This window comes from Sprattus sprattus (assembly GCF_963457725.1).
Source record: "Sprattus sprattus genome assembly, chromosome: 10".
In the NCBI taxonomy this organism is placed as follows: domain Eukaryota; kingdom Metazoa; phylum Chordata; class Actinopteri; order Clupeiformes; family Clupeidae; genus Sprattus; species Sprattus sprattus.
In genome coordinates, this window is record NC_137908.1 from 24,515,923 (window position 1) to 24,804,280 (window position 288,358).

The 288,358-nt window shown below is 41.6% G+C and overlaps 5 protein-coding genes across 5 annotated transcripts; 4 read left to right on the top strand and 1 right to left on the bottom strand.

Annotated features, from left to right (window-relative positions):
- Positions 1–13,690: 13,690 nt before the first annotated feature.
- LOC308371532 (A-type voltage-gated potassium channel KCND3-like) lies at positions 13,691–132,193 on the top strand (the record flags this gene model as incomplete). The annotated part of the gene is made up of 6 exons (XM_080846483.1): positions 13,691–14,790; positions 114,327–114,495; positions 121,824–121,925; positions 128,698–128,790; positions 129,266–129,546; positions 131,995–132,193. 6 exons carry the CDS (start codon positions 13,691–13,693, stop codon positions 132,191–132,193), a joined length of 1,944 nt encoding a protein of 647 aa, XP_080702609.1.
- Positions 132,194–168,599: 36,406 nt separating this feature from the next.
- Positions 168,600–169,223, top strand: ngfb (nerve growth factor b (beta polypeptide); the record flags this gene model as incomplete). Its single annotated transcript, XM_080846113.1, has 1 exon — positions 168,600–169,223. The coding sequence occupies one exon, from the start codon at positions 168,600–168,602 to the stop codon at positions 169,221–169,223; it is 624 nt and encodes a 207-aa protein (XP_080702239.1).
- Positions 169,224–181,818: 12,595 nt separating this feature from the next.
- ccdc50b (coiled-coil domain containing 50b) lies at positions 181,819–197,618 on the top strand (the record flags this gene model as incomplete). Its single annotated transcript, XM_080846114.1, has 14 exons — positions 181,819–181,949; positions 182,608–182,727; positions 187,879–187,941; positions 188,430–188,553; positions 189,471–189,756; positions 190,045–190,139; positions 190,563–190,653; positions 194,617–194,710; positions 195,263–195,378; positions 195,677–195,760; positions 196,466–196,585; positions 196,852–196,961; positions 197,283–197,380; positions 197,473–197,618. The coding sequence occupies exons 2-14, from the start codon at positions 182,679–182,681 to the stop codon at positions 197,616–197,618; spliced, it is 1,476 nt and encodes a 491-aa protein (XP_080702240.1). The 5' UTR covers positions 181,819–181,949; positions 182,608–182,678.
- Positions 197,619–213,165: 15,547 nt separating this feature from the next.
- Positions 213,166–228,767, bottom strand: emp3a (epithelial membrane protein 3a (MAM blood group)). The gene is made up of 5 exons (XM_080846205.1): positions 228,643–228,767; positions 227,231–227,309; positions 226,140–226,242; positions 214,145–214,285; positions 213,166–213,850 (listed from the first exon to the last, which is right to left on the bottom strand). The coding sequence occupies exons 2-5, from the start codon at positions 227,306–227,308 to the stop codon at positions 213,675–213,677; spliced, it is 498 nt and encodes a 165-aa protein (XP_080702331.1). The 5' UTR covers position 227,309; positions 228,643–228,767; the 3' UTR covers positions 213,166–213,674.
- Positions 228,768–238,330: 9,563 nt separating this feature from the next.
- On the top strand, positions 238,331–249,576 carry LOC308371269 (uncharacterized protein; the record flags this gene model as incomplete). The annotated part of the gene is made up of 19 exons (XM_080846115.1): positions 238,331–238,593; positions 238,900–239,049; positions 239,351–240,080; positions 240,486–240,551; positions 240,705–240,778; positions 240,930–241,007; positions 241,128–241,180; positions 241,566–241,737; positions 242,094–242,186; positions 242,438–242,587; positions 242,877–243,269; positions 244,807–244,931; positions 245,092–245,188; positions 245,547–245,642; positions 246,004–246,152; positions 246,437–246,602; positions 248,898–249,010; positions 249,172–249,313; positions 249,556–249,576. Exons 1-19 carry the CDS (start codon positions 238,408–238,410, stop codon positions 249,574–249,576), a joined length of 3,054 nt encoding a protein of 1,017 aa, XP_080702241.1. The 5' UTR covers positions 238,331–238,407.
- Between the last annotated feature and the right edge of the window lie 38,782 nt (positions 249,577–288,358).

A 288,358-nucleotide genomic window follows, 5' to 3' on the forward strand; every position in this document is an offset into this window, starting at 1 on the left:
TGAAAACATTTATCAACAGTGACACTCCTAATCTCTAGAAGTGACCTTTTCGTGACCTTTATGTGCAAAGGTAAAGCTACTTGTAAAGATTCACATTCACATGGATGCAGAGAAGAGGAGCTAAGGGAAATACAAACTGAGAGCTCAGCACTACTCTGACCTTGTGCTTTTACTGTAATGTTCCGGGTCTTTGTGATGACAAAGAATAGGTGTCAATCAGCAGAAATCTTAGTCCAACCAATATGATGAACAATTTTGGAAAAATATCTTTTTAAGGCCAGAATGTTCAGATGAAATATCTGACATAGTGGTTTTTAAATAACTAAGTTGATGTGGTAAAAGTAATAATGTCCTGTAGCCTTAAGGCCCCGATAATTATATTTCAAATGTCAGTATTAACAACTCTTTGAACTGGAACTTTTATATTTCAGGCTCTAGAGCTATCTAAAAGTTGTTTATTTTCTATCAGGAAAGTGGTGGTGCCAATTAAATGGCATTCCAGAGTACACTGCCATACTAGCTGCCAAAGTACCATTGCTGCTCTAGCACCAACTAAACCATCAAAGAAATGTTAGCAACAGGTAAAGTTACAACTTCCATGAAGCATTGCATAAAAGATATTTCGGGCTTTTTTTTCCAATGTGGGTTACATCCTGGTACTTATGAAGGGAAGTAAAGTTTGAAATATTGCTACCATTAAACCATAATCAGACGACAGGTTTTCAACCTCCTTTTAATGTGGAGGTCACATTGACTCTTTTTAGTGCCTCACACACTTTATGAGTCAAACACAAAATGCAGATCTTTATAAAGCCAAGTCCAAAAAGCATTACATTCTTGGTTTTCTTACCTTGATTTATCTATTTGTTTTCGTTGTATGCAAATATAATGAAAATAAAGGCTTTTCTATTCTTTTCTATTCTATTCCTTATAATACAAAGCATGTCTTAGTACCTGGCCAGGACTATTTCACATTTTCTTCCTTCTTTTTTTGTTTCGGACATCGCTGTCTAAAACAGACTGAGAATGAATTATGAACAGACTGCCATTGCTTCCCTTTGATCTTTTCTTGGGGTTCATATTTCTTGGTTTGGTGAATAAAATAACAATAGAAAGAGTGTAGAAATAGTGTTCGGTGAATCATTTTTTATTTGGTTGATGCATAATAAGTTCAATTATTACATAGTAAAACAGTAAAGGTAATACAATTATTTCATCAGACAAGAGAAATTCCAGTGGGGCTGATCTTAACACAACAAGTGCCATCCTAATGGTGTATATGCTATTATGTGTAATAGCTTGTTTAATTTGCAGAGACACATAAACAAACAAAACCAACGAATGCTACTGTCTCATGAGCATACAGTATATTTTGGCTATATCATTTCATTTATACAACTGTTTAAACTAAATTGTTCACAAAGCAGTGTTGTCATGTATTGTTTATGATCCAAATCCATGATCCATGTAATTCATTGGCTTTCCTCGTAGAGCCTTTCGCTCAGCCCATCTGAGCCAATAGGGACCATAGGTCCTGGTACACATCGCTAATCAGGCCTTATAATACGAGGGCAGACTGAAGTACTGGTTCAGAGAGATAACTTAGAGGAAGCTGTAAAGCCCTTTCTGAGCCGACTTCATAAGGACTTTATCCATGTGATCTGACATCACAAAAAAATGACAAAACAGTCAAACCATGTCTCCAGTTTACTTTGATAGCAAAGTTTCTGTCCAGTGTGTTCTATCTTTGGACTCCCTGCTGATGGGGAGTAAGGAGCACAAATACCCTTAGATTTACAGAGTTAAACATATAATAATAATAAAATAATAGATAGATAGATAGATAACTAGACGTAACGCAAAGCGTTACAAAATATGACCACCGAACTGTTGGTTTTGGCACAGAGTCATGGTTGTCAGTGTGTTTGTGTGTTTTTATGTGTTTTGTGTGTGTAAATTGGTTTGTGTTTTATTTGTATGTATTAAAGGAATTATTTGTGATAGTTTTTGATGATTTGGTTTGATTTGATATCAGTCAGGCATATGTACGCATTCGGGCTGGATCCAGCGTCCACCCTAAGACATTTTCTCTGGATCACACAATGTACCAAGAGTTATAAGAGACTTTGTGTTTTGTGGCAAGCACTGGCAAGTTGGCAAAGTTTGAGGGTCTGCCACGCCCACACCTTCCGACTAATGAGAAAATGTTCTATAACTTTTAGTCGTCCATGGCTGAAGAGTAACCTGACCACATTCCAAGGCGTTACCATTAAATCTGTCGGAGGAGTTTGATCAGATGCGAGGTGTGCAAACGCCGTCAAAACGCATCTTCCACTCAAAATGGCCGACTTCCTGTGGACCTGCCACCATGGCGTCAAGAGACTTTTTGGTGCGTCCAAGCATGATGAAGACATGTACCGAATTACGTCAAGCTACGCCAAAATAACCCCAATGCGCAGGGTTTTTTGCAATGTTCTAGGGGGCGCTACAGAGCCATTTTGCTCCATCCATGGACAAAAACTCTACCGAAGATTGACGGTTACAGGCTTGATGTCCCTTGCAAATTTGGTAATTTTTCAAGCACTTTGACGTATATGTGATTGAGTTATAAGAGACTTTGTGTTTTGTGGCAAGCACTGGCAAGTTGGCAAAGATTGAGGGTCTGCCACGCCCACACCTTCTGACTAATGAGAAAATCTTCTATAACTTTCAAGCACTTTGACATATATGCGATTAAAACACCTCATTTTTGCTTTTTAATATTTTAACTAGGTGGCGCTATACATGTAATGACTGGTTATGGTATGGGTTGACATGGCCCCTTAACACAAACATACAAGAACAATTTGGCCCTCCTAGGCCCTACGGTTCTCGGGATATTTGAAGAAAACTGTGTCACGCCACCTACAGGCCAGTTGGTGTACAACCATATAAATCAATTCATTGTATGCCCCCCCGTGAACGGAATTCCACGAAACTTAACCTTCAATCAGAAGGTGTCACAATGATCCCACACCTCCGATTTCGTGCGGTTCTGACCTTGTCAACTTACAACACTCCATTTTTGCTTTTTCATTTGTAACTAGGTGGCGCTATATATGAAATAAGTGGTAGTGGAATGGTTGACGTGGCCTCTTAAGACCAACATACAAAAAAAATGTGGTCCTCCTAGGCCCTACGGTTTTCGCCCCACCCTCTTTAAAAGGGGTCCAGTCCGACGGGGGTGCAACTGATCAAAACGAAAATCAATGGTTCCACGCTAATCTAGTGGGGCTACATGTCCACCAAATCTCGTGCACCCAGGTGTTTCAGTGTCCTGGGAATCGTTGACAGAAAATCGGCAAACAGAAATAAAAAAATTGTAATTCTACCATTTTGTTGATCTTATACATTTTGACCACCAACACACACGATGAAAAAGCTACAACGTACCTTGGGAAATTCCACGTTCATGATTGTCCAATCTCATATTGATAATTTGCATTTTCTTATTGATCAAATGCTGAAAATTAATACAAGCTAATTAGGTTCATGAATGATTCAGTGAGGTCTCCCAAAGTAAGGAGGCTCAAACGTTTTCTCTGTTGCATAGATGTGGAGTCTGGCTTTCCTCTTGCGCCCCTTAGTATCTGTGATGTTTCTAATGAATCACATCAAACTGATCTAATCTTTTAATGAGTTGGCTGCCTGTAGTTGAAGGTGGACAGTATTCAAGCCCGTAGCACTTGCCAACAAAGCAATGTCTTAAAGGGAAACAAGAATCGAAAAAAAGCTGATATAGCCTCTGCTATCATCCCTAAAGAAATGGCATAGATAGAGGATCATTTTTCATAGTCTCCCATAAGAGCACAAGTTCAGAAAAAGAATCACATCTGACACTACTTCTCCTCTATTAAGAAGGTTGAGGCTGTAACTGCCTTTGCAGGGTGGGTTAGGTAGACGTAGGAGTAAATGCAATTCAGGTCAGAGGGTTTCCAGAAAACCCCCGATATTTTGGACCTTGTCATTCTGCTGAGGCTGAGACAAAAGATACTGTACTTCTGTATAGACACACACACTCCGAATTCCACCTCTGCATTTGACCCATCCAGGGAAGTGACACACACACAGTGAAGTGACGTTACACTAACCCGGAGCAGTGAGCTGCCTTTGGCGGCGCCCGGGGAGCTGTGATCAGGGTTAGGTGCCTTGCTCAAGGGCACTTCAGCCGTGGACGTGGGCATGGGAGAGCAGTGCTCAACCACTTCCCCCACCCACATTTTTCCTACTGGTCAGGGATTTTTACTGGCCAACCACCGGTTTCCAGCCTGAAACCCTAACCAGTAGGCCACTGCTGCCCACATTTTATTGGCCAAGTAAGTTTGTACAAACAAGGAATTTGACTTGGTAAACTGGCTCTCAGTGTGATTACACAAAATATACAAAATATACATTACAATACAATACAAAAACAAACACAATACAAAAACAAACAGTGCAGTAGTCTATGAAGTTGAAGAAAGTATATGGGCCATTCTACCGAATTGATGCAAAGTCATGTCGGATATATTTTGAAATTTTTTATGGTTTATTCCCAAAACTTTGTCCGTATGTATATTGTACCATATCTAAAGTACACATATCTAGTAAAAGAACAGTCAAGTTTTATATTGTATTTTCAGAATGTGTCGGAATGTTTTTCCTCTTCCAAAAATCACATTTACTATAGTAAAAAAGTATTATTATTGACCTGTTCAGATTGTGTTTCCTTCCCTTCTCTAAAGTGTATTTTTACAAATATTTCTTGAAGGTTTTCACAATGAAATCCATAGAAATGAATTTTTTACCAAATTTTCAAGTTCAATTTATCTGTTTCGGTAGTGACTGCACTGTTTCGGTAGTGACTGCACTGTTGGATGGATGTTCATTTTTCTCCCAAAATCATCCAAAAGGTGCTCTGGGCCGCCCTTTAGTCCACACAACACATTTATTTAAAAATGATGGGATTGAACTACTTACCGTTTCATTTTGTCACTACCCAAATCATCTGGTCACTACCATATGTTTTGGTAGTGACTGTTTCGGTAGTGACAATTCTAGCTAACTTTAAGCATAAATAAAGAATTCTAGCAAGCACACGACTTTCAAACACATCTTTGAAGAGGTGAACACACATACACACATAAGATTTTCCATGAAACCCCAAAAGGTTTACTTAATTGAAGAAAACATGCGTTTCGGTAGTGACAATTCTTAAGGTTACACGTCGATTTACAGACTTTGGAACACATTTATATAAAAACTATGGGCTACTTACCATTCAACCATGAGGGACAGAGATGCAGTATCACTGCATGGTCAAAAATGCAGAGTCGCGGCTAAAACACAGGCTCAGCCAATGGACTAAAACTCTTGTGTTTCGGTAGTGACATGAAAACTAGGGACATGATTTTTTGAGTATAGTAAATTGATTTAAAAATTAAACCCACAATAAATCTAAATATTCCAAGTTCTGTTTCAACCCAATCATAAAGATCTTTGAAATTAAATCATTGAAAAAAATCAAAAAAAATGTAAAAGTGTTATTTAAAGGCATTGAAATTTAGATGTCAGGGTTGGGGACAGCTACTTCCCAATAGAAAGTACCCTATAAATGATGATTTTGTATATATTTAGCTTATCACTATCTCATGTAATGCATTGGGTTTATATAGACCATAACATGTTCTAATTAAATATCTATGCCTAGATACCTAATTGTTTTGTAAATAGTTTTTATTGTTGAGGGACTGCATATTACACAAATTCGGTAGAATGGCCCATATACAGGAGCTGTGAATTGTTACAACAATAGTGCAAAGAAGAAGTGGAGAGTGCAAGAAGTGCAGGGATAAATATATATGCTACAGTGGATAAATATATATGCTACAGTGGGTTAGCTGTTCAGTAGTTAGACGGCAAGGGGGAAGAAACTGTTTTTGTGTTTGAAGGTTTTTGTGAACAGTGATCTGAAGCGTCTACCAGAGGGGAGGCGTTTGAATAGTTTGTGACCGGGGTGTGAGGGGTCAGCAGTGATTTTTTTCCTGCCCGTTTCCTGACTCTGGAGGTGTACAGGTCTTGGATGGTGGGCAGGTTGGCACCAATGATTTTTTCTGCGGACCTGACTGTCCGTTGGAGTCTGTTCTTGTCCAGTTTGGTGGCCGATCCAAACCAGACAGTTATGTCCACAGGACAGACTCTATGACAGCAGTGTAGAACATGATCAGCAGCTCCTGAGGCAGGTTCCTAAGCTGGCGCAAGAAGTACATCCTCTGCTGGGCCTTCTTGATGATGGTGTTGATGTTGGGTTCCCACTTCAGGTTCCGGGAGATTGTGGATCCCAGAAACCAAAAGGATTCCACGGCCAACACAGTACTGATGAGTATGGTGAGGGGGGGCAGTGCTGGGGGGCTCCTCCTGAAGTCCACTGTCATCTCCACGGTTTTAAGCGTGTTCAGCTCTAGGTTGTTGCGACCGCACCACAGGGCCAGCTGTTCAACTTCCCGCCTATATGCAGACTCATCATCATCACGGATGAGGCCGATGACTGATGTGTCGTCTGCAAATTTTAGGAGTTTAACAGATGGGTCTCCTGAGGTGCAGTCGTTTGTGTAGAGTGAGAAGAGCAGTGGGGAGAGCATGCATCCCTGAGGTGCACCAGTGCTTACTGACCGGGTGCTGAATGTTGTTTCACCCAGCCTCACCTGCTGCTTCCTGTCCATCAGGAAGTTTGTGATCCACTGACAGGTGGAGGCGGGCACAGTTAGCTGGGTGAGTTTGGTGAGGAGGACCTCTGGGATGATGGTGTTGAAAGCCGAGCTGAAGTCGACAAACAGCATCCTTGCATAGGTTCCTGGGGAGTCGAGTTGCCCAGTAGGCAAACTGCAGAGGGTCCAGCAGGGGGCCTGTGATGGCCTTCAGATGGGTCAACACCAGTCTTTAAAAGAGAAACCCTTCAAAGAGGGAAACCCTTTTTTATTTCTGCTCTCACCTTAGTGCACTTCCAAAATGTCAGGACACCTTTCCAAACTGTCACAAGTGTCACAAAGTCTTGTGCAGTGCAAAACTACAGATGACCTAACCTCGTTATCAGCTCCTCTGTTGCCCACCCATATCCTAGCCCATTCCCACATTCTAGCCCATTCCCATATCCTAGCCTACTCCCACATCCTAGCCCATTCCCATATCCTAGCCTACTCCCACATCCTAGCCCATTCCCACATCCCAGCCCACATCCTAGCCCATTCCCATATTCTAGCCTATTCCCACATTGTTTGTTGTTTTTGTTTGCATCCAGGTAGAGTAGCATGCCATACCAGCTCACTAACTGATCTTGATAATTTCCCATACAAAGAAATAATTAGTAGGTTTTATGTGACTGCTTGGCGTGTCTTAACATGGACATGCAAACCCCAAAGCCTCTTTAAAGCACTGCCATTGAAGTACCTGGAGAGCATAACAGATATTTCACAGCGAGCCACCCTTACCAACCAGAGGCTGATAGTAGATTAAAAGCAGCAACCAGAGCTCGAGGACAGTGCTGGTCTGGGAAGACCAGAACAAAAAGGGCGGTGAAATCTCTGGCAAGCGCTAGGTTGATTAACAGGCCTTAAATAGTGCAGCTTTCCCAATCTCATGGTTATTGAGATATTGTCAGATCTGAACGATTGGATCCTGTTCATGTGGCTTTGTAGAATGTATTCCATGTCACAAACCACCACTTTCTTGCTTTACTTGAAATCACTTCAGTAAATCAAGCGAGCACTCAACTGGTTGCTATAATTACAGTCTTTTGATGCAGGTGCACACCCAGTTGGCTCGGTTAACAAGCCTGTAATTGCACAGGGTTACATGTGAATGTGCAAGAAAAGAAGGTTGTTTAAATGCTATCTTGGTTCAGTACATGGATCATATGTTGAGTAAAAGGGTGCTCGGGAACCATGGCTGCATTAGGTCACATTGTCCATTTCAATCAATTTCCATACATTTCCATAAACTTTTAAATCATTTTAATAAAAATATCATGAATCAACATTCAAGTGCTAAAAGGTGAGTACAAATACACAAACAGATTATTTTTCTTCGAGTTAATAAAACAGTTAGACGAAAACACAAAGCAACACGAGAATTCAGTCATGAAAAGAAACAAGTTGCAACCCTGTCAAATCTGTACAGCATAATATAACTTGCAGTGTGAGAACACAAATTTGACGTATTACCTTACCCTACAGAATTTCATTTTTTGAACGTACAACACGATACACTGTAGAATGCATGTCTGTGATGTCAATATATGACTCACACACACTATTGTAAAATAAAGATACAATTAAACAATCAAATTTAACTATTCTCATTCGAAGTTGGTGGAACGAGCTGCCTAGCACTACCAGAGCAGGGGCGTCCCTCTCTACCTTCAAGAAGCTATTGAAGACCCAACTCTTCAGAGAGCACCTTCCTTCCTAACTTGCACTTCTACTAGTACTTAACCTGCACTTACAGTAGTTTCATTCCTGCACTTTTTCTATTTCTTATGTAAAATAGTATTAATCGTTTCACTAGGTCTCTATTGCTCGTAGCTTGATTGTTCTCTCCCTTGTACGTCTCTGTGGATAAAAGTGTCTGCTAAATGACTAAATGTCTAAATGTAAACAACAAATGACACTTTAAACTCATCTGCTGAAGAGCCAGTGCGGGCCTTGAAAACAGATTTAGGTTTCATGGGCAAAGACAATGTTTGCTACCATTGCTTGATTAATGAACTCTTCTGTGTAATTGAAAATTGTAATACTAATCTTTCAGAGATAAAGACAGAGACTCTATTAACAAACACAAGAGGCAATTTACTCCATAGCAGGCCAATTGCTTATGCTGGTGAATCTGCTTGAAATGTAAATTTATTCCCAAGCTTCTCACAAGCTGAGTAGGGTATTTCCAAAATATGATGCATGGAGAAGAAATGAATTGTCTGTCTGAAGGTCTGTCTCTGAATGTCTGTGTGTATTTTCTATTGTTTGCCAACAATGCCCATAGTTTCATAATCACCCACCTGGCTACGGGCACATCTGATTCTGGAGAGGGAAGGACTAACTTTTAGCACAAATGTCCATAATCAGTGGTTCATTGGAGTGATTTAGAAATGAGAGTGTAAACTAATAAGTATTGATGTGTCACCAAACATCACCACAGTCTTAATTATATTAAGATATTATATTATATTTCCTCTTACTTTCATTCTCTAGATATCACTATGTGTGTGTGTGTGTGTGTGTGTGTGTGTTGTGTGTGTGTGAGCGTGTGCTGTCTATGGTCTTAATTTACTGTAGTGCTGTAGTGTATCTGCTGAATGAAATTGAAAATCGCTTCTTAAAAAGCCCATCTACTGTATTCTGATGACTTGCATGTCTGCTGTGCCTGGGGAAATTGGCTCCATGTTGTTGTAATGAAATGCCTGACCAGGGACAGAAACAACATGGTCATCACCATTCCATCTCTGAGATAAACTATTGCTAACCCTTGGGCAAGCTCAGCGACAGGCTTGTACTTTCACTCTACCGCCATGCGGACGGCATGAAGCAACTGGTTTTACATTGCTGGGTTGCTGTTTTTTCAAGGAACTGCACAAATAAAACTAATATTATTTAAATAAATAAAATAAATAAATATACTATAAGAATAGCATGGAATATAAGAAGCATATGCATACAGTACATCTCACAGTCACTCTGCTGGAATCAAAGCAACGGAAAATAATCAGAATTGGATATCAGGTTCTATGTTTGAGGATACCTATGAAAATGAAATGGTTTTCAGACAAGCCAATACACTTGAGAACTTGTTTGAAGGTGCTAATGAGCCCACAGTATCACCAGATCAGGAAAAATGTCATGTTTCTGGTAGACATGGATAATCAAATTATGTCTGAGGGTATGGTGCTGGAAGGATTGTTGCCATGGCAACATTCTGCAACTCTTCCTCGTTTTTTTTGGCGTTCTAAGTGGACTGGGTGCAGAAGGTGTGATGACCCAGCTGTAGACTGCCCTTTTTCTTTATATCTTCTTATGTTCCAGATTAAGAAATGCCTGGAAACTCTTTCAGAAAAGAACATGACCAGCAAACTGTGGAATAACATTCTAGCAACAGGGCAATTTGTTCAGTTGTACAAGAATCATGGACATTTGGTTTGCCTACACCATGTTTAATCATGACCCAGTTATATTCTCTCAGACACGTTCCTACTATATCTCTCTTTTAGCTTGAAATACATGAGCTACAGCAGCAATCAATAATAATCAAATCAATCAACACCTCCACATTTTTTTTTTCAGGGACCAATATCATGCTCCAACCCCCAAGCTTTTCCTTCCCTTACCCAGGTTTGCATCCAATTCCTTCCTTAACCCAAACCTGGGTTTGTACTCCCGAGGAGGATACACCCACTGCCCCAATCCTCCCAACCCGTTACCTTGAATAGCCTTCAGCATACCGTAGTATAATAGGATTGATATTTAGATATTTAGGCAGTGCATCCTTTAGACACTGAGATATGACGAAGGAAGGTGTCCATTAGAGAACACCAGTGAAATGTTCACGAAAGCATCTTCGTTGTTGTTGTTAAGTATTTTTAACTATCAGTATGATGGTAGCAGTGCACCCTGTTGTTATAATACTCAGGCCAGGTTGTTGGGTATGAGACTTGCAATTGACAGTGAGAGGTTTGACCGCTGTGGGGGATCTCCAACCAATAGCATGAGGAATTTAACATATTTTCCTCTGTACAACTAAAAGTACCTGTCTAGAGAACCTAGTGACTGCTGTGAATAGGGCAGCTGTCAAAAAGGGAAAGGCCGTGTGATGGCTTGGAAGGACTGCTGGCAGAAGGGAATAGACCCCAATGGGACTGCTTTAGGCTAGCAACCTGCAGCAGAAACATCTGTGGCTAGTACACCAGGTAAATGTTCCCCATTCAGCTACAAAAGAACAAACTAACCCTAGAAAACCCCTAGAGTCAGAAAGAACAAGAGTGGAAGAAAACTCACATGCAGACTACATGACTTTGAACTTTGGCATTGCTTCGGCTATGAGAAAGGGGATGGAGCTCATGGAATTAATCATCTTCCATGAATAACAAAAAACAAACCTCGAGATTGGTACGCCTACATATCATTTCAGCTCATACCAAAACAATTTAGTGTTAATGTGTGACAGGCAACATTTTAAAACAACTAAGAATAGGCTATCATGGCAATTGTTTTTTTATTTTTTAGCGGGTGTCTGGCTTGTCCTCCTGAGAATGTTGACATACAGTCGTTACCTCTTTCAGAGAATCCTGTTTTCACAAGCTGGGGTGTCAGTGCTATTTTTGGCTGCCATCTCTGGCAGCTTACCAGCCATGAAATTGAGTGTGAATGAAAAAAGACGACCTCTCTTAAAACATAAGAACACTCCTCAGTTTTACGAGCGTCTTCCCGCTTTGTATCTGTCACAGAGTAGCCTAACTACTGTACAGCAAATCATGGCGAAGGCACGCTCAAACTTCAATTAAACATCGACGCTGACCCTAAACAAACTATGAAGAGACTCTGACAACAGTGAATAGACTAACGTTCAAAAAAAGTTAGAAAATTCAATGTGGAAAACACAGCCAATGTTACGTCCGGCTGATAAATAGCTATTAATGTAAGCCCTGGTCAATTAGTCCATTCCTTATTAGATCCAACTCAGTGTGGTAATCATAATAACAAGTCGCACTGCTTTTACCATGCAGGCAGACAGATTTTTTTCTTCCAAAAATGCTAGCAACAGTCACTGAATCTTGACTTAAAAAAAAAAACATATCCACATAAAACAAAGGTTGTTGGGCCTCTGCACATAGAGTGAGCTGTAGACTAAAACAGAACAAAACTGAAATCCCTAAAAACAATAGGCCTACATTAGGGAAAGATCACCGGTTACAATGTACTTACAGTTCTTTACGAGTTAGGGTTCATTTATTACTTGCAATTATCTGGTGCTTACAAGATAAAGCCATTATGCTTCTCTTACAGTAAACCTATGTAGGCTTTATGATTCTTTTCTGTTATTTTCTCTTCACCCTTCACTTTTGTCATGTGATGCGGTGGGTACTCTACATCTGGACAGTAAGTTCCGACTGCATTGCATTCAACGAATCCAGCTTCTAGGCTGCGACTTTCATCCGCGAACAAGTGGAGACTTATAATTCGGACTGAATTTGATTTTTTTTCTACCTCAACTCGTAGAGACGAATAACCTTCTCCCTGGACTGATTTGGAGTTTAGGATGGAGAGGAAACGGCAGACAATTGAAAGTGCGAGTGGAGAGCGAGACTACTGAGAGAGATGCCAATCATATCATGTAGCAGGTGCACCTCGAGAGCCATTGCGGAGTATTTCTTTCTGGCGGTGAGACGAAAGATATGGTAAGGCTAAGTAGGCTACCCGGTGCTGCGAACTGGAGTGATAAGAAACAACTGTAACGACACGGTTTTTTTTTTACGATTGAACTACTCGGATTTACTTCAGAACTGTAAAAGGCTGATGTCAATGCGCTCCTCCCGTCCTCGAAACCACACTGAAGAGTAGGCTAACCTATTTTCACAGTTACTCGAGTTACTTTCCGGACGCTTTTCTTGTGTTTAGCCGACATTTCTCGTTCCTGGAGGTAAGTTGAAATCAGTATAAATAAATGAACGTTACTAGATATTTCACGCTAAATGTATAGACCATATCTGGCAGAAACACGCTTGCTTTCGCACCATTGTTTATGCTTGGCCCGCGACGATTTCCACAACTATAATTAACGTTGCAGTTTTATCAAGATTCTAATCAATTACTGATTAACTGTCGGCACATAATTGTCGTTGTTATTTAATCCAGTGAGTAATGCTTCATACACAATTGCGGGAAAAGAGGTTGGTCAATTTTCAAGTGCGTAAAATGTGTATGGTTGCGTGGTTTCAGTTCAACAGGTAAGCTTATCTACGCTTTACAATGAACGCTCTTAAGTAGAAATGCGTTGTTCAATCTTATCTCTTTGTAATCTTTATGTCAAAGCAAATCGACAGTGGATAGTTGTTTAAACTGTACCTGTCAGAACTGCATTCATATGCTGAACGTTAAGGGGAACTGTCACCCTTACAGTGAACTCCAATGAGTTGTACTCTTAGGAAATCTCTTTTTTTGTTGAGTTGGTGATGACCCTTTTAACAACTGTACTATACTATAATATACTATACTGTTCTATACTAAACTGTACTATAGCTTACATACTATACATTAATATACTATACCATACAACATATACTATAATGTGCTATACTGTGTTGCACTTCAGTGTACAGTTCATTGCAAAAATTGTAGTAGACGGAGATGTATGTCAAACAGTAACAGTATTGTAATTTCTGATGATCATGTAGACATATACAGCTCTTCATTCTTACCACAGACTGTGGTAGGTACAGCACAGTCTAGGTAGGTACAGTAGAGCCCATATTGCACCAGCACCAACACCAACATAAACATGAGATGACAAAAATACTAAGTTTTATCATAAGTATATGTTGTCTATCTGCATCCAAGGATGACAGCTGACTTGAAGGCGAGCTGGTTTTGAAAGGCCAGAGCAGTCCCGTCACCGTTAAGTTGGCGACACCATGGCAGCCGGAGTTGCAGCATGGCTCCCCTTTGCACGGGCAGCCGCCATCGGCTGGATGCCAGTGGCCAACTGCCCTATGCCCATCGCCCCAAGGGACCACAACAAGAGACAGGATGAGCTGATTATACTAAACGTGAGTGGACGCCGCTTTCAGACCTGGAGAACCACCCTGGATCGGTACCCAGACACTCTCCTTGGCAGTTCAGAGAAGGAGTTCTTTTACAACGAAGAGGCCAAGGAGTACTTTTTTGATCGCGACCCGGATGCCTTCCGGAGTGTGCTCAACTTCTACCGCACGGGGAAGCTTCACTACCCTCGTTCTGAGTGCATCCAGGCCTACGACGAGGAACTGGCCTTCTTCGGCATCATCCCAGAAATCATCGGCGACTGCTGCTACGAAGAGTACAAGGACCGCAAGCGGGAGAATCTAGAACGGCTTCAGGACGACCAGGAGGACAAAAAGGACATAAAGCCTCCCAACATGACGTTCCGTGAGACAATATGGCGGGCGTTTGAGAACCCGCACACCAGCACCATGGCCCTGGTATTCTACTATGTCACGGGCTTCTTCATTGCCATCTCTGTACTCACCAACGTGGTGGAGACAGTGCCGTGCGGCTCCACGAGCCAGAAGGACATCTCGTGCGGACAGCGCTATACGGTGGCCTTCTTCTGCATGGACACGGCCTGCGTGATGATCTTCACTGTGGAGTACCTGCTGCGGCTGTTTGCGGCGCCGAGCCGCTACCTCTTCATGCGCAGCGTCATGAGCATTATCGACGTGGTGGCCATCTTCCCGTACTACATCGGCCTGGTCATGACGGACAACGAGGACGTGAGTGGGGCCTTCGTCACCCTCAGAGTGTTCCGCGTCTTCCGCATCTTCAAGTTCTCACGTCACTCGCAAGGCCTGCGCATCCTGGGTTACACGCTGAAGAGCTGCGCCTCGGAGCTCGGTTTCCTGCTCTTCTCCCTCACAATGGCCATCATCATCTTCGCCACCGTCATGTTCTACGCCGAAAAGGGTTCCAGTTCGACCAAATTCACCAGCATCCCGGCCTCGTTTTGGTACACGATCGTCACCATGACTACTTTAGGGTAAGTGCTCAGGCTATGTAAACTGTCCTTAACCACAGGCTTTTATGGCAGATGAAGTGTATCTTTGTCCACCTGGCATGTTGATTTGTTACCTCGTGTTACTACCAAATACAGAACTGAAGTGTATGTATTTCTTTTCCTATTTCCTGAAATAAGAAAACATTTCACATCATGTTTTAGAGAGATATTTCCTTAAATCACTGTCCGTCTCTTTCTCTCTTTCTCTCTGTCGCACGCACGCACGCAAGCACACACGCAAGCACGCACGCACACACACACACACACACACACACACACACACACACACACACACACACACACACACACACACACACACACACACACACACACACACACACACACACGATTTACGAAGAAAATAGAATATCAGTGCTTCCAGACTAGGTCAATTTCCTTGAATTACACATTCAATTTGAAGACATATCTCTCCACTATATGTTGTATCTCTTGCAGCTTCAATAATGTATTCCTTTTCTATTCCATCGGACTGGTGAGATTTAGCAAAGTATACACAGAAGTGTCTGAGTAATGGGTATGACACATTGCTGTATGCATTTTTAATCTGAATTTAGTGGAGTGGTCCATATATAGCCTTGGGCGTGAGGTGTTCATTGTATACTGAATCAGCTCGTATCGTAATGCGTACTGTGGTGTTGTGTTTAATATCGCACTGGGCTTCGAGAGTTGTAAGTTAGTGGTCGTCTGGATCATGTAAAACACGATTCATTGTTATGTGGCACAAAAGTGGAAAGTGGATTACAGCCAATGGGGGTTTATTTGATTGAAGGCTTGATGAAAGACAGGCATCTGTGCTCTTTAATAGGCTGGGTGCAGTGCGGCTCTAAGTGCCTGTCATCATGACTAATGGTGTGAACTACTAGATCTGTTAACAAATATAAACTTTACTGTTATCTAGTGTTTACTGGAACAACTATGGGCCAAATAAGGACATAAATGGCTTGGGCACATCATTCAGTGGGGGCTTGTGTGTCTAGGACTGAGTGTGAATGTGTAAGGTCTCTTTTGTATGGGTTAGGGAAGCACAGAGAGAAGTGAAGAAAGAGAGGAAGCCCAATACATGGGAAGGCTGATAGAGAGAAAGACAAAGAGAGAGAGAGAGAGTGAGAGAGAGAGAGAGAGAGAAAGAGAGAGAAAGAGAGAGAGAGAGAGAAAGAGAGAGAAAGAGAGAGAGAGAGATAGAGAGATAGAGAGAATACTCATGCAAATGGAATGCATAGTGCAAACCACATAAAACATTAACATCTATGTCATGAAGCTGGTGAGCTCATTTTGAACCTGCGTAATCAATCACAGTGACACAATCCAGCGGTTTTTTGGATGGCTTTAATTTCTGACATCTTTTCTGTACCAATATTGAAACATTTAGAGTTTTGGCAGATACACATCCTTCATTTTTATTAAGAAAAAGCCAGTGATGTATAATTCTTGAATGCCAAATTATTATACAATTTATAGTTATACAACATACAACAAGTTATAGTTACACAACATAATACTTTAAAGAGCATTCAAATTATGTCTATACAAATTGCCTTCAAAGTACGGTCGGGTAACACATAGGAGGTGGATATATTCCCTTACTGTCACGGTACAATGTTTTGGCTTACCATCTCTGACTCTGAAGGTATTTGACAACTGCTGCTATAATTGCTTTTCACTAGGCTATGTCTCCACCAGTGGAGTTTAGTGTCAAACCATGAGAGCAGTATAAGAAACGCTTCATGTCAGAAACAAAGTCAAGATAACCTTTAGTTCTCTCACTGTATACGGGAGATTTATTGGCAGTGTATAGTATTCTTAGCAAATAATGCATCAGCTTGTGTTCCTTCAAAACACCCACCACTTGTTGTCCAACTCTCTGCGACAGTAACACTGTTACAATGCACATGATGAAATTCACATAGATTTATTACTAGTATCAGACAGCATCGCCAGATGTTACATTCATTATAATCATGTACCATTCGAATGAATTAATCACATAGGCCTATATTTACTTTTGCTATACTTACCCTTTGACTTTCTACAGTTGTTCCTTTGCCATATGCCAAGCTATTAGTCCACAAAGTGCTTGCAGATAATTGCTTTGGTAATTGCAAGGTAGGTCTGTATGGTGTCACGCAGTCTGTTAGGTGTGACACAAGTTGTTGCATTAGGCTGTGTGAGTTCTGTCGACACTGGCATGTAGAAGCGATAATTGTGTTTGAGTTACCTTAATTAACCACAGGTTTCTTTTCCCTTTACTTATTTGACTGCATTGGTCGCTGAAGTAAACCAATATGCAAAACATACCTGTCATCATAGGTCAGCTACATTTTTTGTAATTATTACAGTGGTACACGGCAGGAAACACTGGGTTTCTGTGTTGATTGGGAGGTTGGGACTGTATGGTATACCCTTATCATCTATAGTATCAAAGGCCTGTCTTTTTTAGCATAAATATTTTACATGGAACGATGCAGTACATCTCATGTACATAGTAGTAGCAATCAGTAGGCTTTTCCCTATGTGTTTAAACAGTAGCTGATCTCTACAATGCAGACATAGCTATGCTCTGAAACAAAACCAATGCAATGTAAAGGTTGCCTGCTTTTTTAAAAGCTGTCAGACAGCGGGTCGGTGAGCTTTCAGGCAGTACCTGAAGTTATTGAAAACGATGCCCACTCAAGCTGCCTTTCCACAGAGTTGTATGAAGATGTGTCTGTTCAGGTGTATGTATGTGGGTATGTGTATGTCTGTCAGTGTTTAAGTTTGTTCATCTACTGTTGTGTATGTGTGTGTGTGTGTGTGTGTATGCCTGTGTGGGTAAGCGTGTGTATATCGTGTCTGAATATGTTTATGTCTGTATGCCTTTGCATATCTGTGCATGTACAGTATATATTTGTGTGTGTGTGTGTGTGTGTGTTTGAGAGAGAGTGTAAAAGCGTGTGTAAAAGCACGCCCACTCACTCGCTTGCCTCGCTTCGCCTCGTCTTTGTCAACTTTTTCCCTGTGACTTGTTAGCGGCGCGTGACCCTAGCGCCAGGGCGCTGCACGCAGCTCGAGGGGGGGAAGGAGAGAGCGAGCAGCGCCTGCTGGGCCACATTTCCCCCTCTCTGTGTCGGGCCATCTGTCTCAGCCTTGGCCAAACATGGTTATTGACCTAGAGATTTCACACTCCTGCTGACGGACGGCTCAACATTCAGGGATAGGGGAGGGGAAGGTTTTGGCCGGTGCTAATCGGAGCATCTGTAACTTAGCAATCACAAACAGTGGTGGCGGGAGGCATTTAGTGTAAGCATAATTGATCTTAGGTTTATACACACACACACAGGCACATGCACACTTTCCTTTCTCAGTCTTTGTTTTTCTTTCTTGTTCTCTCTATCTCTCTCTCATACACACACACACACATACACACACACACACACACACACACACACACACACTCAGATGGAGTGAGAGAGAGAGAGAGAGAGAGAGAGAGAGAGAGAGAGAATTGAATTTTGAATTGACCTTTATTACGAAAGACCAACAAATGAATTTTATACAGTCAAGTAATTAAAAGCAAAAACAGAAAATAAATGTTAATAAGTTAAAAATAAAATACACAAAACAAAACAACAAAAGACTCTACAAGAGGTATACCAAACTGAGTTCATCGTTTACCACAGAACACAGAACTCCTTTTAAACACCAAATGCTCTCAAACATCTTAACATTTTCAGTAGCTTTATAAAAGCGAAAATCTATGACAAGTCTAGATTTTATCAGAGCTGCAAAGACCATTCCAACATCTTGATCCTGCCCTTCAAGCTTGTTCTTTCTGCTCAAATAAATTGCCATCTTGGCTTGACCCAAAACGAAGTTAAGCAACTGACACACAGACTTGCATCTTCTGACATAACGAAACCCAAAAATAAAAATGTTCCATGAAAAAGTTTCGTCAAAGCATTCAAATAGTCTTTCCAAAACATTGAAAAAACCAAGCAGTCTGGGACACTTCATGAACGCATGGTAAACTGTTTCTCTTTCCAGACAAAATGGACATATTTCGCTTATTTCAGGCCTTAAAAGACAAATGAAAGCATTCACAGCGATTATCCCATGTAAAATTCTCCACTGTAAATCTCCAATCCTTTTCGCTAACGGTGGCTTGTACAGTGCTCTCCACTCTGGCTTCACTTCACTTCCCAACCCAAGTACAGAGCGCCAAGGGGTATCAACTCTTTTGTTTAACCCTTTTTGATTCAGAGTTTTAACACAACCCTCGTAAAACATTTTACCAGATGTTTTGTACAGAAACAACGTGTTGTCACCATCTAAGAAATGGCCTGTGTTACAACCCACATCTGGGGACAGTGCAAGATTGGGAAAGGGGTCATTTTTATTAGGCTTTACTTTCCCCTCTGAGTAGTCCTTTAACATTTTTTTTTCCTCTGCTGTTAGTGAGGAATTACACTTCTGCAACATTTGAGAGACAATACGTAATGACCTAAAATTTAAAACACTTGCTACATTCCTGCAATCTTGAAGGTTTGCGCCCGCAACCTCCACTAATTGTCCAAGTGTGATCAAATGAGACTTCAAAAAAGCCTCATAAAAGGCAATGCTGGTATGCGTTAAGTCCATCCGTGTTCCAAAGATCAGTGGTTCTTCTAATAGCCAGTTCAGAGAAGTTGTTCTGTCACATTTCTGCACAATAAATAAGTTCCATACTTTGAGAAGATTTTTGTAAAAAATTGGCAATTGAGAGGTGTTAAGTCTCTTGGTATCCATCAGAAAAAGGGATTTGTCCAAACCCATTCCTCCCACAGTTCTCAAAATCACACTGGCCAGAGGTTTCCAACGTAAGTCCTTTTGGTTTGTCATAAACTTTTGAAGGAAAGTCATGCGAAAGGCTGCTGTTCTGCTTTGCAGATGAATGAGCCCTTGTCCTCCCTCTTCCTTTGATAAATAAAGGACACTTTGTGGAATCCAATGTAATTTTCCCCAAAAGAAGTCTAACAACAATGATTGTACTTTTAAAAGCAATTGTACTGGTGGGTCAATGCATGCAAATCTGTGCCATAGAAAAGAGGCTACTAGATTATTGATAACTAAAGTGCGCCCTCTGTAAGACATTTGTGGTTTAAGCCAATTCCACTTAGCTAACCGCCCTTTAACTTTCTCGACTACCCCCTCCCAATTCTTCTGCACAAAGAGTTCATCCCCCAGAAAAACACCTAAATACTTAAGGCCATCTTTCTTCCATACTAACCCCCCTGGCAGATTAGGCAAGCCATTTACCCACTTTCCAACAGAGAAAGCATCACTTTTGGACCAGTTTATCTTGGCAGAAGAAACAGTTTCAAAATCTTTACATACTTTAAACAGAGTATCCACATCCTTCTGGTCACTGATCATTAAAATAATATCATCAGCATAAGCTGAAAGGTAACAATTGTCGTTGCAATTGGGAATTGCTACTCCCTCTAAAACATTCCTGAGTTTTGTAAGGAAGGGTTCTATAGCCAAACTATAGAGAATACCTGACAAGGAGCAACCTTGTCTCACTCCTCTCAGAACTTTGAAAGGAGCACATAAGCCACCGTTAACTTTTAAAACACTCTCAATGTCATTATACAGTACCTTCATTGTACCAATAAAATTTGAACTAAAACCAAATGCGTCAAGAGTCTTCCAAAGATATTCGTGTTCAACACGATCAAAAGCTTTTTCCTGATCAATGGAAATGAAAGCTGTGTCTAAATCAAACATTTTGGATACGTCTATAACATCACGAATCAGTGATATGTTATCATAAATTGACCTACCAGGAACACAGTAAGACTGGTCCGGATGCACTACTTCTTCCAGAACCTTTCCAAGCCTGGTGGCCAGTACTTTAGATAAAAGCTTATACTCTGAGGCAAGCAAAGCCACTGGACGCCATGACTTAATGTCACTCAGATCCCCTTTCTTTGGAAGCAGGGTCAGAACTGCTCTGCGACAACTCAAAGGCAGCAGCCCTCCGGCTAAACTGTCATTGAGTACCTCAAGCAGATCCTCCCTCAGGTCAAGCCAAAAACACTTAAAGAAGTCCAAAGAGATCCCGTCCAAACCAGGGCATCTCCCCGTCTGTAGGCTCTGAAGTGCTTTGTGTAACTCGTCAAGGGTTATCACCCCACTGAGCATCTCATTTGATTCATCTGAGATTTTAGGTAGATCATTCAAGAAGTACTGTTCAGTGGCTTTGTCCTCTTTGTACTCACATGTGTACAATTTTGCATAAAAACTGGATGCCCTTTTGCGAATTTCAGCTGGGTCTGACAGCAAATCACCACTTTCTGATTTCAAAGTGTGAATAATACGTTTTTGTCCATTTTTTTTCTCTAAATTAAAAAAATACTTGGAAGATGCATCCATTTCATTAACGCTCTGGAAGCGTGATCTGACCAGTGCTCCTTGTGCTTTTGATCCTAGCAGATCAGATAATTTAGTTTTATGTTCAAATAGATTATCCAAAACCTCTTGATTGTTTGAGACTTGTGCAATATTTTGCAATTTTGTAATATTATTTTCCAATGTATTTATTGATTCAACTGTATCCTTGGTGACATTGAAAGTGTACTGTTGGCATAGTTGTTTTATTTGGGCCTTTCCATACTCCCACCAACTTTGCAATGTGTTAAAAGTGTGCTTCTCACCCTTGAAACTCAACCAAAACAGGCTAAATACACTTTTAAAATGGCTGTCGTTCAACAATGCCGTATTAAAATGCCAATAAGCACTTTTGCATTTTATAGAGTTAATAAAAACAGAACATACCACTAGTTTGTGATCTGAAAAACTCACAGGAATTATACCACAGTTCCTGAAGATATTCAGGTGGTGCTTAAACGCATACACCCTATCCAGTCTAGCAAGAGAGACAGAATTAGCACGAAAATGAGTCCAAGTATACTGTCTCACGTCACCATGTAAATCCCTCCAGACATCGCTTAAATCATGCTCTTCAATTACTTGAACTAACTTCCTACGTGAAGGCATGTGAGGCTCAATATGATTCCTATCGATACTTCTTTCTGCACAATTAAAATCTCCACTCAAAAACAAATATTCTTCACTGCTGCATTGATCCAAAGTTGTGTTAAGCGTTTCTAAAAGACACATGCGATCTACAGCAGAAGTCGGTGCATACACACAAATGAAATTGAAAACAGAATTTTCAAAGTGCGCCTTCACTTTTAAGATACGCCCCTTTTCAATCTCTTCAACCGTGTAAGAATGGGGAACAAAACTGCGAGAAAACAAAATAGCAACCCCACCACTAACAGAACTGTAGTGACTTAAGGCTACGAGACCGTCCCACTCTTTTTCCCAAAGTATTGCGTTCTTTTCGTCGCTATGAGTCTCTTGCACAAACAGAACGTGTATTTGTTTCTGTTTTACGAGTTCAAACAACTGCGCCCTTTTCCGGCTTTCCCTTGCTCCATTTAGATTTAAAGTGGCTATGTGAACTGCCATGACGAGGGAAAGGAAAATACACGTTAAAAAGAGAAAAAACATATCAATCCGTTTCATTATTCTGGGCAACTTCAGCAACGTTATTTTTCAAAAGGATATTAATCTTTGTTGTGAACTTCTTCAACCTATACATCTCTGTATTGGCGAACCGACCTTCACTCATTAAACATCTGGCGCTTTCAACAAATTTCTCAAGATCTGGAAAGTAGTCGGCAGCTTGTACACCTCTTGTGTTTTTAGTGACCTTAAGAAACAGCTTAATCTCGTCGAAACCGTACCCTACACACCAGCTAACTGGTAAAAAGGCCGGAGAACTGCCTTGCGAACAAACGGAGGCGCCAGACTCGGATAATTCGCTTTCATCAGCATCGCTTTCCAAACATTGTGCTACTGACTTTTTCGCTTGTGGTTGTTTAAGGGTTCTTTTCTTCCTTTTTAAAGGCTTCGCAAATATAGTATGGTCAGGGTGTGCTCCTCCCAGCTCATCCACTACATCCATTACTATGCTTGCACTGACAGGGTGACTGTCTTGTATGACACCAATAGCCTCATCTTTCCCCGTTTCCACCAATTCACAAGTTACATTTCCCCCCTCGTTGGAATCCTCAGGGAGTTTATCAGCCATATCAATCGAGTCTTGATTGATCTCACTTTGTTTTCCCCCGTTTTCACTAAGCGATGCCTCAACTGTCGTTAATGTTGTCTCAACTAAGACTTCTCCAACAGGTGCGCTCTTTTGCGCTTCTGCACTCGTGTCTTTATTGTGATTTTCTGGGTCACGGTTTGTATCTTTGTTGTCAGCGGGCCTACTATCTCCCTTTCCGGGACAGGCCCGACGGGTGTGTCCAGTTTTCCCGCAACCAAAACAACGCATTGAGTCAGTTGACACAAACACGGTGTAATCGAAGTTATCCACCTTGAGCTTTACACTTAGATTCAAATCCATATTTTGTTCGTTTAAAACCATATGAGTTTGACGTCTGAAAGACATAACATGCCTCACAAGCTCGGATTTTGTTCCAATAGGTATCTTCTTTATAGGAGAGATCAGCTTCCCGTATCTAGACAGTTCCCTTACAATTAAATCGTCGTTAATGAAAGGAGGTACGTTCGAAATGGTTACCCTTTTAGCAGGAGTAGAGAGAGGAAGTACTGGGATAAGCCTGTCATTTACAACTACACCTTTGACTACCACCTCGTTCGCTTTATCAATGGTACTTAAAAAGAGGACTATGGCATTGTTCATTCTAGACGCAGCTAGAACGCACTCATGGCCAACAATATTGCCAATCGCAACCGTGCATTCATCCACACTTATCGCCGACACCACCTTAACCCCGTGGCGACGCGTGAGTGTATCATATATTTTTGGGTTCGGAGCCGCCATGCTTTCCAGTTTTGACACTGGTTTTCCGGCGACCCACTGAACACCAAACAAATCAAAAAGAAGGCTCTGTTCTATCACACAATACAACAGACGAACAAAAAGAGAGAAAAGTTAAGAAAATAAAGCACATTCGTTCAGGCCACGGCGGGCACAGCTCACGCTCACAAAACGCTCTTACTCACGCACTCCCAGCATGCACTCTGACAGAGAGGGAGAGAGAGAGAGGGAGAGAGAGAGAGAGAGAGAGAGAGAGAGAGACTCTGCTCTTGTGTTCCTAGTGTCTGTATGTCTTCTAAGCTTGCTTAGTTGTGTTGAGCTCACTGTTCTTTTTAAAAGGGTAGCTTTACAAGTCTGTCTGTTGTCAGGATGCTTTAAAAAGACACTGCTCCGTCTTGTTCAGTGGTCTAACGGTTCAGTGAAGCCAAATCCTGTATTTAGATAATCCATGCTTAAGCATGAGTGGGCTACATGTTACATGCACTCAGTTACACAGCCACACACTCAAATACACATTCACATTCAACACAGGCACAAACACTTAGAAACAAAAATGTACAGCCGCGGAAAAAATTAAGAGACCACTTCAAAATGATCAGTTTCTCTGGTTTTACTATTTATTGGTATGTGTTAAAGTAAAATGTACATTTTAGTTTTATTCTATAACCTACTGGCAACATTCCTACCAAATTTCAAATAAAAATATTGTCATTTAGATCATTTATTTGCAGAAAAATGACAATTGGTCAAAATAGCAAAAAAGATGCAGTGTCTTCAGATCTCGAATAATGCAAAGAAAACAAGCTCATATTCATTTTTAAACTACACAATACTAATGCTTTAACTTAGGAAGAGTTCAGAAATCAATATTTGGTGGAATAACCTTGATTTAAAATCACAACTTTCATGTGTCTTGGCATGCTCTCCACCAGTCTTTCACATTGCCGTTGGGTGACTTTATGCTACTCCTGGCGCAAGAATTCAAGCAGCTCGGCTTCTTTTCATGGCTTGTGACCATCCATCTTCCTCTTGATCACATTTCAGAGTTTTTTTTATGGGATTCAGGTCTCGAAATTGGGCTGGCCATGACAGGGTCCTGATCTGGTGATACTCCATCCACACCTTTACTGGCCTGGCTGTGTGGCATGGAGCATTGCCCTGCTGGAAAAAACACTTCTCAGAGTTGGGGAACATTGTCAGAGCAAAAGGAAGCAAGTTTTTCTTCCGGGACAACGTTGTACTTTGCCTGGCTGAGGTTTGTAAAAGACCATAAGGATTGAACCAAAGCGGACTGGAGGGTCTTCTAGTTCGTCTTCTCTGATGAGTCCAATTTTCAGCTTTGCCCAACACATGGTCGTCTGATGGTTAGACGGACACTTGGAGAGGCCTACAAGCCAGAGAGTCTTGCACCTACTGTGAAATCGGACTCATCAGAGAAGACGAACTTAGAAGAACCTCCAGTCCGCTTTTTCAATCCTTATGGTCTTTTACAAACCTCAGCCAGGCAAAGTACAACGTTGTCCCGGAAGAAAAACTTGCTTCCTTTTGCTCTGACAATGTTCCCCAACTCTGAGAAGTGTTTTTTCCAGCAGGGCAATGCTCCATGCCACACAGCCAGGCCAGTAAAGGTGTGGATGGAGTACCACCAGATCAGGACCCTGTCATGGCCAGCCCAATTTCGAGACCTGAATCCCATAAAAAACCTCTGAAATGTGATCAAGAGGAAGATGGATGGTCACAAGCCATGAAAAGAAGCCGAGCTGCTTGAATTCTTGCGCCAGGAGTAGCATAAAGTCACCCAACGGCAATGTGAAAGACTGGTGGAGAGCATGCCAAGACACATGAAAGTTGTGATTTTAAATCAAGGTTATTCCACCAAATATTGATTTCTGAACTCTTCCTTAGTGTAAGCATTAGTATTGTGTAGTTTAAAAATGAATATGAGCTTGTTTTCTTTGCATTATTCGAGATCTGAAGACACAGCATCATTTTTGCTATTTTGACCAATTGTCATTTTTCTGCAAATAAATGATCTAAATGACAATATTTTTATTTGAAATTTGGTAGGAATGTTGCCAGTAGGTTATAGAATAAAACAAAAACGTACATTTTACTTTAACACATACCAATAAATAGTAAAACCAGAGAAACCGATAATTTTGAAGTGGTCTCTTAATTTTTTCCGCGGCTGTATATGGCTCTGCTTGAATAATTTCTCAAACACTTTTTTATGTTTTTTTTCTTCGTTAAAATTTGTTTTACAAAGAAACTCGTTGAGGCCACATTTGCTGTTCTCTCCATCGAGTGCACCATTAGCCGATGACCCCATAGCTCTCAGGGTGACATGTTGCTGTTTAAGAAGTACTTAAGCGGACGTCAGACAGAGCTGCTTTTTGGCTTTGCTGGTGAGCTCTGCACACGTCTCCCATTAACCTTCTATTCCCTCCCTTCCATTTCCCCTTCATCCTCTTTCATCGAAATGCACATCTCATCCCCCATTTCACTAAATTTAGTGAGATGTTCCTTATTGACAAGCACAAGTAGACAGGTGTCTTCAGAGAAAAGGGGCTGGTGAATATATTTAAAATGAAGGAAAACACTCACACACAGACAGAAGGAAGGTGAATGTGTTGAGTAAAATTGGCTGTGGTAATTGCTCTCCCTAAGGGAAGCTGTTTTCCGTCTTCCCCGTTGCCTTATCATCTAAAGAGATCACAGGAAAAGTGCTAGATCACAGTTAAAACTATTATCCAGACTCTAATAAATATGTGTTCTATACACTCTTAGAGAGAAATGAACCCCCAAAGATTATATTTAGAGCTATGTTTTACCCTTAGGTAATATTTTAATTTGTTGGGCACAAAAGTTACAAATCTGGAAGGACAAAACATTTAACACCGTAAACACATCCTTCATGAAAACGGTCTTGTTTATAGAGCCATAGTTGATGATACAGACGTTTCTATTTTCCTAACAAATCCTATCCGCATTAGCCCTGCTAGGTACAGTACCTCGTCTCCAGTCCATGGAGAGAAAGGTGTCCCTGTGGTGAGCACTAATGATCCGCCATCGTCATCCCCCAGTCACTGACCTCATTGCTCACTTCCTGTTTGAAGTCATGAAATACCAGCATTAAGATAATGTAAATTGAATTCTTATGTCTGCTGTTTACATTTCAAAAGCTCCCTTGTGATACCTGCTGGCTATCTCTGAAAGAAAGACTGATGGCACTTGAAAGGCTCTGAAGGCTAAAGGCATTCAATTACTATATTGGGGGATACAGACAGCACAATTCTCATACTCCAGTCATTCAGTGGGAGTAGCAAATTACTTTTAGTCTCTCTTTTTCAGTCTCAAATGTAATGTCCCTTTTGTTCATTTTTCATTTTCTATGTTACCTCCTTCAGTGCCTGATGTCTTTCTCTGAGCATGATGGCAAAGCATAAGATAGTTGCAAGTCTAAATCTGGGAGGTTTTGTGATGCCTCCTTGACTCTCATGTTGGTTTGAAACCACAAGGGTCAATTATGAGCAAGAACCATTTATATGCCAGCCAGAAATACTTGAATTTTCTATCAAGCAGTGCAATGACCAAAGGGCCATTGTCTATCAAGCAATAAGCCCCAAGAGGCCGTGCTTTGCGCTGATTTTAGAACAGGTAAGGGAGTTGTTAGGCACGACGCGAAGCGGAGTGCCGTTAAACCCCCTTACCTGTTCTAAAATCAGCGCAAAGCACGGACTCGCGGGGCTTATTGCTTTTCTAAACCTGTTACTACACATAATTGATATGGTTTCATAATTAAAGACAATTCAATTTAAGAAACAACAGTTTAATGATAAACCGTCATTCTTCCGCCACTAAAAATTATAGTTCCTAAATAAATCGTTGCCACGCAACCCTTGAAGCAACGCAACAGCCAGATGGAACACTGGGTATGAAATGCGCTGTATGAATGCCTTGCCATTCGCTGCGCAGTAATATGGAATGTAATCAGGTCAAATTGTAAGGTAATGCTGGATTTTACAACGGCTTTTAGCCAATCACAATCAAGGATTTGAACAATCAGGTTTAGAATCTATTGTATGAACCAAAAAGGCAACACTATAATCCATTAGGCCCGAATGTTACATTCATTCTGAAAAAATAATTTACTGAGGCATTTATCCTTTTCAACAGAAAAATAACTCTTTTTAGAAAAAAGTTGAATAGCAGTTTGGTGGCCTCCTACAGATATCCATGGCCCTATATTGAACCCAGTCATATTAAAGTAGATAAAACACATACAGTACAGCTTACCTGTTATGCAAGGCCCTCATAATGGCGCACCTTCTTCTTTTTGTCTCTGCTGGTGACGTCTGTTCTCTTTGTACGGCTCTGGTATAGCATCTCTCTCAGGGCCCTTTCGAGTCACACCTCTAAATGAAACTGTGATGAGATACAGTTCAATCCTCCAACGTCCTCAGTGTCCTAACACTACCCGCCACTCCAAAACCCACCAAAACCCACCCTGAACTTCATCTCCCTCTCCTCTTGAATACTTACATATTATATGCAGTCTATTTATCATTGTGCCTGCAGGGGCTGGAAGCCTTAGTTTGTTTTTGGATGCTTGGCAATCCGATTTGTCGTGCCTCGGGTAGCAAGTTCTTTGGCCTTTTAACTGAGTTTTGTCTTCTTCTGCAATGTTAGTAGTATTGCACCTGCACTGATGTAAATGTTTGGTAAAGAAAGATGGAGAAGGTATGCCTTCACATAAAGTCAGAACTAGAGAGAGAGAGCGAGAGTGTGTGTTGATGTGAAAGTAGAGAGAGAGAAAGAGAGCATGTGTCTTTAGGGGTTTACTTCTATGTAAAACCCCGGTGAGGTAACTCATTGGCTTTGCTTATTCAGTGCTGTAGAATCCTCTGTTATCTTGACAGATTCCGGAAAAAGTGATCCTCCATTATCTTTGAATAAATTAATCACATCAGATTGTGGATGCTGCAGGAAGGAATTAGTTGCTGTCAAGTGCTGGTGTTTCTCCTTAAGAGGGAACAGGGCAGAGATCAGACGAGAGGTAAATTAGAGACCGGATATTAGCCGACACTGGGTTGGATCTGCCCTCGGTTTGGTCAATTTAAAAAAAAGAAATCATATTATAGCACAAAAGCCAAAGTATTGCACGAGCCCTGGGCCTGTCATAGAAGAATTATTGAGTGGCTAAGTGGCAAAAAGATCCTCATAAAAGAAATGTGTCCTTCAGTCAGCAAGAGTAGCATTAGGATTTACTTGTGACCTGAAATGATGGATTTATCATTTTCAGTCAGTCTGAAAGCAATTCACTATGTAAAAATAAAAAAATAATTAGACCTCAAAAAGGGAAAGAGGTTGAATGTGAACGGTGACAATGCCACTGTTTTCTCTTTTCCTCTCTCTTCATCTTCATCATTCCACTCCTGCTCTCACAGACAATATCACAGAGTTCTCAACGTGGCAAAAGGCTGGTGAATCCATGCGCCCATTGAGATTTATGTTGCTCCGTGGTGTAATTACAGAGGTGATAATGTTATCTTGTGGGAGTATGAAAACTGTGACACCTTCCCTGCTAAGTGTGCGATGCCATATGACAGATTTTATTTGCCGTGACAAATCTATTTGCCGCCGGCTTTGGATTTGCACAGAAGGTACTGACAGAGTACTTGGCTCACAAGAAACGGGCATTACGCGTAAGACCAGACACGGATTTGGGCCTGTTTGACTTTGAGGAGGGACATTTATCCAAGGGATTGGCTTATATCTCCTCTTTTAAGTTTGGCCTGCACAGGTCCCCTGGGTGTTTTGGTGGTGTGGTGCTGACGTGAGGTAAGCTCAGCAGGCTGGTTGTGCCTGATGAAAATGTCAACAGGTACTTTTTGCAATAGTGTGAATTTGATTTTGGTCTTCCTTTCTGTGCATTCATTTGAGTTCATTTTTTTTTATTATGAGCTGTCTAGTGTTTATATTTATTCACAGATGTATGTGTATGTGTGCATGTACATGCAAACTATTTCAGTGGACAATTACGTATGTGACAGTATGTTGTTTTTTCATCTGTCCTCTATCTTGCCTCTTACCTCTGTGATCTTTGATAAGCTGCATTATCTGTCCTTTGCTATAAGCGAAAAGCCGTTGACTCCATGTTTGGGTGAAAAATAAGTGCATCGTATTGATTTGTTTATGAAGCTGCCTTTGATTTCTGAGTGAGATTATTGGCGATGCTGATGTGACCCCAGGGCCAGGGAGGAGCGCGCTGTTAGCTGACATCTGAAACGGGCACCTTAATGAACAGCTACTGCCAGTGGGGGGGCCCTTAGCCTTTGAAGAAAATTGACATGCAAGCAAGACATTTGACTAGGAATTTGATTGGGGTATTTATTCGGGGCACACACACTGTTCAGGGACACCTGAAGTAATGCATTTTCAGCCAAAGTGCTCAGATCTTTCTCAGATCTTTGTCGATAGCTAAGCCAGGGTGCTCGGTTAAGAATAAATAGCATTTCCCCAACGGTAATATAAATGAAGTTGCAATTTGCTCAAATACAAGCCATTATTTCAGTGCTTCTCAATGTCATATTGTAAAAAAACATCAATTATGATCAACATAAGGTTGCAATACAACACACTTAGGGCCTGATTTACTAACATTGCGACCGCAGCTTAATCTGCGCCTTTGCCAGGCGCACATTAACGCGCGGTGTTTCCCCGCATTTTCCGTGGTATTTATCAAACCAGATCCGCGCTGGGCAATCATTATTTAGCGCACCGTTAAAAGACCGGAGAAATCGCCTGCAAGCTACTGCCACCATGGAGATTCGAGGAATAAAAACCTAAGGTTCAGCGAAGAGGAGATAGATATATTGGTTCACGTTTGCTCAATCACTGAACCTGATTCAATGTGCACGCGGTTATATTGTTATTCTGCCCGCCATCACCTACAGCGAGATGTTTAAAAGAACACGATTATAAAGAATATGCTAATGGTGGCATTAATGCATAAACTGTCTATCATAACAATATATATGTGTACGAGATTGGCGAGATTAATAAGTTATACAAGGGACATGGGTTCACTACAGTATATCCGGAAGATAAAACTGTCATGGACAGATGCAGGGTATTTGGCTACCACGTTAGTAATGGTCATGTTGGCATCACATATGACCTGGACATTCATTGATATGTGTGCTTTCTGTTTCGGTAAATGTGTTCGTGGATTGAAGGTGGGACTGTTTGCATGTGGGTGCAATCAATGGCTCCAATTACCTTCGGAAAGTTTAATTTCAGCTATCGTAGTGGGGAAATGTATAATGACCAGTGCGCCGTAGCAATGCGTTGAGTACCTGGGTGAATATTTGGCTGAGTGAAGGCTGAGATATACCAACTGCAGATGCTGTAACTGTTTGAAATTATCCGGAGGCCAATATTTGCAAATGTTGCCAGGAGTTTAACAACTGATGGAATGGAATGTGATCGCCGGTTGGAGGGTTCGATGTCGTCTCTGATCTGGTCCAGTAATTGAAGTATTGCGTGGCTGGTTAACCTGTGCCGTCTAATGATTTGTGGTATCGCTTAACTGAAAAAATGTTATAGGAGTTGAAAAAATGATTTCTGTGAGCTGTCTCTGTCTTCTTTCTTCGCCTTGCTCTTATAACTGCTGCCATATCAATGTTTTCAGACTCAATGGAAATGCGCTTCCTGGTTAAGACGTGCTTTTATGAGGCGTAGAATTAGCCCTTAATATCTACCTGGGATGTTGAAAATGACTTCAGTGTTCAAGACTCAGGAGTCTTCTATCTATGTCAGCTGTTTTGTAACTTTTAAAAAGAGTCCGCCATGAGCAGTTTTGTCAATCCTCCCCATGGAAGGATGAAAGGACTCTTTAAGTGTTGTGTAAAGGGACAAGTTTATCAAGGACAACTAGTTAAAGCTAACACATCCATTTTAAGTGACCATTTGTGGCCATTTTTAAACTGTACTTTATAATACCTTATATTATTTTGACCGTGTCTGGTGCTTTGCCATTAAATGTTCCACTCATCAGTGGAGTCTGTGCAATCAGGAGGAAACGCGCGGAGATATTTTGATTTTCTCAAGTGTCAGTTTAATTTACACGCATAAAGTGTGGAAATCAGTAATCATGTAATTATATGCCACAATGAAGGCCCAAAGGAAACCTTAATTAGCCGCCGGCACTTACCCATGCTTTTAAAAGCATGGCTGGAACAATTTTATTTATCTAATTTTAATGGGCCCTGTGTGCTGTCAGTACAACCCAGGGCATATGGGGATGCAAGGAACATAAAGTTCATACAAACACAGCCGGTGGTGATATATTCTGCGCCTGTGACACGGCTCTGTAGCGCTGTGTGTTTATTGCCGGCCGAGCTGCGTTCGGATGTTTACGAGCCCCGCCCGGTAGCTGACCTGCCGAAGGGGCATATGTTCAGGTGATTAGGTCAGCGGACCCATCTGCCTTCCTATACAACAAAGCCAGAGAAGGTGTTTGGAGCCTGCATACCCCACAACCCCACCCGCCCATCATATCAGGTTTACGATTACTACCCCAATAGGATTTGGTTGCAAATGGGTCTGATTCGTCGGATTCCAGATTACATCATCTCAAATTGCTCTTGTGCGTAGGTGGGTAAGCCTTGGAATTATTGTGTGTGTGCATATTTACATTCATATTTATGTACTGTATATATATATATCTTCTTTCACACACACATACAAACATATATATACGTATGTGTGTGTGAGAGAGAGAAGTGAGATATGAGGTTGCTTTCTGAGAATGAAGCAGCAGCAATCCAACTCGGCTCACTACCTTTCCCGTGTAGAGCACAGAAGCTCGGTCGAGTGGTTCTTGCTCACATTCATCAGACTGATGGCATCGCTCTATGCTGTGTGCATTATGTATAATGTGTTTGGTTGCAGTTTTATAACTATAACTCAATGCAACGATGCAATGACGATGAGAGCAGCGCGGACATTTACAAGGAGAAATGTTGAATTTGTGGGCATCGATATTTCAAATCACCCATGACTATGCGGGTCTGCTTTTGCATTGTCATTTTTTTTGGTATTATATGATGAACGAAGGAATACACAGAAAATATGATCTAGACTTTCATATCTTTTGTGGCACATAATAATCCCATAACTATGTTGTTGAATGCATTGAATAAAAGCAAATTGTGCTGTAAAAGGAAATATCTGTACTCCTTGGTAAGGTTGCAATCTGCAATCTATTTTTTTTTATATAATGAAAAAACAAGCAATACATAGGCCTAATTCTCTTCAAGTTAACGGTAGGCCCTATTAGGTTACATTTTGAACAGTTGAACATTTAATGCAAACTCAAATATATAAAATACATAAAATATTTTATTTTCTGCAACAGCCACACCTGCGATCTGGGAGATGCCTAATTAAGTTTCAGGACCACGGATAGGTTGCCGATCACGTGAACATAAGGCCAATGTGTAATCGGACTGTAACAAAAACCTAATCTATTAAGATTTTAAAGTATGTCTAAATAATTCACCTAATAGGACTAAGTAAATAGTTTGCCCTGATGTCGGACTTCATGTGGCCTTTTCGGCTTTCCTGTTGGCGCGTCATCTGCAGGGTGTCGCCTTTCTTTAATCCACATCTCTGCGAAGTTCTGAGCAGGGAACGAACGCCCATTAACAGCGATGAAAAGAAGACCGTGGGGCATTCACTGGGGTGGGGCATTCACCTCAACTTCTTCCACTGTGCAGACTGAGTTATGTTGTGTAAAGGTTGGATTCGATTTTTTTAGTACAGGTCCTGTTAAGAAGGACGCTATGCTGCTCAGGACTCGTTTCATTTTGCCCTCGTTTTACAGTATTTAGCTGGCTATGCTTATTTCTGTGTATGTAATATTGTTATGTAGCCTATACAATGTATTTATGTGCATGGGGACGTTTGTGAATTCCGAGACTGCTGACAGTTCGGGGTCAGGTGAACGTCAGTGCCAGCAATATAGGCTATAAGTGGAAGAAAACTTGGTCACAACCTGCCTGTTTTTTCATTATTTTTTTAATAATTGAAGGTTGTAAAACCAGAGGGGGGGTAAATCCCCCCCCCCCCCCCCCCCTCAACAAATCGCAACCTGCATATAATGATCGCTTTCACAGCCCCTTGCGAAACAAATTTGAACAGGTTTGCAGAAACCTTGTGAACCTTGTGGAAAGCGTGTGTCCTTATCTTCGACTATCACCCTTCATGGTTTAATTCACTAATGTTAGTAATAGGCTGATTGTATGAATAGAAGTATGAACTAAAGTATAAGATACTGTAAAGAACAATGAGTTGCGCTCAGTGTAAACTATTGAGGTCTGGTCAAGGCATTCGTAGCTTTGAGAACAAGAACATATTTTAAAATGTAAATTTTACCACAGCTCGTCTATATCTGTGACCATAGCATTTCTCATCCTGGAAGGTGATTGGTGCTTACAAGTTGGATTAAAGTGTACAAAGATACATGGCCAAATTATCAAATGGTATCATTGTGGCCCGACAATAGTGCTTTGTCGCCTTTTTGTGTTTTTGGTTGGACATTTTTGTGGAGAGTTGCCTTAGCGCTATGTCAGAAAATGAGATAATCAGTTTAGCTATCCACTGTTCGACGGCTGATGCAAAGAATATCGTGGGAGACTGCTGACTTCATGAAGGGAGAGGGAAGGACTGAAGTGTATCCATTAAATGGGTGTTGAGCTAGTTTAAAATCTTGAGTTGACACAATGACCAAATTATATCAGAGAGTGAATTTTGGCAAAATGGGCAGTGACCTTGTTCTGAACTGAACAGAGTAGAAATGTTTACAGAACACACTTTATATATACTTTATATACTTATTACCATGAGGAGAGCCTTTGAGTTTGAACCAAAAATATGACCATGAGTTGTCCATGGGACATTAAACTGGCCCAAATGAGGCATTTTCCTTACTCTATCTATTATAATTCCAGACTGAATATAAACGAGTCTCACAGTCAGGCTTATCAACAATAATTCAGTCAATTCAAATGTCTAACTAAATACCCACGTTTTCTCTTGTCCTCGTTCTCGCTCGCCCGTCTCTCCTCCTTTGTCTAATAGTCTGTGAAGGACATGCATTCAGCACATGTCAGGCTTTCGTGGGGAACAATGGCAAGGACCTTTTACATTCTGCTACTATCCTCTCAGTGCGTCAGGCGGACCGTTTCATCTCTCAGCGCCAGCGGTTTTGATCTAGCTCATCAGACCCTCTTCCACCCTCTTTCGTCCTCTCTGCTACCCCTCAGGAAAGGAGCGCAGAACAGACACAAGCTGCACATTGATGAGCGTGGTTATGTGATGGAGAGAGGGAGGTGAGCTGGGGGTGAGGAGGAGAGAAGAGGGTACAAAATTGAGAAAAGGTCTCGAGATTCATGGAAATGGACAGAGAATGAGAGAGAGTGAGAGAGAGAGAATAGGAGAGGTGAGAAGAGACAGAGAGAGAGAGAGGGAGAGAAAATGAGAGAGAGAGAGAGAATAGAAGAGGTGAGGAGAGACAGTAAAAGAGAAAGGGAGGGGCATAAGAAGAGACAGAGAGAGATAGAGGGAGATGACAAGATGGTGTGGCATATTGGGAAGGGGCCTGTATAATCACACGTCCACTCCCAGGAAACAGGGGTATTAAATCAAGCTCAGGTGGCTGATGGCGGAAAAGAATCTAAATCCTATCTCTCCCCTCTCTCTCCTACGCTCTCTCTCCTTTTGTCTTTCCCCCTCTCTCTTTCTCTCTTTTTCTGTCTCTCTCAATCTTTCTCTTCCTTTCTCTTGGTCTTCCACCCTCTCTTTTCTTTCTCTCTCTTTCTCACTCACTGTCTGTCTCTCTTACTCTCTCTCTTTCTCTCACGCGTGCACGGCAGGGGCCACTCCGAGCTGCAGGACGTCCATTCACCACTGCTGGCCGAAACGTTGAGATTGATGAGCAGAGGTAGAAAAGGAAGAAGAACCTCTTTCAGTCCCCCCATCCCACAGAATACTTTGCTCAGGGCGAGTTGAGGTGTGCAGGCTATTTGGGGTTCATCAGCTGTGTATTTTTATGTTTTATTTTCTTGGTTTTCCAAAACCCGCTCTGACAGATGGGCGTTTTTTCCCTCTCATACCGTGTAACACCTCGGAGGCCAGTTCAACTTTTTTGTCATTGGCACTTCTACAAAGCATTAGCCTAATAATGGGAAAAACGTGCTTGGCAGATATACAGTGAAATATGACACGGCGTTATAATTAGAGCAATTTTCCCAGCTGTAAAGGCCCTGAACGTATTCCTTTTGCAGTGCGTAACGCCAGAGAAATGTTATGCATGTAGGTCATGTTCCCCTCTGCCTTAATCAGTGGCTATATATAATCTGCTTCAGAGCGGCATTTAGTGTGCTCTCCTGTGCACTAATCTATAATTCGGAGACATAAGAGATGGGAACAGAGGCCAGAGAGTTTGCCAGGAGCTCTCTACTCTGCGTGAATGTGGGCCCCTGACTGTTATTAGGGGTCAAGTAATTACACTGGAGGAACACGATGGACAGAAATGGTTTAGAGGACGGAGTGTTGGGGGTCTTCAATCAGCAGTAGCTTGAATAGCAGGCAGGGCAGACTCCCACAGACACACACATTCACAGAGAAATACACACAGACATGCAGGCAGGATAAACACGGAAAAAGGTCAGGACACACGCTCTCAAATACACACACACATAAAACATACGAACTCTCAAGAATACCAGCACACTCACTGAGAAGCACACAGGACACACGCTCTCAGGAAAACACACACATAAGACACACGCTCTCAGATACACACACATACGACACAGGCTCTCAGATACACACACATAAGACACACGCTCTCAGATACACACACATAAGACACACGCTCTCAGATACACACACATAAGACACACGCTCTCAGATACACACACATAAGACACACGCTCTCAGATACACACACATAAGACACACGCTCTCAGGAAAACACACACATAAGACACACGCTCTCAGATACACACACATAAGACACACGCTCTCAGATACACACACATAAGACACACGCTCTCAGATACACACACATAAGACACAGGCTCTCAGATACACACACATAAGACACACGCTCTCAGATACACACACATAAGACACACGCTCTCAGATACACACACATAAGACACACGCTCTCAGATACACACACATAAGACACACGCTCTCAGGAAAACACACACATAAGACACACGCTCTCAGATACACACACATAAGACACACGCTCTCAAATACACACACATATAAAACATACGAACTCTCAAGAATACCAGCACACTCACTGAGAAGCACACAGGACACACGCTCTCAGGAAAACACACACATAAGACACACGCTCTCAGATACACACACATACGACACAGGCTCTCAGATACACACACATAAGACACACGCTCTCAGATACACACACATAAGACACACGCTCTCAGATACACACACATAAGACACACGCTCTCAGATACACACACATAAGACACACGCTCTCAGATACACACACATAAGACACACGCTCTCAGGAAAACACACACATAAGACACACGCTCTCAGATACACACACATAAGACACACGCTCTCAGATACACACACATAAGACACACGCTCTCAGATACACACACATAAGACACAGGCTCTCAGATACACACACATAAGACACACGCTCTCAGATACACACACATAAGACACACGCTCTCAGATACACACACATAAGACACACGCTCTCAGATACACACACATAAGACACACGCTCTCAGGAAAACACACACATAAGACACACGCTCTCAGATACACACACATAAGACACACGCTCTCAAATACACACACACATAAAACATACGAACTCTCAAGAATACCAGCACACTCACTGAGAAGCACACAGGACACACGCTCTCAGGAAAACACACACATAAGACACACGCTCTCAGATACACACACATAAGACACAGGCTCTCAGATACACACACATAAGACACACGCTCTCAGATACACACACATAAGACACACGCTCTCAGATACACACACATAAGACACACGCTCTCAAATACACACACACATAAAACATAAGAACTCTCAAGAATACCAGCACACTCACTGAGAAGCACACAGGACACACGCTCTCAGGAAAACACACACATAAGACACACGCTCTCAGATACACACACATAAGACACAGGCTCTCAGATACACACACATAAGACACACGCTCTCAGATACACACACATAAGACACACGCTCTCAGATACACACACATAAGACACAGGCTCTCAGATACACACACATAAGACACAGGCTCTCAGATACACACACATAAGACACACGCTCTCAGATACACACACATAAGACACACGCTCTCAGATTTTCATACACTACAAAAACAGAAGAAGAACTCACAGACTAACACAACATTTATAGGCCAGGCAAAATAGCTTTTTTCGACAGACTAAACATTTTTTTTTTCAGCATAGATCATTTCTATGAGGTGTCCAGAACAACATATTAAAAGTCTTAAGAAATCCTAGTTGAGGAAATATGTTTAATTCTCACCTAAAAAATGAATTTCTTTCCTTTACTCCTATCAAAATAAAACTTTACACACCGAAATACCCATGAAAAGTAAAACAATTTGTATTACAAGTTTCTTGTGAAATTAATTTTAATATGCACATGAGCTCCACGCTTATTGAATATGTCCATAGGCAGAAACACTATTCATATGTATGGCAAATACATCGGCCCAATCTTCATCCAATCATCCTACTGCCAATGGGAGATGGCAATGTTGCTTTTAGACTGGCCTCTAAACTGAAAACTGCCTGGTTTGGTAGTACCTGCCAGGGGTATGGTGTTTCTGCCTATACAATCAGGACATATTCAATAAGTGCTCATGTGCATATTCAGATTAATTTCAAAATAAACTTGTAATACAAAAAAAGTTACTTTTCATGTATACTTTTACTATGTAAAGTTGTATTGTGGTAGGAGTAAAGGAAAAAAAGAAGCCTATTTGGGAGTATTTTGGGCATATTAGTGTATAGCTCAATTGCAATTGCAATTAATTTTCAAAGAAACCTGTAATACAAAAAAAAATACTCTCTTTGTGTAAAGTTTTATTTTGATAGGAGTAAAGGAAAAAATTACATTTTGAGGTGTATTTTTTCCCATGCATTATTAGCACTCAGCTCAGATTGATGAGAATTAAACGTACTTCCTCAACTAGGAATTCTTAGGACTTTTAGTATGTTGTTCTGGACACCTTATAGAAATGATCAATGCTGAACAAAAATTATTTTACAATTAATTCTATTTTTGGCTCCAAAATGGGCTATTTTGCCTGGACTGTTACACAAACGGCTCAGCTCACAAATAGAACCAGACAAACACTTATGACTCCGGTGCCTGGGGAAAGCTTCAGACATTTTTTGTGCAATTTCTGAGGCTGGACCAGGGTCTTAGACCAAATGGCCTCCGGTTATGTTTTTTTTAAAGATTTAATCTTTAATCCGATAGGAAAGTGAAGATTTGACAGGATATGAGCTGGAGAGAGATGGGAAGTGGGATCGGGAAATTACCACAGGTCGGATTCGAACCCGGGTCCCCGTGGGTGTTAAGACCCATACATGCATGCACACACACACCCCCTCCCCAAGTCCAGTTATGTTTTAATCTTATGTCCCTGATATTTCAACACCTTATAGGAACAGAAGACCTGGCTATTCACCAGTGCTTTGGTCAAAGGAGCAGCCTTTTGGATGGCCCCAGGCTTTAGTGGAAAAAGGCCATTACAGACACACAAACACAGAGAAGCACACCGGACACACCAACGTAGAAGGGACTAGACTTGGATATACAGACATATACACTCATGGAGACGCTTCCCGCAAATGCAAAAGCTGCCAGACTCTCACACAAACACATACATACATGCATGCATATGAGCACCTGCTCAAATGCAAGGATACACACACACACACACACACACACACAAAGACATTCCCTTTTCCCATTGTTGTTCCCTTTATTTCAAACTTGCCACCAACTCTAATTCCTAAGCCACATCTGTCTGAGTTGCTCACAGGTGTGCAGTGATTAGCGTGGTATCGCATCCCAGCAGATAACACCGGCATGCTGTTTCGCTTCTCTGTGCCAGTCCGCAAGTTTCTTGCGTGTGGTTTCAGGAGGGGACAGAGACGGGGATTGTGGGGGGGTTACCGCAAACATGCAAAGGAGGTTAATTGAATTTGGGTGAACTATGCTCCCCATCTCGAGCAATGATCTGAGCCGGGACGACAGACTGTGGCTGGAGGGAAGAGAGTCGCAACAGACCGTCAGGTGGCCAAGAGGGCATCCAGGGAGGGAGCAGCGGGGATGGGGACGAAAGGGGGCGTGAGTCGTCTCTATCTCTGTCGCCCTAGTCTTGAAGCAGCATGTCACTGTTGTCATGTGTTGCGGCCCCGCAGCAGGGACAAAATGATGACATCGAAGTCACACAGCTCTGTGGTATTAATGCACTGGTGCTGCAGATTGCTTCCTGTCAACAGATTTAAAGACTACAGTGCTCTAGACCTCATGGGCTCTTTCAGAAAGTGATTGCATATGTAAAAGCAGAAGAATGAAGCATTGAATGAGCATTGAGATCCCAATGATGTGGATCAGCATGTCATGCTATATTTATCTGCAAGGTAAAGGTGTGAAAAACTACCAGATTGGCCTCACTTTCCCCTACCCCCCTCCAAAAAACCCTCATGTGTAAATAATTTAGCTCACACACAGAATTTGAAAGCACTCTGGCTTTTATAAGAACAAAAGAGATCTGGCCCGCATCAGTTGGAGGGAGGCTCAAATAAACCAATTCTCAAAGGGAACCTTTGGCTTCAATTGGAATTAATGGCGCATTTTAGCACCCCTACAGGCTTCCGGATCACAATGAGCAAGCCTTGTAGGAAATTAAAAATATCCACCTTATCAGAGTGCGAACTTGGAGCCAATTTTCCAACACAGGCATCTTTAATGGGAACCTTTCTAATGATAGCAGAGGAATTTAATTTAGCTCTGTCAGATGTTCATTTACCGCCTAAACTCATTTAAAAAGAATTATACTTACAGGGCCGTGCCCATGTCTGAAATGCTAAATGACCTGCACGCTCCGCTAGCTGTTTAACGCTCACCTCAGGGGGTGTGTTCTATGTCGGAGCTGTTACCTTGCAACCGAATATAAACAAAAACCGGGAACGAGTTCATTCAGTGTAGATTCCCATTTAGATATTTAAGAGAGTATATGTCCCTTTTAGATTTAAATATGGGTTAATTGAAGCCTTTTTGCAGAGGAGGAAATCTCATTACCTGTGTGTGTAGTCTACTAAATGTGCAGTCTCTTGACTTATCCCTGTGTAGAGGACACAGAGCTCTTACTCCCTCAGAGATAGAGAGAAGTGTTCCATCACATAGTGTCAACCACGGAACAATGCATAGTAATGTGAGCGCACTGCCTCTTGGAACAGTGAGAGTAAACATAGAGAGTGCTTCTGCGGAGAAGTTCATTTATCCAGGCAGGAGCCCTCGGTAAACAATACAGGGGATTCAGAAAGGAAGGCAGACAGACTGCACCCAACCTAATTGTGCAGCTGAGCTGGACTGTTGCTTGTGCAGGCACACACGCACATACACACAGACTCACACAGACAATACCGATGGGTGAAGTGATGACAAGTTAGTTTGGGGATGCCAATTAAACACACGCCACATACTTTGGTGACTACTTGCTTTTTTCCAGTTTCAACCACAAGTCCCAGTGGGGACAGCCTGCTACAGGTCTTTGATATGAGTTTGCACTATAGTTTGACATAGTTACTTGTAGGTAGTGGTGGGGGGAAAAAATCGATTCTGTTCAGTATCGCGATATTTTACGCACGCAATTATATCGATACAGAAGTGCAAAGTATTGCAATATTTAATTATATAATTATGTGTTTTACTTTTGGGTTTTCTCCATTGTTTTTCTCTGAGTTCACTCTGATATTACATTTGCATATTATATCCACAAGGTGGCGCTTGTTGCAGTGCTTTGTTGTCGTGCATTCAACAGCAATTTCAAAAGGAAAATGGCGTCACCATTACAAGCGATTGTACACGACGCTCCGTCTTCTTTCAAATCGAAAGTGTTGGTAAATTCCGGTTTTCAACAAAAGCGAAAAGTAAAGACCTTGACATACAGTATGCCATCTGCAAATAATGGCAAATGAAAATTAAGTACAGTTGGAATACGACAAACTTTAGAGCCCATCTCACAAGGTACCATTTGGAGTTAGCGGTCCTTATACGGATAAAAAGGATAGCAAAACAGAATGAGAACGGCAGAAATGCAGTCAGACCGTCAGACGACGAGACAGATCACAGTGACACAGGCTGTTTTTTTTCCTTTATAGGCTATGTGAAGAATGAGACATTCATACCATTTAATTCAGTTTTACTGGTGGTCCTTTTACATCAATGGAATGTTAGCGAATGAGGGTGAGAAGCATAACTTCTAGCTTCATTTGATGCGTAACTTTTAGCTCCGGCAGATTGTTAATTTCAGATCAGCAAGACTAAATAGGATCTACCCATGTGCTCAACCCAGTTTGTCAGGGATTGCGCAATCTAAGAAGAGGCTCAGCCCGTCGCTGCCTCATCTTCTCGCTGTCTCCTGTCTGTTTGAACAGGACATGCTCACATTCAATGATTTGATTATATCAAAGGCTCAAAATGATTGGAATCATGCATAAATTACATTTATAGCACAGATCAGTTGAGAAATATTAATCTATTTTATTATATATATATATATATATATCTTTTTTTACTTTTCATGCTCTGCCTCCCCTGACCGCACATCCGTGGTGCAAACACCTCAAAACACAGCAACTTTTTGGAAAAGCTCCCGTGATTTTTTTTTAACAAGTTTTGGCACTTGCTTTTAATGTGTACAAGATAATGTTGTACACAGAATTAAATGTGACATTTGAAGTGAGTTGAGCAGTCTTATTTTCCTAATTTTTTGTAATGCCTTCTGAATAATATTGGGGACATGAATCGCAATATATCGCAGAATCGAATCGCAATACCTGCTGTATCACAATATGTTAAGAATCGCAATAATATTGAATCGTGGCCCAAATATCGCGATACTATCGAATCGTCAAATTTTTGCCAATTCCCACCCCTACTTGTAGGTGGGGTTTATATACTGTGCTGGTCAAAACAACGGGTTAATTAAGCAATAAGGTTCGAGAGACAGTACTGTATCGTCAATAATGTACTTTTTCGAGGATGTTGTTAACCCTCGAACAAGTACATTATTGACGTTACAGTACTGACTTGAGTACCTTTTTGCTTTTATAACACGGTTGCCAGCGACATTATAAATATTAAGTAAAATTAAATTATAAATAGTAAGCTGCCATTCAGCACAAAAAAGTTGTAGCCACCAAACATTGTGTATCGCATTTCAGTAGCCTATAGAAAATAGTCCCTCTTTGTGTGGCTGTTGCTATGCAACAGACAAACAGCATTGGGAACTTCACGTCTGTTAGCCTAGAGAACCAACAGTTTGTTGATGATTAGCTAGGAGATCGACATTGATCTCGCACCATTTCATTCATTCACATTAATCATTTTATAAAGTTGCCATTAAAATAACAAAAACGACAATGGGAAACTTTCAACTTTGTTAATATTTCTTTATATTGATTTGGATATCGCCACTAACTCTGAGGGAGGCGTGTGAGAGCAACGTTATACTTATTAGCAGCGAGGCTAGCTAGCTACTATGTGTTTCAATGGATTTTTCGTCTAAGCGTTAGCAACAACCTACAACTAATATTCGAGAGCTTAAGTCAAGACCTACAATACTCTACAACATTCGTGTAGCACATTTACAACTAACCGAGTCAATGTAGACATTTAAAAAGTCGTGTAGATAGCTTAATTCACATACAATATTTCCCACTAACAGGCTTCAAACATGCCGCCATCTTAGTTTGATTTTTTTTTTTTGAGTGCGCACTGATATGGAACGCTCAGGTAAATGTAAACAGGTCGTACAGTTACTATATCGCTGATTAAAACACACCCTGGAACTCACTCTCAGAATGCTTGATTTCATCTACCCGTGTTATAAGGTCTCATACAGTAATTTTTGTCAAAGAAAAACATCTCACTTTCTTCTGGTGTACATTGCAAATGAGAGGCAAACACTACAAAATCATTGTAACTATTTCTCATTTGCTGTTTTATTTTTAAGATGTCGTGTATATATATATATATATTTGAAAAACCCCACAAACACACAAGTTGAAGAAACAAAATAGGCCATTTTATCGAAGGAACAAATCTATAACTTTTGTGAAATGGGTCCCCCTTGTACACTAGCAGTCTTTTGACCGTATGGTTAAGTGTTGGTTTGCTGATTTATTTATTTGAAGGCTCTGCTTTCTCCTTCCACTGCAATAAAATGTAAACCTTAGCTGAAATTACTTTTCTACAAAAGCCCTGGAACAGGTCTTAGTGGCTGGGGTATGGGGGGGAAATGAAAGAGGGAGAAAGAAAATGACAGACAGAAATAAAGAAATAAAGAAGGGGGGGGGGGGCGAAGTGTAGCTATATTAGAGGTGTGAATGTTCACAGACCACATGTAAATCGATTACAATTCAAGGGGTAACGGTTCGATTTTAAAAACTATTCTCGATGCATCACGATGCATCTTGTTCTTCATGTTTTCATAAAAAAAAAACGTGTTAAAGTATTAAAATGAGCCACATTACATAAAAACATGTCTTCTTGTTGAGAGAATATTACCCAGCAGAAGGCCTATGTCTAAACACTAAATATTTGTACTGCACTGTAAATACTATTCTATAAAAAAGTTTTCCCATTAAAACAAATAGATAGATACAACATAAAAACAGATGGCTCTTATAAGTAAAATTAAATATGACTATCCATACGACAAGGCAGTGTCAACAGAACTTCATATGTATCTGTGGTAAATGCATGTAAAACACGTTGAAAGAATTCAGTTCAATTCAATTTTATTTATACAGCGCCGAAACAATAAAAATTGTCTCAAGGCGCTTAACAGTGCCCAGTGCCTGGACACCCATGAACTTGGATTTTATTTGGCTTATATGATACAACAGTAAGTGGAAGCAAGTAGACTTCTATCATTTAACTAAAATGCAGAGCTACATTATGTGCAATGTGTTCAGTCACTGCTGTGATGGATGCACAATCACGGTGAAATGCATGTGTATGTGTATGCCAGTATGTGTTGTAAGTGTATGTCCTGCCAGTATCTATACGTTGACTTTTCATTCACTAATACTTTATATATGTTGTGGTGGAATGATTAATTTACATTGACTGTACTTGGCTAGCAATACAAGACACTAAGGAATGTGTAATGTTACAAGTAGTGTGAAAGCCTACTGTCAGTGTTACTGTATATCTTTACAATAATTAACATTAATTAATAATTAACACTAACATGCTGCAGGGAAATGTGTTTTAACCTTTAAAATTTAACAAGTCTAAATTCTGCATATTCCTGCATTGATGCGGAATATTTTATGTTAGCATCGTGATGCATCGATTTTCCCCAGCCCTAAACAATATTTTCAAAATGTCACAATTTTTCAGAAGAAGGAATGCTTCCATTGAAAAAGGCCTAAGATTGTTCATATGTATAGATACCGGAGTAGTGTTCTATTGAATATTTATGAAGATAAGATTAAACAGTTTGTATACACCTACTCATGTAAGACATTAATGTAAGCAGTGGCACAGGAAAATAGCCTTTAACAGTGGTGTAGTGGTCCCTGGAGAAGTGGGTATACTCTTAATTTTGATTTTTTTTTTCAGCAGCCCATACAGCACAGGATAAACGATAGTGTTTTGAGAAGTGGGTATACACAATGCTTACAGAAAAATAAGTGGGTATACTCCGTAAACCTGCCTTTAAAACACATGGACAGTCAAGCCTAAAGTCTGCACACCCCTTTCACCTTCTCCACGTTTTATTAGGTTACAGACTTATACTACAATAACAAACACAAAAGCCACTAATGATGAAGTGACGTAACATCATTTAATGCGGAAAAGGTGAAAGGGGTGTACAGACTTTCCGGCTTGACTGTATGTGCATTCTTTATAGTAATTGTTAATCTTCTGCTGACTTTAAGTAAGTTCTTCATATCCACTGGCCCATTCTACAGAATAATTCATGATCTGTTTCCTATTGAACACTTTATGTATATAGGTAACACAGTGGTCTTGAAAGTGCTCTTTAATTCATATTTCAGAAATGTACTTTAGTCTTCAGTAGTGTAGATATCCATTACCTGGTACACAGTCATCTTACCGCTGACATTGTCTACAGAACAGTTCTTCAAACAAGAAATGTGCTCGATCTAGCTGACCCTTCTTACATAGATTAGTTACTTATTTTTCTTTGATTTGTTTCATGTTCAGTAACATTATAAATCTAATTTCTTATTCACATCACTCACTGGAAAGTCATCTTCCACCTGGAATTGGCTCCCTCCATTGAAGTCTGTGTGTTGTCTTTTTTTAGGCTGAGCAAATGCCTGTAGAAACAGTTAATACACGAACAAGTTTACTGAACAAAGAGCAAAGGATACACACACACACACACACATATATACACACAAACACCCGCCCACACACACACACACACACACACACACAGACAAACAAACACACTCACACACACACACACACACCCACACAAACACACAAACACACACACACACACACACACACACACACACACACACACACCCTCCCAACACACATTCTTCAAAGGAGCCTGTAACAAGAAATGAGCTGTATCTTGTAGCTGTGCATAATTTCCCAGTTAGTACCGAGGGCTAGTGGCAGAGAAGAAGCCATGTGTCGCTGCCGGGGGCAATAACAAAATGTGTGTGTCTCCTCTTGCTCAGGCTTGTTTGTGTGTTTCCCACCGACCATGATTGAATGCCGGTGCATATGCCTACCTTTTGATATTATAAGCGCATGTGTTTATTTATAGTGGGCTGACGTGATTCTATTACTATCATAAATGCAGTTTGGTGAAGCCATAAGTCATCATCTTCAGCTGCATTTGCCTCAAATAGCAATTTGCATTCGGAATGCAAAAAGTGTGCAATCGCATTCCATTTTGAAATGTCGGCTGCTGTCGTCCGGGCAACTGAACCAACCGACATCGTGAATGTTGCTCCTGATGTTGGACTGTGCGATTAAGGTGTAGAACCTGTTATCCAGCCACATCTCTGATTGGATTAGAGGGTTCCAGGCCAATTGCCATTATTTTGCAAGCTGACACACTCAAGGCTCACGCTTGCTCATTAAAATTCATAGGCCCGATAATAAATGACTATCACAAATTATACCCTCTGTCAGCTGGCACTGTGCGTGTTCTTGAAATTCTTTGAGATGGAAGCACCTAATAATTCTTTTTGGGACCCAACGCATGCTCCCAAATTAACCCATAGCCATTGTGATTTAAGCTCTAGAACTTGCGCTGAGTTATGACAGACTACCGCTTCAGTCCACCTCTGGAAGTGGTCTTGAAAATGAAGTGAGCAGTTCTGCTTTAGCTGTGTAGATGTGTAGGCTGAAAAATGGCAATATTGTTATAGAATCCACATAATCTGGTAAATCAAAGTGTCCAGTGCTTCTTTTGTTTTTATTGATTGACAGCTACCTGTAAGCATTGCAACGAAAGCATTGCAGTTATAGATAGGAGTTTTTTTGTTTGGACTTCTGGTAAGTTTCAGAAATCATCAAAAATATACTAAATTTGGTGGCTCAGGGTTTTATTCCCTGCTCTTTGTCCACTGAGTGTTGTTTTAAGTGTGTTGTGTCAGGTTGTCTTGTAGAACTGCTGGCATACCACCTCTTGGTAGCTCAGTGCAGACAACCTACAGCAACCTACTCATTTAAAGTAATTTCCTTTCCCCATCGAAGCTATATGTAATAGCAAAAGAGCTATACATATCAGCTCTGGAATGTTGACAGTGCTAAGTGTGTGTATTTCGGGGTCGGTTTAGCCGTGAGAGATTAGTTGTAGAGCTGGACTAAAATTGCACCTCTAACAGGGAGAGACACAGTACTGAAAGCTTAATCCATGTCTGGGAAATCAGCCCATAATGCCACATTGCTTTGTGCACCTTTGATCTACTCCTCCCTGGCATTTCTTCTTTGTCAAGCTTGTCTGGTTGTCATACCCCCTGCTCCTGTTGTGTGTGCAAAACACTGCCAGGCTCGTGCGCAAATTGGAGAGAAAATAAAGCAATCATGATGAGGTTAAGCGCTGTGGTCTCCTGTGGAAATAGATTTGTTATTTTGCCTATGCTGTTTACCCGAACAGAGTAGCGTAGGTCAGGTGGAGAAAAAATGACAACGCAGTGCTTTGAGTTCCCAGTCGTTATGTTCCCAAAGAGTATAAACTCTCTCCCTCTGGCTCTCACTCTTGCCTTTGCAAATGAAACCAAGCTGAGAAATAGTGCTGCTTAGTGCCTGCGATTGTGTCTAGTGGCTGTGATGTTTCTTGTTATTTAAACCTCAAGCTCATTTCCCTTTTCTACCACAAGTGACCCGAGGCACACACATCATATAACAGCACACTGCAGGTGGCTCTTGGCCAGTGTGGCAGACATGCAATGCTCGTCTTCTCCCCATGGACCCGATCAATCTTGTGTTGACAGAATTCAACATTTACAGATTTGACTCTCATCCTCACTGGCATTTCTTATGACCTGATGAGACTACAATGCCCAGGGGGCATTATTAGTTCCTTGAGAAAACCACATGGGCCACCCATGCTTTGCTTTTTTTGTTGTTCTTCCTTGGCCCTGCTCCTCATTGCTGAAGTGCCCCACCACTTTTGCTAAAGTTGATTAATGTTTTTAAAAAAGAGCCCGGAAAAAAGAATAACAAAGAATGCATTATTATACCAGGGCCTATTTGCCAGCAACTGCCACAAATGGCTAATTTAAATGATGGAAGAGAAGCTCATAAATGCCACGGGTACATCGCTCCTTAAAATGGCATCAGTCATCTAAAATATATGGGCCAGAGCTGCATCTGTGTGATCTCTCAGTGTCTTAGGCATTACATGATAATATTCTCCACTTAATCTTATCTATCTGTCTGAGAGTTGAGGATGTAGTTATCTCTGTCATACACAGGATAAGATTTTCTTGAAAATTCTTGTGCTGTTGGTTAGTGGGGCTTCAAGCAATGGCCATATCTCTATGCCTACATCCTGGTCCCCATATGTAACCAAATGTGCTAACCTCTACCCTACCTGGCAGGCATGGGCGGAGATCCCGGGGGGGACGGGGGGGACACGTCCCCCCCTCGCATAACGTTGTCCCCCCCCCGACAAAATTGAAAAAAAAAAAAGTCAGGATGTGAACCCGGGTCGCTGGCATGGTAACTAGCGCTTAACCCAGTGTGCTATTGATTCTGAAAGCTTCTTGGGATTTAATGAAATAAAACAATAATAAATACGAGAATATGTCTACATTAATTGTTTCCATCAGGTCCGCCTCACCTGCTCTGACCTGCCCTACGTTCACTGGATAAAGGCATTTCCCATGAGGCTTTTCTGCGACCATCCTACATTAATTTATGAACAAAAAAAATAATTAAATCGCTGGCCAATTTATATTTTTGGTCATGAAAGTTATGTAAAGTCTGAATAAAAAGAATTAGATCATGTAGGATGCTAAGCAAAAATCAGTAACATCACATACCATGAGTGAGATGTTGTGAGACAACAAGTGCTATATATATTGGTTGGACCACCTCAACTTTAGCCAACGGGCTTCTTGGAGATTATCACGGGAACTGGTCCTGATTTTATTAGTTTTAACTCAATGGACGGTTCATGGACTCCACACGGCTGTGCAGGGCACTAGAGAAGACGTTAATTTGCATGCAGCTGAATTCCTCCTTGAAGAGCCTTGGTTTGCGTTTGGAATTTCAACATTATTTGTCTGTGAGTAGATATTGTGTGTTAGGACATGTATTGCCGTTTAGAGAATTTCAAACTGACGTTGAATTTCTGTTTGTCACTGTTATTAGAGAATTCGGTATTTAGCAGCTAAGTTATGCTAGCTCTCATGACAGCAATTTTTTTCATGTCCCCCCCCCCCCCCGGAATTACTCTCTAAAATGTTCCCATGTATTGTCCCCCCCTGCATTGAAATGGGATCTCCGCCCCTGCTGGCAGGTATGCATGTGAAGTATTGTCTACTCTTACATATGCAATAACCTCAAGTGTGCCATGTTCATGCACCATGTGATTCATGCACTCAGATCAGAGGCTAAAGAGCTCAAAGTATCAGAGGTCTGTTTCTGAAACAAGCTAAACTGACGTGGCGCTCACACTTCGGCTTGGCAAGGGCGGAATGGAATAATAATGTTCACCCAGTCATCCAGATGGCATGGGACAGAGTCACTGTGGCGCGAGCAGCAGGTTCCCTGAGACTGTTGAATAGGCGTGGCCCGACCCTCCCAGGAAGCTGCAGGACCCCTCCAGGCTGCTGGCAGCCTCCTCTGTAATGGTAATGCTCATGGTCAGGCTGGGCATTTCAAGTAATGAACCATTTCTGTGAACTCTCCAAAAAAAGAAAAAAAAAACTGTTATTAACTGGAAGGATATTTCTTGCCAAAGATCTCTAAGAAGGTTGAATTCTCACACAGTTCCTTTTTAATGGCTTATTCGTTCATACTTTGAGGCATAGGGTATGCTGCCATGCCCATTTGAATTATGCTTTAGTCAGATAGTTCCATCCAATAACTCCAAATAACTCTAAACTATCTTGATATTCTGACAAAAGGGTAATTCGTATTAGGGGGAAAGTATAATGGATACCTTGGGTTCATGATGAATAAACTCCCAAAACACTCCTGTTATTCCATATATATTTTTTGTTCTGTTTCTGGCTGCAGCTTGGTTCTGAAAATGACTTGTCAGAAGGTTCATAACTCCCTCTTTACTTACAAGTTTGTCCTGTGACAAGTATAACATCAGACCCTTTACATGCTTCACAAACCAATTATAAATACATAACTGTTCACATACATAGTGGCAGTGTTAACATATAGCGGTACTGTTCACATAAGTAGCGGCACTGTTCACAAACATAGCGGTCCCAACCAGAATACTGTACATTCTCTCTTCTGATCTGATCTGATTTTTATCATGATTTGATCAGCTGAAAGGAGACTGCCATGTCTGTTAGAGGAACGCCTCTATGCCAGAATAAAGGGCTGAGGGAGATGATAGGTAGGGGGTTGGGGTCTTGAAATGAACCCTGGACAGATATAATTTCAGTTTGAAGAAAGACAAAGTTATTGTCTTTAAAAGGCTCCCTTTAGGAGATGTTTCACTGTCAGATCTCTAACAGTGTTTGTTCATTGGTTTTACATGGCTTAATCACTACACTGAATGAAGGCCTCCTATTTTTCCAGAGAAAAGGATACTAAGGGCCTGATTTACTAACAGGATTGCGCCCATTTCTGGCGTAGAATAGCGGTCGTAAACATAAAACAGTATTAACTTAGGGGGCGCATTTGAGTAGAGTCGCATATTAACGCTTTGGGGGTGTGTACCTGCCAAAAAGTAGGATGGCACGAAACGTGGGTGGTAACGTGGCCGTAAAACGCTATTTAATGGGAGGAGTGCGCCTAATGATGTATTGCGTGGAATTTACTAAACTGTCTGGCAAGCGCAAGTCTCCGATTTGCGCGCTAATTCTCCGCCTCATAAAAGCACGTCTTAACCAGGAAGCGCATTTCGATTGAGTCTGAAAACGGTGATATGGCAGCAGTGATAACAGCAAGGCGAAGAAATAAAACAGAGACAGCGCACAGAAATATTTTTTTCAACTCGTATAACACATTTTCAGTTAAATGAACCACAAATCATTAGACGGTACAGGTTAAAAGCCACGCAATACTTCAATAACTGAACCAGATCAGAGATGACATCTAACCCTCCAACCGGAGATCACATTCCATTCAATCAGTTAGTAAACTCTGGACAACATTGCAAATATTGGCATCGGATCATTTCAAACAGTTATAGCATCAGCAGTTGGTATAATATATCAGCAGTTGGTATAATATACCAACTGCTGATGCTATAACTGTTTGAAATGATCCGATGCCAATATTTGGTTCTGGTTCAGTAATTGAAGTATTGCGTGGCTTTTAACCTGTACCGTCTAATGATTTGTGGTTCATTTAACTGAAAATGTGTTATACGAGTTGAAAAATATTTCTGTGCGCTGTCTCTGTCTTCTTTCTTCGCTTTGCTGTTATCACTGCTGCCATGTCAACGTTTTCAGACTCAATGGAAATGCGCTTCCTGGTTAAGAAGGTCTCAGCCTTCACTCAGCCAAATATTCTCACAGGTGCTCGACGCATTGCTACGGGCACTGGTCAATTAATTTCCCCAATGCCACAGCTGAAATTAGAGACATCAAACAGGACTTTTTTTGAAATCGCAAACTTCCCGAACGTAAATTGAACCATTGAACCATTGACCCACGTCCATATATTTTGTAGTGAACCCATGTCCCTTGTAGAAATTATTAATCTCGCCATGTACACATCTATATTGTTATAATAGACAGTGTATGCATTAATGCCACCAATAGCATATTCTTTATAATCGTGTTCTTTTAAACATCTCGCTGTAGTTGATGGCGGGCAGAACAACAATATAGCAGCACACACATTGAATCAGGTTCAGTGATTGAGCGAACGTGAACCAATATATCTATCTCCACTTGAAGCTTCATTTTCTCTTCCTAAATAAATACCACGGAAAATGCGCAAAAACACCTGCGTTAATGTGCGAACGCAGTTCAAGCAGCGGTCGCAATGTTAGTAAATCAGGCCCTATACAGGGCGGAGTAAACACAGTTTGCCCAGCGAGATCTGGTTTGATAAATACCACGGAAAATGCGCAAAAACACAGTGCGTTAATTTGCGAACGCAGATTAAGCAGCACTCGCATATTAGTAAATCAGGCCCTAAGTCTATTTTTATTGATTATATCCAAGACAGTGGTATATGTAGACTGCACAGTATGGAGACTGCAAGGTATGTTTATGCTGCACTAATGCGATTATGGTTAAATCTGGCATGGTAGTACCTCGATGTTACACCTTTTTGTCTTCTGCTTTGTTTTTCCTTAAGTCAGATCTCACTACCCGTTTCCCTCTCGCTATGTTCAGCGTGTCGTTCATAAGCGGGACATAAGTGCCAGAAGTTAACGTGGATTATTTTGACATTACTGTTGTGTGTCAACCATTACAGATGGGCGTTTGAGTGAATTTACTCATCTGCATAAATGGGCTGTGATTAACACAGCCTAATTGCCTGCAAATACCAGCTTGCCATCTGCACCCCATTCCTCCATCAATCTCTCTCTCGTGGCTGCAGGAAGGTTTTGTCTGATTACAACAGCCCTGTCAAGAGTCATGGCACCCATGACTGATTGGCATCTGCAGGACCCCTTCCATGATGGTTATTCCCCAACAAGAAGCAATCGCCTTTCAAACAACTGGCTCCATCCTTGGCACTGTTTTAAAATGGTTTCTGTTCTTCTATGAGTCTGGAGTTTAGGTGTATTAATTTAAGATGAAATGCTACACTATAGGATTTGTGATAGATAGAGATTAAGACTTTATGCGTTTCTTTTCCCCTGAAAAGTAGAGCTAAATGGAAGTCGGGATTAAATCTGATGTTCAAGCTCACCATGACTTGGCCTTCTTAGTTCTGGCTGTATGTCAGTGAAGGAGTTCAACATAAAAGACATTTGACTGAGAGCACTCAATGTAATTGTTATTTTATATTATACATTATATTGTGCGAATATTATGTTATTTGATAACTCCGAATCTTAATGCCATATAGTATTTCTGATTGGCCTTTGAAATGGTTGCATTGGAACATATCTATGAAACTAGTGCATGGATAGTAGGGCTGTGCAATTAATCAAATTTAGATTACTGTTATGGCCACCAAAGATAATGAAAACAACATAATCAAGATAAAACGATGAATGTACTGCATTCCGCTTTGGAATGAATCTCTCATTTTGTCTTGTGTTATAAATCCATTGCACTAATTTCCTCTACGCTAGTGCTCCTTCACCCCTCCCTAAAAGTGGTACAGAGGGTAGAGGAGTCGTTTAGTAATCGGAAGGTTGCTAGTTCAATTCCTCGCTCCTCCTTACCAAGTGTGTAAGTGACCTTGAGCAAGACAATGAACCTTTGAAACTGCACCTGATGTAAATGCAATTTCCTTGTAAGTCGCTTTGGATAAAAGCGTCTGCTAAATGACTAAATGTGAACCCAAACTCACTTAGCCACTGAATGAGTAGCGCCACAGCTAGAATTTTACACGGTTTCATTTTGAAACATACTGTCACCGTTAAATATGAATTAAATTTAACGTTGAATTAGTTAGCTAAAGCTACAATGCTACAGGCCTAATCGACAGGGCAAATAACTAATGCCAGCCAGGAGGAAACTACTGTAGTGGTGTAGCTAGACTCTTTTTAACCATGGAGATATAACCGTTGAGTTTCTCAAGGGTTCTCATGTGTGTGTAAATGTCCAAATCTGACAAAACACAATGCTTGTACAGGAAACAGCGTAATCCTCTACAGCCCTGTTTAAGACATAATTCATTTTTTTCAGTTGTGGTATCATACCAGTTCACCAGCCTAGAAAGTCAATCCCAGACCTGGCATCCCTTTTGATCTGTCTTCCATCAACGTGTTTAGTATGAAATATTGCCACCACGTTTTGCAATCCTGAAATAAATACTTCAACTTCGATTTGGCCTTTCTAGTATCACAGTCATGTCACATCCCCACTTAAAAATATAACATAATCTAATACCTAAGCCAGCAGATATTTCTTTACAGTGGTAGTGCACCAAACATCATTGTAGGCCTACAGCACAGTACAGAAAACCTGAGCACAGAGATGAACTAAAGATAATTTTTACGTGTCTGTGCATTTTAGTCTATTTACTACAAATAATAAGTAAAAAAGTGTCCATAATTGAGCATCCCTAATGGATACATTTGGCAATGCCCCAACATCTCTGCCCCCAATCAATAATCATTGGTTTGATCAGGCCAGAGTGCTTAAAAAAGTTACTTTAGCCCCCATGTTTTAAGAAAACTAAAACAGATTATTTCCCTGTGTTGTAGTATTTTACAGACTAGTGAAAGTCACAATGGAGAAATTTTACCACAAACCGATAGGACTTTTTTTCTGTGCAATTAATTGGCAGATGTAAGAGGTAGCTCTGGTGGCAATTATTCCACTGTATTTTATTTCAATCCGACTGCTTTTCCTTGGTTCAATAAGCCAGCTGGTTCACGAATGTGGCAGTCATCCTCAAAAATCTATAGAGTGAATGCCCCCTCTGTGATATTTCTCTGTTCGACACTTGGCATTTCTCGAACCCCATGGTCCTCCCATCTCATAGAACAATGTGCGAATCTCAATCCAGCTAAGAATGAAGCATATACTGCAATCAGACAAAGGCAGCAGCATGAAAAGTCAACCTGATGTAGTTCACTGTCACTGAATTTGGTAACATCTTTTAGATCATTAGCCATGTAGTAGGGTTTGTGACTGGCCAGCATACTGTAAGTGAATGTTTTTGGAAAGTTTCCCCAAGTCATTTGAATTAATTCCAAGATGAATTATTTATTTTGCCGGAATATGCACTATGGATACATTTAAATGAACAATATTCATAGTCTCTGTCAATGTGTTCAGTAATACAAGTACATGTCTTGAGACGGCTCAGTTTTGCATCAGGGATAGTAATGGAACAAGTTGTGAGGCTTTGTAATTCATACTGCATTTTAACAATTCATGCCCCTTAATTGGGAGAGCAAATGCTGCGTATTATGTGAATGTTTTGCTTCAGCACTACACAAACAAAAGTGCCTTAGTCTTTTTCTCTTCCTCTCTCTCTCGCTCTGTCTGTCTGTCTGTCTCTCTCACTCTCTCTCTCTTTCTCTCTCTGTCTGTCTGTCTGTCTGTATCTTTCTCTCTCTCTCTCTCTGTCCGTCTCTGTGTCTCTCAGTTCAATTTCAATTTCAATTCAAAGGCTTTATTGACATGACTGCATACAATACAACGTTGCCAAAGCATGTTTACATAAAATGCACTATCACAATTAACACAAATAAATAATAATAAATAAAAAAAAGTAACAATGCGGTATATCTCTCTCTGTGTCTCTCTCTCTCTCTCTCTGTTGTCTTTTTCTGTCTGTCTTTCTGTCTGTCTCTGTGTGTCTCTCTGTCTGTCTCTCTGTGTCTCTGTCTCACTGCATGTTAGGTAAGAGATGTAGGACACGTGGTTTTAAAACTCATAATACATTTGACCATCCAGACGGCATTATAGGCCTTGCACATGAAAATGTGAATTTTATTAATGTTAGCAGAAGCCTGCTGCTGCCTTTATTTTCGTCACAGACGGGCAGATGGTTAGTCTGGCCAATGTTGCTGAAGGGGAATACGAATCATTAAAGTTTATCTGATTAGCCAATCTGTTGTCATTGAAGAATAGCAATTATATGAACAAATTTAACTCAAATTTAAATAATAAATTCAATATCTTCGTATTCAGCATTGAAAATCTATCTTACATTGATTTTCCTTTTATTTTATCCATTACGAACTGTCTACTTATTCCATAGTGTTCCACTTAAATTAATTCATTCTTCAATTCTCATCCAAATGAAAGAGCGGCAGCAAGATGTAGTAATTTATGATTGCTATTGTGAGATAAACTTTAGGGTTTTCGCTACACTTTTTGTCAGGAACAAGAAATGTGTATTTGGTCAAACAATGAACATCAAGGAAGTGTGCACTTTTACACTGTGACAAGTTACATGTGCGTGTGTGTGAATACATTTGTAACCAACAACTTCAGCTATTCATGCAGTGGCACAAGCAAGATGTGCATCAAACAACAAATGTTTTACGCTTTAATACTAGAAGCAACGTGAACACGTCCGCATGTGATGAGCATTCATTCAACACGTGCAATGTAATACTCAAATCAAAAAGCAACGTGAATTTGAAAATATAATGAACATTCGTCATCTTCATCATCATCATCATCACCATCACCATCATCAGCCTGTGTGTCTATTGACGCAGTTGGACAGCAAGCAACATGTTAAGCTGCTGGAGATGGCCGTCGAGCAGTGAGTCATACCCGCCTCAAACCCCAGTGTGATGTGGCGAGAGCAATCTGTGCATCCCATGTGCTTCTTCCCCGGAAGCCGGCACTCAATGCCAATCTCGCATGCCTTAGTCCGCACTCCATGCCAATCCCACACGCCTTGGCCCGCCTGTCCACTTTTGAATTGATCTATGGACGATAGTTTTTCCTACTGGGGAGACCGGAGGAGGCTATATTTCCTGCCCCCTGCGGCTATACCTCTGTGCCAATTTCAGAAGACAGTGCCTGCTCTAAAGCCCTAGTCGAGGCTAATATTAGTGTTGTGGATTTCATGTATGTCTTAGAGATGTTGTCAACAACACTGATGTTCCGCAACTATGAGTGAACGTTCCTTCGTGCTTTTGTTGTTGTTTTTTGTTGCAGCACTCAACTAGCTGATATTAGTTCTACCTCTAGGTCCAAGAATGTAGTGTTCACATTAACTGGGCAAGATTTGGTACACTGGCTGTCAGGCAGGGCTATGCAGACAGGGTTCGCAAAAACATATTTTCAAACTTGTTCCTCTAATGAGAGTCTAATCAGTCGATTTAGTAGTGTTATATTGCTTCTGTGGTATTCCATTGGTGGGTTACAAAATGCGTTTTTACCTTGGGAATCACACTTACAACAATTGACACAAAACCTTCCTGTAGTTTACGTTATGGTTTCCCATTCGACACCTTTGCTTTTCACTGTTGCCTCCCAAATTGCTCCCTGGCTGTGTGGACCTTCTGCAGCTCCTAGCGCCTGTCTTCCTGCTTGCCAGTCTCCCTGCTTGCCTGTCTCCCTGCTTGCCTGTCTTCTCCTGCCTGCCTGACTCTGTTGCTGTTTTCAGGGATTGTTGGCCTTCCAAAAGTGTGTGCATGCCATAACACCTTGTTTTTTTCTTCTGCTGTATTTAACACACATTTAATTGTGCCTGCATCTGCTTGTTGCCGTAAATAGAAGTGGAAGCATGCAGCGGGGGATTTGGGCCTGCTTCTGTGTCTGTGTGTGTGTGTTTGTGTGTGGGTGTGTGTGTGTGTGTGTGTGAGAGAGTGAGTGTGTGTGTGCGTGTGTGTGTGTGTGTGTGTGTGTGTGTGTGTGTGTGTTCCACTGACTCACTTACAAGCACTCTAGCACTAGCTTGCTACTCAGCCATTCCCTTTACAGTGGAGAGCAGCTCCCCAGATTTAAATAAATAGACTAGCCAAAAAGCATCTGGAGATAGTCTGGCTTCACTATGGAGGTGCTAACAGCAGTGTTTCCCCTACAATGATATTAGGGTGGCGGCCTAAATATAGCGCCAGATCACAAAATAAGTAATTTAAGGTTACCTTTACCATAAAACATGTAAAATTATACTTATTGACTGCTGTCATTCAAAGAAACACATGAACATCATAATTCATTTAAGTGTTTGTGTCCGTGTCCCGGCCGTGGCGCGTCCGCCGCTGCGGTGCATCGCGCCGCGCCCCTGCCGCCGCCCCCCCCACCCCCCCCCCCCCCCCCCCTAAGCTGGAAACCTAGGGGAAACACTGAACAGATATGGATTCTTAGGGCCTGATTTACTAACAGGATTGCGCCCATTTCAGGCGTAAAATAGCGTCCGTAAACATAAAACGGTATTTACCAAGGAGGCGATTTTGAGTAGAGGCGCATTTTTACACTTTGGGGGAGTGTGGCGCAACGAGATGGGAGGGTATAAGAAGTTAAGTGCGCCTAATGATGTATTGCGTGGTATTTACTAAAACTGCCTGGCGAGCGTGCGTCTCTAATTTGCGGGCTTATTCTGCGCCTCATAAAAGCACGTCTTAACCAGGAAGCGCATTTCCATTGAGTCTGAAAACGTTGATATGGCAGCAGTTATAAGAGCAAGGCGTAGAAAGAAGACAGAGACAGCGCACAGAAAGAATTTTTTTTTCAACTCCTATAACACTTTTTCAGTTAAGCGAACCACAAATCATTAGACGGTACAGGTTAACCAGCCACGCTATACTTCAATTACTGGACCAGATCAGAAACTAAATCGAACCCTCCACCCAGCGATCACATTCCATTCCATCAGTTGTTAAACTCCTGGCAACATTTGCAAATATTGGCCTCCGGATAATTTCAAACAGTTATAGCATCTGCAGATGGTATATCTCAGCCTTCACTCAGCCAAATATTCACCCAGGTACTCGACGCATTGCTACGGCGCACTGGTCAATATACATTTCCCCACTACGAAAGCTGAAATTAAACTTTCCGAAGGTAATTGGAGCCATTGATTACACCCACATGCAAACAGTCCCACCTTCAATCCACGAACACATTTACCGAAACAGAAAGCACACATATTCAATGAATGTCCAGGTCATATGTGATGCCAACATGACCATCACTAACGTGGTAGCATATATATATACCTATCTCCTCTTCGCTGAACTTAGTTTTTTCTTCCTCGAATCTCCATGGTGGCAGTAACTTGCAGGCGATTTCTCCCGTCTTTTAACGGTGCGCTAAATAATGATTGCCCAGCGCGGATCTGGTTTGATAAATACCACGGAAAATGCAGAAAAACATTGTGCGTTAAGGTGCGCCTGGCAAAGTTGCAGATTAAGCTGTGGTCGAAATGTTGGTAAATCAGGCCCTAAAGGGCAGAGTAAGCACAGAGTGCCCAGCACGGATCTGGTTTGATAAATACCATGGAAAATGCGCAAAAACGCTGTGCGTTAATGTGCGACCGCAGATTAAGCTGTGGTCGCAATGTTGGTAAATAAGGCCCTTAGAATCTGGCAGTAAGGGTTCTCTGAGACACTTCTGGTCCTGTGCAGATGAGAAGGTGGCTCTACTGATCCAGGAATCAGTCTTTGTGTCTTTGTTGTTACGCAATGATAGTGTATGATGGTGATTGTGTATCTGTCTTGTTTAGCATTCTGAGTCTTTCAGTTAGGTGTGATTGTACAAAGGTGGGCTGTTATTTAGTTTTTTACATTTCAAAGGTCTACAGCCAATCCCAGCTGACATAACAATTTTGACTTTAAGATATACTGTTACTGAGGATATTGGTTTGTTACAACCTTGGGAGTTTCACAGTTTAGTGTGGTTTATTTTCTGTGAGTTTGTGTAATAATATACCATAATTGTATACCGTAAATCCTCAAATTGTGGCCAGGGCTTTTATTTACTTAGACTGCACAGGGTACCTAGCCTGGTGACACCAGCCTACGTATTTCCGCCTGAATTGATTTCAAGCTCATACTCAGTCTGGCCCAACCCCGTTGACAATCGTTTCCCGGCCTCAAAATCCAACCGCACCAATCAGCGAACAGTTCAGAGCTGTGACGCAAAACTCGCCTTGGAGGAAGAGACACGAAAAGCTATCGGGAAAGTTGTCTCAACTCTCAAGACAAGAGTATTGTCTTGTAAGTTTTATGATTGGAAAGGACGTCGTAGCTCTTCTCCCAACTGGCTTTGGGAAGAGTTTAATCTACCGAATGCTTACCAAACGTTGCTGATTGGTTAAGGGAACTCCAATGATTTTAAACCTCAAGCTAAGCACCCGCCCATCTCGGAAACGAAAATGCATGGGGTTAGGCCAGACTGACTGACGGAATGAAATGGAGTCACAGGCTGGTAATGGCCAGGCTACAGCACACCGGCCTTTATAAAATAATAAACTTTATTAAAGGCTCAAGGCCCACATGGAAGATGTACAATACTTAAAATCAATACATTACATTAAAATATACATACATACAATCATAAATACTTATTATACGGCTCTTCAGAATGTTCCAAAAAGTACTGTTGATTTGAATGGGCCATCCCTACGTCATACCCTACATTAATTCCTGCTAACAGACTGCTGCGAAAAGATAATGACCGCTGTCATTGGCAACGGGTTTTGCGCTTCTAATCCACCTCTTTCATATCATTCCGCAAGAAGTCCAGTCATTTTAACGCAACAGACTCATGGTAATTTGAAGTCAGCAAGTAATGGGTTGCTATGCAACACCTGAAACTCCAAAGTTCTATTTGCTTGAAGAACGGGGTGTTGTTCGCCCCGTCGGGAATTATTTTTGGAGAATGACCTCTGGACAATACATTATTCCTTACATATAAATACACAAGGAAAGAAGGGCTAAAAAAGGCACTTATGCCAGTGTTCCCAGATCTTAGATGTGTACTTGACAGAGCTGCGGCCAGGGTCTGTCATCAGATCAATTATAACATTTGAAGAGCGGTCCAGCCGACACATAAACTTAAAAGTAAGGTTCCTCAGTAAGGCCATGAAGGTGGTTAGACCCATATTACAGAACAGCTGACTGGCTCTAGTACTCCTGGGTTTCTTCAGGAGTATCCTAAGACAGTCATTATAGGCTACTTTCAATTTACGCAAGCTCTTTTCTTGTAATTCACCCAGAGTGGAGCTGTATAGAGAGGGGTGCAGTAGGCTCTAAACAAATTAATTTTTACATCATATGTATAGTGGTGGAATTTTCTTACCAACATGTTAGCTTGGACATAGAGCAATCTCCTCTGTCTAAACATGTCAGCATCATCCTCCAATGTGTCTGTGATAATGTGCCCTAAGTATTTGGTACTATTGGACACCCCCAGAGCTTGCCCAGAAAGATGAAAGGCAGGAAACTTAATATCCATGTCCTCCTTAGTTCTACAGACCATTACCACGCTCTTCTTGGCATTATATTTAACATCAAAATCGACCCCATAATTAGTGCAGATTTTAAGCAGCTGTTGAAACCCACCTGTACTCTGGGATAGTAAAGCTAGGTCGTCTGCATACATAAAGTTGTTGACCAGGGAATCACCTATCATACAACCTGTACTGCATTCCCCCAGCTCTCTGGAAAGGTCGTCCATATAGATATTGAAAAGGGCAGGGGATAATATACCCCCCTGCCGGACCCCGTTCCCAACATTAAAAGGGGTAGATAAGATGTTCCCCCATCTTACACTCATGCTCTGGTTCGCATACCAGTAAGCTAGGATGCGTACTAAGCTACTGGGCACACCCCGAAGCTTGAGCTTATTAAACAGCTTAAAGTGGTGGACGCGGTCAAATGCTTTGGATGCATCAATAAACCCTACAAGCATAGTAGATCCCTGCCTTCTATATGTGTCTATTGCTTCTTTCAGAGCATAAATACAGCATTTATTTGGGGCAGACTTGTATTAGGGGCAGGCCTATATTTCTTACTTATCTTCTGTTATAGAATTGTATTATTTAAATCAAATAATGGGCATAATTACAGTAGGCTAATATCATTCATTGCATATGTGTTCAACACTTCCTGCATATTGTGTAGCACTTTATGTGCAGTGTTAACGTAACAATAAACATTGAAGTTATGGTCTCCACTCTCAGTCACTGAGGAAAAGATTTCCAAAGGTTTGTTTTTAATCATTTTTCTAGACACTCTATTATGCTTATCGCGGACTGAAAAAATCCATTTGACGAGGCTGGTTTCCATATCCAGGCTAACGTTCTTCCTACCTCCACCTGCTAGTCGAGCTCCGGTCTTTTTGGCTGCATTCAGTTCATTCTTTTGCTTCTTCCAGTATATCGAATTCATCTTGGGTCAATGTCAAACTGCTTTGCTGCTTTTTCTCCCTAATGTTCTTCGGCATACACCTTCTTTTTTAATTTAATTTCAAAGTTTCGCCTTAATGGCATAGTCTACTGCTTTATGATCCCTTCTGGGAAAAGTAACCTAGCCAACTAAAACGTTACAAATGAACGACAGAACCCAGCCGGCACACGACCGACCTTAAACGTTGAAAGAGAGGTGAAATAATGTCAGTTGTTGCGTCAATGTTGAAACAATGTTGAAACATTGTTTAATGCTAAATGGTTGTAAAAGGGTATGCAGGTAAACATTGAAACAACGTTTAATGTTAAATGGTTGTAAAAAGGTCACGAAAATCAATTGAATTATAGGTGAAATAATGTCAGTTGTTGTGTCAATGTTGAAACAATGTTGAAACACTGTTTAATGCTAAGTAGTTGTAAAATGTTGACAAATGGTTGTAAAATAAGAATTCTAAACCTGATTGTTCAAATCCTTGATTGTGATTGGCTAAAAGCCGTTGTAAAATCCAGCATTACCTTACAATTTGACCTGATTACATTCCATATTACTGCGCAGCGAATGGAAAAGGCATTCATATAGCGCATTTCATACCCAGTGTTCCATCTGGCTGTTGCGTTGCTTCAAGGGTTGCGTGGCAACGATTTATTTAGGAACTATATTTTTTAGTGGCGGAAGAATGACGGTTTATCATTAAACTATTGTTTCTTAAAATTGAATTGTCTTTATTTATGAAACCATATCAAATGTGTAGTAACAGGTTTAGAAAAGCAATAAGCCCCGCAAGTCCGTGCTTTGCGCTGATTTTAGAACAGGTAAGGGGGTTTAACGACTCCCTTACCTGTTCTAAAATCAGCGCAAAGCACGGCCTCTTGGGGCTTATTGCTTAAGTCAAGGTTGAAGATCAGCATGGTGAATCATGTTTTGCATTTTTTATTATAAGTAGCCTATTTGAATGATTAGCAACGTTGCAAAAAACAGAAGCCAGGCGATTTTTTTTAATCAGTTCTCACCACACAACGACGTCTCATCTTTGCTCCTTGAATGTCGATATGTAATGGTATGGAGTTATTGAAACTTACTACGTGTAAAAAAGACTAGAAATTGAATGTTTATTATTCGAGTCTCAAGCCTCTAATGTTGCCTCGGGCGCCTTTAAGTGAACATAATTAAAACTTCTCATAAGTCCACTAAACAATTCCCAATTCTCACACTCCAGTAACAGAAGAGAAATACCCCAGAGGAGGGGGGAATGATAAAGCAGTGACTTTCTCGCTGAGACAAGCGGGCATCTATACCAGCAGGTAGCTCAGTGGCTAGAGGACAGCACCAGAAGCCTGAAGAGCGCAGGTTCGAAGCTCGCGATACTCGCGCAAGATTACAAAATCTTCCTCACAGACACAGGTTAGATACTCATGAGTGGAACAGCCTCAAAAGCACATTGCAACCCTTGAACTCTGAAAATGAAAGGCAAATCAAGAATCGTGTTAACCCCGGAATCAAAACCCTAAAGACAGCGCTCCGGAACTCTGAAAACAGAAGGCAAATCAAGAAATGTGATAACCCCGGAGCAAAACCCTAAAGACAGAATATTAATTAAATTATTATCGAGTACATTTTAATTTCGTTTTTATGGGGCAATAGCTGTTAATGGGAGGGGATATGTTTTGTCAGTTGAAAGCTGACCAATAGACAGAATCTCATGCGGCAGACGGATATTTCGGGGGAATGTCCGCGATCAACCAGGAATGGTGATCATTTGTGGCTGTATCACAGCGTGTACGGGCCCGATAATCATGGTTTTCGTGCAGTGTGAGGCTTTCAACACTGCAACAAAAAAACCGCGATTAAAAAAAAATTAAAGTTTTTTTTTTTTTAAGATGGAAAATTTTGCACACAGTGATTAAAGCTGCATAACGGATCACTTGCTAATCACTAACGAGATGTTAGTAGCTCAAACTAGCGAAATCTCTTAAAATGTGCTTACTTTGACACTATGACCAACTAGTTAGTCAACAACTGTCTTAACACAGTCAATCATCAAGCAAGTGCAACACAAGACGGCAAATAAGCTACTTACTAGTTCGGCAGACAGTAAAAACCAGGCGGCTTCAGGCACACCTACATAACGCAGTCATTTGCCTACGGACCCTGGTATGGCAATGGCACAGAGGCGATTCTCCATATTAAAAGCCATTGTAGCGCCCCAATTTTCAAAGCTACTATTTTAAGGTAAAACTGCTTATCCTAACCCTAACCCTGAAGTACAATTACTGCATAAGGCCAATTTAAAAAGTGCATGCCTTTGCATGCATTGACTTTGTTTAAATAACTTAAATGCCCAGTGGCAAAGCCACCGATTTGTTTCTGTAATGAGCAGTTAAATACAAATGTAAAATGTGGAAAAGAATATTTCACATTAAATGTATCTAATATTGTGTCATATTTAAATCATTCAGTACGTTTTGTTGGAGAAAAAAAGACATTTTAAACATTTTTTAAAAATCGCATATCGAATCGCAATCGCAATATTTTGGGGAAAAATCGCAATTAGATTATTTTCCCAAATGGTTCAGCCCTACCTAGTAGTCCTAAATCCTGCAAACAGCCCATGAAATTAGCCAACAACATTAAACATGAGGAGAACATGTGTTTATGAAATGCATTTCATTAAATTGTGGTGTCTATTTGGTGCCGATGGACTGATCCTGGTAGGCTACAGTAAATGGGCTACTTTATTTGTCCGTATCCATCACGCCCCCGGCTACTATCTGAAGCCCGGCGTCTAATTGAATCCCGGTCTTTATTTGAGGATTTAAGGTATGTATCTGCATGCCTTTCAGTGTTCTTTGAGCTCTCTTTATATCTACTACTCTTGCAGTTTTCATCCCAAACCAGCACACAAATGCTTGCCTTTGCCGGGTTCGCAAATATTAAAAACGTTTAGACCTCATATCTCAATATCCCACTTTTATCTATATTAAATGCCATTTTAAGTCATCGGAATTGGCTGATACCTGCACTCACAAGGCCGATAAACAGACAAATGTCTGTTAGCAGGGAAGGCTAGACCAAATGGACACCAAATTACTGGCAACGTACCGGCGCGGTGCCTAATGAAAGGGTCATCATTCGGCGGTATGCTCTACAGGAGAACATTGTTCAAAAAAAACACAGGCAGATATACACATTTTCTTATCTTTAAAAAGTTGAAAGAGTAGGCAAGCCTCACACCGTTGATGTTTTTGAGAATGGTAAAGCAAGCATAATGTGATCATGTGAGGAAGGAAGGAAGGAAAGAAGGAAGTGTTTTACCTCTCTCTTCTTCCGGGCGCTGGCGTAGCACCCCATGCAGTACCAGTCAGCTAGTCAGCCAAGCAAGGCACTCTCTTTTGAAAGCTCACTGGTAGACCAATCTACTGCAGGCATAGTTATCTGTGTGGCCTAAAAATAATCTTTTATTTTACAATTCTTTTTTTTTAATTACCTGTGGACATTGAGCGAGCACAGATTTGACAGTGTTAAAAAAATGTTCATTTAAGTTCAGAATTTTTGTGTCTCATTGTATTTGATAAGATGCTGGGGGGAAAACGCAACATTAACATGATATTGCATTATATATCAGTCATCTGTCCCTGCTTCCTAAATATGGGCATCAGCCATTGAATAACCCATTTCAGTCAACCCCTAAGGGCCCAAGCAACTACACAAAGTCATTGTTGTCATATCTGTAAACCTGCAAAGGCCCTGTTGCAGCCATGTTTAGCCATGTGCCTTGTTATGTGTCCCTTTCTCTTTCCTTGGCCATGACATGCACAAGGCATAAATATCAGTTTTAACAGAATGCTTGTACCCAATTTATGGCAGCACTATAAACCCTCTAAAAGTCACCAGGGGGGTAATTATATTAGTAGTGGCTTTTGAGCACAAAAGCTGCAGGCAATGTCAAAATTTAAATTTCTGATGTCAGTTTACAATGAGATTGCTCAGATAAATTTCACAAGCCACGGAGCAGGTAAGGATGCTGTACAAGAAGGGCATCCAAGAGGCTTATATGCTGATCTGTAGCAGGACATCAGTGGGGAGGGCTCGAATTTGGCTCTGTATAATCAAATGAATGAAAATGGGTAATTGTTGATTGTGTATAGCTTGTGGTTTATTTTTAATCAAAAACTGATACGTCACAGTGAGCCATTGCTGCTAGTCTTAAAAATATTTGTATTCTGTCAGACCTGATGCCATATTAAATGTCTTTGCCTTGAATCAGTTCTGTCAGAATTGTTCACGCGCAGTCTTTTTGAGGGATGCATAATAGTATTATTCCCGCTGCCAAATTGGATTTCTCGGTCAGCCTTTATGTCCTAGCAACAGGCGTTCCCATAGTAACTTTGGTCGGGCTGAACGGCTCCTGGACAAGCATGAATGAGGGGGCCAGATGACTGGGGAATGGAATATCCTCTTGTGTCTTAGATGAGGCGAAATGCCAGATGTTATCTCCTCCTTGAAGGGGAAATTAATTTCTTAATTGAACGATGTGAATGGCGAGCATGGTGTTTGACCAAAATGGTGAAGGATCTTTTGTTGACATTTTCCTGGTAATTGAGGGCAATTCGGAATGTCGCCTTATCGTACAACACAAAGCCCGCCAAAGCACCCCAATAAAAGTGGTGTACACCAAGGCAGGACCACTGCCTTTGAACAGCCCAAGCCTCTCTTTTCTTTCCTCGTGGTTCAAGTCAGTGATGGAGATTTCTTTAAATTAACATTTCCATATTGTGTTAAAAAAAAACGACCGTATGGTATTGTTAGACGTTTTTTAATTGTATTGCCTCAACCTCAACTGCACCTGTATATGTTGTTTTGGTCAGTAATGCAGTTGTGATAGAGTATGTTTTTCCTTTCTTCGAGGTTGAGCTGTGTTTTATTTATATTTTTAAGTTCAGCACCACCAATTCATGAGTCAGTTGGTTCCGCTTACCGCAGAGCATCAATGCCAGATGCTTGAAGAATAAGAACTGCATCTAAAAAAAAAAAACTCATGAGGTGGTACATCTGCGGATGAGTTCTGGGCGCGTACCTGTCCTGCGGGTGTTTAGTGTCCCTAGATAGATGTATTATCTGGTTGCTTTTGCTGCAGGGATCAATGAGGAGGAGAGGCAGAGGAGAGGGCTCTGACAGCACGAGGCTTTTGAAAAGCTCAGGACCGGAGGTTATTGTTGGCATGCCTATCTCGCCTCTGTGAGATGTACTGGTAGGCTAAGATGAATCAGCGAAAACAACATCAATGAGGAGGGGGTTTTGTTGCGTTATGATGCTGTTCCGCATTCACCAGCTCTCTAGTGTATTTAAGAATTCCCAAGGAATTGGTATTCAGTTATCTGCTTCGTCAGATTTAAGCTCAGAGGTACTTGTTTCACAATAACAATTATCATGTTAAAGCTGTTATATAATAGTAACATAAAAATTTAATTTACCAGGATTTACATTTATATTTCAGTTGTCTATGCTTTCAGAGCATCACACCAAACGACCTGGCTGTAATTTCTTGTGATAAACATATAACACCTGTCACTGAACCACCCAAATCTTGGCTAATTGATGAGTTTCTTTTAGGTTAGCCAGCATTTTGACTGCTTGATAAATTACTGTCTTGTTGATTGACCTTTTACTTTGACAGTAACTCACAGTGATCCTCAAATACCCAGGCAGTGTGTGTATGTGTGTGCGTGTGTGCGTGTGTGCGTGCGTGCGCACGCAAGTGTGTGTGTGTGTGTGTGTGTGAATGGTTGAGGCTGCAGCCAGAATATGACTTCAGTCACGGCAGCAAACTTAGCAGACCGTCTGTGTGAGGTTGCCATGGAGACATCAGACACAGTGCTAAATTGTGTTGCCCTTTTTTCCCCCTGACTCACACAACTCACGGCTAATTTAGAATGCAGATATCTCCCATCATCAGACTGTGAAGGTGCCCTTTTTTTAGATGTATTTATGAGCTTTTTACCCTTTATTTGGATAGGACAGTGAAGTATTTTTGACAGTGAGGAGGAGTGAAGAGGTGGGGAGAGGATCGGAAAACGACAGCAGGCCGGAATCGAACTTGTGTCATTGTAGCCCGTAAATGCTGGCGCCACAGTGCCCCCCGTGAAGGGGCCTTTTGATTTGCCATTTCATCAACGGCCAGGTGATGTTATCTGAGGAGGCCTCAGGTGGTTTCTGCTTGTGTGGACCCTTTGTTTTAAAAGCTGAACTGCACAACGCATTAAAACTGTTGTTCTGCATAATTGAAAGTAGATGCAGTTGATTGGAAGTTAGATGCCAAGTTAGATGGTCAGACAGATCAAATTAAATTGCCTTCCATAAGCCTTATCAGAGATGCAGGTATGTAAATCAACACTAGAGCCAAGATTTTTTTACCTCGCACAAAGCAACAGTGAAGCTACTGCCATTTATGAATACATTCCATATTTGGGAATCGCTGAATTCTGTCACAACTTTCCAAAATTAGCCTAGAAACTAAAGCCAATAAATGTCACAAAGGCATAGCATAGATAGTACATCTTATGTGCCATGCACACTTGAAAAAGGTCGCAGAAGATACTTAGCTGTTTATTCTTGTATATTTGTGAAGTACATCAGTGGCCTTTCCCCTTCTGTCTTCGTCAAGATTAAGTGTCATCAAACCATGAAGGTGTCCCATCTTCAGCTCTCAAGTTGCCTGACAAAGAAATGTTGTGCATCATATATTTCCCCTTAAAATCTTAGAGTTATAGAAAGAGACACACAAAGTAAGCTTGGAGGTGCTTTTTTAAATCACACAAGGACCATATGAATTTATGGTTTGGTCAAAATTCCTGTGATGTCATTGAGTTTTTTTGCATCAACAGCTAAGAATAGAAGTTGCAAGAGCCAGTGATTTGGCTGCATAGATAAGATTCATACACTGACGTATATGCTTATATGTATATGTAACAACCAATGATATAATATAAAAATATATTCAGCAGTAGTGGCAGTAGCAGCCCATGTCACACAGACACACAAAAAACTGAGCATCAAACATAATGAGACTTGATGACAATTACCTATACATGAGATTTTATATAATTTCAAAGCAGCAGGAAGGAGTTTTTCTCATATTACTGGAAAAGGCTTGCAAAAAGTTAACGCTGATAAAATGCCAACTAGCATGGTAACTAATGGATAAAGTGGACAATGTCATTTTTTTATCCATTTTCCAGTGGTCCAACCCAGACAAAACTGCATAGTTCAAAGTTGGAATGACAGGTGTATTCTGTCCTTCCTATGACCTTATACCAAGAATATTTATTTCAAGATGATACCAGTTCTAGATGCTTATAAAAACATGCTTCAGTGGAAAAAAAGTGGAACATTTTTGCATACTGTCTCTTTAAAAGGCATATCTACAGTGGACAGTAGTGCTTTGCCATGGTTTTGTTGGGTACAAGTTAAATTACTGTCTACTTGCTCCAAGGCCGATTCAGAAACATTTTCAAATATCCTTGTTTTCTTCAAGTTCCTTCAAGTTTTCTTTACCTTCGGGAGCTTGTTTGTGAAATAATCACAGCAGGTCGACCTCAACCTGCAATAACTCCACACCAGCAAAGAGTCAATCAGCAGCAGTCTGGTTTCAACCTGCCCTCACCCAGTGGCCCTTGCCCAGTTGGCCCTCCCAGTGTAGCTAGTGGCAGTGAGGGGGTTAACTCATCTGATGGGGTCTCCATGGGGATACAGAAAGGCTGCAGCACCCGACAGAGGAGAGTGGCTCTGGTTGTGGGGGCGGGGGTGGCGGGGGGGGGGGGGGGGGGTGGACAGTGTAAACTGTGTTGTATTTTTACATTTTCTTTTTCCATGAAACTCATAAAGTGTGCGAGAGGAAGGATTTAGAATGCATGCTTATGTAAAAAGGCTAGGTCGTTAGCTGCTGCGCTACCACGATATAGGGATAGGACACGGATCTCAAAGCCTGGTCGTGGATTGAATTAACCGCATGCAGTCCATGTCACCTTCTGCATTCAGATAGGGGAGGTTAGGGAAATGCAAATGCCACTGTTTGTTAAGCAAAGGAGGGTAAACAAATTTGATGTGCTAAGTCTTTAGCTCTCGCCAGTGTTTGCCATAACAACCTGTTCACGAGGGAAATCAAGCCAGCTACTCTGACTCAGAGAGGAGATTCAATAGCAGATCCAAATTTATTTCACTGAGATTCTGTGACCTTGTTTCCAGTTAAGCCACTGCTGAGAAATGAGTTCCTACAATGCACCCGGAATGACTTAAGGCACTAAAATAGGATTTCATGGTACATGCAATTATGTGATAGAGAGAGGTCATACCTGTTTTTTTTTTGTCAGTATGGTATGACAGACCTCTTTGAACAATTAATTATTTGTCAGGAACAGTATTTCGTCATATATACAGTTTAGACATTTTTTGTTGCTAGTTTGATTCCCTGTCGAAGTGTCCTTGAGCAAGACACTGAACCCCTAATACCCCTGATGTGCAGTGTGCCATCAGTGTAAAAATGTAAATGTGTATACATCCTTGTAAGTCGCTTTGGATAAAAGCGTCTGCTAAATGTCGAAATGTAAATGTACTTGATGATGCATTTTTGATGATGTAGTATATACATTGCTTCACTTTTCCTGTGTCCAAACATGAAAGGGTGTTTTAGAGTGAGGAACCACTGTAGTGGAGTAGTGAACCATACATTTGAACTACATGTATGTTATGAATGGCCCATAAATGCACAAGTTGTGGTAGTTTTGAAACCACTTATCAGTGTAATCAGAGAGTGGGAGTATCTTCTGACAGTAATTCATTTTCACAAACTCAGTGTTATCAAACAGATCAAACCAGTCCCTTGTGATTTGCTTTACTTCCTCTTCTGTCTCCACACAGCAAAAGACAGCCTGGTTCATTCTTTGTTATTCTGTTTCTGTGATTTCAACCAAAGCTGATAAACTCATGTTGGTTATCTATGAATCTACCATTTTTTCTAATATAAGCTCATTAACCTTTCATGAAATTGATAAAATTATTGATAAAAAATCTCTTCAAATAATCAATGTTGTTGGTGTGTCGCTTTGAGACTGACTTGAATAATAATCAACAAGTGAATTGAATTCAAAACTAGATGTCTGTCTTGTTCTATTTCTTTAGTTGTGTTAGTAATTTGCCTTATTGCAGAATGTGACCGCACAGGAGCTGCACACTCCTGCCTCATGTTGCCGACCTGTAGCACACACCAACACCCCTATTTGCACACACACACATGGATTTGCACACACACGCACAGACAAAAAAAAACACAACTGATTACACGAACTTCTACAAAGTTGGAACCATTTATTTAAATGAACTACGTTGGTGCGCCAACGGGGTCTTATTGAATACGGAAATGGATAACCAACCGGTTTGGAGTTTGTGTCCTCTGCTAGATGGTCGGTCTGGCACAAAGAAGCAGGGTTTCCCACTGGAAACCCAGAACATTTATTTTTGTTCCTACCTCATTACACTGCTAATTGCCTAGACTGGCAGAAGGGACACAAGAAATGTCTCTTATATATGTGGGTTGTTCTGTTTAGGGAAAAGTTGAGTCTTCTTGTCTTGTCAGGAATGCACATTTATGTACACCTTTAGATTGCTGATAACTCTGTTCTTGAGATTTTTTATAGAGATTTAAACTGCTGAATGTTGTCCTCTAATGAGTAAGAGGCTTAGCAGGGTTTTGTATTAGGGCTGTTGATTGTTGTCCTCTGCATATAGAGATGCGTAGCAGGTTTTCTAGACATTTTTGAAGAATGATTAAACAATAAGTCTTTGAACTCTCACCCACATTTTTGACGGCAACCTGAGGCTCGGTCGGCCAAACAGTAGGTGTTAGCAGTCATAGCATTCATCTGAGGCAATGTTTCTACTCAGTGTAGCCAGATACTTTAGTCCGTCTGTTGTCTGGTGCCTGAGATGTTTTATTAGGGCCACCCATTGGGCCCTATCTTGCACCCAGCGCAATTGACATTGTCACCGACGCATGTATCATTCATATTTTGTGGTATTTTGCAGTTTCAAAACGACAGAGCGCCGTAGACCAGAAAAAACCTAGTCTAATGTCAGAGGCGCATTGTGTAGAGTCTGTGGCGCGTATTCAGACGCTATTTTAAGGGCGCGTGCTACCAAAACGTGCTACCAAACGTGAAGAAAAATTGCGATTGTGAACTCACTTTGACCTTTCATTATTTGATTCGCTTTGGTAAAAAGGAACGAGAGGTTTTACTTAATGTAATGGAGTAAAAAGTATGAAGTTTCACTTTGAAATGTAGTGGAGTGAAAGTATAAAATAGGGCCAATTGTCTTCTTCTTCTTCTTCTTCTTCTTCTTCCTCTTCTTTCTATTGCTCTTCCTTTTCTTCTTCTGCTTCTTCTGCCGCCGCTGCCATTGAAATCTATGGCAGCCCCTAGAACCGTATGGTAAAACAACTTTTTGAAACGCTTCTGGGACAGTTACCCACCGGTGGGAATTTTTTTTCTTGTTGTCAAAATTCCGCAAGTTTTTGTCCTACAGACATATAAAGAAAACCCACATGAACCTTGGACCCTTTTCTTTTAAAATATATACAGTTTGAAAATGAAATATAAATAAGTACTTTGTAAGGAGAATATAGCTGAGCTGATGCACATTTCAGTCTGTCAGTGAGTTTTCTGCTCCTAAGGACCCACCCATTAGCAAATGACAGCTATTCATATAATAAGTAATCGTGATTCAGTGATCTCTATTGGACCATGGTGTGGCGTGAAAACCTCTGGGGGTAGTGAGCAACAAAGACATTTAAGAGCCATTATGCAATGGTCATTGTCTTTGTCTGAGGTGTCCCAGGCAACTCATCAATATGCATTTGTAGGGACACACATTTAGGAAAGAAACAGGTCACTCTGCTATTATAAATATGTAGTAGTGAAACCACACACACTTTCTGAATGCTAAACTCACCTATGTATAGCCAACACCTATGTTTACAAGGTTCAGAGTTCCAAAGTCTTAGCTCGAAATCTTTACAATGTTTTTTTGTAAAATTCTGAGCACCTCTGAATAAAGGTATTTGTAAGGGGGATTTGACATTTGATTTAAATACAATTGTATTTTACAACATTCCTTGTACTCTAATGTTGTTATTGCTGATGTCCTCTATAACATAATCATATACAGGTTGGAGGTGCAATTACGCACATTACTGATCGTATGCTTCGATTATGATCGATTACTCTGCTGGACAGTACTCAGACTGAATTGGAGAAACCTGCTGGATTTGGAGAAGTCTGTTTCAGTCCCAAATTTCCAAATTGCTGTGTGCTGCATAATTATAATTGCAGCACCGCAGGAAATAGTTGGAAAGTAAATTATGTCACAGCTTTGTCTGCGTGGCAAGAGCACTCATGAGTAATTTTTCATGAGGGTGAAATCAAAATCTGAAAATAGAGTGAACGATTGGCATTGAATTGAGCTGAAATGGAAAATGAAAGGAGTTGTTTTGGATGGTCGAATGTAACAGATGTCTGTTGTCCATCAAGGTTTTACAACAGCATTAGCAGTATTTTAGTGATTTATGAAATACCTATGCAGTAGGTACCACTGTGTCTGTATATGTGCATTTGTGAATGGTGTCTATGTGTGTGTACTGTATTTATGGCTGTGTGAGTGTGTGGGTGTGTGTGAGTGTGTATGTCTGTGTGTGTGTGTGTGTGTGTGTGTGTGTGTGTGTGTGTGTGTGTGTGTGTGTGTGTTAGGATGATTTTGAGGAGGACAGACTGATAGGTGTCTGAATGATTGGTATCTGGCGTGCCAGCACTTGTCCCTCAGCACTGCACGTCTCCCTCGAGCACAGCTCACCCAGGCATCACTCACCGAGCCGTGAATCGATAAAGCGAAACCCTCTCTGTCCACACCCCCCGGCCACCTCATGCAGCCTTTCCTGATTATTGTCCCCTTCTCATTTGGCTCTTGTTTGTTCCTCATTTTCCCTGCAGGTGTTTTTTTATATTAATCAGATGCTCATCACAGCCCACTGAAAATAAATATCTCGCCTAAATGGAAACGCTAAGGAGGGCTCAGAGGAGATGAAGAAATGAAGAAATGAATGATTCTGATGGCCGCCTGCCCCAGGCACTGTTTTCCTGGGATCCACGTGGACAGCGGTTGTTATTAATTACACAGCCTATTGATGTAATGGCTGTGTGTGTTAAGCTGCATCAGATCGTCTTGCTCCCTTTTAAATGCCTGATTTGGGCTGGTTGGTAGCAGTGGCGCATTGCACCCAACACCTCAGGCTTTGATCCCAGTGGGTTGTCTTGATTAGTTTGTTTCTTTTGCTCGTTTTTTGTTTCTTTTTTTCTTCATCATCCTCAGCTGACGTTGTGTATCTCACAGACTGACATAATTACAGACTCTGTGGATTACCTTTCTCTCTCTCTCTCTCTCTCTATTTCTCTCACTCACTTCGTACCCAAACCTAATATCTGTAAACAAATCATTGCATTTAGGAGTGGACAGCTGGACTCTGCAGGGGAGTAAGACCGGAAAACAAAGGTGACTCACTGGCAGAGCTCACTCCCTCTGCTTGCCTGCATGGCCAGCTCTCACAGGTCCAGACCGCACTTCAAACACAACACACCACAGCAATGAGACGGGAGGTTAGGAAATGGAAAACAGGAATCCGTTGTGTGCCGTGGTTGCTTTTGGCCACCGGAGTTCTGTTGCCAGAATTGGTCTTTGAAATGGGTAAGAGATGTTTTTTATTGTGACACACGGCTTTCATCATCGAAATGTGTGGTGGCAGCAACCCCAAACCAAAAACACGGTTTCCAGGATTCCCGCAGCACCAGCCATGGAGCCGGAGAGAGCAGCCCATTTGCAGTTTGCCAGAAATCACAGTGGACACACATGGTCCAAGTCACAGCCATGTTCACCACAGCTGCTTTGGTTGAAGCAAAGGTTCATAAGATCTTCACCTGTCAGCCATAGTTAAAGGTCAGCTTCATGCTTGATTGCTGATCGGCGGCAAGGCCCTCAGAGGGTTGACTTGATGGTAGCCAGACATGCAGCAGACTCCCCTGCTGGGACTCGAGGAAGGGGGAAGTAAGAAAGCATGCAAGGAGCAAGAGCATATTGATTTGCTGATGGTCCGACCTTCTTGATCTCTACTTCTTCACTAGGGTATATCACATGTCATCCAGCTAACTTTGAAGTTCATAAATGAAATGCCCCCAAAAATTCGATTGACACAGAATATAAACAGTGTCTTTCTTACTGTATCACATTGCAGTGGTTACTTTGGACTCAGCACCAAATAGGTCAGCTAAATTGTGACTCTTGAATTCAGAGTCTGACTTTTCATCAACAGCACTACAAAAAACTGAAGCAGATGCAAGGATTTCAAATTTGTTGCATCTGTTGCATTTGTTGTACCTTGCATTGGCCTGAGATTGTGCAGTATCTGAATAATCACAAATTTGAAACAAGGCCCTTCCATCTTCCTCACATTCCCTCTCTCCTCAGTCCTCCAACCCCCCCCCCCCCCCCTTTCCCTCTTTACCTCTGCTGTTTTTGATGAAGTGCCTCTCCCTCTCGCTCATTCATCAGCCCCTCAGCCGAAAGTTGCAGGTGGTGGCCTCCTCCACGGCTCGCTCCGAGCACCCATCTCTCCCACCGTCGCCACATGCAGTTCTCTGCGCCAGGGAGCCCATTATGACATCAGAGTGCGCTGCTCCAGGGCCTGAGAACCCATGCAGAGCCGCTCCGCTGTGCCACGGTACCTCTGTGCCACGGTACCTCCGCGCTGGCGCCCCGGGCACCGTCGTCATGGTAAATTACAGATTTCCCCCTCCAGTGATAAGCCTGGCCCGATGCATTTTGCATTTTTTCCCCCTCGAGAGATGCAATTGTGAAGTCTCACAAAGCACACTGTTATCGTCATAGTCTTCTGCCTGTTCAGCTCTGAATTGTTAGCAGGTGTGGTTCAACGTGTTTTTCTCTGTCAAACTGCAGCAAGCTTCATCTTTATATGTCTCTATCTTTATCTGTTAGGGAGGTCTCGTTTGTGTTGCTATTGTTCTTGTTGTCTGATGTCTGTCTGTTAAATTAATTGTAAGCGCTGGGCCCATTACTGAGTCGGCCTGTTCATACCGTGTCCACCCAAAACTTTGCTGACTGGACTGTAGGGACCCATTCTCAGCCAAAGCAACTTGAATATTCAACACGGACGTGCCTTGATCAGTGAAGCTCAAACTTAGTGATGCTACGGTACATTTTTTCTTGCATTTGATTTAGACTCCAGTTCTCCTGAGTCTCAGCTAACAGAGTAAACACGTAGAAACAACCAGAACATAATATTATATAAACGAATACTTCACAGTGCAGATGAGCCAAGGTTTATTTTTTTTCACCACCCTACTAATACCATGTATTACTTGCTTCTGGCGGAGGAAATTCATTCACCGAACACAGAATAGCTTGCGGAGCCTAATGCCTCCATACTTCAATCCTATCTGTGCCGAACAGCTGTTTGCTTTGAGGCACGGGTTGGTAAATTATGCTTGTTTGGAGACATTTCACATGTACAAACAATCCCAAGCAGATTAGACTGGTTGCGCATTGCCAGTACACATCTGGGAGCGTGCAGGCATCCGAAATATCTGTGGGCTATGTCGCGGACTCACTTGTCAGTCAGATGTTTTATTCATTCAACTCCAGGTTTAAGTGGGCTTGGGCGTTGTGACTGGCTTCTCAAAATTGACACAGGCTCCTACAAATTGGTGTGAAAATGAAATCTTCACTGTTTTCTTTCGTTTTTTTTTGTCATGTCATGGTATGACAAAAATGATAAGACACTCTAGACATCTCTTGTCTGAAAAGATGAGTGTGTTTTGATGAAGTGAGTATAAAAGGAGGGGTATTTCTGCTCAAACACTGGTTGGGCATGCTGTGAAGTATCTAATGAATGTTCCCAGGGATGGGCCTTGTGGGACGTACGCTCATTTGCTAGCTGGTGAAGGACTAAATTCTACTTGTTGATGTACTGCACAGTGTGAATGTGCTTACTGTCAATGTCTACTTTGTAGCATCAACTCTGTGACGCTCACCTTTTGACAGTTATAAGTCTCCCTGCCATCTTGCAGTTCTTCTCAGGTATAAGGTAGAATGGCATGTGACTCACCATATTTCAACATTTCTGAAGTGCCCAGTGGTCTGAAGTGAGTTCATCCAAATAGCACTTGCTACTGATAAAGCTATTGTTTACATACTATCCAATATTGTTTATCAATGGTAGTCATCGTCAGTGTCATCAGAGGTATTCCATTGGGAGAGAATATTTTTGATAATTTTCATTTCAGTAAATCACTTTCTCCCTCTCTCCCTTTCAAAAGAAAGATGGAGGACCTCAAGAGTTTGAGAGTTTCTCAAAGTACCCCTGAACTAAATTGTTTGTAAAAGTGGCCTGGAAACACATCTTTTTCACATAGTTATTTTCACAAATTGCTTGGAACAAATAAAGACAGCCACGGTAACAACCTGAAATGGAAGGCATGCTCAGCCTTTCACCAAATTACCTTTGAGTTATTTTGTGGGATTTGGTATTTTTTGTTTCATTTTTCATCTGCTTCAATTTTGTCCACTGACTGAGGCTTACACTCACTTTTTTGTTTGGGCGTTAAACTTCACCCTAGCAGCCCCAAGTTGAAGGGAAGGTATTTGATATTGCAGTCAGGAAAAGACTTGAGGGCACAGTTGTTCAGCCTGAAGATTTGGTGTTTTGGTGTTTCTAAAAAGGTTGAAACCACAACTGTGTACCACATTGTTTCTAAATTATCAGCATCCGTAGAATTTATTTTTATTTTACCCTTTTGTTATTTACCTCCCAAATCATGGAGTGCCCTTAAAGTGGGCCTTCATTTGGAAACGCTTCCCTGCAGGGCGCACCAAAGGGGAATTTATCCCTGCCGTTCCTGTCCTTGCGTGTGGGGACAAGCGGCAAAAATGACACCATTACCGCTGGTGCGTTTTGGTGTCATTACAGCTGGACGCACACTTCCCAATTTGTGTAACCTGTCGCACATGGAGTGGCCGGTACATAAGCAAAATTAACCAGTTGCAGACACGACTCGCAGGTCCATCTGTACAGGCATCTCTATGACCCTTCAATGCAGTATAGGGATTCCCAGATGCCACAAAACTCATGGTGGATGATAACTGCATTTCTGTGGTTTAATAGCATTACAGTCTTACCTGAAGGAGACCTGAGTTTCACAACTTTGCATGTAGGCTTTTCCTGATATAAATGCTCTTAATATACCTCCATAATGCAATTGAGACCATCTTTTGTTACCCTAACAAGTTACTTAACATTCAGTTAGGTAACAGGCTAGTTTTGCCATAAAACACTTTCCAGAAACTTTGAAGACCCATCCAGTTTAATCCACTCACGAGTATACAGTAGGTGATCCAGTTTAGCTGTCATGTCATATAGCCTAATCTCTATTATCTTCTTACTCCTGCTTCCAGCAGTTAATCCACAAAGGAATACTGGTGAAACAGCTAATTGTCATGTATCACTGTGCTGTTCTTTGATGCGTTACTTTCCAGCAGTGTAGATGTTTTTTTTTCTCACCAGCGATCACGTAGGAGAAGACTGCACTCACATGTGCAACAAGTGCGGGCATTAAAGTTTTTGGTGCTGTGATGACATCACTATTGGCTAAAAGTAGTTCCCTACAATTTGGATAACCTAGGGATCTTTCCTATTTAGTGCTGTTTCAGTAAATAACCGTGGTTAATCGATTTGAAAGATAGGTATGGTCTGAAATATATGGGACTATGGGAAAGGTTAGTAACACATTACTTTAAAACTACTTTTTACTGTGTCTCCACAGAACGATAAGATATGGCTTAACCTTTACATCTTAAGGTCAGATTATTTTTTCAGTTCTTGGGAGTAGAGGCCATATGTTGCATATGTTTTGCCAATAAAGCGAACGCTTTTGGCCTCTTTTGACAATTATTAGTCTATGTGCGTGACAGCCTCCTCATGTATTTTTTACCAATATTAGTTTAAGGGCACTCTCTTCTGTTTACCTAACACATGGCATGTCGGTCTTACTTAACCCTATAATGCCTTTTGTATCATATTTGCTACTTGTGTTTTTGAGACGTCTATGCCATCATGATCAATGCTTTTCCATGCAATCTATGTATTTTTCAAATCTGGTTTCTTAGTTTAACTTTAATTTGTGCTCATTCTTTCACTTTATGCAGTGGTCATATTAAACACTGCTTTGCGGTACATCTAGTTCTATTTGATTGAGATAAAGTAGGTCAACTTGTTATTTGTTTACAGACTGCTCAGTATACTCAACTGACTTTATAACCTGATTAAATAATCTTCTGTCTTAGAACATTGTGATGAAGAACACACTGTTAGAGATTCACATTTTAGGTTCTTCAGGCAGTCTGCTGGGGAGCAGAGGCTATTGGCATTTGGACTAGCTTTTTATGCAGGGGTTGGCAATATACTGTATATAAAAAAAACATTTTAGATGTAGATATGCTCTTTCCTGGGCAAGGCAACCTGTTGTACTAACCATTCAAAATGCCCCCGACACAGGGCTTATGCTCAGAAACCCAGTCAGCAGGTGTGGTGAGAAGGGCCTAACTGGGCATCAGGAAGGATCCAGATTTGGATCCCTGTGCTCAGAATCCAGCCAGAATGCAGAGTATCATCCTGTTTGGCAGGGCACCCAACGGAATCCGACGGCATGCCAGGAACCCCTCTCCACTTCATGCTGTGGAGTCCTGCTGCTCAAGGACCAGCTGTCTCGACCACTCCTCTCTGATTCTATTTATCTATCTATCTCTTCCTCTCTCTAACTTTCAGTGGGACACCCCTGCCCAGTGCACAGACACAAAGTGGAGAGGTGAGGGATGAATGGATGGAGAGATGGATGGATGGTTGGATGGTAGTGGAATCTAGAACGGATATGGCCCAGGTCTGGCCCGCTGGGGGAGGGGAACACGTCTGCAGGTTGAGCACACACGGCTGCCACGGGGGAGGTAGGGACACGCGACAGAGGGACAAAATGACTCACTGGCTCTTTTGGCACCTGAGCCCACTGCCTACTGTCGCCAGTGCCAACCCACAGTCCCCTAGAGGCTCGAGTCTGTGAGCTGTTGGTGTGTAATTAGCTGTTTTACTGGTTGACTACAGATGAGTGTGATGGAGTAATGGATGCCGTTATAGACAGTAAAGTTGGACAGCATCTGGTATATGTCACTGAGCTATACGTGAATTAATAGGGAAGTCTATTTTTGTATGTCCTCTAAAAAGTCTTCACAAGTTAAATGGACACAGCAGGTGGAGAGTACTGGAGGTTTGGTGTTTAAAGAAACTGGGTGTGTAAGCATAATGTTGCTATAAATTATCTCTCAGCACTAACTTTTGCTATGAGGGTGAAATAATCATATCCTCAGTTAAGTGCTCCTTTGCAAGATAAGGATGCCAAAAAAAAGGATGTCATTGAAGCATGTCCCCCTCCGTTTGGCATGGCCACTGTCACTTTTTTAAAAGATGCTAAACTGCTGAATTTTAAGTTCCATCTGTCTGTCATAAGACCCTTTACTTGAGAGTGACCTTGCCATTCTCCGTCTTTTTAAAGTTTCTTTGACTGTTCATTGACATGCATTTTTTTTTATAAGAATCTATTAATGAATGTATTCAGTTCCAGTTTTCTTTCACTTTTATTTCCTCCAATTCATCTTGGGAGACTTTTCAATAAGGTAAAATGTCATGTAAGAGTTTGAATGGGCTCTGTATTAGCCGTACCTTTGGTGATAACCCCCTGATGAACAGCTCCTTTCATGACTGCTTCCTTTTGCGAGAAAATACAGATGTAATAAAAAAAAGAAACTGGATCATGTCCTCATCTATTTTGTCAAACCGTATCCATAAGTCTTGAAGCTTTGGTGCTGCAGTCCGTTGAGACCCACAGGAGAAATAAATGTGTTTTGTTATTAAGTTTGAAAGTATCCCACTCCGGGGGAGCAGTGGAAAGCACAACCGCATTGGTGCATTGGCTGCTCTTGAATAGCTTTCTGCGGGAAAACAGGATTTAATTATCCATTTCAGCATGTGTCGAGTGGTTTGGGTGATCATGCCCTTGTCTCTGTCCCTCACCTAGTCTCTCATTAACACAATTGTTACAATTAACAATGATCTGAACCCAAACAAGGTCAGAGAACATTCAGAGGTGTTGCCTCTGTTGTCACCAGTGTTTTGAAATCAAGGTGACAAGATCATCCCGCTAAAGATTCAGACACCTCAGAGACAGATGTCCTATTGTCTGTCCGCAAATGCATTCTGCGTTAGTTAACATTAGCCAGCGCTATGAGAGATTTTGTGAAAGGTGTATTCATTTCCACTGGCATCTGATGCATTCATCTTATCTCCGCCTCCTCTTAGACAAAAGAGACACAGGAGACTGATGGCAGCAGCTTTTTACTTCTCTCCATCTTAATCTAAAATATGAAAAAAAAAACCTTTGTGTTCTCCTGGTTGCAGCAAGCATAAGTCATCAAATAGAATATCGACATATGCTTTTTTTGTGTGGAGTGTTAGTATTATATGCATCAGACAAAATCACATTGTTTGTCTCCTAACCTCCCTTTTTGTTGGACAGCTTTGTTCGTCGGGTTTCAAATTGCTTTTGAAATATGCCGTGGCGTGACTTTTTGGGGGAGGTAGCGAAGTCCCAAAGCTTAATCGGAAACAAAGAAGTGATGTTTCAGTTAAGAATCTTTGTAAGACATACTACAGGAAACACTCAGGGAACACACACTACTGAAAACGTACATCTGTACTGTAACAAGTGTAAAATTTACTTCAGTGACATATTTAAAGAACCCAGAAGAATCCCAATAATCTTCAGATGGTTCTGAGCATCAGTTCTGGTCAGTTAAACCTAAACTCAGTTGACTTGCCTGTCTTTCAGCCTATGTATCTCACCATTGTCTATTTCCTCTAATGGTATGGCATGGTATTTCATGCCCTGTATCACAGCATCCTTACTGAGGTCCAATTCTTCCTCTCAGTGAAATGTCATGGAGATGTCCTTAAAGCGTGAAATACACTTCTGCATCCTTCTCCGACCTTCTCTGCCCTCGAAAATAAATGGGCGGGTGGTCGTATTCAGAAGGATTTGATCGTACTTACAGGCCCTATACACTTCTACGACGGCTGTGGGTGCTGAAAGTAATTTACCGCGGCAATAATAATTATAAGGACGGCAACAACGCTTTAAAACGATGTTTTACATTTTTCAAAGGTGAAAGATTAAAGGCAAGAGAATCGCCAGGTGTAGGCTTCTCACTATGTGTGTGTGTTGTCAGTGTTAGTAATACAATGGTGTTGCCTGTAAGTAAAGTCCACTTCGCGTTTTTGACAAGAAAAAATACAGTAAATCCCATTCAGGATAACAGCCTCCTTCCTATGCTTCGACTATTCTACATTAAGAAACAAATTAAATCGCTGGCCAAGTTATATTTGTGGTCATGAAAGTTATGTAACGTCTGAATAAAAAGAAATAGATCAAGATAAGAGGCTTAACAAAAATCAGTAGGCTGGATTCATGAAAGTGAGTTTGACACGTAGAGAGACAACAAGTGTCATATATGGGCCATTCTACCGAATTCGTGTAATATGCAGTCCCTCAACAATAAAAACTATTTACAAAACAATTAGGTATTTAGGCATAGATATTTACTAAGAAAATGTTATGGTCTATGTAAACCCAATGCATTAAATGAGATATTGATAAGCTAAATCTATACAAAATCATCATTTATAGGTACTTTCTATTGGGAAGTAGCTGTCCCCAACCCTGACATCTAAATTTCAATGCCTTTAAATAACACTTTTCAATTTTTTAGATTTTTTTCAATGATTTCATTTCAAAGATCTTTATGATTGGGTTGAAACAGAACTTGGAATATTTAGATTTATTGTGGGTTTAATTTTTAAATCAATTAACTATACTGAAAAAAATCATGTCCCTAGTTTTCATGTCTCTACCGAAACACAAGAGTTTTAGCCCATTGGCTGAGCCTGTGTTTTAGCCACGAACCTGCATTTTTGACCATCCAGTGACACTGCATTCCTGTCCCTCATGGTTGAATGGTAAGTAGCTAAATCCCATAGTTTTTGTATAAATGTGTTCCAAAGTCTGAAAATCGACGTGTAACCTTAAGAATTGTCACTACCGAAACCCATGTTTTCTTCAATTAAGTAAACCTTTTGGGGTTTCATGCAAAATCTTATGTTTGTATGTGTGTACACCTCTTCAAAGATTGTGCTTGCTAGAATTATTTATTTATGCTTAAAGTTAGCTAGAATTGTCACTACCGAAACAGTCACTACCGAAACATATGGTAGCGACTAGATGATTTCGGTAGTGACAAAATGAAATGGTAATTAGTTCAATCCCATAAATGTGTTGTGTGGACTAAAGGGCGGCCCAGAGCACCTTTTGGAAGATTTTGAGAGAGAAATGAACATCCATCCAACAGTGCAGTCACTACCGAAACAGATTAATTGAACTTGAAAATTTGGTAAAAATTTCATTTTTATGGATTTCATTGTGAAATCCTTCAAGAAATATTTGTAAAAATACTCTTCAGAGAAGGGAAGGAAACACAATCTGAACAGGTCAATAATAATACTTTTTTACTATAGTAAATGTGATGTTTCGGTAGTGACAATTTTTGGAAGAGGAAAAACATTCCAACACATTCTGAAAATACAATATAAAAATTGACTGTTCTTTTACTAGATATGTGTACTTTAGATATGGTACAATATACATACGGACAAAGTTTTGGGAATAAAACATACAAAAATTCAAAATATAAAACAGCACCGCTCGCCAAGCAGTCCCTTCACTGTCTCTCTCTCTCACCGCTCTCCAAGCAGTCCCTTCACTGTCTCTCTCTCTCACCGCTCTCCAAGCAGTCCCTTCACTGTCTCTCTCTCTATCCGCTCTCCAAGCAGTCCCTTCACTGTCTCTCTCCCTCACCGCTCTCCAAGCAGTCCCTTAACTGTCTCTCTCTCACCGCTCGCCAAGCAGTCCCTTCACTGTCTCTCTCTCTCACCGCTCGCCTAGCAGTCCCTTCACTGTCTCTCTCTCTCCTCACTCACCAAGCAGTCCCTTCACTGTGTCTGTCACTCTCTCACCGCTCACCAAGCAGTCCCTTAACTGTCTCTCTCACCACTTGCCAAGCAGTCCCTTCACTGTCTCTCTCTCTTACCGTTCGCCAAGCAGTCCCTTCACTGTCTCTCTCTCTATCACCAAGCAGTCCCTTCACTGTCTCTCTCTCACCGCTCTCCAAGCAGTCCCTTCACTGTCTCTCTCTCTCACCGCTCACCAAGCAGTCCCTTCACTGTCTCTCTCCTCACTCACCAAGCAGTCCCTTCACTGTCTCTCTCTCTCCTCACTCACCAACAGTCCCTTCACTGTCTGTCTCTCTCTCACCGCTCGCCAAGCAGTCCCTTAACTGTCTCTCTCCTCACTCACCAACAGTCCCTTCACTGTCTCTCTCTCTCTCACCGCCCGCCAATCAGTCCCTTCACTGTCTCTCTCTCTATCACCACTCGCCAGGCAGTCCCTTCACTGTCTGTCTCTCTCTCACCGCTCGCCAAGCAGTCCCTTAACTGTCTCTCTCCTCACTCACCAACAGTCCCTTCACTGTCTCTCTCTCTCTCACCGCCCGCCAATCAGTCCCTTAACTGTCTCTCTATCACCACTCGCCAGGCAGTCCCTTCACTGTGTCTGTCTCTCTCTCACCAAGCAGTCCCTTAACTGTTTCTCTCACCACTCACCACTGTCTCTCTCTCTTACCGTTCGCCAAGCAGTCCCTTCACTGTCTCTCTCTCTTACCATTCGCCAAGCAGTCCCTTCACTCTCTCTCTCACCGCTCTCCAAGCAGTCCCTTCACTGTGACCCTCTCACCACTCTCCAAGCAGTCCCTTAACTGTCTCTCTCTCTCACCGCTCACCAAGCAGTCCCTTCACTGTCTCTCTCTCTCACCGCTCTCCAAGCAGTCCCTTCACTGTCTCTCTCTCTCACCGCTCACCAAGCAGTCCCTTCACTGTGACCCTCTCACCGCTCTCCAAGCAGTCCCTTAACTGTCTCTCTCTCACCGCTCTCCAAGCAGTCCCTTAACTGTCTCTCTCTCACCGCTCTCCAAGCAGTCCCTTCACTGTGACCCTCTCACCGCTCTCCAAGCAGTCCCTTAACTGTCTCTCTCTCACCGCTCTCCAAGCAGTCCCTTCACTGTCTCTCTCTCACCGCTCTCCAAGCAGTCCCTTCACTGTCTCTCTCTCACCGCTCTCCAAGCAGTCCCTTCACTGTCTCTCTCTCACCGCTCTCCAAGCAGTCCCTTCACTGTCTCTCTCTCTCACCGTTCACCAAGCAGTCCCTTCACTGTGTCCCTCTCACCGCTCACCAAGCAGTCCCTTCACTGTGTCTGTCTCTCTCTCTCACCGCTCACCAAGCAGTCCCTTCACTGTGTCTGTCTCTCGCTCACTGCTCGCCAAGGAGTCCCTTCACTGTCTCTCTCTCTCTCGCGGGCGCCCGCTCGTCCCAGCGCTAGCCTACTTCTTTGCCTGTAACCTACTTAGAGGCTTTTGGAAAGAAAGTAAAGAAGAAAAAAAAGAGCTTCTCAGGCTTCTCTTAACGGCTTGCGCTCAGTCTCCTCTTCACGCTGCACAGCTGTGGGGGAAGAATTCAAAATTGGTAAAGTCCCAATAAATATGGTAAATATTGCATTTTGTGCCTAAAGAGTGGGATGGCATCCACTGAAGATTTGTCTTTGGGTGTCAAGGGGAGGCAGGGGAGCACAACTCTATACAGTGCTGTGCATCACCACATCTCACTCCAATGCAAGCATGACAAAATTATTGAAAATGTTGTCAGTTGTGACAGATGTGTGTGGATGCTCATGTGCCCTACAGATAGCTATCCATTGGCCAAATCAGTAAGATATTCTCCAAATGTCATTCCATCAAGTGGGTATCTCTGTAAATGTGTTTCAGGACTCCACAACCAAATTGGAACCGAGTGAAAATCATCTCATTACCCCTGGTTGCCCCCAATAAAAGTCATGTGAATAAAATAAAACTCTCAGTGACATCCGAGCATTCACTGCACTGCATTTTGCAACTAATGTAGGTAGTATACCACCATTTCATTCATGAGACTGGCACTGATGCGTGCTGCTCAACACAAACTTGGACTCACAGCATGTGTGTGCGTCATAACAGTTCTTTATTGCAGTATATATATATATGAAGATGAAGTTACATCTTTAGTCAGTCTATGCAAGATAACCATCACACACTGTGTTTATCCTCAGCAGCGAGAGACACACAAGCATCACCGAGGTGTGCTTTTGCAGTAACATGATTAGCAGCATTAATGTTGATCCATTTTCTTTTACATGTGATTTGCATCCTAAAAAGCACCTCTCTGATGCCAGTGGTTGAGCACTCTAAATCTAAATTACGATCAGTCCTCTCTGTTTTTGAAATGAGGCTCTCTGTCAGCTGTATTCAGATGTGTAGTCTCCTTGAGAGTCAAGGATGAAAGCTGGATCTGGACCCCATCGAGGCCATATGCAGACCACAGGCCCTTTCTATCTTGAGGTGTGACTCAGCCATTTTGCTATCACAGTTAGTTAGTTGCTTAATAAATATTCAGAAGAATGTCTTGCGTAGTCATCAACTAAAGGATTGTTCCAGTACTTGCCCTCAAGATCATATCATTAGCAGAACAGATAAAGGACATTTAGAAACGTGTGTTGTGAAGAGCAGGCGGTGACATTTTGACTAGTAGCCTCAAGCTGAAAACATAGCTGAATTGAAATGTGTTTTTGTCTGTGTTCATCTTCTGAAACCCAGTTTCAGTCTAGAGTATAGTGTGTGTATTTAGGGATGGGAATCGGTTCCGATTGGACCGATTCCTTGGAATTGTTAGCCAAATCTCTTTTCGATTCCGCTATCAATTCTTAAAAAAAAAATAATAATAATCAATTCCGCTATATTATTCATTTTTAGATTTTTTAAAATTCTGGTATCAATGTAAGTGCCATTTAGGTATGTCACGCGCACGCAGCTTTGTTTTGTTTTAGACTGCAGCCAACATGGCAGCTTTAGACTGCCTAGGCATAGGCTTTCAAAAGGGTGGATATATTTCACGCAAAAAGATGACCACAGGGCCACTTGCAATGCTTGCAAAAACATCTCTTTCGTCAAAGGGGGGAAAAACTACCATTACTCCGAAACATTTGTCCATACTGCATGCAGACAGTAACTTTGCAGAAATGTCGCGTTTTTGAGCGCTATGGAGTGAAGATAAAGTTAATGAATCTCAACCAAGCAACAGTCGCGCGGCTAACATAAGCGCTTCATCTGTTAATATCAAAGGTAAACTCTTACAGTCTATTGTGTTAGTTAGGGTGACCATACGTCCTCTTTTACTCAAACATTTCCTCTTTTAGAGACCTAAAAACGTCCGGGATCTTGCCGGATATTAGTGTTCCTCTAGGTCTTTCACAAACTAGTCATTACGTCCTTACAAGTTTGGGAAAGGGTATCTCCCTTTTTGCGCGAGGTCGACCGCCTTCCCAGTGTTCCCAGATAGGATAATTATTCTCCAAATACGATCATTTTGAGCCTCTGATACGATACGGCATTTCCAATCTGGCAACACTGAGCATCTTGCAGCCTCCACTGGTTGCATTGCTTACAATAGTACATGACAACTGTTTAAAAAGAAGAAAACTTCGTGGCTGAGAGGGAGAGGGTCATCTGCATGTGAAAAGATGTCCAAGAACGCCGTCGCAGGAGAGGGGGCGGGGTCCCGCGACGAAGTGTCCTTTTTTTCCACAAACTCAAATCTGGTCACCCTGTTTTCCCGGTGGGCCGAGGTGCAATATGGGCCGAGAGTCCCGAATTTATAATTTTTTTTTTTTAAATTTTTCACATATAATGGTCTGACCGGCTGGCCCACGAAAGTAGTTCATGAGCGGCCCTATTGACACTGGGCTGGCCCAATCACATCCCCTGGGCTGACCCAACACCAACCCCTTTTGGTTTGGACCTGCCTACATAATGCATTAGGACGGGAAACAAACTCAGAGTGGCCCATGGCCTTGACATGCTTGACAAGCGCATGCTAGTCTGCGGCCCATTGGCTGTCTTCTTTAGTAACAAGGAGCTCGTCCAATCATATCAACAAACATCTTCTACCTTTGGCTTGGGCGGTGCACAGAAACGCACGTTTCGTTAGAATCCTCCAGTCCAAAATGGAGAGAAAGCGAAAAGAGGGTGCGGAGAAACTGCGAGATAAGAAGAGGCTTGCTTTTCAAGTCTACACTGCCAAATGTGCCAAAATATCGGAAATGTTTGCCACGGCAGGGCCATCATCAGGTACCGTGGATGAAAGTGATACTGGTGGCGACAGCCAGGGAGATACGATACAACGACCTACGGTAAGCTTACTGATCATGAATTAAAACGTCTCTAAAATATGTTTGACTTAGGACCTATGTTCTATGGCCAAGTTCGTTTGCATTGTAAATACAAGACAAGTCTGTAGCTGTTGCTAGCCCTCAGCCTACTCTACTCTGAAACAGCCAGCCGTTAGCCTACACTCTATGTTGTGTGTTTGAGTGGTGGGCTAGCCCCTTAGCCTATTGGTGCGCGGTGCCATGTCAATGTTCCGAAAGCCCAGTATTCCCAAACCCTGGTTTTCCGAAAATATGCCAATTTGTCCAGATAGCGAATTATGATAGCCCGTTATACGCTCCAGTTTGCCCCCCGAAGTTCAGGGGCATGGTACAAACGTTAGTGCCACCTCATCAAGCGCGTTTCCTACAGGAGGAAATAGACTCCCTTCTAGGAAAGGGAGCAATACAGTCTGTACCTCTCGTAGACGAGAACAGGGGGTTCTTCAGTCGCTATTTTCTGGTTCCAAAAAAGGACGGAAAATATCGACCGATCTTAAACCTCCGTATTCTGAACAAAGCTTTAAAGTGTATGATGTATATTTTATTGTATTGAATTTAGATTAATTAAGACCACCACCTTAACACACAAACTCTTGTTGAACTCATAAAGTAGTAGGTTCAGTGACGTGCGGTGAGACAGCTGTCTTCTGTAGCTTCTGCGAGCCCATGAATCAATGTTTCGTTAGAATCATGATGTAACGTTGTTGTAGCGGGAATACAGCAATGCTATTTTCTAATTGGCAGGGCATATGATTCTAGACTTCGCTGAAGCGACTGAAACGGTGAATTTTGATCACATTCAGCGAAAGTTAACAGGTAAAACGGGAGAAAAATAGGGCGTCTTTAGGCCGTCCTGCCTAAAAGTAGGGCGTCCCATTTCTTCTTATTTTTTTGTAGACTATAGGGCAGACGCCCTGCTAGCTAAAAGCCTGGTTGGTGTGTAGACATTCGAGAGACCAAAGGGTGTGTTATCGAATTAAGTGGGCCGGTCTGGTTAAAAATGCCCGGGCCGATTTTTTGTCCCAGTCCAGCCCTGGTGTCATTTGTTTCATTGTGTTAACCAGCTTTCACTATTTGATTATATCAGTTTTATTTGTATTTCAAGGTGAAATACAATTTTTTTTTTAAACAGCAGCACTGTGATTGGCATGTTCAAATAGTATTTACCACAGTGGTTCTCAAACTCTGGTATATCAAGGACCCCTAAACTGCCACAAATAAGACCAGGGAGGGATTATTTTTCAGGCTCCCTCATCTATTTTAGATTTTTGAGTTTGGATGTTTTATTACAAAAAATATATGAAACCCATTACCAAATCAGTCATACATTCTGTTACTTATGGTTGGAATTCTCACAAGAGAATCGATAAGGAATCGAATCGATACACCGGAATCGATAAGGAACCGGAATTGTTAAAATCTTATCGATTCTCATCCCTAGTATATATATATATATATATATATATATATATGTATATGTCCTGGACTTCACACAAGCAGGAAAATAGATATGGCATTATTAAAGGCCTTCCATTGCATTAAACACATAGCGTGCTTTTGATCCTGTATTATAGATCAGAAAGACAGTTATTTGTCAAAAGAATATCCAGCTCTGTGTGTGGTTGGCGTCACTGACAAAGAACCACCAGACATGATCGATCAAAGCCAACGGATCGGCCACGTTCAAGAAAATGCACTTGCTTAATTGCCTTTTTCATACCAGTGCACTCCTACCCGACCCAACTCTGGGGCACGACTCAAGATATAATTACTAATAGTTCAGCATTCCATCATGTCGCCACGGAAAATGTAGACACCATCGATCGTGTAGCAATGAAAATCTGGCCAACGGAGATTACCGCAAACATCCTACCACCGAGAGGAAAGAGACTAATTGGCCCAAAGTTCAATCATATGGAGCAATTACACCCCATCTTGTCCTGAATTAGTCCCCCTAGATATACCAGTAATTCCCATGGAAAGCCACGAGGGATAATGTAAGTGAGAATCAGAGAGTGTTAATGAATATGCTGTACCAACGTGGCGGATATTAATGCCAGCAACACCCTGGGAGTTTCCCAACAAGGCAAACAACAGTTAACAATTCTTTACACGTATTGCATCTAGCTCATGAAAGTAGTAATATTTTTTTTTCGCATCAAAAATGCAGGCTTGCTCTTGTGTGATTGATTTGATATTAACCACATTTCCAAGTAATGTATTGAGCATCCCTGAATGCCTGTCGATATGCAAGACGAATTTAATGTCACCTTGTTGAATGGATCTTAATGCTGTGGTCTGACAACCACTGTGAGGTCTGCTATCTGCAAAACCATTAATAGGGTGCATCCTTTCTTCTCATGTTCTCTTGAGTCATTGTGTGTGTGTGTGTGTGTGTGTGTGTGTGTGTGTGTGCGTGTGTCACTGGAGAGAGGCAGGCAGGCTTGTGCTAAGGTTCGCTGGATGAAAGCTTCTCCATTCATTTGCGTCAGTGCTCGGCTCTAAGCAAAAGACACAAAATGAACCACCCATGAATGAAGGCTTTAGAAGTGGATTTCGGGCTTTCTTTTCTATGATAATTAGGTTAACTATATCGGTGAGCGATTTGGGCAGAGACAGGACTTTAAATTTCTCAGTCCTATCAAATCATCTGTCCCAAGCAGATTAACATCAGATGGTGTTGCATATCCTTCATATGGCATGGTTGTATATCGTAGGCTACGATTCGTAGCTTCATCTGACCTAACCTGAAAATGGAACATTGCAGAATGACTTGCAACTAACTGTTAATTCACACCAACTTGCAACTTCTTTCTTGAACGGTTTTGTCGCGTTGCGAATCTTGGCCTGGGCACCAAGTCATACTTCAGAGCTGCTCTTTTTCTCCTTGTGCCCACATTTGACTGGCTCCCCTAAATCCACTCCACTCCCCTTTACATGGACAGTGATACCTTAACTCCATCTGTCTGCGAAAGAGACTAACTCCCACATTGAACATTTTGGATAAGAATGGAGCCATAAACTCTGGATCCCTTCAAAGAGCCGCTATTCCCATCACTGCTAAACAGGCTCTTGTTATTCCAATAAGGCTTTTGAGCCAAACATGCTTGGTCCCAACCAGTTTTGGTTTTCCTTCCATTACCTAATGGAGGCTTTTAACTTTGTATTTATTTGAGTGCACTGGAATAACAAGATCATGTGTAGAATTTCATTGCAAAGATTTTATAATTACCTGTTTTGTCTCAAAGTGAACTGCCTTGACAGCACATCAGCATTGTCACAGAGGGAGGGAGGGAGAGAGAGAGAGAAATAAAGATATGGAGAGAGAGAGACAGAGACCGGATTTTTTTCCATTTCATTCTCATGCTTCATTACCTGGACTGATTGCACCACTAATGTTGTCACTGAAATTGGGAGTTGCAGTATGTTTGCCAATTCCGTCTGGCTGGTGGAGCCAGCATCAAATTCATCGCAGAAAGCAGCTGAGGCAGATGAGTAATAATCTACCCTGGATTGGCACAATAGGAGCGAGGAATAGGTAGAGTGATTAGGCGTTAATTACATGAATGAAAGATAAAAAGAAATTAGAATTTCCAGCCAAGCATGTATATGGCTTCAGGGAAAAATGTTACACCAGGTTTCAAAAACAGCAAGGTAGTCAAGTAATGCACTGTTGGGAATGTTGCATGTTTATTTTACCCTCTCACGAGGCAAACATCAGTGTGCCATAAAGATCATAAGACATAAACATGTTATGGCCTACACCATATAGTATATTGTCATAAGCCACTGTTAAGACCAGTGTCCAGTTATGTGATGTCACCAATATTGGCATTTATAATTTTTGATAAACAAAGTATTGTTCAGCATGGGCCATAAGCACTAGAGCATAAAAAATTCTGTAAGCTGTCGTGACAATGATAGTAAGTTGTGATAATAAGTTGTGTCAGCACAGTTATCATATGATGGCTAACTAGACGTAACGCAAAGCATTACAAAATATGACCGCCAAACTGTTCAGTAGGTTTTGGCAAGAATGAGTCATGGTTGTCAGTGTGTTTGTGTGTGTAAATTGGTTTGTGTTTCATTTTTATGTATTAAAGGAATTATTTGTGATAGATTTTGATGATTTGGTTATGTGATGTTTTGTGTACTACTTTTTTGTGGATTGTTTTGGTATATTTTTCTTTTGCAATGTAGTTTGTTAAAAACAGGTCACATAAAGAGGTTGGAAACAAAGTGAAGTTTCCAACCACCAACAGGTGGCGCTATAGGTGATATCAGTCAGGCATGTACGGGTTCAGGCCAGCATCCACTCAAGACATTTTCTCTGGATCAAACAATGTTCGCAAGAGTTATAAGAGACTTTGTGTTTTGTGGCAAGCACTGGCAAGTTGGCAAAGTTTGAGGGTCTGCCACGCCCACACCTTCCGACTAATGAGAAAATCCAATATAACTTTTAGTCGCCCATGGCTGAAGAGTAACCTGATCACATTTCAAGGCGTTACCATTAAATTTGTTGGAGGAGTTCGATCAGATGCGAGGTGTGCAAACGCCGTCAAAACGCATCTTCCACTCAAAATGGCCGACTTCCTGTGGACCTGCCACCATGGCGTCAAGAGACTTTTTGGTGCGTCCAAACATGATGAAGACGTGTACCGAATTCCGTCAAGCTACGCCAAAATAACCCCAATGCACAGGGTTTTTTGCAATGTTCTAGGGGGCGCTACAGAGCCATTTTTCTCCATTTATGGACAAAAACTCTACCGAAGATGGACAGTTACAGGCTTGATGTCCCTGGCAAATTTGGTAATTTTTCGAGCACTTTGACATATATTCGATTAAAACACCTCATTTTTGCTTTTTAATTTTTAACTAGGTGGCGCTATACATGAAATGACTGGTTATGGTATGGGTTGACATGGCCCCTTGACCAGTGGTGGAATGTAACAAAGTATTTTTACTTCGTTACTGAACTTTGTTACATTTTTACGTATTTGTACTTTACTTAAGTAAAAATAATACTTTTTTACTTTTACTTAGTTACATTTTGCAGCTATTATCTATACTTTTACTCCGCTACATTTCTACAATATGTGTCGTTATTCGTTACATTTTATGAACACAGTTTCGCCAAACTGTTGGCTACACAAAAATATGGATTGCATTGCTTTAGGACGTTTCAACCAATCAGGTGGCTCTATCAGCTCCAATGACAGCAGCCAAATACGGCAGCAGCACTACGGTAGCCTTGGCTGTTTTGCTTAAACATTCGACAAACAGCCTGACTAACAAACAACTTTTCAGCATGGATTCAGAGTCAGCCTCATCTGAGGACATGTTCAAGTTCAGAGGCCCCAAGAATAACTCGTGGAGGTTTCAGTGCGTTTCCTGTCTACCTCAAAAAAGGAGTTGCTAGACTTCAAAATTCGCCTTTAAATTTGGAGAAACAGGTCGACTTATGCAGAGTTCTTGCTATGCTAAGTTAATGTCTATGACTTTTGCATATCGTATGCGGTTACTGACATGTTTCTATACTGTTATCTAGCCAAATACATGTTGACGTACAGCCAGGGATTAAAATTAACTTTTTTCACCACCGTCCCGGAACCGTCCCGAAAATCATTTTCAACCGTCCCGAAACGTCCCGGAACCGTCCCGAAACGTCCCGGAACCGTCCCGAGTTTTATGAAAAAAAAAAAAAACTAAATTCGGTGCAAATTAATTCAAACAATGAATTCCATTAAGATTATACAAGAATAAAAACTGCTGCTGGCAATAGATTTAAAATCCAAAACTGTTTATTAAAACTCTCTCAATTGGTTTGGGTAATTTCTTAAAACTGAGATGACATTCCTATTCCTGCATCCCATTTAATACAAGAATATGTCTTTTTCCACTCAGGAAGGAACTTCCTTTTTAATTTAATTTTAATATTTTCTTTTCATAAATATGTATTAAATTATTCCCCATAGTCCATTCTCTTGATTTCATAGCTTTCAGCGTTGTTTATTTATGTTACAGCTTTCATCCAATCATATTTCAGCTATCATGTGTTACCAGGCTAATAGAAATCTTCCCTGAGGCCTTCAGAATTGAACGTGACACGTAAACCTTTGATTGGATACTGAGGCAGACAGGTTCAGTGCTTCAGTGCTCAGTTTAGTTGGCTAATGTGAAAACGACGTAGGCTACATCGGTTGCAATGCTTATTATGCTAGTTGTTTCAGTTGGTAAGACTAAATATAATTACATTAACCAACTCAAATAAACTAGTTTACACCAACTTGATAATTCCATACAATTGATACAATTACAACGCCATTTTCAAGACGGAACTTTCAAGAAAAACTGGATATCGTGAGGATAGGAAGTTTAATGAAACTGCTTTGCAGGTGGGACAACGCGATGTTTAGTGGACAAACTTGTTAAAGCTCACTACTTTCGGTGGACTGAATACAACTTTGTAGACTAATCCCTGAAAATCGCCTTTTATTTTTAAGTTGTGACAGTAATATCCAAGCGATCATATAACTGAGAGTTTACTACTCTTGATGTATTGTTAATACGGGTGTATTGATTTGAAATGCTCCGGAAATATTAATTAAGTCTGTTGTACTCGACTATGTTAAGGTGATGCAATGCTCACTTATACTACCTTTCTGTATAAATATATAGTTCGAGAGCCATGCCGTCATAATGTATTAAGAGGTGGATTCACTCAGTTTAACATCGTGTAGGACATCGCTGAAGGCCTAGTCGTGAAATGCACGGACCGCCACTGTTGTCACTAATAGAACACAAACGTGATGCGCGAGTCCATTTCAAGTCAAGTCAGATTTATTGTCAGTGTCTAATGTCTTCATTCAAGGACATTGAAATTGCGTTTCTTTTCCGTTTAAATGAGTTGCAAGTGCAATAAAAAACGGGCTGAAATTCTTGTCGTCCCAAATTAAATTGTTGATCGTCCCAATGACAATTTAATACGGCCCCGGGACGACGGGACGACGTTAATTTTAATCCCTGGTACAGCAATAGCATCAATATAACACGATTTTACCTTGATTATTTATTTAACGTAGTGGTAAGATAAAGCTGGTAGTTTAGTAATGTCAAGCTAATGTGAAGATTTGCCTTTTTTATTGACTGGTTATTGCCTGGCATGCAAACTTAATGCCTAGTCTTGGGTTACTCAATATGTTTTTTTTTTCCTTTTCTGCAATCAATAGAGCATTAAACTCTGCATTGACCAGTTTAACAACTCCATTTTTTCATGTTTCATATTTCCATTTTACACGTTTACAATTAAATAAAAGATAAAAAGATATGAAATGTTGTCTTTATAGGTTTGGCTTAATGGTATTAACTTTGCAAATAATCCCTGGTAGATAAATTGTCATCCGCAGAATTGTAAGATAGAGTGTGAACAGTATTACAGACAATAGGCCCAATAAGTACACCAACCTTTCCAATTAACAAATGTTGTTGCTTATAATTATTACTAGTAGTGACATCTGTAGAGGCATTTATTACCAGTCGCTATTTCTTTATCAAAATGGCACAGCCTAGTCATTGAGAGACAACCCATTGTGTGAGTACTTTTACTTTTACTTTTAAAGTAAATTTAAAAGTGAGTACTTTTTACTTTTTACTTAAGTAGGATTGTTGAAGTAGTACTTTTATTTTTACTTCTACTTTCATTTTCCTGGGTACTTGTACTTTTACTTAAGTACTAAACGTCAGTACTTCTTCCATCACTGCCCTTGACACAAACATACAAGAACAATTTGGAACTCCAAGGCCCTACGGTTCTCGGGATATTCGAAGAAAACTGTGTCGCGCCACCTACAGGCCAGTTGGTGTATACTCATATAAATCAATTTATTGCATGCCCCCCCGTGAACGGAATTCCACAAAACTTACCGTGCAGTCAGAAGGTGTCATAATGATCCCACACCTCCGATTTCGTGCAGTTCTGACCTTGTCAACTTACAATTAAAATGTTGTAAAAAACACTCCATTTTTGCTTTTTCATTTGTAACTAGGTGGCGCTATACATGAAATAAGTGGTAGTGGAATGGTTGACGTGGCCTCTTAAGACCAACATACAAAAAAAATGTGGTCTTCCTAAGCCCTACGGTTTTCGACTTATTCACAGAAAACTGAATCGCCCCACCCTCTTTAAAAGGGGTCCAGTCCGACTGGGGTGCAACGGATCAAAACGAAAATCAGTGGTTTCACGCTAATCTAGTAAGGCTACCTGCCCACTAAATTTCGTGCACCCCGGTGTTTCAGTGTCCCGGAAATCGTTGACAGAAAATCGGCAAACAGAAAAAAGCTGTCGCGCGGCGGTCATAATAACAGGATATAGTGTCTGCTGTGACAATGATGACATGCTAATGTCAGTAATTTCACAGAGGATTCAATTGGAGTATTGCCCGTGTTTGCAGAATAACTTACAAGCGGCTAAATTGATTTGCTCAAATGAAAAGCTGTGCTCTTCTTCACTCTGGCCTAATGAAACCTAAATGCACGTCTGAAGATTTTCATTTCACCAGACCAGTACAACTGTGTTTTATCTGGACGTTTTTTTTTTTTACTATTACCCTATTAGCCAGTAATAGCCATTGTGCCATTTTGCCATAACTTAGTTTTAAAGATTCGGATGATATAATATAATATTTTAGATTCGAAAACATCAGAACAAAACTGACTTTTGCATTTTGTATCAGGCAGTTTCTGTGTGATGTGTAAGATGGTATTTGAATGAAATACTAATAAAATGTCAAAATATTCTGGTTCTATAGATGTATTTTATAAAAGGAGCTCTTAGAGGTTATATCTTGCTGTGGTGTTGGGGGATTTAAATACAGCCAACACTGCCCAAAGAGTTTTTGGGGCAGTGATGGATTGTTCAGCTTTTACAAGGTGAACTTGTGGTACCCTTTTTACCACCCCTGTGTCCTTACAACCACTGCATCACTACGTTTTCATGTTTGTACCTTTAAGGAGGTCAGGTTTTTTGTTACTTTTTTGTTATCCTTTTCCTCTCTAACCCTTCCCCCCTTGATTGTATCGGGTGTTATGCATAGAAATCCATAAATCTGATGTAATCCCGGTTTACACAACATCAGGTTATCAGCACACCTCTATGTTAAACCTTGATAGTACACACACATACATACACACACACACACACACACACACACACACACACACACACACACAGATTAGAGGAACCTGTGAAATGTCAGAGGGTTACAGTTATCATACAGGATTTAAAAATACAATTTTGTATGATAGAACTCCTGTGTTTAATCCTTTCTTGTAGGATTTGTTTGATGAAATAAGTCTAGATAATAATAATAATAAAAAAAATCACCTCACTGTCAGTGTAAGTGTGAATTATGGGCCTTGTTGGTGCTGGATAGCCTAAATAGCTTTAAAGGAATAATATGTAGTTTTTGCTGTAAAGAATATTGAAAGATTACATTTTTAGCTCTGTCATTGCTCTTCTACCATGAAAATGTGAACAACAAAACATTAGGAAACACTGTCTTTCCACTGTGCCTTTGCAGCATTATGGCATGGTCTTAAAACATGTTGTTGTCAGCAAAAAATAGCTATTAAACCTTTAATCTGAATCACACCAGCTTGTGAAAGTTGTGATAAATGGCACACTCTGACTGCCAGTGGGATCTCCAGTCAAAGAGAATCAAGGGAAAGCAGACCGGTTGTTCAATGATGCCCATTGCTTGCACGTTTGGTGGATAGGTCAAATCTCCACTTCACTAATGGTGGTTATGTAGGACCTGAATGACTTGAAAGGCCATTGCCCTAATGGCCTGTATTTAACTGTGAACACACTCTCTCTCTCTAGCCTGTATATAGCTGTGGATGTCCCTTTTTTTCTTTTCTTGATCTCTCGACCAGTCTCTCTCTCACTCCCTTGCTCTCAGGAAGAAAGACAAGGTCTGCGTGGGTCCCTCGGGCTACAGACAGAAATTAGACTTCTCCCTTGATTCCAGCTCACTCCATGAATAGATCCACTTTGATTTCACCTCTCTCATTAGCCATGCCTCTCCGTGCTGCGCTGTGAAGCTCCAGCAAACGCGGTGCAAGATTGCTTCTTTTCTGCTGAAAACACTCACGCTTAACCCATAAGAACCCGGACCCATTTCTCCTTAAAGGAAAATTATGGGGGATATAAAACAGACCAATTGGACCACAATTCTACCACCTTTTGTCAAAGATCTGCAATGTGACATATATATTACATTGGGCGTTTATGGTAAATGTATTCCTCATTTGAAAATAAATCAGCTTGACAGATTTTTGCTTAGTAACACAGATTTGCCTTTTTATTTGCATTTACACAACATATATCAACATTTTAGGTCTGCTGGTTAGGTTTAACAACAATAAAAAAAGAGAGATTTGTTTAACAACACAAAAATGTGCAAACTGAATAAAAAATAAATTGGACTGCCTCATATTGGAGGTCTACTCAACATGCTACTGTAGCTGTTCAAAACTGAGCAACAGACTTATGTAATGCACTTCAGAAAACATGAACATAGTGCAAAAGATTGTAAGAAACAAAACTAGCCTAGGCCAAATGGTAACATTTGAAACAATTTTGTTCCTCAGTGAAGCAAAGACGCACATCACATTTCTCACAGAGGGTGGTGGTTGCATTGATTTTGCAGTATTTGAAAAACAGCCACACTTGTCACACTTCAGAGGCCAGTGTGCAACTTGGTCAGTGCGGACATTACTTGGGACTCCAACACGAACTCTCTTGGGTGGTGGTGGTGGTGGTGGAGATACGTTGTTAAGTGTCGAACGACCCCTTCTTAAAAGCAAAAGGACCAGGCTAGTGGCAACCTCTTCCTGGAAGCTCCTCTGTTTCAGTGGCTTTTGGAAACCAAAAAGTAGCCTACATTCACGGCGATAAATCAACCATGCATTGACTAGGCCTAACATGATGGTTTGCCAGAACAGGTACAGGTACCACCTTCGCGACCTCATGTGGTACTTGTACCTTGCAACGCATGCATCAAGGAGGTCTATCCCCCCCATGAAGGTGTTGTACTCCTTCACAATGTGGGGCCTGCTGATCTCCACAAAAGCTCTCTGTGCTTTGCACCAGTGTCGAGCTTTGTCTTGAGGCTCGACTGCACAGTAGGAGGATATCAGGGTGAAACACTTGTTATCATACCACTTCACAATGACCATGGTTTCCTCTCTTTCCACCCTGGCATCAACTGATCCTCTGCCTCTCTTGGCAAGACTTTTTTCATCTTCAAGCTGACAACCAGCCAAACGATTGCTACGGATAGTACCTACAAAATAGATCTGTCACTGCAGAAGCTTTAACACCAGTTCTGCTGAAGAAAATAAGTTGTCCGCAAAAACCTTGTAGTTCTGTTCTGATGGGAGTGCTTCACACAGCTTGACCACAACGTCACCTCCCATGCCAAGTACGGTTCTTCTCCCAGTGCCACCTTCATAGACCTCAAAATCATTGAGGATTCCTGACGAAGAGCAGCAGCCCCAAATCTTCAATCCCCAAGGGTGGGGCTTGCCCTTCACATACTGCCTTATTGGGCTGTGTGTCCCTCTGAAAGACACCATTTGCTCATACACAGAGTTGTGCTCCTCTGGGGTGATAGCTAGGCATTGTTTGCAAAACCTGTCAAGCCATGGGCGGATCTTCCAGCACTTATCGTCGACTTGCCTGTTTGACAAATCAGTGTTGTCAGTGAAATGTAGAGATGTCAGTAGGGTCTGAAAACGGTTGCTGACATTTTTTCAGCCACCATGGGTCACCTTGTGTCATTTTCCCAGTAGGCCCGATTTCCGGACATTTGGCAAAGACCCATGCGCAGGTAGAGGCCAGTCAATACTTCCAGTTCTTTAACAGTGGTGTTAACATTGCTGAGACTATCAGATTTTTGTACACTGAACAAATTTGTTTGTTCCTTCAGTAACTCAAGCATTTCTACTGTTATGAACTGTCTGAAATACTCCAGGGGAGTGTGAAGATTATCTGGAAGTGTGACACTCTGTCCTTTGAAAGTGCACTCAGGGGGTTCAAAAGGCTTCTTTCTCCAAGAAAATTGTTTCTTTCCTTGGATGGTGGTATTTTGCTGCTCTGGGTTTATGTTTGGTGGTGGTACTACTTCACTTGACTCACTACTTTCTGAGTCATCAGACCCACTTTACTCATCACTCTCCATGTCTTTGTTGCTGTCTTTGTGGCTGGGAGTGTAATCAGGGTCTTCAGGGTCTTCTGAGCTACCTTCACATCCCTCAAACTCACTGATGAACACCCAGTGATGATCTCCAGTACACCCTGAACACTGTATCGTTTCTTGCTATTCATACTACAAAAAAATGCAATTACATTCAAATAGGACCAACAAAATTCTGTTTGTATGTTGTATTTACCAAGAAAAGTGTCTCAGCTAAAGCAAAGGTGCAATTTCAGTACAGATATGCAAAAGTTGTTTCATAATACATTTTATGATATTTTAGTTAATTTGACATTTATTTTTTATGTTTACATTGGTTAAAAATATGTTTGAGTTGAACAACAGAAAAAGTATTATTTAAAATATTTGAATCAGCTTAATATATTGAGCAGTTCATTACCATTTTGCTTATTGTGACTTATTGTATATATGTCACATGGCATTTCAGTTACGAATTACAGATTCTTTTTGGCACTGTTTTGACGTCCTTTCTAAAGAGCCAATCAGCGCTTTTGGCAGATTTTCTAACACGCCAATCAACACATTGTATCCTGAACTGACTAGCCAATCACATTAGCTTGCTGGCAACTGCTGAGAGAGTTGAGTGAAACGGTGTGTGCAGGCAGCAGTCACGGAACAGACACCGAGAAATGGCACAAGTAAGAAGGCCGATATTTGGAGTTGTTAATAAGTCAGTCACAGTCAGTGGTTTTCACTCCACACTTCGTTCGACCTGTTTCTCAGTTCCTTGTCGTTGTATGAAAGATATTATGATCTGCTTTGGTAGCTAACGAAAGCTAACGTTACCATTTTTGTGCCCGATTGCCTATTCACATTTAATTAAGTTAACCATGAACAGTATTCATATGACCCATTATCACGATGAGAACATTTAGCAGACAGACTGCCATTGTCTTGTTCTCCAGACACATGCAGAGGTGGTGGTGGGGGTATAACGTTAAGTGCATATGCATCCTCAACAACTGGATAATGACCAGCCTGATTTCAAAACCACCTTGCAATGACATTTTCCTTTCTTTTCATGGCACTTTGGGGTAGCCTATTTGTAACCTTTTTCTGAAGTCCTTGAAAATGCTTTATTGTGTATTTTTTGTGGAAGCGAGTTTTATAGCGTCTCAGTGGAAGAGATATATGAGGCAGCAAGCTGGAGTTCTGGCCACACTTTCATTAGATTCTATTTGTTAGATGTGGCTGAGACCAATTTCTTAGTTACAATGCGTTCTGCAGCCAAGCGATCTCTGAATCGCCAGAGCCTAAGAATAACTAAATAGTACAGGTATTCATCAGCTCTTACGTGGTAGAAGGCAGTGAACAGAGCCCTAAACGTTGACAGTTTAGTGTGGTATTAGAAAGTACTCTACAGGCTGGCGATCTCCTTATTCCCAGAGCCAGAGGAGAGTTACGAGTGTTATGTGTTCGTCAGTTTCTACATGGTAGAATGCAGTGAACAAAGACCTAAACGGTGACAGTTTAGTGGTGTATTAAAAATAACTCTGTAGGCTGACGATCTCCGAATCTCCAGAGCCTGCGGAGCGCTACCAGTTTTGTGCCGAGGAAAACGACACGTTGCTCGCATGCAGAGCCCATGTCAAGCACAGTAAACGTATTCCACCAAGCACTGCATTCCCACATGAGTGTCATAACCACTGCCCCTTTGGGCCAGACATAAGGCATGCTTGTGTAACTTCCCCCACGGCGTTCGTACACCCAATTGTATTCAAACCATGCGGGGGAAACCCCAGATCCCTCCCTAGGCAGAGCGGTGGCAGATCCAGGTACTATTGAATAATGAGCGGGCTAGGTCCCGACACTTTCAACTATCGCTGATTGGCTAGTCAGTACAGGATACAATGTGTTGATTGGCGCTTTAGAAAATCTGCCAAAAGCGCTGATTGGCTCTTTAGAAAGGACGTCAAAACAGTGCCAAAAAGAATCTGTAATTAGTGTGCTTGCCCGAAGGGAAGCACAGTATTGTTCTTCATAAGTTTTCTTTATTTATTCTCCCCGTTTTTCTTGCAGCTAACTACGCCTCGCCCGTTTGAGATAGAGACGCCGTTCAAACACCGAAACGTCCGGCCTGATCCGGTGCAACCTGCTATATCTTTTCGTGGCAGTACTCCTTGTCACTCCTTTTTTATTCCTCTTTTTTCATCCCCTTTTTCCCCCATAGACTTGCATGGCAGAACTGTGGGGCATTATGACATCATAATAGGCTCATTAAACTGGCTTGCACCTGTGCTTCACTGACACCTGCGCCAAGGAACCTATTCTCTCTGTTCCTCTCCATTCAACTGTATAACTAGGAATATTAAGAGACACCTTCCATACCAGGGCTCTACAGTGCGAGTATTTCACTCGCATAAATAGGTACGTGCGAACTTGAAAAACTTGTATTCCCACTACCGTAACGTTAGCTATCCTAGCTGTGTTAAGCAGTGCTATCCTAGCTGTGTTAAGCAGCTGTAATATCTGAGTACGGGGCTAAAGGCTAACTAACACTACGTAACGGGAGTATCCACTGGCAGTTTCAGCTAGCCGTAACGGGGGATCATTTTTTTAAATTACAGTGCATCAAATGCCCTGTATTGTTATTCCTAGGCTTCTTCTTCTTCTTCTTATTCTTCTCACCTTTTTCTGCGATTAATTCAGCCCGAACCGCTTAACGTAGAAACATTCAAACTTTGTCGCGTAGGTCTTGTAAAGGACACTTATGCTATGTATTTTTCACTTTTCTAAACTCTATACTTTTTAAGATATTAAATAAAAACGAATCTAAATTTTCCCATTGACTTACATTGGGCCATTATGACATCATAATAGGTCTTTAAACTGGCTTGCACCTGTGCTTCACTGACACCTGCGCCAAATCAAAGGAACCTCTTCTCTGTCCCTCTCAATTGACCCTTCCACGACCACTCCCCCAAAACGGTAACTGATCAATCATAGCATAGCAACGGGAACTAAGCTCGGGACCTCAGTCAAGCGAGCCATTTTGATGAATGGAAGTCAATGAGAGAGACGTCTTCTCGAGAAGAGAAAATGAAACGTTGCGCTTATGGAGTGTGTAATTCTGACAGCCGATATCCAAAAAGGCTGGAGGGAGGGGTAACAAGACCCAGAGAGAGAAATGCCTGCTGTGGATCAAACAATGTGGACGACCCCCCCCCCCATCAGCTGAATGTCAGTAATGTAAACAAGCACCTACGTTTGTTGCACCTACGTTTGATGTCGCTAAAATCTGCCCACTGCATCGAAAACTTGAGAAAACCCTTGCTTAAAATACTATTCAATTCTTGTTTGCGTAGCGGCGACTGTTTAGATAATTGAATTGTCATATTTGTCATGCTCTTGTTGTGTCTTTGTGTGTTGATGTCAATTTTATATATCTAAACAAACTGCTGCTGGAGAGCACCAAACTGTTTTTCGTTGTGTACTACAATGACAATTAAACTCCTTGAATCCCTGAATCCTTGAATCCTTGAATAAATATAGCTGGAATGAACTAGCCTTAGCATTTGACTGTCTACAAACACGGCATGTAATGTCTTGGTTGTAGCCTCATAAGCATATTGCAGACCCCTTTGCCTGCTTCGATCTGAGATCTTGCCGTTTTTCCAAAAATTGCTTGTGATTTCTTTGGGTAGAGCTGAAATTGACACGGTTGAAAACATGTTCCCACGCCATTCATACCAATGCTGAGAACCTGGGAAACGTGAATGCTTGACTGATATAGCAAACGTTGCTAAGGGGGGAGGAGTTTTTCGGAAGGGTCAATTTAACTGTAACTAGGAACATTAAGACACCTTCCATTCTCTACTTTTTTTTCTCTCCATCTCTCCATCTTTCTCTCTATCCCTCTCAGTCTACTTTCTCTCACACTCAATCTCTCTTCTTCACTCCATTTTTATCTCCTTTTTTCAATATTTTCACTCTCTTTTTCTCTTTCACTCTTCTTTCCTTCTTCCACTCTTCTTTCCTTCTTTCATTTTTCTTTCCTTTCTTCACTCTCCTTTCTTATTTCCTTCTTTCACTCTTCTTTCCTTTCTTCTCTCCTTCTTCAACTATTATTTCCTTCTTTCCTTTCTTCTTTCCTTCTTCCACTCTTCTTTCCTTTCTTCTTTCCTTCTTTCACTCTTCTTTCTTTTCTTCTTCCTTTCCTCACTTTTGCATTTCATGCACTGGTATTTCCTTCAGGAAATGCATTTTCTAGTTCAAGTTGTGAAGTAAACCTGTGAAGTAATTCATGAATTTAGTTGTGTGAATATAGTGAGCTAAGGCTTGTATTCCTACCACAAACGTGAGCTATCCTAGCTGTACGGGGCTATGCAAAAGTAGCTTATACTGAAAGAATGGTTAACTTGCTCACCAGTTTATTTTGTTGCTAATGTGGTTGGAGAGGATTAAGCGTGACCGATAGCGCGAGTTAACATTAACCCGTGTCCTGGGAGTAATGATTCATGAGAGAGCTTGAATCATTAGGTTAACTGTAACATGAGCTATCCTAGCTGTACGGGGCTATGCAAAAGTAGCTTATACTGAAAGAATGGTTAACTTGTTAGCTCAACAGTTTATTTTGTTGCTAATGTGGTTGGAGAGGATTAAGCGTGACCGACAGCGTGAGTTAACATTAACCCGTGTCCTGGGAGTAATGATTCATGAGAGACCTTGAATCATTAGGTTAACTGAAAAACGTTTGAGGATGTACCTGGACACAGCATAGCTGTTGTAGTGTGCTCAGTTTTCGAAAACTAGACTGAAACTAAGAAGGATAACTATGACTAAATGTGACTAAAATAGCTGCCAAAATGAACACTGAGATAGGGGACCCCTTAATCTGCAATTCATGGTTGCTAGCTCTAATCAGATGTACTAACTAGGCTTATAAGAGAAGACTAACTTTTTATGCCATCGAACACCAATAACTACAACTTATTTGACAGACTATAAGCCAATGTGATACACGTGCTCTCTAGCTATACAGTAAAAGTGTTGCTTACGTTAGATACTAGACCTACAGTGTAACTCTAACTGCATTAAGTCTAACATATAGGCCTATCTTACAATAAACTTTAAGTAAAGCTGGCTATGTAACCGCATTCATTCCAATATTGTTGCAGAGATGTTTCCTTTTACCAAGATAACAATTTCAACAATTCACACACTAGACCCTTTCACAATAAACAAGCAAACAAACAAACAAAAACAGAACAACAAAGATACCCTCATATGTCTAAACGTCAGTGGAGCCAAAATATAATGGTTGAGCTTGGTCCCACTACACTGATTGAGTAGATGTAAATACATGTTAATTCATAGGCACTTGTTCTCTCCTTCATGGCCGCAACAGAGCAAGCACACTCGCAGTTTGTTCACGAAACGCATTCTAGTTCGTAACTGAAATCCGTAATTCGAATTTGAAATCCGTATCCTTAATTCGTAACTGAAATCTGCAGATAGATTTTGAAAGTGAAGATAGTTTTTGAAAGTGTAGATAGTTTTTGAAAGTGTAGATACATTTCGTATTTGAAATCCGTATCCGTATCCGTATCCGTATCCTTAATTCGTAACTGAAATCTGCAGATACATTTTGAAAGCGAAGATAGTTTTTGAAAGTGTAGATAGTTTTTGAAAGTGTACGTAGATACATTTCGTATTAGAAATCCGTATCTGTAAATAGATTTTGAAAGTGAAGATAGTTTTTGATAGTGGAGATACATTTCGTATTTGAAATCCGTATCTGTAGATAGGTTTTGAAAGTGTAGATGGTTTCACAGATACAAAATCTATATTACAGATACAAAATCTATATTACAGATACAAAATCTTTATGGCATTGATTTGATTCCATACAGAACAGATTAAATGTAATATAGGACATGTTGTTAATGCAACATAATTGTTAAATGGGTTGAAACTTACCTTTAATAACAAAAACAAGCTATTTAAAATGAAGCAGTTCTGTCATGTGTGATGACCATGCATCCCACCATTTTGTAAATGTTGTCATGGGGACACAGACAAACAAATTGTCACTTGACTGTAACATGGTGTACAGTAGATGTCACTCATGAGTTAAAGTCAAGGATAAAGCTGTATAAGGAACTTTCCAGAACATTAAAAGGGTTAGTGACACCTATGTCACCATGGGTTCTTGGGGAATGTCACCCATCCTTTACGCAACTGTTGCATGTACTCAATAAGCTTGGCATTCAAGAAAACGTGATGCGTCTCCATATGCCGCAATAGTTTTGAGGGCTTTATGGCTTAAGTTGACAGTAATGTTAAACACACGAAGCACAGTGGTACCTCCTCTCCTGCTCTGTCTGTCATCATTGTAAATCTGTATTTGATGTATTCCTCATTGTATTTTCTTTTTTGACTTTGTTTCCCTGTATCCTGCAAAGGTGTGGCTTTGTGGGTAGCCTGTCCTTGTCCCTCTATCATGGCATCCTGTCCCTCTGTCATGGCAGCCTGTCTCTCTCCTCATTGAAAAACGATCCATTGGTGCTTCTGACCAGCTAACTCGACGGTAGAATGAAATGTTAGCTAAGAACAATAGATAACTTTAGTCGTTCACCAAAAGTATTACTTTTTCGACTAAACTTTAAAAGTACTCGTAGGCCATCCTTAACTGCAGATGCTTGTCAACTATGTTATGAATAATATGAGTATGGTGTGACGTTAGGAACACAATGCATTAACATCAGCAAAGCACAGGCTATCATAGACTTGACAGTTGCAAGGCTACACGATATTTAAGAGTAATCTGGAAATGTGTTGAAATATCAAAGCAAATGTATAAAAAATGAAAAAACCCAATGGTGATTTGCTCATGTTGCTCATGTTGCGGACCCCCTGCAATGCCGCTGCGGACCCCCGGTCGAAAACCCCTGGATTACAAGACATGTGTATATAACACAGTATGCTAGTAAGAAATACAATTAAGCTTTTTAAAGGGATTGTGTCTGATGTATGAACGTGGGGATTTATCTATAACTAGTAAGACATTATAACTGTGCTTTCATGTTCTGTCATCACAACTGAGGTTTTCCTTTGGGCAAAATGTCTTTTCATCTGAAAATATATTTTAAAAAGTATACAAATTGATGTAATGTTTAGATTTGGTATGTATGGCAAGTCAATGGGGTAGGCTGATACTGCTCTGTGCTTGGAAATATCCAGCACTCTCCTCTTGGGGGAAAAACCACTAAATCTTGAACTCTACTCATGTCAGGCCACAGCTGTGCATCAGGTGAAACTCCAATCATGGAGTTAAATGGTTTGTTGTTGTCTTGTTCTGTTTCCTTTAGGGATCTCTGAGAGAGCAATCAGGAAGAGCCTGCTTAAAAGAATAACATGCGTGTTGTGGAGACTATCGCTCAGGTTTCTCTAATGAAGTATTTAACGGACCCAGAATTGGAGAGAAAGACCAGACAGAATAAATGACCTCAAAATCGATTTTTCACACCTTCCTGCAATCAACCTACCTCCTCCATCCATAAAAAAGAGGTAGGAATGGGAACAAATTAAGGGCAGATGATCGCCTCCAATAATGATGGATTAGGAAACCCATCAATGGGAGAAAGAAGATTAATCTGGGTCGGTTTTCCTGATTTCCTGCTGTCCACAGGGACAGAGGAAGCCCTGTCACTTTTAGTCTGCCAGTAGCATCCAATGTCCACCTACAAGCTCACAAACCATTTCCGATTGATTGTGTGTGACCTTTTGTGAGTTTGCCAAGATGTAAATTAGAACAAACAGCCACCTTGTGAACAGTGCAGAGAAGGGGAGAAAGAAAGAAATGTTCCAGAGCACGAATTTACAGCTTGAACATTTGAACTCCACCCTTTAAGCAATCAGCGGTCCTTTAGCTGAGATGGCCCTTGTCTGCCTGATGTCTGAGTGTGTGTCTGCATCATGCATATTCAGAACTCTAATTGGCCTTTTCTCTGTTATGAGTAATTTGCTGGCTTCCTGATTCGAATTGGCTAGCTTTATTGGGGTCTGTCTGTGACATTCTGGTCAGAGACAGAGGCAAAACCTCTGGGCTCAGATGGTTTCTGCTTTTGTCTTGAGAAGAAGTTTTTTGAACATTACAAAGTAATACAAAACACAAGGTGTCATACTGTTAGTACTTGGGTAGGATTATGTTTGTTGGAAGGGTATTACATTTTAGAAAAGCTTAAGTTATAGGAAAAACAATTGCAATTTTGACATTTTTTAACCAGAAATAAGTCTGGTCTCGGAACCTAACCAGATGCATTCTGTCTATTGTGGGCTAACATCGTAGACATATAAACCAAATACACCTATTTAGTATGTCCTTAGTCTGACAGTGGGCCTTCTCTCTCCAATTGCTATGAATGACTTCATACATAAAATGCCGATTGGACATTTGCTACAGCCTGCCTCCTTTGCCCGAAAGTTAGTATTGATGCCTGCTTAAAATTGGTCTCTCTGATGCAATCAACTTTTCAATCATTTTCCTAACCACAAGAGGAGTCGTTTAATTTACATCACATTAACTATGCACCATGGAACTGAACACCATGTCCCACTGCTGCCTCAATACCAGCTGACTAGATCTGTCCCAGCATCAGCCCTTTTCTGTGAGTTGGTTTCACTGTCCAATTATCCTCATATTCAGCCCTGCAGGTAAAATCCTCCTAAATGTCTCTCTGTTTTTGTGTTGGGAGCGTGGCACAACTTTCCCCCCCCCGGGAGCGCCACCAGAGACTTGGCACTGCCAGGGACACTTCTTAAAGTATTATTATCAGAAAAACCCCGGGCGAAACAAGGAAAGGAGAATGAAAGCACGGCGCGCTGAATGCCATCGCTCATGTCCTCACCTCGCCTTGGCACGGTGGCGCCCGTCTGAGGGGTAGGGGCCGAAGGGATGCCATCATTAATAGTGTGACAGGCAGTAGCAGCTAATGGATGCTTTGTTTGGCAGCTCACTCGGGCACAATGCACCTGCCTCTGTTCTTTCGAGACAGGCATGAGCGCTACTGTTTCCCCTCTCCGATAGAGAGAAGGGTCGGAAAAGGGCCAGTCATTATCTGAACCCTGTTTGCTCCAGACTAAAAGCTCATGGTGTGAAGGGTTGTGTGGTGCTGGGTTGTGTTGTGCTGGGTTGTGTCGTGCTGGGTTGTGTTGTGTCGTGCTGGGTTGTGTCGTGCTGGGTTGTGCTGTGCTGGGTTGTGTCGTGCTGGGTTGTGTTGTGCTGGGTTGTGCTGTGCTGGGTTGTGTCGTGCTGGGTTGTGTCGTGCTGGGTTGTGTCGTGCTGGGTTGTGTCGTGCTGGGTTGTGTCGTGCTGGGTTGTGTCGTGCTGGGTTGTGTTGTGCTGGGTTGTGCTGTGTTGGGCTGGGTTGTGCTGTGTTGTGCTGGGCTGGGTTGTGCTGTGTTGGGCTGGGTTGTGTTGTGTTGTGCTGGGCTGTGTTGTGCTGGGTTGAGTTGTGTTGTGTCAAACTACGCACTGTTGTGATGTGTGAGGTTGTGTGAGGTTGTGTTATGTTGTATCGAGTTGTGTTTCGTTGTGCTGTGTTGTATCTAGTTGTGTTATGTTGCTTGGCACAATGTTGTTCCAAGGTAACTTATTTAGACAGAAGTACATTTATTTGGTGTGACTGCAACTTTCTGTTCGGCTGAATCTGGATGCCAAATCATAACACTGCCTTTCAAGGTCTACCCATATCGTTATATTCTCAATATCTTCTGATGATTTGAAAGTGATGAACCAATGCTGTGATAATGTATGTCTCACATGAGGTTTGAAAACCTTGTCTTCTTCTGCACATTCATCTTTGCAAGAAGGCCGTACTGCTTTCTTTCCCAAGGTGCATTTCACTCTGTATCTATTATCACCTTGCTGGAGATCCCTGTAGGGATGATGAGAAGAGCATGAATCCCTTGTCTGGGGAGGAAAAGCAATACATCAAGAGGGTTTATGACTTGTGTCTTAAGTGTTTGTTGCGAATACTATTTTTTTTAGAATGCTGAAAGATATCTCTATCCAGGTTTTCTTGAGTGAGTTATTCAGAGGCTGAAGTGTCTTTAGATGTGACTGAACATATGATTTACTCTGAGCTGAGAAGAGGGAATGATAAACACTGAGTGATGGGGAGACAGTACAGCATGTAGCTCCTGCCCCTCGAAAAATAAGAGCAGGTGGAGCAAGGGAAGCTTGGCTATATCCAAACAAGATAAAACATTGCGCACCCACACATCGAGGCAGCCGTCCGCTGGGCCATCATGAATCGGAGATAATATTTTAATATTTTTTTACTTTTTTATATATGTTTTATATATTTAATTTTATATATTGTTTTTCACATGTGTAGTTCTTATTATGTTTTTATGTTAATTGTCTGCACCAATATGCCAAAATTGTGTAGGTGTAAACTTACTTGGCAATAAATACAATTCTGATTCTGATTCCAAATCCGTCAACTACAGGCAAGGCAGAGCGGTCTCCTCCAAGTTTCCTCATTTTGGTAACACCGGTGTCGAACCCTTGATTATGAGACTGACATTACCATGGCAAGGCAGCTCTGCCAGCTTTGCCAGTTTCCTCGGTTTGGTAACACCGAAGTCGAACCCTTCATTATAAGACTGAAATAACCATGTCATACACAAACCATAGCAGATGTTCAGAACATTATTCAGATATTTAACAATGTGAGGTACCAACAATTATCCATACTTGTATTGATATGTATTGAATCATGCCATTATTGTTTAATGTATCTAACATAGGCTACAGTACCATCCAAAACGCTGTGAGCTGTTGTGACAGTTTCCGGTGCTAGAATGCATCATTTGACAAAGTTACGTCACTTCTATGTCACTCACATTTGTTGACAAAAGGAGACAAATAAAGTACTGGTGGTCCGTGGATGTGGTTAAACCTAGCGGCCGCCTCAGCATGTGGCCATTTAGAAAAAATGACTTGAATAGCATTTGTATGAAGCCCGCGACAGGCGGCTAGGGAGTTTGCAATCTCGCCTCCTCCCAGGAGTCCCCAGGGCTTTGGAGCCAACAGCGTGTGCCCTACCTGTCAGCTTCTCTATGCTCCCAAGGCACTGGAAATCAATGGAGAGTACATTTAAAAGGGGCTGATGGGTAGACTGCTTTGGAGTGTGAGAGTCTTGGGTACAGAGGAACAAAGAGAGACAAAGTGTGTTTTAATGGAACTCCAAAGTGACACAGAGCTTGGCGCCTTGTTAGAGGAACCTCTTCTTTTTTCAACAGGAGTTTTAAGATCCCGGGTAGAAAATGAATGCCATTTTTGGTTCGTTAACTGTATTTCAAAACCCACTGAGGTTAAAGACACACCTGTCCTTTGGATTGTGTCCTCCACTGTGTGTGTGTGTGTGTGTGTCTTTGTGTATGTGCCTGTCTGTGTGCGTGTGTTTGTCTGTCTGCGTTTTCCTGAGTGTGTTTTTTTTTGGGAGCAGTGAGGCAAATCCATAATTAATATGCAGCAGAACTGCCACATCTCTCTGTCCTCTCTTGCAAATAATCGGGGAACATTTGGAGATGCCGACAGTCGCTTCTCGTGCAGTAATAGGATACCATTACTTTAGCGCAGCCAGCGTGAAGGCTCTGTGGCTTTTATCGGAGGAGAGATTGAGCTTCTTTGTCTGTTGTTGTCAATGAATCACATTCCTCTGGAATACTTACGTTTTAGCTGAGAGCGCATTAAGGGTGACAATGTCATCATGTGTATCGGTGAATCGGCTGAGTGGCACACAGCCCTGCTCCTGACTTGCTCCAGAGTTTCTTCACTGGTGGATTGGGTGTGATTTCAGAATATCTATCTGCTCGACCCGTATTGTAAATCATCGCACTGTGTCCAACTACATTGTATTGCTCCATGTGCTCTGTTGCTGAAACGCAAATCCTGTGGATGTGTTGTCATAACAAACTGAACTCTGCGATTCAGTTTCTCGATTTCAATCTGCAACATCCGTTCCTGCTCCGCTCTCTCCCAGTCACTCTATGTGCAGACATGCTGACAAGATGCCCCTTCAACATGCCATGTCTCTGTGCCCGCCTGTACCCGACAGGCATGCCAATAAACCGGCTGGCACCTGCCTGCCCACTCCTCTTTCTCCACCTCTGCAGATGTCTCCGGGCGAGGAGCTGGCATGAAGGCACAGAGGGAAGCTTTGTTTCCCGCGCTGCCTGAGCCTGGGTGACACAGATAGCCTTCCCTATCTTCCTGCACTCACTCTCCCACCTGTAAGCGACTCTTTCACAGTGTATAACCCCCCCCCATGTAATTGAATTACAGAGCACAATTACTGAGCTGCCCAAACCGCTAACAGGTTATTGCGTTGCGGCAAACAGAGGAAGGAGGGGAGGGGGGTTGAATGGGAGGCTTTTAAAAAGATGCCCCTCGGCAGGGGAATGTATAAGGGCTTGTCCTTTAGATTGTATCTAATGCCTCTCTTTTTGTTCCCCTCTTCCTGCTTTGTGTCTCCATTCATTCATTCTCATCTCTTTTCTGTGGCATTTTTTCTCACTTCCACACATGCTATCAAACTCTTTTCCACTTCTCTTCGTCTCTTTCTTGTTTTCTCTCTCTCGCCCTGTCTCTCTCTCTCTCTCTCTCTCTCTATCTGTCTCTCTCTCTCTCTCTCTCTCTCCCTGTCTCCCTGTCTCTTCCCATGTGTCTACTCTCTCTGTTGTCAACCTGTTCTCTGTCCAGTTACGGAGACATGGTGCCCAAGACGATTGCGGGGAAGATTTTCGGCTCGATCTGCTCCCTGAGTGGGGTGCTGGTAATCGCCCTACCCGTGCCCGTCATCGTCTCCAACTTTAGCCGAATCTATCACCAGAACCAGAGAGCCGACAAGCGGCGTGCTCAGAAGGTACAGGTGAACACCTTTAACTATTAGTCGAGCGACACCATGTCCATGGGGGGTCAGGGTGAGGGGTGTGTGTGTGTGTGTGTGTGTGTGTGTCTGTCTGTATTAGCCTGTCCTATTTGTTAGCGTTATGTGTTAGAATGTCCGTGTGTATGCCACGTATGACTGAAGTAGATGTGGTGTGTTAGGCACAGATGGTAAGACTGGTGCCCCCTTGCCTGACCCTCACCCCGACCGCCCTTTGACCTCAGAGATGCCACTAACACCTGGCATGCACGGCAGAGCTGAGACCGGAATGCAAACCCCAACCGCTGGCAGCATGCCCTAGTGCCAGCGCCACCTTGTCACGTCTCTCCAATGCCACCCTGTCACATCAACTGACTAACCCCTCAGTGCCAAGCCATCATTTGCTCTGAGGATAAGCACTGCGATAACGTCGCTAGAGGCTTGATATGAGGAAGGGCTTGGAGGATACAGGTATGCTACAGGCTACCACACCTGGCTGACAGGTATGAGGTTTGACCGGGGATCAGTGTTAGACAGTGTGTAGTTCAGGTGGGCTGCATGCTCCCTGTGTCATCAGCTGGATTAACATTATCAAAGAGTGTCCTAGATCCCTTGTCCTCCTGTTAAGTGAGAAAGGGCGCAATATACAAAAGGTGTTTATCACCGTTATTATGCGTTGTACATTTTATCTGATTTTGTGTTGTGATGTTGCATGTCTTTAGTATTATGCAATTATTTATGCCATATTGCATAACGTCGGTTATACAATATTGCATAACGTCAATTGTTTTATGGTCCATTATGTAATAGTTAACTGACTATAAGAAGCTAATTAACAAATATGCTAAATATTTTTTACCTTACTAACAGTACCATACAACACATTTTAAACATTAAAACATACTAAGTAAGGCTGTTTATCAACTCCTTTCAGCTGAAACCTAAACCTGACCAAGTGTAGACTTCAAAATCTTAGCCATTTTTGTTATGACAGTCAGCAGTGTCAACAAGGGATTTGTTGATTTGCTGATGTTGGCCAATCAAATAACGATTTACAAATTACTAGGATTCAAAACAAAACATATACCTGGGATACAATAACCTCCAAGACGGACAACCTGCCCTCCGTAGTAATTGTTAGGTGTTGCAGTGGGCCTGTATTCCCCATTGACTAAATATATGTAGCACTGGATAGAGGGGAGCCCAGAATAAGTGTTGGGTTGTTCAACACCAAACGAATATATTTACCATTTATTTACCATTTTATACTGCACAAGCTTTTTTCCGCTCAATTAATATTCAAACGGCCAACTCCCCTTGCCCCATAACAGCCTTTATTAATGAAACCGTGGCTTGAGATTCCATTATTTGTTTACTGCCCGTTTTGCTAGGCTCGAATGAAATTAATTAAATTGATTGTATTGAATAATAAAACACCCTATGCGCTCCTGTTTGCCGGTCTCAGGTGTCAACACAGAGCTTGTGATATGAGAAAATCTCGTCCCATTTTTTTCATTTTTGTTTCATTGTTGTGTGTCTCAGGTTGTAGTTTTTATATTTGTGGAAAGAGCCACTGTTGCTGCAAATCCACACTTCTCTCCTTGGCTTAAAAACTCTGCAGTAAATAAACAGCGCATCCCTCCACTCCAATTCACTTCACTCACTTTCTTTAAAACAGTTGGAGCTGACCTTTCCTGCAAGACAGATAAGGATAGTGCAGAGGGCACAGTACTGATGGAAAAAGTTGAAGGAGGATGATGGATGGGAAAAACATGTAGTGTTAAAAAGACAGATGGAGAAAGAAGGAGGTTGGAAAATGAGGGAGAGAGTGAGACAGAGAGAGAGAGAGAGAGAGAGAGAGAGAGAGATTGGGGCAGAAAGACATTACTAGATAGAGGAAGATAAAGAGAGTGATAGAAGAGAATGGGGGGAGCAACATCATGCCACCCGTTAATAGCATCTACCCTCACAGCCTGACCTGTGCAACAACCTCACAGTGGGATGCTGGATAGAAAAGTCATCCACGGTCACCTTCCACCCAGTGGACTGGTGCTGGCTTTTTGCTCCGTCTCAATCCACAGGAGATGCAGTAGACCTTTGGGGGTTGAGGTACAAGCACACACTCACAAGCCAGGCCTGTATGTTTTGTGGTGCAACGATGATTGAACCCACCGAAATGGAGGTGTTTGACTTTGTAGTACACCTGCCTAAGGGGTGCGTTAATTACAGAGGGTCCGTGTACGACTGTGGCACTGGTAACCTTGTTTATTGCAGAGAAGCCGAAATGTCAAATGAATAATCTGCCTAATCATTCACCTCCACTGGGGACCATCTGCCTACACACACATACACCCGGTGCTCCGGAAATACACTTGAGTCAATGACAGAGAGAGAGAGAGAGAGGGAGGGAGGCTAGAGAGAGAGAGAGAGAGAGACTTACAGGATATCAGATCAAGTGCTCCCAAATGTCAGATCATTTCAAATACTTTGTGACCACGTTTGACACTGGCATTTGAAGAGTCTGAAAGTTGATGGTGAAATGATCAGGGGCCGTATTCACAAAGAATCTTAGGGCTAAAAGTAGCTCATAAGTGGCGAATTTAGGAGAAACTCCTAAAAATAATGGGCGTGTCAGTCTCAAATGTAGGACTCCTAATTTTTTTTACTAAGAGCAATTCACAAAATATTTTATCCCTAAAAGTAGCACCTAAGTCTAGGACAGCTTAAAACTCCTCATGAGGACTCCTAAATCACTAAGACCTATTCACAAAAAATCGTAAGATGGCTGCAGCCGACTTGGAATTGATAAAAGACATTGCTTAAACCGTGAAGGTATTAATATTGTCGTAGAATTAGCGCGGGATGCAATGACGCCTTTAAACAACGGTGTGTCCCGAAGTAAAATGTTTGGAAACATAAAGATAGCCTATTTGGCTTTGCTGAAAACGCAAATGACGACACTGGGAATCATCAGTCAGCCGTTTAATTCATCAAACTATCAACGCACTGTAGACCCCACATCATCCAACAGTTTATCCAGTTGCTTTTGGACAATCGCCAAATTACACAATATCAAAGTAAATTCCATGGCGATCGCAGGAATGTCCAGTGACAGGACACACATTACAATAATTCGTCCACCGTGGCCTGGATGTACCGATGACTCGTGCATTTCAACGGAGAGCGGTCGCAGGTTTTTGAGAATTTACCAGCTGGATGCCGCTGGGGTGACAGTGGCTATTGGTCCTGGGACCAGTAGGCTTTCGCCTAGGCTACGGTTCACGCTCGTTTCGCTTTGATCAATTAAGATTGGAGGGCTTGAAGGGCCGTATGTGCTGATATTTGAAGTGGTCAAGGGCTGGAAATATAATAGCCTAACAGTTTGCTGGGTGCTTTAATTATTACTGCCTTGATTACATGCAATTGCCATATTATATATTGATCGCTTTCTATGTATCTTATCGTGCAAAGTGTCATTCCCGTTGGATGCACAAACTTGTCATCATGCGTGTGCATTCTGCTAACTGCACTGTCCATAACTATTTAATATGACTTAATTTGAAGCCTAGGTTATTCTCTTATTTTCAGTTGATATAGTGGGATTGTTAGAGGGACGTCACAAATGAGTTTTTAATGAGAGAGCCTGTCAACAACCAATCACCGTCCTCACCCCTTCTTAACTCGTGCATGAGAATCGTCGTCATCCATAGCAACGGAGTTTTTATCTTAAGCTTAGGAGTTGGTATTATCCTTAGTATGAGTAGGTCTCAGAGCCGTTGTGAATCACTTTTAAGAAATTACTCCAACGTAAAAGGTTTTAGCGCGAGTTAGGAGCACTCCTAGTGGTAAGATAAAAGGCTTTGTGAATACGGCCCCTGATCATTATTTTAACTCTTTCCCCTGGCTTTGTTCAAGAAGTTTCGTCCAGGTTTCATGTCCAACAGCCACTATTATGAAGTGTGTCCGTGAACCTCCCGCACAAAAATAAATCATAAATATAATGCCCCGTCCGTTTTGTCCTCCACACATAGAGACACAGTTTATTAAGCTGTAAGGAAGACAATAAATAAAAAGCCTTCACCATTCCCAGTAACCTTCGGTCACCTTTGGTTGCTTACCAATTACATCTTCCCTTTACCCAGGGTCACCTTAGCTGGATGAGTCAGCAAGAACAGATCCTTTTGTATTAAAAGGAGGCTTCAACCGCAAGCGTAATTCAGCGTCCAGAGAAGGCCAAAATCTTGGCCGCTGGACCTGGGCAGTATCAGGGCAAGGTCTAATCTGCTGTCTGGTTTAGGACAAATCAACCTCATGTTTCTTTTCTCGCCAAGGCTTTGTTCTCAATCTGGAATAGCTCAATTCACACAGCCAATTTAGTGGACCAATTGCGAGGCTGATTGTGGGCGTGCGCTGTGCTTGCCCCCTCCAAGCACAGCACGGCTCTAAATGGTGTGGGGTCGTGGCCCGGTAATGGCAGCGCACAAAGTCAAGCAGAGCCTCAGCGAGACAAAGCTCGGTTCGGGGCGCAAGTCCAGGGAGAAGAAAACCTGTCAGGCGAGAAACGTGAAGTGCGGGGAAAGGTCAGCGAGGAGTTTCAAGGCCCACTTCCATTAGAGAAGACCTCCAGAGACACGTGTGGCTAAACCACTTCTCTAAAAGGCAGGGCCAGCCTGACTCTCACAGCTGGAGAGCCATTCTAAGCAAAAGCAGAATCATAGGGAGTGAAATGCTGTAAAAGGACACAGCTAATAATTTAATAGTTTGTCTGAAAATGGGTGCCCTGTTTGTGTTGAAAGGCATCACTATCAAGTATCTATGTCATTTTCTGTCACTGTCTCATGGTTAAGGTGTTTGGCAGATGATTTGGTCCAATACAATGTTAACAACAGCCAAAACATTTTCATAATATTTCATATCTGATTATAGTAAAACAAAAAACATAATAATATGTTTTTTTTTAAACATAATAATATGATTATTAATACTAATAGTATTAATAATAAAAATAACAATACTTTATACTGATAATAATAATTATAATATTATTATAGCAATAATAATACTAATATCATATTCTCAAGTTAGCTGCTGTTTCTGCCACATCATTTTAAACTGTGAGAGTGGATGTGTCAATCCTGCTGAGACCAGGCTGCTGTTACTTTGCCAGCAGGCATCATTAGATCTGAGATCACTGGGATTCATCTGCTGAATTGTGTTCACCCACATAGAGCTTTCTAACAGAGACTCTGTTCGGTTTTGTAATTAGATCATTAGACATGCCTAGTCACTGTGAGGATATTCTGCTCATGTGGTGAAGAACTGTGATTTAGCAATAGAAATCTTAACCCAAATTGAAGATATGCTCTTATGTTGGGATAACTCCTGTTAATCTATTGGAGGACATATGGCTTTGTGATTGTCAGTGTTATGAACTTCAGTGTGCAGCTGCGCTCATAACCAAAGTTTTGTATGTAACCAGTATGTAAGAAGCTACATGGATGAATATGCGAGGGGACGCCATCTAACCTCCAAGGCCCTGGCTCGGCCCCAGCTGCATTTCCTGTGATGAATAGCTAGAGCACACACTCAACTCACCTCCTAACTCCCAGACCTTTCGAAAGCTCGGAATATCCAAGTTAGAAACAAAATTAACCAAGAGGTGCATTATTTGAAAATGGATCCTGATCTGGGGTAGAAAATCCACTCAAATAGTCCGAAATGGCCAGGGTAGGCAACACAACAGGTACGGTCAGCCACCTGGTCTTTGAGGTTACATCAAGCTCAATTGTCCTCCATTAGTCCTGCTTCTGGGCTTTATATAGCTAGCCCTACAGGTAACACAAAAGCAAACTACTGCCTCCTTGTGGATGAGGTGTGTTCTTGAAAGTGCACTGTCTAAACTACAGTGCAACACGGCTTTAGGCAACACACCCCAAACACATCAAGCAAAGGGGCCTTATTTCATTGACGGGCAACGCGTCCGTCGTGCATGTACTAAATCTAGCACGTGGCCGACCTACCCATATTTGCACTTATGATCTTACTCATGGCATTAAATTGGGGAAAAAGATTTTGTCAAGTTATTAAGTAAGCTTCAGTTCATGCATGGTGGATGTTGCTCATTTATTGTTGCTTTGCTCGTTGCAAGTTGCCCGTCAGTGAAATTAGGACCTAAAAGTGTTTATGGCAGTATACTCCTTGGTTAAGTGGTAGTCTTAAAACCCCTTCTAACAAGAGACAGCACCAGCCATAATTTTTGACCAAAAGTAACCCTGAGCCGAACAGTTGTGCAAATCATGTCTGTGTAGCCTCTGCATTTACCTTCAATTGTGTCACTAAATGCGCGATTCTTGCAATTCTTGCAATCGAAATATTTTAATGTACACATTTCTTTTGATTGGAACATGTGGCCGAGAACTGGCCCACCATTTCTTTGAAACAATCCACTTCAGAGCCCACAAATGGCCCCTATTACTGTTCCCTACACAACCCCAACGTGTTACTCCTGGATATCCCTGACAGCGAGTCTCTGAGCAAATTATCTGGTATAATGTTCTTATAGTGGGAGTGGCACATTCAGGACCGGTCTGCTGCTCTCTACTGTCTATCAGTTATATATTTCGGTTATTTTCATCTCAGCTTTTACAGTCAGATCCTTTCTAAAACTATTATCCCTGCACCAATGTACGCCCAGTCTCGGAGTTGTATTTAAGTGGTAGTGGTTTTCTTTAGTGGTAAGCATTTGGCAAGAGGAAGTACAGCCATAACCTTTTTAGGTCCAACTGGAGTAATTGCAGTTTGGGCACACTGACAATGTGTATAAAGCTATTCAATTAATAGACACCTAATACTTAAACTACTAAGGCACCAGAAAGCCTGTTCAAAGCTAAACGTTGGAGGACTCTTATTTTCTTATTTGTTTGGAAGTTGCATGAATGATGAGTTCTAGTTTCTAATACCGTCATCCACTTCATAAGGGTGTTCTACTGCAGTGACTAGAATATCATTAGGCAATTCTGCTGTAGTCCACTGCCTTTCAGGCACACTGAAATCTGCTTGATGTTTTTTTATTCAGAAATATCCATGTTCTACCTTATAGTTACTTAGTGCTACATTCCCCCAATGTTTTATTCAACACCCCTCCGCCAGCCTTGAGCACAATTGTCAAAATCCCAATACATATAACAGCTATTTGTCAGAAATGACTCATAATTTGATCATGGCCCCGGGCTGGGCTGGGCTGGGTGGGAGCGGATCAGGCAGAGCGCTGTGAGCAGTAGGAAGTGCATGTCTAACTGTCTAACACCTTAAATCCCTCTGCCCACACACAGAAAGCCCGACTCGCCCGGATAAGAATAGCCAAGAAGGGGAGCTCCAACGCCTACCTGCAGACTAAACGCAACGGGCTGCTGAACGAGCTACTGGATCTCACGGTAAGAACAGTCCCATAGGAGGATGGGATAGAAGGAGAGGTAGAGGAAGATATAGGAAAAGAGGGAGAGATAGAGGGAATGATAGAGCGAGAGATAGATGGAGGGGTAGAGGGAGGGATCGAAGGAGGGGTAGAGGGAGGGTTGCTGTCTATCTTCACCTGGGTGAAAAAAACACTGATGGGTCCTCTACTAGAAACAGTCAAGCCTGTTATCTGTGACTGGCCTTCCGTTTCTCTTTTGTTGGTTGTGTGTGTCTGTGTCTGTGTGCGTGTGCGTGTGCGTGTGCGTGTGCGTGCGTGTGTGTGTGTGCCTTCAAGGGTCTCTCCTATCAGGCAGCCTGACCTGTCAGCATGACCAGTACCTGAAACCCCTGTGAAGGTGTGAATCAAGTCAACCAACACCTTAAAACCCTAAGGGACAGAGCTGATTTTGTACTGTGTGACACAAAACATATTTTTTTTGAATCAAGGAATGGTGATTTATAATTTGATCAAACCTAACTCAAAGGAAAGGAGTGACAGAACCATTACATACAGAACCTACGTTCTCTCTCCAGCAGCTGTGTCTGTTACTAAACTGTTTTGGTTTAATATATTCAAGGAAAGCATAGACAAGGTTAAGTTGGATTTAAGTCCATGGTGTTTTTACACTTTTACCCAACACTTAAAGGATCCAATTCCAAGGGCGTAGGTTTTGTCTCAGCATTGGTAGGGACACTGCCCGGCAGACCCCCCCACCCCCACCCCCACCATAAATTAAAAAATGTAGTTGATGTTATATTTAACAGGCAAACTTTATTAGACTATATTAACATTTGTGTACTAACTTGTGGAACTGGGAACTGATTTAAACATAATAAGAATAATAAACCCTCAGTTTAAATAAAAAACTAAACGTTCTCCACATTTCTTGACATCACATGTTTTTGTTGTCCTTTTTGGATATCCCAAACATGAGTAAGACCTCATCTGAAGCCCTGATGGTCCAGCTGCTTCTTCCTCAACCTGCACTACATCTGCACTGGATTTATTAGTTTCCTGAATGCATTTCAAAATATTGCCTTAATGAACAAAATTACCTAATGAGAAGTACATGCAGTGCATTTGTTTGTTCTAAAATTAATTTGTAATATGTAGGTAATTGGTTCAGGTTTTATGGAGCTGTACTAAGCCTACATTATCTGGATTGCAGTGCAATGAAATAATGTATTCATGAATTATATGCTGCATACATTTGGGCAGCCCAATTTATTGCACCTTTTTACTACCTTCAAGTATAACATGTATTCTCAAAATAGCCATAGTGATTGATTACATGCATGGGTAAAATTGTCTAAACATCCCTTTAAAAAACAGCATTTGAATGCAATCTTTACCAAAATGGACAATTCAACGTCTCATCTGAACCCCTTATGCTGATTAATCAACACCCTGCTCTACATCTGTAGCTTCAGGCTGCTGGTTTTCCTGCACAACAATGAATTAATTCAACAGACACTAACCATGCTTAGTTGACTGCTGACATTGGTCAAGACATTACAGGGAACGGATATAGTTTAATTACTATCCTAGGGATCATATACAGCCGCGGAAAAAAATAAGAGACCACTTCAAAATGATCAGTTTCTCTGGTTTTACTATTTATTGGTATGTGTTAAAGTAAAATGTACATGTTTGTTTTATTCTATAACCTACTGGCAACATTCTTACCAAATTTCAAATACAAATATTGTCATTTAGATCATTTATTTGCAGAAAAATGACAATTGGTCAAAATAGCAAAAAAGATGCAGTGTCTTCAGATCTCGAATAATGCAAAGAAAACAAGCTCATATTCATTTTTAAACTACACACTACTAATGCTTTAACTTAGGAAGAGTTCAGAAATCAATATTTGGTGGAATAACCTTGATTTAAAATCACAACTTTCATGTGTCTTGGCATGCTCTCCACCAGTCTTTCACATTGCCGTTGGGTGACTTTATGCTACTCCTGGCGCAAGAATTCAAGCAGCTCGGCTTCTTTTCATGGCTTGTGACCATCCATCTTCCTCTTGATCACATTTCAGAGTTTTTTTTATGGGATTCAGGTCTCGAAATTGGGCTGGCCATGACAGGGTCCTGATCTGGTGATACTCCATCCACACCTTTACTGGCCTGGCTGTGTGGCATGGAGCATTGCCCTGCTGGAAAAAACACTTCTCAGAGTTGGGGAACATTGTCAGAGCAAAAGGAAGCAAGTTTTTCTTCCGGGACAACGTTGTACTTTGCCTGGCTGAGGTTTGTAAAAGACCATAAGGATTGAACCAAAGCCGACTGGAGGGTCTCCTAGTTCGTCTTCTCTGATGAGTCCAATTTCACAGTAGGTGCAAGACTCTGTGGCTTGTAGGCCTCTCCAGGTCTCCGTCTAACCATCAGACGACCATGTGTTGGGCAAAGCTGAAAATTGGACTCATCAGAGAAGACGAACTAGGAGACCCTCCAGTCGGCTTTGGTTCAATCCTTATGGTCTTTACAAACCTCAGCCAGCTTATCCTTCTGGCTTCAACAAGACGAGATGTAATGCAAGCAAAAGTTACATGCTCTACAAACTTTCAAAACATGTTTCCATTGTACAATGGGTGGCGATTTAGGGTTAGCAGCTTCGCAGTGTGGGTAGTTTTCCGACTAACTAACAGCGACTTGGGCTTTTTGATAGCTCCTTACTCTATGGCTGGAAAACACTTCTGGCATCTCTTTTCTTTCTAAGTTAAAGCTGCTTGAATTCTTGCGCCAGGAGTAGCATAAAGTCACCCAACGGCAATGTGAAAGACTGGTGGAGAGCATGCCAAGACACATGAAAGTTGTGATTTTAAATCAAGGTTATTCCACCAAATATTGATTTCTGAACTCTTCCTAAGTTAAAGCATTAGTATTGTGTAGTTTAAAAATGAATATGAGCTTGTTTTCTTTGCATTATTCGAGATCTGAAGACACTGCATCTTTTTTGCTATTTTGACCAATTGTCATTTTTCTGCAAATAAATGATCTAAATGACAATATTTTTATTTGAAATTTGGTAGGAATGTTGCCAGTAGGTTATAGAATAAAACTAAAATGTACATTTTACTTTAACACATACCAATAAATAGTAAAACCAGAGAAACTGATCATTTTGAAGTGGTCTCTTAATTTTTTCCGCGGCTGTAGGCCTACCAGTTTATAGGGTGACCAGATTTGAGTTTGTGAAAAAGAGGACACTTCGACTCCTCTCCCGCAACGGAATTTTTGGATGTCATGTACTATTGTAAATGATGCAGCTAGTGGATGTTGCAAGGTGCTTAGTTTTGCCAGATTGGAAATGGCGTATCTTATCAGAGACTGAAAATGATTGTATTTGGAGGATGATTATCCTATCTGACAACACTGGGAAAGCAGTCCACCAGTTCTCTACAGTCAGAGCTCGCGGAAGAAGGGAGATACCCTTTCCAAAACTTGACGTAATAACTAGATTGTTATTAAGGCAAAGTCCCGGACGTTTTTAGAATCCCGGCCGGACGCATTTTTTAGGTCTCGAAAAGAGATGTCCAGGTAAAAATACATCTGGTCATCCTTATTATGAGTTGCTAGGCTGCTGGTACTAGACTGAACTAGCATGGTCTAATTAGGTGGGTAGTTTAGCTTATCCTTCTGGCTTCAACAAGACGAGATGTAATGCAAGCAAAAGTTACATGCTCTACAAACTTTCAAAACATGTTTCCATTGTACAATGGGTGGCGATTTAGGGTTAGCAGCTTCGCAGTGTGGGTAGTTTTCCGACTAACTAACAGCGACCTGGGCTTTTTGATAGCTCCTTACTCTATGGGTGGAAAACACTTCTGGCATCTCTTTTCTTTTTAGGTGTCTTTTCCCTATCTACAGACCACAAAAGGGTCAAAATATCAATGCTGAGACTAAACGAAATACTGATATGAGGCGTTATTATTTCCTGGCGTATTTAGTAGCTTACCGTATCAGACTACTAGCAGCACTCTCTCAGGATTCACGTAGTGTTTCTGACTCTGCCACTTCAGCCAATTAAATGACAGCATCTTGTCTCCCAGGCTCGAGGGTGCATTGGAAAACTTAGACATTTATTTATAACTCTTCTGGGCGACGAACATTGTATTGATAATAATACGAATGAGTTTGCAAATATATTGTGCAAAATCATTTTTTTCTCAAATTAACAAAATATTGGTAGGGACTTTTTTTGTCTTTCCCAAACTTTGGTTGTGACTAGTCCCTACCAACCCTATGCAAACCTACGCCCGACCAATTCTTCCTCATAACCCCTACATTGTCATGTTGAAAGGCTTAACTTTGTAATCAAATAACATTTCAAGACAAATCAACTCAATGTTAGCTGATTGAAACCTTTCCCAGTTTCAAGTAGCCTGTCTGTCAGTCCTCACCATCAGTGACTGACTAATGTGTATCTGTCAGATTCAGTGGCATTGACACCATTTTGTCTTTGCTGCTGTGCGCCCATCCAGGGTGCTGGGTGAGGTAAAGATAATGAAATCAGGCCAGAGGACTCGCTTTGTGTTTTAATTAGGAGTTATGAGAAATTAAAAAGTCCCTGGTTATCTCATGGAAAAGTACCAATGCCCCCTCCCCCTTATCTCCCCCCCCCCTCTCTCTCTCTCTCTCTCTCTCTTCACTGTTTCACCCTGCACTCCGACTCTCTTCCCAAGGAATGTCACACCAGATGAAACGAACACAGCCTCCAATCAGGATGTGATACAGCCAATTAGCTTTAATTAGCATTTGATTAGAGCCGCCTAACACGAGCAGGGACGAGAGGAGTGTGCAACGGCCTCCTGCCACGGTCATAATATTTGCTTTGTTGGTGCGTCTCATCAGGAGTGATAGAGACCCAGAGAAGTTGCCATGTTTCTCTTATAAAGGCTTTATCCACCCTTTCACATAACAGCCAGTCAGTCATTGAGAAGAACAGGCAGAAAGTTATGATTTAAATCTGACCCATAAGAGGTTTCACACATTGCCTTGTGGATGGAGCTGTCAGCCATGTCCTGCTTTGAGATACGGGTTTGCCATGGCCGTCCATTGTGCCGCGTGGCATATGACAAGGTGTCTCAGGAATAACATATGGGTCCTGTTACGGATTGGAGGTGGGGTGTTGAACTCAAATGCACGACTCAGACACAACAGGAGTAGGATGAAGAATAAACTTTTACTGTCCAGGGTTCGGTACACGGTTAAGCAGTCCAATGGCAGGCAAACAATCCAAAAGGGCAAAGGCAATAGAAAGTCGAAAACAGTCCAGGGTCAACACGAGAAATATTAAATAATACTGTGAACACAGAGGAACACTGAGAAACAACACGCAACATAAATGACAAACCAGCCACGAGAGACAAGAACACAAGGAGTATATATACACACACAACAGATAACAAGGGACAGGTGAAGACAATCAAGGCGGGGCAGACAATGAGACACAGGTGGACTAAACAAGGGAATTACCAGGAACAGATAACGAGGGACAGGTGAGAACAATCAAGGCAGGGGAGACAATGACAGCAACGAGGGCACATGGTATACACAAACAAACACAGGGAAGCACAAAGTGAAAAGCACATGGTGGGAACAAGGAAGCACAATGACTAGACAAGGAACTAAGATCACATGACACACAAGGGAGACAAACTAATAAAGAGCACAAGCAGAATAACAAGGGGAGGGAGTGAGGAGACAGACACGAGGAGACAAGGGTAAACAAACACAAATGAAGACACACGTGAGAAGAACACAAGGGATACATAGGGAAACAAGGCAGGGACAGAGCACAGACCTTACAGGTCCTTGAAAGGGCAGGGCTGCCAACGACACTGAATGGCTCCGGCAAGAACTGTCTTTTTCCATTCCTCTTCCCTCTTGAAGGGCTTCTTAAGTATCATCACCAACCTCCAAGAACTTTTATCTCCATCGTTTCTTAAACTCCTCCACACGTCCCACCAGAGGCCTCCATCTTAGGTTAGTGACACACAGACTCAATAATGCATCTACTGGACCGAGACTCGTCTGGAAGAGAAAGCGCTAGTATGAGCCAAATATTCAGAGCATAGCGATGCTCCCTTGAAAGCCTTTGAATCCGAGGGCAGTCTGTCAATATTGATAGACCACGATGAATCCAATTTTTGCAATTTCTGTATGAGAGTGATGCTGGCCTCCGATTCATCAATTTAAGACGAAAGTCCATGAGGACAGTTTTGTGTTATGATGGTAGTCTACTGCACTATTTAGTTTGTGTGTGAATGCAGGACTACTTCTATATGTACCACAAATATGTTATTAATTTATTTTGTCATTATGTGATGTACTCTGTTGTGTAGTTTGACAATGCACAGTGGGTAAGTAAGTGCTGACATGAGTAAGATATCACAGTGTTCATGTTCTGCAACTCTCATTTAAAGGTTGTATGTATGTATGGGCATGTGTGAGAGCTGTATTTGTATAAATCTTGTGTGTTTTTTTGTTCCCCTCGGATTGTGTGTTTGTGTCTCGGTTTTGTGTGTATGATTGTGTGTGTGTGTGTGTGTTTGTGCTTTTGTGTGTGTGTGTGTGTGTGTGTGTGTGTGTGTGTGTGTGTGTGTGTGTGTGTGTGTGTGTGTGTGTGTGTGTGTGTGTGTGTGTGTGTGTGCGCGTGTGTGTATGAGTTTGTGTGTGCATTTGTGTGTGTGTGTGTGTGTGTGTGTGTGTGTGTGTGTGTGTGTGTGTGTGTGTGTGTAGGCCTCAGAGGAGGACCAGCAGCATCTGAACAAGACAAAATCCCTACTTGAGAGCCAACACCACCACCTATTGCACTGTTTGGAGAAAACGACTGTGAGTCACTGCCTGCACAAACTCCAGAAGCAAAAGACAGCCCAGGAAAAACAGCCTTCTGCTTTCTGATTCTTATTTGTTCTACAAAATGCTGAATCGCCCAGACAGATTTAAAAGTGTGCGTCTCTATTTCAGCTGACTGGAAATGCTCAAGGGGCAAAACAGAATCAGATAATGACTGGAGAGTGTTCTTTTTAAAAGGAATTTCTGTATCCCTCAGTTACCCCTTTAGGACTCACTACTGAATGCTATTGGGATGAGAAAAACAGTAGATCAGGCAGTTTTGCAAAATAAGCTGAAGATGAGTGTAAAAAAATGTCATCTCTTTTCTTTGACTTAACACTTTTAGTATCTCTTTCTTTTGTTCCTTTTTTTGTAGATTTCAATCCCTTTCATTTCTTTTTTTCTGCCTCTTTTTCCTTTTCTGCACTCTCTCTCTCTCTCTCTCTCTCAAACACACTGCTTCTCTCTTCAGGGCCATGACTTTGTGGACGAGCAGCTATTTGAGCAGAATTGTCTGGAAGGGGCCATGCCACCGTACCGTTCTCGCACCCCCTCCGTTTCCAGCCTGGAGGGCCTGACGGGCACCTGCTGCTCCCGTAGGACCAAGAGGAGTGTCCCGCTGCCAATCGCCAACGCGCCAGACTCACACACACACCCACACGCGCTCACACACACACTCCCAAAGTCGCCAGGTCTGCAGGAGCTCAGTGCCATCAACATCCAGTGTGCCGAGAAGCAAATCCACAGCAGCAGGTCAGACATTCACATTTCGCCCTCAGGTATACCTTTAATCAAAGTGACTTATAGAGTACAATGGAGACGAAGTATGAGATCACAGTTCCAGTGAAAATTCCAACATTTACATTTATGCAGTGGTATGGGTCTGGGTATGTGTGGGTAATTTAATACTCAAACAGCAACATGATTTAATACAAGATCTGTCCAGACATACATTCTCAGGTGTCATAGTTTCATAACTGAATTTCTTCAAATCGCTCGATCCATCTCTTTTGACTCTTCCGCGTAGTTTCGTAAATATTTAAACATCAATGTATTGCCTCTTAAAATGAGGTCTTAAATCTTTGTTTTGTGTGCATACATCTACCTGGAATGATGAGCAGTAAGGCACCACAGGGAGTGTATCAGCTCTCTCCAACTGCCTGGTCTGGTCCCAATAAAGTCAAAGAGTCAACATTGGTTAGATTTATACATTTACAACTTGCTTGAAACAGGCTTTGGAAATAGTTCAAAGATGAAAACCCTGGTTGGAGCAAAATGTGTCCTTTGTGGCAAAGGAAGGGCAGTAAACCAGAGACCTTTGCAGACAGCAACAACGTACTCTCTGGTCCTGTATGCGAATATATACACTAGATCAGTGGTTCTTAACATGGGTTCGATCGAACCCCAGGGGTTCGTCTAGTCACTCTCAGGGGTTCGGCAGGGGTCAAGACACACACAGTATAGCCCAGGTCACACTAGCAATGTAGGGCCGTTTTTATACATACCTACGTTTTGAAGAAATAATTTTTTATTTTTCAAATTACGAAGGGTTCGGCGAATGCACTGATGAAGCTTGCAGGGTTCAGTACCTCCAATAAGGTTAAGAACCACTGCACTAGATGCCTTTGTGTTTTATGTGCGCCGCCAGGGTAAGACTAAGGACAGGAGAGACTTTATCAGCTGTAGGGCAGCTGAGGTTCACAGCGGTTCAGGAGGAGAAAGGGCCATGCTGGTCACCCGGGCAGCGACGGGAGCACAAGCAGAGCAGCGGCCCATCCATCACTCGCACAAGCGACAACACAGTGTCAGGTGGCATGGTGTCAGGTGGCAGGGTGCTACAGGGACGAGGCAAGGACATGCACAAGGACTGAGGGCCCGCTGCTGACCTGTCACCGCTAAACTTCTCAAACTGTGTTTCAGTTGCATGGAGGGAGGACATGCCATCAAAGTAGCATCTACACTGAACTTAGTATACTAATCAACACTGTTTATTTCTCGCTAAGTTATGTAGCATATAACTGTTATGTTGCTTTTGGTGGTTTTGTTGTTGTTTTAATTTGCTTACATGCTCGTGGTAATGATTGTGGAATTTCCTTACAGTTGATTATCCCTGTTGAGGCTTTGCATATTTAATGAACAGATAAAGTGGAGGCAGCATACATCAGCCGGAGCAACTGATTCAAAGTGCAAAAGCAGTAGCAGCAGCAGCAGCAGCAAATATCCTCCAATCAGAGTGCCAGCTTTGCAGGGAAAAACAAATATCATCCAATCAGAGTGCCAGCTTTGCAGGGAAAATGAAATATCATCCAATCAGAGTGCCACCTTTGCAAGGATAATGTTATCCGAATCTTGCGCAGGGCTTTGAAAAGCTGTCAGAGATACACCTCTAATGTCCGGGTCGTAGAAACAATACGTATATCAACTGCGCATTCAACCATTGATAATGCCAACAATAAATAATAAACAGTTGTCTGAAATGCTTTTCTATTTGAATATAAACAGCAGTCTTTATCAAACCTTGTGTGCTTTAAAAGCATACATCCATATATACCATAATTACATAGTGGATCAGATAAACACAGAGAAAGTCACTTTGCAGTTGTGTTTTGTTGAACGGGCATGTAATATAGAAAACCATAGACTATATAGGTATATATGTATATGTAGAAAACTGCATTGCATTTCACCAGGCCACATCCTGTAGGTCAAAGGTTATACCTTGCAATACTTTTAAAAATCACTAGAGGGCAGTGTATTGCTGACTCCAAGGGTGTGGTGTTGAACTGCCAAACCTCAATGGGCTGAAAATCTGTACGGCGGAATTGTGAATAAATTGCTTTCTCTTTAAATCTCTTCTCTATTATTTTGTCATAGCTATGGATCTCTACCTTTACCTACTGTTGCAGTGCTTCTTCATTACCAATCCAAAGCTATTGTTTATCTAAAAGAAGGAGATCTTTCAATAATGAACATCTTTAAACAGCCACTATTGTGTTTAAAGACGCAATAAACTGTCTTTGTTGATGAAATAAAAGCCTTAATTCAAACAGCAGCTCGGCTCAGTGCCAATGACAGGTGGTTCTCGGCTCTCCATTTCATTCAGGTGCTCTGTAATTGTGTTGGTTGCTGTAGAACTGCTCTTGGTAAAGCCATTATCCTGGGTGACACTGAAATCTTCTGCGTGTCCTTTACCTCTTCTAGTCGCTCTAATCTCAACATGCAGACCAACGAGGTGGACCGCCGCAACTGCAAACAGCAGAAGGTCACTACGGCGATCATCAGCATCCAGACGCCCAGCACGGGGAGCCCTGCCGAGGACGGCGGCCATGGCCTCCCCAACCGTGGAGCCAGCGTCATGACAACGGCCAGCTCGAACATCATCAAGGTGTCGGCCCTGTGAGCACAACTGCCAGCGTGACTGAGCATACAGCACAAAAGACTGTGGGATTGCTAAACCTACGCAGGGAACTCTGTCCCCATCCACACCATGGCACATTGACATTAGGGGGTGCTGTTTTGATGGACAACGTGATGCAGGGTGAGGGCAAGGAGAGGAGATGGGAGGAGAGAGGGGGCAGGGGAGGGGAGAAAGATGCAGCCTGGAACTAAACTGCTGTGTGCATCCTCTGGGAGAGGTTGGCACTGGGACATGTTTTACAAGGTAACGGTTGGAGAGGAGCCGGAGAACAAATCTATGTGTGTTTCTCTGCTTGCTTTGCACATCGTCTCTCTCTCTTCAAAGTGACTCTGTGTTCCTGATGACGGTGCCAAATTTGTTTGGGGGGGGATGTACACCAGGTTGATCAGGTAGCTGTGGAAAATAAGTCGGTTTGTAGCAGAGACTGGGGGGTGGGTCGTTACTGCAGGTTTGATTGTTCTTGTTTGTGTCTCACTCCTTATTACACATCACAACGATTTACTGTGCTTTGGCAACGGTAACCTGCTTTTTTCTCTGTCTGGGTACAAGTTCATATGCTCTGTGTGTGAGAACATCATATCGGATGAAGATGAGATTCCTAGATTAGGTACTTTTTGCCCTTTGTTTAAAGTTATCAACATAGATACTGCCTGTCAGAATCACAACCTTAGTGTTTAGATGTTTTTTCAGATTGAACCTGTTTGTCTTTCTCTCTCACACTTCTCTTGTTTCGAAGAGATACAGTCTTTGACATCCTCTCATATTGTTAAAGAACGTTTCCAGTGGAATATTTGATTTAGCCGTACAACATCACTAACTAACAACAGTTATCTAATTTATTATTTAATGTAAGGTGAGTTTAATTTTTTCCATCTGCTGGAAATGTTTCAGCAGTTCTGTGTTCAGTGTTCAGTGCCAAGGCTGCAGGTAAACTTAAGGATTTACAGTGTATATCTTTAGCCCTTTCAAATGTGAACATGGATCTCTTCATTTCTCCGGTGTGTTAGGCAGTGATGGGTGTGCAATGGACACAGGTTCTTGTGTAGATCCCACAAGATAAACGTTAGATACACTATGGTTTGTGCATTCCTGAGCCTTCAAACTATTTCAGTATCTATTCAGATGAAGATTCCGGGAGAGTCATTTTGTTACATTTTTGCATCGATTTTAAATAGTCAAAATAATGTTGCTTTTGGAAGTAACTTATTCAACATATTGAGAATTTCTTATTGAAAACAAAATATATACCATATGACTTGTTGGTTGAAGTTGGTGAATGGAATGTAAAACAGTGGCTAATGTGATTAAATAGTCTAAATGAATATTTTCACATTTCTTGTGATGGTGTTAGTTACATCAGCGTCTTCTCCTTTTGTTTATATACACCTGTCACAACTGTTGTTCTTTGACAAATTGGTGTTTGTGTTCGGGTTTGTCATGCTCAATCATTCTTATAAACAATTTGAAGGTATTTCCACTTGCGGCATTCCTTACCACATGCATTCTGAGGTTTGCCTTCCTTAGTCTAACCTATGAGGGGGTAGAATATGTGTGTTAAAATAAAAAAATATGTATCTGTTGTTGCAGGGATATGGGAGAGTGAAAATTGTTAAAGCGAAGTGGCACAGGATCACAGCTTGTTCCTCATGCCTAACAGAAAAAAATGATCATCCTTGCACCCCTTAAGAAGAGCCTCCTGTTATTTCTGATGTCCTCTTGTTTTGGCCGTCCCCATAACCCCTGTTTCTCTGTCTGCTGTGTATATTCTGTCAGATGTTGGTTCTTATTTATGACTTTTGTCCTGTGACATGTCTGATAAAGATTTAAAGTCTACTCCAGTATCAGAATCATTCTTTCTACAGTGGAACTTCTACCCCTTATATTCTTGTTCCTCTCCATAACAAAACAATCTGTGTTCTCTCACTCTAAATGATGTGTACCTTGTTATTACTTTTAACCTATGGAACCAAATGTGACATAAGGTCAGTAGTTAAATCATCTCATTTTATATGACACTCTCAGTTCTGCTTTATTAAATTAGCATTTTCAATCCTGTATGTTAATGGAGAGCTTAGCTGATTGACTATTCCTTTATGTGTTCATTATATAACATACTTATACGGGTAGATGAAATCAAGCATTCTGATTGGTTGAGAGTGAGTCATGGGGTGTACTTTATTGAGCCATAATGTACTGTACCACCTGTTTACATTTACCTGAGCGTTCGATATCAGTGCGCACTCAAACACAACGGTAGATTCGAAATCAAACCAAGATGGCGGCGTCTTGGGAGCCTGTTAGTGGGAAATATTTTATGTGAATTAAGCTATCTACATGACTTTTTATACGTCTACATTGACTTGGTTAGTTGTTTATGTGCTACACGAATGCAGAGTATTGTAGGTCTTAAATTAAGCTCTCGACCATTATTTTTAGGTTGCTGCTAACGCTTAGACCAAAAATCCATTGAAACACATAGTAGCTAGCTAGCTTCGCTGCTAATATGTATAACGTTAGCATGCTGATATGCTCTCACACGCCCCCCTCATTGAGGCAAAGGTACTGTTTGCCTCCAGTCTCTGGGCTTTTTCACTGCCGTTTTATGTAATAAACCAGCTTAATTTTAGTCTATTGAGTCACAAGTCACTCTTAACTTTAGTTTATTAAGTTTACACAGCATGGGCTATTTAGGTTAGGTTTATTAACCTAACGTTGTTATGCCCAGTTCCTACAAAGCATTTATGATTGATTTAGAATGTTTAGGCCTGTTTAAATTAAATATAATTTTATTGAAAGTGTCCCATTGACATTTTATTTTAATGGAAACTTTTTTCAAATGAGCAATGTGAATGAATTAGAGAGTGCGAGATCTAGCAAGGAGACCTGGGATGTTTTCAGACGACGCACAAATTAATGTCGATCTCCTAGCTAATCATTAAAAAACTTTTGGTGCTACGCTAACAAATGTGATGTCTCCAATGTTGTGTGTCTATTGCATAGCTTAGGAGACTTTTTTCTCTAGGCTACTGAAATGAGATACACAACGTTTGGTGGCTACAACTATTTTGTGCTAAAAGGCAGTTTACTATTTACTTACTATTTATAATGTCGCTAGCAACCGTGTTATAAAAGCAATAAGGTACGAGAGGCAGTACCTTACTGCTTAATTAAACAGCAGAGATTCTAAACAGGATTAACTGTACCCTAAAATTCACTTTTCCAAGTGCAGTACAAGTGTGATTTCACTGCACCATTCCTGCAAGAGAAAATATTTGTCTCCCCTTTTCCTGATTAGCACGTAGCGTGGGACATTCATGAAGCAACAACTGGGTGTTCTGTTGTATCAGATGCTTGCTATCGGTTTATAATTGAGCTCAGGGGAAATTGTCCAAATGTAATGAGTGCATTCTCACAAGAGCTCACGGAGGAAAGAAGAAGAGGAAAACAAATTCAAAGACAACTGACCCATATAGAGTACAACAAAAACCAGCCCCACATATCTACTTCATAAGTGTCCATGCTTACAAATCATCCCAGAGAAAAGAAGCTCTTATTATGATTGAGGTGTCTCGGTATGTAGGCCTACAGCATGTGTCTAATTGGAGCGTGCCCATACGGCAGTACATTTGTCACCGTCTCTATTACAAAGCCATTAGAAAACAGACATTGCATCCTTACTGAAGAGCAGAGGATACAACAGATTGACATCTAGGCAGAAGAACAGGGTTAGTATGCACACATGCCCTCTGTTAGGCAGATGGTTCTTCATTGTTTTGTAGTTGTTTTCTTTTTACTATTTAATCTCTGTAATTCAGAGAGAGTCGAGAAGGATCCAGAAGGGCAGTTTTTTGTGGTTTGCAGGTGTTGCTGAGTACTTGGTAAGCAGATGGGCTTGCCCTTCTAGCCGGATGCCGTCACGCATTTGAATGTAACCCCCCCCAAAATACCTGTGCTGCTAATGCAGCCAGATGGTGGGGTAAATTGGTGCGGGGATCAACCCAAGGACAGTCCATCCTCATTTACTTGTTTAAATTGTACGACCCTTACGTAACTTCCCCCACTTTCCTCCCAAGTTGCGCGGAGACAGTAATGAGGCAGCAGATGTTCTGTTCACGGCAGTATTGTGTGGGGATAAAAGGTGTTGATGATGAAGCTCTTCTCTTGACCAAACCTCCTGATTAAAGCTCACTACAAAATTAAATTTCACATGTATCATACACGGGCATCTTTCTATTGCAACATAACTAATGTGTATACGTCCCTTAATAATATTTAGCTCTTGTTAATTCCCGTTTGTTGGGGAATGAGATTTGAGTGTGTTCAAATTAAGGAATCCTGTGTTAATTTAAGGTCACTGAAGATCGACGAGACAGAGCTTTGGATATAAAGTAGGCAATGTTGTATACTGTATATCTGCTTTGCATACTAAGACACCATCGCTTGTGTGGATCAACATAATCATTACAAACAATATTTACAAGTGATTACTCCAAATTGCTGTCAATGAAAGATGACCTGGCATATTGAGATGTTCAACGTAATCAGAGGGGAATGACCCCATCAAAGCTTTTTAAATTACAAACACTCTAATTAAAATGCTGATGAAGGAAAGAGGACAGGGACACATCGTGAAACAGAGGGCGTCATTAAGCTCTCGCCTCTCTGATGGAACTTTTAAAATCCCCAAAATAACAAACCTGTTTGTTTCGATAAAGGGTTTAGTCTTCTTCTGTTCATGGCTACAATGCTGACGTGTGAGGAATGAAATGTGAACATTCGTGCTGTTATACAAACAGTAATGCTTTTAGTGACTTGTGGCCAACTTCTCCCAAGTTTCTTGGAAAGTAATTATTATACCTACTGGTCTTAATTTGTTGTGTGGTATGCAAATAGATTCATTATATGTATGTATCCATCTTTAAATGATATGTATCACATACATTACCATAAAGTGCATTAATGCTTTGATTAATTTTAGGCACTGGATTAAGAAGAGATAATTATACATTACATTAGGAATAGATAATAACAAATCTGATTACAGCACTAATACATTCAACAACGATCTCATTTTCAAATGTCAAGGCTGTTTTTTTTTTTTTTTTTTACAAAAATCCAGCATAGCCTATATTCTTATATTTGGTGAAGCATAATACAAGTTCTAATTCAGATACTTTGAACCCAGTGAGCCACCTCAAATGAGTTGTTACAGTAACCTTACACGGCTCCAGAGGGTGCTGTTTTAACATTTATCTCATTGTTTGGTTTCATCCAACAAACCTAATGGCCAGTGAATATAACCTGTATGTTGAGGCCATCCACAACTCATTTAGTATTACAATCATCTTAATATTTTATGTTTAAGTTCTTAATGTGATTTGTCATTGTTTTTAAAAGCAAGTCTGCGAACCTCTATGACAACATGCGTTAAATGAGAGTATGCAAGTTGTTTCATATCTAAAATATGTCAAAATATATAGCCTACCTGAATGAATAGATAAAGTTAATTCTGAAGTGCTACAAAGCTAGAGGGCTAAGGCTACTGTGATCAGTATGATAATCATGACGATGGCTTGTGTACTAACTAAACCTTAATCCCATCTCAAGCATCTGTGTGATCACAAATCATCAGTGCTCTGTTACTGATGATTATTCAATGTAGTTTAGTAGCGTATAGTCAAAATACCACAGTGTAGTGTAATATAGTAAGCTACATTTGTCTCAATAGTGAAACAGCGGCTACATGATATGATTGGTGGTGTCCTTAAAAATGTCATTTATGTTTTTTTTTTTTATTTCATTTTTAGTTGCCGTGTCGTCTGACAAGAAATGGTTTGGTGGATTGGAACATCAATAGCAGCCTAATCCATAAGCTTTCTGACATTCCAATTGCATAAGAGTGTGTGAGTGTGTGTGTCCATGTCTGGTGTGTGTGTGTGTGTGTGTTTGTGTGTGTGTGTGTGTATGTGTGCATTAGGGCCTTTGTGAGCAGCAGGGGGTCTGTGTTCCATTCAGGGGAGAAAGGGGTCATTGTGCCAAGCCTTCTGAGCTTTAACTGATGGCGGGCTATTTGATCGCATCCCAGATTTCAAAGGTAAGAGAGGTCACCTGATCCTTCACAGAGAGAGGGAGGTATGTGTGTGTGTGTGCATCTGTTTGTGTTTGTGTGTGTGTGTGTGTGTGTGTGTGTGCATCTGTTTGTGTGTGTGTGTGTGAGAGAGAGAGAGAGTGTGTGTGTGTGTGTGTGTGTGTGTGTGTCTGTGGGAGAGAGAGACTATGTGTGTGCAGGTCAGGGAGGTAGTGGGTTATCTATTCTCTGAGGTCTTCGAGGTAGGATAGTATATGGAGCTAGTGGGGGGTATGCTCTGTTAGTGACCCACGCAGAGCTGGGCTGAAACCCTTAGACCCTATAACAAGCCTCAATACCCCCTCCTCGACCCAATTGCCCCTGTCCCACCCCCACCTATGTCAGCTTTATTTTCAAGGGGGTAATTTTCACTTGATGCAGGTTTCTCTAAGAAGGGGTGGTGGTCAGTCTTTGTTTAGTTTTGACAATACATACAATGTGTCTCTTAAGGCTTCCTTTAGCCTATCTTCACTTTGTCTTTTTCTATTTCTTTTCTTTTCCATTCTTACTGTTTTTCTTTCATCAGCCTCTGGGGGTCCCTTTCGAAGATATCTAGCAGGTTCATGACTTTATCACTAAAGAATGTCAAATAGTTTCTGGTGTTTATGAAACCTGCTGTAGTGGTCTGTGCAATTTGTGCCTTTGACATATTAGTCCTATCAAGCCTATCTAGAAGATGCCACGTCTTAAAAGCGGCATCCGAGAAATGTGTTTGACCGGGCCATAGGCACAGAATGGTTGTGTGCTTGACACGGAACACATGGCATCATAGAACTCTTCTGTCGGTTGCACAATAGCGTAGAGCTGTCATATGTGATAAGAGAACAGGATATCTTTAAAGTTGTGTCTTTCCACTGATTTAGAAAAATCTTAGATCCACTTTGGAAAAACAAGTGAACGTCCACTGTCACTTTTTTAATTTATTGAAACGCTTCAATATATGTTTATAGGCATGTACATACGTTTCACTTACGTTCCTTACATAAATGTTAGTCCATACATTATACTTAATGTTCATTTCATATGTTAATGTGTAGATGTATGTAAACATTTAATAATACATCATTTTGAATAAATATAAATATATATAAAAATAAAGGATGTATATGCACTGACATGTCTGTCTTCTACCCGCTATGAAAAGTGAAAAAACCAGACCTGACTATCTGGATGTTGTACGTAGGTGTATCTAATTACTTGTTTGCCATGGTTGCACTTGAAAATTAATTTTGAAATGTATTTTGGATCAAATCTGACAATTTGATTTAGCCATGAGTGTCCAATTGTACATTTCTTCCAGCTTTTGTGGTGATTTGCCTTTATTTTTAATCAAAACAGCCATGTCTGAATCCTTTGCCAAAACAACATTATAAAGGAAGATTAAATGTTCAAAAATGTTGTAAACAAACACCGAAGTAAGTGGCAATGAATGCCTTTTTTATTCTTTCATCATCTCCATACCTTCCAACAGACATGGTATCTGATCATTAGTGTGTTTGTTTTGGATTTCACCATTTTCACATTTGTATTAGACTCCACTGGAGAATCCTAATGAAGTCAAACCTCAGTCTCATGTGATGATGGGCTAAGAGGGATTATAAAGTGACCCTTTGCTTCTTCTTTGACTCTTCATGGATTCATTGATGTCTTACTTCAGAGTTAGAGCCTTGTGGCTTGCCTGATATATCCATGGTAAATGTGGCAATACTCTCTTTGCGTAAGGAGTCATTTAGTGCCAAGACATTGACATTTGACTCGTAGACGTTGGCTGACCTGGCTTTGGTCATTATCAAGTTGCCCTTTGTCGCTTCATGACCTATTTGATTCATTTCTATCTAATTGAGAGTCAACCCTACATTGTCTGATATGTGTGGGATGGGGTCAGCCATACTTCTTTTGCTCAAAGGTGCAGTAAGTAGTTTTTGCCCTCAGAAATGAAAGGACAATGGACAATGAAGAGTGTGATAAATAAAAGATGTTCAGTTCCTCAATATTACTGTGCACTTTACACATGTTTTTTAAACTCAGTTTTAGACCTTTTTATGTATTTGTTTAGATATGCAGGCCCTCTAGTTAATCAATAAATGCATAAAAATCTCCTCAAACAATGTATCAGCATTCAGAGAAGACACAAAAACAACTGTGGACTCCAGATTGTCCTCTTTCATGATACTCACAGGAAATTTCAATCATTTTATAAAATATCAATGCCATGTGGGGACTTGACATACAATAAACGAACACAACACACACAATAGTATGAAAGATGGAGTCCTACTGTATACACTTATTGCAACAAAGTGTGGAACATTATTCTATGCATCATAAACAATACTTAAGCAATATAGCACGAGGTGCTTTTATAAAACAATTCTACCGTCAACAAATTAACATTTCAACACGAATTTATTGATTAAAAATGGTTTATTTCGCCATTGTTTCTCCGCAACAAAAAAATAGTTCCATTGTCAACGTCTTGGTTTGGAATTTTAAGAATTTTGAATTAACGGTTATCATCAACGCAAATATTTCATCGCGTAGTGATTTATTATTAGCTGTGAAAAGTATGTTGACGGATAATCCAACTCATGGAACGTCTCTCGTCCAATCAGAAACAGCTAAATAACGCGATAGAACCCAATTGTTTTATATAAGTAAGGGATAATGTATAGAACGCAGGTCATTGTCGGGAAAATAAGCCCCGACAGGGCGAACAGCACCCCGACGCGAAAGCGGAGGGGTGTTGATTCACCGTGAAGGGGCTTTTTTTCCCGACAATGACCGGCGTTCTATACATTATCCCGCTTATTATACGGCTAAAACTAAAACAATTACTTAACACAGTGTGTCTTTTTACAATGTATTTGTTTTTGTTACTATACGTAGTGTTAAAAAGCAGAGAAATAGTTCGCCAAAGACGTTGAACTTCAAAGACAGTTGAACATTCTTTAGAACACAGCTGCTCAACCGTCCGCTGAAACTCCCTTGATAAGTTACCGTACTACTTGCGGAGTGCTACGAAAGAAGACTTTCCTTGACAGCGGTCATTAACTGCATAGCAACGGTCAGTTATCGGAAAATAGTAATATGGATGATTATTACACGGCTCTTCTTAATGCTGTAGAATGCTCCATTCACTTGAATGAGGCTTCCCAACGTTCTGCGGTCAACTATTTTCCGATAACTGACCGTTGCTATGCAGTTAATGACCGCTGTCAAGGAAAGTGGCCTTTTTGCCTCTGATTCACATCTTTCGTAGCACTCCGCAAGTAGTACGGTAACTTATCAAGGGAGTTTCAGCGGACGGTTGAGCAGCTGTGTTCTAAAGAATGTTCAACTGTCTTTGAAGTTCAACGTCTTTGGCGAACTATTTCTCTGCTTTTTAACACTACGTATAGTAACAAAAACAAATACATTGTAAAAAGACACACTGTGTTAAGTAATTGTTTTAGTTTTAGCCGTATAATAAGCGGGATATGTATAGAACGCCGGTCATTGTCGGGAAAAAAAGCCCCTTCACGGTGAATCAACACCCCTCCGCTTTCGCGTCGGGGTGCTGTTCGCCCTGTCGGGGCTTATTTTCCCGACAATGACCTGCGTTCTATACATTATCCCTTACATATTACTGCTAAGATTTCAACATGTGTCCAGACTTGCATGACATGTGTCAGGGGGAGCCTCTGACAGTGTATCATGACACAAACTAGATCCCTTTCCACCATCCAAAAGCGATTAGATACAAGCTCCTCCATCACCTGCTGCTCATCAGCCAGCGCTGACAGGCCTGTACGCTGCGCATTAAAAACAGATGAAACAGAACAAGCTTTTCACGCTTGACGCGCCAGCGGAACTTGCTGATATCAGAGAGCAGATGTCCCGACCGGGCCACCCTCGGGGGGAAGACTGGAAACACACGTCACTCTCATCTGGATTTGTCATCTACTACTAATTTCTACCTATCTATCTGATGATCATCGCATATCCAACAATAGAATCTAAAATGTTCTTTTTTGGTTTTCTCTGTTTTATTGTGTAGAAGATGTATCTCACAGTAAACATGCTACAATTAGTGTCATAGAAAAATCTTTGACAAACATTTGACCATCAAATCAATAAAATCAAATGTATTATTTTTTGGCTTTGAAATTTGCAAGACAAATGGTTACTAAAATGAGTGTGAGCTGAAGCATGTTTACATACTCAAAATGCCCTTTGACTAGAAACACCAACAGTGAATGTTCCATTTTCTAATAAAAATTATTTCCCAAAAAACGAATCCTTCTGTAATGTAAACAATCTGGAATTCCCCTTGTATAGAGGATTTCTTTTCATGTCTAAACAAGCATCTTTGTGTTGAGTTACAACGGCATGTGTTTGCACGTTGCTTTAACAGTATATACTTGCTTTTACAACAGATGCATGGGGACTCGCACAGTGACAGGAGAGCATTCAGCCTAAGAGTCTGTCTGTCAGTGCTTCCAATGATACGAAACTGACAACAAACACTATCAAACACATGGCGGATATGGAAAGAGGGGAAGCCTTGGGTCTGACTTAATGCTTTGCTCACCACACTTAATTATTAACAGCTTACAATGGCCAATGAAATGGTACATTTGATAGTAAAATTATTTTGGTTATTTCTTTGTAGGCAAATAGCTTTTTTAGAAAGGTTTTACAGCCAGAGGGTGTGCAGTTAAAGCTATTAGACTGAGTTTGTGAAGACACTGAACAAAACGGGGTCAAGGAATGGTTATTCACAGCCCCAAGTCAGACGTTTGGGCACCCGGCCTGAGGGAACTTCTAACAGTGCTCTAGATTGATGTTGGGTTCGAGTAAAAAAAAAAAAGAAGGGAAAAAAAGGCATCACAAGTGCTTCCAACCTCTGACAGTAGATGCAAAGATACTCACCAGTGAGGCCAGGTATGGAATAGTACAAATTGTTTTGCTATTTTATTGTAAAGTTTAAGCTCCTTTGAATGTCGCTTAGCGTCGGCTAAATTACTAAATGTATTGTGTAATTACTACAACTGTAAAACAGCTGTGATTTCGAATATCATTTCCAAACAGTCCGTCCCAGCATTAATCAAAGCGAAGCACTCTCTATCTTCCACACAGTATCCTGTTGCTGTCATACGCCGGAGAGCAAAGTGAATGTTTCTATTTAGTTGGATGGCTTCGTGCCTAAATGCAAATTTATCCTCTGTTTGTTCCTCGGGGGAATTCCCTTGCAGACGAAGACTAATGTCGAGTGGCCTCCGTCCCTCAGATGTAAATATTGAGCAAGAGAAAATGTCTCATATACTGAGTGATGGGCCAGTGAAGAGGAAGTGAATTTGTGTTGTTTTAGTCATCCTTGTATATGACACATTCAGTGCATTCAGTATTCAATTTCTGACTTTTCTAAATGTATATTCTCATTGGTCTTTCCCATTCACAGTCACTGTCAGCCGCTTTTCTTGCAGCTTTGGTAAAACACAAAGACAGAGTCAATTTCACCAAGGAGGGTAGGGTTTGCCTATTGCAAAAGTGCCCATAGTTGTTAGATTTTTGAAATTCTCTCTGGTGGTCATTTCTGGACGAAGAGGGGGGAAAAAGAAAAAAGGAGAGAAATATAATCCAGTGTGAAAAATGGCCTTTTTGTCAGACACAACACAGACATTGTCCTCCAGGCTGGTTCAGTGAAAGGCTATCTCGCCTGAAGCTACAGACTGCTTAAGGTGAAGAGGTTCATGGCAGTTTTGAACCCAAAAGGCTTTTCAGAACTTTTGCCTGTATGTCTCTTGGCTTTCAGCCATCTCATACTTGCAATCAGCCAAAGCACTCTGTCATTCCAAAAGGGCTTTTTTTCTGGTGGAAGATGATTGAAAAGATGTATAAATCTCAAATATTAGAGTCATGGGTGAACTATTTATTAACTTACAATTTTTGCCTAAATTATAAAGCAAGTTATAAAGATAAAGATAAGCATAACGATATTTTGCTCAGTCTGCACTACATACTCAGCTTTTTTCCCCTGAAACATTAATCATCCACTGCTGAAAAAGTTTAAAAAAACAACCAACCAATACTTGTAAAACAAACTTCTGAGGGTGTCTGTGGAGTTCCAAGGTCATAGCTGATTTAATCTGGCAGGAACTAGCTTGTAAAGATGGAACCGGAATGAAAATGTCAAATTTAGCATGATCAAAAATCAAATGTGAAATACATTTGATAACACAAATCAATATACATTTCCATAAAGAAAACTTAATGTGTTGATAAATAATGCAAGAATCTCTGCTGTGTCTCATTTTTCAGTCGTTAAAGTGGCTACAACCTAATCAATACCTCCATGACTCTAATATTTGGTATTTCTCCATCATATTAATTCATATTCCACCATACAAATTATTAAAATAAATTTTAATCCGAGGTAGGAACCTCTGACATGGAATGTTCCCAAAACACACATAGTTGGAGGATTTGTAAAGCTTTTCAGAGTCAATAATCAATGAGTCAATAATCGTTCACATCGTAATAGAAGGCCTCAATATTTGGAATGCCAGTTTTGCGACGTTAAAATCCAAAGCAAATGAGCAGGCTTCATCACATTACATCACATCATTGTGATGAAAACAATACAGATCTGTGTGTGTGGAGGTGTGTGGGTGTGTGAATATGTTTGTGTGTGTGTGTGTGTGTGTGTGTTAGCCACATGCCTAGTATCCCTGGAGATCCGTTGACATGTACCATGTGTTCAAATTGAGTAGCACGTGTTGGAGCTCTCTCTATCTCTTTCCATCCTCATAGTGCTGCTGGGTATGTGTACATAAGGCTGGGGGCCTGGGGTTACGATCACTGTAGTGCACGTCGGCACCGCACTCTATCAACAGCCTGAGGCCCGAGAGCCGCTGTCAAACAGCTCAAGAGCCGCTGCTCCTCCCGAGCAGAGAGATGAAGGGGCTCTACGCGCCATCTTCTGCTATGCAGCATTTCTGTTCAGTGTCTCTGGGTAATGTATACCTAAAATTTCACAGGAAAAAATAGTGTGTCCCGTTCTTCTTTGCAATCCCACTGATCTGCAATACAGAGCTGCTGGCCAGTGTTCAATGGTCAGTGTCAGCTTTTTTTTGGTCTTTATATGATTATATGGTTTAATTTATATACTTCTACTCTTAGATACACTGCTAAATATTATGTGACATAATTTGCGGTTCTAAACTGCCACCACTCTCTGGTTCCCCTCCTCACACCTCACAGTGCTGTGCTCTCAGGCACATCTGACACCGATTTGTTGGAAGGAATCCCAAATCTATGCCCCTGAACCTGTGACACCCCTTCTCTCCCTGCAGTCAATGTACCTCTGCCTACTGTACACTTCTTTCCTCTCTCCGTGACTGATCACTTCCTCCACTTCCTGCTCTCCGCGCTACTGTAAGGCCTTTGAAGTCTCAAGCATACTGTATACCACTCTCCCCTGGGCACTTCTCGCTTGCTAAGTGCAAGCAGGTTTAAGAAATGTCTTAAAATAATGAAAAAAGAAGACATAGAAAAGTCTCTGAATGCCTAAATACATGTTTGTTCACATCGGCTGATAAAAAAGTATCACATATCCTATGCGCATTCCAGACCTTGGGAAAGTTTCTTCAGGAATGGCTGCATATTTCCCAACATTCACTTAAAAACAGTGGATGAGAGCTAGCACATTGTTTTCATTCTGGCGGTCTGGTTGTACTTACTCCACCTAGTCCGGCTAATCAGGCTAGTCATCGCAGTGGGGCAAGGAAAGGCTCAACGGCGCAAAACTGACATTCAACATTCACTCTCCGGCTTTTATACCCTCTTATGAAACATAAACACAGCGGGGATAAAACATCCCTAAAAATACCATTAGCCTTGTGATCCAGAAAGTCACCTATGGGCTATTTTTTCCGAAAGAGGGGGGTGACCGCCAAAGTCCATTGACAGTGATGAAGAACCCCGTTGTCCTCAAAATGCTTTGGTGTGAGTTATGCTCCCTCTCTGGTTACTCTCGTCCCCAAGTGTGCCGAAAGACTCCTGCATGCCATGATAAACAGATGGTCATGTGATTTAGACCGCGATGCACCAGCAGTGGCTGGATGGGCCAGCCCATGATCCACATGTGCTCGGGTGATTTACGGGAACTCAGCGGGAAGCTCACGCTCAGATCTCTCAAAGCTTGTGCGTTAAAGCTTGCTGGGACCTCTCTCCCCTCAAGCTGTCTTGAACAAGGTGTCACCCCGGCTGGCACGGCTCAGGGGGATTCTGTGGACTCAACGCTGCAGATGCCAATGAGATACTCTTCTTATCTCCAGTCATGGGCTGCTGCCAGCTGGCTTTCCTCTGATCAGTGGCATTACCCTAACCCCCCTTTAAAGTTATCCCAAAGGAGTTTCTCAAATCAGATTATCATAGGAAGGTATGTCATTTGTGTATGTTTTTAGGAAAGATTTAGTGGAATGATAACTATGAAGCAAGTCCATATCATGCTGATATAGACTTTTTAAAGTAACACTTAACAACAATTTGACACTTTTTGAGGTATGGTTTTATGGTTTTTTTATTGGCCAGGTATACTGCCAAAAGACACCAGTAAGTGTGTTGGCAACCTTATATCAGTGCCAACTGGGCTGTTGGTGGTGTTTGCAAGGTTTTTGCATGCCTTTTAGGTAGTTAGTGTGCTAGTTTTGGAACCAAACTCCTTATTGCTGCTTTAACATGGACCTCTAACTTTGACTCAATGTCAAACACTGACAAGCTTTATTTATTACCCGCAAGGAGGGCCAAGTTGTAGTACGGAAAGCACTTTCAAATCATCACAGTGGACTGGATTGTATTTTGATTTTGATTTAAAGAATCCTGTCCTGTTGGGAGTCAAGTCTCTTATTCCAATGGTGTATTAAAGATGGATTTCAGTCATTCATCAAAATGCTCTCCTGCTCCAATAGGTGTGTTTATTACCTCCACCAAGAAGGCTATGTTTTCACTGCTTTTTGATAGCATGATTATGTCAAAACTACCTGGCCGATTTAATAAAACTTGGAGGAGGGGGGTAGCATGGACCAAGGATAAATATGTTACATTTTGGCACAGATCTATTACAAATTACTTTTCACTTTCATAACATTGCGAGATAGGGCATGTCATCTTGGAGGAGCTCTGTACTCTCTGAGTGCCCTTCTAGTTATCTTGAATTGTATTTATCTAAGAGTCTATAAAATAACATGTATATCCACTTTGAGTAAAACTAAACAAAAATGGCATGTGTCCAAAGATTTTTGGATGCCTTGAAAAAAGGTTTTGAAATGATTCCTTTTCAGGATAAATGGTACCAAATTATTGAAATATTTGACTATTAATGGAACCAAAAGCGTCTGATAAAGTTCAGGAGCTAAGCGTAAGAGTGAACACTTTACAAGTATGGCTATGTACCCTTTGCAAAGCTCAAAACCACACTCTCTGTCTTTAATTCCACATGGGAAGCATTATTGCTTCATGCTTTAATTGGTCTTGTTGTTGTTTGTTGTTGTTTACCATTGTTGATGTGGTCTCTGAAATATTCAGTGATTAATTCGAGACACACACACACACACACACACACACGCACACGCACACACACACACACACACACACACACACACACACACACACACACACACACACACAAACACACACACACACACACACACACTACCCTGTACATCACAGACTCCCATCTGGCCCGAAATCAAAGGCAGCAAAAGTCAGCGAAAACCCCAAAGCCAGATTTAACATAGAACAGAGTTCTATGAACAGAGAGACGGTCCACATTCTCAGTACCATGTTGGATTAATTGAGGCAGACTAGATGGTATGCCAAGAGCTTGACAATTCACTCAAAACACTAAAAACACTTTTTTAAGCCATTTTTTGAAACAAAGATATAATGGTATGTGTCAACTATAGATAAATGTATTGTTATGTTTTATTTCATTATTGTATAAAGTAATGGGTTTAGCTTTTAATGTGTACCCTTGCTGTTTCTGAAGCACAGCCTGGAGTAGGAGATCATGACAAAAGGAGAATCACACTGCACAACATCCAAGTCCACTCAAAGCAACAGAATGGGCGCCAAGCAACCAGTGAAAGCTGCCAGGAGGTAGGTCAGCAATTAACCTCAACCAGCCTGCAATCCACTCAGGCAAGCAGTGGTTGTCAGTCACTGAAGCACAAACTAGCCATCACAGATCGCAGTGGGCCATGGAGAGGCTGTGGAGTGACTCAGAGGGAAATGATGACAGCACTCACACTGGAGGGTCTATCTGTGAGGGGAAGAGGCTGTCGTCTGCTCCTCATTACACCCCTCATGTCCGTCAACAGGCAGCAACTGACTCTGGATCAGGTCTGGTGCTGATCTGGTACAGATATGGTGGTGGGGTGGTGGGGGCTTGTGGTGTCAGTTTCTATGTGTGTGGTCACTGTAATGAGGACTTGACAGCCTAATACACGCACCCCAGTGATCACACATGATGTTTTTAAGTGTATGACTCAGTGGTGACTCTCTCCTCTTCAGATAACGGGTGTGAACACAAAGCCTGAAATACCACAAATTCCAACTATGTCTGTGGGCATAAGGGCCATTGGCTCCAACCCAGCAAATGTAGTTTTACTGTCATATAATTGACTATTCTGGAAAACAGTAGTTATAATGTTTATGGGTACTGTGGGTGCTTAGTGGTAGATGAGATTGATTCGGTGGAATGGGACTTGAAGTACATTTGGATTTACTTTTGCCAAGATACAACTTGAATGCCTGCTGGCTACATGAATGGATGATGTCTTCCACACTGACTATTACTGTAAGCTGGACTGAATTGTATAGTTCTGATGTTACAAAACACTGTGATATACCGTCATATATCATTCGAAATAATTATTGTGATTGGAATGTAGTGATTTATCCGGAAAGGACAACAACGTCAAACTTTCATTGAAAAATATGTATATGTATTTGAACATAAGAATGATAAAGAACATGCTCATGGACTCTAACAAGACCAGACATGTGGTGGGAAATCTTGTTCAACTCCTTTGTGGGAATGACTGTTTGGATTACATAAGAGCAAAAACATACTGTATATCGTAAATGTTCACTTAATTAGTAAGTGAGAAATCCAGCAGTGTTTTTTTTTTTCTTTTTCAAATGTATTCTTCCATACTGTGATATTTCTTTTTAAAGTGAAAAGTGAAAAGTATTTCCTGCTATACCTTAACTCCCGTGCTCACAGTCGGTGCCAGGTCTTCTACCAGTGTTACTGCATGATGGCTTACATACATTTTACTGTCTGCACCATGTGTTTGCACTTATATGCACCCAAAGTATCCAGACATCATATTTCATGTCAATTACTTTTTGAGAAAAAGAAACAAAATGTGACGTATTCTGGCTCGCAAGAAGAGAAGCACAGTTAAATGGCTGGAAAACATGGTTGATATTGATACGATAGTGCAGTGTAACACAGTAGACATATTTAACTTCCAGATGCGTGCGTGGCGCGTACAGCCTGGTGTGTATACTCCCATAAAATGCACGCACCAAACACACAGGGTATGATTAGGCCACTGAAGTGGCATCTGATGCGCTGCACTGTTGAAAGGCTCCCTGGCTGATTACAGAGTTTCCTGGCAAGACACAATACCCAGGGCTGCCAAGAGCAAGCCACCCAGGAGATAGAGATGGAGAGAGAGAGAGAGACAGAGTGAGGCAGAGAGAGAGAAAGAGATAGAGAGAGAGAGAGAGAGAGAGTTCAGCAAGCGTGCCACGTTTACCCAAGCATTACGCGACTTCTCAGCACAGTGACGACACTCGTCTCAGCTCAGACCTGCATCCATTAATAAAAAATCATCGAAAATCACCTCTTACCATAATTCTTACTGCGAGATGAGATCATTTTGAACTGTGGTTCAACGGGACTTACAGTTTAATTACTGGGAACTACAAGTGGTGTGAACTTTCATCCAGTAATGTTTTAGACTTGATGTGAGTCATTTAAGACTCCTGAGAGGTATGAAGCCAGTCCCTAGCGGCGGCACCAGCACCTGTATCTATTTAAATCTGCTCGACTTATCCTAAACTCTCAAACCACATTTGACATCTATTAACTCAGTCTCTCCCACATGTGCTCCCGACCATAGTGCTGCATTCTTTCCCACCAGCCCACTGGGGCAGGGTTACTATAGGGTGTGGAAGAAGCGTGTAGACAGAGAGAGTTATTACATGGAAAAGAACAGGCACCTGTGGGCTGCCTGAGACAGAGAAACATGCTGTACAGTCCAGTCAAATGTTCTATTCTCGATTTAATTCAGAAGTGAAAGCGTGTGGTTGACACAGGAGGGAGGGAGAAAGAGGGTCCAAAACAGTTCAATGAAATTCGGATTTTATTAAAAAAGACTGAGTAACTAAGAAGATGGGTTAGTAGGTGTTCTAAATTAGAACTGTGACATATGTGCATAGAATAGGAATATGGAGTTGACGGGACAGTAGTCCACATGGATTTAAAAGGAAGTAAATGTCATTTACAGTGTTCTTCTTGCTTCATGTCTGTATAACAGGTGTGTAATATAAACCAGAAGTGCACCCCTAAAACCCCCTAAAAGATACAGTATATGAGCAAATTAGATGTCATTCATATTTTGTACAGAATCTAACACAAAACAGGCATTAAATGTCCCGGCATTGAATGGAAAATGAGAATAAAAAACTTGACAACTTCTGCAAGTTCAACTGTATAGTAAATTTGTGTCTCTTTCTCACTCGCTTTCTCCTCTCTTGTGTGTCTTTCTCTGGCATATGTTTTCCAAAGCTGGTGCCTGAGGACACAACTTAAGCACTGCCAGTCAGGCGTAATCTGGCCATAACCCTAAACTATGAATGAATGCATGGTTATAGAGGACACATGATCCTCCCTCAAACCCGATTTCAAAGACAGATTGAAATTGCAGGGTGTGATTCCACATATTTGACTGCACTTAAAGGATTTAAGTTGGATTATCTAAAGGTGGCACAACCTAACAGACATTATCCAATTAGCTCCACAGAATGGGATCTTTCCCTACTTCTACCAAAAACATAACTTTGTCTATTCTGAAAACATTTTGCTGCAGTTTTTACTTGATATTGCATTTCTTTGCAAGAGGAGAACCATCTGATACCATAACATAGCAGCAATACTTCAGTTGGCTAATTTACTGTACACCTCAACTCCCTGGACCAAATCAAGGATAGTAAATACATTTCTTTATACTTGAAACACGGACACATAACCGCTTTGCAGCAGTATTTTGCGATTGACACAAGTGGGTAGTTTACCTCATAGCATTGGTATGGACCCTCTGCTCCAGTGCAGAGGGTGAGAGAGAGAGAGGGAGAGAGAGAAAGAGGGGAGGGAGAGGGAGAGAAAGAGAGAGAGAGGGTGAGAGAGAGAGGGAGGGAGAGGGAGAGAGACGGAGAGGGATTTGTGACTGTGAGAAGTCATGCGAGGAATGTCAATAATTGCTGTTGTCTCCACATCTCTGCCATTCTGGCTCCGGACGACACTATTTTAAGAGGCTAACATCTGCACTCTTTATGACTCCAGCTTTGGTCCACAACACATCCACAACAGAACGACCACTGACCAAAACATCACTGCAGTCCCCTGTGTCTTCTGGGTGAATTTATATAGACGTTTACTGATGGATTTATGTACATACATACATATATATACACACACATATACAAATATTCACCGAATATTGATACTACCTGACTCAGACAGCTGTGGGGAACATGGAATTCATAACTTTGGTTCATGTCAACTAACACAACATGTTGTGATGTGAGCAAATGATGAAAAGTGACACACAGTGAGGTCTGCACATTTCAAAGGGTTAATATGGCAGACACTAGGACCTGCGGCTCCTCCTGGGCTTGAGAGGGGTTCAGAGGAGGGGGACTCGTCTGACTAACTTTCAGAACAATCAATTTCTCAACAAGTGCAGGAGTCAAGCTGAAGTGGATGTTGGGGGAAAAGTCTACCAGCTCTCTACCTGGACTTTTCCGAGGCTTTGTCGTGTGAACCTTGTGGATTTATCTGAGGATATTTCACTCTTGGATCAGAAACTGATAACTGGAGGCAAACAGAGGCTCAGAACTAAGGTGAGTTTATTTTTATGTCTCTGAGAGATTGAGCTTGCCCGCTTAGGATAGTTATCTGAGAGATTGAGCTTGCCCGCTTAGGATAGTTATCTGAGAGATTGAGCTTGCGTCAGGATAGTTATCGCTCTTTCAGGAGGAAGTCCAATGATTCTCTTTTACCTGTCAACCAACCAATTTCAGGGTAACTCCCGTTCCCCTTTTCCTCAATAAATGACAATCATGTTCACACTGGAGGGAAGACCACCATTGTGGGTTATTACCTAGGGTCACACACCCACGGCAGTTTTATGGGGCTCCATAAAGACTGGACTATAAGATGCTCTACATAAGCTTTCAAATGGTAAATGGAAACTTTAAAAAGTAAGTTGCATGCACCAGTTTTAATTGTGGCATTTCAGTTCAGTTATGAAGCTCATCATTTATAAGGAGGCAGGTTTTCCTTTTCTCAGTGGAGAAAAAGAGAGAAGGAACGTGAGGGGAGGCTACACGACCCTGGCTTATTACCTAGGGTCAGAGACCCACTCACAGCAGTTCTTTCTGGCTCCTGAAGGACTGTGGAATATAAGATGCGCAGTAAAAATGGTAAACGAACTCTTCAGAAAGTAAGTTCCATGCACCAGTCTCAGTTACGTCTTCTCAATTCATTCATAAGGCTTATTTTTTTCCCCATGTAAGTGAACGGCTGTAGTGATTTGGACATGGGACATAATGAGGTTGGCAAAAGAAGTCGCTGGGACCACAAACCTCTGGTGGTAACCCAGCCATCTCATTTGGCCCCCAAGGGGACAGACATACTCACCCCCCCCAACACTGCACCTCAGGCTCATCAGATTACACTAGCCCTCAGCCCTACCCTCTCACTCTAACCCCTCTACACTCGCACCTCATGTTACTGGCTGTGTGTGTGTGTGTGTGTGTGTTTTTTTTGTGTGTGTTTGTGTGTGTGTGTATGTGTGTATGTTTGTGTGTGTATGTGTGTGTGTTTGTGTGTGTGTGTGTGTGTGTGTGTGTGTGTGTGTGTGTGTGTGTGTGTGTGTGTGTGTGTGTGCGTGTGTGTGTGTGTGTGTGCGTGTGTGTGTGTGTGTGTGTGTGCACGCAGGGTTGTGCTGTAGAGCAGTCAAACGTTTCGAGCTTGTCAGGTTGACACATTAACACTCGCTGTCCCCAGGGGAAGCCTGATTAGAGTGGAATCAGAAAGTATGCAGACCCACGTCATTTGATATCAATTCATCACAACGTGACTCAGAGATCTTTTAGCCACATTTCAATTGACACTCAGAGGTGTGTGTATCTCTGAGATGAGATCAGGGCAAACATTGTGCAAGAACTTAATTAAAAAGAGATCAAACCTGGAAGGAATGCACATTTTTCAAAGATATCTGACTGGGTGAGACCTAATGTGATACACAAATATGAAACACGGAATCTGGAAATCTTGACACATGTTCTAAATTCCATGAAATAAATGAGTTTTAACCAGCATGTTGATAAAGTAATGACACCCATCAGACAGCCTTCACCGGTCAGGTGTCAGCGTGAGGTACGGCTTTATCTACAGTTGTCGGTTTGTTTCAACACTTCAAGGCAAAGTGTACACCAGTTCACTTTCCAGGTTCATATTCCCACCTATGTCTCCACTCTAAGGATCTGCTTAACATACCCAGGGGGGATTCAGACACTTGTCTCATTGATGTTTTCCATACACACAAGCATGGCCAATTGCACAAGTGAACGTAAGCTTGAGGTGATAGTCATCCATTGGTGCCTGTGTATCTTGGTTATTTCACAGAACTTCCTTCTCTGGGAGGTTTTCTCTCTCTACCCTCTGGGAGGTTTTCTCTCTCTCACTCTTTTTCTCTCTCTCTCTTTCTCCCTTTCTCACTCTCTTTCTCTGGGTTGCCTTTACCTGAAACATCTGCCGCGTTTTAGTGGGGACCATGAACAGGTCCCCAGAGTCCTCTAATCTAGTTCCCCACCCCCAGGCCCTCCTGTGGGTTGGCCGAAGCCCCCAGGCCTTCCTCTCACAGATCCCTGGATTATCGTTAAAGGAGGGGGACCAAGGCGTTCAAAAAGAAAGCTGTGGCCCCGACAGCAGCCATACATAAATAAATACCAGCCCAGGAGACTGAGTGCTGATTGTCCCCCTCAACCAGACTAAATAGAAATGAACAGCTGAGTTTGTGATTCAGTAATGGTTTCAAGAAGTGCTGGAATGGGAGTCTCTGAAGGTTAGCTGAAAAAAAGACACCAATGTTTGTGGTTGTCACACCTCCCAGAGAACGATTTCAATGAGACAAAAAAATGTGTGTCTCCACTGTGTTATTCTAGAACTGTAGGACCCTCTACTGTCACTTTCGAGATTATATTGAAACACATTGATTCAATTTCAGCCAACTAAAAATAGAATTCTGAATTTTACCTTCTCACACCTCCATATTTTTTTTCATGAGCCAGCATTTATTTCTAAACCAGACAGTAATTAAGTTTACAACGTGTACATTTTATGCCCAAAAAAGCGATAAAACTGCCTAAAGTAGGCATATGGTCACCGTAATGCAAACCGACATTCTTCACATACTTGTTATTCGCCCTCTTCTTTTTCCTTAATGTCTGCTAGTGGTTTTGGTGAAGCATAAAAATGTGGACTTTTCATACGACACTCTTTACATCAATGAGTTCTGTGTTAAAGTTGTCAGGCAGAGGGTTATTATGTTATTTTCAAAGCACTAAAAACCATTATACTAATTATTTTCTCAACAGTCTAAACCAAAGCATGACTATATAGGACAGTAATTGCTGAATGGCATCATTTTGGGCAGCCTTGTTTTTTTCCAACCCTTTAGATGTAGTCTCTGCCACGAGGATGTTACCTCATCTGACAGCCTTCTAATGTCATATTTGGCAAGACAGTGAATGGTCCAGCAGAGGACCTAAAGTCAGACAACAGCCATCTGTGATAACAGTTGCGTTAGTGTGTGGGGACCAAGTGGATCATACGTGATTTCACAGAGCTTTCATTACATTCTAACTACACTATTAAAGGAATGCTCCGTAGTTCAGGCAAAAAGATTGTTCATATTTTAACACAACAGCCAATCAAATTAATTGTTCATGGCTTGTTTATGTTTGTGATATACAGAGCCAGGACTGCGTATACAAACACCAGAGAGCACACACTGAACGGGAAGCAAGAGGACAGTGAGGGGCAGTTAGCAGAATTAGACAAAAACTGTGTTGGGTTGGAATCATCGACCTCACATTTAAGTACAACGTAGAACAGTGTGACTTAGCAAGTTAGGATTTATAACAGCACTTTGACTTTCTGCTTGCATGTACCAAGATTCGATTAGAGCATGTCAACGTGCTGTTACATTCTCATGATTACTGTTGCACTGCACTGAATTGTATAATCATAATGTGATGAGGAAGTTGTAATGGAAAGCATTACATCCCAATTTGGCTTCCCCTGCATCCATTCTCATTCCAGCTCTTGCCAGCTGTTGAAAGGCTGTCTCTGCATGTCCCCCAGTGGAAGTGATTCTCATTTCAAAGTACCTGACCCACAATGTGAAGGGCCATAATAAGCATTACCGGTGATGGTCATAAGGTCAGATCCCAGTAGGGTTAGGTTTTTAGAGGAGAAATAAGCAGGTTGGGTAGGGTAGGGTAGGGGTAAGGGTTCGACTGGGACCCTCAACTCTAAATAGTTTTATCATAGCAGAAGCCAAATTTCATCATTTGCATGCCTTGGCCAAAGACATGTAGTTTTGTATAATAACAATAACAAAGTTCACTTATGTGTTTCAGGAATTCTGGGTTGTGTTACTTTTTGTCCCCAATACTGGGAAATGTCATGTACATGTTCGAGAAACAATGTGTGTAATGATTTGTTTATATAAACTCCAGCCAGGAAGATAAGTCTGATCCAGTTCTGCAATTGAGAAAGCTATAACAAAAATAAAGATTCAATTAAGGCTCTCCTGGGTAACATCTGTGTTAAAGCCTATTGGCCGGTGTGGTGGTGAAGTAAGTCTATTTTCACAGTATGTCACTGCTTAATTGTGTGTGTGCGTGTGTGTGTGCGTGTGTGTGTGCGTGCGTGTGTGTGTGCGTGTGTGGGTGCGTGTGTGTGTGTGTGTGTGTGTGTGTGTGTGTGTGTGTGTGTGTGTGTGTGTGTGTGTGTGTGTGTGTGTGTGTGTGTGTGTGTGTGTGTGTGTGTGTGACAGAGAGAGAGAGTGAGAGAGAAATGCTCAGTTTTAAAACAGAGACTTTAATTCAGTAAACATACACAATAAATGCAATTGTTCTCATGAAAGATACATTACATGCGAATGACATCTATGGAGACCCACACATTTGTTGAAGGGCCATGGTTTTGTAGTGCACGTCTGTTTGTAATCAATCATTAATCATGACATCACTCGGGTGGTCAAGCAAGTTTCTTTTGAGACAATGAATTGTCCATCCCTTTGAGTGTACTGATGTACCCATTGATCTGAACAGTGTTTGTGGTTATACTTTCGTGCTACCTATCGCCACTCGCAAACATCTAGAGTTAATGCTGTTCTCTCACATCTCAGATTGTGATAAAACTTCTGTAAACCAATGTGATTATCCAAGGTACACTTCTGCGGTCACGGCTTTGTGCAATACAGACACGGCCGTGGGCATCAGTGCGTCCTAAGTATTCTCGTGTTTGTGCTGCAGCGGACAAGCGGATGTGGACAAGCTGAGCGCGTGTGCACTATGACCTTATTGTGCTGAGCGCATGCAAACTACTGCACGCTCAGTTACGGACTGTGCAGATGACGAAATGTATGTCATCTGCACTGTGCGGGGGCCGTACGCAGACCGTGTCCACAGAAGTATACTAAGCGCTTAAGCCAGTCTGACTACACTAAGGTATATGAGTGGACAGGCCACTGCGCTCCACTTGGTGCTGTGACCCCTCTGCCTTGTAAACAAGAGCTAAAGTAAACATCACACTCCGCCCTAGTCAACACTATAAAAAGTAACTGACGAGTGTAATAGATTTAGCAGGTTACGCACAAGTGCCTGTCTTGACTGATGGAACAGATGTGCGCCAAGACAGGGTGCAGTTTGTGCTTCTTGTAAAAGTCTCGTCTTTTATTGGGCCTGCGAAGTGCCAGGCCTCAGATATGCACAGGCATTTGGCATATGCACTGTGTTGTGTTTGGGTAAACAGGTCTCCTCAGCAAAAGAGGGGGCTGCTCTCCTGCAGAGTGTGAGAACACCTAGCACTAGAGAGACATTAGCGGCAGTGAATTTGCGCAACATGGAGAACGCACACTATACAGTATATCACCTCCCACCTAAAGAACCGTTTATTTTACTTGCGGAAGAGCAATCATCTCAGATGTTCCACATGAACAGATTTATGCACGCCATCTAAACTTTGGATGTAATTTCAATATTTAGAGGAACTGAAAGACAGTTGTATACAGTGCCGCGAGACGTAATGTAAATCTGGACATCTGCTTAGGAGGACGTGGCGAAAAACAACGCACGACTGCCTCCCTCCACATGTCCTGCGAGACCAGCTCTTTCTCCCTAAGCGTTTGTTAGCAGCACAGGGAAAGCTTTGTGATTGCACCTAAGCTATGCAGGATGTATGTTCTTCTTTACCTGCTTCTGTAATGCATTCTCAAAAGAATCAGAAATCAGGAAACCGTTAATGTTCTGCATCAAACGAAAAAGGCACTTAACTATGTAATTTGGTAATCTGCTCCACAAGCTCACTTTCATATGATCACCACACTGCATGGCAACACAGTGTGTAAAGGCAAAGTGCAGGTTGTGGGTCAACCAAATAGGCCAAATATTTCCCTATAAGGGGAAACAAATACAGTGGAGACACCCTGTTTGTGTATGCACTGACATAATTCCTTACTATGGTCGTTGTCTATGCTTTATGAGAAACCTGAATGGAATCATAAAATTAAGTCTACAGGAACATTGTATCTTAAATTACATCTTTAGCTTGGTGTTTGAGGTGTCACATCAAGGCAGCTATGCTTGTGTGTTTGAAGAGACGCCATGCACAGATGTAGCTCCTTTGAACTGCCACATAGCAGAAGCCACATCCAACATCAGCTTGAAAGCAGTTTACACTACTGTCCTCTGTTGAACTTGTGCTCGTTGACTTCCTGTCATCGTAAAATAATGATTTGGAGGCTAATAGCTAAAGTGTTTATTCCAATGAAACAAGACATTCAGGCTGGGTAGTTTTTCAGGACATTCCACTTCTTTTATAGATCCGTGAAGCTTGTCATTTGGGCTTGTAAAAAAGCAGCCACACCTGCCAGAAGTGGCTATGGTATAAAAACATGTTTGTGTTTGAGAGTTGTATATTAAACTGTTTAATACTTTAGGATAATTCCAATGCTTCCAAACCTAATGTGGCCTCTTTGCGGCACGCCTCAGCAATTTAGCAGTTTGACTCGTTGCGTTTTTTGTGCTAAGGGGTCCACCCCGTTTAGGAGACACAATCTCTAAAATCAGCAGATGCACTGGACTTGTTCCCACTTCCACAACACAGTCAAAAGTGTCCTGGAACATGTGTGGGTGAGACTGCATTTGATTTAGCTCTCAACGCTAATGGGCAGGATTTGGATACCTTTAGTATCCCTGCACTGACTCAGGGCAGGCAGCGGTGACAATTGACCATATCATTTAGTTTATGAGAGAACCAAAAAAAATGTATTGGACAGGATATCCTAGATCGTTCTTACCTATTGACCACTACATGAGAAGAAACAGGCGTGCTGCCACTACGTGTTACGGCAATAAGTCCAAACAGCATTGCAATGTGAGAGCTATTATCCTGTTTCCATACCATTCTGAAGTAATGGCTGAAGCGCGAGAGAATAAGCTCCATATGAGGATTCCGAGCAAGCTGTGGCTGGAGCATAGGCAGATAGGTCTGGACTGGAGAACAGCAGTTTAAGGATATTCATGTCATTTCCTCTGCCGGCTACATCAATTGGAAATAAAATAAAGAGAATGAAATCATGACTCATTTTCCTCTGAGACAGTTTACAATTTGATATAAAACTTCCACTGAAACTTAATCAGCTTGAAATAACTTACATAGACCTTTAGTCTATAGTGAGTGGTGCATTTAGACTTTCTGACATATACAGTGTGGGATGATCATTTGTTCCCATGTAGTCCATTAAACCAGTACATCTGCTCACTAGTGTAGCGAAATTATTCTCTTAAGCTTTCGGTCTTCCTTGGCTTGAGTGACAGTTCATTGTTTGACTCTTCAAGCTCAACTCTGATGTTTTACCAAAATAAATGTCATCTGTGTTCTGAACTGTTGTTATGTTAAAGCATTAAGTTGTCTGATGTCATGAGCCCAAAAGGATACTTGGATACTAGCTCTACCACTTGTAGATTTTGTGCCAGTTATGCACATCTAAACACACTATACCAACCCCCTGCTAGAGAAGTGAAAGGACTGCCGGCCGGTGTGCTTGTATCTGTCTACACCGCAGGTGGTGCTGGGGAGGCTTGTGTTGACAGATCCTAACATTACCACCTAGCCAAACAAAACTGTTTATCTACATGGTCTGTTTCGTTATAGATGGGCTGTGACAGTAATTCAAGAGATCCTTGAAAAATGTGTAACATTTGCTGATAAGACACGGATGATCAATCTTTCACACGCCCACACCATGCCTTTGTTCTTGCTGGTGTCACCTCTTGGGGTACGGGGGGCGGGGGGGTGCTTCATCTGTGTTTATCTGCAGATATCTATCTGTCAAACATGATTTGACGGGCATGCCAGGGTCATGGGAACCCTAAGACATCTCTCATATTTTTTAGCAGAAGGTGATGATGGGAAATAAATGGCTTCCTCTTTATCAGCTTTTTATTTAACATGGAGCATATGTTGTGAAATATCAAGGACAGTGTAACGTTTTACATTTTAGTGTCACTGTCTTTAGAGTAGAATTCTCAAATAATTAAGTTGAGTTGAATTCATGAAATTGCTTGATATGTCAAATCAGGTCAACTGGGGAAATGTTATTGTCAAAACATTAACAATGTTAAGTCTCTAGTGAAGTGAGAGTCCAGTGAGATATTTCCAGAAATGACACTCTAATTCAACAAAATAATAGGTTTCTGTCAGTGGATTCGTTTTATATATCACAAATTAGTATCATCCAAGATATCATAGAAATGGCGTGTGAACCTCACACTGATAAAGTCTCACAACTGCTTAGAATCATATGAGAGCAGAGGCTTCTCTGGTGCTGTTTCCTAAATTCCCCTTGGGATAAATAAAGTATATTAGTATATATAAAGTATATATCTATCTATCTATCTATCTATCTATCTATCTATCTATCTATCTATCTATCTATCTATCTATGCATGCCTGCTAACAGCATTTATTTTCTTTGATGGCATTAATCCTTTTTAAATAGCAGCTAAGCACTTGTGATGTAAGACTTTTTTGGGCTAAGAAGTTATTTTGATAAAACATCTATCTGAAATGTTTCGGGATCCCTCACTAAAGTTTGCGGTATAATTTTGGTATATCAGCAAAAGAAAACTGAAGCTTGTGCGCTTACCCCATGACCAGGCCACAACCATGATGTTATTGGCAGTAACATACTTTCTCTGCAAGTCTTTTGCATCTCAATGGGCTGAATATGACCAGTGACACAGACAACCAGGGTTTGCAACACAGCTAGCTATACAGCTTAAGTTTTATACAGCTAAATTATCCAAATGTCCATGTTTAGAGAGGAGACATAGACAGCTGGTACATTTTTTACAATAATAGCCTGCTGTCTGTAGGCCTAAGTCATCTCTTACTTAGAGTACAATTCTTTTAACCCACCCAACAACCATGAATTAGTGTAATTGGTTAAACATAATGAAATTATCTAATGCTGTTGTTTATTTTGAGGTTTCAATATGATTTAATGAAAGCCTCTGCAAATTTTACAGACAAAAGTATGTAAATCAGCAGAACAGTCCCTCTGTGCTTTGGGATTTTTTGTGGACTTGAGTAATAAGAAGCAGAAAAGAGTTATAAGATGGGAATCTTGTACCATTTGAACTAAGGGTTGCATGTAATTTGAATCAGAAGTAAACACCGCTTTGTGTTCCCTTGTGTTTCATTGTTTCACCACTGTCATTTGTGTTGTATTGCAATGATTTATGTTCTTCTTGTTCGTAATGTTTATCCACTGTCACAATGTACGGAGAAACTGGTCACAAGAGTTTGTCAAGAAAAATGAATAAAAACATAAAGGCATAAATATGGATGATACAACATAATTAAAAACACCAAAACAACAAAAGAACAGCACATTCAAATAGTGAACTTGACCAAGCCATGGAGTAAACCCCAGACTGACTTAAAGCACATATAAAAGCCTAACCTCAGACAGAACGATGTGCGGCTAAAAAGATCGCATCACCATCCAGGGAGTGGACTGCCAGTCAGTGTGTAAAAGTACATTATCAGTCTAGTTTTGAAAATGTCCAAGCAGGCATCAGATCCTAAATCAAAAGGGTAGCTTAATAATAAGTATTACTTTAACTAACTATATGCAGATAAAATAATGCATTATGAAGTTTACATCCAGGGAAAGCCAGTGTATACAAGTACGTTTTCAATCTACTTTTCCGGTAAAAGGGAGACTACTCCATAATTTTGGACCCATGACAGTAAAAGTTCACCCACCCTTTGATTTAAAATTAGACCAGTAAGATAAAAGCAGTAAAAGCCTTGTAAGACCTTAAAATCCTTGATGGAAAATACGAGGTCAGAAGATTGAAAATAAAGACTGGAGTCAGTCCATTCACAGCCTTAAAAACAAACAATAAAATCTTAAAATGAAACAAAACTAAACCTTACTGGGAGCCAAGGCAGTTCTGCTAAAACTAGTGTAATGTTGTCAAACATTTTGGTCTTAGTTAAAAGTCATGCTGACACATTTTGGACCACTTGTAACCGACGATATAAGTATAGTGCATTGCAAAAGAGTGTGTATGTGTGTGTGTGTGTGTGTGGGTGTGATGCTTGGCTTATCCCTGACTGAGTTAAGTACATTGCAATAGTCCAGTCAGGAATATATAAAAGCATGAATCGCCTTCTCACAATCATTTTGCGATTTCTCACCCTAGCCATTGTTATCAGCTGGAAGCACTAACAACTGAACTGATCTGCACATCAAATTTTGAATCTTGTACTATGAATCTTTACAGGATTCTTTACTTCAGGCTTATGTACGGTGTTCATTTTAGGACATCGTCAGATCTCAGTCTCAAATGTCATTCTCAGGCGTCATCCTCACTTTGTCAATTGTCATTCTCACTTTGTCAATTGTCATTCTCACTTTGTCAATCAAGGATCCCATTTTCATTCAAATAGCATTTGTGTTTGACGGTCTAGAAAGTATTTTTACAACGATTAAATGCCATTTCTATCTGCATACATGCATTTTTAACAGAGACTATAGATCGACTCTGAAAGCACAGCATGAGGGCCTTGTTATCCTTCTCCAGCACCACCTCCATAAATCATGAGCTCTGCTGCTGTCATTTTAATGGACCACAAACCATGTGGAACAATGAATATGCTCTAGTGGACACTTGAGGGGGGGAAAAAACACTTTAATTCTTTTGTCAGATTTTTCCTTAGATAATAATTTTGCTCATGATGTAGCCATCTCACAATTAGTGGTGATAGCATGTCCTCTACTCTGTCACACCTCTTTCAGAAAAAACAAGTGAGATTCACAGCAACTAGAATCTGGTGTGTCTCATGTACTGTAGACTCTCCATGCTTCCCATGCAGTGTAATATACAATAACAAAAGTCATAACAAAGTCATAACAAATAGTTGGAGATTTATATATCAGCAATGTCTTGCTAAATAAATTATGCTATGTGTATGGTGTGTATTACCTTTCCTTCTGAAATCATTACAGTCTGAAATCAACATGTAAAGGCTATAACTTTAATGATTATGCACATAGAGCCCTGCCTATTTTTATGTGAATGTTTTGCTTAGCAAATCATTTATGTCAGATTGGTTCCCTTTAAAATATGGCCGCTTGCCATGAACTGTTTATTCCATTAAATATGCCCTTAACCAAAGTCATGAACATCCTTACATTGAATCATGTTATTCTCAAAAACTAACCAATCAAAAAAGACGAGATGAGATGGAAATCCCTCAGTCACATTCAAATTCATGTACGAAGGAGACAGGTGATTGATCCAATCTGCATGACTCACACAGTTATGTCAGAAACCACTGAAAATGTATCCTATGAGTTAACATAAATATACTGTATATATATATACAGTATATATTTAGCTTTATTCAGTTAGGTAGGTACTTAGTTATATGGTACAATTAACAACAACAGGAACACTGAGTAGAACCCCGCTTAAAAGGGGGACCCATCCCTGACGCTAACTCGGGCTTAAAGATAGAATGAGGCCTGAACTCAGCTCATTTTATGTTACAAAAAAGTATACAGACTTTATTTCAGTGTGCTCATTACAAAACCATTCCCGAGTGTTATGGAAACAGCACTCAAGCTACGTGAGAACTCTGAATTCATTAGGTTGCCGGATATCCTCTGTGGCTTTCTGTAGTGGTGGTCGTGCAAATGATGTGTTTTTTTAGGCACACATGCTCATCTCACCACTAAGTGTGCTTGCCTGAGTGCAAATGGAACAGCTAGATTAGTGAGGTCTGGTAAACATTCTCAGCCATTTCTTCTAGGAACATAATGTATCACCACAGGTATGCTTAAATTTAAATTTGACATTACACACATGCAACTACTTCAAATCATTATTTCCCATCAAACACACACACACACACACACACACACACACACACACGCACACACACACACAAACAACGTGACTTCCTCCAACTACATCAAATATAAAGACAAGAGCAATCCAAGATTTCTGACCTCCAGCAAGGATCTGGATCCGGATCATCCTGACATTTTAATGGGGATGTCCCAGGACCAAGATCCACCTCTTGTGAAAATTTCAGAAAGATCCGCCCAGTAGTTTCTGAGAAATCTTGTCCACAGACAGACAAACAGACGGACAAATAAATGAACGGACCCGATCGCATAACCTCCTTGCTGGAGGTAATAAACCATTATAGAACTTCCAACAAATGTGACAACAGCCAGAGCTTACAATGCAGAAGATGACGCAGTAAATGCAGTCAATGAAGTTCCAAACTTTCCCCCTTTCCTGTCTTCCTCTCACACTGTTCTCTCTCTGAAAGGCTTGTAGTCTGAGGCCAATACAAAGCCACGCTTCATGTGTGCAGCAAGCGGCCTCGCATGACTGGCCTGAGAGCTCCGCCGAGCTCCATCACCATTCAAAGGCCTGGCACTGGCCCCTGACAGAGGGCCACTGTAAGCCATGGCACCGGCCCCTGACAGAAGGCCACTGTAAGCCATGGCAGCTCTCTTAATGAACATATCCCATTACCCATAGAGGTCTGGGGCATTGTGGCTGCTGCACGGCCATATGAAAGACATCAGCATGTTCACCCCAGAAGTCATTTTAGGGTTCTCGTCGTCCTCGAACAGGATTTGAGAATTGGCTCAATTAGGGTTAATGACTTTGGTCTGTATGATTCACAGCTGAAAATTTGGATTTAGATGTTTTTTTCAGGGCTCAAAACCTCTCTTTCTTAGATCGTTTGGCAGACAGCAATGTTGCTATACCCCATCACAGGTTGGCAGGCAGGGATAACTGTTACAGTATTTGCTTGAACTCTGTAACTATTCTGGAACAGTAAAAGCGTGCCATTACAACTCAGAATAGTGTCAAGAAAAGCCTCACGGTCTTCTGGTTTTCAAAAGCAGGGTTTATAAAGCATAACCATTGGCATTGCTTACCAGGAATATCATCAGCAGGGTTCTTTATAGGACCTCCTTGAACCAGTTTGACGGAAAATGTTATTGCTCTGAAAAACCCATTTCATCTTTTAGAACACATTTGCTTGCAAAACAAAAGTCATGGTAAAGTTTAGATCTCTACAACCTATGAGGATAGAATGTTCACTTTTTTAATAGGGAGGCGTGACTGTTGAGTTGAGTAATGATTCAAATTGATGTGATGAGACACATTTTGGAAAAAGTATCTAGCAGCTAATTGAGCATCTAAATAGAAAATCATTCTTCAGGCATGGTTACTAGCTGTTAAATTCTTCAATTCTTTGTGAAGTCTGTATTTGACAGGTTTGGCACCCAAGCAAAGCCATTACCGATGACCTGAAAAACCTGAAGCTTTGCTAATACATTGGCAGAAGGCAGTGTTATCCTCATTGGCTCTTTGCTTCAGTAAGATTAGGACAGAGAAACCGTTCATACTAAACGCGTGCAGAGCGCTGAAAACACATTCGGGAATGCTTAGTTTAGAGTCTCTCATGTATAGAACAATCCAGATGAGTCTGTTCTAAGGCAGTGGAAGGGTGATTATGAGGTATGTGCTTCAGTGCCTCCCGCCTCAGGTCAAATATGTCAGTCAAAGTAGGTATTTGGTGAAACCTATACTTTGATGAGGAAAGACGCGGCTTGATATTTGTAACAAGTGGGAGCATGAGAGTCAGAATCCTGTGAAGGCATTGTTTTTAATTGGTCAGACACTTGTGTCAAAACGAGACATTAAGTTATTAACTGTTTGTTTTTCCTGCCTTTTGGACAACCCTTTCTTGTTTAATCTCTATACATAAAGGGTGATTTAGAGTTCATCACACATTTTCAAAGGAAAAAAAAAAACAGCAATAACAGCAAAGCCCCATTTTGCATCATTTCCCTAAATCAATGCATCAGTACACCAACATTAGCTGACTCTCCAGCTCAACTGTAACTCTTATTGAGCATCTATCAGCAGGGGATGACACTGTGATGAAGGTCCGTTTGACCTGATGCTGCAGACAGTGCATTTACCACTTCCTACGCTGTAGATCCCTGGTCTGGTAGTAAAATGGAGAATGCTAACAAAGGAAGGCATAAACAACCCTCATGGAAAGTATTTCTCCAAGGCATTTCCGAGACAATCAGACAGCCAAATAGACCGATTCATAAGGGCCGTTGTGGTTGGCCTGCATATGGGCTTAGTTATTTGCGGTTAGAGGGCAGTTACATTTTTCAAGGGTTAAGTGTCATGTGGGTCACAGACACCATCATGAATGCATATTATGCCCATGTCGTAACAACCACTGGGGCGCATTGTAATCATTGACCCAGCATCACCAAATAAGAGAGGACATTTTCGTCCGTGCTCAAATTTCAGAGAAGGCGTATCTTCTGATGCTAAATGTTTATCATTCTGCAGAGTGTGTGCTAATGTCTGCTTCATGTCTTTCAAATAAATGCACCTGTTGAGACTGTATTATACACTGTTTTCAGTTAGATTACTTGCATAAATGGCTTTATAGACCTGTCTGTCTGAGTGTCTGTTTTTGTGTATTCTTTTGTGTAGTTTTGCATAGCTGTGTGTGTTGGGTTCCCTCCATTTGTATGTGTGTGTGTGTGTGTGTGTGTGTGTGTGTGTGTGTGTGTGTGTGTGTGTGTGTGTGTGTTTGTGTGTGTGATTGTGTGTGTGTGTGTGTGTGTGTGTGTGTGTGTGTGTGTGTGTCTGTGTGTCTGTGTGTCTGTGTGTGTTTGTCTGTGTGTCTGTGTGTCTGTGTGTGTCTGTGTGTGTCTGTGTGTGTCTGTGTGTAGAATGACCATCTGGCAAACTCCAGTGACAACTCTTAGCGACAAAACAATTCTTGAGAAGAGGAATAGACAGCGTCTTTTTTATCTGTCTCTCCCTGGATGCCTCTCTCTTTCTCCCTCTCCTTCCCTCTCTTTCTCTCTCTCTCCTTCTCTCTCTCTCTCTCTCTTTTGCTGTTTATGGCTCACTGATGGTTGTTTTACAGGCTGGTTAACAGGCTCTTTGTCTGTCATTTTGCAGGGGTGAGCTGGGGGCCAAAGACGGGCCTAATGGCAGGTGTCTGGACTCCAGCGTTCTCCCAACACTCACTCTAGGGGCCCCAGACGAGGTCCTCACTTCACCCGGAGACATTTAACAGGTAGTCGCCAGGACACGACGTGCCATATAAGTATAAGATGTGTTTAGTAAAACTCAATAAGCTGATGCTATTTAATGTTTTTGTTAATAAACAAACCTTTGGATAACAAACATTTACATTTAGTCATTCAGCAGACGCTTTTATCCAAAGCAAAGAAAGGAAGTGATGTCCTATCTTCAACTGGAATTTTAAAATCTCTAAACTTAAATCTGTAAGGCAAGGCTTGGGCTGAAATTCCAATCCACTTGTCACTTTGAAGTAAAGCTCCTGAATATGACTGCAATTTAAGGTGATTATGGGGTAATTGTGTCCGTGTCATTCATTTGCACTTGGACAAGATTCAATACAGATGTGGAATGAAGGCTACCAAGCACATTTCATTTTGACATAATAATTTCCTCCACTCTGAAACGAAACAGTTGTGCTTGGTGTTGTGCGGTTGCTAAGCAATACATGAATGAACTCCAGGTTAGCACTGTTCAGCACTGTGTCATGTGACAAGTCAGCACACGAGCAATGCTTCCTGCTTTATCCCAATCAAAAATACTGAATTGCAATACACTGTTGACTGTATAAAACCCCTTAATGGGATGCAATAACAAAGAGGTCAGGTCCAGAACAGGGTGAAGTGGACGGCGGATGTTTACAGTTTACAGTAACAGTAACAGTTTGTTTAGATTGGTAGTTATTTCTGCAGTAGAAGTGGCTCTAATATTCTTACGACAAATGTGAAACAGTTGTCTCAGTTCTTGCCCCTTGTGGACACATCTGTTTGTGGATACATCTGAGTAAAACCATTTACACCTTTTTTGTGCTTCAATATCCCACCTTTAGTGAGTTGTATACTTTTACCCAGTAGCTCAAGTTCCCAATACAATGATCTTGTATCTGTCCTGCGTATTTGTACTAACTCTTCTCTTGTGCTGGGGTTGTTGTTGTTGTTGTTGTCTTCATCAGGACGAGAGCCCATGAGGTCGTTCGTGCTGGTCCTCCTCCTCCTCCTCGTCAGTGTCCAGGCTGCGTCGACCACAGGGGTTCACCCGATCCCTCAGAGCCCCCTCCAGCACCCGGACCCTGGCAGCAGGACCCCCAGCGCCATCCCCACTGTGGACCCCAAACTCTTCAACAAGCGGCGCTACCGCTCGCCCCGTGTGCTCTTCAGTGACCAGCCGCCTGACGCCGACCCCTCTGAGCACCAGGGCGACGGGGGCAAGGGGGGGAAGCGGAGGCGGCGAGCGGGACCCCCCCAGCACCGCGGCGTCTACTCCGTCTGCGAGAGCGTCAGCGTCTGGGTGGGCAACAAGACCAAAGCCACGGACATCTCGGGGCACGAGGTGACCGTTCTGCCCAACGTCAACATCAACAATGTCAACAAGAAGCAGTACTTCTTCGAGACGACCTGTAGCAGCGCCCGCGCGGCAGGCTCGGGCTGCCTGGGCATCGATGGGCGCCACTGGAACTCGTACTGCACCAACTCACACACATTCGTGCGGGCACTGACCACCTTCAAAAACCTGGTGGCCTGGCGGCTCATCCGCATCAACGTGGCATGCGTGTGTGTGCTCAGCCGCAAGTCTTGGGCGCGACAATAACACACACACACATAGACCTGTGACACACACACACACTCTTCACTTCAAAACTGTGGTCCCCTCACAGCGAACTGAGTTTGTGTTAAAATGTCACCTCTCACTCAACACAACACAACACAAAACACAACTACAGTGTACCCTACATGATTGGACACTGTTAAATTATGTGGACAGCATGTGTATAATACGTTTTGTCATTGTTGTTGCTGATGATTAATCTTGTTGTTATTTATTAAACACTGAACTGTATGGTAATCAGGCAAAGTATCATGCCATTTCTTCCATTCCACATTACAGTGTTCTACATACATGAGGATAACATCAGTGTAATAAGTTTTATGAATTAAAATAAATGTATGGATCTAGCATAGAGTGCAAACCTCTATAGGTAACAAGCTAAGACAACAACCTCACCACACAGCAGCTACCATCGTCTCAAAGGAAATCAATTTATGAAGTGCAGCTACATATTTAGTGTTGGGTTTTGGCAATATTGAGTATGTTGCAAAGGGAAGCTTTAAATAAACAAAAGAGCAAACAAAAGATTTTCCCACAAAGGCAGTGTGGTTCGACATTGGCCAAATGTCTAACCAATGATTGCTCTTGACTAATACCCTTTCTGCTTAGGAAAATGCTAACGGATTCCACTAAAACCATAATGGAGAACATATTCTTTTCACAATTGGGAAAAAAGTGTGCCATCAAAGTGCAAACAATTACACTATTTTCAAAAGCTCTGCATTTGTCTTTCTCAGCGGAGGTCCACAAACACACACACACACACACACACACACACACACACACACACACACACACACACACACACACACACACACACCAGGGTTTCTTATAAGCTTTTTTCCTGCTGGCCCAGTGCTCAGTCAAACATTTTTTTTTTACATATTTGAAACTTACCAGCTCAGGTTTCATTAACAATCTGTGTTCCAAAGTATAATGTAGCCTTTAATGCACTCCTATGTCCTCAAATCAGTTACCTAGGGTTACCACGATGTCACCCTGAGATGGGCTTAATGTCCACTCCAAATCCAACCCATCTGCCATAGTGTAGGCTCCATCTTCAACTTCAACTGTCCTACTTGGCAACCACAGACATGAAACTAAAGAACTTAAGATTTAAAACTGAAGAAAGAGTCTTTAGTTTAGCCTTCAAACACACACTTTTCAAGCATTCAAAGACATAAATGACACTGTTGCACTGTTTCCTGTTGTCTGTTTATGCATTAAGTTACAGCCTGAGTTAAAGCATTGGCACTTGAGAAAAAAAAGTATTTTATTTGTCAATATCAACAAAACATGGATTGCGAGAACAGCACTGACCCAGTGAGGTGACTTAGCCTACTGCACTTTCTTAAAGTAACACTTTGCAACCATTTGACACTTTTTGAGGTATGGTTTTATAGGCAACTAGTTTTGGTACCATCCTCAAATTCATTTTGATAGTATATGGTCATGTGACAGATAAACACCTGTCTTCCCCACTAGCCATCCAAGATATGCCCTATGTCAGGGGTGTCAAACTCAAATACACAGAGGGCCGGAAAAAAAAGGGGTGTAAGTCGAGGGCCGGACAGTGGGGCAAGCGCTCCCTAAATTGACGTATGCTACCAACGTGGGGACAGTGCATTGTGGGACTTGCAGTATTTGTGTTGCGTTCGACATACCAGAGGCCGCGGCAGACAAGCTCTAATAGATAAAAAGATGGATACTTTATTAATCCTGAGGGAAAATTAGGCAAACCAAATAAAATGTCACCGTTGCTCATTCAAATCAATGGAACTTTTTGCAATGTTCTTAGGAGCTTGCAGGCCAGATTAAATGGCTTGTCGGGCCTGATCAGGCCCCGGGCCTTGAGTTTGACACATGTGCCCTATGTAGTTCTGTGTAACGGGCTGGAAAACTCTGCAAAAATTGAAGAAAAGCTTTTTATACTGCCAAATGACACCAGCTAGTGTGTTGCAAGTTTATATCAGTGTCAGCTGGGCTGTTGGTAGTGTTTGGAAGGTTTTTGCATGCCTTTTAGGTAGTTAGCTTATTAGTTTTGGAACAGAACTCCTTATTGCTGCTTTATGGTTGGTCTTACTGTAATACCACCCCCCTGTATTCTATCTGACTGAAGGGTATAAATGCCAACAAAATCATACAGTCAGGTGTCTCCACGCTGAAATAAACTCCTGAAATCCTGACGACATCTTCCGGTCTGCTCTTCAAGTTCCGCGTGCTTGTTAGATTCTATCAGCCTACTGAACCTTCTTAAGGTTCCTGCCATTTACCGTCATGTTAAATGCTATCGAACAAACCCATAGAGCCGCTGGTTTCGGAAAATTTGATTAGCTAATCACCATCTTGTGTCTGACAATCAAAATAAGATTTTCTATTCATTGCCACTACTGCAGATGTGGTGAAGGCTTAGGAGGGCGGAGCTAAGACTGGAGCATCACAGAGAATGTAATGTGTAATGGGAGTGAGAAGCGGTTGGGCTTTGTGAGTCGCATTAATGAATAAAAGAAAAGAAAATTACACTTAAAGTTTCGTTATTGATTAATTTGCTTCGGTAACAACAAAAATGTCCTGTGTCCTGTTTAAGGACACATTTATGTTTTAGATTAGGGTATTATTACTGGACATTGTGACTTTGTGTGCAAGTTTTTAATTTATAGATTTTTAATTAATTTTACCAAATGGAACAGCTAATGGAAACCCTGATACACACATACACTCCGAACCTGGTAGAAGCACACACAGACACAGAAGAATCTCAAGCATTCTCAATAAGCTGACACAATTTAAGGGGACTGATACATTGCTCAATAAGCTAACAGGAGTTCTTCAGAGGGCAGATGGATTGCTCTTAACCCCAGCAGGTCTCTGTGCTCAGGTAAACAGGCCTAAAAAAAGGGCAGGTTTGAGAGCCAAAGGTGAGTTGCAATACACGGTGCTGAGTTCATATCTGAGGGCCTGGAATTTTCAGGTCTGACTCTGTGGGGTCGAAGGACAGGATGTGTCTTTGATGGGGGTCAGTTTTGAATATACATTAATCACTGGGCACCTCATCAGTCGATGTTTGCTTTTGGTGATTGGAGGGTTTAAAGAGGGAGAGGTTAGTGTGGGCCTCCTGATACTCAAACACACTTGCACAGACACACACTCACATACACGGAAACACATAGGCTCACTCACACACACATTTGCCCACGCACTCACACATATAAAATATTAACTCTCTCTCTCTCACACACACAATCAGGTCACAAGCTCAAGTCATTACACTTCCATCTACTTCAGCCTTCTCTCTCGACATCAAAGTGTCTGAGTCCACTCTCTGTGGGCTTAGTTGAGAAAGCCACGAGGAGGTTGGATCGCAGTTTAAACTCCACAGCCCCGCCAAGTGGATGATTCATTTTAATTGCTTTCCTGTCTAAAGTGGTATAATCAGGAGTCAGTGTTTCTCCATCTGGACAAGTGGCTCCAAACCCATGGGGGTGAAGTGTGTAGTCTCACAGGTTGGCTTTGTTTTATTTTTTTTTTGCGACGGGTGCCCATACTACTAGCACCCTTTTATGTGGCTGATTACAGTCCTTTCAGCTTCAGAAGGCCCGAGACCCAGTTACACTGTGAGGTTCCTGATCTTACAGAAGGTTTCAACATGACACCAAACAATTAAAAGAAGAATATTCCCCCAATGTTACAATATTAAAAGAGAGGGATTGAAATTTCTAAGTGAATGGTCCTGCTTATTCTTCTCTGTAGTGGTTTGATGTAGTTCTTTCTGTTGTGTGGTCTTAGTAGTAAAGTTAATTGTTTTTAATGTGGTTATCTTTGATCAAAGTTCCTCCAAGTGAAAATAGAGGCTCTCTGTTGAGTGACAGTCTCTTTACTTCTTCAGAGACTTCACTGAGTTAACAAAATATAGTGAGAGTAATGGGAGACTCAGTCGCAGATATCCAAAAAGACACAGAGGCACCGTGCTTTGATGTGTTTCAAAGCATTTGAAGAACATTTGAATGGAACTAATTTAGAGGGTTCCCAGAATGTGTATATTTCAGCAGAGCAGAAAACTGATTTCAATTATTTTATGAGGAGCAAACACACAGATACACACATGCACACAAACACAAACACACACACACCCACACACACACACACACACACACGCACACACGCACGCACGCACGCACGCACGCACGCACGCACGCACGCACGCACACACACACACACGCACACACACACACACACACACACACACACACACACAATCAATCTGATTAAAACTGAAGGGACCAATCCTGCTGGGTCAAAGTTATTGTTCACTTTTCTACAATTATGTTATATTGTTATTGCACCCTCTAGTGGCGTAGAATGGGTATCACAGTGCAGTTGTTCTAGACACAACAGAAATGACTTCACGGTTTGGAAAAGATATTTACAGTTTTTTACAATTGCTAAAACACATTTCTTGAAACAGTCACTCATTTTCTCTAAACTCTAAACATAAAACCTCATCTTCAAGCACTATTTACAAAACCTCTGAATCCTCTTGCAAAATGAAACTTTCTCCTCAAAACAGTTTTACCTGTGCTCAAAATCAAACACTGCTCTCAAATCATAAACAAAGTGTTCAAAATTATATACAATTTCAAGCAGTCAGTAAACAATACACCAAAAAATAGAAAACACATTGTTCAAAACACATAGTTATCAGGGAGAAGTACATTTTTTTTTACCTCAAAACAAATTTCATATTTATCTATCATTGACTTTTGATGAATGAAAACATGTTCTCTCATAGTAGCTATACAAATGTATCAGAAATGACTACTCTGCTTTGCTCTAATTTGTGTTGGTTCTTTCTCCTTCGTGTACCCCTATAGGACTGTACCCTACATCTCACTACTCACAACTCACTCTTTGTTGATATGAACCTGCAACCAGTCAAAATCTATTGAGCAATCAGTACTGTTACTGTACCAAATAGAAAGCACAATGTTCAGGGCCATACAACTTGTTTACTGTATTGTCCTTATACAGCCTACAATGCACTGTAGGCCTACTACAGTATACACTACCACAGTAAAAGGGACACAAATCAAAGGAGTCAACGTGGTGTTCACTTGTCCTCGTCCTCTCACATTGTTTTTTTCTATTCATTCACAGACTTTCTCCTTCCCACCTTCAACAACCTGTTTGCTCCATAAACTGGCTCATATTGGTTGTGTCACATCATTTGATATAAGTTAAATCAGTTTTGAGTGGTTGTGTTTAATCAATGACATTTGTTCTCTATTTGTATTTGATTGTTGCCACTTGTGTTTACCAGTATGGATGACATGTGAATTAGAGTGCAGAATGTGTTTTGAGACTGAGAACGTGTTTAGAGTTTTGCTGAAAAGTCTAAGTGAGACCTGCAAATTGTGTTTTACCATCTGAAATAGTTTAAGGTATTGACAACAGACTGCACAATTAGCTTCATGAGTTCAGGCAACTGAGAACTTTGTTCAGCCAATGGGTTTTAGTGTTTTAGCAATTGTAAAAAAATTATTCTTATTTTTGATGAACCTAATCTCAGTTTACCACTAAAATTCACTTCATGATTATGCTAATATTTATGAATTATAGAGAAGAAGAAGAAGAACTTTCTTTCAATAAATAGCAAGAAATAAATGGCAAGATATACCAAAAATATATTATTCTAGTATTCAAAAATATATTATTCTGGTATTCATTGCCTTCAGACATAGAAATGTTCAGACATCAGAAAAACATATTTCAAATGTAACTTACATTTATTAAACAAATATAAAGAGACATGTAATCATATGCATCTAAAAAGAGAAACTGAACAATCTCACATAAACACGGAAACAGATTGCTTTTTCAAACATATAACTTTATTTATAGCTCATATTCTGGTTAAAACCATGGGTTTACCAACCATCAGTCAATATTCCAAATATTTACACCTGAGCTTTTAAATAATAATTTATATACAAAATAAAGGCTTTGCTGTAAATAGCTGTTCATCTTAATAATACACTGTACGAGTGTACTTCACCTGTTTGTCGGTGATTTCACAGTGTTATGTGCTATTGTCACAAAACACGACTGATATTGTGAATATGAGGAAAACTCAACATTTGAACTGAATGATAAGCTGACCAGATGGCAGAGGTGTCAGCAGTACAGAAACCTATGGTGACAAAGAAAGTCTACACCACGCTACACAGAATGTCAAAGACGTGTAAGTGAGTTGGCATATGGAATGCACAGCTTTATTCTACCTACCTATCTACCTATGTAGGTTTCTATCTATCGATCTACCTATCTTTCTATCTAGCTTACTATCTATCTATTTATTAATCTACCTATCTATCTTTCTATCTACCTACCTATCTATCCATCTACATATCTTTCTATACATATATATATATATATTAATGCACTGATTCTTTTTTTGAGTGTTTCTCCCTTGCTCCATGCCAGTGTGTCCGGTCAGACACAGTACTTCCAGAAACATTCCGTGTTCATCCCCCGTTTCCTATACTGTCGTCTGCTTCCAAAGAAGCGGCTCAGTGGATTCAACACAGGCTTCTCCAGCATGCGCTGAGATGGGGGGTCAGAAAGAGAGTGAGTGAGAGAGACAGAGAAGAAGAGAAAGAGAGAGAAAGAGATTTAAAAAATCATATCATACATCATTATCAAACAATAAATTCAGTATACTTTCAATAATGCTTACAGAAGGCATGACCAATCAAAACTGAAACATTTAACCCCCCCCCCATCTGTCCCACGTGTCAAGAAGAGAGGGAGAGCGAGAGTGTGGGAAAGAGAAAGACAGAGAAGCGAATAGCTAGAACAAGAGGAGGGGGTGACATGCAGAGAGCTCACCTCTTTAACAGCCTGACCGGGGCTGAATCCTGCTGTCTGAAGGCCTGTGATGGAGACAGATGTTTACAGCTGCTATTAAGCTGCACCGTAACTGTCAGCATAGCATCCAAGAGAGCAGGACATGTCACAATGGATCTGGCCAAGATAGGGGTCGGAGTCATGGGCCGCTACACATCTAGAGTTCAGTTGCAGCGCATAGCTCAGCCTTTGGAGTTGACGTGTATTATCATTACAATGACTTACATTATCATTACAGCATTTACCATATTAGGTTTAACGGAGTAGTAGTGTTATGAAGGTACCTGTTTCTATTCACCGTACAGTACCTAAATAAGTCTCTGTCATCAAACGTCAAGGATTCGGTCAGACTTAATCCTAACTCCACCTAACCATTCATGAATTTGTGCTGAAAAACATAGGTGTGAGACTGCCGCTTGAATCACGTAAAGTTACAAGCACCATGAGAGTCGAGCAACAAATTGAAAGCTTGTGGGGCGAGGCCCCATCTTATTACAAACTCAACTCATGTCACACATACAGTCCCATTATTTCAGTAAAAGACACATGACTAACAGACGTACGACAAAACTAGTTGTGGCTGGTTTCTATGAAGCATAGGAGAAGTGATGACTCGAAGGGGGTTTCACAATGCATTATATACATTTCTTCTGCCTTGCAATTGTTGTCATCACATGCTCCGTCCTATAGTGCCAATTATGTATGTCAGCATCATTCCTGCTACTGTTTAAGCCATGTATGTTACATTGTGGCTCATGACTAGGGCCACATGGTCCTTCTAATATGTTTCTCCTGTTCCTTGTTAAGACAAGGAATTTGTGTATGCACCAAAATACATATTGCAGTCATAAGACCTCAAGAGCAGAAAGGAAGAGCATATCTTTCACACTTTCACACAGTAAAAAGAAAACTTAGCTCCACCAAACATTTTAAGGTGTAATGACACATAAATCAAATCTTTTGAAAAGAGAAAAGATAAAGTTTTAACAGAAGCACAGCGTTATTTTCTTTGCTCATTAACATCATAGTAACAGTGCCATGAGAGCTCTTATTCCCTACAATGTAAGAATGCATGAAAGGAGTCGATGTTTTACCATCTCTGTAACTCTCCCCAGTGAACAGTGAGGAATAGCCAAAGCCAGGAGTCTCTTGGGACAGGTATGCACTGTCAGCAGGGTCCAGTTTGTCTCGGTCCTCCTCTACAGATTCTGCCGTGATGTAGGAAATGTGTTTTTTTTTTTTTAAGAAAGAGTTAAAAAAAATCTATTTCAATTTCAATTTCATTAAAAAATCAATGGAGATTACAGCAAATACAGGAACCAAGCATGTCATTTACACCAAATATACACCATATGAATATATTCCACCATATTCAAAATACTAGTTACGTTTGTGTGTGTGTGTGTGTGTGTATGTAAGACCCTCACCTGGTCCGGCGTAGGACATCTCCACCAGGTGTGTGAGTGGATGGGCCAGCAGAGACCTCGTGGTGGCAAGGATCACGAGGCAGCAGACGAGTGCTCTCCACAGCATTGCTTCGTTTTTTAAGAGTCTTCCTTGCTCTCGAAATCTCTCAAAGCTCAAAGTCCAGACCGTGTGGATGTGTGTGTGTGTGTGTCCTGGCCTCCACACAGCCACCTTTTTATCTCCCTCTGTCATCTGTGGAGTCAAAGCACCTCTCCTCACCCCCCCTTCCCCCCCCCCACCCCCTCATTCCTCCTCCTTGGAGTCTCATCCGCCCCCCTGTGCCCCCACCATCCCCCGTCCCAATCCACCATCTTTACCATCTCCCCTTGCTTGTAAATCCTGACACTAGTAAACAGGGTGTTTGAGGGAATTGATCAATAAAAGTGAGGCGCGTGCGTAGCTCTGTGCGTCAGGGACGGCCTGGTCCTGTCTTTTACCGTCCTGAGGAGTAATTGAGCCCAGTGTGTAAATCCAGTGAACGCAGGTGCAGCGGAGGCACTCTGTATTAGTAGCGAAGCGAAGACACGGGGCAGGCAAATTGGCCGTTTAATTCATTTGTTTAGTAAGAGGTGTCTCAGTTTAATGGACAACACTGCCCGCGGGTGTAAATGCAATAGCATCACCCCGCTCTACACACACACATACACATGCTTGTACACACACACACACACACACACGCACACACACACACGTATAAGGAGACATACACCCATTAACTGTTGCGCTTTCTATTTTTAGTCATTCAGAGACAGGAAGTGTATCTGTAGAGGTAGTGGCAATAAAAGTCTGATTCATTCATTCAGTCATGAGCCATGTGTCCCCCACTCTATCATGCCACACCTCTTCCACTTTCTTCTTGGGTTCCATTTTCCGTCTGTGCTTTTGAATGAGTTTCAGTGACAACCTAGAAAGTGTCTGGCTAATTGCATTACGATCCCTTCCACTTTGAAATTATTCTTACTTTCCTCGCCTTTCCAATTCAGGATGCAGTGACAATGTGGCAGTAGCAGTGCTGGGCTAATACTGTCATTAACACATGTACATTTTCTCCAGGCAATGTAGTCAATATGAAGACATGATAAGAAGCAATGTAATTCTGTGAGAAAAAAATTGTTAGATAGATGCTATATTTTACTTCTATAATCACAATGTAGAAATGTTACCTTCTTAACATTATAATTAGAAAAACTATAAGAACAACAACAAGTCTATTTTGACTTGCATTACTGTTATTACTGCACTACTACTAGTAGTAGTATTAGTAGTAGTAGAAGGGGTAGTAGTAGTATTAGTTGTAGTTGTAGAGCTAGCAGCTGAAGTAGTTGAGATAATCATAATACTAGTATATAGAGGGCCTTAAAGTAGCAATACGGAGTTCTGTTCCAAAACTAGTAGGCTAACTACCTAAAATGCATGCAAAAACCTTTCAAGCATCACCAACAACCCAGCTGACACGGATAGAAGTTGCCAACACACTAACTGGTGTCTTTTGACAGTTTAGTTGGCAACTGTCATGCGTGTGAAAGCTTTTCTTCCATTTTTGCAGGATGCACCAGCCCGTTACACAGAACTATAGGGCATTTCTGGGATGGCAAGTGGGGAAGAAAGTTAGTTTGTAGTCCTACAGCTATTACTTAAATGGACAGATTAATGCTCCCATGATTTACTGCATGTACTCCCATGGTTGTACACTTAGATTACCCTCAATGTAATATAAAATGAAGTCTAATTTACGGATGTGACGAGCAAGAGGTCTGTCGGCAGTGTAATAGCTTTATGATAAATGGAGGTCTCTTTGAGAACCAGCCCCCACGTGAGAATAAACACTGAAACACACTAACTAATCAAGGTTCAGTGGTGGGTACATGAACACAGGCTGTCTTCCATCTTTTTGACAACCAGATGATTAAGAAGTAGACATTAACAGTGCTTATAGAATAAAAGAAAAAAATATTTTTTTTTCACCATCTCCATGGGATGACGATGCCGCAGGGGACAGTTGCCTGAAAAACAGTCAATCACATCTTCTGGCTGGCCAAAATCCAGGGCCGATGCATCAATGGGCTGGATCTGTTGGCAAGATAGGGGGCCGTGGTGGATAAATCCAGAGCAAAGCTACTTCTGGGCACTGGAGGTTTGAACTCTCGGCTCAGAGGGTCACCAAACTGCCACTGCCGACCAGAGAGGCTATCACGTCAAACGCTGCTGGCGGGGGGGTCCTCATCGCAGCTGCTGACCCAGGGGTCCTCCACACCGCTGATGGCATCATCAAACCCAGCAGCAGTCCCTGGGCCTCGCCTGCTGTCCTGGTCAAGAAGAAAGACCTGGTGTGTGCATTGACTTCCACCTCCTCAATGAAGTCACTTGCAAAGACTCGCTGCCACTCCCTTGACCACATCGCGGGGTCCCACTGGTTCATCTCCTGTGACCTATGCAACAGCGTTGGGCAGGTGGACCTGATGGCCAACGCATGCCTTAAGATCACTTTCTCCGTTGGCCAGGGAGTTCAAAGTGCTTCCGTTCGACCCACAGTGACCGAGTGGGTGTGTTCCGTGAGATCATCTGTCTGACCAGCACTTGACCTTGCTTCTACTCCTGGTGTCGTGGACGTACGGGACGGCAGTACAAGAATCTATGAAAGGCACCCCGCAGCCCTCATGGCTCACCCAAGTGCTGGCTGATGCAGGGGCTCAACAGAAACTGGCTTATGACACCTGCTGCTGGGGAGAGGACTTTAGTCGGGCGCACAGGTATAAGATTTCTATCCTGAGCACAAAAAGGGGGTTTTGTACTCTTATCGAAAGAAGTGAATAGGGTGCAGCTGGGTGCTAACCCCCCCCCCCCCCCCCCCCCCCAAAAAAAAAGCTTGCACCCTACAGACCCATGGCTCATCCAGAAGAGGACACAGAGACTAAGGCCTCACCTTCTACCCCAGCTCCATGGTCCCAAGCCACATAGCCTAGGCTCCGCGGCTGCGTTCTCAGTGACGAAGGCAGCTTCCACAACACTTGCGGGATTTTGTGCTGAGTGCCTAGGTTGTTGGGGACTCAAACCCACTAGATTGGGGTTGTGTAACATGCAAGGAGTAGTGGAGAATCAGTGTATGTAATTTAAAATATTCTGACTTTGTTCCCATCATGGTATGCGCTAGAGTGGTTTGGACAACTGTTTTCTGTGTTCTTAGTTAGAATGTTGTGTGTATTGCCCTCCTTTTGTGTTCAATGTAATGTGAATGACTGCTTTTATTTTGTCTTTGTGCTCTGTGGTTAAGCTGTGTGTGGGTGTGTGTCATATACCCTGATCCTTTGTCACAATCACAATCTTGCTGAATGTGCTTTATAATAAAAGGTTTGGAACCAACCAAAGCAAATGGCTTTGTCTTCTTCGAAGAACCCAGCTCCAACACTACAGTATTTTGACTTTTTTCAAATCATGACAAGGGGACTTGCATTAGTATTTTGACTGTCTTGGTTTCAAACCATGGCAACAAGACAACCAGACACCGCCATCTTCATTGACATAATTATTTACTTTTGAGACATAGGCTAATCTAAGCATTTTGAGCGAGTGACAGGCCTTTACAGGTAATCCTTTGTGTGGTACTCTTTTTACAAATTGTTTCGAGAAATGTACATACTGTTTTGAACATGATAGGCCTAAGGATGATTCGAGAAATGTTCCAAAGCGACTGAGAAAGACATAAAAGGTCTGCTGAGTCAGCTACCGTAAGTGTAATGTCAGTAAAACAGCTTAACCAGCAGAGGACGCTGTTTTCCCAACTCATCTCAGAGTTCATTGCCTCCAAGACTACTAACTCAAGCAATTGTGAAAACGTCTTAACCATTATATGGTGAAATGCTTTTCTTTGCCGTTTAAACCTGGTTAATAGTGTTGCATTTGCTAGATTCACCTGTAACTTTCATATTCACAAAAAACGACACCAAACAATCCAGTCTGATTATGCTTAAAGTTAAATCGCCTTTTTTGAGTCGCCGTCATTGAATCGTCATAACGTCTTCATAAGCAAGATATAAACCCAGAGCTTGACTTTAGCCCATGTATCCTTCTCTTGTCAAGACATATTCACATTACGCTCACGAAGTACAGCATAACCAAAGTACCTTGTGATGTTCAGCGCGACATGATGTTTGTCCTTAGAGGGCTCCCGTCCCAGCACCAGCTGGCTTGTTTTCAATCATTCATGAGCTCTTGGCATTTGCACAGAGACGGTGGAAATCACGGCTGCTGAGGAGTCGGATGCTACGCAAACTTGCCATCCTGGAGATGTGATGTACAGAGAAAACAAAGAAAGGACTAGAGAAGACAGAAAAGATACAGGTTTGTCAGCAGATAATATTCATTTGTATATGTTTTGAAAGACTTGACATTGTTTTTGTGTAGTTCAGCCCAAAGTCTTGTTTTTCACCTTTTGTCAAGTTGAAACAATATGGACATAAGCTACTTAATTGGCAGCAGCCTACTTTGTGCACTTTCAAAGTAGACTGGAAATAGTTTTGAAATAGTTTATATCCTGCGAAGTGTTGAAAAAACATAGTTGATAAAAAACTGAACACAAAGCTTCTTGATGGCTGTCGACAAGCATGTATTTTAATTTTACACACTGGGAAGACTCATTGTAGGGTAGTGCATGAAATAACATAATGTTTGCGTCCGTCCCAGGTTGACGTAAAATTCGTAAAGCTCTTTTAAAGGACACCTCTGTCACGTACAGGTTCTCAACCTTATTTCAACATTAAGATATAGTATTGTATGTTTCTTTTCATGGAGCAGTCTACTGTATAGATGAAGTGAAGAAATGACAAAATAAAGCGGATTGCTATAACATATTCATTTTGTCCATTTATTGGATGGGCTTAGTAATCCATTTTTTTAATATATATACTGTATATCTTCATTTGGTGACTTAATCGGACATTATGCATGCCCTGGCTACCAGCATATGGAGACTTAACATTTTTGGGCTTGACATTTATAGGAAGAACTCTTTGCAGAGAGTTCTAGAGGGCATGATGAACCTGTAAATTCAATCCACTTGCAAGAAGAGCCATGACTGAGTTGGAGATTGATAAATCCAACCTTCCTCGCGTCCTTGACGGTAGGGGCTCATGAGATTAACTACTCCTCCACTGGAATTGTATGACACCTGTTACAGTTTTTTACAATTGCTTAAACACATTCTTGAAACAGTCACTCATTTTCTCTAAACTCTAAACACAAAACCTCATCTTCAAGCACTATTTACAAACCCTCTGAATTGTCTTGCAAAATGAAACTTTCGCCTCAAAACAGTTTTACCTGTGCTCAAAATCAAACACTGCTGTCAAATCATAAACAAAGTGTTCAAAATTGTATACAATTTCAAGCAGTCAGTAAACAATACACCAAAAAAATAGAAAACACACTGTTCAAAACATATAGTTTTCAGGGAGAAGTAACATTTTTTTTTTTACCTCAAAACAAATGTCATATTTATCTATCATTGACTTTTGATGAATGAAAACATGTTCTCTCATAGTAGCTATACAAATGTATCAGAAATTACTACATTGCTTTGCTCTAATTTGTGTTGGTTCTTTCTCCTTCTTGTAACCCTATAGTACTGTACCCTGCATCTCACTAATCACAACTCACTCTTGTTCTTTGTTGATATGAACATGCAACCAGTCAAAATCTATTGAGCAATCAGTACTGTACCAAATAGAAAGCACAATGTTCAGGGCCATACAACTTGTTTACGTATTGTCCTTATACAGCCTACAATGCACTGTAGGCCTACTACAATATGCACTACCACAGTAAAAGGGACACAAATCAAAGGAGTCAACGTGGTGTTTACTTGTCCTCCTCCCCTCACATTGTTTCTTCTATTCATTCTCAGACTTTCTGCGTCCCACCTTCAACAACCTGTTACCAATCCCTAAACTGGCTCATATTGGTTGTGTCACATCATTTGATACAAGTTAAATCAATTTTGAGTGGTTGGTTTGACATTTGACAATGACATTTGTTTTCTATTTGTATTAGATTGTTGCCACTTGTGTTTACCAGTATGGATGACATGTGAATTAGAGTGCAGAATGTGTTTTAAGACTGAGAATGTGTTTAGAGTTTTGCTGAAAAGTCTAAGTGAGACCTGCAAATTGTGTTTTACCATGAGAAATAGTTTAAGGTATTGACAACAGACTGCACAATTAGCTTCATGAGTTCAGGCAACTGAGAACTTTGTTCAGCCAATGGGTTTTAGTGTTTTAGCAATTGTAAAAAACTGTAATCACACTGACAAAGACTCTGGTTTATAGGTTGAGTTTGCACTTTAGGGATTCGGGTGCAATTAGTTTTTAGTTGTTGTCTTTTATTTTTCTTCTTCTTCTTCATTTTGTTCTCCACAAAGTTGCTCAGAATGTAACCTGATTCATGAAGGATTTTGGTGTTGTTCAGCAAGTGGACAAATAGCCATTTCTGCTTGGTGCTGTAATTATTGGTAAATGTAGCTTAATTTACTCCTCAACCTGATGAACTAGCACATGCTTGTCTCCTTCGCACCTGAAAGAAAACCTTGTTTCCACCTTTTTGTGACATACTGGAACTAACTGCTTCAAGAGTGAGAAATACTCAGTGCTTAGGACCAGTGTATAACCCCCTTGCTTCTGAAAAGACTGCAACAAGTAGGTCAGGGTTATCTCATTCACTATGCCAGAATACCAGACATGAAAGATGTTTTTTTTTTTCTTAACTGCACCCAAACACAAGAGCTATCTCCAAAATGTCATCGTGTTTTGGCAGCTGTGTCGTCGCGGGGAATGGCAGGCTTGCAGGATGTGACCTAAGCTGATAAGACACGAGGAATGCAACCGTGGTCTTACATTATTCTCTCTCTCTCTTTCTCTCTCTCTTTCTCTCGCTCTCTCTTACTCCTTCTCTCTGATTGCTTGTGGAAAATTGGACACGTGCCCCCCCCAAAGAGGTTCTTCAGAGAGCAGCCTTACCCTTGTCAAATTTGGGCAAGGGCAGTGAGAGCACTTCCCCCTGGGGACAGTTGGGGTGGTCTGGCAAGAGAGAGGAGTGTAAGTAGGGTTTTGAGTGCAGAGGATGATTCACACTTATTAATCATATTTTGTATTTAAAAATTCATACTTTTCATATATATCATGTTTTGATTACATAAAACAAAAATTGGTTACTAAACAGCAATCCACATCCTTGGATTACTATCAGTATAGATGTCATTGTTTGCATACTTCACTCTGCACACAGTACTTGAATCAATTTAAATAACCCTTTAAAGTAATATGATCAAGCATATTTATTACAATTTTGTTTAGAATTTGCTTCATTATTGCTGGGCATGATTGCATAACCTGACACACCACTAGGCAATCGAAGGTTTCGGCAAACAGCAGAAATTGACTCTTGGAAAGCACAGTTGGACCGAGAGCCTTGGCCCTGTGGGATATGCTGCTGTGAAACATAACCTAGTGACTGGACTGACCCTGCGCCTCGTGTGCCACTGACACCCCTTCCGCCCCCTTCCCCCTCCTCAGCCCAGCCAGGCGAGATATTTATATCTGCTCCAACTGTATGAGAGAGCAGAGCCAAATTTAGACAAAAGGCACAAAGGAGAAGAGAGAGAGGGGGAATGAGAGAGGCAGAGAGAGAGGGCTGGAATGAGAGAGGGAGAGAGAGGGAGGGAGGGGGAGAGTGTTAAGAGAAGAGGTAGAGAGAGAGAAAGATAGAGATAGCGGGAGAAAGGCGGAGGGAGAAAGGAAAAGAATGTGAAGGAGAAAGGTAGAGAGATGGAGGAAGGGAGTATGGGAGATAGCTAAAGAGAAAGAAAGAGAGGCAAAACGCAAGTGCCAGGGACAGAGAACAAGAAAAAGAGAAGGAGGGAAAGTAGAAATAAAGCGGTGGACATGATGAAATCTTTGCTTGTTCCACAAACTGACAGTCACTCATTCTCACACTGCCCCCATCTTTCCCTTTTTCTGTCTGTACCTCTGCCTCTCCCAGCTCTGTGCTGTCTTTCGTATATCAGTTGCCAAACAGTGAACAACACCATCTGTGTGCCTTGGGGCTAGGCTGAGTTGGAGTCCTCACACACACATACATACGCACACACAAACACGCACACACACACATGCGCACACACACGCACACGCACACGCACACGCACACACACACACACACACACACACACACACACACACACACACACACACACACACACACACACACACACACACACACACACACAAACACACTCTCTTTCTCTCTCTCTCTCTTTCTCTCTCTCACTAAAACAACAACCCCTCCTACCCCCACCCATCATTTCCTCTTGTGTGGGTATAAAGCAGAGGAAAGAGAGGGTCTCATAATGAGTTCTCTCTATCTCCCTCCCTCTCTCCCTCTCTCTCTCTCTGTCTCCCCTGCTCTCCCTCTCTCTCTCCCTCTCTCTCTCTCTCTCTCTCTCTCTCTCTCTCTCTCTCTCTCTCTCTCCCTCTTTCTCTCAGTCTCCATAGAAGCATAACCTGCTAAACATAAGTGATGAGCAGTCTGACTTGAACTCAAGTGCTCAAGTGTCTCCGTGCAGGTTTTTTACACTCGTAGACTCTTATTGACTAAAACTTCTGTAGCCAGCTGAAAACAGGGAGGACCAAACTGTTTTCTGTTAATTTCAGTCCTTTTAGCTTTTCAAAGCTTATCCCTTTTTCCCTAATTTTTTTTTGCCCTGTTATTGCCATCACTTTTTTTTTTGCATAAAAACACTCCAACTGGAAAGTTCTTATTACTCTGACCACCTTTCTCTAAAGTTTAGCTCACAGCTGCGACCATGGTGACCATGCCAGTTGTTCACAAAGCAGCTCTCTGTCCTCTCATTGCCTCGTAAATGTTTCCACTTTTTGCTGCCCTCATACACACACACACTCTAAAGGGCGTTGGACAGGAGGAGGAGGAGATGGGTGGACCTGCTACAAAACACACCACCCCAGCTCTCCCCTCCCCTAAGTTTCTATCGAGCTCTACAAAAAAGCTGGGTGATATCTAGCTGCAGTGATACATGAAGGTTATCTTCATGGTCCCCAAAGGTTATATGATCAGGTCAGGAGATGAGGGGGCTGTACTGTCACCTTGAGAGTAGGAAATGGGTGACCGAGTTCCACTTATCAAACTTACTGCAAATGAGGACACATGTTGCTTATGTGGCAGTAACCACTTCTGTCAAGGCTTCTTTAAATGGCCTTCTATGGTTTGTGCTGTCACACTCACACATATGCATATGCAGGTAGACACACACACACACAGACACACACACACACACACACACACAAACACACACACACACACACACACACACACACACACACATACAGACCCCCTACTCTTTGAAGTCCTGTCTGACTAGTGATGACCTTCCTCAGTGTTTCTCCACTGTGGGGTTCTGGTTCGCCCCGTCTGACCCACTTAGTTTGGCAGCAGGGCCCAGCTTCCTGTTTGGGTTCTGCCGTATTGTGACATGATGTCTGCAGGGCACAGGGTTGAGAGAGACAAGAGCAGGGGCCCAAAAATGCGTGTGAGAGGGGGAGACTGTTTCTGGATGCCCTTCTTCTGACCCAGCTTTTGTGTGTGTGTGTGTGTGTGTGTGTGTGTGTGTGTGTGTGTGTGTGTGTGTGTGTGTGAGAGAGAGAGAGAGATAGATAATCATTTTGGACACATCATTAATGAAGTCTACTACACTTATTTTTAGAAGTTACATTCATTACTCATATAAGATGTATTTCACCTGTATGCCCATCGGTATGGTTGATTTAGAACGCTAATAATAACCATGATTGTAGTGGAAGCTGGCCATGGTCCATGGATGTAGTAGAGATCACGTGAGCGATGTCTGCTGACACCCCCTATGGATAAGGGGTAATGTGAGATTAGGGCTAGGCTTCTAGTGAAAAGGAGAAGAAAGGGGAGGAGGTGAGATGTCTAGCCACGCCGCAGCATGTAGGGGAGAGGTAAGGCAGGCTTAAATGTAAGCACTTTGAGCTGCATTGCTTTGCATGAAAGGTGCTTTACAAATAAAGTGTAGTATTATTATTCTTCTTATTATTTTTATTATTATTAGTAGTAATAATAAATATCCTGGAATGCGGAAGTCACTGAGAGCTGTCAGTCATCACCATGGACTCCTACAAAATCTTTAGAAAACATAATTTTGCCGACATGAACCTGTAAAATACCTCTTTTGTCTCTCTTCCAGTGTGTGAGTGTTTCGCTGTGCTTGAAGATGGGGCACTGGCACATAACCTGCAGGAACAGGAGAGTAAGTACACTACCGTTCACCAGTCTCACTATACATTTGTATACAGTCAAACAATATTAATAATTCTGTAGTTTTAGTTGTTGAAAACATTCTGGCGTTATGATGTTGCAATTTTGATAGCATTATGAATAAACACTGGTGTCAAAACATTTCAATGGACCTCATTCCTGAGCGCAGTTAAATAAAAGTTAAGAAGAAATTATCTTCTTAACTCCACTTACGAAGTTCCCAGGACAATTCTGGCATTTTTAAACAGTTTCTCATCTGGGATTAGTTCTTAGCTAAGAACAGGATTTAAGAATTCGGAAAAGCACTTGTAGATAGGCCAGATTGGAGGGTGCCCATGTTGAATGGGCTGAATTTGCGAGAAATCATTGGTGATTGCATTCACATCCATTCTACAGACATTTATCCTTCTGAAAAGAGAGTAGTATCTATGCCAGCCTACTGTAATTGTATGCTTCATTTCTCTGATATTCCCTGCTCAGTCGAGCACTTCTATAACTCCAACGTCCAGAAGAGCCAGCTGGTTCAGCATGATGTGCGCATTGCCAGGAGGCTGCAGGACGAAGAGGAGCAGAGAATGCATCTGAGTCGTAACCGACGGAGACTGTAAGTGACCCGTCAACTCTCACCTTTGATCTTTATCACTGCATTTTAAGGTTATTTGAGTTTATCTGCTGTTTGTATTTAGTATAACAATACATCCCAAAATATGTTCGCCTGTGAGACTTCATGAATTACTGACCTTTAAACTCGCGCACACACACACACACACACACACACACACACACACACACACACACACACACACACACACACACACACACACACACACACACACACAAACTTGCTTGGGCTATCCATCGGATCTGATGATGACGTTGAACAGCCTCTTCTTCATCGGCCTCATTTCTCCTTTGGTGGGCTCGCTGATGGGATACGAGTCCGATCCTTGAATGGCAGATGAGGAGACAGTGGGCACATGGAAAATGTCTGTCAGGGGTTAAAGAATTCAGGCGCCGGAGGTGTCGAGTTGCCTTCTTTTTCTCAGGCAAGTCCGAAAGTGTCTGTTCAAGGTGGGAATACCTAAGTATTAGGTCCTCGTATTACCAAATCAAACGTATCGTGTTTGTGGCCTTCTACCCATTGTCTACCGACAGACTCCATTAGTCATTCAGATGTCTCAATTGGACACAGGCTGCTGCCATGGTCTCCAGGTGAGATGGAGCAAGCCTTCAGGGATCTCTGTAGGTGGTCTTTCCATCTCCTCTTTGGGCCTCCCCTGTGATGAATCCCTTCAAGAAGTTCACACGATTTGAGCGAGTTGAGATCCACCCATGCGGACAATGTGTCCAGTACAGCACACAACGAGGAAACGTGACTTCAGAAGGTCTTCTCAAAGCATCTCATGGTTGATGGTGTCAAAGGACTTCAGGTCAATGAAGGTAGAAGATATGTCCTCTTGGTGCTCTCTGGCGTTATCCTGAAGTTGATGATTCAGGAAGATCATGTTGCACTCTGGGCAGCTGGCTTGCATCTCAGGGTGTATCCCTTCAGGAGGAGCCTGTGGAGCATAACGTGGGCGAGAGCTTTGCCAGCAACATCGAGCCGCAAGATGCCATGGCTGTTGGACAATCCCCTTTTTTCTTGAAGAGGGTGACAATCGTGGCATATTTCCAGGTGTCAGGGAGGTGTCATGTTGGAGCCACTGGTCAGCTGAATGCGTATGAGGTGGACAGGAGATTCCATGATTCCATGATTCATGATCTCCATGATCTTCCTGACAGGGAGGCAGACACAACATATCCGCTGGTCTGTTAGTGACAGACCTTTCAAGAAGAAGATGTATCCGATGGTGGCTTCAGTGAGGGATCCTTCGTCGGCAAGGACACAGATGTCTGTAGTAAGGCAACGAGAGCTGTTCGTCGAGGGGGTCTATCATTTCCGTTTATGTCCATGAGATCACAGACATTCAAGGAAGAGAGTTTTCTTCATATGTCAACTGCAGAAATGGGAGGACTCAGGCAGGTGTGGTTTCAGTACATATGGGACAGGCTTTATTAATGACACCGTTTATTGACCCTTCCTCTTTTGGGGTAGTCACTGTTATCCTTGAAGAAGGCTGCCCATATATGCCGGCAGGACATGGATGAGGCGCCTGTCCCAGGTGTACCTCCGAACGGCCATCACACAGAGTAGGCCATACGTGTGGGTCCCCATACTAGATGCCGCCATCCAAGGATTCCGTCACATGTCATCCATCACTGTATGACTTGGGTTATAGGGAAAAGTGAGGAGGATGAAGAAGAGGAGAGACAGAGCCTGTGCAAAGAATTGTTGTGAATGGTGACTAGTTGAAGTGCTGACCTTTAAATTCACACACACACACACACACACACACACACACACACTCTCACACACACACACACACACTCACACACACTCACACTCACACTCACACTCACACTCACACTCACACTCACACTCACACTCACACTCACACTCACACGCACACACGCACACACTCACACACTGTCACACACACTCTCTCACAAACACACACACACACAGAGCACACAGGCTCACAGGGAAGATTGACTCCATTGTTTTCATTGCAGTGAGGAGCAGGACTTTGAGTATGCACAGAGGATTCAGGAAGAGATGCAGAAACTTGCTGAACAAGCTTGCAGGAGAGAGGAGGAGGATGAGGTGGGTTTGGATCAAATGACCCTTGTTAGATTTTGGTGTTTTCATCAATTTTGTGTGTGTGTATGGCGAGCTAAAAAAGCTGAGCTAAAAAAATGACTGTTCCCTGAATAAAAGACTTGACTGCATATGACACTGGAGTAAAATCTAGGAGACATACATTGATTATAATGAAATAATGAAAATATGAAATTTGCTAATAATACCGTATTTGGGAAGAAGGGAAAAACAACAGAACAGATAAACATGATGTTTTGTTCTTGAAGGTGGAAGCCGGTTGCAAAAAAAGATCCCTAGCTATAGTCAGAGACCGATACCTGACCCAGAGACACCCAGCACGACCATTGTCCCCTAAAGACGTGTACGTACCAATACATTTCTCTGATGCACTCAGAGTGTGCAGAACTCGTTTTAAAGATAGCACATTCATGATGGGTCGCAGTGACATCTGCTAAAAAAACTACCTTACATTGCGGGCTAGTCACACAGAAATGATTTTATACAAATCCTGACATTATAAATTTAGATTGATCTTCACCAAAATCTCACACCCTGTAGGAAGATTGAGAGAGTGTGCATTTGTGTGTCTTTGTCTGTGATAGAGTATATGGAATGTGTGTGTGTGTGTTTGCATTTGTGTGTGTGTGTGTGTGTGTGTGTGTGTGTGTGTGTGTGTGTGTGTGTGTGTGTGTGTGTGTGTGTGTGTGTTTGTGCTATGTGTGTGTGCTCTGTGTGTGTGTGTGTGTGTGTGTGTGTATGTGAGAGTGTGTGTGTGTGTGTGTGTGTGTGTGTGTGTGTGTGTGTGTGTGTGTGTGTGTGTGTGTGTGTGTATGTGAGAGTGTGTGTGTGTGTGTGTGTGTGTGTGTGTGTGTGTGTGTGTGTGTGTGTGTGTGTGTGTGTGTGTTTGTGTGTGTGTGTGTGTGTGTGTGTGTGTGTGTGTGTGTGTGTGTGTGTGTGTGTGTGTGTAGTTGTGTGTGTGTGTCTCTGACACAGTGACACAAAGAACCGGTTGTGCTGTGGTTTCCCCCACTGTGTCCATTCCTCTGATTGGCACTGCTGTAGCACCCTAACAGAGTGGCACTTGTGCAGAGGTACTCAGACAAAAAGAGGTAGAAGAAGAAGGAGGAAATACATTGAAGGAGGACAAGGAGGAGAAGAAAGAGCCCTTGAGCTCGAGTGGAATCTGTTGATCGGCTCTCAACTCCAAGATAATGTTCCCTACTCCTTATATGCATATCTTTTCATCATCACAGTCCTTACAGTCTTTTCTTTGGCGCTCTCCACTTCCAAATAAGACATCTTTGTAATCACCACCCCGAAAATTAGGAGATTTGGCTTTCGGGCCGTGTCCATGACGATGCTTGGATCGTTTCCCAGGCGACGAGTGGACCATCTCCATAGTGTCTGGGGCTTTTGTCATTTGTGTGTCCTCAGCCTCGCTTGTGTGTGTTTGGTGTGTTCTCAGTTGGCCTGCTTCTTAGTCTAGGGGTTTAGCATACAGACAGTTCTCCCTGGTGGCACTTAATAGAGGCCTGGCACTCTAAGAGCGACTAGAATGTGTATCGAGGGTGACATTTTTGGAACCCTGAAGTTTCGTAAATCAATTTGAACAGAAACAGAAAACTGTCAAACACCTTCTCCCTCAAGCATAAACACAGCGTAACATGTATAGTTCTCTTTTACTCTTTTCTGTCCTTTACAATGGGAGTTGTGTACATCTTTTCATCCAGCTAGCTAGAGCAGTTGACTGTGAGCCATCTGGTGTTGATTCGTTCAATGCAGCCACCTGGTCCTGAGAGTCTGACAATGAACTTCAGCTGCTGCTACGCTCGAGGAGGCTGCTGTGCCACTCAACAGGGCCTTTCCCATTGAAGATGTCTGCTTGCCATTAGCACTCTCGCCTGTCACACTTTTCCAAGAGCAAAGTCATGTGTTTGTTTCCTTCCCTTGCCATGACCATGGAAGAAAAGAAGAGGGAGTCAAAACTGAAGGAGTGTCGTCTGTGAGCACGGTCTGGCCAGATGCTTCGTCTGTCTCAAGTTGAAAACTGTCCCTTGAACAATATCTGTGCTAAATTTAGCCCCTACTAGCATGCCTGCACAGTGAAGCTCCTTGGCTGATCTATCAGGAGCAGACTTTGAAGGATTGGTGGCGTGTTCTAGAATGAGGCCTTAATCTTTGTGTGGCTCCCAGCGAACTCTGTCACTATGTAAACTATTTTAACAAGTAATCAACCTGCCTCAGCGCCCAGACATTGTGCACGCACACAAAGAATGCGTTGTTCTGTGTGTGTGTGTGTGTGTGTGTGTGTGTGTGTGTGTGTGTGTGTGTGTGTGTGTGTGTGTGTGTGTGTGTGTGTGTGTGTGTGTGTGTGTGTGTGTGTGTGTGCGTGCGTGTTCATGTTAGTGTGTTTGTGATGTGTTTATGATGTTTTTGCTTGATTCACGCACATGTTTTTTTGCCGTGAGTGTTTTCACACATAATGGTGTGTGTGTGTGTGTGTCTGGAACAGTGAACAGACTTTTAGAATGTGTGTGTGTGTGTGTGTGTGTGTATGTGTGCGTGTGTGTGTGATAGACAGAGAGAGATGTTTATAGTGTGTCTGTAAAGTGAGTGCTTTAATGTAAGTGAGTTTTGTGTTTGTGATGTGTTTGCGTTTATTCATTCAAATGTTTGTTTGCACATGTTTTCACACATATTGGTGTGTGTGTGTCAATGAACAGTGAACAGACTCTGGAAGGCCTCTTACCCGCCCCCCCTAACGTCCGCCCCAGACCCAACCCCCCATAAACTATACACACAGAGCTGTTTTTACCAACAACCCCTCTTTTTCCAACAACCCCTCTACAGCCACGTGACTCACAGCCCTCAGTAAACACTTAATGGGGGTGTGAAAAAGACAAACCTCCTGACTCCAAAGCCTCATCCTTTGAAGGCCGACGAGCTGACTGATGGGAATGTGCTTCGGGGAGAAGACTGTGCTGTCATGCCTCAGGGCAGAGATGGCTCTTAGTCAGAATACGTGAAATATCTCACCGCTCTGATGACTATGAGGAAACAGTTGATGTCCATTTTGCCTTTAGGTCACACAGGGAATTTTAGCAGTGCTGTCGTAGTCACCCAGCAGATCAAAGCCTGGATGCCATCCGCCAAAAGTGTTTATGAGGACTTTTTCAAACGAACAAGCTCAACTCATTCATGTCAATTTGGGTTGAATGCTATACACCTGTAGTGGTATTTTCATGTATCTCTCTTTGGCCGAATACGGACACTTATCTACTTCCGGACTACCCTGCGCTGTTTATTTAAAAAGAATGCAGTTATGTATCTCCTGAGTGTGTGCAGGGCATTAGTCTCCAGCCCGTACCCAAACAGCTTCCTGTTTGTCTGCCACACCAGTCTCAACTACAGCCGAGCAAAGTCCGTCATTTTAGCACTGAGCTCACAAACTGGACCTAGCCATTCATGTCATTGTGCTAATCATTTTAGCACTGACCTCACAGACTGGACCTACCCAGTCATGTCATTGTGCTAATCATTTTAGCACTGAGCTCACAGACTGGACTTAGCCATTCATGTCATTAAGCTAATCATTTTATAGTGGGTGTTTGGAAAGGCTAATTATGTAAGATGATTTCCATGAGTTCATGCTATTACGAGTGCCCAGACATTACATATTTGGTTTTAATAGTGTGTGTGTGTGTGTGTGTGTGTGTGTGTGTGTGTGTGTGTGTGTGTGTGTGTGTGTGTGTGTGTGTGTGTGTGTGCAGAGCTTCTCTGCTGCCCCTCAGTGGAAAAAAAGGTGGTACACACTTTTCCCTAGTACACATTAACTTTTGTTTTTTCCTGTTCAGCGTTTCCCAAAGAATAAAACATTGATATGAATGGGAAATGAATACATTCAGTTATTGTATTCAGTTCCCAGTTGATTGTACATCAAAAACACCTTATTTTTCCCTTCCACAGGAAATGGCCAAGAGGTTACAGGAAGAGGAGGAGTTACAGATCAGAAGACAGAAAGCTGAGGCTGGGTGTCAGGAGGAAACACCACTCAGTGAAGGTAACTTCTCTGAGACTTATTATTAATACATCACATTTATAAAGCCCTTTACAAAGTCTCAAAGATCCTTAAAATAAAGACATAGACATAGAGTTTGGTGTGGTTGGGGCATCCTTCATAGGGATTCCATAAGCACACCCATAGTTTGAAATGACAAGGGATTGGCCGGACAAAAAAAATGTGACAAGCAAACTCAAGATAATTTGAATAGAAAACTTCCATATCGTAATTCCACGAAAAACAACCTGAACTTCCAGGCCATCTTTCTAAGATTCTGCTTCAAACCCATCGATGAATGATTTTATGGGTAACAGTTTTCATACTACATTTTCCAAAATCCCAGAAAAGCCTGAAGAAGAGAAAAGGTTCATAAAAGACAGTTTTGTGGGTTGAGAGTAGCTTTGTATTTGCCATGTCAGTCTTTTTTAGGTATCAAACCAATTACAGTGATTCATACTTAATGTACTGAGGCATTCAAAGAAATACGACATTTGCATCTCTCTCTCTCTCTCTCTCTCTTTCTCTTTCTGTCTCTCTCTCTCTCTCTCTCAGGTCTGATATCACTGCAACTTGAGGTTCTGCAGCAGGTGCAGCGTGATGCAGAGCTCGCCCAAAGACTGCAGGAGGAAGATGAGGAGGAAGAGGTGGACAGGCAACCACAGAGGAGGGTGTGTGTGTATCGCTATAGTATGTATGTGTATAGATGCACTTGCATGTGTAAGTGTGTGTGTGTGTGTGTGTGTGTGTGTGTGTATATGTGTATGTGTGTACGTGTGTGTTTGTATGTCTGTCTGTCTGTCTCTGTGTGTGTGTGTGTGTGTGTGTGTGTGTGTGTGTGTGTGTGTGTGTGTGTGTGTGTGTGTGTGGAAGGGTGTGCGGGTGTGTCTTTGCCTTTCCCTCTATACATAAACTCCATATTACGCTTCTCTGAACTCTCTGTTTCCTACTCCTCTCTTCTCTTGTCAGAGACGGCAGTCCGCAGCATCTCTCCAGTGCCTCCAGGAGGCGCCAGATGTGGACTTCAGAGCAGCTCAGGTTGCCCAGGATGAGGTGAGGTTGTGCGGGTGGTAATGATGGAACCGAATATTAGTGTATCACATGACTTATATAGAATATTAGTCATGTGATTGCCTAGCAACATTGCTCAAAAGGTTCTCCTGTGTTTATTATGTATGTAGATAATTTGAGAGTTGACTCAGCTGCAGAGCAAGAGCTTAGATACGGTGCTGCATCATGGCTGAACTCTCACAGGTTCATGCCTTTGCCTTTTCATTACGCTGTTAAGGACAATAGATTAGTCTGGAAATGGATCACACAGAGCCTAAAACCTAAACCCTATATGCCACATGCTTACCCATGCTAAAACCCTGTATGTTGCATGCAGTACCTACCCTGCAGGTTTAACTCAAACTATTGCAACTTTAAAGATGCTCTTTGTAGTATTTGTCATAATATTTATCAATTATAACATTTTACAAGAACAATTCAAAAACAGAGTTGTCTGAATAATTCATAAGAATATGAGGAAAATATTATTTGTTATCTTCAAAATTACATTAGTTTTTTCTGTCTAGAAGTGCCTACATTTTTTGGTAACAAAACATACATACTGTGGACTGTGCATTGATGCACTCCGTAACCATGACAACTACCATGACTTTCCTTGACTAGGTTTCCTCCCTCTGCAACCATGTCCCTGAATGGGCACTCTGTAACCATGTCAACTACCCTGACTTGGTTTCCTCCCTCTGTCAGGAGATTGCCCACTACATGCAGCGGCATGAGAGGAAGACCAGCAGGAGGCCAAGCGACTACGCAGAGAGACAGTCCAGGAGTCCAGAGCAGAGCGAGGCCAGAGAAGCCAACGAAAGAAAGGCACGTCTGTTCACTGTTCACACGTGTGGAGTGTTTACTGTCTCTGCTCTCTGTTCAAAGTGTCCTTCTGTTTCCTTCTAGCACACAATACATTGTTAGTGTGTTTCCATATTGTAGCAAAGAATAACAAATGAAAACATTAGCAAATAAATCATTCATATCCTGTTGTGGTTAGGTACAAATATCCTCCACTGTACTCAATGAAGTCATAGGGCATTGAGTGGTGTGATGTTATATGTGACGCATTAAGTTCATGTCTCATCCAGGTGGGGGCGCTGCAGCTTCCGCGGGAGCGTCTGAACTCTGAGGGGTTGAACTCCCCTGGGGAAGAGGGGTCCCCTGAACACGAGCTCTCCCCCCCAAACTACACCATGCTGTGAGCACAGCACACACATACACGCAGAAACACACATCTCAGAGTTATGCTTTCAAGAGGGACCCTTGGTATATAAACAAATCTATTTTTAATTACATTGTCAACAAGGCTTATTCATTTGATATTGTTAATATGCAAAGAAACTTTGGTATTTATACACTACTTTGGAAACAAAATGTATTGAGAATAATAAATTCAGTTTTGTACCAAAGGTCCTGTAAAATTACACTTTTTTATGTTATTTTTGCTGACGATGGAGGCATCTGTTTCCCCATAGGTATCTGTGAGTTTGTTTTTTAATAAAACATTTCTTCCATGTAGGCAAACAGAGCCGATTCACAACATTGCTGAGGAACTGGACCCAACATATAAGGCCAGAAAGAGAGACAGCCTACTGATGGGCAACACTGCCCCGTCAGGTCAGTATCAGAACTACAGGTCCTACATTACCGGGCCAAAAGTCACAGGAGACTGTGTTCTGAATCCTTATTGTTTCCCATGCCATCCTCAGGTATTTGTCTGGCCAATAGAACCCCTCATTCCGTGTTCTATGACTACCTGCCAGAGCCCGCTTTCATCCCTCCCACTAAGCGCCAAAGTGACAGATCAGGACGACCCAAAGCCAAAGAGAAGAGGGAAAACTGCAAACAGCAGTGATGGTGTGTGTGTGTGAGGGGGGGGGGGGGGGGGGGGGGGGGTGGGGTGGGGGGGCTGATGTAGATTAACATATATGTGTGAAAACAAAACCATGGTGAGACTAAATATGGGTGGGTACAATCACAACATTCATGTAATTTGGGGATTTCTAAACCAACAGAAAAGCCTCAGAGTTAATTTAAAGTCTTTGGCTAAAAGTACAGGAGGATGCTGATTGTAGGGGTGGGTTTTACCCTGGATTTAGTCCATCAGAAGCAATGAACTTGGGCAATCATGAACTTTTTGGAGAATACACATTCAAGATAGTAGTAGGCTCACCAAGACTGTAGACATTATGCTCAACTTTACATGTCTGGAGGGTGATCTCTAAATTGCTCTTTTTAATGGGACATACAGAATAGATTTCATCCAGCTAGCATAGATGATATTAGCATGAACCTTCTTACTACCATTTATAGCTAAAGAAGGTTTTCACATATTTTCAATCCAATTTTGGATATAGTTCAGATACAAATCATTTTTAGCTTGTCTAAGTATTGAATATAATAATCACTGGAGTGTTAAACTACGCTGTACTTTGTATTTCTTGAAATATTATGTTGGTTGGCCAAGGTTACACTGTGCACTTAAGATATGGATGGTGTTTTTTCAGGTGTTTGTTTCAGCAGAAACACACCCATTTAACTGCATTTTTGTAAAACCATAAGGAATTGTACGCAGAAATGAGGAAACCAGGTTAACTCATTCATTACCTATCAAAATATTTTTTTTGTTATTTTGCAGATACAATAAATACCGTAACTAACTCCCATCACTATTTTCATATTGACATAAAAGAATATGTCTTTGACGAATGACATTTCAGCTCTCAAATTGTATTTTGTGTTATATTGAGCTAATTGTAAGGCACTTAAATATTTTTGTAAGCAGGATAGGTGACCAATACCTCTTTGTGATAGATAATCAACTATTCAGAGCACACATTTGGTATGTCTGTTTGCTGTGTAAATGTTCAGGAATCATATGTACACTGACTGAAATGAATGATGTCAGGATAAGACAGATTTGTATTTACTAACTCTGAGAGAATAAGTAGATGAGAATAGGATGGGATTCTTTACAGCATTCCCTACAGGAATTGTCTTTGTTTGCACCAAGCTTATTCTCATATATATTGCTCAGTGCATTTTAAATAAACCTTATCATGAAAAGCGCTGTCTGCAGTGTCAGTGAATGTAATTATCTGTAAGCCTGAATGTGTTCCCTGTTGTGATCTGAAATGTGGATAACAGTATTGTCCTTGCAGCATCTGGATTCCTTTAAACCCCATTCAGAAACCTCTCTTATCCCTCTTTCTCTCTCTCTCTGTCACACACACACATGGAGGAGACTATCTTTCTGTCACACACACACACATACACACACACACTCACTAACACACACACACACACACACACACACACACACACACACACACACACACACATACACACGCACACATATGGAGGAGACTCTCTGTCAGACACACACACACACACATACATTTATGGAGAAGAAGAGCTTCTCACTGCTTCTGCCAGGCAGATGCATAGCTCCACCTATCGTTCCTCTACTTAAAACAAGGGGTAGTCCTTTTTATTATAATTTCTAAACTTTTTGTACAATTTAGAAAGATTCTCCTCAAATTGCTGGAGCTGTGTGTGCACTCCAAAAAACAATGTGTGTGCACAGTCCTCATACACATGCATTGTTGCTTCAGAAGCACTGACAGAACAATTGTATTTTATTGACTGTTGAAATCGAATATCAACAATCTTTTGCCAGCATCAGGGACCACACCTTTAATTTAAAGGAGTTGTTTTAAACTCAATGAGGTTTTCAACAGGTCGAGCCCCACTCATCACTGACTGTCAGCAGAAGGCACAGCCGCCCGCACCACACCTTCCACAAAGACAGAATGTGATCTATCAACAGACCACACTATTGTTATAGGCTAGGCTGGTGACATGCCAGTCCAATACAAAGAGACAGAAAAGGGTCTTTTCCTTTTTCCTTCTTTGGGGAGTTGGCTAATAGGCATCTACATATAGCCTAGTATTAATCTTTTCCTGTGTGTTCCTTAATCTTTGACCTAATGTGAATTGCAAAGACAAAAGTGTGAAGTTTGCTCTGATTACAAAATCTGGTCACCCTTTATGACGCCATGCTTTGCCCCAACACTTGACTTTGAAGATGTGACATCATTATTACAGCTGGACTAGCAGGAGCCGCACATACACCACTTTTCCACTGGGGCAGTTCAAGGGCCAGTCCGAACCAGTTTTTCCCGTTTTGACAGCAAAAGCACCAGCTCTTGGCCAGGAAAATACTTTGCTGGTCCTGAACCAAAAGCCGTTTATGCCGAGTGCAACAAGAACAGCGAAAGCTTTGTGACTGGCGATTTTTAAAAAAAACAACTAGCAAAAACAGAGTTGTTTAGTGACCTAGTAATTTCTCACTTCAATGTTACAAATGTAAGATTCATGGCTATCTAGCATCTGACAGCTAACATTATCCAAGCAAGCAACGCTTCTGATCTCACTTCAATGTTATGTTTGTAACATTAATGTTGCAACATTGATGTGAGAAATTAGTGGCAGTGACAGCACTACCTGATTTACCACTATACTCACACACACACACACACACACAAACACACACACACACACACACACACACACACAAGTCAAAGCAGTAATTATTGTGAGAAGAAGGTATGGTAGAACACAAAGGTAGAAGTCTACAAAGGTCTCATCACACTGCTCACACAGTGTCTCGTGCTATCAACAACTCCTAGTCTTTAGGTAGACACCCCTACAAGATGCTCATAGCTGCAAGCCCTCAGCTACAAAAGACAAACACACACAGACCTTATGAGTCACCATGGCCACAGATGGATAGATTGGTCTGTTTTGTCAGTAGTTCTGCTTTTACTTACAGTAGATAAGAAGACAATTTAGTATTCTGAATAGAGACACTGGTGAATTTGTGCAAGTAAATATTCAAAGTAAAAAATAAACGTTTTATTCAGAAGACAAAAACATAATAACTCTGCATTACCATCGCAAACACTAAACATGTATTTATTGTACATACCTGTAAAGTACTGTATTGAAAATCAAATGGTCAAGATTTCAGGTTCTCTCAGACCAATAATAATACCATAATGTTCACATTTTCTGTAGAGAAGCTCTATACGCTATAAAACATTTTGTGTTGTATACTGTTTATGATCACCATTTATAATTCTTATTATGAATAACCCGAAAGTAAGGCTTTTTTTTTAGGCTCAGTAACAAAATCCTTTATATTCTCCTGCTTAAATGCCTATCTTCCTTACACTTCTGGTAAATAAGAGATTCACAGCAGTTTGAAGTAGAGGTGTAAAAGAGAAAGCCCTCAGAATAATGATCCAGACAAGGCCAGACATTGACACAGGACAGACAGTATGATAACTGCATTTAACCCCTGGAAAAGTGAGGTGTTTGTTTCATTACTCAACCTTAATCTCTACAGATCTCAAATTTACACTGACCGCCATTTAAAAGTCAGTTGCATTCAAAGAAAGTGGTTCAATTGGAACCGTCAGTTACTAATTTTAATATTTGTGATTGTAGGCCTTCTCCTTAAGGGGTGGGAACTCAACAGTCTCAAGTGACATCACATCATGCAGCTGCTCTTATGAATTAAGCCACTCCTTCAATTAGGATGATCTACCCTTTCTAAACCAGCTAAGGCATTGTTTAATACAAAGGCCTCTGCCAGTAATATGTAATGCTTGTCAAGTTCTTCAAAGTTTACCTATTATAATCATTAACATCATATACTGTAAGTCATATGATGCTAAGCAGCATATTTAGAGGTGGGAACACATTTCAGGCGTATAACCCAAAAAGGATAAGGGACGTTTTTTGACCTACTTCAGCAGTCAAAAAGGCATTTGCATAAGGTTTGCATTTTAAGGGTAAAAGGGCCAATATAACGCCCACACCTTAATCATTGAGTACAATTAAATTCATACATGTGTGGGCTTACAATAACACTAAAAGTGGAAAAAAAGCCCTCATTCTACAATAGCCAGTTCTAATTTTAGTCTTCCTTTATGTCGGTAGAGCAGTACCTCAGCTCCCTTAGAACCGACTGAGTGAACTGGCCTTAGCACCAAGCTCTAAAATCTCGTGGGTCCCAGCAGTCTTAAGGAACTGAGATTTAAATACATGGTCACATGCAGTTCCCAACGGAGTTAGTTCTCCTTCTCATGCACCTGCCTCGTGAGAGACCTTCACTCCTTCTGGAAGTTGAAGGTGGAGCTGTGGGGCCTGTAGGGAGACAGGAAGGTCCTCGGGGGTTTGTTCTTGTCATCCGTTCGACTCTTCATCAGGGCCAGAGCTGGGGTCTGGAGCATGCCTTCATAACACTGGACAAGGAAAGAGAAAGCCTCAAGCATTGCAATTTTGGGGGCTTTAGCTAAGAAATGATTCAAATTGAATGTCTGTGAACCGCCTCAGTTTAGCATTACAAGTGTGATATGACATAATGGTAGGACAGTAGTCCAAATGTCATTAGAATCAAATGTGTGACTTTTTTGCTTGTGACTATAATCTGTGTTGTATCGACAGTGCCATACAGGTCTCGAACTCCAAATTTCGCAAATGGAAGGCGGGCGTGTTAGCAGGGAGTCTAAAACCATCGGTGTTAGCGTCTGTCGCTAGTGTGTCTCTTATGGTGTCAGTGACAACTACAGCCTGAGCTTGGGTCAAACTAGTTGTGCAGCCACTCACGCTAGCCCGGCGGAGGTTTGTGTCGGTGTAGCCCGTGCTCAGGTCCATCATAGAGCGGCTGATCTCCGACACGGCAGGCTTGGGCCCTCGCTTCGGCGTGCTCGAACTCTGCTGGCCCTTGATCCTCTTTATGATATCACTGAGCGAGCTGAAGTTGTCCAATTGCGGTACTCGCAGGATCAGGGGCTTCTGAAGAGGCGGATGAGACAGAGAGAATCCTTTGAAAACCAAGCAGTGTATAAATGAAAGCTGAAATACAATGTGAATCTTGAAATTATCAGAGTTTTGAGAGAAATTTGCTCCCATTTTCATTCCTTGATCACTTTCTGGGGGAATGAACACTTTTGAACACTTACAGTGTGAACTTACAGTGTGTTGGATAACAGATCTTAGAGTCCTATAAATTCCCGATGGGATTCTTATTTTCAAACTTTCACCTTCGTTTTTCCTGTTTTGGTCTCTGGTTTGGGCACTTCCGGGTCAACCTCATCATAGAAGGATCTCCTTCTAAGTGTGTGCTCCCTTCTGCTGCTGGGGGACTGTGGTGTCCGCTCGGCCCACGGACTTCTCACCTTCTGCTGTTCGCTGAGCTTGTCCACACAATGTCTGTCCTCATCAGACTCTCTGGACAACCTCCGGTGAGGCCTGTGGAAGGGGTAAGGGTCACCAGTAGTTTCAGTTAATGTGTGCGTATTGGTAGCCAGTGGGTATGGAGTTGGGTAGTGAGTAAACCTCACTCACTGACACTTGTTGTGCTAGCTACAGACGCTAGCACCCATAGTATTAAGCCTCCTTAGTAGCATGCCTGCTTTCCATGTCCAAAGTTGTGAATTTGAGGCGGGTGTGGGGCTGTGCTTATCCACACAACACAGGTTACATGTACATCAACACTAAAATATTTGTTTTTAAAGACTTGTACTGGTTTCTGTTTGGTCTGTGTATTGCAAATAGTTTGCTTGACTGCTTTTTTGTTTGTGGAATCTTAAAGGCAATGTGTTGATGTAGTGTACTTAGTGGGTGCCAACTTCCTCACTTAACGTCAAGTAAATTCCACACAAACCCTACCATTGTAGTAAAGTTTTACAACAGGCATATGCGCATTCACGCAAAATAGCTTGACACTGTGCAGTGGTGAAACAAGTTCCATCAAAAAGCAATTATAACAAGGAAGATTTAAGATTCTTATCATTCGGGGGACTTCATCTTGTCTTGTCTTTTTCCTTATCGATCTTAACACTGACAATGTCCTTGTTATGAGGCTGAAACAGTAGGCAACATGTCAAACTTATACTATCAACAATGTCCTTTTGGGATCAGTTTTCTTTGTGTACTTACCTGAAACTCATATGATTATCCATCCGGACATTCCTTGAAGCTGGATTGGTGCCTATCCTGAAAAATGTAAGACAGATGGTTATGATAAAAACGATGCAGATAATCATGGCATTGGTTACAAACACAACATAACAGAATCAATTATTAAAGGTTTTGCTAGCTGCTCTTCAAACATTTCATTTTATACTGGGAACATGGTTGCAACAACACACGTCTGGACTGATGTACAGTACTGTGCAAAAGTTTTAGGCAGGTGTGAAAAAATGCTGTAAACTAAGAATGCTTTCAAAAATGGAAGTGTTAACAGTTTATTTTCATCAATTCTTCATAAATTAACCAAATGCAGTGAAGGAACAGAAGAAAATTCTAAATTAAATCAATATTTGGTGTGACCACCCTTTGCCTTCAAAATAGCATAAATTCTTCCAGGTACACTTGCACACAGTTTTTGAAGGAACTCGGCTGGTAAATTGTTCCAAACATCTTGGAGAACTAACCACAGATCTTCTGTGGATGTAGGCTTCCTAAAATTCTTCTGTCTCTTCATGTAAACCCAGACAGACTCAATGATGTAGAGATCAGGGCTCTGTGGGGGTCATACCATCACTTGCAGGACTTTCTGTTCTTCTTTAAGCTGAAGATAGTTGTTAATGACATTGGCTGTATGTTTGGGGTTATGTTCCTGCTGCAGAATACATTTGGTGCCAATCATACGCCTCCCTGATGGTATTGCATGATGGATTAGTATCTGCCTGTATTTCTCAGCATTGAGGACACCATTCATCCTGACCAAATCTCCAACTCCACTTGCAGAAATGCAGCCCCAAACTGGAAAGGAACCTCTACCATGCTTCACTGTTGCCTGCAGACTCTCATTATTGTACCTCTCTCCAGCCCTTCGGCGAACAAACTGCCTTCTTCTACAGCCAAATATTTCTAATTTTGACTCATCAGTCCAGAGCACCTTCTGCCATGTTTCTGCAGCCCAGTTTCTATGTTCTCGTGCTTAGTTCAGTCACTTGGCCTTGTTTCCTTGTCGGGGTAGAGCTTTTTGGCTGCAACTCTTCCATGAAGACCACTTCTGGCCAGACTTCCCCGGACAGTAAATGTCTGTACCTGGGTACCACTGGTTTCTGCCAGTTCTGAGCTGATGCCACTGCTTGAAATCTTCCGATTTCGAAGGTAAATAAGCTTGATGTGTTTTTCATCAGCTGCATTAAGTTTCCTTGGCTGACCACTGCGTCTACGATCCTCAACGTCTTCTTCAAAAGAGCTTGAACTGCACATTTTGAAACCCCTGTCTGCTTTGAAATCTTTGTCTGGGAGAGACCCTGCTGATGCAGTATAACTACGTTGTGTCTTGTTGCTGTGCTCAATCTTACCATGTTAATGGATAAAAAAATAAACAGTTATTGTTTACATTTTTCAAAGCATTCTTAGTTCATAGCATTTTTTCACACCTGCCTAAAACTTTTGCACAGAACTGTATATTTAGAATCTTCCTGAATGCTTTTATAACCAGAGAAACTCCATTTCCATCTGACCCCTAAAATATGCTGACAGCTTGGAATGGTGATTCATTCAAATACCATTACATTCCACTATCCAATTACAAAACACCTTACCTGCTTTCCTCAAGTGGCTGTACATTCGACCGTGAAACATACTGCTTTGGGATTGGCTTCTCCTCGATAAACCGTGGAACATCCTGCTTTGGGATTGGCTTCTCCTCGATAGAATGTGGAACATACTGCTTTCGGATTGGCTTCTCCTCGAAAACCAACGGTTCCTCAAATGTGGGCCCACAATACTGCCCTGGCTCCTCAATGACCCAAGGTGGGGGGATGCTGAGGGCGCTGCCTGGGAGGTCATGGCCCTTCTGAATGAGCCCCAGAGCCTCCCAGTCAATGGGCTTGCCAGTGTAGGACGGCGGGGGGCTGAGGATGCTGTCCGTCAGGACAGGCTTGGCGTAGCTCAAGTCCAGGTTTTTCGGACGGTGCAGGCTGACTGACCCCTCATCTTTCACCATGGACAGGCCGGCCCTCCAGGTATTGGGGATGGGAAGCGAGGCGGCATAGAGGATACGGAATTCCCGGTCAAAGGATTCCACCACCGGGCCGCTCATTACCATCACCAGCTGGCGGTGCAGATGGGCGTCGGTCCACGTGAGGCTGAGGAGTTGGTAGAGGGCACAAGATGAGAGTGTGGAAACACTGCACACTAAAAAAGCTCTTGAAGCACTAAAAGACCCAACTCTTCAGAGAGCACCTCCTTCCCTAACTTGCACTTCCTCTCCCTTCCTCTTCCTTCCTCTACCTCTCCTTATCTTTTCTCTAATGCTATCTCCTTTAACTAGTACTTAACTCGCTATTACAGTAGTCACATTCCTGCACTTTTTATTCCTTATGTAAAGTAATATTAATTGTTACACTAGGTCTCTATTGCTCGTAGATTGATTGTTTTCTCCTTTGTACATCGCTTTGGCTAAAAGCGTCTGCTAAATAAGGTACAGGCTTAAACGCCCACGGGAACCCGGTTCGAATCCTACCTGCGGTAAAGTCATTTCCCAATCCCACTCCCCACCTCTTCTCTCCAGCTCAGTTCATGTCAAAATCTTCACTACCCTATCTGATTAAAGGCAAAAAGCCCTGCTAAATGAGTGAATGTAAATGTAAAAACAGAAACAATAGAGCCCCAGTTATAATCGTTGTTACTGAATTGGATAGTTTTCAAGGATTCAACTGTTCATTTCCCTCCACAATATTGAAGGAGGAACTCAACAGGTCTGCAGACAGAACATCAGGGCTATGTAGGCACACAGAAATGCCAAACAAAATACTGCAGCGTCTTATCTTATCATCAAAGAATGGGGCAGTATGGAAACTCATGCTATCTCATGCTATCTGCCTAATGTGATAATTAACCCTGTGTAATAGACAGGGTTGGCAAGTAAGTAGTTACAGGTAATCGGGTTTCAGAATTAAATCCCAAAATAAATGTAATTGTAATCCAAATGTGCCAAATGAAACAGTTCTTTACTAATCAAAATGTTGGTGATTACAAAGGGGTTACATCTGAATTAAGTATTTTTGCTAAAATAGCTTTAAATTAAAGCTTGTATAATGTAACATTGCTTTGCATCTTTTTGTCGTCTACTTAGGCTCCATTAATTTGGCAGTATGCACTCAAAGTTTAAGCATTGTTTTTGATTGGTAATCAAAATGACTAATTTCATTACAAATTACATTTTTAACAGGGTAACTACTTTGTAACCTATTACATTTCAAAAGAAACTTTCCCAACCCTGGTAAGGGAAGCTTGGATTATAGAGAGATTATAGAGAGACTCTTATTCACAGAAGGAATTTAAATTCCCTTGCCAGTATACCTTCTTGCCAATGTGGAGTTTGCAGGTTCAAGCCCCCTTCATGTGTCAAGACCAAGGTTTACATCTGGTGTTTTTAAAATGTTCTGTGACGCAAGTGACACACTAAAGAGTTATTTTAGCCTGTAAACTAGTTTCAGTCCTGAAAACCTCTTTTGGGGGCATTTTTTGAAGAACCAATGAAGACCTGGTCATTTTATTAAGTGAGTTACATCTTACCTGTAACTCCCAACCATCACCTTTTCCAGGTCGACCAGGACAAAGTTCTCCTTCATTTCCCCAACAACCATCTTCCCGTCTCGAGAGCAGAAGCTCTTGCCTCCCAGGATACGTACCCTTATGTTCTAAAATGGAGATGACATGAGCACAGTTAGCCAACCCTACAGACAGGCTTTGATTCTGTGGAAAAAAATTATAATGACAGATCGCAGCATAGCCGCCAAAAATCCAATCCCAGGAAAGTATTCTTATTCTGCCCTACTAACTGAAGTGCGACTGCTTGTCCCTGTGGAAGAATCCCTGTGGCATTTGTTTCAGGTGTGCTATTCTGAAGAACCCAAATTAATGTTTTTCAGGTGCCAGAAGGGTAAAGCGGGTCTTGGACTGTTGCCATGCAGTTATCACAGCTTCACAGTTATGCTCATTCTGGGAGGCATGTTGCTCATTTGCTCTGGTGTCACAGTTTTGCAAGGGGTTTCTGTTCATAAATGTTAAAGAAAAAATATAATACAACCACAAAAACCGCTGACACAGCGAGCCTTCAATAAAAGTACCAGGATTAGGGTTCAAAACCAATATATTAAGTTAACTGCTTTGGCAGTTTGGTTGTTGAGTTCTAATTACTTTAATCAATGTAATAACTATGACAAGTACAACTGGCAGAAACCTTAAAGCATTACTATGCAACAATTTGACACTTTTTGAGGTATGGCAACTAACTCTATTTTGATAGCATATGGTCATGTGAAGGACAGATTTTTACTTGTGTCTTTTCCACTAACCATTCAGGATATGCACTATGCAGTTCTGTGTTCTAGGCTGTGTTGGCAAGTTTATATCTGTACCAACAGGTCTGTCGATGGTGTTTGCAAGGTTTTTGCATACCTTTTGGGTAGTTAGCTTGCTAGTTTTGGAACATTGATGCTATCAGAATTCTTCTGAATTTACTAAAAATCTCAAATTACAAACTAGCCTATCTCTTGAAATCTCTGCACATTGAATGCATCACTTTCATCACCTCATTGCCAGCGAATGCTGAAGAACCAGTTTAGCCACCATCGTGCACAGCCATGTACATTCATGACATTCTTTTCAATAAAGCAGATAGTAAAAAAGATACACATTTGTACGGAATATCACACAGTAATGACATAAGTTTTCCCTTTTGACAGCCTGTGCATGTGTGTGTGCGTTTGAGAGATTTCAAAAATAATTTGTGTGTGTATGTGTGTATGTGTGTGTGTGTGTGTGTGTGTGTGTGTGTGTGTGTGTGTGTGTGTGTGTGTGTGTGTGTGTGTGTGTGTGTGTGTGTGTGTGTGTGTGTGTGTGTGTGTGTGTGTGATGAGAACGACAGGTTAATTACGTTTTGTAAAGTAGTTCTCTCTAAGTAGGTTCTAAGAAACAGACACTACGCAGGCACCCTTGAAGTATGTATGCCCTCTGAGGTATTTATGTGCAAACAACACATGCTTTCCTAAGAATTAATTTGCATTCTTGTGAGGTCAGCCTTATTTCCTTGTGTATGAACTATGTGATGACAGCTACTGGTGCACCCACCTGTAGCGTCTCAATGTAGTTCTGCTAAGCAGGCATCCTGGCAGTGTGGCACATGTTCTATGCTCTAGACATGAAGGCATCTGTTCTATGCTCTAGACATGAAGGCACATGTTCTATGTTCTAGACATGAAGGCACATGTTCTATGCTCTAGACATGAAGGCACATGTTCTATGTTCTAGACATGAAGGCACATGTTCTATGCTCTAGACATGAAGGCACATGTTCTATGCTCTAGACAAAAATAAAGTTCAAGGCCATGCAGAGAATTGCTGAGGATCATGGCATTGACTTTCATTCTATTGGACCCATCCAAGGCATATATTTTAATTATGTAATCCATCTTTTGGCTTGTTTGGATATTTCCCTTTTGTCTAAAATGTCATACAATTAAGTAAACACACTTGTAGAGCCAAACAGTGAAAGGCCCAGTATCTCAAGCCTGGAAAATGCAAAGAACTCTTAATCACCTTATCACTGCCAGAGACATCAGCTTTGTCCCTGTCAGCATTTAGGCAACAAATAAGCCTCTGGTCTGGGATAGACCCCTGTGGTTCAGTGTATCTGAGTGTGATGTTCAGAAGGAGATAGCACTGGACTCACTGGATGTTGTAGCTTTTGCGGGGTGAAGTTCTCCTGGAAGGACCTCTGGTTGAGAATGATGTAGACAGGGACGCCTAGCGAAGCAACTGTATGAAGATCACCAATCACAGCAGTGTCTGACAGTCTGTCTGTCACTATGGCAATGACCTGAGAACACAAACAACACCAGTACATCATAATGTTACTAATATGTATGTGATGTATAATTTTGAGATTTTGTGTGTTATAATGATAAACTAAAGGTCACTGAACACACTAAACAGAAGCTGTTGAAATATTGCATGCAAAGTGCATAGTATTTGTAAGTATTGGTGACTAAATCATATACACACATATCTAAGCTGCTCATCATATAAAGTTCATACAACTTATCAGATAAGGCCATTGACTGCATAATGTGCTAGTTCAGTATGCACAGCAGAATCAGCATCACACAGCATCCATGCAGAGTTAAATTGACACCATGGGTATTACCCTGGTATTAGCCAATCAAATGTATCGTATTTTCCGCTCCAGTCAGGTGACACGTTTTAACCAATCAGGGACCAGAATTACTTACTTACTTCCTGACTTACCACCATTCTCTGGTTACCACCCATCCTTTACCGACAAGTGCATCTCAGTGTCTTACCTTTTTCGCCCCTTGCAGAAGCTTCCTCACCACCTCTCGCACAGGCGGCGCGTCCTCCACCGGTGGGCTGGTGTAGACTCTGGCCTGGCCCATGCAGTCCCAACACTCTTTCTCTGGCCAGCCAAGCTCCAGAGGGGGAACAGGGGTGTCAGAGTGCACAGGGAAGTAGATCGCGGAGAAATCGGTCATCTCCTGTCCCTCTCCACCCCCCTGGTAATCCACCTCCCTCTCTAGCAGCACCTCACTGCTTTGGTAGTCCTGGGCCCAGCCACTGAGCTGGTTCACCTCCTCGGGCGAAAGGAAGGGGTCCAGGCGCTTGCCGTTGAGTTGCATGTAGAAGGCGCCAGAACCGCTGTTAAGCAGGCATTCAAGGGCGCAACGCTCTGACTCACTGTGCAGGAACTGCGGGCAGGCCTCAGTCACCGGCTCAAACACCACATCTTCATCCAAGCTCTGCTCGTGCGAGTTTGACATGGCGACGCTGAACTCCTGCCTCTGCGGCGGTGGCTACAGTGACAGACTGTTTGATTAAATGTCAAAGGGCTGTTGAGGCGAGATGATGGATTCTGCGTTTACATAACTGGTGTGACTGCAAACAGCTTTCACCAGTGAGAGTATTTCTGTTGAAGAAATGTTCAGAAAACTATAGTGGCGCCAACACAGCGAGGAGAGAGTGTTCATTCCAAAGACCAGATCATCAGAGATAGCCACGATAAATCCAACAGTGAAACTTCCATGAGTGCTCCATACACTTCCCCCCCACCTGTGAAAACATTTAAACAAAACAGAAACTTGGAAACACTTAAAGAATGTTCCCTGCCCTCCTCAAACAAGAAACACATAATTTATTAACACGATAGATAAAAGGGCAGATACAACATTTACTTCAAATCTTACAACAAGGAATAGACACACAGAGATACAGTTTGAGAGAACATCTTACCCCTTTCAATGCTGGACATGTAACAGCTTACTTCTGGTAGGTTGCCATCTCCTCATCTCCTCCCTTTCTTTAGTCTGTACCTTTTCTAAGACTGTCCTTGATAACCTTTCCGTAACTTGGAATGTGACAACTGTGTCGTAATTCAACTTTTCAAAAGCCCAAACTGTCCTCAAGTTCCCTCCATAATGGACATATCTAATGTATCCTTAACTAGATGTGAGATGGCTCCCTGTATCATGTCCCTGTGCATGTAGCGTCCTTTCCTCTTCGTGAAGGTGTGAAGTGCCACTCTTTCATTTCATTTGTATTGTACAGGGAGGGTTCCCTGTCACTGGTCCTACCAGATGAACTGGTCTGCAGTGAAGACATCCTCCTTGCATCCCTTAGCCACAGCCTATGAGAAGTGGCCCAGAGGCTAGCTCTGCACTATGAAACCTCTAAGCTTTCCCTAAGGGATGGATTTAATCTCTTTGTAAGGCTGTACGTTTCATGGACTTTTAATTTTCATACTTTAGTCAGAATGTAAAAAGCCTAAGACGGCAATTATATTAGATAATATTGTATTGCCAGCAGTAATGGTGTGGGTCAGGTGTGGGTGTAAAAGGTACAGTGTGTAGGATTTAGGGGGGTTCTATTAGCAGAAATGAAATATAAACAGTATTCATAATTATTATTCCATTAGTCTATAATTACCTGTAGCTACAAATCATTGTGTTTTCGTTCAAATCTATACAGGCAGTGGGTCGTCATCCACAGAGTCTGCCATGTTGCTACAGTGGCCAGAGAGGGACAACCCATAACACTGGCGCTATGTTCCATTTTCCCTACCTATCGTACCTACCGTACCTATACTTATACGCAGTACACAGTACACACTCACTAGGTACGCAGATTCTCAGCAGGTGAGTGCTGTTCCAAATCTAATACTCCGTGGTGCACTTACCGGAAATTACGATCGCGACAAGCCCCGCGTTCGTCTTTTTCGAGCTGAGCGGCTCTGCCTGGGTCCGCCTCTTCCGCTACGTTGACAAGATGGCGGCCGTTGAGTGTGGAAAGTGTACCCTGGTTCCACACTCAGCGTTTTGACCGTTATGAGTACAGATACGGGTCCTTTGGGTATACTTCTTTTCGACGCGGAAATGGGAAATCGGAAAACGGAACACCCTACATACTCACACTAAGGATGGTAGGTACGGAGGGTATGGACAACGGAACAGAGCGTGGGTCTAAAGAGGGCCTTTTGCATTGGCACTTGACAGAACAGATTCAGTACCTGCAGTGGCACTCTCAAGCTGTTGGTGCAAGGTGCTGCAGGCATTGATCAGTCACTGGAGACAATGACCGGCCACGGAACAGACTGGAGCTCCCCCTAGTGGCAGACTACCAGAGGCATTCACCGGTCACGGAAGCCATGCCGGTGACATTGAACAGTCACAAAACAGACTCTGAAGCGTCCCCTTGTGGCACTATGGCATTGGCCGGTCGCCCGCTCTGGTTTTAAGTGTTTACAAATTTTAAGATGCTAATTACATTGTGAATGACAAGTCAGGATTAGGAAGGATCTCTGTGTTTGTGTGAGTTTGTCTTTTTGTGTGTAGGGGGTTGTATTTATTTAAGAAAGAGAAGGAAAGAGAGAGACAGTGAGAGTTGTGTGTGTGTTTGTGTGCGTGTGTGTGTTTGTGCCTTCTGAGGTATTATATGCACACATCACATGCCTTCCTAAGAATTCATTTGCATACTTGTGTATGAACTATGTGATATAGACATGTCAGCCACTGGTGCACGCACCTGTAGCGTGTCAATGTTGAACTGCCAAGCAGGTACCCTGGCAGTATGTATGCCCTCTGAGGTATTTATGTGCAAACATCACATGCCTTCCCAATAATTATTTGCATACTTGTATGGACAGCCTTATTTCCTTGTGTACGAACTATGTGATATAGACATGTCAGCCACTGGTGCACCACCTGTATCTTCTCAATGTAGTCCTGCTAAGCAGGTACCCTGGCAGTATGGTACAAAAGAAGGAAGAAATACAGTCAACCAATTTAATTTAATTCATGTTTATTAGAAAATATATAAAGGTATAAGTGCTGTCATTAGTAGTCATAATACAAGTTGTATAATTGGAACCTTCGTGTACAAAGGCAGAAGAGTGATAGTAAACAAACGTTGGTTTCAACTAGGAGGACTTTGGAATGTTTCTATCAAAAAACTTTAAAAACATAATAGACATATTCTTTAAACAGTTTCTGAAGGGTAGTCTTAAAATGTACTTTACATCTGCACAATGAAAGATCACAAGGAAGCCAAACATCTTTGTTGGGCATGAAATATGTTAATCCTGTTCACAGAGGTCCACTGTGTTGGTTTTGGTGCCTCTTGGCCTACAATAATGACGTAATTTGAAAGGAACAGCATCAACATTTCGCTCCACATTCTGCCTGTGCAATCTGTGAGTAAGCAAGGTGCTAACAATAACTGCAGCTTGACTTCATTCCGGAATTCAATGACCCTAAACTGACCCCATCCCAATTAACTAGTATAGCAGTTACGGGGTTGCTGGTCAAGCCCGTTTCCTCAGATGGACATACAGCATCCCGCTCAGCATCAGCAGGGGCACACATGCCCAGGCCATGATGAAACAGAAGCCGAAGTGGCCCAGCACAACCTCACGGGTGTCCTGAAGTATCTCCTGATGCTGAAACGTGTAGATCACAGCGGCAGCAAACACTGACAGACCTTTAAAAAGGAGACCCAGATGAAGGGACAGTTGCAGACTATAAAAACTACAAGAATGAAACACGTGGAAACAACAATATAGAGTGCCTTCAGACAGTATTCGAAGCCTTTCACTTTTTCACATTCTGTTATGTAGCAGCCTTATGCTAATTTAATTTTCAATCATCAACCTACTCGCAATTCCCTTATAATGACCACATGAAGTGAAAACAAATTCAAAAGATTTTAGCATAAGGCTGCAATTTGAAAAAAAGCAAAGGGTTCTAAATATGGCAAGTGATTATTTCCCAGTACCTGCAACAATCTGGCACAAGCCTGTCAGGTAAAAAAGGCCTCCTTTGGACATGGTGAAGAGCTGACCCAGGAACACCAGGAAGGAGATGGAGGAGACGACCACTCCAAGGATCATCAGAGCCTGGACGGCCTGAAGCCAATCTGGAGGAAGAGCACAGGAACATGTTGAAAAGCTATGGAAAACTAAGAATGACTTGTTTACATTATATTCAGCAAATTGATTTAATGATTCTTAGAGTACAGACATAAAAAAAATCACAGTGTGTTTTTTTTTTTAACTTATTTTATCAATATAAAGTAAAGTAAAAGGATAGGTGTGACACAAACGTATCAAAAGGAATCTAAAGGGTTACAACTTTTTCCCAGAGCCTGGCTTACATGTGTAAACATTTATTTTTTATGTAATACCATATTCATTGAGTTTATTCATAAAAAAGGGGAAAAAGTTACTGTAGGTTCCTTGGTTCCTATATGAAACGTTAGCTTGACGCTCTGATTAGGTCTCTCTTTCTATGTATCAATTCCAAATCATTCCACGAGTCCACTTCCTTCATTTAACTGTTTACTTTCTTGAACTCAACATTACAGACATAAACGAGGTTATCCACAAAGAACATAAAATATCTACGTATAAAGAGATCGCTAAATCGAGAGAGGTCAAAAAACTATTTCACTCCAATCTTACTTTCTTTGTTTCAATCTTTTCCCCCTCGACACATGTCAAAATAAAAGTACTTTACAGTAAGCATCAAGATCAAATAAAACTCCTGTCTTAACTTTACCACTCATATCAATGCATTTTAACATATTTAAATCATGAAATTATAAAACATATTAATCTTAATAATTAACTTATTTCCTTTTTAAAGTAAAATCATTAACACTTAATCAGACTGCATTTAGGCTCCTACATTCCGGCCCCTAATTGTTACCAATGCCATTGAAACAATTACTCAAAACTTAAACTGGAGCCTAATGATACACTAATTCACATATCATCTTGCTTTTAGTTAAACTTAATCAAGACTTTACAACACTTTAGTTTCAAACCATAACTATATTCACAGAAAAGTCAATTAATTCTCTTCAGACTCTTGCAGCAGGCACAGCTTTGTTACTGGGCGCAAAAGTTAATTGGCTCGGGCCTTGACCTTCACTTGCCGAACGAATCCTTTCCGGTCAGGAAAAGTCTCTAAGATCTTTCCAAGTGGCCAGGATTTTCTTGGCGAGGTGTCGTCCACAATCAGTACTACGTCACCGACGCAGAAGTTCCTTTGAGGTGTTGTCCATCGTTGACGTTCTTGGAGCTGTGTGAGGTACTCTCTGCACCAGCACTTCCAGAATATGTCCGTGAGGTACTGGACTTGCTTCCATCTTCGGTTTGCGTACTGATCATCCTTATTGAACACTCCTGGAGGCAGTTCAGGTTTGACTTTCATTAACAAAAGATGATTAGGGGTTAAGGCCTCTAAGTCATTCATGTCAGAAGATTCTTTTGTTATGGGCCTACTATTTATGATGGCCTCAGCTTCAAACAGAAGGGTGTGAAGACTCTCTTCATCCATAAGCTGTTCCTTTACTGTGACATTCAGGGTTTTTCTTACAGAGCGGACAAGCCGCTCCCAGGTTCCTCCGTGGTGAGAGCCTGTTGGAGGGTTGAAGTGCCACTGTATGCCCCTTTGTTGCAAGTGTTTTTCAATCATGCTGGTGTTCCACTCACTTATCATTTTCTTCATCTCATTGTCGGCTGCTCTGAAATTTGTCCCATTATCTGAATACATCTCTCTGACCTGTCCTCTTCTGGCTAGGAATCTTCTAATTGCATTCAGGCATGCATCAGTGTCAAGAGACGACGCTACTTCCAAATGCACCTCTCAAATGGCAAGACAAGTAAAGATTACACCGTACCTTTTTACGTGTCCTCTTCCCTTTTTTACCAGAAACGGGCCGAAGTAGTCGATGCCAACTCTTGTGAATGGAGGATCGTCAGGCATAACCCTGCATTTTGATAGGTCTGCCATGAGTTGATTGCCAGCTGTGCCATGAAGCTTCTTACAGGTGATGCACTTTGACAAGATTCTTCTAATGGCTCCATTTGCTCCTGGGATCCAGAATCTCTGCCGCAGTTGAATGATTTCTTCCTGCATGTGCTGTACCATCATGAATGTGTCTAAGAACAAGCTCTGTAATGTGTGAGTTCTTGGGCAGGATGGCCTGCTGCTTTGAGTCATCTGGCATTGCCGCACGGCTCAATCTGCCACCCACTCTCATAATCCCGTTTTGTAATCCCGTTTTGTAGAGTTTTGTGCTCTCGCATCTGAATGGCATGTGATTGAACTCTTTTGACCTCTGGATCATCCACCTTTATCTTTTCCGGATCTGGATTCTTCGGCCACTGGTCTTCACCGCAGAGCAAGAAACTCGGTCATGAAAGCCAGCTCTCACATTTCAAAAATGCTTCTACAGACTGACCTCGGGAGACGTGATCCGCTGGATTCAGGCTGGTATTGACATACCTCCATTGTGAAGTTTCAGAGTGTTCCATAATGGCTGACACTCTATTAGCAACAAAAGTCTTGAATCTGGTACTTTCACTATTCAAGTATTTCAGCACAACTGTGCTATCTGTCCAATATATTAAAAAAACAAGGCTGACTGTAGTCAGTTTTTATTTGCACAAACGACACACAGTAACACACACGTACAGTGGCGATCAGGACACACACAAACACAAACACGCACACGTAGGCCTGAGGTCGCAGTGAATTTTTCCTCCGCATTTCACCCATCCTGGACTGTCCTTCCTCCAGAACCCCAGGAGCAGTGGGCAGCTGTTAGGCGCCAGGGGACCAAGTCAAGTGATCCGTATTGGTCAGGAACGGATTTCAGTTCTTCTGCATGTTTTTCTGTTGGGGTTCTTAGGGGAGGAAACCCCTTGTGTACACGGGGAGAACATGCAAACTCCACACAGAAAGGCCCGGGAGATACCTGAGCACTGAAGGCCTGGGGAGAACCTACCCCCCAGGACCAACAGCGCCCCATGTGGGAATCGTACCCATGACCTTCTTGCTGTGAGGCGGCAGTGCAAGCACCAGAGGCGGCAGTGCAAGCACCTGAGCCACCGTGTCACATATTGACTTGTGAAGTTCCAATTCAAGCTCCTTCTTCAACAGCTTGTCCATCTTGACTGCAACTGAGGCTGCAGTTAACTCCATCCTAGGAATGGTTGGAGATTTCAAGGGTGCCACCCGTGCCTTTGCCATCATGAGAGTGGATTGAGTTTCTCCTGCTGAAGAGCGTAGCACAAGGTAGCTTGCTGTTCCATAGGCGTCTTCACTCGCATCAGCGAAATGGTGTAGCTGAGCGAAGGCTGGTGCACCAAACTCCTCTCTCTTGATGCATCTGTCAACGCCAAACTCCTTTAACTGTTGATGTCTGATGTCCACTTTGTCCATTTTTTAATGACATCTTCTGGTAAGCTTTCATCCCAGCTGTATTTCTGCCGGCATAAATCTTGCAGCATTCTGCAAGGACCAGCCTCAGTTGCAGTCAAGATGGACAAGCTGTTGAAGAAGGAGCTTGAATTGGAACTTCATGAGTCAATATGTGACACGTGTGACACGGTGGCTCAGGTGCTTGCACTGCCGCCTCTGGTGCTTGCACTGTCGCCTCTCAGCAAGAAGGTCATGGGTTCGATTCCTGCATGGGGCGCTGTTGGCTCTGGGGGACAGGTCCTCCCCAGACCTTCAGTGCTCAGGTGGGCTATCTCCCGGGCCTTTCTGTGAGTTGAGTGCTTTCCTGCTATTACTTGACCATTTGGTTAGCCGAAACCCACCTCTTGCCAACATGCTTCTTAAGTTGATGCATAAGCTGACGGCTGTGTCTTCATCAGCTGTTGACTTAAGGCAGTCATCCACGTAGCAGTTCTTCCTTACCGTTGTAGCGGCTTCTTGTCCGAATTCATTTTCAAATTCAGTTGCACATTATTTTCTGCAGAGCATAGGTTGCCACACTTGGTGAAGATGTTTCACCAAAGATGTGCACCTGCATCTTGAATTCGGCAAGCTCTTTCTCGTAGTTCCCTTCAGGCCACCAGAGAAATCTGAGTAGATCTGTGTCTTCGTCTTTGACTCCAACTTGATGAAACATGGTTTCCACATCAGCCATAATGGCAATGGTTTCTTGTCTGAACCTTGTGAGGACCCCGACTAGCGAACTTGTCAGATCTGGCCCTTGTAGGAGCTGCTGATTTAGTGATGTTCCTCCAAAGCTTGCTGCACAATCAAAGACAATGCGCAACTTTTGCTTGACTGGATGTCTGACTCCGTGGTGTGGCAGATACCATGTTCTTCCTTCAGCTGGTTCACATTCAGCACTGTCTATCTTCACTGCAAAGCCTTTCTTGACAACATCTTCCATGAATGCAACATACTCTGCATAATAATCTGCATCCTTAAAAAAATCTCTTCTTTAAATTCAATGCACGTTGCTCTGCCACTGATCTATTGTTTGGCATGCACAGAGATTTGTTTCTCAGTGGAAGGCAAATACTGTAATGACCATCTTTCAATTGTGATGACTGAGACACCATGTCAATGAACTGGTGGTCTTCCTTTGACATTTTAATGTCTTCATTTTGCCCTGCATCAGGAAAGTCCAGCTTAAATTGCTGATGCCAAAGCTCTTCTAGCCTAGCTACTGAGATTCGGTTTGCTGTAACCGCTGCCGGTCTATCAGACCTCAGGCCATCATTTCCTCCTTTAAGAGGTCCATTTACTGTCCACCCTAATGCTGTCTTGATGGCATACGGTCCGTCATCCACACTACTCACCACTTGAAGTGGCTCCATTGCTTTGGGAACATTAGCTCCTATCAATAGTCCAACTTTTGCTTCAGCAGCGGGAAGTTTCACATGCTTCATGTGAGGCCAACTGATGACATCCTCTTGGCATGGGATATTATCCTTAATCACAGGAATGGTCTTCTGAGTGAACACTTCTGGAAGCTCAATAAACTGGTAACCTTCCAGGCTACTGATTTCAAGTCCTGTCACAATGCGTGTGTTCACCAACGACTCATGTCCCATTGTTCGCAATGAGATGCGTGTGTGGCGTCCATTCATGTTCAACTGATTTATTAGTGACTCTGTAGCAAAGGTAGCAGAGCTTCCTGAATCCAAAAACGCGTACGTTGTCACTATCTTGGTTCATTTTTGTGCCTTGACCTGTAATGCAATGATTGAAAGAAAACAATCTTCTTTACCGGCTCCGGTGACACCACATGTTTCTGACTTCTTAGCATGAGAGTTACTTACGGATTGCTGATCATTCATTTCTTTTGCTGCTTCTCCCTTTGAGTTTTTGAATGCAATGTGCAACAAGGTAGGATGTGAACGGGAACATTCTTGACACTGAGCCTTCTCTTGACAGTTGACAATCATATGGCCATGTTTCAAAAATGCAAAGCACAGTCCTTTTCTTCTTAAAAACTCAAGTTTTTTCTTATGTGGCTTGCTCTTGAATCCTCTACAGGCTATGAGTCTATGATGTTCTCCATTGCAGTAAAGACATGGTTTGCTGTTGACATCCACTGAGACAGCCTTTGTTCTGTCTGATGTTGAGTTCTCATTTTTCTTCTGATCTTTATTTTCCACTGATGAGGCAATGGATGTTGTGAAAACCCTTTTGGCTGCAGGCCTTCCCGTATGTTGCGATTTTGCCCTCTGTCGGACTGAACCTTTTGTGTTAGAGACGTTTTCCTTTATGTTTCCATACAGAGGGTGCAATACGTGCTTGACTTGCTTGTTAACAAATTCAACAAAGTCCTTAAACCTCACTCTTTTCTTTGTCTTTTCTTTCAGGTCGCAGGCAAACTTTCTCCAGGATTCTTTGAGTCTGTATGGTAGCTTATTAGCTAATGCCCTTATGCTAGCTGCATTGTCTAAATCTTCCATGTAGGTAACATCTTCCATTGTGTTGGAGCAACCTGTTAGAAACAGTGAGAAGGACTGTAGTGCAGCGCCATCTTCTGGCTTGATTGTCTCCCAGTCCATGGCTTCCTTTATGTATGCCTCTGCAATCTTGTAATCATCACCAAAATATTGCTTTAACATTTGCTTTGCTTTGGCATAGCCTGTCAAAGATGGCATATGAATGCAACTCTTAACCAACTCATGTGGCAGTCCACTTGTGTACTGCAGCAAAAACTGTAAACGATCACGGTCATCCTCAGTGCGACTTTCAATTCCATGTTCAATGGATCTGATAAAGGATTTATATTCCAGTGGGTCGCCCTTGAACGTGTTAATAGTGAGATCAGGAAGTAAAGATGCCTTGTGATTCTTCATTAGACACTCTGTCACATTGGCTTGTTGCGATATGGGCCTGCACAAACTATCAAGCACTTCTCCATCATTGCCATCCCTATTTGCATTTGTTGACACTCTTTTTGTTCCTGCTGACAAGTTGTGATTAAATTGTGAAACAAATTGTGAATGATTCTGTGCAGGCGTGGAATGCTGTGGTGGCCTCAAAGTATTTTTCGCTACTCCTTCATTTTCTGGAATATCAGATTCACAAATGCTCACATCATCATGTGCATCCTCATATTTTTGCAAAACTTCCAACTTTGCATCTGACTCTGCTATTGCTGTTTTAATTTCGTGCATTTTCATTTTAGCCCTTATGGCAGCTTCTTTTCTCTTTTGCTCTGCCTCTAACTAAGCTTCCTCCTCTTCTATCGCCAGTTTCTCCATTAAAGCTGCTGCCTTAGCACCTAATGAAGCACACTCAATTTCTGTTTTAATTTTAATTGAGGCCCTTGAAATAATGCTTGGTCTTGATCTAATGCTTGACTTTTTAGAACGTTTACTGGAAGCCTGGGAGTACACAGACACATCACGTCTCACTCTTGCACTTTCCTCTGCCTGCTCAGCACGCTCCATAACATCCTTCATCCACTCTTCACATCTCCAAAAGAAATCATTGGCCGTTGCTTGCGTAGGCTCAAACCAATTGTGTTGATTCTCGGAGAACTCCTCCTCACTCATATATTGCTGCAAATTGTGATTTAAAACGTGCAATTCCTGCTGTAAATTACTGAGTTCAACACGCAGCTTATTTTTAACAATGCCGACGTTCATGTCATCCGCCATTAGTTCTTCAATGTGCCTAGTCATGGTAGTTATCTGGCATAGCTTATTCTTGCGTGCCTGCATGTGTCTAGATTCCTGTTCCTCCATACCTTTTTCCGTCAGTTTTACCGTGCGTTTTTCTTCCTGTGAACCCATGATGGAAGTCCCTCACGTCCACTTCTGAATCCAATAATCCGTGAAAGCAAGTTTTTTGACTAATGTAGGTTCCTTGGTTCCTATATGAAACGTTAGCTTGACGCTCTGATTAGGTCTCTCTTTCTATGTATCATATCTACGTATAAAGAGATCGCTAAATCGAGAGAGGTTAAAAAACTATTTCGCTCCAATTGTACTTTCTTTGTTTCAATCTTTTCCCCCTCGACACATGTCAAAATAAAAGTCCTTTACAGTAAGCATCAAGATCATATAAAACTCCTGTCTTAACTTTACCAGTCATATCAATGCATTTTAACATATTTAAATCATGAAATTATACAATCTTTATTAATCTTAATAATGAACTTATTTCCTTTTAAAAGTAAAACCATTAACACTTAATCAGACTGCATTTAGGCTCCTACAGTTACTGCAAGAGTATGGAAAGCCAAAAATGACATAATTAAAAATAAATACATATGTAAAAATGTGAGTAATAAATAAATAAAATGACTAAAAATGCACCAAAGAAAAGCATTAGAAAAAATATATCATGCAGTTATGTGAATGGAAATGGAAAATTAGTCCTTTTTATTTACTGTTACATTTATTTACGCTTACATTAATTCCCAAATACATTTCTTCCTCCTTTTATTTTTCTATTTATTTACACATTTTTTACCATACTATTTCCCGTACCGTATTTATTTCTTCTCGCGCCTTTTTACATTTCTTTCTCCTTCATTTACATTTCTGGCTGCATTTATTTCTGCATTCATTCTTGTCTCGGTATGCAAATGAGGTGGGCTATCATTGGCCGGCGCACTGTCTCGCTCATTGGTCGAGCTGCTTACCCCACTCTCCCCTATCTGTATTCTTATAATATAACCAAAGCTATGCAAGCTGACCAGCTAACTCACGTTAGTCACCTTCACACACACATATCACCTTCACACACACTGATCATACCCAAGGTGTCAACCTCAACTTTACACGTATGAGGTTTATCGTTTTGTTTGCCATGGTTCAGTTAGTTTAGCTAACGGAAGCTAAGCAGTGCACAGTTAGTTTAGCTAACGGAAGCTAACCAAGTTAAACAGTGCACCGTTAGTTTAGCTAACAGAAGCTAAGCAAGTTAACCAGTGCACATCAGCAGTTGAGATCCTTGTCCGCTCTCGTCAGCTCGGTTGTAACGTGAACTGCAGGACGTGATATATAGCTTTTGCAGAGCTTTGTCAACACAATATTCCCCCTAATGACAAGTGAGAAAAAAAATCGCTGGATTTGTCACCCAAACCCATGAAATCAGGCCACACATAACGTGAGGATTGTAATAACTCTAAGGCAATGTGTGCAGCTCTTTAACTTTCTCAAAGAGTTGATCGATAGTCTCTTTATTGATCCCTCGTGGAAATGAACTGTCGTGCATCTACAATGAAAGTACTATACACCAAGGGCCGTATTCACAAAGCCTTTTATCTTACCACTAGGAGTGGTCCTAACACGCGCTAAAACATTTTACGTAGGAGTAATTTCTTAAAAGTGATTCACAACGCCTCTGAGACCTACTCATACTAAGGATAATACCAACTCCTAAGCTTAAGATAAAAACTCCGTTGCTATGGATGACGTCAATTCTCATGCACGAGTTTAGAAGCGGTGCGCACGGTGATTGGTTGCTGACAGGCGCTCTCATTCAAAACTCAGTCCTAACATCCCCCTAACGATCCCACTAAATCAACAGAAAATAAGAGAATAACCTAGGCTTCAAATGAAGTCATATTAAATAGTTATGGACAGTGCACTTAGCAGAATGCAAACGCATGATGACAAGTTTGTGCATCCAACGAGAATGACGCTTTGCACGTTAAGAGAAAGAGAAATTGCCGAAAAAAACACGGAAATTGCATGAATTCAAAGAAGTAATAATTAAAGCACCCTGCAAACTATGCGTGAGGCATGGGAGGACATATGTGTTAACATAAATGCTTCATTCCCTGCCGTGTGTCGCTCTGTCGATGACTGCGAGAAGCGGTGGTATGCGTTCCAGTCACAATGTAGGATGGAAATTGCGGAGTGGACTTTAAAAGAGCCGTCGCGGCTACAGGTATCACCAAACAGGCTACAGGTGTCACCAAAATAGGCCTCATGCGTATACTTGCATGTTGTAGTTCAACTGTGCTCCCGGTTGTGGATTGAGGAAGGGTGTCAAAAGCCATGTCTTGCATGGATAGCCACTGTCACCCAACAAGTGGCATCCAGCAGGTACATGGTGCCGCTCAAAAAGCTGGCGCAGACCGCTCTCCATTAAAATGCACGAATCGTGAGTAGATCCAGGCCACTTCGCAACAATATCCATGATTGTGAAATTTGGATCAAACACTATCTGTGTATTAATTGAATGTACCTTTTTGCGGTTTACAAAGACTTCCTCATCTCTGGATGGAGCAATTATTTTAATGTGTGATCCATCGATGGCAAGTTGCATTTTCCCCGTAGCCAAAAATCTTAATGTTATCAAACATTTAACTTCCGGACTGATTGGGTTGTTTCGGTTAGTTGGAGACGTGATTGCATCCCGCACTTATTCTAGTAAAATGTTGATGCCTTCACGGTTTAAACGATATCTTCTCAACAATTCAGAGTCGTTCATTGTCTCCAACACGTTACGTCTGGCTTCAGCCATTTCAAGACTTTTTGTGAATAGGTCTTAGTGACTTAGGAGTCCTCATGAGGAGTTTTAAGCTGTCCTAGACTTAGGTGCTACTTTTAGGGATAAAATATTTTAAGGATAAAAAAATAGGAGTCCTAAATTTAAGACTGACACGCCCGTTATTTTTAGGAGTTTCTCCTAAATTCGCCACTTATGAGCTACTTTTAGCCCTAAGATTCTTTGTGAATACGGCCCCAAAGCTATAAAATGAGACGTAAATGAGCTATAAAATGAGACGTTCGGGTCCCCTATTTTGTTGCTACATCCCACAGCACAACAGGTAGCGGGCATCTTCGTTTGAGTATGGCGTATTGTTGCGAGCGAGCAGGGTAAGAAATCTGGGGCCGTATTCACAAAGCTTTTTATCTTACCACTAAGAGTGCTCCTAACTCGCGCTAAAACATTTTATGTAGGAGTAATTTCTTAAAAGTGATTCACAACGACTCTGAGACCTACTCATACTAAGGATAATACAAACTCCTAAGCTTAAGATAAAAGCACCGTTGCTATGGATGACGTTGATTCTCATGCACGAGTTTAGAAGGGGTGAGGACGGTGATTGGTTGTTGACAGGCTCTCTCATTAAAAACTCATTCGTGACGTCCCTCTAACAATCCCACTATATCAACTGAAAATAAGAGAATAACCTAGGCTTCAAATTAAGTCATATTAAATAGTTATGGACAGTGCAGTTAGCAGAATGCACACGCATGATGACAAGTTTGTGCATCCAACGGGAATAACACTTTGCACGTTAAGCGATCAATATAAAATATGGCAATTGCATGTAATCAAGGCAGTTATAATTAAAGCACCCAGCAAACTGTTAGGCTATTATATTTCCAGCCCTTGACCACTTCAAATATCAGCACATACGGCCCTTCAAGCCCTCCAATCTTAATTGATCAAAGCGAAACGAACGTGAAACGTAGCCTAAGCGAAAGCCTACTGGTCCCAGGACCAATAGCCACTGTCACCCCAGGTAAGTTCTCAAAAACCTGCTGCAGATAGCTCTCCGTTGAAATGCACGAGTCATCGGTACATCCAGGCCACGGTAGACGAAAACGTCCTCATCTTTTGATGGGGCAATTATTGTAATGTGTGTCCCGTCACTGGACATTCCTGCGAACGCCATGGAATTTACTTTGATCTTGTGTAAGCGATTGTCCAAAGGCAACTGGATAAACTGTTGGATGATGTGGGGTCTACAGTGCGTTGATAGTTTGATTAGCCCTAAGATTCTTTGTGAATACGGCCCCTGGAGTCAAGGTCTCAGCCATCTCTGCGAAGCCTCGAAGCTCCCTCGCCACCATACTCCAAGTGATCGGTGGATTCATTAAAAAAAAATTGTGATTCAAATTGCATCAAAATCAATCTCTTCCGATACAGTTTCTCACCTACACTTAGGCCAGAGGCCTAGCGAGACCAGTGAGAGAGACGGTGCGCCGGCCAATGATAGCCCGCCTCATTTGCATACCGAGACAAGAATGAATACAGAAATAAATGCAGCCAGAAATGTAAATGTAGGAGAAAGAAATGTAAAAAGGAGCGAGAAGAAATAAATACGGTACGGGAAATAGTACGGTAAAAAATGTGTAAATAAATAGAAAAATAAAAGGAGGAAGAAATGTATTTGGGAATTAATGTAAGCGTAAATAAATGTAACAGTAGATAAAAAGGACTCATTTTCCATTTCCATTCACATAACTGCATGATATATTTTTTCTAATGCTTTTCTTTGGTGCATTTTTGGTGCATTTTTAGTCATCACATTTATTGATGTATTTTTTTGGCTTTCCATACACAAGGAGATAAACAGCAAACACAATCCCCTGTATAAAAAAAAGAAGAAGAATTCTCCTGGTTAGCAACAACAATATCTGATGGAATAATTCATTTTTCTGCATTCATGTTGAGCAGGATGTGTTTGTGTGTAAACCATCCCTGATCAGCACAGACAGGGAGGTATGGCAGCGTAGACCTGCAGTCCTCACCCGTCTCATCTTGTGAGGAACAGAGCCATGCCTGAGTGGCATTGTCAAACATGCAGTTGTGCCAGAGGTCTGACGTCTCAATGTCTCCCCACGCCCACCAAGACTGAAATAGAAACGAGACGTGAAGGACAACACAGGTTGAACAGGTCTTGCCTACATTTAGCCATGTATATAATAAATAATAATAATAATAATGATAACTGCTAGCATGATAACAACATGTATAGGCTTTGTTTCCCTGTAACTGTATTTCTGAGGCTCTAATGCAGGGGTGCCCACACTTTTATGAATGGTGATCTACCTTTTAAGTGTCTGGGTCAGAATGATCTACTAACTACGCACATTATGTGTCTTTTTAAAATGTACAATACCAAAACGAAGACACAGTGTCATACGGGCTTTTTCACTTAGGTTTCACTCTTAAATGACAAGTTGAATTAATTTACCATTGAGTTTAATTTCCATACCAACCCTGGAAATAACAACAGTAACATCCACAATAGAGGCTACTAATCAGCATGTGATTTCATACACAGTGACATTACATTGCCCATACAATTTAGTAGCCTACATTTATGATAAAAAAATCCACACATTGAAATGTAACTTTTTTTAACACTAGGATTTTCTTTTAACATACATACATAGATAGTGGCATTTGGCCCACAGTACACACTCTCATACTAGAACTCACTGTTCAAACTGAAACTTTCAGACAATGAATGAACTTTATGTGTACATTGCATGTAGGCATTTTTTTTGTTGCATGTGGCAGGTTCACATTACATTGCCCATATTCAGCGGTAAAAGGAAAGCAATTGGGCTTGTCTGTAGTAGGCTATGAGATCAGGTAGATACATTATGGTTGTTATGGTAATGGTGCAACAAACTTGTTAGCAACCAGCAGACTGGCCTGTCTACACGTCAATCAGCGGGCACATTATAATATTATTATATGATAGGATGAATTGCTTTTCTGAAAACGTGATTTTTTTTTTTTTTTTTTTTGCTGAGTTCTGTGAGCTACTCTCATTGGCCCTGAGATCGACAAGTCGTATTGGGCACCCCTGCTCTAATGCATTAAGGTTTACCTTCTCCATGGTGGCGATGAACAGCATAGCCAAGGTGACCAGGTGCAGCATAACCACAAATATCAACAGGAGAGCCATCCTGAGAGAACAGTGAATTCATGAATCCAAGTAGCAGCTCGGTGCAGAAACAAAACGGTTTGATACTCGTTCTCTTCTCTTCTCATCTCTCTCTCTCTCTCTCTCTCTCTCTCTCACTCAATCTGGAAGGAAAACACTTGCAGTGGCTTTCATCAAGTTCCAATACATGGGCAGTTATGGGTTTATCTGTGTCTTCATGACCCATATCAACCAAGGGAATTAACTGAGGCTATCAGCCTGCAGAGGCCTCTGAAGAATGAATCACATCAGCTTTCTTTTACAAGATTGTGTAAACAAGCTCCTGGTCTGTTTATTGCAATTCAAGACTTGAGACACAGTTTTTCTTTTTCGTTGCGGTGAACATCAGAGCACTGTCAAGACTGTAGCATACAAAGTCAATGAAACTATATCAAATCAAACAAACAAGATCCAGTGTGCCACAAGTCTTTACTCGTTAAATATTTGTGTGGCTAGCAAGCTAATGGCAAATAAAGTTTTTCGCAGATGGTGAGCATGAACTTAAAACCCACTTTCACTCCCGTTCGCAAGTATATTAAGTCATTCATTATTTCATAACTGCACATTCCGCTCTCTGTGGTCTGTGTGTCTTGAGTGTGCCTGTTTCACAGAGATGTGAATGAGGGCCAAGAGTCACGGCACAAGATTTAGACGTCCTCAATTAGGAGGCACACGAGAGAACCCAGCCCCAAAAAGATTCCACAAACACCCTTCCCCAGAGCCACCGTTAGAAGGGTAAACACAACTGAGTACAAAATCAGTCCTGTGCTATATCCAAACACTTCAGCCCAGCCAGAGCAGGGCGTGTCTTTTCAGTAATGATCATTTAGAATGAACGCTTGCCTGTGTACCAACGTTTTTCTCTGGCTGTTTTCAATTAAATAGCCTTTACAAAAAGGAGGTGTGGCCTCAACCTTTAAAACAAAAATGGTAGCTGGTGTGGACTAGAGTAACTTGTAATTGGGTGGGATGAGTTCTCTTATCTGTGTGTATATTATTCAAAAGTGAGAAATGTAACTACTTAGGCCAGATGAGCATACCGACCATGATTCTGCAAGCAACGTTTGACTAAAGAGCTGCAAGTAAATAGTACATTTTGAATAATACCATCCTATTGGTATTGCAAGCTCAGAGCTATTTCTGCATCCTTCATCTCCCATAATGTATGCCCAAACATACATGTGTCTATCTGTGCATCTGTATGTAAACATCCTGACATTCATCAGACTACATTATACGATACAAGTTTAAAGTTAACATCTGAGGCACTCTAATACTTTATAAACAACAGACTACAGAGAGGTGAGACTGCTTACCTTCCCAGACAACTTCACTTCCAAAGCACAACAAATGACAGCTCAGAGGCAACACATTCACTCCCTCTGTTTCTCTCTCTCTCTCTTTCCCCCTCTCCGTGCTGGTCCCTTTTTCCCCCTAGCAGTAGCCACTCCCCTCCCCCCTTCTTCTCCTCCTCCTCTTCCCTTACTCCGAGGTTTGGGAAAAGACGGCAAGAGGAATGCAGGCCTTGTTGTATCGGGGAGTTTCTCAACGCCCATTTCCGCCAGGCGCCCCTCTGCCCTCCCCTTCAAATCTGAAGCCGTAACCTTCAAACCCAAAGAGAGCCCCATTCCTAAAAGTATGAGTATGAAGCCCGGAAAAAAGTTTTGTAAAAACTGTGCTGGAAATGTGTGGAAATATAGTAGTATGATTTGCAGCAGCACATCTGCCACAAATGTACTGTTTTCTGCATGTTCTGCCAGTTTTTAACATTGATGGCCTATAGAGCATCAACGGTATGTTGCAGAGTCAGAATCAGCTCAGTGCTTGTTTTAAATCTGAAGGGGAAACTCAGTGTGAGATCTGTGATCACATAGGCCGGTGATCTAACAGGATTGTTATACTATTCTAGTCTATTCTTGACTATTCCAGCTTCCTGCTGTTTGTGGTAATTAGATCACCCGCAAAATGTCAATGAGTTGCTGTAGTCGTCTTCCATTCCAGCCTTCTTTATCAAGATGCTTTGTACCAAAGCACAGACTTAAGAGAATAAAAACGAAAAAGCCACAAATGTTTAAGTTACAAAGAATGCTGCCTATAATTAACAGTGTTTGCTAGCATGGCAGATTTTTTTTCCTATGCGTCTCTGAGTATCTGAATGCAAGTTGGCTTGGAATGAATCTGTAGTATGCTATGCTTTGTTTTTATTCTGTGGGAGAGAGCAGCCTCCACCACATGTCGCTGCATCTCCCAATATGATGTCATCGAAAAGCCATGGCTTGATCACATATTTCGGTCACATAGATAACTTCTGAATTGTATAGTTTATCGGATTTCTGAATGCGTAAATCTGGAATTGTGCCGTCATTTGGCGAATGTTACTACGTAGAGGTGGCAACATTGTTAGCCAACAGCGTTCTAAATGTCTAACGTTCTACTTGAACAAAATTGGAGCACTGACATATTTTAACTGCTTGACTTCGAGATCGGAGAGTTCAACTGAAGTAAAATAACATTTTCCGGTTTTGGTTCCGCTCATTCGGAGTGGACTATGGAGGGGAAGAAAGAGGTAAGATGGAAATGTTCGAAGAAGTTGGGAGCCTAATTCACAAGTTAAAATTTTGATTTATAACTTCATGTTGTTGTATTAGGTGAGCGTGCACATGTCTATTTTAGTTATTGTTTCTCGTTTAGACACGAATCATGTAATCCTTTGGAGCTAGTTAGAGTTTAAAATCAACGTACATTAATGAATAATTGCACACGGAAGAGGTCCTGCATAGATATCTTACAATAGCCTATGTAGGTGAGAATTTGGCTCCAGTTTGTGCGGACTGATGAAAATAATACATATTATGTCCACAGCGCAGGCTATTGCAAACCAGAGAAACTGTCGCAAGAATTCGGAACAGCTGCACATAGCGAGCATGTCTCAGTTGCAATTCCATTTGTCACCCTTGTGAGAATCCGTCTGTGTCTGCCAGGTGTCGTGCTTAAAACAGAAAATCGGACACCACAATAAAACGTAATTAGTGATTAAAGGAAGTGTTACAATTATCACAACTCTTAAAATCCTAACCGAAGAGTTTTTTTTGTGTTATTCCTAATAATGATGACGTTCCCGCTTTCTTCCTTTATGTGAGTGTGTGCGGTGTGTATGTGTAAAACAAATATACTATATATATAGGCTATTTATACAAGTATGCACAGGTTATGGGCTATAACACACACAATTTAAAGTAGGTATCTTATGCATATATAACACACTCATTTCATATTTGAAATACAAATAGCCTTGTAAATGGTTGATTGGTGTTTACACTTGATAAAACCAGGGATAAGGTCCCATCCTATATGTCACTGGATGGCTCTAAAGCCACAGCAGAACAAGAACAAATATCTTACTAAAACTCCCCCCTTCTCAATCCCTAACCTCTCACCTAAGGAGCTGGGCGATTTGGAAAAGCGTCTGTCCCAGGATGGCTTGGACCGCAACAGCAGCCCTACGGAGCGGCTGCTCCACTTGTGGAAGCTCTACCTGGGCACCGTGGGCTGCCTGAACGCCGCCAGGCTGGAGATGAAGGCTCTGCATGAAGCCAACGACAAGGAGAATATGAAGGTGAAGTCTTGGGCATGGTTTAATCTGCATGATTGAGAGGAATGTGACCCCCATCATGTTAGGAAAGAAGATACAGTATGGCCATAGCCAAATGTAGGTTAATGTAAGGTTGTGTGTATGTTGATTGATTGGTGTACGTGATACATATTACATTAAAAATGTAATATGTATTAAAAAAAAACATCTGGGTGAAGCTGTCACAGAGAGATGACGAAAATGTCCTTTTAAATGGGGCTCATTTACGGAGACACTGAAAGGAGGTGTGTGTGCGTGCGTGTGTGTGTGTGTGTGTGTGTCTGTGTGTCTGTGTGTTTGTGTGTGTGTGTGTGTGTGTGTGTGTGTGTGTGTGTGTGTGTGTGTGTGTGTGTGTGTGTGTGTGTGTGTGTGTGTGTTGTCCTCACAGAAGCAAAATATGCTGGACGAGATTCGGGCTCTGACTGCCCAGCAGCGCTCCATTGTCAACAAGCTTGTGGAGGAAAACCAGCAACTGCATGCTCAGCTGAAGCAGCTGCACCTCGAGAAAGGTCAGATTTTAACCTCACAGAGGTCAGGACAATTTAGGACGAATTAGGATCTCTTTAACCAAATTAGAGCTTTTACACTCTGCTAACTGAGTGTTAATGTTGCAACCTAGGTAAAATAGTAAAATATATTGTATTTCTATTGTATTTTGATTTTGTTTATACCCTGAATACTGTGGCGAAGTAAAGAATGCTCTGAGTCACAGATGAGGTTCCAAACTCTTTACTGTCTCGAACTTCGAACTTAGACAAAGATTACAATAACTTCAGGGATTAATAATGACATTACATCTATTACACAAACACGGTGGCACTTCACATATATCACAAATCACAACAGGAACCATTACAATCGGGTATTTACATAGATACACATATAACAACAACATATAACCAAGACCTAGCATTGCGGCTAGGCTAACAGCTGCGATGTTTGACTCCCATCATACACCGCGGCATAACAATAACACTTGGCCGTGCAGCGGCATCCCAGCTACGCTACAATACTATTCTGATTAATGTAAGTATCTAGAGGTCAAAGTTCAGTATTGGATGTGTTTTTGAATGCTTCGTGTAAAACCCCTGGGTAAAATAAAGTTGCCAAATGAAAGACGGATTCATAATAATAATAATTCATTTTATCATGTCTGCTTAAGGCTGCTACATTAACATAAACCATGCTTGTTTCTTCCAGAGGGCCAGAAGATGGAGGTGGCCGAGCTGCTTCACCAAGGGGGCCTGGGAGAGATTGTCCCCTCCAGTCCCGGGGAGCAGGTGGCCTACCTGCTGGCGGAGAAGGATTCTCTCATTGAGAGACTGCAGGCTCTGGAGCTGCTTGCGGGGGAGAAATGCCCACCCTCACCTGGCTGCCTGCCACACACGGACCCTGAGCCGGTGGCCGTCTTCAAAGATGGCATGGACAAGGTACCTGTGGTCATTTTTTACTATTGTTGATTTTTATTCTGCCATGATCCATGCTGTGTCTATACCTCAACTGGACTAAAATGGCACAAGAAATTCAAAGATCACAGAAGTTTGTGCCATTTTGGTACGAGGACTGATCAGGTAGAACCAAAAGAAACTGTGCCGGCTGTCTGCACTCTAAATATAAATATTTATATTAATTCTTCTAATCATAGCGATCATTTTATGTTTAGTGGTAATAATCGGCAATGCTCAAGGAATTACCTTTTCTGAATTGTTTCTCGCTCTAATGCGTCCACACACCGTTGTCATGTAGCTGTCCTTCCACAAGGCGGTGCCGTCTCGAGGCCAGAGCTCCTGGAAGAAGCTCTTAGGACTCCGTAAGGCTGCTCAGAGCAAACAGAAACTAGCGGTTGTATGTTCATCAAATCGTCTTACCATAGATACAAGAATGTCTATGGTCCTAACACACAGCTGAACTAACCTGCTCTTTTTCAGCATGGTCCTTGCCCTAACCTCACCATTACTTTGTGTGACCTTGTATGTTCATGAACTAACATCACTCTGACTCCATCTTCACCTACAGCTCATCTTTTCATCTCATCAAACTATGAAACTGTCTGTGTTGCCATTTGCCTTTCCTTCTATGTTTCTGTTTCTCTGTAAAGCTGTCCCTGCAGTTTCCTCCAACTGAAATGAGATGAACAAATCCGTTAACAAAGCATGGGTTTTCTTTCCAGATATAGTTTGACCATCAGCTCAACCCCCATCAAAACAGACCAAATCACATCTACCCTTTTCTTGTGCGGTAGTCCTCTGGTGTCGAGCCATGTGAGGATGCCATCGTTGAGCGGCTGCACCTGGAGAGAGACCTGGACGAGGCGTCCTGCCGCCTGTCTATGGCTCACAAGGAGATCCGTCGGCTGACGGAGGAGCTGGAGTCAGCGCACATGACCCAGAGAGCCTGCGGTGAGGGAGACGCCAAGAGTGTCACTTTTAAAAATTAGATGGCTGTTCTGAAGGAAATACCCTAGGCAGCTAAAATATAGATTTGTTATAAGATACCCCCTTTCTCTTCAAACTAATCCTTTCCATGTGCTGTGTTGGGCAGAATAACTCAGCTAATACTAATTACATTTGTGTCATGTACTTCATGAACTTCACATAAAAGAGAACCAGACCTGTTCTGAAGTGCAAAGAATGTAACCGTGTGCTACGTTGGCAGATATTTGAAGATTTAAATCTAATCTTATGTGTTATTTTACAGAGCTATATGTATGAAATGGCATGTTTTTATACAATTGTGTCATTACGATACAATGGATTGTGCCCATCCTGTCCACAGAGCCAGAGCTGCAGTCTGCCCAACAGGAAGTTGAACTTCTCAGGCAGGAAGTGGAAAAGCTAACTAGTGAGACATGGGATCATATTTGTCTTCAACATCACATTAAATTAACCTACCAACACATACACCCGAAAAAGGGTTTCTTGTCTTTTTACCTCATTAAATAATCATTACGGTGGAATATTTCCTATGATCCCCCATGACAAATCTCTCCAAATTCCTGCAGATATGCCTGAGCTCCGCAAGGCCAAAGAGCTAAATGAGTGCCAGGACCAGGAGATCAAGATGCTGAGAGACATGGTGCGCAGCATGGACAACGAGCGTATGACTCTCCTTGCCATGGTAGGCTCACAGTGCAGAAAGCTTAGGCTCTATGATATCTTAAGGACTTGAAGAGTGTCCACCCCTTCATACTAGAATATATGAATCACTCTCCATTCATAAAAGACATATGACAGTTGGTTTATGGTGGCACTTTGTGTTTTCTTAGCTTGATAGCAAGATGATGGAGGTCAGTGACGATGAGGATGAAGAGTCCCCTCTGATATCACTGCCCAAAGTGGAAAAGGTAACATGAATGCATATGTGTAGCAAATACATGTGAATAGCAGTAATATTAACCTAAAGCCATTTGTAGAGACTTGTAGAGTGTTTTGTGCTGGAGATACATCTGTGTCTGTATTGTTTCAGGCTGAGATTGCCATCCAGACTGTAGCTGATAATGTGGAGAGTTCTCATGTGAGGTACTATACCAGACAATAAACGGCAACTCAGTACAGCTAGCACATTTATGTATTATGCAGTGTACAATGTAAACAAGTGATTTATAAAAGAGTGTGACAGAGGAAGAGTGTGGAAGAGTGTGCTCTTTGGAAGGAAAAATATCTTACAGTAATCTCTTTACTTAAAAGGAAAGCTGAAAGGGCAATTTTAGATTTGGTTAACAAAATAAAATATAAAACAGTTATTATACATATTTTTCATTAGAGAAACTCCTGAAAATAACTTAAATTTATAAAAACTATTTGTACCTTAGATGTATTGACAACATGCATCACAAACACATTTAATCTGAAAGTGTCATTTGTGATGTTTTTGCCTGATGTTTTTTCCCAGGTGCCTTGAAGACCTGAACGAGAAGGATATTGAGCTGCGTAAGCTGCAGGCATGTATCCATCAGTTGCAGCATGAGTGCGATCAGATGCAGATGCAGAAGGACCAGGCGAAGGGGCTTCTAGAAGAGCAGGAGAAAAACCACACCACCACCGTGGAGGCTTTCAAGGAGGAGGTGAGTATGGAGGATTTATTGTACTGACAGCTCTTTGCTACTAGGGGGCGATGAGCGCCAGTGTATGCAAAAGCACATATACAGTACTAGGGCTGAACGATTTGGGAAAATAATCTAATTTCGATTTTCCCCCAAAATATTGCGATTGCGATTCGATATGCGATTTTTTAAAATGTTATCCTCTTTTTTTCTACAACAAAACGTATTGAATGATTTAAATATGACACAATATTAGATACATTTAGTGTGAAATATTCTTTTCCACATTTTACATTTGTATTTAACTGCTTATTACAGAAACAAATCGGTGGCTTTGCCACCGTGCATTTAAGTTATTTAAACAAAGTCAATGCATGCAAAGGCATGCACTTTTTAAATTGGCCTTATGCAGTAATTGTACTTCAGGGTTAGGGTTAGGATAAGCAGTTTTACCTTAAAGTAGTAGCTTTGAAAATTGGGGCGCTACAATGACTTTTAATATGGAGAATCGCCTCTGGGCCATTGCCATACCAGGGTCCGTAGGCAAATGACTGCGTTATGTAGGTGTGCCTGAAGCCGCCTGGTTTTTACTGTCTGCCGAACTAGTTAGTAGCTTATTTGCCGTCTTGTGTTGCACTTGCTTGATGATTGACTGTGTTAGGACAGTTGTTGACTAACTAGTTGGTAATAGTGTCAAAGTAAGCACATTTCAAGAGATTTCGCTAGTTTGAGCCACTAGCATCTCGTTAGTGATTAGCAAGTGATCCGTTATGTTGCTTTAATCACTGTGTGCAAAATTTTCCAAATTAAAAAAAAAATAAAAAAATTAGTTTAATCACGGTTTTTTTTTAAGTTGCGGTTTGAAAATCGCGTCTCATCATATTGCGATTAAACCGAAAATGCAATTAATCATTCAGCCCTATACAGTACTTCCTCTGTTATGTTAGTGGTAGAGGAAGAGTTTTTGCATAGCTTGTTTATGCATAGAACTGTCTATGAATGGAACTGTTTTATTTGTGCTATGTTTTCAAAATGCATTTTTAATGTTCTTCGTAGTTAAACACTGTTAAAATTACATTACATCGGTTTGACATCTAACTGCAAATTATTTAATAAATTATCATGAAGTAAATTAAAGAACACTACAGAGCCCAACCCCATACATGTTTATCCCATGTGGTGTCACAGCTGGAGTTTCTGGAGACAATGGTGAAACAGTCTGACTGTCAGCAGCAGGAAAGCCAGAACACCGTTAAGGATAATGACATGGCCATTGCCAAGGTAAAGTGAACTAAATAGTATTACTGAGATGAAATCAAGCGTAGTAAAAATGTAAGCAAAAAAACTACTCTAGAAGAGAGGTGAATTCAAATTTGACATTGTAAGTGTGAACATACTGAAGCCACTCAGTAACTGACAATCAGAGGTCATGCAGTGAACTACTAATCAGTAGTCCTCATTATAGCCAGTCTCCAAATGGTGTTACCCTCCTTGACTGAACAAAGCTAGACCCATACCATATGAGCTAAGTTTTAGAAAATGTCAGTGCAGTGCTACACCCCTAATACAAAAATCATAAGCTAACCCTCTCATTACTTTGAAAATCTGTCGCTTGATTCATCAACTATTTATTAGATATGCATGAAAAAGTCACAATCCTTGAGACAATCTCTGTGTGCGTGTAGGTGCTTGCTGAGCTGCAGGAGGCCTTGGCCAGAGTGTCTAAGCTTGAACAGAGCCATGAAGCTCAGGGGGTTGAGTACCAGCAGGCTTTGGCCAGGGAGTCCGAACTTAAGCAGTACCAGGAATCTTCAGGTGCTAGGTTGAAGGAGGCCTTAGCAAGAGTATCTGAGCTGGAACAGGACCGTGAAGCTCAGGGCGTCGAGTACCAGCAGGCTTTGGCCAGAGAGTCCAAACTCAAGAAGTGCCAGGAGGCTTGGTTCGCTAAGATGAAGGAGGCCTTAGCAGGAGTATCTGAGCTGGAACGGGCCCATGAGGCACAGGGGGTCGAGTACCAGCAGGCGTTGGCCAGGGAGTCCAAATTTAAGCAGTACCAGGAGTCTTGGGCTGCTGAGTTAAAGGAGGCCTTAGCCAGAGTATCTGAGCTGGAACGGAACCATGAGGCTCAGGGGGTCGAGTACCAGCAGGCTTTGGCCAGAGAGTCCGAACTCAAGAAAAACCAGGAGTCTTGGGCTGCTGAGTTGAAGGAGGCCTTAGCAAGAGTATCTGAGCTGGAACGGAACCGTGAGGCCCTTGCCAAGGTAAAATGAACTAAATAATATTACTGAGATGAAATCAAGCAGAGTAAAAATTAAAGCAAAAACATACTACAGTAGAAGAGAGGGGAATTAAAATCAAGCATTGTAACTGTGAACTACTGATCAGTAGTCCTCACTATAGCCAGTCTCCAAATGTCGTTACTCTCCTTGACCGAACAAAGTTAGACCCATATCATATGATCTAAGTTTTAGCTTATGTCAGCTCAGAGAGATCAAGATTGTCCTTGAAGTGCATATCCTGTAAGTACAGTCAACTCCATCAGCTATACTGTTTGTATGTGCCGTAAGACCCAGGGGTGTCTGCTACAGCAGAAGACTGAGGAGTGTGCAAAGATAAGTAAGATCCTGGAGCACACTGATGGAGAGGTGCTCTTAGGGAGAGAGAAGATAATTGAGCTGGAGAAACTCAATGTTGAGTTGGACCACAAAAGCACACAGGTAAGAGTAGCTAGGAGCTGCACATCACATCACTAGCTGTGATTCATACATTCAAAACAGTTTTCTTCAATGATCTGCACCAATTAAGTAGTCTGTGCCCAAATTAATACAGCTATACCCTCTCTGATTGATGTGTACAGGGCATAGAATTTCGTGCTACACCCCTAACACAAAAATATAATTCTTACACTCTCATTACTTTGTATATATGCATGAAAATCTGTCGCTTGATTCATCGACTTAGTATTGTATATGCGTAAAAAAAGACACAATCCATGAGACAATCTCTGTGTGCGTGTAGGTGCTTGCTGAGCTGCAGGAGGCCTTGGCCAAAGTGTCTAAGCTTGAACAGAGCCATGAAGCTCAGGGGGTTGAGTATCAGCAGGCTTTGGCCAGAGAGTCAGAACTCAAGAAGAACAAGGAGTCTTGGGCCGCTGAGTTGAAGGAGGCCTTGGCAAGAGTATCTGAGCTGGAACTGGCCCATGAGGCTCAGAGTGTCGAGTACCAGCAGGCTTTGGCCAGGGAGTCCGAACTTAAGCAGTACCAGGAATCTTCAGGTGCTAGGTTGAAGGAGGCCTTAGCAAGAGTATCTGAGCTGGAACAGGACCGTGAAGCTCAGGGCGTCGAGTACCAGCAGGCTTTGGCCAGAGAGTCCAAACTCAAGAAGTGCCAGGAGGCTTGGTTCGCTAAGATGAAGGAGGCCTTAGCAGGAGTATCTGAGCTGGAACGGAACCATGAGGCTCAGGGGGTCGAGTACCAGCAGGCTTTGGCCAGAGAGTCCGAACTCAAGAAAAACCAGGAGTCTTGGGCTGCTGAGTTGAAGGAGGCCTTAGCAAGAGTATCTGAGCTGGAACGGAACCGTGAGGCCCTTGCCAAGGTAAAATGAACTAAATAATATTACTGAGATGAAATCAAGCAGAGTAAAAATTAAAGCAAAAACATACTACAGTAGAAGAGAGGGGAATTAAAATCAAGCATTGTAACTGTGAACTACTGATCAGTAATCCTCACTATAGCCAGTCTCCAAATGTCGTTACTCTCCTTGACCGAACAAAGTTAGACCCATATCATATGATCTAAGTTTTAGCTTATGTCAGCTCAGAGAGATCAAGATTGTCCTTGAAGTGCATATCCTGTAAGTACAGTCAACTCCATCAGCTATACTGTTTGTATGTGCCGTAAGACCCAGGGGTGTCTGCTACAGCAGAAGACTGAGGAGTGTGCAAAGATAAGTAAGATCCTGGAGCACACTGATGGAGAGGTGCTCTTAGGGAGAGAGAAGATAATTGAGCTGGAGAAACTCAATGTTGAGTTGGACCACAAAAGCACACAGGTAAGAGTAGCTAGGAGCTGCACATCACATCACTAGCTGTGATTCATACATTCAAAACAGTTTTCTTCAATGATCTGCACCAATTAAGTAGTCTGTGCCCAAATTAATACAGCCATACCCTCTCTGATTGATGTGTACAGGGCATAGAATTTCGTGCTACACCCCTAACACAAAAATCTAATTCTTACACTCTCATTACTTTGTATATATGCATGAAAATCTGTCGCTTGATTCATCGACTTAGTATTGTATATGCGTAAAAAAAGACACAATCCATGAGACAATCTCTGTGTGCGTGTAGGTGCTTGCTGAGCTGCAGGAGGCCTTGGCCAAAGTGTCTAAGCTTGAACAGAGCCATGAAGCTCAGGGGGTTGAGTATCAGCAGGCTTTGGCCAGAGAGTCAGAACTCAAGAAGAACAAGGAGTCTTGGGCCGCTGAGTTGAAGGAGGCCTTAGCAAGAGTATCTGAGCTGGAACTGGCCCATGAGGCTCAGAGTGTCGAGTACCAGCAGGCTTTGGCCAGGGAGTCCGAACTTAAGCAGTACCAGGAATCTTCAGGTGCTAGGTTGAAGGAGGCCTTAGCAAGAGTATCTGAGCTGGAACAGGACCGTGAAGCTCAGGGCGTCGAGTACCAGCAGGCTTTGGCCAGAGAGTCCAAACTCAAGAAGTGCCAGGAGGCTTGGTTCGCTAAGATGAAGGAGGCCTTAGCAGGAGTATCTGAGCTGGAACGGAACCATGAGGCTCAGGGGGTCGAGTACCAGCAGGCTTTGGCCAGAGAGTCCGAACTCAAGAAAAACCAGGAGTCTTGGGCTGCTGAGTTGAAGGAGGCCTCAGCAAGAGTATCTGAGCTGGAACGGGACCATGAGGCTCAGGGCGTCGAGTACGAGAAGGTTTTGGCCAGGGTGTCCGAACTCAAGAAGAACCAGGAGAGAGAGCTGGACGAGGCGTCCTGCCGCCTGTCTATGGCTTACAAGGAGATCTGTTGGCTGAAGGATGAGCTGGAGTCAGTGCACATGACCCAGAGAGCCTGTGGTGAGGGAGACACCAAGAGTGTCACTTTAAAAAAATTAGATGGCTTTTTTCTGAAGGAAATACCCTAGGCAGCTAAAATATAGATTTGTTATGAGGTACCCCCTTCCTCTTTATACTAATCCTTTCCATGTGCTGTGTTGGGCAGAAAAACTCAGCTAATACTAATTACTTTTGTGCCATGTTCTTCTTGTACTTCACATAAAGAGAACCATACCTGTTCTGAACCGCAGAGACTGTAGCACTGTGTGACACGTAGCTGTGTGATATGTTAGCAGTTATAGAATGTTATGATTTGAAGATTTAAATCTAATCTCATTATGTGGAATTTAGAGAGCTATTTGTATAATATGGCATGTTTTATACAATAGTGTAATTACGATACAATGGATTGTGCCTGTCCCACAGAACCAGACCTGCACTCATCCCAACAGGAAATTGCATTTCTCAGGCAGGAAGTGGAAAAGCTAACTGGTGAGACATGGGATCATATTTGTCTTTAACATCACATTCAATTAACTTACAAACACATACACCCGAAAAAGTGTCTCTTGTCTTAATTAGCTCATGAAATATGTGGACTATTTCCCATGATCCCCCATGACAAATCTGTATAAATTCCCGCAGATATGCCTGAGCTCCGCAAGGCCAAAGAGCTAAATGAGTACCAGGACCAGGAGATCAAGATGCTGAGAGACATGGTGCGCAGCATGGACAACGAGCGCATGGCTCTATGATATCTTAAGGACTTGAAGAGTGTCCACCCCTTCATACTAGAATATATGAATCACTCTCCATTCATAAAAGCCATATGACAGCGGGTTTATGGTGGCACCTTGTGTTTTGTTTTAGCTTGATCATAAGATGATGGAGGTCAATGACGATGAGGATGACGAGTCCCCTCTGATATCACTGCCCAAAGTGGAAAAGGTAACATGAATGCATATGTGTAGCAAATACATATATAATAGCAGTAGTATTAACCTAAAGCCATTTGTAGAGACTCTAGTGTGTTATGCTGGAGACACACCTGTGTCTGTATTGTTTCAGGCTGAGATTGCCATCCAGACTGTAGCTGATGATGTGGAGAGTTCTCATGTGAGGTACTATACCAGACATTCAACTGCATCTCAGTACAGCGAGCACATTTATGTATTATGCAGTGTACAATGTATGCAAGTGATTTATTAAAGAGTATGACAGAGTGACTGTATATGAATGGAAATATGGAAGAGTGTGCTCTTTGGAAGGAAAAACAGCTTTGCAGTAATATCTACTTAAATGGAAAGCGCCAGAGACGTTTTAGATTCAGTTAACAAAGATAAAATAAATTATACATTATTACCATTATACATATTTTACATTGGAGAAACACCTGACAATTAACTTGAATTTATCAAAATAAAATCTTTTTTTGACAACATGCTTGACTAACATTTAATCTGAAAGTTTTATTTGTGATCTTTTTACCTGATGTTTTTTTCCCAGGTGCCTTGAAGACCTGAACGAGAAGGATATTGAGCTGCGTAAGCTGCAGGCATGTATTCAGCAGTTGCAGCATGAGTGCGATCAGATGCAGATGCAGAAGGACCAGGCGAAGGGGCTTCTAGAAGAGCAGGAGAAAAACCACACGAACACCGTGGAGGCCTTCAAGAAGGAGGTGAGTCTGGAGGAATTATTGTACTGATAGTTCGTTGCCACTAGAGGGCGATGAGCATGACTGTATGCAAAAGTACATATACAATTCTTCCTCTGGTCTGTAAGTGGTAAAGGCAGAATGTTTCATAGCTTGTCTAGGCATAGAACTTTCTAAGAATTGAATTGCAGTGCTACGTTTTCAAAATGCATTTTTAATGTTCTTCCTAGTTAAACACTGTATTATCATGAGGGTGATTATCGCTTCACTTGAAGTGTTTTTGCCTAAATTATTTTTTTTTCACTTGAAGTGTTTTTGCCTAAATTAAAGTTCACTACAGAGCCCAACCCCATACATGTTTATCCCATGTGGTGTATCAGCTGGAGTTTCTGGAGACAATGGTGAAACAGGCTGACTGTCAGCTACATGAAAGCCAGAACACCGTTAAGGATAATAACATGGCCATTGCCAAGGTAAAATGAACTAAATAGTATTACTGAGATGAAAACAAGTGTAGTCAAAATGTACGCAAAAACATACTATTGTAGAAGAGAGGTGAATCAAAATGTGGCATTGTAACTGAACATACTGTAGCCGCTCAGTAACTGACAATCAGAGGTCATGCAGTGAAATGTCAGCTCAGAGAGATAAAGATTGTCCTTAAAGTGCATATCCTGTAAGTACAGTCAACTCCATCAGCTATACTGTTTGTATGTGCCGTAAGACCCAGGGGTGTCTGCTACAGCAGAAGACTGAGGAGTGTGCAAAGATAAGTAAGATCCTGGAGCACACTGATGGAGAGGTGCTCTTAGGGAGAGAGAAGATAATTGAGCTGGAGAAACTCAATGTTGAGTTGGACCACAAAAGCACACAGGTAAGAGTAGCTAGGAGCTGCACATCACATCACTAGCTGTGATTCATACATTCAAAACAGTTTTCTTCAATGATCTGCAACAATTAAGTAGTCTGTGCCCAAATTAATACAGCCATACCCTCTCTGATTGATGTGTACAGGGCCTAGAATTAATGCTACCCCCCTAACACAAAAATCATTTTTTTACACTCTCATTTGTGCATGTGAATCTGTTGCTTGATTCATCGACTTAGTATTGTACATACATGAAAAAAACACAATCCATGAGACAATCTCTGTGTCCGTTTAGTTGCTTGCTGAGCTGCAGGAGGCATTGGCCAGGGTATCCAAGCTTGAACAGAGCCATGAAGCTAAGACCGCCGAGTACCAGCAGGCTTTGGCCAGAGAGTCCGAACTCAAGAAGAACCAGGAGTCCTGGGCTGCTGAGTTGAAGGAGGCCTTAGCAAGAGTATCTGAGCTGGAACAGGACCATGAGGCTCAGGGCGTGGAGTACCAGCAGGCTTTGGCCAGGGAGTCCGAACTCAAGAAGAACCAGGAGTCCTGGGCAGCTGAGTTAAAGGAGGCCTCAGCAAGAGTCTCTGAGCTGGAACAGAGCCGCGAACTTCAGGGGCTTCTGGAGAAGAGCAGGGGGCTTCAGGACCATCTGGAGAAGGAGCAGAACCTGCCCTGCCGGACCGAGCAGGTAAACAGGACCATTATTTATTATTATTTCATTATCATTATTATTTTTGTGTTTTTCCATGCATGCATGTGAATGCTGCTGATTGATTTATGTCTCGGTGGAGATGCATTCGGATGACAAGAGGCACTTGCTACCCATCCCCTTGCATCTCAGTCACAAGAGATGTATCTGAGTGTTCTATTTACCAACAGGAACATTCCAGTCCCTGATAGGATAAGAAAAACCTACGTTAGTGAATTATTTGACATCCGCAATCATCATATTGTGTCGTTCTGTTAGTGCGTCTGTTTATTAATTTTCTAATAAACATGCTACCATCAAGCCAAGCACAAATAGCCACCGAACTGAACAGTGGCAACTTGATACAATGGTGAAATACATTGTATTAACAAACCGCATTAAAATGACAATACATCAATACAATACACATACAACTGATTAATGGATTCTAAAAAGCTAAAAGCTGTATTTGATTTCACATTCAAAATGACCATGCTACAGACCTGTACATCTGAGACATCAAAACGTTGACATTTAATTCCCACAAACTTGAAGACCACCTTATCCATATCGATGTTTGCAGCTCTCTTTCGGTCAACTGTAGCGCATGTTGCCATGCGATCCTTCTGAGGGGCCGTCTAGGACATAACTATTGAGACACTCTCACACTCACTACTGAGACACTCTCACACATACTAATGAAACACTCTTATATTCACTATTGAAACGCTCTCACACTCACTACTGAAACACTCACACATACATACATACTCTGTAAACCTATGCATGCTCATATATAAAACCATATACATACTCGTCTGAAACACTTATACATACATATGAGGAACACACACGCATACATACACATAATTGTTTCAAATCTGTATGTTGGCATGAAAACATGTTTAACAGTTTAAGGCGACTGACGTTGTGCCTGTGCGCCACTCACAGAAATTATGAGATATTGCAGACCTGCCAACATCGGCGCGGCAGGGGAGAGAACTGTTGTAAATGTAGTTTACCCCCATTATTGATTATCCTGTCCCAGATTTTATCTATGCATAGACATATATACATGTATATATGTCTATGGGTCTATGTGTGTCTGCTTCTGGCCTTTGTAAGAACGCGTTTTCATATTAAAAATACCCAACCGAACGTTATTTTCCAAAACCGTTCCAAAACCGTTAACTAAGTAGGACAATACACGCTAATTCACGTCTAAATTCAGCTTCAATCATGTGTGAGCCCTTAGTAGGCTGTCATGTAACCACCTAGCTATAGGATAACTAACCATTTGCAAAACGTTGCCCCATTGTCAGAAACTTTACCTGAACAGCAGACAACAAGATAAGGCCTATCTGATCTGACAGAAACACTAGATAGGCCCTCACATGATTTGAGATTGAGATAATTCCATTGCCTTAAGGTCAGAAACTAGCCTACAAACAAGTTTGGGGTATGCATGCATCAATAAAGATGTCATAAATGATTGGACTAGCACAAGTTATATAATAACTAAATGCACTTGCTCCAGATGCAGGAACTTCAGAAGCAGCTACAACAGACTTTCTGTGAAGATTTCAAGAAACAGGGCAAGGTCATGGTGTCTGATGTTGTCTCCAATCTACAGGCCGAGATGGAGAAGTACTTTCAGCAGAGGTATGCTTCCAGACAGCCTGGTTTTCATAACCATGGTTAGGTGTTGAGACTAGGTTGTTTTTCATCCGTTTTTTTATCTTTTTCTAATGTGTATGAGAAATAGGCTTTTGTGACATGTCCTGTCCTGTCCTGTCCTGTCCTGTCATTGTGTCGCACACAGGAAGATGTTGCTCCAGAGGGAGGAAATGCTTCTGCAAGAAATGGGGAGCCTGCGTAATCAGACCGAGCAGAAAGACAGGCAGCCAGCCCAAGCCGAAGTTAGTGCTTTACAGTTACTTTGTGAATAGTATTTTCAGGTCTGCTGTATTCTTACTAGCGGTAAATGGTGTAAAAACTTGGTTCAACGAGATGCTCTTCAGTGTCAGTTTAATGCACTCTAGGAACATTTCAGGCATTCTGACCAATCAAAGCAGTAAGATTCTTCATAGGGGCTGGACTTTCGTTCACATAACTTTGTTTAAACTAATACAATTATTAGGGCCTGAGCGTTGCAGTGTGCTTTGCCACTGCCACTTTGTTATTTTCAGTCTGATCCCTACCTTAGCCATTGGTCATTTAAACCCAGCCTGCCAGCCTGCTAGTGCTTACCCTGTGGCCTGGCTGGTCTGTGTGCAGGTTTGTGCCAAACTGCAGGAAGCCCAGGAAAGGGAGACCCAGCTTGGGTTGATGCTGCAGTGTGTGAGAGAGTCACTCAGTGCCACTCAGAGAGAGGTGGGTGATAGGTTCAGCCTGGCATGGGGTATAGATGTGATGTGAAGGAGATATACAGTATGCACATGGGGATGTGTGTGTGTGTGTGTGTGTGTGTGTGTGTGTGTGTGTGTGTGTGTGTGTGTGTGTGTGTGTGTGTGTGTGTGTGCGTGCGTGCGTGCGTGCGTGCGTGCGTGCGTGCGTGCGTGCGTGCGTGCGTGCGTGCGTGCGTGCGTGCGTGCGTGAGTGTGAGTGTCTGGCCGTAAGTTGACCATATTCTCTAGTTATGTAGCCTGAAATTAAGTGTATCCTCTTGTTAGTGTAACAATGTCTCATGAGCACATCTGCACGATTATGAATGGTGTGATAACCGCATGGTTAGGTGCTGGACCTCCAGAAGGAGCTTAGAAACATGACGCTTCAGCTTGACCTGGAGAGAGCTGAGACCGAGCGGCTGAAGAAAGATGCCAAATACATGACTGATGATCTGGCAAGGCTGAGGGCCCAAGCAGAGGAGGCTGAGAAGCAGAGGTATCCTTCAAAACTACCTGTCTACTAACTTTCCTCTTATTTCAACACTTTGAACTAATTTAATATATTTCTACTGTATAATGTGTGTTCATGCATTGGTCAACATGCTAACCATTAAGTTATCAAATACGTTTTGTGATATGCTAAAATAAGTTCCAGGGGTATTTTCTTCAACTTCTATGACACTTCTGCTCCTTAGTAGCGGTTGTGAGTGTGGTCGTCTGACACCAAGTCAGAGATTCATGTGCTGTCTGTCTTTGTCATAATTTCCTGTTTTGACTCAGACGGTTGTGGCTGTGCCGCGAGGATGCTATGCAGCAGCAGGTGAAAACCCTTCAGGGCAAAAAAGCCACCCTGTCGCAATCTGAACAAAAGCTCCACGACCAAACGCTGGACCTGAAGGCCCAACTGGCAGCCCTGCAGAAGGCAGAGCAAGCAGTCAGGCAGGAAGTAGGTTTCTGACCCTTAGTACTAGGGATAGGTATCGTTTTTTTTGTTTTTTTTCGATACCGGTGCTTAACCGACACTTTTAAAACGATACCGTTACCTAAACGGTGCTAGAACCGATACTTTTTTTTTTTAAATAGCACAAAACGACGATTGACTTTAAAGGCTTATTTATTGCCAAGGCAAATAGTTTTCTTCAAATTTAACAATATATTAACTGTTTAAGCAAGGTATACTATAAATAAAAAGAAATACAAAACACTTGGCTTCAAACCTTTTAACTTCAAACTATGAACAATATATTAACTTTTAACAACTTTTTACAGTATACGTGGGTCAAAGACGTGACGCTCATTTTTTTGTGAACATGAGGATGAAATACATTTAAAAGTGTTAAAGTTTGAGAATAATCTATCAAATCACTTTGAAACATCATTTTCTTCAAGACCAAATTCTAAAAGTTCTGGTTTTATCCATTTTGGTGAGAATATTAAGAAAATAATGGTAAAATTGTCAATGTGGTGTAACCCTTAAAATGTAGTACCAAGTAATAAAACTTGCTAAAAAATTGTGAAACTCTCTTCAAAATAGCCTCTGATATACTTTGGCATACTCTTACACTTGCACTTTTTAAAACTTAATAATAGTTATGTAACATCATTGTTCGGAATATTTAAATTAATATGGGGAATCATGTCTGCCAAGTCAACCTCTTAAATGTCAAGTGGTGTAACCACATTTTAGGAGCCATTTTGTAAATATTGTGCCAGAAGATCATGTCACAGAGAAGACCCCTAAAGAACCTAACTGCTGCATGTCAAGGTTAGTACTTTCTCTAAAATGTGCATTTTTCAAGCATGGTCAGGTGACATGTCAAGTGGTATGACCTCAGTTAAAATATAAATAAACCACAATAATCAAAGTGACTATATTAAATGTAAAATATGTTTTTAAATATTCACACCAATGTTAAGTGTTGACATAGTCATCCTAAATAATGCCTGCAGATTTTGGTTTTAAATTGAAATGTCAAATGGTGTAACCGGTTACACCATTTGACATCTTCCTGTTTGAGGCCATTTTGATCAATTTAGGGCTGTAGAAGCAGTATGGTCATTTGGTGTAACCGATTAATGTCAATTGGCGTAACCAGTATTTTCCACAAAAATCTCATATTGTACAAAAAACTTAATATGGATGATACTTAAGTATTCCACTACACTGTTATAATGTGTTTTAAAACCATTTTTACCCAAATGGGCATGGAATATGCAGAAAACTTTAATGTTTACCACATAATGTCTTGCTCAGTACAATAAAACATCAATTTAATCTGAATTTTTAAAATAAATGTAATAAAAAAAAATGTCAAGTGATATTTGAAAATCAATTACTTGTTTTCATGACTACACGTACATAAAATCTAGGAGGATGAAATATTAAATATTTGTACTTGTGTAATGGTTACACCATTTGACAATAAACAGGGCCATTAGTTCCGTATTTGGTGAAAAATGGTAGAAATGTCATATCAAATACTATGAAACCAACAGAAATGCAAAATATACATTCTAACAGTCCTTGGGCATGTTGTTTTAACAGGTTTAAAACATATTTTTTAATTGGCATCTTGCCAATCCTTATTTGTCACTGACCCACTTACATAAATATAAATAAATACAAAACACACTCTGTACTGTACACACACTTCACACTTCAGTAATTCTTTTGCAGAAATCTGAGCATATTAGCCTTCAGAGTAAAACAATTATTATTTTCTTTGTTTAGCATCGTCTCAAGGTGCTTTTCCAAAGGCCTAAACCCCGTTAGAACGTTTAGCCCAGCTAAACACAAGGGCGGCTCAAATGGGCCATAAGCGGCAACATCTACCAATAAGACTTCACTGAGAATAGACTGTTTGAAAGTGCACTTACCAGATACAGATGCTAAGTTCCATTAAGTTTCAAATAGAGTTACATTAGCAAAACTTTTTTGGCTAATCTGTTTTTCAACAGTTTAAACCAGGAGCTCTCTATGGTGTCATACTCTACACTAATGTAGCCTATCTATCTTATCTTATGATAACTATGGGAGAGGCGTGAGACAGAGGTCATGTCAGGTTAAATTGCCACTATATAGGTAAAATACCTAAATAGCGACAACTTAACCTGACATGACCCCTGTGTTACGCCTCTCCCATAGTTAATAGTAATAGTATATGTACATTGGGTTGGAAAGAGTGTGTCTCCTAAACATAGTTCAATCCCTGATGACGGTCTCTGTCTTTTCTTCTCACAGCTGCAGACTAGTAGCCGTAACATGAATAACCAGTTGCTCACTAGTCAAAATGCTGTGCTGGCCCTGCAGGAGGAACTGAAAAACACCCTACGTGCTCTGGATAAGCAGAGGAGGTGAGTGAGACTATGCTCCTGGTTTAAGGGTTCTTTTAATGTAGTCTGCTACTGGGAAGCTTAAGTATTCACAGTAAGAATACCTTAAGATATGGTCGTGTTAGTTGTCCTGTGTGTGTTATTACCCATCACTGACACTATTTTTCATCATTCTCCTATAGCAAGTACACCGAAAGAACATGTATCTACAAGGACAAGCTCAGTCGTGCCAAACAATTCCACATAAAAGAGGTGGTTTTGCGTGAGGACCAGATTCAAGACCTTCATAGGCAATGTGATTTCCTTCAGAAAAAAGTGGACAAGGTGAGTTTTACAGTATGTCAGTCATCATACTGCATAGTAATGAAATGAAATATATGTATCTAAAGGGTCTAGAAATTGAACAATAAAATACAAATCGCATAGAAGTGAGAAAAGAGAAAAGAATGAATGAAAAAAATATTTTAAAAGAACATGCTTGAGTACAAGGTCATTGATGGTATAGTACATCAGTCATGGTGGTGCATCGATGCATGATGAACTGAAATGTATGATGTATTCTAAAGGATGTAGGAATTGAACAATAAAATGCTAATTGCGAAGAGTTTGAAAACAAGAACATTAATCAACATACAAATACAAATACCAAAACACACGGCTTCAAAAGGATGGTAATGGTGGAATCCTCATGTGCATCCAAGGTTGCAGGGCTGACAAAGAGCATGGATGAGATCAATACCACTTTGCTAAAAGAGAACGAGCAGTTTCAGTGCCAGCTTCTCGATGAGCAGGAAGCTCAATGCAAGACCCTGGAGATCCTCCGGACATACAAACTCAGGTACTGTCACTGGAGGGGAAACATACGAGTCCTGGACTCACCCTCCTTACAAGCTTTTTTTAGAACAGTCCTATAAAAGCACAATTGGACCCCTTTTAGACTACCATTATTGATACTATTTTTTAGTGACGTCTAATCACAATGCTACACAATGCCACTTCTATTTTTGCTTGTTGATTTAAAAATAAATAATTTCTGTTTGTTTGTTTTGTTGTTGTTTTTTCTTGTTACTGTATAATATATAATAATGACATTTTGGGTTGTTTTAAATAGGATTGAGAGTCTGGAGAAGGTGAATGAGAAAATGGATTTTTTTATTCAGGACCAAATACTCTCCAGCCCGGTAATTACACATATTAACACAGAGTTACACATCGTCTCATAATTTCAAGGAAGGACTTAGTCAGGATAAACCATTTCCCTCTTGCACGTAGCTTCTCTGTCATATGTTCATCACTTATGATCTCCGTTCCAGCTCTCCAACATAGGTCTAAGTAGTAAAGCACTGGTCAAAGAGTAGTTTCTGTTTTTAATGAATTGTACTTTTTCACAATCAGTAAACTATTTTTCTTTTCAAAGATAACCAGACGCTCATCTATGCACCTAGTGTCTGGGAAAGCACCATCTGCCACGGACTACAGGCAAGTTTTTATTCTTTGCCCTTTAAAGCCAGCCTGACGTTGCCATACTCATAATTCTAGTCAGAATATGAGTCTGATACTGCTCCATTGGCAGTGGTGGACGAAGTAAACCAATTGTGTACTTGAGTAAAAGTACAGTTACATTGCATTGAATATTACTAAAGTAAAAGTAAAAGTATTCACCTCATTTTTTTACTTGAGTAGAAGTATAAAAGTATCTGCCTTCAAAAATACTTAAGTATTAAAAGTAAAAGTATTTTTTTTTTTTTAACTGTCACATCAAAACCCCTACTTGAACAGGTGAACAATGCTTTACATTTGCCTAATCAAACCCAAAATACTCAAAACTATATTATCTTTAAGTAAGACCAAGTGGTTTTGAAGAAACAACACAAAAAGCATTCCTTCAAGTTACATTATTTCATTTTCCATTAATTTCACTTGTCATAAACAGAGTAGTCAATAGCATTCATTCATGACCTTAAAATCAGAGATTCAAAAGTAAAATGGAAGTTTTTACAAATAACAAATACCAATCACATTCACAACTGTTTAAACTCTAGAGCCAAGTTAGCTCGACAACTCGAGAACTAGCAGCCCAACCAACAAACTGAACTCATAATATTAAACTTTTTTTAAACTAATATTAAACTTGGCCGAATAATGTCGCTTCGCTCATATGTGCTTGCCTTCTCCCTCATAGGAATGAATTGCGAAGTTCACTTCGCTTGGCCATGAATTCGACTGTGTCCCCGGCGTTAACGTTTGGTGAGGGAGGCTGTATTAAACTGGCACTTAGAATCTGGCACTTAACATCTCCACAGATAATTTGGGTGCTAGCATATTGCTTTGGATAAAAGCACCTGTTAATGTAATGTATTTCAATGTAATATAATCAACCTGGGCATATTTATAACCACTTTGTTAGTAGTAGTCATGTAATGGCGAATTTACCGTAGTGTTCTTAATGCAGAGGCGACACTTGAAGTAATAGGACTCTTTTTTTCTTTTCGATGAATTCAAACAATTCGGCTAAATAAGGCCAGGGGTGTTGGGCACCAACTTCTGTTTCATCCGATAATGCTGCAGTCAGCTCCTCAGCCATTTACCTGACAAATAATATTAACTAGAATGCGTTTCGTGAACGAACTGCGAGAGTGTGCTTGCTCTGTTGCGGCTATGACCGAGAGAACAAGTGCCTTGGAATTGGGGCAGGTGTCAGCTCTCCAGCCCTCCCTGCTGGATGAGCATGCAAAAATGAGTATGCAAGAGTGAGTATGTATGAGGGAGTATGCACGAGTGTGTATGCATGAGTGAGTAAACATGAGTGAGTATGCATGAGTGAGTAAGCATGAGTGAGTAAACATGAGTGAGTATGCATGAGTGAGTATGCATGAGTGAGTAAACATGAGTGAGTATGCATGAGTGAGTATGCACGAGTGAGTAAACATGAGTGAGTATGCACGAGTGAGTATGCACGAGTGAGTAAACATGAGTGAGTATGCATGAGTGAGTAAACATGAGTGAGTATGCATGAGTGAGTAAACATGAGTGAGTATGCATGAGTGAGTAAACATGAGTGAGTAAACATGAGTGAGTATGCATGAGTGAGTAAACATGAGTGAGTGTGCATGAGTGAGTATGCACGAGTGAGTTAATATGAGTGAGTATGCATGAGTGAGTATGCATGAGTGAGTATGCACGAGTGAGTAAACATGAGTGAGTATGCATGAGTGAGTAAACATGAGTGAGTATGCATGAGTGAGTATGCATGAGTGAGTAAACATGAGTGAGTATGCACGAGTGAGTAAACATGAGTGAGTATGCACGAGTGAGTTAATATGAGTGAGAATGTATGAGTGAGTATGTATGAGTGAGTATGCACGAGTGAGTAAACATGAGTGACTATGCATGAGTGAGTAAACATGAGTGAGTAAACATGAGTGAGTATGCATGAGTGAGTATGCATGAGTGAGTAAACATGAGTGAGTATGCACGAGTGAGTAAACATGAGTGAGTATGCATGAGTGAGTAAACATGAGTGAGTATGCATGAGTGAGTAAACATGAGTGAGTATGCATGAGTGAGTAAACATGAGTGAGTATGCATGAGTGAGTATGCATGAGTGAGTATGCATGAGTGAGTCAAAATGAGTGAGTATGCATGAGTGAGTATGCATGAGTGAGTCAAAATGAGTGAGTATGCATGAGTGAGTGTGCATGAGTGAGTATGCACGAGTGAGTTAATATGAGTGAGTATGCATGAGTGAGTATGCATGAGTGAGTAAACATGAGTGAGTATGCATGAGTGAGTATGTATGAGTGAGTATGCAGGAGTGAGTTAATATGAGTGAGTATGCATGAGTGAGTATGCATGAGTGAGTATGTATGAGTGAGTATGCACGAGTGAGTATGCATGAGTGAGTAAACATAAGTGAGTATGCATGAGTGAGTAGAGCCTTGGTATGGAAGGTGTCTCTTAATATTCCTAGTTATACAGTTGAATGGAGAGGGACAGAGAGAGAAGAGGAGCCCTCAGACCTTTGCGCAGGTGTCAGTGAAGCACAGGTGCAAGCCAGTTTAATGACCCTATTATGATGTCATAATGGCACAGAGTTCTGCCATGCAAGTCTATGGAGAAAAAAGGTGATGGAAAAAGAGGAATAAAAAAGGAGTGGCAAGGAGTACCGCCATGAAAAGATATAGCAGGTTGCACCGGATCGGGCCGGACGTTTCGGTGTTTGAACGGCGTCTGTACCTCGAACGGGCGAGGCGTAGTTAGCTGCAAGAAAAACGGGGAGAATAAATAAAGAAAGAAAACAACAATACTGTCCTTCCCTTCGGGCAAGCACACTAATAATCTCTAGGAGTAAGAACTCTCAATGACCACAAGCACGTACACCACCTTGTAATTCCAGCTCCAGCGTGACTTTGCAATTCTTCAATCAGGACGACACCTGTTGTTAACTTCAGCAGATAATCGCGCGCTGGGCGCTGCCGCTGATTGGTTATAGTCGCGATACACTTTGACCTTTTGGTATTTTATTTGAAAAAAAAAAAAGGAACGAGCAAGGAACAAGTGTTTCTGTAAATGTAAAGAAGTGAAAAGTAATAATTTTCGATTTAAATGTAGTGAAGTAAAAGTATAAAGTCTTACCAAATGTACTTGAGTAAAGTACAGATACATGGAAATGTTACTTAAGTACAGTAACGAATTACATGTACTTCGTTACTGTCCACCACTGTCCATTGGGCTGTGATTATGGGGCGTGTTTCAAACGAACCAGGGAAAAAAATGCCTCTTCGCTCACTTGGATAGACCTACAACCAATCAAAGCAACGTAGTATGTGACCAGGGCCAGCTGATGAAATACACTTTTACCGAATCGCGTAGGAAGGACGGCAAAAACATATGTATGTTCGTTCGACAAATGCCTTGATGGCATTTCTCTTTTCCTCTCTTAAAATGAATGCGCTGTCGATGTCTTCTAAAACAGACTTGATGGCAGAATCTACACATTTCAGCTCTTCAGCAGCAGCCATGTTTGTTAAAAAACGAATTCGACCCAAGCGCTCTTTGGTGACGTGGTGTATTAGGTGACTGTTGATCATCCGTCCATCATTGTATAAAGCCTGCCCTGACAATTTGATTGCATTAACATTTAGTCATTTAGCAGACGCTTTTATCCAAAGCGACTTACAAGGAATTTTGTTTAATCTGGCCCACAGTGCTTTGCCCAAAGGCTACACCATGAGTGACCCGTTTCACATCATCCAGAAGGCACGCACAGCAAGGAAGTCTGAAGATGTGAGCCCAGCCCTGTCCCTGACACGCACACACACCTCGGAGATGGGCTACCTGAACCTCACCCCTCCCCTTAGTCCGCCCGGCAGCCAGTCGCAGGACGACTGGACCACCACGAGCAGCACAGACGAGGCGGGGCAGATTGAGAACAAGAAGCCCTGCCTCACAGAGCGTTTCCTCTAACGCAGCACCGCACTGCACTGCCTCATCGAGCGTTTCCTGTAACACAACACTGCTCCCCAATGAGAAATATCACCATTCTCATGTTTGGACTGAAGATTGCTATTGATTTTTCATGCAGATTCTATTTTTATTAAAGCCTTTTATTGCATTCGGTCATATAGTTTGATGCTACTTCCTTTCTGTTTATCATTGCAGCGATTTACGTTACACTCATGCACTCACACACAGAAAGTAACTGTGTCCTTATGTGAGGACATGATCAAGAAAGTACAGTTGATCAAGACAATATAGTGGTTACTTAAGCAATATAGTACGAGTGGGAGTGGGGCGGGTAAGGGATAATCCCACGGGTGGTGTTCGGCCGTAGCCACCGTGGCCGGAGGTGGTGTTTCACTGCAAAGACATTCCCACGAGTGCTATAGGCCTATTGCTTTTATAAAACAATTCAACAAATTAACATTTCAACAAGAAGTTATTGATTAAAAATGGTTTATTTCGCCATTGTTTCTCTGCCATAGTTCCATTGTCAACGTCTTGGTTTGGAATTATAAGAATTTTGAATTAACGGTTATCATCAATGCGCTAAACTTAAGAATGTTTCATCGCGCAGTGATTTATCATTAGCTGTGAAAAGTCCAAGAGTTTGTATGTTGACGGATATTCCAACTCATGGAACGTCTCTGGTCCAATCAGAAACAGCTAAATAACGCAATAGAACCCAATTGTTTTATAATAAAGTGACATTACATGGCCAGAGGACCAGTGTCCCAGAATAAACATCCAAACTTAAAAAGTAACATCTTACACATCACAAGATTAAACGCTTGAACTCGGTGGGTTAACCCAACAATAAGCAATAACTTCATTAACCACTTCCTTGCAACATCTTCAAAATCGTATTTTTTTTTATTATTATAAGTATATAAGTGAAAGACACACTTTAATTTCTCAATTGACCTATCGCTAAGCTCGGTCTCCCTTATATTAGTTACTGTTGCTAACTCGAACAAACTAGAGGAGCTGACTAGAGTTCACAAAATTACATCCCAAGAGGCTCTATGCAACATTTTGATAATGAATTCATTATGCAATGGAGGGATATGTACAAAATGTAAAACTAGATATGATGGATGACGAGCTTAAATTGGAGGCGAGAATTTACAGATCACATCCCATACCAGCATTGTTCAGGCACCGCAGTGAAAGATTATATTAATTTTCCTTCAGTTCATTTAAAACTCATCTGGAGAGAGGCACTGAGATGTATACCAGACAGGGCAATGCTGCTAGGTAAGTTATCTGACAGTGTCAAACATCGACAATTCTGTTAAACAATCAAAATGCTAAGTTTAATAATGGTTTAACAATCGATGTGCTCATTTTAGTAGCTAATGGATTCAAATGACAACCTGAACGTTTACACACGCAGTCAGATAATTAACACCATAACGATGACTGTCAAGCTAGCTAGCGAATAGCTTACGTTAGCTAGTTTTAACCAGAGATAACTTGCCTAAGCCTAGCATAACATCAGTGGTGAAAGTATGACGGTACTCACAATGACAAAAATGTGAATAATGAGTATGCCTATGACCATGTAGGCTTAGTTTATTACTTTAGCAGAGGAAAATTCCAACCTAACAAGTTCCATTTGGGACACCCAGAGTTAAACTGTCCCCCGCGCCCCCTCACACTGGATCTGTGCAAGCAAGGCTTAGGAGTAGGGTCCGACTGCGTCCTGCAAGACGGGGGCGTGTATTTTGAGGAGGCGTGTATTGTAAGGAGGGCGTGTATTTAGTCGGCCTTGATTGGTCTGATTCACAACGGCGTCTGGCGTCACACATAGCCTCGTGCAGAGCCATAATCTATTTGACATTTGCGGCTCGAAAGTACTCCTGAGATTTCACGAACTGGTCAACAGCAGTTAGATAGCAGACAGCATAAAGATAGCAGATTGCCTCGATTGATTTGGTAAGTGGACTGCATTATCAGTCAGAGATCGTATACTGTCATTGTTCTTGGTGTAGTTCTACTTTAAATTGTATGTACACTCACAGCGTAATAATGTGTCGTCAATCCAATCACAAATTGGCTGCGTTTTTGGGATGTCTCTGCTAACTTTTCCTTTATGTTGATATTGCTTAAGCTTAACAGTTGTTGCTTTTCATGTTACCTATTTAATTGTTAAGTACCGCGTTTGATGCCGTGTTTGTTTTGTCGCAATATACTCTCACTGGTTTGTATTGATTTGATAATCATCATTTCGCCGTGTTACCGATTTGAAGTTGTCATCCCATGGTTATGTGGTTAGCCGCTAACTAGTAGGAGCGGGAAAGGATCTGCACACTGCTTGCAAAGGACTTAATTAGATCAAAGATGCCTGAGGAAGAGCTGTCTGTTTGTGTGAGCCATGTTACAGCATCTATGTCACACCTGCGCTTACATTGTATACACTTGCATTTATCTATAGGGTTGGTTTAGTTAATTACACATTGGATGCCTAAGAGCTGACTTAAACTGTTAATTTGGTTGAATTGTTTGTGCAGCAGAAATTACTTTTTGTCTTTTCAGATCCATCCAACAGTTTGCAAACATGGATCTCTGATGCAGCCAGTGCGGTTGGGAGATTCTTACGGGTGCCAAGTTTGTAGAAAAGTTGGCAATCACCCAGCCATGGTTGCACCGGTTCAAATACATGACAGAGCAGCCATATCTCACAATGGTAATTGAAAGTTTAATGCATGTCACTAATGTTTTATATTCTATGTTCTTTATGCTTTTATCAAACTCATAACATATCAATTAGCTTGTGATGTAGTGAACAAGGAATACTAACAGTTAATATTTTCTAATTGACTTTTCTGTTCCTTTTTGGAAGGCTACAAAATCTATAGGTGCCAACACAAGATCTCCACACTACCACTGTGTGTGCTCAACCATTACTGGCAGCAAAACTTCATGCATAAAGCACCTGCAGACCTGCCCTGGCATGAGGACACCACCTCCATCTCAAGGCCTCAGCACGCCGAGCCCAATGCCAGCCACGCACCCGCCACCTCCATCTCAAGGTTTTGACCAAGGTAAGAAGTTATGTTTCTTATACACACCTATTGCTGTAATATTACTTTATATACACATCTTTTGCAGCTATTACAGCTATAACTCATCTGGGAAGGCTCTCCGACAAAGTGTAGGACGTGTGTGTTGTACATGTCTGTATCAGTATGTTAATGTTTTACGCTGTGTGTGTGAATGTGTCTGAGCGAGTGTAAATTTGTGTACAAGCATATTCATTTACTGCACTGTGTGTGTGTGTGTGTGTGTGTGTGTGTGTGTGTGTGTGTGATAGGCACCTACACCTTTCAAAAAACGCAGGCCTGACGACCAGGAGGTTGGAATTTTGGAGGTATGTCACAATAACTGCCATAGACTGTACCATAATTGAAAGCTTTTTGGATATGCTGTTCTTTACAAACATGGCAGAACATGACTGAAAGGCCCTGATCATACATACACTGCTAAGCTCCTGTTTCACTGCTTTCAGTGCCTATGATATTGAATTCCAAAACCCTAGTGCAGAACTTTGCAAAGCCTGTTTGCATTCCCCCACCAGCTCTTCACCCTTTGACAAACTGCCACCTGTTTGTTTCCACAGTTGCCGGAGGAAGTGAAACAGAAGAGAGATTTTTTTCATGGTGGTATTGGAAGATGGTTATTCCGCCATCCTGCAGCTGGCTATGACCTGCCAAAAGATAAACGCCGTTGTCTGCCAGCCACAGTTTTATGAGGAGGCCCATTACAACTGGCTAGACAGTAAGTTATTAAATAATACTGCATTTACAGAGCTGTTGCATCAGATGTTGACATGCCATAAAAATGCCCAAAAAGTGTGGTTGTAGAGAAATGTGTGTAGGCATCTAAACTGACACTGCTCATTGGATTTTAGGTGTGGTGAAATGGAGCAGATTGGCTCCAAGCCACCGGGAGAGGTACCGAACGGCATTGGCCATTTCTGAGTGCCGCATTCTGCAATGCCGCCAACTGTACAAAGACAGCGGGCCTGGCTACAGGGGGAACGGCCAGCGGGGAGTCCTCCAGGGCTTTTATGCAACCGACGACTTTCCCGGCTATTGTAGTTGGGATTGCCACCTGAATGATGGGGGGGGGGAGTGGGATATAAATGAGTAAAAAGTGTGTGTGTCTCTCTCTCTCTCTCTGGGCCCACGAAATATTGTAGAAGGCCCCCCAGCCCCACCAGCCTGAACTCCGCCCACAACATTTTTGGTCTGGGAGATTCAGTCTTGAGTCGAGCTAGTTGGGAGGGATTCAAGCCCACCGAAAAGTGATCTGACCAATAAAATTGTAAGGGCGGGCTTTATACGTTGATGGACAGATATAGATAGAATAGCCTATACATCGGACAAAGATGGCGCCGTCTTGGGAGCTTATGTCTTTTTTTTTTTTTTTAAGTCTACATTGACTCGGTTACTTGTGTATACGCAAAACGAGTGTTGCCAAAGATTGTAGGTCTTAACTGAAGCACTCTAGACCATTATTGATTGGTTATGCTAACGCGTAGACAAAACAAACATTGAAACAAATGGTAGCTTCTAGCCTTGAGTGCTAATTAAGTAATGTGAGCAGGCATATCTCAACAGATATTGACAGCGCATTCATTTTGAAAGAGGAACAGAGAAACGCGATCAAGGCATTTGTCGATTGAAACGATGTTTTTGCCGTCCTTCCTACGGGATCAGGTGAAAGTTTAATCTATCAGATGGTAATAATACTACGTTGCTCTGATTGGTTCTAGGTATCCAATTCAGCAAAGAGGAATTTTCTTTTCTGGTTCGTTGAAACACGCCCCATAATCACAGCCCAATGGTTCGGTCTCAGACTCATATTCTGACTAGAATTATGAGTATGACATTGTCAGGCTACTCAGTCCCCTTAATTTTGTACTTTTTTTGTGTTAACTTACCTGCCAATGCCTCTTGTGTTTCCCATTTTTAATAATAATTTCATACCTTAATGTTATTGCACATATTTTGTATTTACTTTTTTATTTACTTTAAATGCTTTTTCTGTATAATAAAATGTTTTAGCCTACCCTTATGGCCTGAGTCATGTTTCCCTTACTAAGAATTCCCTATCGTATGCATAAGTATTGTCTGTAAACAATACAAGTGGAATAGGGGCGAAAATGTACAATTCGAAGGCTTGTATCCTTTAAGTAACTTTACTTTGTACCTCTGTAAAGCCAAGTATATGCATTTGACATCACAGTTATCAGTAAATGCAAATTCGGTTCCACTTCATTACTCTGCCTGACATTTTCAGAGTAAATTCCAATCAATATTTTTGTGAATATTTAGAGCCAGAATTTAAATGACACTGCCCATGAGCAAAATGTTACACTAACTTTTTAACTCCACTGTTAGTGTAAATTGACTCCCTCCCGTAGCCTACAAACACCAGGCAATATCTGGACTTACAGAAGTTAACTGACATATTGAAACCCCATTTTGTGTACCTATGGTGTGGCAGGCTGTGTAGCTGTATGGCAAAGATAACTACCTTTTATAGGTTTTGACAAACACGTAACAGCTTCGTAACAGAAGAGTTAACGATGTTGTTGCTCAACAAGACAACTGCTGGAGCTCCAATAAAGTTGCTTACAAATAAACTCCAACATCAGACTAAGGAAGGACGGGGGAAACTTCAGTGGAAATCCCATTGTCATTGTGACACCGTACTCAACAGTACAAGGAAAAATATTTCGTTATTTTTTACCCGTCTCTGTGCTACGTTGGAAAATGACTCCCCGATTTCAGTAGGAAATCACAATCCTACGTATTACGTTATCACGCTGAGATTGGTCAGTCGTTGTACAAAGGCGTGTATTTTACACGAGGGGCGCGTCTTTGTACACGGGGCGTGTCTTGGCAGGAGGACGCAGGACGCAGTCGGACCCTATTGAGGCTTAGGCACCTTCTTAGGGAGCAGTGGCGCCTGCAGCCGCAGGGGGCGCTAGTTCGCCAATTCCCCACACAGTGATATGAATAGAAAACCGCTTCGCGGCCCAGATGATTTTTATTAAAACATTTTAAGTGCTCGTGCCGCCCTCCAGGTGTCATGAAAAAGTGCCGCCCCGGGCGGTCCCAGCAGTACTCAGGAGACAGCACCCTGCTGGGCTTGTGCTGCCACAGATATTTGTTCAGGTGGCTCTCGTCGTGCCAGAGAACCTCCACCCCATTATCCTTGTCCATTATGATGCTGCGGTAGCATGCCTCTGTCATCTGTCTCACCCTCTTCCAGGAGCCACCAACACAGCTGCGTGGTAGTAGAAGTCCCCCTGTGATTCTGCCATGTAGGCCTGGGATTTGGGGTTCCGGTCGTACGTCAACTTGTACTTGAAGTCGTAGTAATGTGCGTGGAGGAGGGCCACGGAGTCCCCCAAGGCCTCTGCACCAAACCGGCCCCCAAAGACCTGGTCCACATCCATGCAGAAGACGTACTGATTGTGGTGGCAAATGTGGGTGTCGATGACTTCCATGATGGATTTCATACGCATCATTGAAATGTCCTGCCACCGAGAGTGGTGTTTCACTGCAAAGACTTTCAGCTCTCGTCCTGGTGCCAGGTTTAGGGCCGGAACCTTCCCTGGGACGTCTGTAAAGACGTAGTAGGTCACAGGTAAACCCATCATAAAGTGGACTTCTGCAGAGCTCAGGAAGTCTTTCAGGTAGGCATCAAGGTACCTGGAGTTTGGCAAAGGGGAAAAAACTGTTTTAGGAATACGGAATCAAGTTAATGTGCGGTAAAACCTATGCAGATAATCAATAGGACATCTTAGCTGCAGCAACACGGCTGGTGCAAACAGTAATAGCAATGAGGGCTTTTGCCATCGCAACTTCAAAGTATTCAACCCTCTGGCAGGTTGTGGTCGAAGCAAAGAAAGCAAGAAAGAAAACATGCAGCTGGCAGCACAGAGAAGGAGCGGCAAAAAAAGAAGAGAAGGAGTAACAGAAAAAGAAAAAGACATTGCTGGCTGCTCCAAAGTGTGTTAAAATACTTCATTACTTTATTACTTATTTACTTTACCTTCACACTAAGACTTCAATGATTGCAACTCATGTACGTATGTACTTGTGTATATTTGTATGTGACGCATGTATGTATGTATATATAGCATGTATGTATGTATGTAGCTAGTAGGCATGTAATTATGACCGCCGCGCGACACCCGGATTTAGTCTGAGTTTTTTTTCTGGTCATTTTTCTTTTTTTTTCTTTCTTTTTAGTTTTTCTGTTTGCCGATTTTCTGTCAACGATTCCCGGGACACTGAAACACCGAGGTGCACGAAATTTGGTGGGCATGTAGCCCCACTAGATGAACGTGGAACCATAGATTTTCGTTTTGATCCGTTGCACCCCCGTCGGACTGGACCCGTTTTAAAGAGGGTGGGGCGATTCAGTTTTCTGTGAATAAGTTGAAAACCGTAGGGCTAAGGAGGACCACACTTTTTTTGTATGTTGGTCTTAAGAGGCCACGTCAACCATTCCACTACCACTTATTTCATGTGTAGCGCCACCTAGTTACAAATGAAAAAGCAAAAATGGAGTGTTGTAAATTTTAATTGTAAGTTGACAAGGTCAGAACTGAACGAAATCGGAGGTGTGGGATCATTATGACACCTTCTGACTGCACGTTCACGGGGGGGCATGCAATAAATTGATTTATATGATTATACACCAACTGGCCTGTAGGTGGCGCGACACAGTTTCTTCGAATATCCCGAGAACCGTAGGGCCTTGGAGGGCCAAATTGTTCTTGTATGTTTGTGTCAAGGGGCCATGTCAACCCATACCATAACCAGTCATTACATGTATAGCGCCACCTAGTTAAAAATTAAAAAGCAAAAATTAGGTGTTTTCATCGAATATAAACTCCCCAAAAAAAGTTCGGAAACATTTCTTCAGTCGATTATCCCTCCCCTTTAATAATACCAATTGGTATTGTATTGTATATCGTTGGAAAGCCTGATTAGTCACCAAAATCCCCTGCAATATTCTTCTGTTGGTATTCACTCTTGTTTTGTGTTGTTTGGTGGATTGGATGATTCTCCCACAGTATTAAGGAAAAAACAACACATATTGACCATTTTTACACTTTATTCATTTTACACTGTCAGGGACCTCAGTAGCATGTGGAAGATCCATACGCAGCCACAACAGCTTGGCACCTCCTGTGGGATGGCATCCCATTCCTGAACCAGAATTTGTAGCAAGTCAGCCAACATGGTTGCGTTGGTCACTCTGGCACGTACTGCACGCCAAAGCAGATCCCACAAGTATTCAATTTGGTTTAGTCTGGACTCACGGCAGGCCTTTCCATCCTCTCCACTCCCAAGTTCTTGAGGTACTCTGTGATGATCCTGCCTCTGTGGGGGAGAGCGTTGTCATCCTGGAGGATGGAGTTAAGTCCCAGATTCTGGAGATATGGGGTCGCCATTGGCTCCAGAATCTCATTCCGATATCTCACTAAATTCCAACAGAGGAATATTGCAGGGGATTTTGGCAAACATTTTTGGGATGCTACCCACATGGTTAGCTGTGTTGCTCATTCCACGAATGCACGATCCACATGCTACTGAGGTCCCTGACAGTGTAAAATGAATAAAGTGTAAAAATGGTCAATATGTGTTGTTTTTCAAAGGGCCTGATTTACTAAGATTGCGACCACAGCTTAATCTGCGGTTGCACATTAACGCACGGTGTTTTTGCGCATTTTCCGTGGTATTTATCAAACCAGATCCGCGCTGGGCAATCTGTGTTTACTCCGCCCTATAGGGCCTGATTTACTAAGATTGCGACCGCAGATTAAGCTATAGACTTCACATTAACGCACAGTGTTTTAGCGCATTTTTCGTGGTATTTATTTAGGAAGAGAAAATGAAGGTTCAGCAAAGAGGAGATAGATATATTGGTTCACGTTCGCTCAATCACTGAACCTAATTCAATGTGTGCGCTGCTATATTGTTGTTCTGCCCGCCATCACCTACAGCGAGATGTTTAAAAGAACACGATTATAAAGAAAATGCTATTGGTGGCATTAATGCATAAACTGTCTATTATAACAATATAGATGTGTACATGGCGAGATTAATAATTTCTACAAGGGACATGGGTTCACTACAATACATATGGACGTGGGTGCAATCAATGGTTCTAATTACGTTCAGAAAGTTTGCGATTTCAAAAAAAGTCCTGTTTGATGTCTCTAATTTCAGCTATGGCAGTGGGGAAATGTATTGACCAGTGCGCCGTAGCAATGCGTCGAGTACCTGCGTGAATATTTGGCTGAGTGAAGGCTGAGGTATACCAACTGCTGATGCTATAACTGTTTGAACATAAATGTGATCTCCGGTTGGAGAGTTCGATGTAGTCTCTGATCTGGTTCAGTAATTGAAGTATTGCGTGGCTGGTTAACCTGTACCGTCTAATGATTTGTGGATCACTTAACTGAATAAGTGTTATACGAGTTGAAAAAAATATTTCTGTGCGCTGTCTCTGTCTATATCTTCGCCTTGCTCTTATAACTACTGCCATATCAACATTTTCAGACTCAATGGAAATGCGCTTCCTGGTTAAGACGTGCTTTTATGAGGCAGAGAATTATCCCGCAAAGTAGAGACGTGCGCTGGTCAGGCAGTTTAGTAAATACCACGCAATACATCATAAGGCGCACTTATCTTCTCTCCTCCCATATATTTGCGCATGTTTCCACCCACGTTTTCGTGTCCTCCCCGTCCACACCCACAAAGCGTTAATATGCGCTGCGCCCCCTTAGTAAATACCGTTTTATGTTTACGACCGCTATTTTACGCCTGAAATGGGCGCAATCCTGTTAGTAAATCAGGCCCTTAGTGTGCATCAATGATGACACATCAATTATGCGTATCCTGAGGAGAATATGCTAGCCTGGTGACACCAGCCTACGTATTTCCGCCTGAATTGATTTCAAGCTCATACTCAGTCTGGCCCAACCCCATTGACAATCGTCTCCAGAACTCAAAATTTTGCAGGACCAATCAGCGAACAGTTCAGAGCTGTGACGCAAAACTCGCCTTGGAGGAAAAGACACGAAAAGCTATCGGAAAAGTTGTCTCAACTCTCGAGAACATCAGAAAATTAAAAGGAGAACAAGAGTATTTTCTTGTAAGTTTTATGATTGGAAAGGACGTCGTAGCTCTTCTCCCAACTGGCTTTGGGAAGAGTTTAATCTACCGAATGCTTACTAAACGTTGCTGATTGGTTAAGGGAACTCCAATGATTTTAAACCTCAAGATAAGCACCCGCCGATCTCGGAAACCAAAATGCATTGGGTTGGCCCAGACTGAAAGACGGAATGAAATGGAGTCACAGGCTGGTAATGGCCAGGCTAAGAATATGCCTCTAAGCTTGTCAACTCTCGTGAAGCATTTCATGTACGGTATTTTCCCGCTGCGATGCTGGTTTTCATCTCGAGCTGTCGCTGACATGATATTAGGCTGAACATTGAGTAATGTACCACTCATTTTATTTTTTACGTTATGTATATTTAATGTACCATTATTTCCCTACGTGGATTAATAAAAGTTTCATGAAAAAAATCACTTGTTGTGCTTGTGTTGTTGTACCGGAGGTCATGTCTTCCCTATACTTGCAAACGTTGTAACTTTGTCATGTACAATTGGACGTGGACCACACAAATATAATAAGCCTTCATATAGTAAACAAAATAATACTGACAAGACGATTTTAAGAGGCATAATGGATGAAGGTGGCTGAATGTACAATGTTAGCTCACGTTAGCGAAGTAAGTAGTAACCCACATACAGGCTAATTGTTACGCTGCTATTGGAACGCTTATGTCGCCAGATTCTAATCACACCCGTGTGACGGTACGTCTTTGCGGAAAATTGGCTGCTGTCACACCGATGTGACGCTACGTTCTGAAAGGTTAATGAACCTATTATGATGTCATAATGGCCCAATGTAAGTCAATGGCAAAATGTATATTTGTTTTTCTTTACTATTTTAAAAAGTATAAAGTTTAGAAAAGTGAAAAATACATAGCATAAGTGTCCTTTGCAAGACCTATGCGACAAAGTTTGAACAAAGTTTCTAAGTTAGGCGGTTCAAGCTGAACTAGAAAATGCATTTCCTAAAGGAAATAGGCCTACCAGTGCATGAAATGCAAAAGTTAAGAAAGGAAGAATAAAAGAAAGAAGAGTGAAAGAAGGAAAGAAGAAAGGAAAGAAGAGTAAAAGAAGGGAAGACGTGTGGAAGAAAGGAAAGAAGAGTGGAAGAAGGAAAGAAGAAAAGAAAGAAGAGTGAAGAAAGAAGGAAAGAAGAAAAGAGAGAAGAGTGGAAGAAGGAAAGAAGAGTGGAAGAAAGAAAGAAGAAAGGAAAGAGTGAACAAGAGTGGCTTTGGATAAAGACAGTAAAGAGAGAGTGAAGAGGGAAAATATTGAAAGAAGGAGAGAAAAAAGAGTGAAGCAGAGAGATGGATTGTGAGAGAAAGTAGAGTGAAAGGGATAGAGAGAAAGAAGGAAAGAGAAAAAAAGTAGAGTATGTAAGGTGTCTTAATATTCCTAGTTATACAGTTGAATGGAGAGGGACAGAGAGAAAAGGAGCCTTGGAACCTTGGCGCAGGTGTCAGTGAAGCACAGGTGCAAGCCAGTTTAATGACCCTATTATGATGTCATAATGGCCCAATGTAAGTCAGTGGGAACATTTGTATTAGTTTTTCTTTTATATCTTAAAAAGTATAAAGTTTAGAAAAGTAAAATACATAGCATAAGTGTCCTTTACAAGACCTACGCAACAAAGTTTGAACGAAGTTTCTAAGTTAAGCGGTTCGAGCTGAATTAATCGCAGAAAAAGGTAAGAAGAAGAAGAAGCCTAGGAATAACAATACAGGGCATTTCATGCACTGTAATAAGATGAAGAAGCCTAGGAACAACAATACAGGGCATTTCATGCACTGTTATAAGAAAAAGCCTAGGAATAACAATACAGGGCATTTCATGCACTGTAATAAAAAGCCTAGGAATAACAATACAGGGCATTTCATGCACTGTAACTAGAAGAGTAAAAGATGGAAAGAAGAGTGAAGAAAGGAAATAATAGTGGAAGAAGGAGAAAAGAAGAGTGAAGAAAGGAAAGAAGAGTGGAAGAAGGAAAGAAGAAAAGAAAAAAAAGTGAAGAAAGGAAAGAAGAGTGGAAGAGGGAAAGAAGAGTGGAATAAGAAAAGAAAGAATAGTGAAAGAAGCAAGGAAAGAAGAGTGGAGGAAGGAAACATTTAAGGAAAGAAGAGTGGAAAAAGAAAAGAAAGAAGAGTGAAAGAAGAAAGGAAAGAAGGAAAGATAGAAGAGTGACCAGGAGTGAAAATATTGAAAAAAGGAGAGAAAAATTGAGTGAAGAAGTAAGATGGAGTGTGAGAGAAAGCAGACTGAGAGGGATAGAGAGAAAGAGGAAGATGGAGAGGAAAAAAAAAATGGAAGGTGTCTCTTAATGTTCCTAGTTACAGTTGAATGGAAAGGGACAGAGAGAAGAGGAGCCTTGGAACCTTGGCGCAGGCGTCAGTGATGCAGGACAGTCATTTAATGTAGCGCTAGGCTGTGTTCCAAAAAGAGCCCGGGTGACGTATTGCTAGTGTTGGCATAGCAACTGTCACTCGAGCCGTTCGAAAGTCAACATTACACCCGGGCTCTTTTTCGCCCCTGGTCAGTTTTTAACATGACAGCACCTCTTCTCTCTCTCCCTTTTAATTCAACTCTATAACTAGGAATATCAACTCAATATCAACTCCTCTTTCTCACACTCATCTCTTTGCTTCACTCCATTTCTCACCTTCTTTCAGTATTTTCCCTCTTCACTGTCTTTATCCATAGTCACTCTTGTTCACTCTTTGTAGGGTTTTCCAGTAAAACTCTTCTTATTTTCATAATGGAGCCTATGGAACAACCTACCATTTCGAACTGGCGTTAGCACGTTAACTATTTATGTAGAAAGGGGGGGGAAAAGATTTAAAGTGTTTCTTAATTTTAGTTCTAAACCTGATTGTTCAAATCCTTGATCGTGATTGGCTAAAAGCCGTTGTAAAATCCAGCATTACCTTACAATTTGACCTGATTACATTCCATATTACTGCGCAGCGAATGGCAAGGCATTCATATAGCGCATTTCATACCCAGTGTTCCATCTGGCTGTTGCGTTGCTTCAAGGGTTGCGTGGCAACGATTTATTTAGGAACTATAATTTTAAGTGGCGGAAGAATGTCAGTTTATCATTAAACTATTGTTTCTTAAATTGAATTGTCTTTATTTATGAAACCATATCAAATATGTGTAGTAACAGGTTTAGAAAAGCAATAAGCCCCGCGAGTCCGTGCTTTGCGCTGATTTTAGAACAGGTAAGGGGGTTTAACGGCACTGCGCTTCGCGTCGTGCCTAACAACTCCCTTACCTGTTCTAAAATCAGCGCAAAGCACGGCCTCTTGGGGCTTATTGCTTAAATATGGAATTTAATCTAAATTGTATCTATTTACTTGTAAGCCTAATTAGAGCATATGACAAATATGTTAGATTCAATTAGATACATAGGTTTTAGTTTCATCATGGCAAGGCCCATTCTGTGAATATGCATATGGGTCTCACAGACGGAGCGTCAGGCCTGCTTCCTTCACATTTGGTTCCCTGACCATTTGATGTTTGACTGAAACATCAAGGTAGATCCTGTCTTTTGTCCAGGGCCTTAAAGACAGCTGGAGATCAATGGTTGTATGGGATGTCCCGAAGCCAGGACCCCAGACAAACACTTAATTAAATTATAAACCTAATTAAATTAGACCAAATTAGTTAATATCTCCTACTTTCATTTATGGACACACCTTTCATTTCTCGGTATTGTTTACATGTTAATTCTATACTGTAAGAGTCACAACCTTCTGTAATGATGTTGAAAAGAATTCTCTCGTTTACCGCGACTTACGAGTTGATTGTGTGATGCATTGGAATAAATGTATTGTAAGCTATACGTCTTTCCCGAGTTTCCTGATTCTTTGCGACCGAACCTTGGATTAAGGATAACAGAACCAGCGTACTTCTTCAAATATGAACACAAGTTTTGTTGCAACAGTCAAGTCAGTTAACTTGGAGGTGACACCAACATGTCACTTGATAGCTGTGAGTAAATGGTCTTGATTTGTGAGAACAAAAAAAGATCCTGGGCTAAAGTTACATTACTGATTTAAATTCTGCATCACAAAATGTATGATTCAATATGGAAATCATCAAAATCATATGCAATACGTAACTTTATAGCTATTACAAATTCCATGCTAAACATGGCTACCATGTTGAGTTTTTCTTAATTTTAAATCTTTTTTAGTATAAAATTCCCCCAAACTATGTATGATGACTAAATGTAGCTAACAAGATCATCTATCTACATCATATTATATTCCATAATAATAAGAAAATTGATCTTAAAAACTCTTGCACCATTGGCCATCTTGAAGAATGGCTTTTTGTGTACCAAATTTCATGCTTTTATCACAAAATACACAATTGTTCAGGTTATCTGCCCCACTATGTGCTTCACTGACGCCTGCGCCAATTCCAAGGCACCTATTCTCTCTGTCTCTCTCAATTCAACCATATAACTAGGAATATCAACTCAATATCAACTCCTCTTTCTCACACTCCATCTCTCTGCTTCACTCGGGCTCATTTTCTCACCTTCTTTCAGTATTTTCCCTCTTCACTCTCTTTACTGTCTTTATCCATAGCCACTCTTTGTAACGTACGGAGGTGGATTGAATCCAAATGCTTGACTCGGAGGCAGTGATACTCAGGAAATGCTTTTACTGCACAGTATGGACACACGGTACAGTTCAGGGATATACAAACAAATCCAAACAGTGTCAGGCAGCGGCAGAAGTCGAGGGAAATCCGGTCCGGGTTCGAAGCACAGGTAAGGCAGTCCAATATAAATATCACAGTACCAAGAAACGTCAGGCAACGAGGGAAGTCGAGGGTAATCCAATCCGGGGTCGATGCACAGGTAGACAAGGGTAGAGAAGGCAGAGGTACAGACAGGGAGAGGGCAAAGGCAGAGTCGATCAAACAGTCCGGGGTCAGAATTACTAGATCAGAATATTTCATAGAACAAACGCTGGAACTCTTGAAACACGGGGGAAACAAAGACGAACTGGCAACGAGACACGGGAAAACACACAAACTAAATACACTAGGTGATGAGGAACAGGTGCAAACAATCGGGGAGGGGCAGACAATCAACAAGGCGGGGCACACACAAGGCAGGGAGTGAGTAAACTGAAACGAGAGGAGAGATGAGTAGACAATCACAACTCAGAACATAACGTAAACTATAAATAACAAGCCAACTTAACTAATAGACAGGACTAGACGTAACACTCTTGTTCACTCTTTGTAGGGTTTTCCAGTAAAACTATTCTTATTTTCTTAATGGAGCCTATGGCTGACGCGTGTTCTAATCCAATTAATGTGTGTGTATTCCATCGAAGATGATTTTTGTGTATTTATTTTTAGCAAAAGACATTAACAAACATTAAATGAGCCACCTAATCTAATGTTAAACTTGAATTCTTGACTAACTCTCTGTACATATCTTCAAATCTAAACACCTTGACACACTTCACAGGACCCGGTCAGAAAACCGTGAGACTTCTAGCTTCTCGCAGTGGTGGTCCGTCAGGGCCAGCAAGGCCTTCTCTGCTGGCCTAAACATCATCAGAAAATAAATGTAATAAAATACATTTAATTTTAATATTTTCTTTTCATAAATATGTATTCAATTATTCCCCATAGTCCATTCTATTCATTTCATAGCTTCCAGCGTTGTTTATTTATGTTAGAGCTTTCATCCAATCATATTTCAGCTATCATGTGTTGCCAGGCTCCGAGAAATCTTCCCCGAGGCCTTCACAATTAACAATGAGGGCGCCTGTAGTGTTGCCAGGCTCCAAGAAATCTTCCCCGAGGCCTTCACAATTAACATTGAAGGCGCCTGTACATCTGATTGGTTATCACAACTGGCTGTTTCAGTTCATTTAAGTTGAAAAACGTAAATTTCAGTTTATTTTCAACCCACAATGGCTGAAGGAGGAGATATCGATCTGGTCGCTAATATAATAGAAACGCTATTTTCAAGACGGACCTTTCAAGAAAAACTGGATATCGTGAGGATCGGGTCAGTTTAATGAAACTGCTTTGCAGGAGGGACAATGCGATGTTTAGTGGACAAACTTGTTAAAGCTCACATAGGCTACTTTCGGTGGACTTAATCAAACTTTGTAGACTAATCCCTGAAAATCGCCTTTTATTATGACCGCCGCGTGGGTTTAGTAGGAGTTTTTTTCTGTTTGCCGATTTTCTGTCAACGATTCCCGGGACACTGAAACACCGAGGTGCACAAAATTTGGTGGGCATGTAGCCCCACTAGATGAGCGTGGAACCATTGATTTTCGTTTTGATCCGTTGCGCCACCTAGTTACAAATGAAAAGAGCAAAAATGGAGTGTTGTAAAACATTTTAATTTTAAGTTGACAAGGTCAGAACTGCACGAAATTGGAGGTGTGGGATCATTATGACACCTTCTGACTGCACGTTAAGTTTCGTGGAACTCCATTCACGGGGGGGCATGCAATAAATTGATTTATATGATTATACACCAACTGGCCTGCGACACAGTTTTCTTCGAATATCCCGAGAACCGTAGGGCCTTGGAGGGCCAAATTGTTCTTGTATGTTTGTGTCAAAGGGCCACGTCAACCCATACCATAACCAGTCATTACATGTATAGCGCCACCTAGATAAAAATTTAAAAGCAAAAATTAGGTGTTTTAATCGAATATATGTCAAAGTGCTTGGAAAATTACCAAATTTGCCAGGGACATCAAGCATGTAACCGTCCATCTTCGGTAGGGTTTTGGTCCATGGATGAAGCAAAATGGCTCTATAGCGCCCCCTAGAACATTGCAAAAAAACCTCCGCATTGGGGTTATTTTGGCATAGCTTGACGGAATTCGGTACACGTCTTCATCATGCTTGGACGCACCAAAAAGTCTCTCGACGCCATAGTGGCAGGTCCACAGGAAGTCGGCCATTTTGAGTGGAAGATGCGTTTTGACGGCGTTTGCACACCTTGCATCTGATCGAACTCCTCCGACAAATGTAATGGTAACGTCTTGAAATGTGGTCAGGTTACTCTTCAGCCATCTGCGACTAAAAGTTATATTGGATTTTCTCATTAGTCGGAAGGTGTGGGCGTGGCAGACCCTCAAACTTTGCCAATTTGCCAGTGCTTGCCACATAACACAAAGTCTCTTATAACTCTTGCGAACATTGTTTGATCCAGAGAAAATGTCTTAGGGTGGACGCTGGCCCGAACCCGTACATATGCCTGTACATATGCCTGACTGATATCACCTATAGCGCCACCTGTTGGTGGTTGGAAACTTCACTTTGTTTCCACACCTCTTTATGTGACCTGTTTTAACAAACTACATTGCAAAAGAAAAATATACCAAAACAATCCACAAAAAAGTAGTACACAAAACATTACATTACCAAATCATCAAAATCTATCACAAATAATTCCTTTAATACATAAAAATGAAACACAAACCAATATTCACACACGAAACACATAAAAACACACAAACACACTGCCAACCATGACTCATTCTGTGTTAAAGCCTACTGAACAGTTCGGCGGTCATATTTTGTAACGCTTTGCGTTACGTCTAGTTATTAAGTTGTGATAGTATTCAAGCGATCATATAACTGAGAGTTTGCTACTCTTAATTTATTGTTAATACTGGTGTTTTGATTTTAAAGGCTCCGGAAATATTAATAAAGTCTGTTGTACTCTACTATGTTAAGGTGATGCAATGCTCACTTAGGCCGCGTTCACACTAGACTTATTTTTTCAGAAAAAAGCTCCACCTTCGGCGCCGTTTTACATGCAACTGTATGGGGAAAAGCAAAAGGCGGACGCCTTTTCAAAAAGCAACCTCCGACGCCTTTTTGAGTTAAATTTTCTCAACTTTTCAGAAAAGCGCCGGGTGACGTCAAGCGCCTTTTTGACAGCTGACCAATCAGGACGAGGAGAGTAGGTACACGCATACCTTCCCTAGTAACATTCTATCTTAGTTACCGGTGCCCTCAAAAAAGACCAAGATGGAGAAGGTACCAGTTGAGACACTCGTCATTGCTGTGGCTGTGGAGTTGTACGATTTGAGTCATAAGAGGTACTCAAATATCCACCACAAAGAGTCAATCTGGGAACAGATCGGCAGGACTTTGGGTTTTTCTGGTAAGTACACTTGAACTCTCATTCAACTGACGTTACTTTGTATTCATTGATATCGTAACCCAACCTATTAATTGATATCGTAATCCGTAATAATTCTAATAATGTTCTAATTAGTGCTGTGTTGGGTTTTATTTAAATTTTTACTACAGGATCCAGCCGAGGAAAGCCTTGACCTAGAAGACAGCCTGATGCTTTATGAAGCAACACCTGAAGCAACCCCTGAAGCAAACCCTGAAGCAACCACTGAAGTGACCCCCGATAACCCGCCTCCCTCACCAACTTGCACACCTAACCTGGACCCTTCACCGAGGACCACGTCTAGTGGCAGGGGGAAGAGGAAAGCAGAAAAGATGACCACATACCAGGCCCAAATTCTTCAAAGAATAGATCAGACGAAATACACGGAGACACATCACTACCTCCTCAGTCTGGCACCCACAATTGACCAATTAGACCCGCGAAAACAAGCCCTGGCAAAGCTTCGTATTCAACAAGCCTTGTATGACATTGAATTTGGAGAATAGTGTAATTAAATGTCATATGAGGCTTGTATAGTATAAAAATAGAGTAATATAAAATAGTATAAATATAGTTTATATAGTAGTAGTAATATATATATTGTATAGTCTAAAAATAGAGTAATATAAAATAGTATAAATATAGTTAATATAGAAGTAGTAATATATATATAGTATAGTATAAAAATAGAGTAATATAAAATAGTATAAATATAGTTTATATAGTAGTAGTAGCAGTGGCGGTTTTAGGCACGGGCGGCACTTTTTCAAGTCACGTGGGGGGCAGCACGACCAAGTAAATAAATAAATAATAATCTGGGCCGCAAAGCGGTTTTCTATTATCTATCATATCACTGTGTGGGGAATTGGCGAATTGGCGCCCCCTGCGGCTGCAGGCGCTCCTGCTTGCGCCCCTGCTCAATAGGGTCCGACTGCGTCCTGCGTCCTCCTGCCAAGACAAAGACTCCTGCCCTGTACAAAGACACGCCCCTCGTGTGAAATACACGCCTATACAACGACTGACCAATCTCAGCGTGATGACGTAATACGTAGGATTGTGATTTCCTACTGAAATTCGGCAGTAATTTTCCAACGTAGCACAGAGACGGGTAAAAAATAATGAAATATTTTTCCTTGTACTGTTGAGTACGGTGTCACAATGACAATGGGATTTCCACTGAAGTTTCCCCCGTCCTTCCTACGAAGCTGTTCCGTTTTTGTCAAAACCTACAAAACGTAGTTATCTTTGCCATACAGCTACACAGCCTGCCACACCATAGGTACACAAAATGGGGTTTCAATATTTCAGTTAACTTCTGTAAGTCCAGATATTGCCTGGTGTTTGTAGGCTACGGGAGGGAGTCAATTTACTGTAACAGTGGAGTTAAAAAGTAAGTGTAACATTTTGCTCATGGGCAGTGTCATTTAAATTCTGGCTCTTAATATTCACAAAAATATTGATTGGAATTTACTTGACCCTTCCGCGACCAGTCCCCAAAACGGTAACTGATCAATCATAGCATAGCAACGGTTACTAAGCTCGGGACCTCAGTCAAGCGAGCCATTTTGATGAATGGAAGTCAATGAGAGAGACGTCTGCTCGAGAAGAGAAAATGAAACGTTGCCCTTATGGAGTGTGTAATTCTGACAGCCGATATCCAAAAAGGCTGGAGGGAGGGGTAACATTTTATCCCTTCCCGAAACCCAAGACCCAGAGAGAGAAATGCCTGCTGTGGATCAAACAATGTAGACGACCCCCCCATCAGCTGAATGTCAGCAACGTAAACAGAAGCACCTACGTTTGTTCCAAGAAGCTATGTCGCTAAAATCTGCCCACTGCATCGAAAACGTGAGAAAACCCTTCCTTAAAATACGATTCAGTTTTACCACCTTAAATGTTTGCGTAGCAGCGACTGTGTAGATCAGGGGTATTTATCAGCAATAACTAACATATTGCAATGTGCGATATGTAATGGGCAGTTCATTCCAAGTTTTTAGAAGCAGTTTGTCTTGAGATGGAAGCTTTCCCATGTCAGCCCACTTGTGTTCGCTCGCAAGCTGTGCTCGCTGACGTGCGATTCCTTCCAGCTGATCGTTCAGTGATTTGAACTTGCCCACCCAGAAGCCAGACGAGGTCAGGTCGGCAACCTCTATTTCGAAATCGCCGATAGAAACACCAGGGATGCACAATACGTTTTTTTCCTTTTCGATATTTTTCTCTAGCCTATCAACTTTAACAATATAGCAACCGTTGCTAAGGGGGGCGGAGTTTGCGGAAGGGTCCATTTACTCTGAAAATGTCAGGCTGACCAAAGAGTAATGAAGAGAAACCGAATTTGCATTTACTGATAAATGTGATGTCAAATACTTGGCTTTACAGAGGTACAAAGTAAAGTTACTTAAAGGATACAAGCCTTAGAATTGTAAATTTTCGCCCCTATTCCACTTGTATTGTTTACAGACAATACTTATGCATACGATAGGGAATTCTCAGTAAGGGAAACATGACTCAGGCCATAAGGGTAGGCTACATTCTTTTATTATACAGAAAGGGAAGGTCATTACACAAAGCATTTAAAGTAAATAAAAAAGTAAATACAAAATATGTGCAATGCCATTAAGGGATGAAATTATTAAAAATGGGAAACACAAGAGGCATTGGCAGGTATAAGTTAACACAAAAAAAGTACAAAATTAAGGGGACGGAGAAGAGGGCCCCCAGAATTGGGACCCAGAGGCAGAGCAGATGTGTGTGTGTGTGTGTGTGTGGGGGGGGGGGGGGGGGGTGCAGCCAAACATCTCGCAGGGGCCCCTTCTACAATATTTCGTGGGCCCAGAGAGAGAGAGAGAGAGACACACTTTTTACTCATTTATACCCCACTCCCCCCCATCATTCAGGTGGCAATCCCAACTACAATAGCCGGGAAAGTCGTCAGTTGCATAAAAGCCCTGGAGGACTCCCCGCTGGCCGTTCCCCCTGTAGCCAGGCCCGCTGTCTTTGTACAGTTGGTGGCATTGCAGATTGCGGCACTCAGAAATGGCCAATGCCGTTCGGTACCTCTCCCGGTGGCTTGGAGCCAATCTGCTCCATTTCACCACACCTAAAGTCCAATGAGCAGTGTCAGTTTAGATGCCTACACACATTTCTCTACAACCACACTTTTTGGGCATTTTTATGGCATGTCAACATCTGATGCAACAGCTCTGTAAATGCAGTTTTATTTAATAAGTATTTCACCTGCCTGAGCAATGCCTTTTCCTCTGTAGGACAGCTGTTGCCCTCTGGTGCAGGGCCAATGTCTGTGTGTAGGGCTGCGTCCTGGTCTGTGCTCGAATTCTCTGGAAAAGGCGTGGATGACTTTGGTTTAAGTGCCACTTACTAATTGCCTTGTGCGGGCATGGCATCCTGGGTGTGGAACATGGGCAGTGCCACGTGTTTTTACGTGGGTCAAAGCATACCAAGACTCTGCCCAACCTGGAGAAGTAAGTTGTTCTCGGCTCATGGACGGACAGGTATATTTTTACGGTCATTGTCCATTTGCACAACTGTGCTCAGAGGGGGTGAGGAAGCACGAGCTACAGCTTGTCTCTCCAGACAGGTTCTCTTCGTGCTGGAGGAAAACCATTTTTTCCCCACCATGTCATTTAGCACATTTTCCTCCAGAACCGAGTCGTTGGACTGTGACACTGGGCAGTACGTGACAGATTTTAAATGGACGCACTGGAAACCTGCAATCCCACTTCTCGCTGCAAACTGCACCGCCCTTTTGCACTCCTCCAATTCACAGACCACACGATGCTCCACTCCCCATGTGCATCTTTGTACATGGACTGGGTTCGCTGGTCCAGTGAAGCTTCTCCTTACGACAAAAATTCCTTTCAGGTGGTCCACACACACAGAGGCAAGATGCCTTTCCTGATTTATGTCAGGTGCCCTAGAGGAGTGCCGCCTTCTTATGTGCAGTCTGATGTTCTTCTTGTTCAGAACTAAGTTGCAAAAGCAACAAGTGGTCCTCGGCACACGTTTTATTTTGGATGGAGGTGGCGGGTGCGTGGCTGGCATCGGGCTCGGCGTGCTGAGGCCTTGAGATGTAGGTGGCGGGTGCGTGGCTGGCATTGGGCTCGGCGTGCTGAGGCCTTGAGATGGAGGTGGTGTCCTCATGCCAGGGCAGGTCTGCAGGTGCTTTATGCATGAAGTTTTGCTGCCAGTAATGGTTGAGCACACACAGTGGTAGTGTGGAGATCTTGTGTTGGCACCTATAGATTTTGTAGCCTTCCAAAAAGGAACAGAAAAGTAAATTAGAAAATATTAACTGTTAGTATTCCTTGTTTACTACATCACAAGCTAATTGATATGTTATGAGTTTGATAAAAGCATAAAGAACATAGAATATAAAACATTAGTGACATGCATTAAACTTTCAATTACCATTCTGAGATATGGCTGCTCTGTCATGTGTTTGAACATGTGCAACCATGGCTGGGTAATCGCCAACTTTACTACAAACTTGGCACCCGTAAGAATCTCCCAACCGCACTGGCTGCATCAGAGATCCATGTTTGCAAACTGTTGGATGGATCTGAAAAGACAAAAAGTAATTTCTGCTGCACAAACAATTCAACCAGATTTACAGTTTAAGTCAGCTCTTAGGCATCCAATGTGTAATTAACTAAACCAACCCTATAGATAAATGCAAGTGTATACAATGTAAGCGCAGGTGTGACATAGATGCTGTAACATGGCTCACACAAACAGACAGATCTTCCTCAGGCATCTTTGATCTAATGAAGTCCTTTGCAAGCAGTGTGCAGATCCTTTCCCACTCCTACTAGTTAGCGGCTAACCACATAGCCATGGGATGACAACTTCAAATCGGTAACACGGCGAAATGATGATAATCAAATCAATACAAACCAGTGAGAGTATATTGCGACAAAACAAACACGGCATCAAACGCGGTACTTAACAATTAAATAGGTAACATGAAGAGCAACAACTGTTAAGCTTAAGCAATATCAACATAAAGGAAAAGTTAGCAGAGACATCCCAAAAACGCAGCCAATTTGTGGTTGGATTGACGACACATTATTACGCTGTGAGTGTACATGAAAATTTAAAGTAGAACTACACCAAGAACAATGACAGTATACGATCTCTGACTGATAATGCAGTCCACTTACCAAATCAATCGAGGCAATCTGCTATCTTTATGCTGTCTGCTATCTAACTGCTGTTGACCAGTTCGTGAAATCTCCGGAGTAGGTTCGACACGAGAAGAGATCAGAGCCGCAAATGTCAAATAGATTATGGCTCTGCACGAGGCTATGTGTGACGCCAGACGCCGTTGTGAATCAGACCAATCAGGGCCGACTAAATACACGCCCTCCTTACAAGACACGCCTCCTCAAAATACACGCCCCCGTCTTGCAGGACGCAGCCGGACCCGACTCCCCTTGCTTGCTAAGAAGGTGCCATATGTGTGAAAACGGGGAAGGGGTGGGAGCGCGGGGGAAAAGTTAACCTCTGGGACTCCCAACTGGAACAGACAAGTGGGGGGACGGGGGGATCCACTGTAGGCTATAGAACAATACTCTTATACAATTCCTGTGCGCAAGTCAGTCACACCTCGACTTTCTTGCAAAAAACGCACATTCATAATATTATAACTAGAATGCGTTTCGTGAACGAACTGCGAGAGTGTGCTTGCTCTGTGACAGAGAGAACAAGTGCCTATGAATTAACATGTATTTACATCTGCTCAATCAGTGTAGTGGGGCCTTCTTCCAATATATTTTAGCAAGCAACCAAGCTCAACCATTATATTTTGGCTCCACTGACGTTTAGACATATGAGGGTATCTCAGAGTTTCGTTATACTGACTTACTGAGCTAAGTGAATTGTTGAAATTGCTATCTTGGTAAAAGGAAACGTCTCTGCAACAATATTGGAATGAATGCGGTTACATAGCCAGCTTTACTTAAAGTTTATTGTAAGATAGGCCTATATGTTAGACTTAATGCAGTTAGAGTTAGACTGTAGGTCTAGTATCAAACGTAAGCAACACTTTTACTGTATAGATAGAGAGCACGTGTATCACATTGGTTTATAGTCTGTCAAATTAGTTCTAGTTATTGGTGTTTGTTGGCATAAAAAGTTAGTCTTCTCTTATAAGCCTAGGTAGTACATCTGATTAGAGCTAGCAACCATGAATTGCAGATAAAGGGGTCCCCTATCTCAGTGTTCATTTTAGCAGCTATTTTTAGATTCAGTCTTAAGACAAAAATGCATATTAGTTTAAGTCACATTTAGTCATAGTTATCCTTTTTAGTTTCAGTCTAGTTTTCGAAAACTCATTACAATTTAGTCTAGTTTTAGGCACATTTAAAATCCCATATTATAGCCACATTAAACTCCTTCCCTTCCCTTCTCAGGCCCAGGGACCTCCTGTGTTGTGTCTACTGCATAGTAGTCTAGCTTGCAGTACTTAAATTGTGGATGCAATTAGTCTCCAAGATACAGATCAGCTGAATTCCAATTAAATCAATGTAAATAATAATTTAAGGCAATACTTGATTAACAGAATTGTCATTCAAATATATGAGAATATCACGTCTAGATTAAATCAACCACATATCCTCCATATGAAATGCTGTGAAATCTCATTACCAACAGATTTAGCTAGACGGATAGTTTTGACAGTTGAAAGTGGTGTCAATGATTATAATAACAATTGCCCAAATAAACAAGGCTATTCAAACCAGTCACATATTCATTTATTTTTTGCTTGATTAATGTTGTGCGTAGCCTGTCCGAAATTGTTATCTTGGTAAAAGGAAACATACTGCAATGAGTTTACTAGCTAGCTATCAAAAGCTAGTATAAGTTGGGATATGCTACCTCATTGTTAGCTAACGTTAGCTAGCTAAACGTTTACCGAGGCTAACGTGAAGCTTCAATCGAAAATGATTAGCTAGCCCTGTCCTTAGCCCATACTGCAATGAGTTTACTAGCTAGCTATCAAGCTAGTATAACTTGGGATATGCTACCTCATAGTTAGCTAACGTTAGCTAGCTAAACGTTTACAGAGGCTAACGTGAAGCTTCAATCAAAAATTATTAGCTAGCTTTCCAAGCTAGCTGACACAACCTAAACACTCGACTGCCCCTTTGAAGTCAACTTAACGTTGGCTAATATATTCTAATAACTAGTTATCATTGACAGTTACAAGCTAATTTACCAAACTCCTTTCTGTCCTAAATTGAGCAGTTGCTGGTGTGAGCTACAATATGGGAGCTAGCAAAGCCATTTCTAGCTCTACTTCACAATACTGCTGCCTAGTGTAATAAGTTAACGTAAAACATAAATGTTTATAAAGTATCAGACATAAACAGGATACAACACACCAGTTACCAATTGATATTATGTGTTTATATATACCGAAAATGTCAGTAAATCCAGATGATGATTATGCTGCTGCTGCTGTTGGTCCCGTCGAAAACCCTGGAGTCGCGACCCTGTCACTTGTTTCCATGTGAAATCAATGGAATGCTTCACTTTTTGGCGCCGTATTGACAACTGTCTGTCACTCGCACACTGTGCTTGTAAATTATTTTTCAAGTTTGCACGTACCTATTTATGCGAGTGAAATACTCGCACTGTAGAGCCCAAGGTGTCTCTTAATATTCCTACAGTTAAATGGAGAGCGACTGATAGAGCGGGTGACGTCACAATGGCTCAACCTTCCCCATGTTAGTCAATGAGAGAAAAAGGGGATGAAAAAGAGGGATAAAAAAGGAGTGGCAAAGAGTATCGCCACGAAAAGTCATAGCAACCTGCACCGGATCGGGCCGGACGTTTTGGTGTTTGAATGGCGTCTCTAGCTCAAACGAGCGAGGAGTAGTTAGCTGCAAGAAAAACGGGGAGAATAAATAAACTAGAATGCGTTTCGTGAACGAACTGCGAGAGTGTGCTTGCTCTGTGACAGAGAGAACTAGAATGCGTTTCGTGAACGAACTGCGAGAGTGTGCTTGCTCTGTGACAGAGAGAACAAGTGCCTATGAATTAACATGTATTTACATCTACTCAATCAGTGTAGTGGGGCCTTCTTCCAATATATTTTAGCAAGCAACCAAGCTCAACCATTATATTTTGGCTCCACTGACGTTTAGACATATGAGGGTATCTCAGAGTTTCGTTATACTGACTTACTGAGCTAAGTGAATTGTTGAAATTGCTATCTTGGTAAAAGGAAACATCTCTGCAACAATATTAGAATGAATGCGGTTACATAGCCAGCTTTACTTAAAGTTTATTGTAAGATAGGCCTATATGTTAGACTTAATGCAGTTAGAGTTAGTCTGTAGGTGTAGTATCAAATGTAAGCAACACTTTTACTGTATAGATAGAGAGCACGTGTATCACATTGGTTTATAGTCTGTCAAATTAGTTCTAGTTATTGGTGTTCGTTGCCATACAAAGTTAGTCTTCTCTTATAAGCCTAGGTAGTACATCTGATTAGAGCTAGCAACCATGAATTGCAGATTAAGGGGTCCCCTATCTCAGTGTTCATTTTGGCAGCTATTTTTAGATTCAGTCTTAAGACAAAAATGCATATTAGTTTTAGTCACATTTAGTCAGTTATCCTTCTTAGTTTCAGTCTAGTTTTCGAAAACTCATTACAATTTAGTCTAGTTTTAGGCACATTTAAAATTCCATATTATAGCCACATTAAACTCATTCCCTTCCCTTCTCAGGCCCAGGGACCTCCTGTGTTGTGTCAACTGCATAGTAGTCTAGCTTGCAGTACTTACATTGTGGATGCAATTAGTCTCCAAGATACAGGTCTCATGCCTACAGCTGAATTCGAATTTGTTTGTAATAAATAATCGAATGTGATGATGAAGTACGGTACGCAGCGTCTTAACTGAAGCTCAACTCAACTTTTACAGCAGCTAGCTTGCCGCTAATGCTAACTGAAAACACATCGGAACACAGTGGCTAGCTAGGTAGCTAGCTGCTAATAAGTAACATATATAAGTAACACATCAGCAGTAATGAATCAAGTGTACTGATATTAAATGTACTACTAAATGTACTACTAACATGCCATTCTTAAATTAAAGCCAGTGACATGATGGTTAACGATTAGCGAGTTAACGATGGATACCGACAATTAGCATACCTAGCTAGGTAGCATTACCATTGGATTTCAATGGCAGTTATGCTAGCTCTGGCTATCCAGTCAAAGGAGCCTTGTTTCTGGACACGTATCACTTGACGAGCGAGGGCAATACAGTCATCTGGAAAGTTTAAAATGATACTAAACGAAGGGAAATCTACTGTATGGAGAATTTTCTGCTCAGTAGACAATGCAGATTCTAATTAGGCTGGTGGATATGTCCAATGTAAGAAGTGTGAAGTTTTAATGAAATATGATTGATGCAACTGTCGTTCTCCATAACAACTTGGATTAACCTGGATGGCTGGATGAAGTTTCAGACCGAACGTCAAAGATCTTCAATGGTAAGACTTGTCGGTTGTGCCTCTGTTGGTGTCTCGTAAAACGTGAATTTTATTAAAGCATAGCGTGTGTATTGTGTAGCTATTTCATTCCGAGATTGCAGGGGAGTGAAATGCTCCGCTCTGCTGCTGGTATACAGACAGCCGGAAAGGTTAACAAACGGAATGAAATAGCTACACATTACACACGCTATGCCTTAATAAAACCCACGTTACTCACATACTGGTTAACACTGTTAGAGCGGGTGTATAAACTGTACCTGAAACTGTTGCCACTACATTCGTTTTAATATTTTGCACTCTCTATCTAACCACTTCTGGCAAGCTTCTCCTATGTCAACTGATCTAATGTCAGTTGGCTAGAGTGCGTGACGTCACAATGGCTCAACCTTCCCCATGTTAGTCAATGAGAGAAAAAGGGGATGAAAAAGAGGGATAAAAAAGGAGTGGCAAAGAGTATCGCCACGAAAAGTCATAGCAACCTGCACCGGATCGGGCCGGACATTTTGGTGTTTGAATGGCGTCTCTAGCTCAAACGGGCGAGGAGGAGTTAGCTGCAAGAAAAACGGGGAGAATAAATAAATAAAGAAAACTTGACGATAACAATACTGTGCTTCCCTTCGGGCAAGCACACTAACTAGAATGCGTTTCGTGAACGAACTGCGAGAGTGTGCTTGCTCTGTGACAGAGAGAACAAGTGCCTATGAATTAACATGTATTTACATCTACTCAATCAGTGTAGTGGGGCCTTCTTCCAATATATTTTAGCAAGCAACCAAGCTCAACCATTATATTTTGGCTCCACTGACGTTTAGACATATGAGGGTATCTCAGAGTTTCGTTATACTGACTTACTGAGCTAAGTGAATTGTTGAAATTGCTATCTTGGTAAAAGGAAACATCTCTGCAACAATATTAGAATGAATGCGGTTACATAGCCAGCTTTACTTAAAGTTTATTGTAAGATAGGCCTATATGTTAGACTTAATGCAGTTAGAGTTAGTCTGTAGGTGTAGTATCAAACGTAAGCAACACTTTTACTGTATAGATAGAGAGCACGTGTATCACATTGGTTTATAGTCTGTCAAATTAGTTCTAGTTATTGGTGTTCGTTGCCATACAAAGTTAGTCTTCTCTTATAAGCCTAGGTAGTACATCTGATTAGAGCTAGCAACCATGAATTGCAGATTAAGGGGTCCCCTATCTCAGTGTTCATTTTGGCAGCTATTTTTAGATTCAGTCTTAAGACAAAAATGCATATTAGTTTTAGTCACATTTAGTCATAGTTATCCTTCTTAGTTTCAGTCTAGTTTTCGAAAACTCATTACAATTTAGTCTAGTTTTAGGCACATTTAAAATTCCATATTATAGCCACATTAAACTCATTCCCTTCCCTTCTCAGGCCCAGGGACCTCCTGTGTTGTGTCAACTGCATAGTAGTCTCGCTTGCAGTACTTACATTGTGGATGCAATTAGTCTCCAAGATACAGGTCTCATGCCTACAGCTGAATTCGAATTTGTTTGTAATAAATAATCGAATGTGATGATGAAGTACGGTACGCAGCGTCTTAACTGAAGCTCAACTCAACTTTTACAGCAGCTAGCTTGCCGCTAACGCGAACTGAAAACACATCGGAACACAGTGGCTAGCTAGGTAGCTAGCTGCTAATAAGTAACACATCAGCAGTAATGAATCAAGTGTACTGATATTAAATGTACTACTAACATGCCATTCTTAAATTAAAGCCAGTGACATGATGGTTAACGATTAACGAGTTAACGATGGATACCGACAATTAGCATACCTAGCTAGGTAGCATTACCATTGGATTTCAATGGCAGTTATGCTAGCTCTGGCTATCCAGTCAAAGGAGCTTTGTTTCTGGACACGTATCACTTGACGAGCGAGGGCAATACAGTCATCTGGAAAGTTTAAAATGATACTAAACGAAGGGAAATCTACTGTATGGAGAATTTTCTGCTCAGTAGACAATGCAGATTCTAATTAGGCTGGTGGATATGTCCAATGTAAGAAGTGTGAAGTTTTAATGAAATATGATTGATGCAACTGTCGTTCTCCATAACAACTTGGATTAACCTGGATGGCTGGATGAAGTTTCAGACCGAACGTCAAAGATCTTCAATGGTAAGACTTGTCGGTTGTGCCTCTGTTGGTGTCTCGTAAAACGTGAATTTTATTAAAGCATAGCGTGTGTATTGTGTAGCTATTTCATTCCGAGATTGCAGGGGAGTGAAATGCTCCGCTCTGCTGCTGGTATACAGACAGCCGGAAAGGTTAACAAACGGAATGAAATAGCTACACATTACACACGCTATGCCTTAATAAAACCCACGTTACTCACATACTGGTTAACACTGTTAGAGCGGGTGTATAAACTGTACCTGAAACTGTTGCCACTACATTCGTTTTAATATTTTGCACTCTCTATCTAACCACTTCTGGCATTTAAGAGAGCTTCTCCTATGTCAACTGATCTAATGTCAGTTGGCTAGAGTGCGTGACGTCACAATGGCTCAACCTTCCCCATGTTAGTCAATGAGAGAAAAAGGGGATGAAAAAGAGGGATAAAAAAGGAGTGGCAAAGAGTATCGCCACGAAAAGTCATAGCAACCTGCACCGGATCGGGCCGGACATTTTGGTGTTTGAATGGCGTCTCTAGCTCAAACGGGCGAGGAGGAGTTAGCTGCAAGAAAAACGGGGAGAATAAATAAATAAAGAAAACTTGACGATAACAATACTGTGCTTCCCTTCGGGCAAGCACACTAACTAGAATGCGTTTCGTGAACGAACTGCGAGAGTGTGCTTGCTCTGTGACAGAGAGAACAAGTGCCTATGAATTAACATGTATTTACATCTACTCAATCAGTGTAGTGGGGCCTTCTTCCAATATATTTTAGCAAGCAACCAAGCTCAACCATTATATTTTGGCTCCACTGACGTTTAGACATATGAGGGTATCTCAGAGTTTCGTTATACTGACTTACTGAGCTAAGTGAATTGTTGAAATTGCTATCTTGGTAAAAGGAAACATCTCTGCAACAATATTAGAATGAATGCGGTTACATAGCCAGCTTTACTTAAAGTTTATTGTAAGATAGGCCTATATGTTAGACTTAATGCAGTTAGAGTTAGTCTGTAGGTGTAGTATCAAACGTAAGCAACACTTTTACTGTATAGATAGAGAGCACGTGTATCACATTGGTTTATAGTCTGTCAAATTAGTTCTAGTTATTGGTGTTCGTTGCCATACAAAGTTAGTCTTCTCTTATAAGCCTAGGTAGTACATCTGATTAGAGCTAGCAACCATGAATTGCAGATTAAGGGGTCCCCTATCTCAGTGTTCATTTTGGCAGCTATTTTTAGATTCAGTCTTAAGACAAAAATGCATATTAGTTTTAGTCACATTTAGTCATAGTTATCCTTCTTAGTTTCAGTCTAGTTTTCGAAAACTCATTACAATTTAGTCTAGTTTTAGGCACATTTAAAATTCCATATTATAGCCACATTAAACTCATTCCCTTCCCTTCTCAGGCCCAGGGACCTCCTGTGTTGTGTCAACTGCATAGTAGTCTAGCTTGCAGTACTTACATTGTGGATGCAATTAGTCTCCAAGATACAGGTCTCATGCCTACAGCTGAATTCGAATTTGTTTGTAATAAATAATCGAATGTGATGATGAAGTACGGTACGCAGCGTCTTAACTGAAGCTCAACTCAACTTTTACAGCAGCTAGCTTGCCGCTAACGCTAACTGAAAACACATCGGAACACAGTGGCTAGCTAGGTAGCTAGCTGCTAATAAGTAACATATATAAGTAACACATCAGCAGTAATGAATCAAGTGTACTGATATTAAATGTACTACTAAATGTACTACTAACATGCCATTCTTAAATTAAAGCCAGTGACATGATGGTTAACGATTAGCGAGTTAACGATGGATACCGACAATTAGCATACCTAGCTAGGTAGCATTACCATTGGATTTCAATGGCAGTTATGCTAGCTCTGGCTATCCAGTCAAAGGAGCCTTGTTTCTGGACACGTATCACTTGACGAGCGAGGGCAATAGTCATCTGGAAAGTTTAAAATTATACTAAACGAAGGGAAATCTACTGTATGGAGAATTTTCTGCTCAGTAGACAATGCAGATTCTAATTAGGCTGGTGGATATGTCCAATGTAAGAAGTGTGAAGTTTTAATGAAATATGATTGATGCAACTGTCGTTCTCCATAACAACTTGGATTAATCGGATGGCTGGATGAAGTTTCAGACCGAACGTCAAAGATCTTCAATGGTAAGACTTGTCGGTTGTGCCTCTGTTGGTGTCTCCTAAAACGTGAATTTTATTAAAGCATAGCGTGTGTATTGTGTAGCTATTTCATTCCGAGATTGCAGGGGAGTGAAATGCTCCGCTCTGCTGCTGGTATACAGACAGCCGGAAAGGTTAACAAACGGAATGAAATAGCTACACATTACACACGCTATGCCTTAATAAAACCCACGTTACTCACATACAGGTTAACACTGTTAGAGCGGGTGTATAAACTGTACCTGAAATTGTTGCCACTACATTCGTTTTAATATTTTGCACTCTCTATCTAACCACTTCTGGCATTTAAGAGAGCTTCTCCTATGTCAACTGATCTAATGTCAGTTGGCTAGAGTGCGTGACGTCACAATGGCTCAACCTTCCCCATGTTAGTCAATGAGAGAAAAAGGGGATGAAAAAGAGGGATAAAAAAGGAGTGGCAAAGAGTATCGCCACGAAAAGTCATAGCAACCTGCACCGGATCGGGCCGGACATTTTGGTGTTTGAATGGCGTCTCTAGCTCAAACGGGCGAGGAGGAGTTAGCTGCAAGAAAAACGGGGAGAATAAATAAATAAAGAAAACTTGACGATAACAATACTGTGCTTCCCTTCGGGCAAGCACACTAATAAAGAAAACTTGACGATAACAATACTGTGCTTCCCTTCGGGCAAGCACACTAATAAAGAAAACTTGACGATAACAATACTGTGCTTCCCTTCGGGCAAGCACACTAATTACAGGCCTATAATTCCTGCACGTTTTTTGTTTTTCTGAATTGTGTGCAATGGCTTATACAAATAGGTAATACTGAACGATTATGTGTAACCAAGGGCAAGGTGAATTGGTTTAGTCTTAACTTCTGTACGAGTGGCAGTGTTGGGGGATGAGAATGTGTTGATTGTCGAGTGCAAAATAAGCACAGAGATGGATAGGAAAAGGCAAAAATCCGTCAGGTGCCCAATTTCGAAAAAAAAAAAAAAAAAGAAGAAGAGGAGAAACGAGCAAAATATAAAGGCATGCCACTATGCTCTCTCTGTTTGATAACGGTATCCATGTAGTGATGAAGGGCTAATGTTAATTGGTGGTAGGCTATAACTCTTACATTTGTTAGCCTGCTACTCTGCTGCCTATGACTATACAACAATAAATCGGTTTTAACTCAACAAACACGAGATCTAATTTCGCGATAAGACTGTGCTTTGCATCAAAACTGTTACACGTTCAGTTTTAGGTTCATCATTGACGTTGGCCCATGTAATTAGCCAACGGAATGTTCATATCTTCTGTAGGCAGTTTCAAAGACGGAACATTTGCCATTTGCTTTCGTGACAAAGTATAGTTTACCAGTAATAAGTTGAAGTGTGGCATGCATAGAATTCTAGGCAGTAACCAAGCAGCTAATTGTTCCTCCCTGAAAGAAGTTAATATAGCGTTTAATGACAGATATTTAGCATGTAGGCAGTAATGGCATGTTTATTCCCATTGATTCCCTTAAGTGTGTTATTTAAACTTCTCTGTAAAGGATTTGTGCAATTGTTAAAGATAAAATGTGCACAATTGCACAAATATATATTTATATATATATATATCGCTCGGAGGGGGTCTCGCCCGGGGCGTATT

Excerpts from the sequence above, each read along its gene's own strand:
- emp3a (XM_080846205.1), bottom strand. The coding sequence starts at position 227,308 with ATGGCTCTCCTGTTGATATTTGTGGTTATGCTGCACCTGGTCACCTTG. Across the intron at positions 226,243-227,230 it reads TCATCGCCACCATGGAGAAG|TCTTGGTGGGCGTGGGGAGA; the intron begins GTAAACCTTAAT and ends TTTCTATTTCAG. Across the intron at positions 213,851-214,144 it reads CTTGTGCCAGATTGTTGCAG|GTCTGTCAGTGTTTGCTGCC; the intron begins GTACTGGGAAAT and ends TCCTTTTTAAAG.